Source organism: Plutella xylostella, chromosome 28 (genome assembly GCF_932276165.1).
Source record: "Plutella xylostella chromosome 28, ilPluXylo3.1, whole genome shotgun sequence".
Lineage (NCBI taxonomy): Eukaryota > Metazoa > Arthropoda > Insecta > Lepidoptera > Plutellidae > Plutella > Plutella xylostella.
Genome location: NC_064008.1, coordinates 6,813,008 through 7,069,251, shown reverse-complemented (window position 1 = coordinate 7,069,251; position 256,244 = coordinate 6,813,008). Strand labels below are relative to the sequence as shown.

The 256,244-nt window shown below is 36.7% G+C and overlaps 7 protein-coding genes across 7 annotated transcripts in view; 3 read left to right on the top strand and 4 right to left on the bottom strand.

Moving 5' to 3' along the window:
- Nucleotides 1-34,804: 34,804 nt before the first annotated feature.
- On the top strand, nt 34,805-167,446 carry LOC105383971 (titin homolog). The gene is made up of 8 exons (XM_038111121.2): nt 34,805-35,041; nt 108,354-108,425; nt 116,913-117,031; nt 123,566-123,777; nt 138,686-138,899; nt 154,730-154,907; nt 161,474-161,610; nt 166,713-167,446. Exons 3-8 carry the CDS (start codon nt 116,962-116,964, stop codon nt 166,796-166,798), a joined length of 897 nt encoding a protein of 298 aa, XP_037967049.2. The 5' UTR covers nt 34,805-35,041; nt 108,354-108,425; nt 116,913-116,961; the 3' UTR covers nt 166,799-167,446.
- On the bottom strand, nt 51,761-53,636 carry LOC119693177. The gene is made up of 2 exons (XM_048631193.1): nt 53,168-53,636; nt 51,761-52,611 (listed from the first exon to the last, which is right to left on the bottom strand). Exons 1-2 carry the CDS (start codon nt 53,301-53,303, stop codon nt 51,761-51,763), a joined length of 987 nt encoding a protein of 328 aa, XP_048487150.1. The 5' UTR covers nt 53,304-53,636.
- On the bottom strand, nt 63,471-66,137 carry LOC105383936 (trypsin, alkaline C). The gene is made up of 4 exons (XM_011554073.3): nt 65,986-66,137; nt 65,162-65,348; nt 64,635-64,896; nt 63,471-64,205 (listed from the first exon to the last, which is right to left on the bottom strand). The coding sequence occupies exons 1-4, from the start codon at nt 66,020-66,022 to the stop codon at nt 63,876-63,878; spliced, it is 816 nt and encodes a 271-aa protein (XP_011552375.2). The 5' UTR covers nt 66,023-66,137; the 3' UTR covers nt 63,471-63,875.
- Nucleotides 77,801-78,679, bottom strand: LOC119693172. Its single transcript, XM_038115901.2, has one exon. The coding sequence runs from the start codon at nt 78,677-78,679 to the stop codon at nt 77,801-77,803; it is 879 nt and encodes a 292-aa protein (XP_037971829.2).
- On the bottom strand, nt 83,061-84,559 carry LOC125490927. Its single transcript, XM_048631440.1, has one exon. The coding sequence runs from the start codon at nt 84,207-84,209 to the stop codon at nt 83,238-83,240; it is 972 nt and encodes a 323-aa protein (XP_048487397.1). The 5' UTR covers nt 84,210-84,559; the 3' UTR covers nt 83,061-83,237.
- A 33,649-nt stretch (nt 167,447-201,095) lies between the features above and the next one.
- On the top strand, nt 201,096-201,914 carry LOC125490837. The gene is made up of 2 exons (XM_048631192.1): nt 201,096-201,545; nt 201,648-201,914. Exons 1-2 carry the CDS (start codon nt 201,096-201,098, stop codon nt 201,912-201,914), a joined length of 717 nt encoding a protein of 238 aa, XP_048487149.1.
- Nucleotides 201,915-250,077: 48,163 nt separating this feature from the next.
- LOC105391036 (WD repeat-containing protein 48 homolog) overlaps nt 250,078-256,244 on the top strand; it is a 14,929-nt gene continuing 8,762 nt past the window's right edge. Inside the window, exon 1 of the mRNA XM_038111233.2 lies at nt 250,078-251,925. Coding sequence (XP_037967161.1) covers nt 250,411-251,925 — 1,515 coding nt within the window. The 5' untranslated portion in view covers nt 250,078-250,410. The remainder of the gene's footprint in view (nt 251,926-256,244) is intronic.

Below are 256,244 nucleotides of genomic sequence, written 5' to 3'. Positions count from 1 at the left end.
ACTTTTGTTCTAAGACTTTTTAACATTTGCGAATTCATAAAAACTTTATAGTTAATGTGTTTTTTTTTGTATAGAGAGTACCTACCTAGTTTTTTTTAATTCACGAATTTCCAAAAGTCGTAGAACAAAAGTTGTTTTGAGTAACGAATTGTGTCACGATGATTCGGATGTGCACTTTAACTTGGGACACCCTGTATTATTTTAGCTTCGTAAAATAGTGGATTGATTCCTTTCTGCATAACAGCTTCCAATGCAAAGTCAAACAATTGCTAACTCGGGGAACGCATTGTACTATTGTCGTAATGTCAACTGCCGCTATCGATCAGCATGAAGTGGGTTCTGCTGACTTGCAGAGTTCCGTCATGTGCATTAACATGCAGTTTTGTACCTTGTCGAAATAAAATTTGAGATTTTAGAACCGATTAACTAACTGTTAGTTTCTGAATTTATACTCTGACATAGTAACGTACTCATGTTTAAGGATTACAATAATTATAACAAACACCCAAAATCACACAAAAACTCTACTATCACGATACCTATGATAATAAAATAGTGACAACTTATACATTAAAAAAATATATCAGTATAACCACCTGAGTTAGCCCATTTCATAATTTCAGATTCGTTACGAAACTAACGTATGGTACCTACCTAAGTTTTAATTTCAAGACTATAGCACAAAAACTATTTTTTTTAAGCAGAACGTACCTATTCAAAAATGGGTGTCATTTAAACGATCGCCAATTAAATCCGTTTTGAATTTGCTAAATAATAGGTTTGAAGGCAAAATAGTAGATTTGCCAGCAAATTTTTGCCCCCAAACAATTTTAAATCAATTCAACAATTAATCACTTAAAATTGCCGGGATTTATGATCAAGTGGCAAGTTAACATTTATGTATATATTTTAATAGGTATGTCCACATAACTCGATGTTATGTTTAATATTTAAATGAAACAAAAAATTAAGTTTAAATCATCAATATTCTTAATTAAAAACAACATAAACAACCTTCTTCTAATTATAACTTAAACCTTAATCTTCTTCTAATCAAAAGCAATCTTATTGTAATTAAAACTTAAACTTCCTCTTTTCATCATCATCATCATCAGCCAATAATCATCCACTGGTGGAGATAGATCCGCTCCCAAGGAGTGCCACAACATTCGGTCCTCTGCCTTCCTCATCCAACCACTATCGGCTATCCGCCTAAGATCGTCAGTCCAGCGGGCAGGAGGGCGTCCCACGCTCCGTTTGCCTGTTCGTGGTCTCGACTCGAGAACTCGTCTACCCCAACGGTTATCGGTTCTTCGGCAGATATGACCAGCCCACTGCCTCTTCAGCTTGCATATTTTGACAGCTAAGTATGTCGGTAACCTTGGTCCTCTGACGGATAATCTCATTTCTGATACGATCCATCAGAGAAACTCCAAGCATAGCTCTCTCCATAGCACCGTCTCCGCTAATTTGTAAACTCATGTATTAAATTGCTAACGAATTATAATGTTTTAATAACTGGACCAATCATAATGTAACTACTGCAATGCTGATAAAATATGAATTAAAAAGAAATCGCAACATGCGACCTAGAGTCAATATATTTGCTGGCAAATCTACTATTCTGCGGGCGCAGTTATTATTTGAGGAGCAAAAATAATATTCTGCATACAAAGTTTTTATTTATGTAATGAACTCAAATTTTTTGGCAATCCATCTATTATTTTAGATTTTTGTATTGATATTATTTGCTGATTCATACCAGAGGACACTTTTTATTTATTTGAGGACAAAAATATATTGTTGCGGTTGATCTATTAATTTGCTGATACAAGTTGATGACAAAAATAAACTTTGCTGGCAAGAAATATAGTTCCCTTCAAAAATACCAACATATCCGGGAGCTCAATTTGAGAATCGGGTTGAAACAATCGTAGATATTCGAATATCGGCAAATATTGTGCAATATTTGTTTAATGGATATGATAGTCGGGCGAGAGCTCAGTTTAATCTTTACCAGAGATCACTCCATATGAAATGGATCGGGATCCTTTGAACAGTTTGTGATGTGATGGCTGGATGTAAGGGTGGCGACAGACAAAGAATTTTCATTCGATGTGTATTTACATCAATATTTATTCGAGCTTGAGTTGTATTGTATATTAGCTTCTCGGCTGGTAAGCCGAATATTCGTCTTGTTAAGTGCTCAAAATGAGTGAAAATACAATGTTACTCGCTACCGATTACACCTACCGAGTAGAGTGGCGAGACATTATCTTCGCCCGATCTTGGACCAATGAAGTAAAGTAAAAAATCGTTTATTGGGCAGTTCTTCTTTTTAACCTACATAATGAATAAAAAATTATCCCGAATTTGAAAAAAATAACTTTAGCTTTTTGGTGAACTCTTATAATTTTTATGATAGCTACATTTCTATTCTATCGAAAAAGGTGGTTGGCCGCGAAGTTTAAGTATTTTTTCAAGATTTTCAGAGCATATTACGTGGATAAGGCAAAGAAAATTACACCTTCGTCACAGAATCTTTTATTTTATTTTAACGAAATAGTCTTCGTCGATTAAAATGAAACTTTTTTGATACGTTAATAAACAAAATACCATTTTAGAAAACATATGAAAGAATGGATTTTTAGTTATAACAAAATATTTATTAAGTAGTTATTACCACTCTGTCACAATTTCAGCTAAAATGAAGCTTGTTTTTGCTATAAATATTTTTTCGCTACTAATTACAGTAAAAAATTAACAGCATAGACGTTAACATCAATGACTAAATTTAATAATTGATTTTGCCAAAGTTGCACTATTTATAACATAACATATAAACGACCAAAAATAAGTTGACTACCAGGAGACACCAATCGTTACAGAGTGGTAAACGATGTGACATAGTTGTTATTCTATTAAATATGCGGCAGCGTTTTGGAATAAAACAGTTTTATTTAAAAATAATAATTTAGTAACTTACATATAAATCATTATGGTTTCAAGTTAGTCAAAAAATTTACTGGAGATATCTTTATTATTAGTATAACTAATGAAATCACACCTGAGAACCTCTGGAGAGTGAAATATCCGTATTTCAGGAACTTAAAGGACAAATTTGTTCCAACTACATAAAATAATGTTTATCTGCACAATTAATATTTTCGGCAACCTAAAATTTAAGTAACATAATGAAAATTACGTAATTTGTTAAAATTTTAATCAGCCATATTTCTAAAATACAGCAGTGGCTCTTAGAACTTGAAAAAAATACTCTTTCCTTTTTTAATTACCTTAGAAGCTGGAAGGACTTTAGTGTTATCATCAAACATCCGATAAATCATTCTCCACCATATTAAACAGTCTACCACATTCATCGTCTGTTCTTGAGAACAATAGCACGAAATTAGCTTTTTCACTAACGAAACTTTTTATTAATGAAGCGCAAGTGTATTGGACGTTCCTTTCACTTCGTACTTTAACCAAAACGTGAAGTTTCTCTTCAATTTTTCTTTGATGAATATTCTCAGGTTGGAGTGTTTGGTAAGAATGTGACAGATTTGTCGTGTGACAGAGGGGTAAAATGGGTTGCAAAGTCGATTAGCATTTAAACAGTAACATAAAGTGTAATATTCACATGTTGATTTCAAAGTAATTGTTATTACCAATGAGTAAATAACAAAATAATAATTTCATTGTATTTTATTTTAACAATTACCTACGTGACGAAGCTGTCGCCGAATAAACACACGCACCTCCTGTCACACTTTGCGGGTGGCCAATACGCGGTGTCTGGATCTCAAAGGGGAAATCTTACCAAGGGGAAAAGGAGACCTTAAACTCAGATCGATGGCAATAAGGACGAGTGGCTCAAACAAATATTTTAAATGGCAACCTACGTGACAGAATGTTACTACTAAAACATTAGGTAGTAAGAGACAAATTTTCAACAATTTTTTTAAATATTTCAGAAATCATTTAAAAATATATATTTTGTTTTACTAAATAGGTAATATCTTCTGGAGTTTAAATAAATTTTTATATTTTATGTTGTCATATATATTTTTTGTAACATTATCGAATATGCGCAGGATGAAGTGGCGGGAGACAGCCAAGATTCGTATGAAATACTCCTCTGTCACGCGGATTTACCACTCTGTAACGTAATTTTAAATTCAAAAATATAAATTTATATTTTTGTAAACGTGCACAGCCGTTGTGTTTTTTGTACAATGTACGCTGAAATATAAATAAATAAATAAATATTTGTAAAACTCATGATTTTTTCTTCACAACTGATGGAGACTAAGTTATGTAGGTTAAAAAGAAGAACTGCCCTATTAACAAATTGTTTATGTACATTTTGTGATGTGGCTGCAAATTCTACACTAGGCGAACCTGTATCGAACGGCTAGCAATTGAACGAGTGCTCGGCCTAGGATACTGTCTCGCCACTTTACTCGGTAGGTATAACCCGCTCTCTGAATCGACGAACGAACGAACGAGAATTGTGACGCAATCGGCATGCTTAATACAACGAGATAGAGCGGTGGGCGCTGCAGTTAAGTTTTTCTGAAGATTTGGAGCGCTGCGCTAACCTCGCTTCATACAACGATATACAGGATGTTGCAAAAAGGGTATGCTAAGCCGAAAGGGGGTCATCCTGATAAAATTTTGTTCTAGATAGATAGATAAGTTATTTATTTACTTAACACAACACATACACAGGTTACACAGCAAGATTTCTAATATAAATTTTTTAGATTACATAATTACATAGATTCTACGAGTTTTGAAAATTCCCGAACTAAATATTTCCTTTTCCATAGAAACTTTGTTGGTCACGTGACTTTTTTTTCTATGGATAACGTTTTTTTTTTTGCGAATTTCAAAAACTCGTAGAACAAAAGCTGTTCACAATGAACCCCTGAGTCAACCCCTTTCGGCTTAGTATACCTTTTTTGCAACATCCTGTATATCGTTGTATGAAGCGAGCCGATTGCGTGAGAATTCTCGCTCGTTTGGTGTAAAAACTCGCACTTCGCATGCAGATTCAATCTCACAAATCCATCGAGTCTATAGAGAGAGGTTGTAAACGATTGCGACTCGCATTTATGAATTGAATAGAAAAGTGTTCCAGATTGAACATTTCAGTAAAGCTTTAACTCAGCCTTATGGAGTATATACAGAGTGCTGCAACATTTTAAAAGTTGCATAGATTGGTGGATGTTTTATACAGGCGGTACAATAGTGATAAGTACCGACTTACTAATTTTACCTCAAACTGAAAAACTTTCCCAATGAAAATGCTCACCGTTTCGTAGTTTTAATACCTCTAACATAGGTAATTGCAACTAAAATATAACATGTACTTAATATCTATAATTATATTCACATACCTTTTTATTTAAGATTTCACGTAAAAACCTGAGTGTAGGACGACCCCGCCCTTCAGAAAGATGGAGTGAAGAAAGGTGGCTGGCAATGAATGAATGCGGAAAGCTGTAGATCCAGTGGCGTGCTTTTATACACGCCTACGTCCAGCAGTGAACTGCTATAGACTGATGATGATGATGATGATCGTATTTCACATTTGTTCAACATTGCCGGATGGTTTCCGCTAAATAAATTATTACAAACAAACCTTAAAACCACCAAATCCATGTCTTACAAAATCGATAACAGTACGTGCCCAACACCGCATTGAAAGCATGTCGGTTAATTATTTGTCACCAGAAATTATAATTGGTCACGCTTACTGCCCATTTTACGTTGACCCGTGACCTCACTTAGATTCCCGGTTGTGAGCCGTGATTATAATAGAGTTGGAGGGGCGGGGTAGGTCAATGGCGATGGTTGTAGGCCATCGAAGGAATGTCCCGTTGAACGCTATTGTAAATTAGGAGTGAGACAGTTTAGTGTTGCCGTTGTAATAAATTAGATAGGCTAGATCTTTTGTTACCCAACTTTATTGGGCGCAGAGCGCGTATTGGATAGACTAGCCTAGATGGATTGCAGGTTCTAATTCCTGTTATTTTTTTATGTAATTGTATTTTTACTCTACTTACACACTAAACGGAAAGCTATAGATCGTATCCAATTGCGTACTTTCAGAGAGGCCTAAGTCCAGGATATATATAATAATAATAATAATAATTTATTTATTCATAAAGCCTTACAACAATAACAATCATAACATAAATTTACATTTACATCAATAATAATTAATTAATTATGTTTACATAACAAAAAATTCCAATACTTACTAATAATAATTACTAAAGGTATAAAATAAATTAGGCTAGAACAAATTCATTTTGTGTAATAAGACCCCTGGCTCCTAAACTAGGGTAACCTGTATCTTAGGAGCCATAGACTGATGATGATGACAAACGACCGTGCCTTATGATTTTTAGCATGAATTAAAAAATCACAGACATTATTATAGTCTATGGAGTGAAAATACAATTATAAAAATAAACTTATTCCTGTTTGTAGATCGGGCTATCCCACGCTATGTTTGCCTGTTCGTGGTATTATTATTTTTATTGGAATGCAGACTGGAATAAAATATAAGTAAGTAGGTACATCTTGTGTGTAGGTAATTATGTACTAATTACTCACTTATACAATTTTTGTGTAGGATATAAATACAATTATAACACTCGACAGATTCTGATGAACGTTTGTTCGTTCGTTGCGTATTTTAGTTTCGAGTCCCGTCCGAAAGGTAATGGTGTTATTGGTTGATGTGTTTACGATTGCTCTTTTCATGTGTTTGCTCGTGAGTTGTGACATTGATTCAATTCATATCTAGCTGCGTACAGACCGGCCCAACGAACGCCAACGAACGGGTTTCGTTGACCTTCAATGCTGCAAACTGCCCTGTATTATGTATGATAAATATCCATAGTTGGGATAACCGTTGGCGTTCGTTGGGCGTTCGTTGGCCCGGTCTGTACGCAGCTTCTGAGAAAACTCTAACTATATTTATTTTTATAACTACCTGAGGAACTGACTATTTTAACTGTAAAAATACAATAACTATAATGTTTTTTTGTGCACTTATTTTTTATATTTTCATATAGTAGGCATACTGTATATTTAGGAAATTGGATATTCCGCCTTCCTAGAACCAAGATTAGGCATGTCATTGTGACAAGGGTTCAAATATGTACTATCGGGGAGTACACTATAAGTTAGGGACTACAAGTTAGGGAGTTAACGACAAAACTTCATACAACTCACGGGCTATTGTTGTGAAATCAGACATTCACTGACTTCCCCGATGATACGTATTGAAAACTCAACGTTATAATTTGGCCGCAACTTTCATCGTCCATTGACCCCAGCCCTTCAGCGCTTTACTACCAGTTCTTCTTCTTAGCATTTCGATGATAATTACTATAGAGCTGTAGGGTGGGGTTACCAACACAAAACAAAAGCAACGTTCCCTTGCCAAATCAGAAGAACTTGTATGGATCTGACAGATGTTTGACAGGCGAGCGACGCTGCTTATGGATTGTTTATTGCTAATATTATGTCGGCATAGCGGGCCGGGGTCAATGGACGATGAAAGTTGCGGCCAAATTATAACGTTGAGTTTTCAATACGTATCATCGGGGAAGTCAGTGAATGTCTGATTTCACAACAGTAGCCCGTGAGTTGTATGAAGTTTTGTAGTTAACTCCCTAACTTGTAGTGTACTCCCGAGAGTACATATTTGAACCCTTGTCACAATGACATGCCTAATCTTGATGGTTCTAGGAAGGCGGAATATCTAATTTCCTAAATATACAGTATGCGTATCCAATACAATAACATCTTTAGAATGCTGCTGGGACTGCCTCGCTTCTGCAGTGCATCGGGGATGTTTGCCGAATACCAAACGGATGGCTTCCACGCCATCATTCGGAAAAAAACAGTATCCCTGATCAACAGAGTGCGGGACAGTCACAACAGCATTCTGAAAACAGTGGCTGATGACCTGACGTCCTCCCTGTGGAAGTGCTTGGTGAGGAGGGTCATATGATCTTTTAAGAGACTAGTCTGATTTCAATTTAATTTAATTTATGTAATTTAGTTTATTTGGTTTAATTTAATATATTAATTTTAATCTAAGTATTCAATATTATATTATTTGATTTCTTTTTAAATTGTTTTAAGTATTTAATGTAAGATTTATAATTAATGACTGATTTTATACTTATATGGACCTCATTGTCTGAAATAAACGATTTTTATTTATTTTATTTATTTATAGCTGAACTAGGGTTTAATACCGTGTGAAAAGATTAGTCAATCTGATTAGTCATCAGACGTTTATTAGGTACCTACAATTTATATTCATTCGAGGATGCTCCTTTCAAACAGCTTCGTTTACCGATTTTGACAGACAATTTCTTAATTCGTTTGGAATGCATCTAAAGATAAAGCTTTAAAAACTGGCGGTTAGTCAGACTACTTACCTACCACTACATCATTATTGTTTATACATCACTTAGGGCATACATAACTTATTGGTGATTCACCGACACCCTAAGAAAAAGACTTACGACACAAAATAGGAAAACAGCTCTAAAACCAACCTTTCACGCCACGATACAAAGTTAGTAATTCCTACGAAAGTCATGATTGCAGATGTCACGTTGTCTAATAACCCGAATGCATTCGCCGTACGAACTTCGCAAGAAGCATTCGTCTTCCCGAAACTTCGTCAATTTCGCAACTTTAGGGCCAGATTAAAATGTAGCGAGCTGTTCACTTAGATAAAGGGATTGCCAAACAAAATTTTCAATTAATTTTACGCTGAGCTGATGACTTTGGAATACTTTCGGCCCGTTTGCCCGTTTGGTTTGCTCTTCTGTAACTGTGTTGCTGGTTCAGCCCTTTTAAAAGAGCTAAATTATTTTTGAAAGGAAGATGTTAGGGTTGGTAGTGGTGATTTGATTTGTTTTCTCGAGTCGGGGATAAATACTACATCTGGCCCTGGATTTGACACCGTAGCTAAAGGATTGGTCAGTTTCCTATAGGTATAAGTTTTCCGTCACTGACTGTACAGAGAGAGTATAATTATAATTATGTACTTATAATAAACGACCATCATGGGACAGTTAAACTGGATTTATTCCCACTATGATGACATCCGTACTTAAATAGTGCTTAAGTTTTAGTCCAAACGAGGACAAACTAAAACGCACCGTTTTGTGAACGCCAAAAAGGTTCTAATGAGATCCGATTACGCTATTGAAGTGATCCAGGTAGCGATTCACTTGACGACTCTACAACAATTGCCAAGTAATTGAGAACTCTGGTCCAATTAATTGGAGAAGCATTGAGCTCCGCTGAGCGACATCTAGTGGGTAAATTGAGAATTAAGCGGAGTGTTTGATTGGATGCGTGCTGAAATATGCGTATTGTACAGGGTGTTGCAAAAAAGGGTATACTAAGCCGAAACCTACATGTGCAGCATGGTATATCTAAGCCCGAAACTGAAATCAGAATTTAAAAATTCGCGAAAAAAAAAAACATTTTTCATAGAAACTTTGTTGGTCGTGACTTTTTACTATGGAAAATAATAATTTTTTTTCGCGAATTTCCAAATTCTGATTTCAGTTTCGGGCTTAGATATACCATGCTGCACATGTAGGTTCCGGCTTAGTATACCAATTTTGCAACACCCTGTATACAGGATGTTCCAAAAGTGGTATACTAAGCCGAAAGGGGGTGACTCGGGTGGTCAATCTGAATAAGGTTTCGGGAAATTTCCAAAAGCCATATAACAAACGTTGTTTAGATTGACCTCCTGAGTCAGCCCTTTACGGCTTAGTATACCCTATATACATTGTTATATTACATAGTACATACCTATGTATGTACTCTAAGTACTTATTGAACCCAAAGTATTACATACTTACTTTTTTGTACTTTATTAAGACGGCACAGCTTTAACCTCAGATTTATCATCTTAGCAAAGAACCATCCAAAATGATCTGCAAAAACGTTGAAGGGTCGTAAAACAGAACGCATTTAGCATTAAGGCAGTATTTCTTGTTTATAGCTCCCTAAATCGAGTATAAAGCGACGTGCGTTCGACGATCGAACGGAAGTTCGGGGACCGCTGATAAACAATGATAATGACAGGCAAATGTGTGATACAGTAAGTGCCAATTTCTCCATACTCGGTTAGAGCATAACCAGGGAATAGTGGTTGACTTTAGACACATCTGTCATGAATTTTATATGGAGATGACGTATAATTGATAAACCAATCCTGGTCGGTTAGATAACCGGCTATGGGGAAATTAGCACTAAAGGTCTCAGCACATATAAGCGTAACGTAAAAGGATACCCTCTTTTTCTTCTGTCAACCAGTAGAATGCGAGCTCTTGAACACCTGGTTGACAGAAAAGAAAAGGCGATCCGTTTACGTTACGCATATATGTGCTGAGACCCTAAGGGTGCCATTTGGCGGCAGATGACATGAAGATGCGACACATCAGGCTGTATTACACCGGGATAATACTTTGCAGCATAGCGGCATGCCACAACGGCTAAAATTACTTGATCAGTCTTAAGGTGTGCCCTTGGTCAAGATCATAGAAGTTTGTGAAGGGTTTCTAGTCTATCTTCTTGATATTACTACGGAACACACAATAGTATATGGCTGATTTAAAACGTAACAAATAACGTTAGGTCTTCTGCCAAACCGTAACGTCGTCGCACAGTGTTGCTAAAAAATAGGTATTGTCAAATATTACGTCGACTAAAGAATATTTTGATTTGATTTGATTTCAATACCAGTAGTGACCACCAATTTTTACCCTTATTAAGTCACTGTAGGAAACAGAAATATCTACATTTTATCAACGCACTCATCATTCATTTGTTTCAAGTTTGTCACTCTTGCTTCTTGATATTGTCAAATATGAAAACGCCCTTGAAGATGATGGGCTGTTGTGGAGCTCATCATTAAAGAGGGTCTTGAGTATTGAATGAGGACTGATAAGTAGGTAATGTACATAATACAGGGTGAGTCTTTCATTGGTGCATATCCGGAAGTATGTCACAGAGCTTTTCATTCTGAACAACTTTTGTTGTAATGACCTTGGGATATAACGAAAAAAAAAGATGCTTCCCCATACAAAAATTGGTTGTTTACCTACGTGTCACTGTGTATGGGGAGTAGATAATTTTTTTCGGGAATATCCTCAGGTCATCATAACAAAAGTTGTTCAGAATGAAAATCTCTGTGACATACTTCCGGATGTGCACCTATGAAAGACTCATCCTGTACACAGAGTGGTGTTTTATCAGTGTGCATCCCGTCGGCAGGTCCATGAGCAACTAGGAACAACTCTGAAATCGGACAAAAACTAATATTCGACTATAGCTGCGTCTTAAAAATTTTTCGGCTAGCTAGTACTTTGAAAGAGCCGACATTTTCCTTTTTTTACTTTTTATTACATTACGGATTTGTTTTTTGTGAATTTCACAAATTCATAAATAACTACCTATGACATGAGTTAATCAAAATTTCGAATTTTGTGACTTTTCATCACATTTAGGTACGTACGTACGTACGTGCAAGTATGACAAACTCAACCTGTAAGTATATTATTATTTTTATAAGTAATACCCTACAAATTTACTACACAGTGAAATATTTTCTACCATGTTAATTTGAACGCATACACCATTTTTCACCACCAACTTTATTAAAACGTGTTCCAGCGTTCTATTCTTATTCATCTTCCGACAACTTTATAATAATAAAAAGATAATGAAACATGCAGAATGCAGGCTCTCCATTCTACTAAATGAAAGTAACAAACCCATTATTACAGTCTACTGTATGATATGGGTCTCCTCCAATACTGGTGGGTCATTTGGAAGTTTGGACCTATCGTACAACACGTCATGACCCGATAGCAAAATATTTGTCATTCAGATATTCGAACCCGGGATCTTCGGCACAAAAGTCTGAAATACCTACTTACTGCTGCGATAGTCAGTGTTCTACTAACATTGGAGCTTTCATAAAACTATCCAAAGTCACTAATCTTTTTCCATTATGAGATAATAACTCATATTTTGAATTGAAGAATAATTTCCTACTATTCCTACTAATATTAAATATTAGAGGCGAAATTGTGTGAGTGTATGTTTGTTACTTCTTCACGTCAAGTCGGCTGAACCGATTTTAATGAAATTTAGTATGATATTAGCTAACCCTGGATTATCACATAGGCTACTATTTATCGCGGAATTCCCACGTAAAAAACTTTTAAGGCGAAGCGAAGCTTGCGGGAACAGCCTTAACCATAAAATCGTTCAAAGAAAACACGTAACAGACACAACTTATAGCACCATATTTTCTCCCTACGGTTAATAAGAGCAGACATGGAAATGTAAAGCGGGTAGAGACAGTTATGCATCTCAATTTCGGACGGAACGAGCAGTTCCACTGGATTTTAGCAAAAGTTAAAAACTGGAGCGTCCATGTGACAGCTTCGTGTGACCACTGGAAGCGTGAACTTCGGAAATTTGGGAATTTTTGGTTAAAACATGACAATGTGAGAAAAACAGGAGATTGATACATTGCTGTGCCCATTTTATGTATGTGTTGTGTTATGCTCAATGTTGGGGTGGACTTATGGCTATTTAATTGATTTACCACAATTTTGAATCTCGAAAAATCTGCACTAAATAAAAGTTTTAGAGGACCAATTTCAAAATTCATTCAAAAAATCAATTCGATTCATCTCAGTTCATTCTGGCTAAATTAAAACAGACATAGAAAGTTCACACTCATAAGTCTTATAGCACATAATAATAATTATCTCTCGATCGAGGTTAAACCCACAAAAGGCAGAATAAAATTCAATATTTAAAATATACCTACTCAAACAAGGAACAAGTCATAAATTTCCCAACTAGTTACGAACCAACCCTTCTTAGATTATAATTTTAAATTATATTCAAAGTACACAAACAACAATCTGTATAAATAATGAAATCTAAACTGTTTCTTGTTCGTAGGCTTTCCGGTCCATCGCTCGTGTTATTTAGACAGAGTTGAACTTTATCAGTGACCAAGCTAGTATCAGAGTAGACACGTGCAAAAAAAAAATTGCTACTTACATTTTAAAGTACGGGGCCCAAGGTTTAAAAAAACAAATTAATATTATAATGTTCTTTTTTATAAATTTCGGACGTAATGCATAAGTTTTTTTATTACTTTTATTTAGACAATCACATTATTAATAACATAATTGCTATTGGAACATTCAAAATGTATGGAGACTCGACTACAACACTTATAAAATTCAACCCTATGATCCAAATGATTTCCCAAATCGGTTAGACATGGCAGCCGCAAAAATGTGGGAAGCAATAAAAAATACAATTTAAATCCAAAGATATAGAACTGAATGTGAAATTCGACGGATTGTTTTGTACTGGAACTTCAAGGTTGGATCTTACCACCACTTCACTCTAGCAATTAAAAATCCTTTCGGAGCATAATATCTTCCATATCTGATTTAATACCTACTGTGTGTGTGTGAGTGTGGTGGGTTACTCAAATCTTCCTTCTTCAAATTGCTTATAAGTTTATACAGTTTACCAACCCTTAATAAAGTAGTCCTTCGAGCCGGATCAAGTCTGACTGAAATGGATGTGATAGATGTTTGACAAGAGATACTGCTTTAAGATTGTGTCAGTGGTGGTGATGTAACTGTAATCTGTTGTTAGGGTGGTAGAGCACCAGACAAATAGTTTTGTGTCTCTTTCACACACCTAACTCTTTACAATTATCCTTTCCTTCAGGGTCAGCAAAACAAGTCCAACGAGAAATAAACGCAGGGAATATCGCCGGTTTAAAATATTACCTCTTGCAGTTATATCGTGAGCGACTTACGACCTCTCGTAACTGTATGAGTAATATATTATTTTTATGAATCGTAGAAGGAACGGGATTTGCTGAATCTGAATCTTGGTGGAAATTACTGCTGGATTTATGTGGATTATTGTTTGGACGGACTTGTCTTTTTATTTTACGGTCTACATAAGCTAACCTTTCGGCCCGCTGGACCGGCTACCTTTAATCAGTTACCGTAACACCACCGACACATTAGCAATTTTCAAACCTTAGCAAGTTTCATAACAGTATCACTCCTCTCTCAAAAATCTGTCAAATCCATACAAGTTACATCAGATTTGACTAGCGAGCTTTTGCTTAGGGATTGTCAATTCCTAGTGTTCGGTGGTGGTAACCCCACAAGTTGTTGGCTGGATGGGGAGGGCCTATGTCCGGCAGTGTTCAATTACGGGATGATTATGATGATAAATTTTACTCCCGGCTGGAAATAATACTAGGAGTGACCTCCTATCGCATAATTTAAATAATGAAGTAACGATAAGCTAATGGTTTCGTTCTAAACCTTTTTTAAATGACCGGATTTTGATGTACTTATGACGTAATGCGATCTTAGATAGTGAAATAGGCAGCATACTTTATGCCATCTAAATATATTATTATGATTAGTACTAAACTTTTTAAATACGGACTTACATCAAGTTTTAAGACAGAGTTACAGAAATCTCTCTGGTATTACTTGGAATTGTATTCTCACAACAAACTTTAAATTGCTTGGCTTTTACTCAAGAAAACTTAATATTATAATTTTCTAATACAAAAAAGTTATTTAATACTATTGTTAACTTGGTTACTTACATAATATTTCGTGATTATCGTGAAAAATAAGACTCTATCATCAGATGCAAAAAAAGTTACTATCAAGAACTTCCTTTTTTAGAACTCTGTTAAAAATACATACGAGACTCAAGTGACCTAAAAAACATAGATACCATTTTATTTCCTTCTAATCCTTTCTCACAGGTAGCTCTTTACCCAACCCACAGTTTTATCGGGACGAAGTTTCCTAGTTTCTAAAGAACATCAAAAGAAAAGACATTTTACGTTTAGCAAAGGATAGTCTCATCACTAATTCTGCGCACGTATTCTAAAGTCTTTCCTTCTACCTCACCCTGAACATTCTATATCGCTATTTAATTGGATTCGGGTCATTCAATTGGTTTTAGCTTTCTCACCACACAGAGACGGATTTAGGATATTTGCTCAACTCATAAAACATAAGTCATCATCATTATCATTCACGTTGGTCAATGAATGAAAGATAAAAGATTACTAAATATTTATTTGACACACTAACGACAACTACAATGGAAACTAAAAAAAAAACAACATAAAAAATACAAAAAAATATTTAAAACAAACAATAACGCAATAATAAGTTGGTGTCAAAGGCACTAAGCCTGCAGAACAATGAATGGCACCAAATCAGCATTTGCTCTCAAAAGTAAACATAATTATAGATTATCATTCATTTACTATTTCAAAATTATTAACGAATATGGATTTATAAAAGGCAGATTCAGAAGTGAAATCGAAAACGCTGATTTGTATGGCGTGGAGCTAGTACAGCTACTTACCGCTAGGTGGCGTGTCTCCCGCGCCATACAAATTTGCGTTTCGATTTCACTTCTCGATAGGTGAAAAAACTCGCACTCGAGGCACTGGATACATCTCTGTGCGCGTATCCGCAAATTCTATTGAGTGTTGAAGCTTTTTTGTCAGGTTCAATGTGCTTCTCCACTCTACTGACTAGATAAAATATATACTTTGATATTTTTATTTTAACAGTCCATTTCCTTTAGGTACTAACGATGGAATAACAAAGTGAGGTATCACAGAAATAGATCTAGATGTCTAAGAAGATGTGTTAAAACGGATATAAGAGATAAAGACAAAATTAAGTGACAATCAATTTAAAAAATGTAGCGTCTAGGTGCTAGACACGTGCTAGGTCATCCATTATTAAACGTGCAACATGTTAAACTTACACATGTCACTAAAAATAACGTGCCTTTTCTTTTAACATAATATATTCCGGCACCTGTAAAACTGTAACTAAGTTCACAATTTAAGTAGTCGCTAACTTTCTGAATGAACTGGCCGCATTGGACGCTATTTCCTACTTTTTTTAAACCCTTCCCAGTTTACATGTCTATCCCCCCTCTTCATGTAAAAGGGGTGACGGTTCCCCAAAATACAGTAGTAGCCATATAAATGCAAACGAAATATGAATATAATTATTTTGATGCTGCAGTATTCATCATTTTTATCAAAGTAGTTTCAGCTCTAACAATATCCCCTGAATTTATCTAGAGCTTCTTGTCACTTTAAAAGAGGTTTACTATGACGATGTGATATATGAATTTGACTGAATAAAGGGTCGAAATTTGTGTGTTTCAAAGTCAAGTTTGTAATAAACCTTCTCTAAACTTAGATTCTGTCTATGAATTTGAAGGTCTGTATGCCTTTTGACTAACGGTTTTTAACATGACTTTCGATATATTTAAACGTAATCTAATCAGATATTCGTATAGAAAATCCATCCACAACAGACATCGTAGGTATTCTATCAACCCGATACAGTTACGGAGGTAAATTAATTTCGGTTGTTTGTCCAATGAGTTCCGGAATTTTTATTTAAGTATATACAATGTTGAATGTCGATGGTTTTTAACGTTGGTTTGGTTACTCCCTATACAGGGTGATTGGTAAGTCGATGTATTCCTTTAAATGGGTTGTAGTCGAACTCATTTCCAGTTGATTGAATCCCATAATGCATCATCCGAAAGTCAACCATTTCTGAGTTATTTAAGTTTTAAGTTTTTGTAGGAATTTTGCCAAAATGTATGTTTAAAAGCAAAATATTTCAAAAACTAAGGATTTGTTTTGCATTGGTGACACCTTAGTCAACTAATCATAATCATTAAATGCGCAATATTTAGCTTAATTTAGACACAGTGCTTCAAAATAGTTGAAACGTGAAAACAAAAAAGCTAAATTAAAAAAAGAATTTTATCTGACAATTTTTCAGGCACTACAGCTTAAAAACATAATCAATTTATAAGCTTTAAAATGACATATTCCAATCTAAAATCGATTAAGGTATGACCAAGATATAGCCAAAACAACCGCATAGGCGGGCAAATCTCAGTAGGGAAACAACCAAGATTTTGTTCCAATTTTAAGGTAAAAAGTATTGTAACTGGACTTATCCGAACCGTTCACTAATTATTGTGTTCCAATAGTGCGGTTCCTCAAATGCACAGATCTAGGACAAGGTTGTTTCACCGAAATAATGCTTGTCCGATAACACGGCTAGCCGATTGTAATTTTCAATTATGATTGGTAAAACAAAATAATTCTTCATAACTCGGTTCCATAAAACTACTGTTTGACGACGGTTAACTCGCCGAAAACATGATTGGCCTACTGGCCAATGCTACTGCACGTGACAATAGCATTGTTTGACAATGATTGTTTTAAATTCAACGTGTTCAAACACTGTGCCAAATATTTTAGCTGAAAAATTTCACCGAATAGTGTTTATAGGAGATGCAATTTGGTGGTTAAACAATTTGACAAACTGGGCAGTCGAAAAAGCATTCTATCGTTGAACCTATCGTCATCGAAAAGTACTTTCGGCTAACCGTGTTATCGGACAAGCATTTTTTCGGTGAAGCAACCTTGTATTTGATCTGTGCCTTTGAAAAACCGCGCTATCGGAGAACAATAATTAGCAAACGGTTCGGAGCTCTAAAAAGTCCAGTTATAAGACATTTTACCTTAAAATTTAAACAAAATGTTGTTCGTTTCCCTACTGAGATTTGTCCGCCTATGCGGTTGTTTTGGCTATATCTTGGTCATACCTTAATCGATTTTAGATTGGAACATGTCATTTTAAAGCTTATAAATTGATTATGTTTTTAAGATGTAGTGCCTGAAAAATTGTCAGCTAAAATTCTTTTTTAAATTAGCTTTTTTGTTTTCATCTTTCGTAACATTTTCTTAATGTTTCATCTATTTTGAAGCACTGTGTCTAAATTAAGTTAAATATTCCGCAATTAAAAAAATCAAATTAAAAAAGTATTAAAAAAATCGTTGGTTTTTGAAATATTTTGCTTTTAAACATAAATTTTGGCAAATTTCTTAAAAAAACTTCAAACTTTAATAACTCAGAAATGGTTGACTTTCGGATAATGCATTATGGGGTTCAATCGACTGGAAACGCCTTCGTCTACAACCCATTTAAAGGAATACATCGACTTTCCAATCACCCTGTATAGGTAATTCTTACAGTTTCAGAAAAAAGTAACTGCTGTGACATACCTACGAACAGTCAGATAGACATTCTTCAGATATATTATGTACAAAGTTACTTAAGTTAGTATTAATGTAGCTATAGTATGTATGGTTTATTAAGGTATTATAAGTAGGTATATAGTTAGTTATAATATTATTTTGTTATTATTGGTTCACCGCCCTCTAATTTGTCACTTTGGTTGTATAATTTTTTTTACAGCACATGCTGAGTCAGAGCCATTTTACTGACGTAATACACACCACAATTATTGTGATTCTTCATGTTACTGTTTCTATTGATGTTGTTTTGTATTTGTGATCTGTATTCTTTTAGTAAATAAACGATGTGTCCATGTCTATGTCTATGTTTCCGCAATATATAAGATTTCCTGTAAGAGATCGCTCTCAGCGATAAGGCCGCCTATTGTACATTAGTTCTAGTCTATATGTATGTTTTTTGTATGTCTGATTTATGCGGTGTTCAATAAAGCTATATTTATTTATTTTTATTTCATTTAACACTTTATTGTATACAAAATACATACTTAGTTACAATAAAAGATGAAGAGAATTCTATTATATTCTATTCTATTATATTCAATTCTATTCTATTCTACAAAAGAGTGACCAGAGAAAGCTGTCGCGCTAACCACGACTCTATTTCGATGCATTAAAGGTACTGATTGCACAAACAATGTCGGTCGTGTGCGGGCACGCTAACCCTTCAGTTAGGCCCGGGTCTCCTATTTACGCCGCAGGTCGCGTCCAGCGCCACGCCGTAGGCCGCGTCACGATGCTCACTACATCTACGCGCCAACGTCGGCGTGTGAGGGAGACCGCATCAGTACATTTCTATAGTGAGCATCGTGACGCGGCCTACGGCGTGACGCTGGACGCGACCTGCGGCGTAAATAGGAGACCCGGGCCTTAATGGGGGGAAGGATTTATGATGGGCCTCGGATCATCATTAGGGTACCGACAAATGGACAGTAAAGAGTTGCGGTGTTATTCTGTGAGACTCAGTCCCGTGGACTGGACGTATCGCTAACTTGTTTTGACCTCGATTTTCGAATTCAAATTGGAAGTACAGTGGAATTTGATACTTACTTCGTTTTGAATTCTCGTTAGGGGGGCATGGAATGTAAACACGAGAATATATCTATTATTTATCCAAGAATGTAAATTAAGTTTAATATTTGTCATGATATTATACATATAAATTACAATACCTAAGTTTCAAAAGAATACATAAAAAAGGTTCTCGGCTGTTGCGATGCTGATCTCTAAAAATAACACCACTCAATGCGGCTTTGCCCTTTTATGTGCAATTATGTATTTAATAAACCTATTAATATGAATGATCCCACCAATTACAATCTAAAAGGGTAAAGCCGAATTTACGGTCACATATTTTTTTATCTAAATATAGGTATTATGTTTCAGCAAAATTTTGTTTTGACACGAAAATCATGAACAGTTCAAATAAACACGGGATATTCGTTTAACTAAGCTACCATGTTATTATAATCCTAACTCCTAAATATTATAATTGCGAAAGTAACTGTGTCTGTCTTTCTTTCTGTCTGTCTGTCTGTCTGTCTGTCTGTCTGTTACTCTTTCACGGCAAAACTACTGAACGGATTTGAATGAAATTTGGTATTATTTTTTTTATTATTATTATTATTATTTATCAAATTATTTTACAGAATTATTGATCACTTATATCATTGCATCACAAAAATCACAGAGATTTGTCCGTGATGAATCATTCTACGTAATTAGGTACTTAATAACTAATTATACTTATTTATATTTTATACAATACACAAACTTATTCAATATTACACGTTAATTAAATAAGTACAATAGTGGGTAGTTTAATAATAAACCATCAGCCAAACATACAAGATAGTTGGTGCATATTCGAACAGTGTAAGTTAAAGTAATGATATATAGTATGATTTTATTTTGTGCTTGATATTTTTCGGTGTAATTAGATTTCTAATATTTTGGTCCATTTTATTAATAAGTTTTGGCATTAAATACGCACAGTGCCGTTCGCCGTAAACATTGTTTGCTCTTATCATGCTATACTTGTTTTGTGTGACCTTTCGTGTATGTATAGGGTGAGATACTTTTTTCAGGTGGTCTAGACAGAAAAATTGTTCCTTGAGGAGGTTTACTTCTACTTTTTGGTAAATTGGTAATACGTTACAATGTTTGAAGAGTTTTGGTGGGTTGTCATCATATTTAAGTTTAATCTGGGGCGAAACAATGAGTTTTAGTATGCGGTACTGCAAGTTAAGAATTTTGTCCAGGTATGTTTTATACGTTCTGCCGTAGCTGCTGAGGCCATATGACACAACAGAATCTACCATAGCGTTATACAGCGTGAGACGAACTGAAAATGGAATTCTATTTTTAACCACATACAGTTTAGCCAAGAATGCTCTCAGTTTGTTGCAGACACTTTCGATGTGCTTACTCCAGTTAAATCTATCATCAATAGTTAGACCCAAATAAGTATGAGCTTCAACCACTTCAATCAGGTCGCAGCAGGCATCACATACGTTCGGTGAGATGCTATGTAGGCATTTATGGGAATGGGCTTTGAGCTGAGATGTAAGGTCTCCTTTGAGATACGGAGACTTTATATGCATAAGCTTAGTCTTTCTCGCGTTGAGCACCAGTCCTGAGTCATGACACCACCTGCATAGGTTGTCGAAGTCATCTTGCAGCATACTCAGAGCAGAATCCACATCATCATTGGCTAGGATTAGGCAGGTGTCATCTGCGAACTGATACACGTTACTATGTGTTATACACAGGCCCATGTCGTTTACGTAGGTCAAAAAGTGTAAGGGACCAAGGACCGATCCTTGAGCAGTACCTACGCTGACGTTTTTTATGTCACTCAGACTCTCGTTGATTTTGACGCAAGACTTACGTGCTTGTAAGTAGCTTTTGCACCACTCAAGCAGGCTACCTCTAATACCATTGGAACTTAATTTTTCTACAAGTTTAGCGTGATTTAGTGTATCAAAAGCGCGCGAGAAATCGATGAATAGGGCAAGTACATGTTTTTTATTATTGAGGTAAGAGTTGACATCATCTGTGAAATTGGATAGTAGTGCAGTCGTACTTTTCCCAGGTTGGAATCCAAATTGTTTCGATGATATGATATTATTTATTTTATAGAATGAGTGTATTTGGTCACTGATTACTTTTTCAACAATTTTATTAATAGTGGATAAAAGTGTTATCGGGCGATAATCGGCAGGGTTGTCTTTTTTGCCTTTCTTAAAGACAGGTCTTATGCAGCCTATTTTCAGCCCATCAGGATACTCACCTGCAGCGACTGATGTATTAATCAAATTTACAATAGCTTTTGTGATATTATTCGCTATCCTTTTGATGTCAATTGTTTTGATCCCATCAATGCCTGGGGCTTTAAAATTATTTAAGCTCTTTATTATCTTAATTACCTCACTAGCTGTAGTTTTTTGAAAGCGCATACTAACATCCACCGGTTGAATATCTAGATTATACAATTCTAATTTACAGTTAGGCAATATATCAGTGACAGATTTCTCAAATTCAGAAGCAAATAAATCAGCTATTCCTTTGGGGTTAAGATCCTGTAAGGCGAATGCATTCAATATTGAATCATCAATCGACTGCCGCACTCGTCCACAGATCTGGTTAACAATTTGCCAGAGGGTTCGGGGGTTACCGTAATTCTCTTTGATTTTATTTTTAATAATAAATAAATATAAATAGTGAGCCGGTGTGAGAATTAGTGATATCAATTAACTGTTTTTTTAATTCGGTGACAAATAATGCCGTGTTAGTTGATGGCGGTCTATAGATTGAACAAATTGCAATGCATTGTTTCTGAATGTTGACGATACCAGAGATATGTTCATAAGAAAAAGTTTGGTTCGTTATTCGTGTGAATTTTATACAGTTTTTTATATAAACTAAGACCCCTCCACCCTTTTGCCCATTACGTAACTGCGAGTGCATTACATAACCGGGTATATTAAACAAGTATGCAGTTGTATCAGAAATATTAGCCTCAGTAACCACCACGATATCAAAGGGATGCCTAGTACTGTCTATGATGTGCAGCAATTTCGGGAAGTTTTTTAACATCGAACGAATGTTTACATGCATGCAAAGTAATTGTAGGTTACAGGCAGGTATTTTTTTCAGGTAGCTATTTATATCTAAACAATTAAATATTTCAACTATATTATTCATATTACTCATAGAATCAGTTGCAGCCATTTTATTAACAAGGTAAGTATTTATTAGAATCGGTGGATATGACTAAAATATTAGTATTATTTCAACAAACTATCGATATCAGCTAAACAACGGATAGCTTGGACTTTGCTATTATCTGTTTTGCGAACTAATATACGGCCATCCTTGCACCAAATGTATTTGAATGTGTCACGCATCCGTTGTTTAGCATTGAAAAGTAGGGTTTTCATGTTAATAGTCAAGGCTTCACGAATAAATATGCGACTATCAGCAGCTTCGATTGGGGTCTGCAAGCCCAGGTCGCCCACCTTGATCTCATGCTGCTTGGCAGCCAAGATCCACTGGTCACGGTCGATTTGGTTACGCAGTTCAACGAGAATACCGCCGGTTTTATCCTGTCGACCTGGTAGTCTGCGGGCTGATTGGATGTCCTTCGATTTTATATTTAATTTAGAGGCAACTTTATCCGCAATACTCGCAGGTGTTTGCTCGGGAATGGCTGGCACTCCAGATATTTCCAATGAGTTGGACAGGAGCTTTTGATCAGTATCCTGTGACCGTTGTTCTAGAACAGCTACTCTTAGCTCCAGCCCTTTGTTTTGGTTTTGTAGTAGTACATTTTGGTTTTCTAGTTTTTTTATTTTATCGGTATGTTCAGCTAACTTTTCGATAGTGTCAGTTAGTTGATCAGATATAAAGGTGAGTGAGTGCTGAAGAGGCTCCATCTCCTTCTTCAACAGTTTCTCCATCTCTCCACTGATATCACGAAGTAGTTTTTTCATATCAACTATAACATTGCTGCCGGTACCTTGTGAGCCCGCTGCTTTAGCGGGGCTCTCAATTTCCTCATCGTCGTCAGGAATGAAGAAGGAAGAGTGGCGAGGTGTGTGACTCAGGCAGTCACTGCAGCTCCACTCCAGGCCCGGTGTGGAGCGAAGAGCTTGAATTTGCTTGTTGGCAAGGTTGGCACATTCAGCTATGGCATGCACTACCTTATTGCACCTACTGCACTCCAACCCTGGTGTCTTTTTGGTAACAATTTTATTGCATTTGAAGCACTTTTTGAACACCATTTTTAATGAGGGTACTTATAAGTTTGGCGGAGCAAAAATCAAAGCTTGTGCTTGGCTCAACGGTTTAAACGACAATGCCTGTATACATAATATGGTCTAGACCCTGAGAAAGAACATAGGCTACTTTATATCCCGGAATTCCCACGGGAAAACTTTTAAAGGCGAAGCGAAGCTCGCGGGAACAGCTAGTATACTTATATTTCAGAGAATATTTAAAAAGTGCCAATGCACCAATACACTCACGAGCAATGAAAAAGTTCCACTTATAAAATTATGCAATCAACTGACACAATTTTTTAACTATAAAAGCACGTAAACAAAATTCATTGAAAAGATTTTATTTTTTTCTATCCAATACTCCTCCTCTATTTCCTTGGTAACATCTCAATAGTCACTTAGCTATTGGCTTTTCCTTTGAAATCCGAAACACGTTCAGCAAGCATCCTGTAGTTTTACTCTAGACTACGAAAAACTAAGTCTCGGATCTCAGCTGTGCTAACCACGACCTTATCTCGTTGTATAAAACGTACCAATTGAGTGACGGCCCTCGTTAGTTAGTTTATTGCTAAGGTAGAGAGACCCTACTGAAGTGAACTGAAATCCTTCGGCTATTGGCCGAGAATAAGGAGTACATGCTGTTAAATCATTTCCGACTTTAGTAAACACTACACTTACAAAATGTTCACACAGTTGGAGTGAATCAAGTGCATCAACTAAATAAATCCACTGTGTGTTGACTGGTAGAAAATGCTTATTGTATCGTTGTATGTTTGTGTAGTATCAAAAATAGTATCGAATTTGTGTGGTACTCGTATCGGAAATAGAATGGAGTTCCAAAAGTGACTACGTTGGCGCTGTTTTTTTTCATATAATAATAATGTTTGTGTAGTATCGAATTGCCATGTAAGCTCGTGATAGGCCCTCTGGTCAGTCACTGACTGACGCTATTCTGAATGAAACTGGCAATCTCTAAAAACATCTGACAGTCGGGTTGACAACTTACCCGACAACTCTCTCAACAGTCTCAGTACAAGCTTGTTTGTGTTGGGGTCCACCAACCCGCACTAGGCCAGCGTGGGGGACTAAGGCCTAAAACCCTTCCTTCATTGGAGGGAGTTGCCCCAGCAGTGGGGACGTGATGAGTTTGATGATGAATCCTTTCACCACTGTTACAAACATTAAACCAGCTCTTGTTTTTGTCACCAACATCCATGAATAGAATTAATACAGGTTCTTGTAAACTGACAGAAGAATAATAAAATGTGTGTTACTCATCAACGCAACAAGTTACTTATTTATGTGTTTAAAGTTAACCCTTAATTCACTTCGTGAAATTTACTAACGTAATTCACTTGTATGAGTCCCTGGGACTCATATATTTTGTAAACGTGGGTTACTCAAATAAAACATATTTTTGTCTAAATAATATATAATAATGTTATTCACTACTTGTTAATGCACTAGAAAAAAGCAACGAAACTGGACAGACTTCTGAGATTCTCTCAAAAATTAAAGAAACTAATTGTATCAGTCTAAAAAACAGAGGTATTTTAAAACCTCTACAAAAATATCAAATATTCGTAACAAATATATGTTTTTACGTTTTTTTGACTCTCAAAGACATACAAACCAAAAATAAAAAAGCAAAAATGTATGCTCTAATACAAAAATAAAAAACGTGCAATGGGTTTTGCCACTGCTTACAGGCAACGTCAGCATACCTTTTTTACATATGGGTTTTATACACTTGGTACATAGAAATGCAGTTTATGTTCTCTTTTTGTAATGGAACAGATGCCAGTACTTTCTTTCATTTCATGTCTTCAGTTTCAAGGTGGCTCGCATCTTCAGAAATGTCTTTTTTCATGATAGATGAAATCGAGCAGCGAACTTTGTGTGGCAGACGAGTTCTGAGCTGACGTGTCCTTAGATTCATTAATATTAACTTGTTTTCGATAAATTTTGCCAATCCATAAAAATATATTTTATAAGCATATAAAAAAATATGATTTATATCAATAATAACGACAAATAACCAACATTCGAAAATTGAATTTAATAAAATAAATAGGTATAGCATAATTCACTTGTATGAGTCCGTGGGCCTCACTCGACGCAATAACTTACTAAATACGCAGCGCCGGCGCACGTCCTCTCGCCACCGCCTAGCCCGTGACCCTGCAGGAAGGTACTGAGACAGGGGGGAAACTAGCCGCTCAAACGTTACAATTATTGAAGTTTGAAATTTTGATGTGAGTCCAAGGGACTCAGGAAGTGAATTAAGGGTTAAGCAATTTTATTTAAAGTGTACCTTTGCTAGCGAGAATTTTGCACACACTTCCGCTAAGAGTTTTTCATTGGATACCTGCCTCTTATTTAGTAGTTCTGTATTCACTCGTTCCCTATTCTGTTCCACTCAGCGATTTCACAAAGATACGGAAATTCGTAGTGTTTGGTGGATATGTACAAGTTGGTGAATTTTCAACAGAGTTGGAATCTACTCCTCGCGCCCTATGTCATCTCAGACGAATAGAATAGAATAGAATAGAATATATCTTTATTGAACACCACAAATTAAAACATACAAAGAGAACTTATAAACTAGGAACAATGAACAATAGGCGACCTTATCGCTTAGAGCGATCTCTTACAGGTAACCTTAAACATAAAGAAATAAAAGTAAAGAAAATTTGAGGGCGGTGTTCCTACTACCTAACTACTTATAATATAGCTAAATAAACCATACATCCTATAGCTACCATAAATACTAACATAAGTTACATATTCTAACTAATAACGAAGTGAAATTGATGTGATCAGGTCATATCAATTTTCAGTAGAATTTCTGGATAGAAATCCATAATTACAATAAATTTATTATATATTATTATGTAGATATCATCATTACTGTACTCACGAAAATTATAAATTATACTGCATTCATTCTTACTTGGCAAAGAAGGTAAAAAATCTTAGTGTGTCTTTTTATTTGAATTTATTTAAAGACTAGTTTTAATTATTTTAGCTGTAGTTTATATATTTTATAATATTTTGATTTAAAAGACACACAAAGATAGACTCCTTTTGTGCCAAGTAAAAATGACGGTTCTACCTTTTTTGGCCTAAGATTTATTTGCCTAATCTCGTATTGCATAGTAACGTTTGGTCAAAATCTCGTTTCGCCGAAAATCGTATGGCATAAATCTCTTTTAGTAAAAAGTTATTTCGCATAATCTTGTTTAGCCTAATAATGGTATAGCCAAATCTTGAATAGCCTAATAATGCTATGGCATAGGTTATATAAAGTAATCATATTCGTTTGGCTTTAACTTTCATGGAGCGTCTCCCTACATAGCGCAAACTGGTGCCTTGTATTTGTTGGCGCTATGTGGGAAACGCTCCGCTCCGCTTCGCTGCGCTCCGCTTTGCTTTTGACGATAATGTGCACCTAACACCCTCCTCCTCGCTTTGCTCGTCGTCGCACCTATCTTTAGGTTTCGATCCCATGGGGTTTAATGGCGTTTGTAATAATTATAATGGTCATTCACTTTCGATATTTTGATCATTTAATATCGTGATTTTCGGGATGTAGGAGAAAAATACCACAATTTGTACATTTAAAACATACTTAATATAGTATTTGTAAAGATAATATTAGGAGAAACAAGATTATACCAATACGAACAATTAGAGCAAACGAGACTTAGGTGTTTCAAGTTTGTGCCAAAAGAGTTTTAGACGAAACGAGTCTTATGCCACATAAGTCTTGACGAAGTGATGATTCTACCAAAAAAGTTTAGACCTTACGAGTTATGCGAAACGAGTTTAGGGCAATAAAGATTAGGCCAGATGAGGGGAACCGAAAAATGACTGCAGTATGGTTGTAGGATGTAGGGACAAGGAGTATTGCATAGTAGAGGTATTGTCTATGCTGTTTCCTTTTATAAATATTCTCTTGCAAATATGGCGTGAAGCAGGAAAGATTGTTTTATCATTTTGGGTGTAAATTAAATAAATAAAGATTGTTTAAGTGCATCGGCGGCTTTAATTTTCATCCCACAACTTTTGTAGGATGTAGGGACAAGGAGTATTGCATAGTAGAGGTATTGTCTATGCTGTTTCCTTTTATAAATATTCTCTTGGAAAATGGCGTTTAGCAGGAAACATTGTTTTATCATTTTGGGTGTAAATTAAATAAATAAAGATTGTTTAAGTGCATCGGCGGCTTTAATTTTCATCGTACAACTTTTGGGGGCTCGTCCGGGATGAGAATAAGCCAAAGGTGCTGAAGATGGTGTACATAACGTGTAAATAGTTGTAAATAAGGGGTCGTGTTGCGTGAAGGAGTTCGCACACGGCAAAGATGGCGGCATGGCGGCGTATTGAAATATAATTAAGGTGGAAAAATTAAAGGTGTATATTGTATAAAAGTTGAAGGTGATATATTTTATACGGATTTTTATTAATAAGGTGAAGGAGAAAATGAATGACCACATGATGATGACGGCGGCGACAATCCCGACTTTCTCGGGAGCAGACCCGGCGTACACGGCGGCAAGGTGGGTGGAGGACTTCAGCGACAATGCAGAAGTGTTCGGCTGGACACCTCCACAAAAACTACTGATAGCGCGACGTGTTCTGACTGGTGTGGCAGGTCTGTGGCTCCGCACGGAGGAAAAATTCAAGAGTTTTGAGGAACTGCAGCGGGCACTGCTGGAGGAATTTCCTGACAAGGCTGATACGAAGCACATTCACGAGCTGATGACGGACCGTAAAAAGAAGATGGCAGCATCAGCTAAGGAGGAGACGAGAGGCGAACAACCGGCTGATGTGTCGGTAAAACAGGAATCTGATCAGCGACAGAGCAACGGATACGGATGTCAGTCGGAGATGTCGGCAAAGCAGCCCTCGATTATGTTCGAAGTCAGGACGGACGACACCAACGATTATTTGAAGGAAAAGGAAGTGACATCCATTAAGACGAAGGAGAATGATTACAACAAATTTCAACGTCAACGTCAGACGGAAGTTGTAAATAAACATGTTCTACAGAATAAAAAGGAGGAACTTTTGGAAACTATTGAGATACCAATTGAGCTGAAAAGTATTAAAGTTGATGAAGATGATGAGTTATATGAGGAAAAGATTATTGAAGTTGAAAAGGTGGATTATACAGGCGAGGTTACTAGTGTTGAGAAGAAAGATGGCTCAACAAGGAGATTTCGTAACAATAAGGTGGTTAGCGAAATCAATGTCATAAGACAACTAGAAGAAACGGACATGCAGTATCGAGATGATTGGATAAAGAAGAAAATACCTTACGAGAAGAGATTTATGGTGATGAGAGCAATGGAGCAAGAAATAGCGAGAAGGGCACACGAGAATGGTACTTTCTCAGGAAGGATAATGAAAGATGCAATGACTAAAGACTACCATGTACTCCGTTGAATATGTGAGGCCATGATTTTTATACCTAAGTTTTTACTTGTATGATGATGATGATGATGACGAATGTGTGACGAAGAATGAGTGTTCAGATGAACCTTGAACATGGTTGCTCAGCACTACAGATGCTGGGCACGCGACCTACTAAGATTCCGCTGACGCGCCGTAATACACGGACATCAGACAAAGACATTTGTGTGAATGTGTGTGTTAAATGAATTAGTATAAATAGCTAGGTTTTTTGTAAATAAATTTGTCTTCCACTAGCAGTCGGGTTTTACTTGTCTGTTGCGGGAGTCCATCCTCACCCTTATCCTTCACTGTGGCAAAGACACCTTAGCCTTAATCGGTCACGTGAGTCTGCGTGATTGGCAGTGAAAAAACCTATCCTGTGCACATTGCACGCCGTGCACATCCCTTTTTCCTTCCCACTTTCCGTATGTTGCCTTAGGTCGCCTGGCGCGGACATCCTGTACCTATTTATATATGTATATATCACACAATTATGTGTAGGGCTAGGGTTGTAGGGAATTAGGGACTTAGGCTCATTAGGTTGTAGGGTGTTAGGCACACCGGAACATTAGGGCCACCTCCTCACCCTCACGTAATTGTATCTCCGTACAGTCAGCCGGTTATCATACAAACACACGACACTATCAAGTACTCTCTTGACGCACATACAACAGACTAATACTTTACATTAACACTAGTCGGCGACTGTACATTTGGTCCTTCGAAAATATCATAATAACCAGCAAAATTACTTTCGCGGTCCCCTTACCCCTTATAGAGAATTTGACTGACTGACACTTTGGAGAGCTGCATACTGGTGTACCCAACAAGCATCAGTGTTGTAGTAATTCGAAGTACTGACCGGGTACTTAGTGTAGCTGTTAGAAAGCACTCGTACAGTAGCGGATCGGTCGCTGGCCTCCCAGAAGCGGGTCTCCCCAGTTGATTTGAGAAGTCGCATATACTGTATCTGAGGGCGCAGTTGCACCAAGTACTAATTTATATTAGGAGTAGGATAGGGTAAGTAGGGACATCAAGAAAAGAAGACATAAGACAAGAACAGAAAACACAGAACAATCCAACAAGAATTGCATTGTTGACCAACTTTTTAAGAAAAGCAATAACCAAACTCAATGCACTGTTAGAACAAACAATATAACTTCAGACATTTTATGGAAACAGTTATACATACCAAATACCTGGTTATTCGTAACGAAAAAGATTGTCACCGCTTCAGTCATCTGTGACGGTCAAAGAGAAGAACTAAGTATACACGATGTAGGTGTTCTTAGAATATCTGGAAACTGTGTCATAAAAACAATGAACAATATACTATCAGCTAAAAGAACTGATACAATGACGATGGAAGCCTCCTTTTCTAAAAAAGTTGATTTATTATTTGACCCCAATATAGTGAGAGTAAATAATATACAAGACATTTCCAAAGAAAAAATAATCGAAAGTTCAAGTGACATGTTTCAAAAGCTAGTTATTTCTGAAAACACTTTACAAACACAATTAGACCAAACAGTTTGGGCAAAAATAGAATCTCATTCGTACTTAGCTAGCTTCACAGTCTCAATAGTCATGATTATTTTCGTGATACTAATATTGTTTTTTATTCCACAGGTCAAGAGATGGATCCAGACCAGACGATTGAGACAGCCTGGGGTCCTACCAGAAGCCCCAGTCCACAGCATCCCGAAGCTACACCGACCGACGATGACTCCACCTGCCAAACCACCACGGCAGCGGCAGGAATCTACCATCGAGCTGTACCAACTGGGATCCACTTCCTCGGAGGCGCCAGAATGTTCAGATGAACCTTGAACATGGTTGCTCAGCACTACAGATGCTGGGCACGCGACCTACTAAGATTCCGCTGACGCGCCGTAATACACGGACATCAGACAAAGACATTTGTGTGAATGTGTGTGTTAAATGAATTAGTATAAATAGCTAGGTTTTTTGTAAATAAATTTGTCTTCCACTAGCAGTCGGGTTTTACTTGTCTGTTGCGGGAGTCCATCCTCACCCTTATCCTTCACTGTGGCAAAGACACCTTAGCCTTAATCGGTCACGTGAGTCTGCGTGATTGGCAGTGAAAAAACCTATCCTGTGCACATTGCACGCCGTGCACATCCCTTTTTCCTTCCCACTTTCCGTCTGTTGCCTTAGGTCGCCTGGCGCGGACATCCTGTACCTATTTATATATGTATATATCACACAATTATGTGTAGGGCTAGGGTTGTAGGGAATTAGGGACTTAGGCTCATTAGGTTGTAGGGTGTTAGGCACACCGGAACATTAGGGCCACCTCCTCACCCTCACGTAATTGTATCTCCGTACAGTCAGCCGGTTATCATACAAACACACGACACTATCAAGTACTCTCTTGACGCACATACAACAGACTAATACTTTACATTAACACTAGTCGGCGACTGTACAATGAGTGTGTTTGAATTACGGTGGCATTTTTATTTCAAAAGAAGTTAGGTTGTTAAATTTGAGTTCTATTTTGATTGTTAATTTAATGTTATGTTGTAATTTTTACGTTTGTTTTGAAAGTAGAGTGTATATTTATGTTGTTTGATTTTATAAATATGTTTTTCATAGTCTGAGGGCAGACTATCTGCAGGATGGCCGGGTGTAGGGACAAGGAGTATTGCATAGTAGAGGTATTGTCTATGCTGTTTCCTTTTATAAATATTCTCTTGGAAAATGGCGTTTAGCAGGAAACATTGTTTTATCATTTTGGGTGTAAATTAAATAAATAAAGATTGTTTAAGTGCATCGGCGGCTTTAATTTTCATCCCACATAGATAATTCCAAGTACGTGTTGTAACTTCACTGGTGACCTGATGAAGGCCAATGATCTCGCAATAAGAGTAGCAAAACAATGGAGGAAGTTAGATTGAAGAAGAACTTCACTATCGCTTCAGAAACGCTGAGCAGCCAGAATAAGGTTCCGGATCTGTAGTTACCGTTTTTGAATTCATTCTCATATAATAATCCCGTCTTCAGCCACAATTTCAGTTGCAAGGATGCAACTCATAAATTCCAAATTTGAAATGCAATTACTGTTGTATTTGATCCATACGAACGGAGAAGTAACTTTATTGCGTGCGACACAAAGTCCGTTTTAGCGGGACTGAGCTAACGTAAAATTTCGCTTGAACACTGCTTTTGCTAAATTCAGTTTGGTTTCGGGATTATGGTAACTTATATTTGCATTGTCATGTAAACACCACTCGAGTCACTTTTGACTGCCCCTTTGGGGGTAGGAAATAAGCATTTGCTAGGATTAGCAGTATGGATTCGGGAACATTCATGCAGTAGACTAAGAACTTTATTAATAACTAGCGGTTCCCGCGAGCTACGCTTCGCCTTAAAAAGTTTTCCCGTTGGAATTCCGGGATAAAAAGTAGCCTATGTTCTTTCTCAGGGTCTAGACCATATGTATACCAAATCTATTCAGTAGTTTTGGCGTGAAAGAGTAACAGACAGACAGACACAGTTACTTTCGCATTTATAATTATAGTTAGGATTAGGATAATATGTGTGGACATCTCACACTCGGTTGTCTGATCCCAAGCTAGGCAGAGCCTAGGGCTATGGAACAGCTGATATATAATTATTCACAGGTTCCTATGTTTTATATTATATTCCATTATTGCTATATTAATATTATTGTATATGACATATTATTAACATCCAAGACCCCAGTACAAAAAATATATCTTTAAAAAAAATACTTACCCAGGCTGGTACCTTCGGCATAGCACTCATTAACATTAAGCCTTCGGTCGTTTTTTAGGGTTCCGTAGCCAAAATGGCAAAAACGGAACCCTTATAGTTTCGTCATGTCCGTCTGTCCGTCTGTCCGTCTGTCCGTCTGTCACAGCCGATTTACTCGGAAACTATAAGTACTACAGTGATGAAATTTGATGGGAATATGTGTTGTATGAACCGCTACAAAAATATGACACTAAATAGTAAAAAAAAGAATTGGGGGTGGGGCCCCCCATACATGTAACTGAGGGATGAAATTTTTTTTTTCGATGTACATACCCGTGTGGGGTATCAATGGAAAGGTCTTTTAAAATGATATAAAGTTTTCTAGAAAACATTTTTCTTAAAGTGAACGGTTTTTGAGATATCAGCTCTCAAAGTCGTAAAAAGTATGTCCCCCCCCCTCTATTTTTATAACTACGGGGTATAAAATTCTAAAAAAAATAGAGGTGATGCATGCTAATTAACTCTTTCAACGATTTTTGGTTTGATCAAAGTATCTCTTATAGTTTTTGAGATAGGTTGATTTAACTGTAATTTTGCTGCTACGGAACCCTTTGTGCGCGAGCCCGACTCGCACTTGGCCGGTTTTTTATTGATTGGTCATTTTATTAGACTACCTATACGTCGTCCGAATGGCGCAGTGGTTAGTGACCCTGACTACTGAGCCGATGGTCCCGGGTTCGATTCCCGGCTGGGGCAGATATTTGTTTAAACACAGATATTTGTTCTCGGGTCTTGGATGTGCCCGTAAAATGGCAATAGGCTCGCCCCCTATTACATTGGGACTAACATAACACTCTGGCGAAAAGTGGGTGCAGCAATGCACCTCTACCTACCCCGCAAGGGAGTACATTAGTACAAGGCGTGAGTGCGTGTGTCTGTGTACAAAAAATATATCTTAAAAAAAAATACTTACCCCGGCTGGTACCTTCGGCATATCACTCATTAACATTAAGCCTTCGGTCGCTTTTTTATTGATTGGTCATTTTATTAGACCTATACGTACAGTCGACACAAAAAAAACTAACAGTTTCATTCTAAGACTCATAGGTTGAAGATACAGAAAGAAATCAAACACAAATATATAGGTAAATAGCTGTTCCCGCGCGCTTCACTTCGCCTTAAAAAGTTTTCCCGTGGGAATTCCGGGATAAAAAGTATCCTATGTTCTTTCCCAGGGTCTAGACCGTACTTATACCAAATTTCATTCAAATCCGTTCAGTAGTTTTGGCGTGAAAGAGTAACAGACAGACAGACAGACAGACAGACAGACAGACAGACAGACAGACAGACAGACAGACAGACATACAGACAGACAAACAGACAGACAGACAGACAGACACAGTTACTTTCGCATTTATAATATTAGTTAGGATTAGGATTAGGATTAGGATTAGGATATAGCAGTATTCTATGTTGTTTCACATAACTTTTGGTATGTAACTGAAATTAAAAGCTTTTATGTTGATGATTATGGTAGTTCGTAGATAACAATGCTAGTTCGTAAAAGCAAATTGAATGCATAGATTAATAATCTCTTAACTTTTCCGATGGAGTCCATTATTTGTTAAAGCTTTTATTATTGTATGATTGACCATGTATATTTTTTATTGTATACCTTACAATGTGTAGAAATTAACACGTGCGTGACTAAATAAAAAAGTGTCACTTGTACTTATTTGATTTATTGCCCTTTAAAAAAAAACTATTTTATTCAAACCTTCATATGCCAACAGGCTATAGCTAACCGACTATAATTTCAATAAAATTCATTACATTATGTACCTATATTATTACAACAATTTATATCCCAATCAGCTTGAAACAACATTCCAAAATATCTCATTAATCTGTACTATTATAATACTCCAAAGAAGTAAATTTAAATAAACCTTACAGCGAGCCACTGATCTGCGCGTAGAAGCTAGAATTCCCCTTCCACGCAGTCAGTTCCCAAGCCGCGCGCTCAACGCTCGTTCACCGCCCGCCCCGTTACGAACGACGGAAAAATACGTGACGAATAGACGCATATGTGAAGTGACTAGTTCCTCACGGGATTTGGATTAAAAGTGTAAGTGTAAAGATGTTTAAGTGTAGTGTTGTGTGACTGTGAAAAAGTTGTGACAAAGTTGTTGTTTTTTAAGTGAAGTGGGTTCGGAAAAACTTTGATGGGCAAGTTTGGTGCGGAGTGTTGAATTTTTGAGTGAGTATGCTTTTTTCGTGTTGGCAATTTTGAGCGTGTTTTTGTGTTGGTGGTGAATGTTTAATAAGGTTGGTTAGATGAAGTTAGAAGTTTTGTAGCACTGCGTAATAATGCGTATTTTCTTCAGGATAAAGCATAAAAAACACAATTATTAGGAGTTTTTTTTTATTTCTTGGAAAAAGATTGCGTATAAATTTTCTTAGGTATTTGGGTACTTAGATCAGAAAACTAGAATATTTCTTGCTATACTCAGTGATTATGTTCGTTTTGAGCCTAATTTATCACATTTAGTTTGAAGCAGCGTCGTATATGATTAAGATAATATGAGACTACATCATTATATATTTTTTAATTCATATTTTATAATTTTAAAATCTATGTACCAAATTGAACTGAACTATATAACTATTGGCTATATACCTAATACTAATACAAAAGTATTTATACTTTTAATTGGTACTAAAGATATACTAAGGCAACATAGCACAATGTGCTATGAATGTCATCCCTGGTGGAAAAGCAATCTTACGAAAATTTTCCTTACAAAAAGCATCCCCTATAAATTTATTTACAGGAAAAGCTGAGAACACAATTAAAGAAACCAGGACACAAGTTCTTGAGTAAAAATTTATGATGCAATAAAAAATTTACGAGCTACATCCAGTCTAGACTTGATCTCCATTGGATGTTTAATTTACTAGTTCTTCGTTCCGGAATCATAAATATGGATTACCCATGGAACAATAAAATATAAGATAATTTTCATTTATATTTTCTATGCCTCTTTTTGCTATGAGCATTTATAAATAACAGAAAGGAGATTAATGAAATTAAAACTAAACATTATAATAAATAGGGATTAAACATAAAAATTGAGCATTATTTCTTAGTTTTTATTTTATTTTTATATTTTTTTGTTGAGATCCTGGCATGCATCAGTAAATAGTTTTAAGTAAGGAAAATAAGTACAACATTGTGAGGAATTAAACTGCTCATTTTAGTACATTGTACTCATTCTAAGACAACGATGTGGCTCGCAACCTATCATGTCACTATAAATTTAAATTTACTTAATAGGAAATTTGAACAAAATATTTAAATTTTTAGTTGGTAATATTCTGATGCGCCGTTGAATGTACTTAAATTATAGTTCTTTCCTTTTATGAGTTTTGGAAACTTTTTCATTACCCGTGAATGTATTATGACTATGAAATGAACCTTTTGACATTCCCTGCATCTGCATAATTATGTAATGCTATAGCATCTGACTTTAGTTTCGTAAAGTAACATCCCCTAAATTAATTATAGTCAAGGATTCAGTTCAATCGAACCCTTGTCAACATCAAACACAGATTTTGGACGTTTGTAGTACGTCCGAATTTCATTTTAATATCATAATATATGATGTAAGTATACCTATATATTATTTCAGGACCAATGATATGGGGATAAAATTGTCCGATTTCTATTGTATTTTAGTTATTATAAAATAAGTCAGGCTATTTTCACTGTAGCCGTAATACAATCGTTCAAAAGGTAATTCGATAAGCGTAGGCGATCGTTTGTCATCGTTATTAGCGCCCCTGTCGGTAATATTCGAAACTAATAAAACGCATACAAATTTCAGTACGTATTTTTTTTTTCGTAGCACGGTCTCAGCACCTTAAGGTACCTAGCTTACCACGAGTAGGCTTTTACGCGTTAACTTTTCCATGCTGTTCCAAAAGTTTTCGCTTGAAACGGCCACCAGAGGGCCTAGCTGGGAGTTTTTAAGCAGCTTAGACTCACTTTTACTTTACTACTTTGACTCATATAACGGGCCTAAAGTGCGACCGAGGGTAGACGGTGATTCGGGAACTTTTTTGTTTCGTAATATGCTTATGCTGCTTTTACCTACGGAGTTTTGGTTGTGAGTTTCGACGAAAATATTTGTAACTAGACCTAACCTCAAAAAGAAGATTTTTTTAAGTTAGAATAATTATGTCTAATTTATTGGTTAACTAATTATTGCCATGTGTGTTGTGTATGCGTATACGACTGGTGATTTATTACTGCAGAACAAGTATTAGCTACTCCCCATTCGGAAAGAGCTCTTTCTTGCTGCGAAAAATACATGCGTACTCGTAGATACTTTAGAGACATTTTTTTTCTAGCATTATAAAAAACTTAAAAGTTAAAGCAGCATTTATTCAACGTGTTTTTTTAAAGTTATTTGTTAATTGGGCAGTTCTTCTTTTTAACCTACATAACTTAGTCTCCATCAGTTGTGAAGAAAAAATCATGAGTTTTACAAATATTAATTTATTTATTTATATTTCAGCGTGCATTGTACTAAAAACACAACGGCTGTGCACGTTTACAAAAATATAAATTTATATTTTTGTATTTAAAATTACGTTACAGAGTGGTAAATCCGCGTGACAGAGGAGTATTTCATACGAATCTTGGCTGTCTCCCGCCACTTCATCCTGCGCATATTCTTTTAGCGTTTTAGTATAACATTCTGTCACGTAGGTTGCCATTTAAAATATTTGTTTGAGCCACTCGTCCTTATTGCCATCGATCTGAGTTTAAGGTCTCCTTTTCCCCTTGGTAAGATTTCCCCTTTGAGACCCAGACACCGCGTATCGGCCACCCGCAAAGTGTGACAGGAGGTGCGTGTGTTTATTCGGCGACAGCTTCGTCACGTAGGTAATTGTTAAAATAAAATACAATGAAATTATTATTTTGTTATTTACTCATTGGTAATAACAATTACTTTGAAATCAACAAGTGAATATTACACTTTATGTTACTGTTTAAATGCTAATCGACTTTGCAACACATTTTACCCCTCTGTCACACGACAAATCTGTCACATTCTTACCAAACACTCCAACCTGAGAATATTCATCAAAGAAAAATTGAAGAGAAACTACACGTTTTGGTTAAAGTACGAAGCGAAAGGAACGTCCAATACACTTGCGCTTCATTAATAAAAAGTTTCGTTAGTGAAAAAGCTAATTTCGTGCTATTGTTCTCAAGAACAGACGATGAATGTGGTAGACTGTTTAATATGGTGGAGAATGATTTATCGGATGTTTGATGATAACATTAAAGTCCTTCCAGCTTCTAAGGTAATTAAAAAAGAAAAGAGTATTTTTTTCAGGTTCTAAGAGCCACTGCTGTATTTTCGAAATATGGCTGATTAAAACTTTAACAAATTACGTAATTTTCATTATGTTACTTAAATTTTAGGTTGCCGAAAATATTAATTGTGCAGATAAACATTATTTTATGTAGTTGGAACAAATTTGTCCTTTAAGTTCCTGAAATACGGATATTTCACTCTCCAGAGGTTCTCAAGTGTGATTTCATTAGTTATACTAATAATAAAGATATCTTCAGTAAATTTTTTGACTAACTTGAAACCATAATGATTTATATGTAAGTTACTAAATTATTATTTTTAAATAAAACTGTTTTATTCCAAAACGATGCCGCATATTTAATAGAATAACAACTATGTCACATCGTTTACCACTCTGTTACGATTGGTGTCTCCTGGTAGTCAACTTATTTTTGGTCGTTTATATGTTATGTTATAAATAGTGCAACTTTGGAAAAATCATATTAAATTTAGTCATTGATGTTAACGTCTATGCTGTTAATTTTTTACTGTAATTAGCAGCGAAAAAATATTTATAGCAAAAACAAGCTTCATTTTAGCTGAAATTGTGACAGAGTGGTAATAACTACTTAATAAATATTTTGTTATTACTAAAAATCCATTCTTTCATATGTTTTCTAAAATGGTATTTTGTTTATTAACGTATCAAAAAAGTTTCATTTTAATCGACGAAAACTATTTCGTTAAAATAAAATAAAAGATTCTGTGACGAAGGTGTAATTTTTGCCTTATCCACGTATTATGTTCTGAAAATCTTGAAAAAATACTTAAACTTCGCGGCCAACCACCTTTTTCGATAGAATAGAAATGTAGCTATCATAAAAATTATAAGAGTTCACCAAAAAGCTAAAGTTATTTTTTTCAAATTCGGGATAATTTTTTATCCATTATGTAGGTTAAAAAGAAGAACTGCCCAATTGTGAAAATTATGAGTCTACTACCATTTCACAAAGGCTCAGTCACTGAGGAGAAAAAAATTGCGAAAGAAAATCGTCGCACTCATGACACTTATCTTGCGATGGTGGCTAAAGGTCAAATCTAAACTGACACTAACAGAGATATGTCGGAGTCATCTAAACCACCCAAACGCTCAAGAACCTTCAACGTAACTACAGTCAGCAAAACAGTTGTATGATCCACCAGGCAGTGGGTTTTCCACCACCATCAGACATTCAATAGTATGTCTGATTCAACGAAGAGTGTACTACGACATAAAGTCTGTTCTAGAAACAGGGCACTTAAAAAACATTTCCTTGAACACTTGTAATCTACGCCTTAATGATCATACTGTTATTTAGTAGTTGCTTTCCGATAGCTTTTGTAATAAATGTAATAAGACTCAATTATTGTTACCTTCAACTTGTGTTTTTTATTGGGATTGCATAAACTATAGTACATAACTTGCTGCATGTTTCATATAATTTAATTGTATTTATACCTACTTTAAGTGTTTATAAAAATAGCTAGCTAATTAGAGTGTACTACCCCGAGAAACAATTGTATTGTTTGGGGTGTTATGCATAAATGTATATGTCTTGTTTGAAAATGAATAAACGATTTAATTATTTTTTTTTTTTTTTTAACGTTAGCAACTAACAATCCTTAAGCTACTACTTTTTTGTCCATAGACTTACCCCCTTATTCATAGAGAAGTTACAAAACGTTTTAACTAATAAACTGTTTTGTCCCTCTCCAACAAAGAACAATTTGTTCTTTGACAGAGAGGGACAAAACAGTTTATTAGTTAAAACGTTTTGTAACTTCTCTATGAATAAGGGGGTTAGTATATACTGGCGTAGTATATACTAAGTCTATGGTTTTGTCCCTCTCTATCATCATCATCATCATCACGACCCATTACGTCCCCACTGCTGGGGCACGGGTCTCCTTCCAATGAAGGAAGGGTTTAGGCCTAGTCTAGTGGTAGGTAAGTATTTTTCATGTCAAGTATTACGCGTAAGTGCATCATAAAATTTAAAGTGTTTGCGCATATCTCTTTTGCTGACAGTACATTTATACAGACGCTAACAGAAACTTGTAAGATTCCCGGGGGGGAAACCCCAAAACGGTATACAGATTGAAATCTTAACCTTAAGAGGGTGTAAACCTTTTATTTCGCAATGTCACTTTAGTTTCGAGTCAGGTTTTATGCTCCTGAGGCATCCGTTAAATCTTACTAAGTATTGTTGCAAAAGTTTTATTATAAACTCGGCTTATAATTTTGAGGTATCTACGAGGACCCATGGTCTTTTTTTTAATCTCAGATACTAAATTGACGGACTCTGAACGGTTCATCAAAAGTGATTGTCCAACTGCAACTTCAGCTTATTTAGACAGCTATGTCGGTAACCTTAGTCCTCTGACGGCTAACCTCATTTCTGATACGATCATGGAAGTAATAAGTACTTATTTAAGTACTTATTACATCCATGGATACGATCCATCAGAGAAACCCCAATCATAGCTCTCTCCATAGCACGCTGAGCGACTTTAAAACGGTGGACCAGTCCTTTCGTGAGTGATGCAGAGAATAAAACTGAACAATCACTATTCTTAGTTTCAGAACTATGTCCAGTATCCTTTCGCAGTCCAAATAACATACTGCAGTCTCTAACTTGATTGCAAACTTTAACGGGTCTAGCTCGGATTTGAAATACCTCTTCAACGAATTATAAAATAGTTTACTGAGGAATGAACCTTAGCTATAAAACTGGTAGGTATAACTTTTTGATGAGTAGGTTATGTCTCAAGTATAATAGATGCTCGTAGAAATGTACATGTATTGCAGAATTTCTTATGTGTATGATGTTTATCTTTGTTAAACCAATATATTTTTTTAATATAAAACACTTTCAAATAAATTTTTTTTTATACATAGTACCTACAACTTCTTCATCAGGAAAATTAGTTGGTACTTGGGCTAAATTTTCATCCCGGAATTCCCAAAGAAAAACCATTTAAGGAAAGGCTACTAGATAATAATATGTTACAAGTGTATTAGTACGTGTAATCAACAGTTTTCTATCGTGAAAATTATATATAACAAAGTTACCAAAATATCAAAATGAATAATGTTCTTTGTGTTATCGTGAAGTAGTGGTTTGAGTTTGAAGTGACATGGATTAAGTGTTTCATACGATGACAAAACGTTTTGTGTATAAGGCTGTAAACATAGTTAAGGGCGATTTTACATCTATTTCTATCGTATTGTATTTTAATCATCAAACTGATAAATTTTGCGTTCATCAAACGATGCAAAACTTTTTCATAACATAACGGTAAATGAAATGACACGATTTTGAATAGCTCAATATAAGGACACATTGCCTTATATCTTTTTTTTTTTATATGTGGGGACATCTCACACACGGCCATCCGACCCCAAGCTAGGCAGAACCTGTGTTATGGGTGTCGGACAGCTGATATATCTACACAAATACATAGATAGATAGATACTAAATATAAATATCAACACCCAAGACCCGAGTACAAATATCTGTCTTTAAACAAATATCTGCCCCAGCCGGGAATCGAACCCGGGACCATCGGCTCAGTAGTCAGGTCACTAACCACTACGCCATTCGGTCGTCATATCGAAGCCTTATACACAATATATTATTATTAAGACTATATAGGCATAGATCCAATATGGCTCAAGGCATAATATTGTAAAGATCTACCGAGATAATACTCGCAAGCGCAATGGCTATTTAATGGACCTTCCAACATTAGTCCATTGTTGGAAATAAGCCCTCCTTAATGTTCATTGACTCGGAAAGGCTCTCTATTTTCTACATTCATCTGATCATCAGTGGAGATAGCTATATACCATACTGTACTTATATCATAACCGGATGGTGAAGTGGAGAGATGCGGGTTCGAATCCCGGCGATGACATGTACCAATGAGTTCTTTGAATTTAAGTAATGAATACCATCGCTCTTACGGTGAAGGAAAACATCGTGAGGAAACCTGCATATCTAGATTAAGCACATCTAGGTATGTGAACCCACCAACCCGCAGTGGACCAGCGTGGTGGGAAATGGTCCAAGTTTGAGAAGGCAGTTTAGACCTTGGGGATATGCACAAAGGTTCCATTAGAGAGAGCCAGGTGCAGGTACTAATACCCCCACAGACAATAGAATATAATAGAATAGAATAGAGGCAGGTGGAGGCACCCCTGTATACATATAACATAATAGAATAGAATACTTTGTACTTCCCTTGTAGAACGCTATATGTTATAGTTTTTTTTGCTTAGTTATCCAGTCCCGCAATAATAAAAGTAATAAGTCATTAAACTTCTCCTGTAACTTTCAAAATATTTATTATACAGGGTGTACAGTAATGTTTTTATATGTCAAAGAAGATCAAGACAAGGGAACATCTATAAAATAACAGTTTTTTACGTACAATCAAATGATAAATCAAATGGTAAATACCTACTGTCCATATAACTTTTTAACTACTTAATAAATTAATTGATTGTGGTTCCTACATTTGGCTCAACCGTAAAATAAGGCAACCAGTATATTGTTAATATTTTATTACAATCGGACTTAAGCCTAACTTAGTTACACCATTAATCAAGTACTGATACTTAAGTACTTCGTAACTTTACCGTAGAAGAAAAAGTCAAAATAAAGCCTATACCTGATTGGCTGAAAGTTGTAGAACATTTAATTACGTCAACGACAAATGTGTGATAAATACTTCATCATTTAAAAAAACTTATTTTTTTACAAATTTTTACAAAAGTGGCTAGATTTATGCCAGTGATAGAGTCATGGTGAAGTAACCTCGGAAATAAAACATAGGCTCTTTGAGAGGTCGTCAAATCCTAGAATGCACCAAGTCATTATTTAAAAATAAGAAATTTAAATAAACTTTTACTTCATCGTTTCGCCGGGTTTTCTTGGCCATGAATATTTTTTTGGTCATAAATATTATTTCACATCCCTACTATTTAGTATTCACAAAACTACAACACGAAATGAAAGTTTTTGGTTCTTAGGCAGAACTTTTATTAGTTTCAGTAGGTAAGTATATCAATGTGTTTGTATCTTTAGTTTTGGCATCCTTGATTTGTGTATTTGTTTGTTTTAATATATTACGTCCATTTACGAGTAATTTATACAGGACTAAGTACATACCATCAAGGAATGGCATCGGCAACATTTAAGTAAATTTTACAGAGCATCAGGATATTACCAACTATATAAAAACGATAGTATTTTGTTGAAATTTTAAATAAAGTTTAAGAAAAATGGATGCCATTTGGTGAGTGGAACTTTTTCATTGACCGAGAGTGTATTTAAAAGTTGATTTAAATTACTTCATAATTCAAAGTTTAAGTGGGAATAAAATGTGAGTGAGGGATAAAGTCTAAGGAAGTTAGAAACAAAATGAGTGCAAAAGTTCTGAGTTGAGATTGTTAAAAATCTTCTATGTGGAAGTTATATTCCTTCCAAATGAGCCGTTATTCTTAACGTTATACTATACTTTCATAAACTGGCAAAGTACTGAGGGTTCCGCATTATGTATTTTTAATAATATAGGTAAGTATATGTACAGTCAGCAACAGAATTATATCAACCACCCAAGCGCAAACAGCTTTATCCTGAGAATCGTGCTTCACTTCCCCTCAGAATAGAATAGAATAGAACTTCATTTCAACTAATCGGGTCCCGTTGGCAACCCTTGACTACGGACCACAAACGGAGTAATATTTTCTGAACTCCAGCTAAGAAACTGCTAAAGTAAAAAGTCTTTATAAATCATGTTGCGAACCTTTTTAGAGTGAAATAAAAACTTCGTGGCTCCGTTAAGAAGTCGGTAATTTACTCTGAGCATTGTGATGAGGATAACTAACGTTTAAAAAAACTTTATGATGAAGGTTTAAGAAGTTGGGAATTTGGTAACCAACTTTATATTTCTTAAGCCGTGGTAAAGTAACGATAAGAATAGAATTCCTCCCTTCTCCTAATAGGAAATTGCTGTGCCCTCTCGGCTCCATAATGATCGCTTGTTTATTATTTTAACACCTTATGTGAGTAAGCGTCCGTAGTCGAGCGGGCCTCAGTGATCGTAACTGATCGCTGAGGTTAAGCAACAACTGACACGGTCAGCCATTAGATGGGTGACCAATTTCAAGTGGTGCTTTTCTGGACGCTTCCGTGCTTCGGACGGCACGTTAAGCCGTGGGTCCCGGTTGCTGCTTCGGCAGCAGTCGTTAAGCCTAGTCAGAGGCCTTCGGGCGGCTTGAAAACATCTGACAGTCGGGTTGCCCACTTACCCGACAACTCTCTCAGCACAAGCTTGCTTGTGTTGGGGTTCACCAACCCGCACTTGGCCAGCGTGGTGGACTAGGCCTAAACCCTTCCTTCATTGGAAGGAGACCCGTGCCCCAGCAGTGGGGACATAATGGGTCGTGATGATGTGAGTAACACTATTTATGGAATGCAATAAAGATTTTATTTGAATATTAATAGTATTTTTATATTTTGTATTACGAAAGAAAACATTACAAAATAACAACTAAGGTATAAAGAAAATAGTACAATATTATATTATAGCCTTAATGCTCAAAGCAGCCTCTACCAGATAACCTTGATTAAGATCTCGTTCTCTTATTCAAGAGGCTGTGGCTTCCGATCCTGGCATTTCTTGGTCCTGAAATTTAGTACAATTATAAAACGTTCTTATGGTCAAGAATCACATATTGTGGATATCTGCTAATTACTGATAATATAGTGACCATTATAAACTACACTCACAGGCAATGAAAAAGTTTCAGTGAGAAAAGCGCCAAATTACTCCAATACAGAAAAAAAAAAATTAATGATGCCGTCTGCGATATTTAAGTACCTACATTTAACGCATGAGAATGTTACCCACTAAAAACGTAAAGATTTTTGTCAATTCCAATTAAAAAGTTTTAAAAAATCGGGCTACTTGGTGTCAGTATTTTGTAAGTGGAACTGTTTCTTTGCCCATGAGTGTAGTAGGTATATTATAGGTAATGTTAGAGAAATATTAAAAATAAATGTAAATTTAAAATAAATCATTGTGTCTACTACTATTGTAACCATTTTATTACGTATCTGAGAACTCATTCAACTTCAATATTCATTCTATTCAAATAATATTTTTATCAAACAAACGGTTCAAATCTATCAAATGACTGCATATCGTGACAAAAGAAAGCAAAGAATTCAAAAAGCTGACTGAGCGTTTTTGTAAGCCAGATTTCTACAGTGCTAAGTCAGGCGATGAATTCAATTTTCTTCTGAAAATCTGCGAAGGTTTTGATGAAAGTGTGAAAATCTTTATTTGATGTGATTTTTATTTAATTTGCGATTGTGACAGATTATTCACGCTTATTCTGTAAAACTGAATGTAAATTCTGGCAAAATAGAATGGTATTGGTGATATAACGACCTAACATCCAAACAGGAAAAAAAATAAGGCTATGATATGAAACATATTTCTAATCCTACTTGGTGACATAGTTACTACGTATTATGCTACAAACATACACGTCTAACTCCCTGGTGCTTTAGGGACCCTAAATTAGGGTACACATAAAAAAACAAGAAACAAATGAACTGATCGGAAAATTGTTTTTTCAGTACAAGAATTACAATGTTGTAAAAAAAATAAGTATTTTGGTAACAAGTTTGTTTTTTCGTTGTTAGAAAAGAAAAGTCTAAAATTGTTATTCAAATTGCTTTCTCCAGGGAAATGCGGTTTTGTTTGAGTTTACCCCTCGATATTACGATTTATCGATATTTAGGCATTTCGAGACACAAAATTATGCTGACGACCTTCTACTAGGTACTTACTAATTGTTTATATACCTAAGTAATTTCATTGCATTGCCAATTTTTCACGTGAAAAACTCTTATTATGATTTTTTTTTTAAATAGCGGATGTTTTATTTATTTTCTACAGAAAATTTGTTGGTCTCGTGTTATTTTTACCTATATTGTTTTTTTTTAACTAAGTTTCGTTTCCAAAATAAATTGTTGCAGAATAACAAGCCCAGTCATCCTCTTTCGGTTTACTACTCCACTTTTGCTTTTCTACATTTGTACAGTAAAATATCGAAGAACGAATTCACCTTTCATTTCCCACAGCTAGAAATATCAAAGGCGCCAGAAACTAAACGAACAAAACATTGAATAGAGTACAAAGGGAGTTTTTTTTAGATCGCTTAGTAAAAAACATCTTAAGTAGAGATGGGCGAAGGTCATAACCCACAACACACCTCTTTGTCTTTGCCGACTCTTTGAAATATGAAAACAATAGTTACTTACTAACTTACCTACTAACGGGGAAATTCTTGTTGTACCGTTTCTCTGCAAATTCGTGTCATACATATAACAAAATAGGTATTGTATTTTTTTCAATGAATTAAAAAAATAATGAACTTAAGTATCTAAAACTAGGCTTGAAAGGTGTGTGGTTGAGAATCTGCTACTAAGATATCGGTAATATTTTTTTCCAGGTAAATATTCAACAATAAGTTCATCGTTTAATTAATGAATAATTAAAAAGAAATTTTCAAAAATCTTTACCATAAATTATGCAAAAAAATTTACCTACAGTTTCTACACTATTAATTAGAAGCCAAGGAACGCATGCTTGATAGTTTGAAGTAGTCTATGGTTTGAAGAAATAGTTGAGTTGAGTTGGCTTGAGAGTAGGAAGATCGAGATCCACAGATATTATGGTCGTTTATTGACGTAATCACAAGTTATTTTATAGGTGGCTGGTGGTAGTTAATTGCAAATATGAGGCTGATTAAGCCGAAACAGGGTTACTCTAGGGAGCCAGGGTGTCATCCTGAATGTGAACGACTTATAAGTGTTCTACGACTTTTGTCAAATTGAATAAGTACCTATAGTAGAGTAGAGTGTAGTAGACTTTTTGGTCATTTTTATAAGTCACTAAACACTATTTGTTCAGAATGACTCCCTGAGTCACCGTTGCAACCTTATACAATACAACTCCTACCCGTCACACAAGTTGAAACTTTCGGCGGGAAACACAGTTAAATGCATTCGGAAACGCCGAGTGACCGCTTACGGCCGCCATTTTGTTCTGGTATTTTCTGGAAAGTTCCATTTCTTGGAAGTTGCAAATTGCCGGTGGCGCCTCGGAGCGTGTTAAATCTGAGCGTTATTAATGTTTGGAGGGTTCGGGGAAGTTTGGGTTAGTTTTTGAAGTAGCTCGCGTGCCTTGCGATTGGAGGGTTGACACGGCTTTTTACTGCTGAAGTTTTTATTTCTTTTTAAAACGTCAATGTTAATTTTGCAGTACATACAATAGTGTAGAGTGAATTTTTTCAGTGCACTTTACGATGGCAGATTTAGTACTCGATATATTTAGCAACTTTCGTTATATAGGACAAACCCTGAAATCGGGAAAAAATGCTAGGCAACGTTAAAGTTTACTGATGAACTTGCAAAAATCCATAGTCATTAATATCCGACTAATAATATTAAGTGTTTTTCAAGGAATAAGTGGTATGTTATTCATTATACTATCCATATTTAACGCCTTTTTTATTTACAATCCCTGCATAATATTTATTTAGATAAAGATAAAAACCTATATTCTCGACTTTACTTTATGTATCTATATACCTACCGTTGTATAATATATCGTTCTTATCTTTCTATCTGCCGTTATATTCTATTCCGTTCCGTTCGCTCGCATTTTCCCTGCATTTTCCCCGAGGTCATCGGCAATATTCGCAATTTACTTAGTGTCCTGACAACTGCTCAGGGGCCACCCGCAGCATAAATATTATGCATAGAACTATTCGCAAGACGCCCGCTAGAATACAAACTATGCTAGACTGTAGGGGTCAAGTCTGGTAAACACGAGTTAGGATAGCTTTAGATATAGATAATTTAATCTTAGTTTCTATAGAAAATTAGGGCACAGTTATGATACTTATTCAAATTTATAATTATACCTCTTTATACCTACCTCTTTCAGCTAAAATGATTCCTGTAACGTTAAGTAGACGTTTTGAGTTTTACGGTGTTAGAGATTATCCCATAATGAAATTCTACAGATTTTGTCTTTCGACAAGATCAATTTGTATAAGTCATATCCAATGAAATGTAATTACGTGCCTAATTGACATAGATCTTGCATTATCATCAAACAATAATTGTGAATTAAACGAACTTACCTTGTGAAGTTCGATTCCAATTATACGAACACCGAAACCGAAGACGAATACTTTAGATTACTTGCAGCAGCACACGAGATGATGCTGTCTCAGTCACACTCTTTAAAGTCCTACCACTTAATAAACCTGAAAACATCTTCCTTCTCGCTCACTCACTGGCCGGCCGGCAGGGGCGCGCGCGCGCCTTCGTCATTGTTTCAGAGTCCCCAGTAAACAAAATTTTATTTATTTTTAAGGGGGTTTAACAGGGTAGGGTGGGAACGCAGTAATCGTCTTCGGTTTCGGTGTTCGTATAATTGGAATCGAACTTCACAAGGTAAGTTCGTTTAATTCACAATTATACTTCACACCTCAACCGAAGACGATTACTTTAGATTACTTGCAGATGTTTAGAGTCATGAAATAATAAAATGAATTGAATTTTTAACAAAAAGTGTTGGTTTTATTTAACTCCAAACAAATCACCCAACTTAAATAACGACAAATTAACGTATGTATAATTATATTGATTATAATTAATCAGATTTTTGTATACGTAGCTATAGAAATAAATATGCTTAAAGATCGACCAACTTAGTAGGTAATTCCTTATAAAACTAGTATTCCTTTATTATAATCTTGACTAATAAAAATATCAATATCAATATCAATAAATGGTTTAGTTTTAAGTAGGCCTTATTATTTCAATTGAATCAAATATTAAAGACTGCTTCAACATAATTAGCATCCGGCCTAAGTAGGTCTTTTTTATAATATTTCAAGAATACATTTGATGAATCAGACCACCCCGCTGCCTTGCGAACCACTTCTATACCACCCTGCGCTGTGAGCAGCCGATGTGGACGCATGCCTGGTACTGTGTGCGCCAAAAATGCCTACGTCAATTCCGCTTGCTTCCAAGGCTTTTTTAACCCAGTGACCCAATGTTTGTGATCCCACTTTTTTCTCATCTGACTGTTCACCGCGCAAGGTTTTTGTTTTGTCGATGTATGATTTAACTGATAACGCTGGACAAATTTGCGGAGATTCTCGAATGTATGGCAAATTTAATAGTGGCTGGCAAGTCCCAGGTCGTGATGTTTTTATCAAATCTGGTATTTTAATTAGAATTGAATTCTGTTGGAACTGTATGTTTTTGAGTTTGATTAAACTAAGAGTTTGCATTCTTTGAGCTGAAGCTAAAGCTATTAATGTCACAGTTTTGATGGCTAAATCAGATACACTTACATTATTATATGGAAAAAAACTGGAAAGATAATTTAATACATTCAAGGGGTCCCATGTAAAATCATATATTTAGGTCTAGGTGGCCTCAGTCTGTAAGTTCCTTTTAAAAATCTAGTTATACAATCATCTGTAGTAACCTTTTTTCCTAAAATTATTGACAATGCTGAACGGTACGTATTAAGAGAGCTATAGCCACAGCCAGAATTAAAAATTTAAGTCAGAAAAATTAAGACATTTGTTGGTGACGATTCATAAACATTAATGCGATTCCCAATACAAAAATTCCACCAGGCCTTTAAACTCGAATTAGGTATATTGAGAAATTGTATTTTTAGCAAAAGATGCTAGAACTATATCTAGGGATTCTGGTGGAACACCACGATGTTTTAGCAATTCCCTGATAATCTCGCTGCCACCAGGGTAAGATTCGCATGTAATGGATGATAGTTCCTGAAAGGAGAGAATAATAGATGCTCACTTGGTTGAAATACAAGTTTTTTTTTTTTTTTTTTTTGATACGATTAATCTAGACCACAGGGGATACCATGCTTGTGATGGCCACATAGGAACCACTAAAACCCCATTTGCTTTGTCAGATAAGATTTTTTGTAGTACTCTTGCTACTAAGCTAAAGGGGGGAAACGCGTTAAAGTTCAGGCTTTGCCAACTAAAAGTAAAAGCATCTATTAATTCTGCATCAGGGTCGTGTTTCCAAGACGAATATCTTGGGTACTTCGCATTTTGTACACTCGCAAACAAATCAAATTCAAGAGTACCAAAACAATGGACAACATTTCATTTTCTTTACCCTATATTTTATTAGCTATTCGGAAAGTTTATTAAAAATTAGAGGACCCATATTTTTTAATTTTGTACATACATTAATTTTTGCATGTTATTTTTAAATTTAAAGTTAATTATTTTAAAACCGGAAGTGACGTCGCATATTAGGCTCAATTTTTATTTGTGTCTTTTGCCTTAGTCTCGAAAAAAAAAACATAAATGACACTGACAAGTGACATTTAAACTTTGTTTACATGCCAACCTACATATGGGTAATTTTCAAATGACATTGATATTTCAGATGCTACAAAGTACTTATCATGTAAAAAAAATAAGCAGAAGCATTTTTCAGAAGCATTTTTTCAGCTGTGTAGGCGGTGGCATGCTCTGGGACCTATTATATAGAGGTCGTCTGTTAATACGTACTAACCATTTTATATGGTAAATAAAAAAAATAGTCAGAAAGTGTCAGAACAGAATTTATAAAAATGACCCAAATAAACAACAACATCACGATAAAACGTCAACATCAATCAAAAATTAAAGTGACAGTTACTTTGTTTTTAAATCTATAGGCATTGATCATCAAAATGCATCGCACCTGATGCATGACGTCATCACCACTTTTTTACTATTTTATGAATTTCTCGAAAATGATACATCCAAAAAATACAAAAACATTTTTTTTTTTTTTTTGTGGCCTTTAGAGCTAAATCTCGAAATGGTTTTCGATTTATAGCAGCTTTAGTTTTTTGAAAAGTTGTCCATTCTCAATCTGGGTAAATGCATAATCAGCCAGTTCCCATACTGTATCGACATTAATTAAACGTGAACCGTAATCAGCAACATTGTCAGGTGACTTTACATAAGATGCAAAAACGAATAGGCCGCGAACTTCACACCACTGCCATATATCACGGGCTATATTTAAATGTGTGTGTTGCACACCACCCATTCTATTTATGTAACATATTGCAGTACTAAATTTATTAATTGATAATTAAAATAAATCTGTGTTTCCCATTTGGCTTAGGAACAGTAAAAATAGGCGAAATGTATTGTAATTCACAGTGGGAACAGCTATTTATCACATTAGATTTTAACATAGCAGTAATACATTGCTCAATAGCTAAAGTTTCCGATTTAGAAAACTTCGCAGTTCTAGAAGCATACGGCTGCATAGGCATATCCTTAAAGGGAATCTCATAACCGAGAATCCAAGATAATATTAGGCTGTCATTAGTAATAGCACGCCATTTATCATAGAATAAGCGCAGTCTACCAGCAATCGATATGTTAGGTACCTGGGCTCACTCCTGGTTAGAGGTAGAGGCTACCGCCTCGTTGTCCGTCCGCGTCCGTTGGGCTTCCTCCAGCTCGAAGACTCGTAGCGGCGGTGATCCCGGCCTCTCGAAGATGTCGCTGCTCCCGCGCCTGACGACGCCGGCGGCTTCTGCTCCGAGGGGTACTGGCGCGCTGCCGAGGCCGGACCCCGCGCCCCCCGGTAGTTTAAAGTTCCTCTTTGTACCTGTCCAGCTGCTGGTAGTCTTGAAGGCCGAGGAGTTCTTAAATCCATGGCGACTCGGGTTATCTCCTTGTCTTGTTTTAACTGTTTGGCCAGATCTGCTCCAAATAGAAACTCATCAATCATTGTGTTCTTCAGCGTTTCACGCATGACTTTGTTAATCACATTTATGATAGCATAACGTCTCGACTGAGATTCTCTATAGTGAAAATTGCACAGGAGACGCCCTGCGTCACTAAGAGGCTTTATGATGTCTTGCGGAACTGCATTTCCTTTATTTGACAGTGCTATATTCAGTGATTTTCCCAGGGCTGCAAGGCAACTTGATAGTTGATTTTGTTTGCTCTCGTTAAAAGTTTCCTTCTTTTTATTAGGCTCACTTAAAAAACGCCTGACTTGAGGGTTAAGCTTGGGCGCCCTTAGACTCCCACAGTTTTCTGGGGGCAAGTATAGTTTACAAAGTTCGGACTTGACTTCTTTGTCAAGGCCCTTTGCCAAAATATGCTTCCATCTAGGCAGTATCTGATTATGCAAATCTTCGCCGAATTTGTTTTCATTAGATGGGTCATCACCCAAAATCTGAAGTATTTCTGGATCTAGGTCCGCTTCGGTTTCCCTGTCATCCATTTCATTTATTATTTCAGTGTCTACTACTTCTTCTGTAACAAATGAGAAATCCATATAGAATATCCTCATATTGTAAACAACATAATAATTGACAAACCATATAGGTTGACAAATGATCGTCCCATCACGATATACGTGGGGTAGGTACATAAAACAATCCGTATAGGATGTTTGTACCGCGATACCAGCAACGTAACAAGCCATTTAGGATGTCCGTAAAATATTCATATAACAGCGTTTAAACCAAGCAGATGTACAGCTTTCATAATATAAACCACAATAACAATAATAATTAAAAGCATAATTAAAAGCATAATAGGCGGTCTTTTTGGCGGCCTGGCCCGGTTACCCGGCGTGCTTCAGCCGGATGACAAGATCGCATGGTAACCGACCCGACAAGGTAGCCCGAGGAGGGCGGGCACGAGCCTCTGGGCGGGCGGCGTGGAGCCCCGCGCGCCGCATAGTACGCCACGGCTAGCTGGCCCCGTCCATCGAATACAACATCGCAACCCGCGGTCACATTGCTCAAGTGCGGGTAAACGAACAATAACGACTTTTATGAAAAAAAAAAATATATATTTTACTTACCTGCATGCATAGGTGAAAGCACAATCGTGTTTCCGTCCGCCGCTCCTCTTTCGCTTTCAATGGGCGAATTTAGCGTGTCATGCGAATCCTGTGACACTTCCGACGACGAAGAATTCAACCGCCGACGCTTTAGCATTTTAACCTCCTATTTTCCTTGCGCAAACGTTTACTATCCCTCGATCTTGATCTTTTCCGTTTTTTCCCCATGTTTAACGAATAAATACTGTAAATTCCTTAAATCCGGCAAAAAATTATTTTAAATATCGAACGCGTGTGACTTCGACAACACAAAAACGTGTAATGACGAAGGCGCGCGCGCGCCCCTGCCGGCCGGCCAGTGAGTGAGCGAGAAGGAAGATGTTTTCAGGTTTATTAAGTGGTAGGACTTTAAAGAGTGTGACTGAGACAGCATCATCTCGTGTGCTGCTGCAAGTAATCTAAAGTAATCGTCTTCGGTTGAGGTGTGAAGTATAATCAAATATTTTATTGCCATTAGGTAGTATTTGTGCGTAATTACGAAAATTGAAAACTATCACAGGAATCGTTTTAGCTGAAACGAAGTATATTTTATAGTGACGTGTTGTTTTAATGTTATTGCTGCGGCGTTGTAGTGGCAGTGTCGTGGCGCGAACATTGAATAGCAGAACCGACCCCGGGAATATTTGCGCCACACAATAAATATATTTGTCAATGTCATTCTGTCACTTCGCCGCTGAATAATGAAGAACGCTATGAGTAAACAAAGAAACTGGGACATTGACGAAGAAATGCTCGAGCATTGCACAGCGTTTTAGAATCGACATGTTTATCCGTTACTGGCTTAGATAAACAATGTACGTACAAGATGGAGTGTCAGTGTAAAATAAACGTGTCGACAAAATAAATAACATCCCACTTTTACCACTAAGCTTTTATTTTGAATTAGATAGTTCGGTTAGAAGATTTGTGACTTTATTAATTGGTTGGCATAAATTACAACGTTACCTTATAAGGTTAAATTTAAAACGATTTGAAAGTAAACAAAATGCTTTGTTTTTGTAAATGACATAGCATCTTGTTATTTTATTAAATCTCAGTGTTTATCCGTTACTGGCTGTGTTTATACAGGGTCTTGCACACTTCAATGCTATTACTAACTTAACTTCACTCGTTCCCGAGTCTTAAAGGGTGTTATACGAAAACAAAGTGATTGTTTAAATTCTTGACTTACAAACCTAATCTAATCTAATAATGAAAATCTACTGAAAGGTATGAAATTTTGTATGTACATTCTTATGATAAAATATAACTGTCAATAAATAAATAAATCATGTATCTACTTCGATTCATATAATTATCATCCACCTATGAGTATTTTAGATGAAACCGTTTGTGCTCAAGGTGGATCTTTATCTTTTTTGTTGACTGTACCTTAGTAATCTATTTTGATCTCTCATGTAATAAATTCAAATGATTTCTGAGTAAGCAGGGTATGTTTATTAGTAGATTTGCGTTTGAATACTGGCATTTGAAATTTTAATTAGTTCTGTCTTAATATTCATTTAATTTTAGTCATAAAATTAATGAGCTATAGAATAAACTAAACTACTTATACCTAGTCTACTCAATGCCATCTTTGACGTTCAGAAATTTACTTATTTATTTAATTCTTTATTGCACAAAATTTTGAAATAGCTGTTCCCCCGAGCTTCGCTTCGCCTTAAAAAGTTTTCCCGTGGGAATTCCGGGATAAAAAGTATCATGTACCTATGATCTTTCTCAGGGTCTAGTCTAGACCATATGTAGGTATACCAAATTTTATTCAAATCCGTTCAGTAGTTTTGGCGTGAAAGAGTAACAGACAGACAGACAGACACAGTTACTTTCGCATTTATAATATTAGTTAGGATTAGGATAGTTAGTATAAATGTACAAAAGGAGGGCTTAATAGGGCAAATTCTTTCTGTTCAGAGATTCTGAACCACTTCCGCACGGATGTCCACGCCGATTTCAAACTCAAATATTTGACAAGCAATCGACCAATCAGCGGGCTTCCCACCGCAACGACCATTAAACATTTAAACCAATCATTGGGTGTGAACATTTGAAAATGGAAGGTTAGCTTAAATTTTACTAGTATTTATCCAGTTACCTATTTATCCCAATATTTTAAATGTGCTTGTCATACACCGTCTGATTATGTATTTGTATTTTGTTATCTGTAGTATTGTGTAATTACTTAATATTAATAAAAGCAGAGATCCTTTAAGGATAGATACATAAAGCGAATAGATATAGCGAATTCAAAACCATATTATATTATTTAGAATTAAATCTATATTCTTATATTTTCGAAATAATAATATTATTATCATTGTGATGTCTACAGTTTTTATCATTATTTTAAAGAGGAAAGACTATAATTATGTGGTTTGTTTATTTACTTAGAATAAGCTATATATAGGATACTAGACCGACTTAAAAAAATATCCACGAGTGCTATACAGGGTGTTGCAAAAAGGTATACTAAGCCGGTAACGTCGATGCGATGCGTGCGCGATAAAGCTAGTATTTTAACATCTTCGGAGTACTTCGGACTTCAAAAGTAATATAAATAAATATAAATATTTATAGTAAAAGCGATTGCAAATATTCCCTATTCCCTGTGTATTCAAGGTCCAATTTTCTGTGGCACACCGGATTGCATTGAGGGTTAAATCTACCGTGTCATGAGTCACTGTTCATGCGAATGTAGCGTCTAGGGATTCGCCGCTTGATTGCAATTACCAAATCTCTGTGAATAGGCCCAAATAGCATACCGAAAGCCGAAAGGTATTGTTTGTACTGCACGTCCTGAGTTGACTGGTTTGAGTACCTTTATACGGTACATAGGTATAACCAGATTCTACTACACTCACGGGCAATGAAATGGTTCCACTGGGAAAAGCACCAAATTACTCCTAAACGAAAAAAGCTAGCTTAATGACGTCTTCTGCAACATTGAAGTACTTACATTTAACAGAGCATCAGGATATTACCAACTAAAAAAGGTACTATTTTTTATTTTTTTTTAGTAGGAATTTGTAAGTGGGACTGTTTCATTACCCGTCAGTGTATAAGGTTTAAATTTGGACTGATATCACATAGTATCACAACTTAAGGCAAGGTTCTGTGATTGTGGGTTCAGCAGGCTGAAAGACTTTCTATCAGAAATTTATTTTTATTTGAGTATTTGTTACGTGAATGAACGCAGCTAAGTCGTAAACTCGTAACCTACTTATTAAATAAAATACTAGTAGCCATAAGTGGTTTCAACACGCAATCATTATTTGTTTTTTGGTTCTTAAAATTTGGATGTTTATTATTATTTACCTTTCGCAATGTGGCCAAATTCTGGATTCCCCGTCAATATTGATAATTTAGCCCGTTTCATACATTTTGAATGGGTAAGATATTATGAACCCCGCAACTTTCTGTCTTCTACAGCTTCTTCAGACTTACGGACGTCGGTCAATCGGGCTGGATGGCGTCCCACGCTACGTTTGTTTGTTAAATCATATACAGGGTGTTTCAAAAAGGGTATAATAAGCCCTGACCTTTTTGCAACACTCTGTATACATATGTACCTAAAACTCGCTTTTTTAGCCGAGCACAAAAATCGAAAACAAAAAAATACTGCCGATAATCATTTGTAACAACCAACAGAAAAACATAAAACGAATGTACCTACTCATTTAACAGTAAACCTTACTCAACTCTTACAGAAATAAAATAAGTCAGTACACTTGGCGACGGAAAAATGTGTCCGAAAAACCCCAAATTTAACCCTTGGGTTCCCGCTTTGAGACAAAAACGGGTATTTAGTGATTCTGCTGACTGTACGACAAAGTCCTTAGCAGAGCTTATTTAGCCATTTCTTGGAGAAGCTTCCAGAAAATTGTAATTTCCTTTTGAAGACTGCAGTAATTAGAGAAAAGGAAAATTATAAAAGACATAACATTTCCACTTATACTGAACTACGTGGATGTTTTAAAGATACGTTTCTTATATTTAGCATTGTTGTTAAGTATTTTATTTATTGAAAGAAAGAAAATTCATTTATAGCAAACACACACACTAACAACACACACAACAGCATAAAGAAAGTTCAAAAATTAATAAAAAATTGAGAGTGAGTGTTGCTGGAAGGTACTAAAACGGGTTCTAGCTCAGCTTGATGTCATGGTAGGCCATAGCGCTGGTTTTTAGCGGTATTTACTTAGCTATTGTAATATTGTTATTGCAGCCATTTATTGGAAACATTGTAAAAAAATAGATAGTATAGTTTACTCTAACGGTCAAGGAAAACATCGTCAGGAAGCCTGCACATCTAGATCCTAGATGTGTTGTGTACCCTGGGTGCATTGTACTCATTAAAAACAGCGATACGGCTTGCGACCTATCACGTGAATACAAATTTACCGTTATTCATAGAGAAGTTACAGAACGTTTTAGCTATTGAACTATTTAGTTCCTCTGTGTTCAGGAACAATTTTGTTCTTTGATAGAAACGGACAAAACAGTTCAGTAGCTAAAACGTTTTCCAACTTTTTATGAATAATGTACCTACAGTGAAATGCGAATGTTACAGTTGCGATTCACCTGACTACCCCTTCGGTTGTTACAGTCTTTTTTTTATTTATTTATTTATTTGGGACAAAGTCGTGGGCATAATATTATAGAGCGGTGGTAGCTCAGTCGGGTAAGCGCCCTCTTCTCACGCAAGAGATGCGGACATGTATGTACCAATGAGTTCTTTTAACTTAAGTACAATGTATACCATCGCTCTTACGGTGAAGGAAAACATCGTGAGGACACCTGCATATCTACATTTAGCACATCTAGATATGTGAACCCACCAAGCCGCAATGGACCAGCGAGGTGGGAGATGGTCCAAGCTTAGGAAGGCAGTTTAGACCTTGGGGATATGCACAAAGGTTCCACTCGAGAGAGCCAGGTGCAGATACTTACACCTCCACAGAGAATAGAATAGAATAGAGCATACATTATGTATTTATTAACTGCTAGATGGAGACTCTCTTGCGCTATACAAATTCGCCGCTACTCGAACGGTGTTAAAATTCACACTCCCGATCCAGACCGAAATGCGCAACTAAATTTTAACAGCCGTTAGGTAAAACCTTGGAAACTCATAAAATAGGTCCGCAGTTATTTTAAAACCCCTCTTTAATACCTTTGTTTCCGAGTTGTGGCCAAGAACGTATAATTATAATTTTATGCCAAGGAACATTCCAGCGGGTGTTTAAATGTTAGGACCTAGGGAAAGCCTGCTTATAAGGTTTCCGTCTTTTTACCCCGTCCTGCCAATCGCGGTTATTAAAATTACTTACTGAAACTTAAAAAATACCTAATAATTTTTTTTTTTACTTACTGATTAATATTATGTCGATTGTTGATTATGAAGGAACATTTTTTTTTTCGATGTTCAACTATAGATTATTATGCAAGTGAAAAATTTAATTTACGAAAACACTCAATACAGTCGAAACAAATTATGTTTAAAAAATTAATTTAAGTTTTTGACTGCACTAGAATTTGATCTTTTGCCTTGAGAATCGACATCATTGAATGATGTTATGTATATACACCTCCTATCGGTACACAAGATACATACACTTTTATTTTATAATTAAAAACTGTAGTTCTCTAGGAATAATAAAAACGCGGTCTTTTTGCAATACTCTTTCCAAGAACTTCCAAAAGTTCAGAAACAAAAATTGTGGATAAAAAGTTTAGGAACAAAAGTTGTGGTAAAAAGTTGTTCAGAATGTTAAGCTGAGTCATCCCCTACATTTTTACAGTGAATATGCTTAGGTTCAATGTATGTATAGTACTGAAAAGGACCCTTTTATTTCAAAGACCTACCTGAAATTATCTACGTACGAAATATCGTTATTTAAAATAATATTCACTGTATTCAAAGGAGGTGATTCATTTCATAACCTTACCCTTTTAACATTGGAATATTTAAATTAAATGGAAATTCCATATTTTACGTGCTCCAGGCTCCAGCCGATTTTATTTAAAAAGTTCTGCGTGTGATTTTCATTATACATAGGTAACGATAGCAAATGACTTAGGGACCTACTGCCGAAAAAAACAACCACAATAGATAGACGGTCGAGTGGCGAAGCAGTCAGCTATGCCGAAGGTCCCGGGTTCGATTCCCGGCTGGGGCAGATATTTGTTTAAAGACAGATATTTGTACTCGGGTCTTGGGTGTTGATATTTATATTTAGTATCTCTCTATCTATGTATTTGTGTAGATACATATATCAGCTGTCCGACACCTATAACACAGGTTCTGCCTAGCTTGGGGTCGGATGGCCGTGTGTGAGATGTCCCCACATATTTTTTTTTTTTATTTATTTATTTATAGAGTACACTTTATTTGTACACCGCCAAAGAATAATAAGATTAACAAATTGCTACTTAATTAGGGTACAAAAGGCGGTCTTATCACTAAAAGCGATCTCTGACAGACAACCTTTGGATGGTGGGAATAAGAGATTAAGATTGGTTGTTGTGTACATGTTAAAAGGAAATGTAGATTCATTAATATTTAATGATACAATAATTATTGTCTAAAATGAAACTTCCATTATACCACGAAATACTGGGAGAAATGTTTTATTTTCCGATCACATAAACAAAGCTTGATACTAACTGCTATTTTATTTTGATTTACTGATGTTTTTGTAGCGTCTGTAGTCGATCGGGCTTCAGTGATCTTAACCGATCACTGAGGTTAAGCAACAATTGGCACGTTCAGCCATTGGATGGGTGACCGTTTCAAGTGGTTCTTTTCTGTTAAGCCTAGTCAGAGGCCTTCGGGTGGCTGAAAAACATCTGACAGTCGGGTTGCCCACTTACCCGACAACTGTATCAGCACAATTGCTTCTTGCTTGTGCTGGGGTCCACCAACCCGCACTAGGCCAGCGTGGTGGATTAGGCCTAAAACCCTTACTTCATTGGAAGAAGACCCGTGCCCTAGCGGGGGACGTGATGGGTCGTGATGTGATGTTTTTGTACAAAAGTTTTTGTAGAATGACCCCCTGAGTCACCAACTTTCGGCTTACTAAACCAATTATGAAACACCCTGTAGACAGTAGACACTCTACCGATGGCAAGTTACAAAAAACTCGTTAATAAAAGCACAAGTACGGAACAGTCCAGGGTTCCCATTATCCCTTCTCAAAGGTTAAACCAAAAACCAAATTATTTACCTACTTTTTGTAAAGGAAATCTTCCAGTAGGTATTGTAAGGGACACATGTGGAGGTTCCATTTGAATAAATAGTCCCCGTTTTTAATTGGGGTTTTTAATTATTGTATAAATAGGTAAAAATGTGATAAAGGTTGACAGGGCAAGTCGGTTTTATTCCTCTCTCTTTTATACCTTTTATGACGATAATACCAAGGTATACTGTTATTTGTCAGGGATAAAATTACAATATTATTAGATACTTTTCCCACAAACTTTGCCTCCCCTTGAAAGGTTTTTCGGTGGGAATTCCGGGATAACAAGTATTATATGTGTTAATCCAGGATGAGCTAACTCGATGGACTATCTTTTTTCTTAATTTGGATGTTAAATTGTTTAATTTGTTTAGTTAACATGTCAAATCTCATAAAAAATGTCCAACCATTTTCCCATGAAAGAGTAACAAACAACATCCAGTCATCCATATTTACAAACTTCCCCTTTTTAGGTCGTACTTAATATCATCAATGGCTCGCAATCAGCGACTGACATAACAATGATATTATGACTAGCTTATCCTGCCTTCACAATGATATACCCTAGTTCAGCCCCTAGTGTTTATCACCTAACAATCCATGGCTTAGGTCAAAGTGCCAAAAAAATTGGCTTTTTTGATTAGACTTTCATAATCAGCATTCGGATTGTGGGTGGCGCGCTAAGCATACTGTAGGTACTGAAGTGTATTGATCAATTTATAGACGCCCCGGCTAAGAGGCTATTTGAATAAGACGTCCTTAGAATCGGACACTATTGATTCTTTGAGAAGAATTGTAAGAGAGCTCAGTGAAATTATACAGGCTTACATTAGTAAGGTTAATATTAGGTGATGTAGTATGGATTAATTTGCATGTAGGTATATCCAAAAAACATACTTTTAATTGTAATTTCTAAATATCCGATCCTTTTGGCGTTTGTAGTGAACTGATAATGTAATTAGTAAAAAAAATATTTGTGATTATTAAAATCATCCCTTAGTGCTCTATTACTTCTCCATGTAAGTATTTCCATGAAAAAGAAATGCGATAATATCTTATAAGTTACTTAATACCTCAGTGATATTAATATAACATTTGTTTACACTAACAATTATTATTTAACCGGTTTAAGTATATTTATTTTTTTCATTTTGACTTATTACCTATCTGAAAATAAGCAACCCTAGCAAGAAATCACTTAACGTCAACTGCACGATTTTATAGCAATCCAATGCACTGTAGAGATTTTTATCCGCCAACGGCGCCTTTCGGAGGACTTATCTGTCATTGCACTATATCCGGCCTGAAGGACCATAACGTAATAGGAGGGAAGTTTCCCGGATTTGAGAGCAATTCTCTTCAACTTATTGAATCTTTCCACAGAAATGGTTTATGGAGTGGAAAATTGTAGAGGTTGGGAATTTCGAGGGATAGAGGCCAGTATCTTTCGTCCATCGCTTAATTTGGTAGGCCGTTTGATTTGGTTTAACGAGAAGTGATTAATGTTTTTGCTGTATGATTTGATAGACAGATACCTAGCTTAAACATAAAAGTAAATGGGTAGCTAAGACATAACATCGGCTAACTAACATAACAGAAGAAATTGTATATCCTAATCCTAACTTAAGTATATTATAAATGCGAAAGTAACTGTGTATGTCTGTTACTCTTTCACGCCAAAACTACTGAACGGATTTGTATGAAATTTGGTATACATATGGTCTAGACTCTCAGGAAGAACATAGGTTACTTTTTGTCCCGGAATTCCCACGGGAAAACTTTTTAAGGCGAAGCGAAGCTCGCGGGAACAGCTAGTATCTTATAGAACCAACCAATCCTACATTTATAGATACCTAATATTATAATTCATGCACAAAAAGGAAATACAGAAAACCAAACAAATCAGCGTATTTATTCGAACATGACATAATCCTCAATCTATAGGATTATCCAATGATTATCCAAATGGCAGTTCCCAATATAATATGTACCGATCTTCAAATATCCGTAATGGACTAAATACAAAAATCCGGTTCCCCTCATCTCGCCTAATCTTTATTGCCCGAAACTCGTTTCGCATAACTCGTATGGTCTAAACTTTTTTGGTCGAATCATCCCTTTGCCAAACCTTATGTGGTCTAAGGCTCGTTTCGTCTAAAACTCTTTTGGCACAATCTTGAAACATCTAAGTCTCGTTTGCTCAAATTGATATTCAAATCGGTAATCTTGTTTCTCCATATATTAAGTTATTAAATAATATATTAAGTAGTACATACACAAATTCTGGTATTCTTTTCTTTAATTCCGGAAATCACGATATAAAATGATCACAATATCGAAAGTCCAAGACCATTATAGTAATTACAAACGTCATTAAAACTGCATAGGATCGAAATCTAAAGATAGGTGCGACGACGAGCAAAGCGAGGAGAAGCGTGTTAGGTGCACATATTCGTCAAAAGCAAAGCGGAGCGCAGCGAAGCGGAGCGGAGCGTTTCCCACATAGCGAAAACAATACAAGGTATCACTTTGCGCTATGTAGGTACGGAGACGTTCCGTTAAAGTGAAAGCCAAACGAATATTATTACTTTGTTTACCTAGCCATTGCATTATTAGGCTATTCAAGATTTGACCAAAGCATTGTTAGGCTAAACAAGATTATACGAAATAACTTTTTACTAAACGAGATTTATGCCATACGATTTTCGGCGAAACGAGACTTTGACCAAACGTTACTATGCAATACGAGATTAGGCAAATAAATCTTAGGCCAAAAAAGGTAGAACCACAAAAATCATGTCATCTCTTATTTATCATTGGAAAGAGATTTGTCTAATGGATTTCTTTATAGTTATTCCATTGAAATAATAACGTTATGTTTTGAATTATTGATCTTGCTTCACTTACAGGACAAGTTAGTTTAAAGGTAAGTTAGAATGATAATAATTTTAAATATGTTTTCCTTTTTTTTAGGTTCTTTGTGATGTCTATATGAAATAGTTAACGATTAAATAAAAGTAACAATATTTTTCTGCTAGCCAATAAGTATATTTTTCTGGTATCCACTTAAATAAATAATCATGTCAATTTTTTTTACTGGTTTAGCCATCGGAATACTCTTTGAACACTTTAAAAAGCAATACCTATGTTAATCTATAGCAACTGATTAATTGGATTTACGATCTAATCCAGTGTTAAGCGATAACGCTGAATTTATTATGAAATCAACAGTTGTGTATTCTTACATAACCATTTTGTTTTCAGAAAACGATCTAGTAGGTATTAAAGTTTAACTGATATCTTAGAATACTCTTTTGTGTATCGCTAAGCCAAGGTTTAATCGGATATTGGTAGATAAACAACAGTAACATCCGTTTACAGACCCAAAAATATCTACAAAAGTCAGCAGTTTTTTAAATGTTCAAACTCTTCTAGACAGCGTTAGCAAGAATCCAATCGGTGAAGGCAGAAACTTGGGTATAGACTCCAGGGAAAGTGAAATCTCCACACGCTCTCCAAAAGCCCCAAGACACTATACCGACGAGGACGTCAACGTTGCTATTGTCATTGTTGTAATACAGAGGTCCACCCGTGTCTCTTATGCATGCGTCCACACCGCCAACGTCCAACAGGCCAGCACATATCATGGTATCAGTAACATTTTCATTCAAGAAGTCTTTGTAACGTCTGCGACATTCTTCCGTGTTGACGGTGAAGACAGCCGCTTCTTGAAGGTCAGTCATTTCTTCACTGGTATCAGCCTGTAGGAAATTAGAATGGAGTTTTAGAACTTGATTCAAGTCAAACATACAATTTATTGGGAAAGAAAGCCTGAGTGTGTACAAAGCCATTATTTATTTCTTAAATTCTTTATTGCTCATAAAATGGACATGCAAACAGCATTCTCATCCTATTAACCTTGGGAGTAGTGGAGAAAGTGATAAGTAGTGTATGGAATCAGGAAAAAGTTAATTTTGTGTGGCATTGGAATTTTGCGCTTCGCGGTGAAAGTATAATTCTTTTACGATTGTGGTCTGTGATCATTATAAGATGTGGAGGCAAGCTGGATGGCCTTTGGTCTTGTATAACAAGCATTGTTCCTGATTCACAACGGGGATCAGTATACAGCAGATCTGGATACTGAATCCTCAGTAGGTGCTTAAAATGAGAAAAACAAATATAAAACTTACTTCAACGGCACCAAAACCAGCAACAACCACTGGAGAGTTATCAGGCAGCTCAGAACCTCCAAGGTTGATAGGAGCCGGCTGCACCGCAGCAGACCAGGTCAGTGGCCTCACGAGTCGCAGCAGGGTTATATCAGAGTCGTATAGGGCCTTCTTGTTGAAGTCAGGATGGTTGAGGTAGGAGCTGAAGCGGACGATGAAGCCACCCTCGCCAGGCACGCTCGTACCAGCCCGCATGCGACGCGAACTCAGGCCTAGGAAGGATCTGTTGAAGGGGTTTTACTGATGAGTTGAAGTAGATTAATGTCAAAGAAGTGGTGTCCGTTTTGGCAGCAGTCATTAAGCTTAGTTAGAGGCCTTCAACATCTGACAATTGGGGTGACCACTTAGTTGACAACTGTCTCAGCACAAGCTTGTACTGGGGTCAACCAACCCGCACCAGGCCCGCGTGGCGGACTGAGGCCATTCCACCATTGGTTGTAGACCTGTGCCCCAGCAGTGGGGACATGATGGGTTGTGATGATACTCACCGTCCACTGAAGCACTGCGCTGAAGACACGAGCCAGCTGTTAGACACGATGGTAGCGCCGCAGCTGTAACGCCAGATCGACACTACCGGGATCAGGTACTCAATCTGAACGATGCTGGGGTACTGCTCTATGGGCACCTCTTGGCCTCCGATGATTCTGGAGCTTGGAGTCGCCACTGCCGCTGTGGCTGTGGATGGTGAATACATTAGTTATTTTCCTGTATTAGGTAGCTTGTGTTGGGGTCCACCAACGCGCTCTTGGCCAGCGGGGTGGACTAGGCCTAAAAAAAGTATTCCTTCATTGCAAGGAGACCCGTGTCCCAGCAGTGGGGACGTGATGAGTCGTGATGATGATGTGGTAGGTGGTAGCTGGCTATATGGAATACAGATTTATCACAAATATAATGGAAGGCAAAATAGAAGGGAAGAAAGGAAGAGGGAGACCGAAACAAATATACGAGTATGTAGAGCAAATTAAAAACAAGGCAAAGGTCGTGTCGTACCAAGAAATGAAAGAACTGGCTTGTAACAGACCGCGGTGTTGGGAACTACACCGACAAGAGCAAGGCTCTTAAATTTAAGATGAAGAAGTGTTGTATCACACATACGTGTACATAGTAGGTATTAATACAATGAGATGAAGAAGACAAGGTAGGCAATTAATATAATCACTACACTTTTCGGTCGCGATATAAAGGAATGGTAAGGTAAGGACAAACATAAATGGTAGTCTTGCCCCAAGTCAGGGGTGTGTGAAATATTTTTTTGGGGAAGGTTATTAATTAGAAATTACGTAAAATATGTTTTTTATTGTAATTAACTCACCGGTAAAAAGGACTACTGCCCAAGTTATTGACACCATCCTATCCGTCGCGTTGATAAATTCACTATGAATAATGTAACTTTAACATTTATCTTATTTATTTATAGATCCTTAAAATTGTCTTATCAATAGGATTTCTAAGAACAACAGCTGTTATATCATATTTCATAATAAATTTAGGTATTATTGATCCGTTTAATCGAAATTACCAGCAAATAGATTAGGATTGAGATAGATATAATGCCTATAATTTATTTAGTTGTTCTACTTACTGGTATCTAATGTTATTTTGTTTTCTATTTCATCCAAATCGTGCATGAAATAAATACATACCTATACATTATTTCCCTAGAGTCGATAAATAATATTATTCGTGAAATGCCATACGACGAATATTTTATTATAATATTTTTTGTGATCTACAATAAGGAAATGGTGAAATGATGATAAATAAAAGAATTTCCCTTTTTTCGCCCAATCGGGAATTATGTTATATGACTTTTATTGAGTTTCGTGATTGCAACAGCTTCATAATTCTGTAAGGAATTCACCGTTGTATGGCAATGGTTTAGGTATGTCAAAACATGACTTTTTCCTAATTTTATATTTTGAAATTTATGTTTAGTGAGATTCAACGATGGGCATACGCTGAATTCCTAGCAGTAGGGATGAAACTATCGAGGTAGAAAAATCATAATTTTTTAAAAAATTTTCTACGTAAGACTGGTACAACAGCGACACCACATCCTTGTTCCGAGCAGCAGTCTCGAAGGAAAGAATAAGCCAGATGATTGCCGACCTCCGATAGGAGATGGTACCCAAAGAAAAAGAAGGGGTTCCGCTCATCTGGCATAATCTTTATTGACCAAAACTAATTTCGCATAACTCGTATGATCTAAACTTTTTTGGCCGAACCATCACTTTGCCAAGACTTATGTGGCATAAGGCTCGTTTCGTCTAAAACTCTTTAGGCACAATCTTTAAACACCTAAGTTTCGTTTGCTCAAATTTATGTTCGTCTATACCTATGTATAATCTTGTTTCTCCTAATGTTATCTTAATAAATAATATATTAAGTATGTAGTAAATGTACAAATTGTGGTATTTTTCTCCTACATCCCGAAAATCACGATATTGTATGATCAAAAAATCGAAAGTTAACGACCAATATAATTATTACAAACCACATGAGATCGAAACCTAAAAATAGGTGCGACGACGAGCAAAGCGAGGAGGAGCGTGTTAGGTGCACATGTTCATCAAAACCAAAGCGGAGCGCAGCGAAGCGGAGCGGAGCGTTTTCCAAACAGCGGAAACAATACAAGGCACCAGTTTGCGCTATGTAGGGAGACGCTCCGTCAAAGCTAAAGCCAAACGAATATTATTACTTTGTATAAACCTATGCCATAGCATTATTAGGCTATTCAAGATTTGGCCATACCATTATTAGGCTAAACAATGTTATGCGAAATAACTTTTTACTAAACGAGATTTATGCCATACGATTTTCGGCGTAACGAGACTTTGACCAAACGTTACTATGCAATACGAGATTAGGCAAAAAAATCTTATGCCAAAAAAGGTAGAACCAAAAAGAAGATATAAATCATTATATCTTCTTTTTCTAAGGATGTGGTGTCGCTGTTGTACCAGTCTTACGTAGAAAAATTTTTGACTTTTCCTTAAGGAATTATTAAGCTTACACCATATTTTCTACCCATTTCTTCTTTTACAACCCCTTTAACACAATAGATATCATAACCTAGCGACGTAAAAAAAAAACATTCCCCAATCCGAATCGCCAGATGATAAAGCAATCATCACAACTACCGCTTTCGATTTGATTATCCGGTGCAATTGAAATTCTGTTGCTTATTTGGAAAGTGGGACGCCCTAATTTGAATTACGTATACAGCGGTAATTGCCAGTCGGAAGCCTCTGCGGTGATAAATGAGAGATAGAACCGGGTATTTCTGTATTTTAGACATCTGTTTATATACGGTTTATCTATCATCTAACTGAATATTGTGTAACTCGGGTTTGTACAGTCGGAGACAAAGAAACCTTTTCCCTCTATGCTCTATTCCATCTTCCATCCTATTCTATTATATTCTACTAGCTGTTCCTTGGAAATTCTGGGATAAAGAGTAGCCTATGTTTTTCTCAGGGTTTAGGTTTAGACCATATGTATACCAAAATTCATTCAAATCCGTTTAGTAGTTTTGGCGTGAAAGAGTAACAGACAGGCTGACAGACAGACACAGTTACTTTCGCATTTATAATATTAGTTAGGATTAGGATTAGTTTGGATGGTGTAAGAATCTGCACCTGTCTTTCTCGAATGGAACTTTTGTGCATATCCCCAAGGTCTAAACTGCCTTCCTAAACTCGGACCAATTTCAACCCTGTGAACATAGCACCTATTCATCGTATGAATGTTCAACTACACTCACGGAAAATGAAATAGTTCCACTCACAAAAAGTCGACACTCGACACCAAACGACTGCATTTTTTTCAAACATCTAATTTAATATTTGAACATAATCTGTTTTATGTTGGTGATATCCTGATGCTGTATTAAATGAACTTCAATGTTGCAGAAGGTGTCATTAAGCTAGCCTTTTCCGTTTAAGAGTCATTTGGTGTTTTTCTCAGTGGAACCTTTTCATTGCCCGTGGTGTATTTAATTACTCTGTAAGATCGAACGTCCGATCGATTGTAATGAAGAGACCGACATTCGGTGGCATGGCCAGTAGAATGCGCCAACTGAAGTGGCAATGGGCCGGACAACCGGGCGTATCTGATGACCCGCAGGGTTACTCTATACTGACGAATAACGAACGAACGGGAGCTGTATCGAGTGGAGACCACAAACAGGCAAACGCAGCGTGGGACGCCCTACTGCCCTCTGGACTGACTACCTTAGGCGTGTAGTCGGTAGTGGTTGGATGAGGAAGGCCAAGGATCGAGTGTTGTGGCGCTCCTTGGGAGAGGCCTATATCCAGCAGTGAATGATTATTGGCTGATGATAATGGGAGCTGTCGTGCAATCGCCACGTTTAATTCAACGAGATAGAGTAGTCGCTCGCGCAGCAGCGCCCGGAAACTTAGTTTTTCATAATATAGAGTGACTTTTCAGTGTAGTAAACGTGCTCTGAAGTGGACTACATATATTGAGTGATATTTTATCAGTGACATGTTGGAAGGGAAGGCTAGGGGTTATAATTTGGCTATAATATTATGTTGGTTTACAAAGGTTAAAACATGTATTTATGAGTATTTCGGATATTTTGCCGACTGGTATGGACTCATTGCTTTAAGTAAACTTTGAAATAAATGAAGGTAAATATTTGCTTCCCATAGAAAGCTCTCACTTGACTTACGCCGAACTACCTTATAATATAATAATATATACCCACCTGTATCTACATACCAGCAAGTGAGGAGTGAAATTCAATATTTACATTTTCAATTTAACGTAGACATTCTTAGTGAACCCTTTCGACCAATAGGTGGCGGGTAACCCTATATTAGACGTTTGGGTCAAGTCCGAACCCCTTATATCATGTGAACGATAGCGCTCGCTCAATATTTCATGCTAGGGCAGTGAGGTAGGCCGGTGCGGTACCATCGTTCCTCGAGAATGTGTTAATTTACCGACTGTAGCAACCGTTTCATCTCTGATACTTATAATAATATGTAGGTTAATACACGTATTTCATACTAAAATTTAAATTATTTAGAATCTGTTTAACAATATCAGGATAATTACTACCTGTGAGATAAAAGGCTGTCTAGGCCGAGTTTTTTGATCCGTAGTCAATTTTAACCATTAGTCAAGTCACTTGTCAAACATGACAGCTGCATACGAATTTTGTTGGATTTTAACTAATGGTAGCCATTTTTGACCAATGGTTGAGTTAACAAGGGATCAAAAAACTGTCCCTAAAACATAATTGCAGTGATGTCTTTTATCCCACAGGTAGTCCAGACATTGTGAAACAGGCCCTCAAGCTATAATCTACAGATTTAAATATAATAAAGCTCGTCATAAATTACATGAATAACAAGAAAAAAAAAAAAAAAAAAACGAAGGTACGACTTGCAAATTTTATTTTCCATTTCGTATTAAATCAACCTTTTTGAACAGTGTTGTCCGGTTGCGTACGATTCCGAAAGCTGAACGCTTATGGGTCGATTACACCTAACGAGTACAGTGGCGAGTCAGTGTCCTCGGCCGCGCACTCGGTCACTTGCTAGCCGTTCATTGAATTTCTAGACGGTCGAATAGCGTAGTGGTTAGTGGCCCTGACTGCTATGCCGAAGGTCCCGGGTTCGATTCCCGGCTGGGGCAGATATTTGCTTAAAGACAGATATTTGTACTCGGGACTTGGGTGTTGTTATTTATTTATATTAAGTATCTATCTATCTATCTATGTATTTGTGTAGATATATCAGCTGTCCGACACCCATAACACAGGTTCTGCCTAGCTTGAGGTCGGATGGCCGTGTGTGAGATGTCCCCACATATTTATTTATTATTTTATTTATTGGTCTAGGATCGGCCGAGGATACTGTCTCACCACTGTAGGTACTCGTTAGGTGTAATCGACCCATTACGTCAAGGAAACCATAGTAGCACAGTTTTACACGCGCATTTACCACGGTACCCGTCCATCGCAGTTTGTTTGATTAGGCACAGCTGTATGAAATAGCTAACCCAAATATTAAACCTATATATCACACGGGCAATGTGCTTTATGATTTATTATGTTTAAGGTTGATAGAGTTTGGAATAGCCTCAGAATAATTGTTAATGGAGCTGTGAAAATGGAGGATTGATAGTGTGGTCGCGGCTTTAGATGTGAATGTGGGGAATATTGTAATTTTTCGTAAACGTTTTTAATCCCTGACGCAACGTCAACAACAGGGTACCTACTATGTATGTTTCTATCGTAGCGTAGCTATTAAAACGGCTAATACCATTTTCGTACACTTAAGTACATTGATTTGTTCGTGAAAACACTGATAAAATGCTTCCCTACTTCTCCTTAGCCTGTTATTGAAGAAGGGTTTATCACCATCTTCCTGACTGCTCAGAAAGCACGGGTGCAAGAGGAGCACACCAAGACGTGACAAAACTGCGTCGCGACAACTCACATCGCGTGGCTTCGAGAGGACACTTTTATCACGTCTTGACGTGAGCGTCTTGAGCCCCGTGCTAGGCCTTCTGGTTGAGTTAATACGTCACTAGGGGATGCTTCTTTTGTGCAACCTTTAAAGAATTCATTCATTACGAATTTCTATTATTGATTCAACTCATTCAAAGGTATTATTAGAAACCATTTGTTCTCTTGTTATTTTGACGTATGGGTCACACGTTCAATTTATTACTAATGGGACAGTCCTACCATTAAGCTATGAAATATGTTTGAAGTTTTAGTGAGTAATGTACTTAGTTCTTAAGCCGTTACTGTGTGCCTTTAAATATTTTCCAATAAGTACCTACCTACTTTTTTAAAAAACTTTATACAGGTTGTTACACTCTCTTCCATCCAAAGGTTGTCTGGTAGAGATTGCTGTAAGCAATAAGGTATTGTATTGTATTGTACAGTAACATGATTACTTGAACGAACCGTTAACGAAATAATAAACCGGATTAAAGTAAGAGTACACCTTTCGGGATTTAGTTTCGATAACTAAGATCTGACTAGGAATGTTATTATCCCTTGTTTTCAAAACTTTTATGTAAAAGATAGGTAGGTACTTTCTCTATTTTATTAATGACTTACAAACATGGCTTTATCACATTCACATTTTGTTAAGCTTATAACATCACTTATTCAAGCCACGCAATGCACAACAAAGTTTATTTTGCTATAATCTCATTGCTGAAAACATGGATTAATTTGATTTGAAACATTTTCATAACCAATAATAATTCATAACATAAATTTCTAGTTTGATCAAACAAACAGAATATTAAAACGTACCTACCTACCTAATAAATTCAATAATAAGATAATTTATTATTCTAAAGTTGTTACCAAAAAGTCTGACTACTCATAGTCTGAATAATTAAGTAATTTTTAGGGTTCCGTAGCTCAAGAAGTGAAACGCAGAACCGTTATAGTACCTATCCCTTTGTTGTACGTCTATCATCAGCCAATAATCATCCACTGCTGGACATAGGCCTCTCCCAAGGAGCGCCACAACACTCGGTCCTCGGCCTTCCTCATCCAACCACTACCCGCCACCCGCCTAAGGTCGTCAGTCCAGCGGGCAGGAGGGCGACCCACTGCTTGTACGTCTAACTGTATGTCATTTCGATTATAAAGATCCTTTATCTCTTCAACGCGTAGAGACATCGAAATTAAGTTTAAACTTTAATTATAATCAAGTCTATTATATAGTCCCCTGAAGGTGTATAAATAATAATTCATACCTACGGAGGATTTCTTATTTATCTAATAACAAATTTTCAAATACTACAAATTTAAATGTGTAGTTAAATACTCTAAGTTATTATTATTTTTTGGTGTGTGGTGCTAAACACCGAATAAATACTTTTTATCTTTATCTTTATCTAAGTACTGGTTACTTAGAGGCACAAACCGCAAAAACTTAGTTTTTCGTGCTAACGTTTTCACAAGAAATACAAAATTTTATTTGTCGGCAAAAATGACATAATCTGCAGATACCTGCAGGTACGGAACCCTTGGCCTGTTTTGTAGCTACACATTACGGGCAGTTGATCAAATGCAATGATATTTTATACGAACTAGATGGAGTGTCAGTGCAAATGAAATGTCTTCACAAATAACACCCCACTTTAATGAGCTCTTATTTTGAATCAGTTCTGTTAGAAGATATGTGACTTTATTCATTGGTACTAGATAATTTATACACAATTTTTAAGTTCGCATACATTTTATTGATGACTCAAAGAATATAGGCTGGATGGTGAAACCAAACCATACCGCGATGTACAAATGGTGACGACACCGCCATCTAGTGACACCTATAGGAAATAGAATCTTTAACTTAAACAGTACAATAGTTTTTATTAGGTTGAACTTAAAACAGTTTTACAGGAAACAAAATGCGACAGTTTATTGCTTTATTTTCGAATGTGGCACACCATCTGGTTCGTATACAGGGTGTTGCAAAAAGGGTATACTAAGCCGAAACCAGCATGTGCAGCATGTTATATCTAAGCCCGAAACTGAAATCAAAATTTCAAAATTCGAAAAAAAATAACATTTCCATGGAAACTTAGTTGGTCACGTGACTTTTTTACTATGGAGAATGAATTATTTTTTTCGCGAATTTTTATATTCTGATTTCAGATTCGGACCAACATCCTATAGGTATATTGTTAATGTAAGCACTACGGGCAGTTCATCAAATCTTACAATACAAACATGATTATTGTCTATGAAGCATATCCCAACTTCCAGCAGCCCCAATCAAGTAACTCCAATAGAGATTAGCTCAGCAAATAAATACTTATGATGAATGGACATAAATGACCGGATAAGACGAACGAATGGTTTAGTGGTTAGTAATAATAATAATAATATATGTGGGGACATCTCACACACGGCCATCCCCCCAAGCTAGGCAGAGCCTGTGTTATGGGTATCGGACAGCTGATATATCTACACAAATCAAAAATCAAAAATCAAAAATATTTATTTAAACACCATAGAATTTAAAAAGTTAGTAGGTACAAACAAATAATTTTAGGAAATTAAATAAAAGGGTGAGAGATTATAAATTATCGAAATTCGGTGGCTTCCACACTAGGCTCAGCCTGTGTCGTGGATGCCAGTGTACCTGGTTACAAATAAAATTATTAACTAAGTAGGTAGGTGGTACTTATAGAACTTTTAAATCTAAATAATGTTAATAGCTTAATAGGTATGCGTTAGGGTAGGTATTTAAATTATTAAAACTAAATATATACTAATCTTAGGAACATTTTTGGTAAACATAATTAGCTAGCAAGACAAAATAAAAACAAAAATTAACATAAATTTAACCATTTTTGGTTATCAAAAACAAACAAAGGAACTTAAGTAGGTAATACATTCTTATTTTATAAAACTTATGGACTGGCTAATAGAATAGGTATTGTTAGGTATGGAGTAGTGAGTATATAATTTAGGTAAAAATATGAATTAATACTTATAATAAGTATAGATAATAAGTATAGATATCAATGATACTAATAAATAAATAGTAATAAACATAGGTACATATAAAATTATAAAATACAATTATAAGTGTCTGAAAGTATAATTATTATTTATTTATAATTAATGATGTATTTAGAAGTATGGTAATATAGTGTAGGAAATCAATCAATTGGGCAGCAATGTTTAGTCTATTATTAAATTATTTTGTTATTAATAGTATATCTTCAGTTTCAAAATAATCAAGATGGAAAAGCCATTTCAAAACTACTTTTTGAGTGGCTTTAGTAGTTAGCTCTTTAATGTTACATGATTTAGCGAGTTTGTTGTAGATATGAGGATGGAGGAACGGTGGAAATCTTTGGGCAAATGTGGTATTGGCAGGCACTGTGTCTATTCTAAATATTCTTTGTTTTAGTAACTGGCTGTAATTACTGGAGTTAAGTGTCTTGCGGTGCTGAAGAAGGACGACTCTAATTATGAATAATTTTCTAATACTCAGAAGGTTGTATTCTTTATATAAGGTAGCGGTTGGATATATTCTAGGTTTTTTGTACATTACTTTTATGATTGATCTCTGAGCTCTTTCTAGGGTAATCATATAGCTTTTGCAGGAACCACCCCAGCAAGATATGCAATAGCTGAGGACCGATTCACACAAAGCTACATACACCAGTCGGATTGTATCTTTGTTTGCACCATTTCGCAGAAGTTTCATAATATTTATGAGTTTTCTGGCCCTAGTGGATAATGCATCAATGTGTTTATTAAAGTTAAGCTTTTCGTCTAAGATTACGCCGAGGTATTTAATTGCGTCTACTCGATGGATGCTATCGCAAAGGCAGGAGTCAGACAGACGATTGCATGTGTGTATTTTTAATGGAATTGTTATTTTAGGCTGTGAGGCAGTCGTCTTGTGGAAACAGATATACTTAGTTTTCGTTGTATTCAAGGTCAGTAAATTTCTAGATAGGTACTTTGCTACACTGGAAAGGCCTTCAACAGCATTTGATTCCGCAGAACTCCAGGAGTTTCCAGAAAATAAGATCGCCGTATCATCGGCATAGCAAACTACTTCGGCATTAAGGGTGGATGGAAGAGAAGAGTGTATATCATTTATGTAAAGAAGAAATAGAATTGGACCCAGTATGCTACCTTGCGGGACTCCATATTTTATCGGCATGAGATCACTACAATTGTTTCCTATTTTTACTAGCTGTTGCCTGTTTGTAAGGTAGCTTCTAAACCAGTCTTGAGTTATGCCTCTGACCCCAATGTTTTCGAGTTTTTGGAAGAGAATAGGAACCGACACTGTATCAAATGCTTTCGCTAGATCTAGGAAGGCACCAATGCAGCAGTCGCCTTTGTCAATTTTGGAAGAAATTGAATTAAGTATTGTATGTACAGCATCCTCTGTGCATTTCCCTTGCCTAAACCCGAACTGAGTAGGTGAGAGAATATTGTTATCCTCGAGAAAATTAACAAGCCTTCTACTGACAACCTTTTCTAGAAGTTTGGAGAGAGTGGCAAGTAAGGAGATAGGTCTGTAGTTACAGTGATTATCTTTATCGCCTCCTTTATGAACAGGTGTAACAGATGCAGTTTTCCACACAGATGGAAACACTCCGTTCAACAGACTGAGATTAAATATATGAGTGATGGGTTCTATGATTGTATATATAATGTGTTTGAGTAAAAGATTTTGTATTCCGTCAATTCCAGGGGCGCTATGATTTTTTAACTGTCGTATTAAATCAATTATTTCAGTCTTATCCGTAGGTTTCATAAAAAAAGAAGAAACTGGAGAAGAATTAGACTTTGACAAGTTGGCAAGATTTGTTTCAGTTTGACCAGTTTCTGTGAGTATTTTATTAGCTAGATTGTTTCCTATTGTTGTGAAATACTTATTACAGTCGTTTAGAGATTCTTTTGGTGTATCTTTATTATTTAATAGAGTAGTTGAAGCATTTGTTTTATTATTAGATATTTCACAGATATTTTTTATTACACCCCATAATTTTTTTGTATCATTCCTGCTGTCAGTAAGAAGTTTGTTTTCATAATCAGATTTAATTTTGTGGAGGAGATTGTTGCAAAAATTTTTATACCTATTGTAAATAAGCCGGGCGTTAGGGTCTTTAGGATGTTTTCTGCATTTCATATGTAATTTGTCTCTATGTCTAGTACACCTTAGTATTCCTGGGGTGATCCATGGCTTTTTTATCTGTTTAGATCGTGAGATATTTACTTCACACGTATGTTTTTCAATTGTAGCATTAAGGTGGGATGTAAACGCCTGAGTAGCTTCCTCGACGTCGTTATTCGGCGTGATGTGGGACCAATCATATTTTTCCAATTCAGCAGCAACAGCTGAGAAGTCTGTTTTACGTTGCTGTGTTGGTGAGTGAGTATTGCTATTTTCACATTTAAGTTTAAGACCAAAGATTGGTATATCGTGATCTGTTACTGAAGTTTTACATACAACAGCTTTCGATTCACACTTGGTTCTAACTAGGATGTGGTCAATACAAGAGTTTTCTCTTGTCGGTATAGTTACAGCTGGAACTAGACCATGTTCTGACGTAAGGCATAAATAATCTGACTTCCGGTTATCATTTGATCCTGCTAAAATATTAATGTTTATATCACCAGCCAATATTAATTCCTTGCTGCTTTTTAACTTATCGAGAAGATTATCTAAGGATGCCATGTATTTTTCTAAATTTATTATAGAAGGTGACCGATATAAGGCAATGATGTGGAAGTTACTTGAGAGTTTAATTAATAGACAGTTTGCATCATTAAATTTCGGTTCGGTGATTGTGGCATTCCATTTTTCTTTAATGTATACTATTAGACCTCCATTTTGGTTGCTAAATGTCTTAGTGTTAAAGTGCAAATAACCTTTTATGTTTTTAATAACAGGATTGTGCCCAAGGCGACATTCAGTTAAAATAATTATATCGAAAGGTGTATCAAGACGGTGAAGTAGAACAAGGAAACTATCAAAATTTTTAGTGTGACTTCTTATATTAAATGTAAGTATTTTAAAATTATAATCATTATTTATAAATTGTTTAAAATTTTCTGCCGAATCTAATGCGTGACAAGGAATAACCAAGGAATTATCAATATCATCAGCTATGTTCATGGTGGCCATTTGTATCGGTTCATTCGTTTATAGATAATGCAAAAATTAGTTTCACGCATAACATTTCGACATTTTGACACTGGGGTATATTGAATGGTCAGACAGCTTACATACATATTTATAGTATAAGATAATAATATATAGTACATAAAAAATATACTGTTGCTTACATAATATAATATAATATATATACTTATAAAATGAGTGATGAGTGAATTAAGGATCGGGTTTGTATATCGAACATAATTACAACTAGGAGCAAAGATCTCACATCTTACTCCATGTTTTTTGCGGCAGATTATTAACAATTCAAAAAGGTTTGACGAGATGTCATAGCAAGCGTTCAATGGTTTTTGGTTAAGAATAGAATGTAGGATAACAATATTAAAATTACAAAATTTACAACATATCATAAACATTTGGAAAAATATAACATTTATTACATGTATTGCCATGAATGATGTAAGATTATTCAGATGGCCCATCTTTTGGGGCTGGCCCAACGAGAGAGTCGAGTTCGTAGTAATTACGGATCGTTTTTGGTTTTTTCTGTTCATCTTTTCGAACGTAGATGACTCCATTTCTGACCCAGTAGAATTTGTATCCGTAACTTTTGGCTCTGATCCTGGTGTCGCGAAAAAGCGTTCGGTTGTGTTTTGTGAGTCTTTCATTGAAGTATACTGTTCGCGGTTTTCCACTTAGTTCTACATCTTTAGTGGTTAAGTTTTTCCGCACTCGAGCAGCCTGTATCAGTTGGTTGCGCTTGGCGCTCCGCAGCAGGCGCACGACGACGGGGCGCGGCTCCGCGTCCGGCTGCGTCGGCCGCGGCCCGACGCGCGAGGCGCCGTCGATGTCGGAGACGGAGAGTTCGACGCCCAGTTTCTGCGCCGACAGTAGAGTGGTGTGGAGTAGGTTTTCGTTGCTCATCTCAGTCAGCCCTGATATTTCTAGTTCGTTACGGAGGTAGAATTGCTCTTGGTTGTTAAGTTGGTCCTGCAGCATAGTTATCGTACCGTTCAACTCAAGCATCTCACTGTCCTGCTTTTTAACTAAGGTAGCGCAGTTGGTTAGTTCTCCGCATTTAGTTTCCAGGTCTAATATTCTCTTTTCCCACGAAGCGACAGACTTCGTAAGGGTCGCCAGCTGATCCGAAACTGAGGTTTTGAAATTATCAAACTTGTCGTTTAGTAGGGCGAAGTGTTTATCCATGTACGCCATTATTCCCGCTGTATCAATTTTACCTGAAGAGGCCTCTTCATTGGAGTTGGGTGATTTGGAGCTGCTTGTGGTTGCTTTAGGCTGTTTGCAGGATGCGCATTTCCATTTGGATTTATTTATGGCTCGCATCTTTTTGTACTCCGGCTCAGTTAAGTCAACGCAAAAGAAGTGTAAGATTACGAGACATGATGCGCATTTCAGAAATTGTTCCGGTGTACACACCTTTGAACACTTAGCACACTCCATTTTCGTCTATTTAAAAACCCGTGGTGCCCTCTATTGCAGAAAAATTGAATCTTCAAGCGGTCGATGACAGAAAGCTTATTAGCGCCCTCTTTTAGAATTTGACAGAACTACGACGTAGAAAGAAGTTTCCAGATTGGCCACCAAGTATGGCTCTGGCTAGTATCGGGATATCGTTATAATTTAAATTTGAAAACAGACGCTGATAAAAGTATATTCTTAATTTGTATCGCTTAGCCACAATGTTGCAATGTTTTGGGTGAATTATGATAGCACACTAATGAATGCAGCTTATTTCACTTTCGACACAGTTCACTTTGTGTTTATATTTTCCGTAAAAGTCAGTTTCATAAAAGTTTTGTATTTTCACTGTTTTGGTCAAAGTACTTACAGTTTTTGTTAGATAACACTTTCCGAGTGGAGTTGGATCACACTGATTACAATAACACTAGAATATTCTACTCATGAGCACTTTTAATAATATTTAAACATTTTTAAATCACGCGCGTAAATATTCGATGTTTACGTTGAAAGCGCCACCTACCGGAATGCATAGATAGATACATACTAAATATAAATATCAACACCCAAGACCCGATAACAAATATCTGTCATCAAACAAATATCTGCCCCAGCCGGGTATTGAACCCGGGACCTTCAGCATAGCAGTCAGGGTCACTAACCACTACGCCATTCGACCGTCAGTAGTGACCCTGAGTGCTATGCCGAAGGTCCCGGATTCAATACCCGGCGGATGCATGTATTTGGTTTAAGATTTAAGATATTTGTACTCGGGTCTTGGGTGTTAATATGTACCTATCTGTGTAGATTCTGATATGTATCAACTATCTGATTTGTCATTTATTGCAATTTACAGGCTCTGCCTAGTTTGTGGTCGGATGGCCGTGTGTCAGATGTGCCCCACATATTATTATTGTATTGTATATTAACTTTAACAAATAGTTTTGGGTATGTGGTATGTAACGCTAGAATGCGACAACGGCAATTTGGAACGGGTAAAATATGGGAGTATAATTTTCCTTTTTAACTGGTATCCCTGAATTAATAAAGCAGAATAAGACGATTCATTCATACCAGTATAGTGCCACAATCTTATCTGTTCCGGTGGTCAAAATGTGTACTAACGAGACGTCATTGTCAAACTTCATTTCATACTCTGTGCGTTATTTGAGTTGTCAATTTCTGCGAAGAGGCTGACGCTATGTTATTTAATTTGTTTTGTGATTTTCTGGGTAAAATAATGCCAAAAGCGCTGAAAAGTGATGCAAGAAAAGTAATACTAGATATATTGGCTTTTATGCAGGAAGAATAACGTATTCAGGCGCCTTTAATTCCGTTTGAAAAATTGGAAGAACGAGTTGCAGCGGCTACAGGTTAGTGTTGCCAAATATGACGAATAATTTTACCCATATACTGACATGTAATTTTATTAATATTTTCCCGAGAGACCCGTAAAGTATATAATCTTAATTTTTCTTTGATTACAGGTGTGATTGAACCTGCGTACCTATACCTTAGGCAGTATACCAAGAAGAATTTCTCGCACCTGCAGCGATTTTAGACGAAATAATGATGATTTATGACATCTTCTTCTTCCCCTACGAGTATCAAGGGTTGGCTGGAAGAAATGGATTTTTAGCAATTAGCCTTTGTACACTGTCTGAATTTCTTTCAATTTTATGCTTTTGATTCTTGTTACTTTAGAAAATAAAGTACCTAAATAAATAATTAATAATTAAGTACTTAATAGTTTTTTTTAAGTCTATCTATCTCGTTATTCCCACGTTCCACAGAATAGATATTACCTATATCATTGTAAAATCTAGATTTAAATGTCTTATATCAGAACATAATCAGAACTAATTTTGTTTCTGTTCGCCGTGGAAAATTTTTTTATACAACGAATGTCGTTTGATATACCTATTATATCCTCTTTCATTTACTATTGACTCTATATTTTGATTTATCTATGCTTATGAATGTACCTAATTATAACAATAGCAGAAATGCATTGTCGTTTAAAACACGGCAAAATTTAATCGATGGCATCACTGGATTCGCGATCACAGCGATCCGTCACCGGAACAGATAAGATTGTGGCACTATACCATGGAAACAGGCGGATGTCACAGATTAATAAATAGTTACTGATACTTTTTACGTTATAGTCTTATCGCTGAAGTAAGGAGTTTTCTATGGGGCTAAGACACAATATTAGATTTGGGTAATGGGTTGGAAGCATCTTGAACTTTTTATTAAGTTTGTTCCCAGTTCTTGTATGTTTAGCAAGATTTTTTCCTGTTCCTTTATCTTTGAAAAGTAGATTTTGTGGTGTATACTGTATAGGTAGGTTGTTTAGTCGCAACATAATTTTTGGGTTTAAGAGTAAAAAAAAGTATATTTTATGTTACCGACGAAAAGGGGTTTGCTATAATTGCACATTTAAGATATTTTTCTTCGATAACTTTTGAAAACACGGAATTAAATAAATATTGATTCTATAGAAACGATCTTGGTCAACTTGGTCATAGACTAATATTCTATGACTTGGTCATGTGGTTTTTAGTTTTTTACTATGAATAATATTTTTTTTTATTCGAATTCCCAAATTTTGCTGAATAAAAACTATTCAGAATTTCCCCCTGACTCACTCCTTTGCGGCTTACTATAAGTACACTTTTACACAACATCCTGTATAAATAATATACTATTTAATGCCCCACTTAAATCCTGATCATCACACTAAACTGACAACGTCAGACAATAATTCTACATCAAAGTTATCTTTGCTAAGCTGAAGCGTATATTATGTAATATTCATACTTCAGTTGGAATTTATATGAGCTAATTTTGCATGATGATTGTATAATTTAGCGACGTATTCAGTGTGGAATTTAATCAGTTAACGACCCAAGGCATGCCAATATTTTATTAAGTATGTTGAATTGCCTATCGGTATCGCACTAAACGGATTTTCATAAATGTATGGAGATACGGCTTATATAGGATTAGCTGCTCGCGGGCTTTGCTTCACCTTAAAAAGTTTTCCCTTGGGAATTCCGGGATAAAAAGTAGCCTATGTTCTTTCTCACGCTCTAGACCATATGTATACCAAATTTCATTCAAATCCGTTTAGCAGTTTTTTCGTGAAAGAGTAACAGACAGACAGATACAGTTACTTTCGCATTTATAATATTATAAGTAAGGATGTACTGAATGTGATGCGTCTGTAGTGTACGATGGCGAAAGATGGACGCTTACATCAATAGTAAATAAATTAAATGAGTCAATTTGCACCGAATAGACGACGAGGTGTTGGCAGACCACCTTCTAGAGATGGTCCGATGACATCTACAGGGCTGCGGTGAAGCAGTGGACCAGAGCGGCACAGGACCGGAAGAATTGGCGTAGGTACAAATAAGGAGGCCTAAACAGTGGACGATAGATAGCTGAAGATGATGATGATGATGATATTTACTTAAAACGTGAAAGTTCATATTCGTCTTTTTAAGCTCAATAGTAAACTTTTACCCTTACATCATAATAATCACGTTTATTCGTGCGCTAAATCTGAGATTCATGTCTCCATATTACCTCGATACTATCTTTGAATGAAGCTTTCTCCTTTCTACGTAGTGTTCGTTTAATAAATATATTATACGTACTTACTTACATACATATTTACAACAAACAAAAAAGGTTTTGTACTCACGCAATATATTATGTTTGTATTTATACAATTCTGCTGGCTTACTTAGGTACGAGTACTTACTTACTTGTTCTGCTAGAGTATATTTTAGTTAAACACAAACAGTCTTACCAAAAAAAACTTATTTGATATCGATTGATTCGAAGGGAAACGTCACTGAACAAAACACTCTGTATTCTACCACCTTTTTTGTACCTATGTTTAAATTAAAAAAATATATTCGTTCTCCATAGTAAAAAGTCACGTGATCAACTAAGTTTCTATGGAAAAGGAACTTTTATTTTCGTGAATTTCCATAACTCGTAGAACAAAAGTTGTTCTGAGTCGTGAGCACAAGTTTCGATCCTCCGTTAACGTTGCGTATCGTCAACTGTCACTGTCAAAATGTAAGGCAAAGTTAGTTCCAAAAGTGACATTTGTTTTTTCCATATGTTAGGTGGAATTTCACCTGTGGCGAAGGCTCGAAGTCGAAGAGGGTCGATGAGCGTGACGGTGATGATTAAGACGATGTGTAGAGATTTGCGTAATAATAGTAAGTATATTGAATAGTACTTTACAAGATATGAGATATAAGAATTATGTATTAGAATTAGTAATTAATAAAATGTGGTATGAATTTCTTCGTGTTGTTATTTTGTATGTGATTGACATAAGTATTTCTTCTTCAGCTGAAGCGCCGGGCATAGAGCCCGACGCTCGTAATAATGTCTGTCTTCAACATGGTCCCCCCCTTGGAACGGTCTGTTCCAAGAGTGGAAGAGGGCACAACCGGTTGTACGCTCTTCTGAGCGTCCCGGCCCTCGTGATCACATCTGCCACTCTATTGACCCCGTCCGTGCCGGGGTATACTGCAGTGACTCTGCCTAGCAGCCATCGATTTGGGGGTAGTCGATCGTCCTTCACTAGCACAAGTTCCCCTGTTTGTGGCTGCTCTCCAATTGTGCGCCATTTGTTCCTCTGCTGGAGCTCGGATATGTATTCCTTGTAGAAACGGTTCCAAAAATGTGCCTTGAGTTGTTCGATCCTCTTAAATCTTGTTAGTGATGAAATTGGCTTGTCTTCCACCGGGGCAGCCGGTAGCATCGTGCATGTCCGTCCGATTAAGAAGTGGGAAGGAGTGAGAGGGATGAGATCAGAGGGATCCGAAGATAAGGGGGTGATAGGCCTTGAGTTTAGGATTCCTTCTATTTGAACTAACACAGTATACATTTCCTCGAAGTCTAAGTGTGCTAGGCCAAGCACTCGTTTCAAATGATGTTTTATGGACTTTACCGAACCCTCCGCCATGCCGTTGAAATGAGGACTGTATGCTGGACTGAAGTGAAACTTTATCTCAGTTTCTGCTGAATAGGATATTACATCCTTTTTACATTGTTTCAAAAAGGCTCTTAATTCGTGATTAGCTCCTACAAAGTTCGTGCCGTTGTCGGAATATATGTTGGAAGGCTTACCTCGCCGGGCCACAAACCTGTTTAATGCTGAAATGAAACATTTAGCAGACAAATCTGTGACAAGTTCCAGATGCACTGCCTTGACTGTGAGACATACAAATACACAGATGTAAGCCTTAATGAGCTTACACCCTCTACCTTTCCTGTTTGCTATCATTATCGGTCCAGCGTAGTCTACCGCCGTGTGGCAGAATGGATGATCTGCCTCGAGTCTTGCTTTAGGAAGATTCCCCATAATGGGCTGAAATGTTTTTTCTGAGAACCTACAGCAAGTAATACACTCATGAACTGTTTTTCTTGCAAGATTTCGGCCGTTGATGATCCAATATTTATGACGCAAGGTTGACAATAACAGCTGAGGTCCTGCATGTAATAAAAGTCGATGATAATTTTTAAAGATTAATTTAGTGATGGGATGAGACGCGTCTAGCAGAATTGGATGTTTAGTGTCGTAATCATAATTCGCATTGCACAGCCTGCCTCCTACTCGAATTAGGCCAGAATCATCGAGAAATGGATTCAGATGCAACAGTTTATTCTTAGATGGCAGAGACCCTTTATTTTTTAAAACACGAAATTCCTTGAGGAAGCTTGTTTTTTGTGACATTGCGCATAGTGTTTTTGTTGCCAAATCAAGCTCAGACAATTGCAGAGCTCCGATTGATTTGTTCCCTGGAAGTCGGCAATTATGGATGAATCTTTTAAGGTAGCCAACAATGCGTTGCAACTTAGGAAAATCCGAATACTTATTTGTAATTTCGTCGGTTTGCTCGGTCGTGACATTACATTGGACCTTGATTTCAGGTAGTTCTTCAAGTTTCATGCCTTGCGGTTGCATGGGCCACTGGATATCCACTTGATTTAAGAAATGCGGACCTCGCCACCATAAGGTAGAGCCCTTTAGTTGTGTAGCGTTGAGCCCACGAGAGCCTATGTCTGCTGGATTAAGTTCTGTTGGAACATGATGCCAATCGTTAGGCTCTGAGATGTTGGTAATTTCAGTGATTCTATTACACACGAATTGTTTTAAAGTTTGCTTGCATGTCTTAATCCAGCTCAAAACGATCGTTGAATCACACCAAAAATGCTGAACATCGATTTTCAAGCGAAGTGATTCCTTCGCCTTCTTTGCTAACCTTGTAGCTAGCAGGGCACCACAGAGCTCGAGCCTCGGTATGGTTAGCCGCTGTTTGAGAGGGGCGACCCTACTCTTTGCCAATAGTAGATTAACAGTGACGTCTCCATCTATTGTAACAGATCGAAGGTAAACACAGGCTGAATATGCCTTGATAGATGCATCACTGAATGCATGCATCTCTAACCTGACGTAGGAGTCACATAAGACCCTGCGCGGGATTTCAATTGAGATTAAGTCGGATATGTAATTCGTAAAATTATTCCATTGTGATTCGACTTCGGTTGGCAATTCGGCGTCCCAAGGTATGTTGTTAGTCCAAAGTGTTTGTAATATGAGTTTTGCCTTAAGTGTACACGGGTTTATCAACCCTAGGGGGTCGAAGATTTGTGCAAGCATTGATAGCACTATGCGTTTGCTTGACTTAGCTGAACGAATGTTCGTTTTCATTGTGGAAGAGAATAGCAATGTGTCCCTTCTCCAGGCCCACTGTAATCCTAAAATTTTTGCATATTCGTCCTTATCCAAAATTTGTAATTCGTCTTGACTTGTTTCACCTACAATATTTTTTAACAATTCTGGCTTGTTACATCGCCATTTTCGTAAATTCATTTGGGCACCGCGTAGCTGCTCTAAAACACCCTTACAATTGTCGATTAGCGTTTTTTCATTATCTGAGCCAGTATTTAAATCATCTACGTAGAAGTCGTGTATAATCACCTCTCTTACACCTTCATTAGTGCTTTCAAGACCCAATTGTTTCAAGCATCTAGTTGCAAGGTAAGGGGCAGATGCTGTGCCATACGTTATGGTGTTTAGTTTGTATTGCTTGAGTTCTAAACTTGGATCTGATCGCCAGAATATCTGTTGTAAACTTCTTTGTGATTCATTCACTAAGATTTGTCTGTACATTTTTTCTACGTCGGCAGTGACCACATATTTGTGCTGTCGGAATCGGATTAAAATACTCAATAAGTCATCTTGTACAGGAGGACCTATGAGTTGGATGTCATTGAATGACTTACCAGTGCTTGTTACTGCAGAGGCATCGAATACTGTTCTTAGTTTAGTTGTTATACTGTCTTCTCGCAAGACACCATGATGCGGCAAAAAATAGGATTCATTGTCATCTTGGGGTGTTTTGTTTTCCGACATATGACCTAGCTCTATGTATTCTTCCATAAAATGTATGTATTTTGTTTTAAATGCTTCATTTTTGCTGAATTTACGTTCTAATGAATTGAATCTAATCAGTGCTTGTTGCTTTGAATCGCCGAGACATTGAGGGTTCTCCTTAAGGGGTATTGTCACAACCATCCTACCATCTGGGTTACGGACTGTAGTTTTCAAGAAGAGCTTCTCACAATCAGCTTCATCCCTCGATTGGGATTGTTGAGCGGGTAAGGACTCCAATTCAAAATATTTGTTGATTTTTTCTTCTAGTTCCATTTTGTTTATCAAGTTGCAGTGGACTGTATCATATTGCCCTAGTGTGTTGTATGATGTCGGTATAGAGCCCACAACTAACCACCCTAATTTTGTTTCTACAAGGGTTGGTTTCGCCTTGCCTAGGCTGACACGATTGTTGCAGAGTATGTCCCAGAAGATGTCAGCTCCCAACAGCATTTGCACCTCCGATGGGATGGCAAAGGTAGGATCAGCAAGGTAGATGTGTGGGGGTATGTTTAGATTACCGCAGTTTATTTTATTCATGGGTATTACTTGCGTTATTTGTGGCACAACAAAACAATTAACGTCTGTCGTGTAACCACTGGCAGAGAGTGATGCTATTGATACATCACACCTTTTTGATATTTTAGAAGTTTGATTATTTAATCCTTGGACTGAAACAGATGTATGATAACAAGGTGTTTGAAGTTGTGTGAGTAAATCATTTGTTAAGAAACTTGCTGTGCTGCCTTGATCTAACAGTGCACGCACTTTGTGGTGTTTACCATTTTTATCCGCTATACTGACAATTACTGTGCTTAACAATACCTGGGCTTGGCTTGGATGCGTCACTGATAAGGATATTGTGTTCGACGATTGATTAGTTGTTTGCTTTGGCTCTGTGTTGTTCGTCAGATTTTCTACATTCGGTAAGACGACACATTGGTCAATTTTTGTATTCGAATCTAAATTTGGCTGTTCATGGTTTAGATGTATCATGCTGTTGTGTCTCTTGTTGCAAATTTTGCACGAACCTCTCCAACAATGTGTTTCATCGTGACCTTTACGCAGACAATTCTGGCAAAGGTTTAATTGTTTTACCTTATCCATCCTCCCTTCTATGGTCATGGATCTGAATTTTGTGCATTCATATATGCTATGTGATTGTTTACAAATTGGGCAGAAATAGGAATTTTGTGAAGGATTAGAACCACTCGCATGCGCGGAGTTTGAATAATTTGCCACAAAGGTTTTGGCGCGAACGGGTGGAGTATCGCTATATCTACGCAGTTTTTGGTGATTTTCTTCGATGGATTCCAGCCATGCAGCGCGGTTTTTTATAAATGAATTAAATTCCGAAAATTTTGGAATTGCGTTGTTGGGTCCGCGCTGCATCTCCCAATCCTTCAGTGTTGCGTGGTCTAATTTTGTGCAGATGACGTAAATTATTATCGCATCCCAATGCTCCGTGGGTAGATGTAGTGTTTTTAGAGCTCTAATGTTTTTATTTACCGAATCGATGATATTACGAAGGCCCGTGGACGATTCCTTGAACATCGGTTCCAGATTGAAGAGAGCCTTCAAATGATTGTTGACTAATAACTTGGTGTTGTTGTAGCGCTCACATAGTAAATCCCAAGCTACATCGTAATTGTCACCTGATAGGTCTAATGATTGGATCAACAAGGCAGCATTATCCCTTAGTGATGCTCGTAAGTAATGATATTTTTGAATTTTTGGAATTGAATCATTTAGATGAATGAGACTCATGTACGTGTCGTGGAATTCTAGCCAATCTTGATAGCCACCAGCAAATGTAGGTAGGTGTATCGTAGGTAACTTAAGTGTTGGAAGAAATGCACCTGAATCATTGGCAGTGCTGGATCCTGCCACGGCCAGGTCGTGGCCCGCAGGGGCGGGGCGCTCCACACTCCGGTCCAGCAGCTCCTGCGCGGCAGCGACCGTGCTAAAGTATCCAGCCTCGAATTCCTGTCGTTCATTAAACTCATCTTCTGGAGTGTCCGATAAAGTTTCCAAATTATTTTGAATAGAGTCAAATTCCTTATACAATTCATTAATGCGGTTGAGGCGTGCGGATAGTTCACGAAACTGCAAGGTGTTTAATTTGGTGCAAGTTGTCAGTTGTTCGAGATGGCCCTTAAATATTGTCAATTTGGCCTTTACAGAACCTCTATTCTTTTTTAATGTTTTTGCATCCATGATTTGCAAATGTTTTAGAACGTTAAGATATTGTGGTAATTAAACAAATGAAATATGAGAAGGCGATAAGTACGTGAATGAATCAGTAGAAATTAATAATTTAGGAAACTTAACAAGAATCGAAACGAATTGGGAATTAGATAGATCGGAACGGACTCACTCAGCCGAAGGCGCCCTTCCTGGTTTGTATGATAGTTGAGTCTTGACACTAAGGTGCTCTTGTGCATCTACTCGGCGACCTTGATGAGGATCTTCATGCGTTAGCTTGACTCTCCAATAATGAGTGATGACCGAACTCCGATGACCTTCTCCTTCCTTGTGAATGAATGTTGACGGGTTGTTCTCAATCGCGTCCCTCGACTTGGTCTCGCCGATCTGGTTGTATAGCCAGATCCGGCTCGAAAATGATGGCGAAGGCTCGAAGTCGAAGAGGGTCGATGAGCGTGACGGTGATGATTAAGACGATGTGTAGAGATTTGCGTAATAATAGTAAGTATATTGAATAGTACTTTACAAGATATGAGATATAAGAATTATGTATTAGAATTAGTAATTAATAAAATGTGGTATGAATTTCTTCGTGTTGTTATTTTGTATGTGATTGACATAAGTATTTCTTCTTCAGCTGAAGCGCCGGGCATAGAGCCCGACGCTCGTAATAATGTCTGTCTTCAACACACCAAACGCTAAACGTATTTAGTAGCCTGTCATACGTCTGTCAGTTAGTACAAAATATATATAAAATTTGATTTAAATACGTTTAGCGTTTGGTAAAAGTGACCCTTCGTGTTGATTCGAAAATAGTATCGAATCCTATGCTCGCGCCTCAGAATAGCCCCCTGAGTCACCCCTTTCGGCTTAGTATAGCCTTTTTGCAACACCCTGTGTAAGTTTTGTAATTTATTTTCTGTTTGGTACAAATAAAGCATATTCTATCTATCTTATACACAACATAATAAACCTTCTCCTACAAACCAGTGGTGTCGATAAACTCGTTTAATGCGCGTTCCACAAATCTATGGTTGTACTTAGGTACCTATGTATGTATTGCGCATCTCGATATAGTGACGTTTATCTACGTCGATAACGAACCCGTGTAGCGGTAGCAGTTGTCTCGCTGTGTCTAGAACAAATAGAACAATGCTGTGATCCGTTCAACATGCCAATGTAAGGGATACATTTTTTAGATCAGTACAGAGATGGAAGCTGAGAAAACTTAAATTTATTCATGAAGGCGTTTCGAACAAACTGGGGTTTTTCCGCGAATATCGTGTTGTTTAGATTTGTTCCTGTTTGGACCGAGATATACTCTATATCTGCCGGTTTCGGAACTGAGAATGCAAAATATTAAGCAGTATTTTTTGGATTAACTTGAGTTTTCTCCCAAGTGGCACATAAATGTAGAACTGAACCGTCACTATACGAATGCATAAGCTAAAGTGCAATTAAATATCACACTAAATAATTGTAACTAAAACTTCTGAAGCAAAACTCTACAATATCATTTTTTGTGTGCTTTTTCGCAGTGATTACCCGACTGCCGAAGGAGGAGGGTAATGTTTTTCGATTGTATGTTTGTATGTATGTATGTATGTTTGTGTGTATGTATGTTTGTCTGTTTCTTTGTCCCCTCCTGTAGCCTAAACGCCTTGATAGATTTTGATGTATGAGGTATCGTTAGAAGCGTATTGATTGCGCGATGGTTATAGGATATGCGACGTTACATTAAAATGTATGTAGCGCCCTCTAGAGGCCATAAAGTGATGATCGAAAAAATAATATTTTTCCAACTATGCCGTGTAGGATATCAAATGAAAGGGCTTGTGAAGCACATTACAAAAATATGCATATTGTAGATATTTAAATCACAACACCAAAATTATTGAAATAAAAAATGTTCATAAAATAAAACCCGTCTACTGACATAGAATTTCATAAAAAAAAACCAACTAAAAAGTTACAAATAAAAATATATAATTATAAACAAACAAAAACCGGGGACCAGGACCAAGTAACATTCAGCTAAATGGTGAACCCTCTGCTGGTCCCCGCCTGCGATACTTATTTCCATTAACATTGGGGCTTGTTTTCATCTTTTTAGCGTGCAGTCGGGTTTTTTATTTGTTTATAATTATTTATTACAAGGGGATTGGTCTTCCTGAAGGTTGTCTGGTAGAGAACGCTTTTAGTATTATGTCCACCTAATTGTACATCAAGTCTTTGTAAATTGTGCAATAAAATTATAAATAGGTAATATACAGACATAGTAAAATCTGAAACATGTTCCATAAAGTTATCTGATCAAACAATAAATTACTCACTTTGTAACAAACTTTTAACACAAATCGTCATTAAAGTAAAGCACTAATTGTCTCATTAATTTTGGAAGTTTCACCATCTAGAATGTTGAATTAAAACATTGACTAAATTAATATGAATGGTTTAATTGTTATATTATCATAATGGAGTTTAACTAAAGACGTCTGCAGTCGTAAAAATATACTCAGTCATTTTATGACACATAAATTCACTGTTATTTTAAACAGAAGTTAGGCTAAGTAGGTATGCTATCTTATGCTAAGATGTTTCATGACTTAGAAAATGGCTTTTGCCTAAAGATTGTTTTAAAGATTCACGACTATTCTTATCACATTAAGTTAAATGTAAAACCTATGTAACTGTAACACATATTAACGTTCTAATGTGGTGTGAAGGTAAAATATATTATAATGACAATATACCTATTTTATTTTTATCCTTTTATATTGAAAAATAGAGGAGAATAGGTGCGGTGGCAGCTCGGTTGGGTAATCCCTGCTTAAGCTTCTCACGCCAGAGATGCGGGTTCGAATCCCAGCGATGACATGTACCAATGAGTTCTTTGAATTTCAGTAAGCATACCACCGCTCTTACGGTGAAGGAAATGTCGTGAGGAAACCAGCATATTTAGCACATCTATGTAGTTTTGAACCCACCAACCGACTCAACGCAACTCCTCAAAATTTACTGTGCCACACAACAACCAAATAGTGGTCGTCGCCCAGTGCACCAGGATTATGCTAGAGGATAAAATCCTAGCAAAAGTGGAAACCATCAACGCCAACTGGAATCACTGGACGATGCCCACTATCACTTGGGTGAACGGGGTACCTGGATGTGGGAAGACAACCTGGGTGATAAATAACTTCGATGTGAGCAAAGACACCATTATCACAACAACAACTGAGGCGGCCATCGACATAAGAAACAGGCTAGCGCATCGTATTGGTGACATGGTCAAAACTAGGGTGCGTACGATGGCATCAGTCCTGGTAAACGGCTTTAGAGAACATGTCGGTTGCCAACGCCTGATAATTGACGAAGCCCTGATGAACCATTTCGGGGCAATCGTAATGGCCGCCCACCTGTCTCGTGCCTGTGATATTGCTCTGATCGGAGACATCAATCAGCTACCATATATCGACAGAGAGAACCTATTCGAGCTTAGGTACAATCGCCCAACACTGGTAGCAAACATCACCCAGGAGCTGTTGTGCTCATACAGAAACCCCATGGATGTTGCATACGCCCTAAAGGAAGTATACTCAGGCGTATACGCAGCCACAGCGCGCATCCAATCCCTGCAGCTGAAAAGGTTAACAGACGCAGTAATTCCCAAATCCCAAACCAACACTCTGTTCCTGGTGCATACACAGGAAGAAAAAGAGACCTTGACCAGTCAAGGGTATGGTGAAGGAATGGGCTCACGCGTCCTAACCATACACGAAGCACAGGGATTGACGTACGAATCCGTTATTATCATAAGAACAAAAGATAAAATAAAGTTGCACGATAGCATACCTCACGCAGTAGTGGCGCTGTCGAGGCACACCACCGCCTGCACCTACTATGCGGATGACACCGAGGACGCTATCGGCAACCTCGCTAAAACGGCAATAACAGCGCCAAAGAAACGCATCCTCGAGTACAATCTAAAAATGGCAGTTAAGAATCGAGACGAAGAGGTCATTGCACTTTCTGGGGAAATGTTACGAAGGCAAAACGGGGCGGAATAAAACATAAAATATAATTTTGGTTAAGAGCGCAAAATATAGGTCAAATTGGGAAAATAATTTATATAACTAACCTATTGATTATTATATCATAACTAACAATTAAAATAAGTTATCTTTAAGAACAGAGTCACACACTAACATCAGGCAAAACATGACCTATAACGACTGAGGGGCCGAGCCATTGCCAGGTGTCCAGGTGCCAAGTTCTCCGAAGACAGCTGGCATTGGTCCTGTCCTTGTTAAGTTTGTTGCCATTACTAATGTAAGTGTGACTCTGAAAACCATTAATTAAAAAAAAAAGGAAAAAAAAATAAAAAAAAATAAAAAAAAAAATTCTTGTATAATGAGATACACGGCTGGGGGTTTTTAGTCGGTTAACGCCCGACACTACCTGGGTCCTCTTCCCAGGTGTCCATGTGGATTTTCCCCCAGCAGTGGAAAAAAAAAAGGGAAAAAAGAAAAAGAAAAAAAAAAGAACAATATATATATAAAAGATAGAATATATATATATATAAATGAAACTTCCTTACCGAGTAGAAAGTAGATAAAAGAATTAAAAACTATCTCATAAAAATTACCACTCTTCAAAAGGCACGGACATAAAGTCTGTGGAGTGATAACAATTTCTTAAAAAAAAAAAAAAAAAAAAAACCCACCAACCGAACCCACTGAGTGGACTAGCGTGGTGGGAAATGGTCCAAGCTTAGGAAGTTTAGGCCTTGGGATATGCACAAAGGTTCCATTTGAGAGAGCCAGGTGTAGGTACTTATACACAGAATATAATCAAATAGAATACCTAGTTCAAAATCGAAAAAAGGGTTCACACTTCGATAGCCAGTGCGAACAAGGCCTCATTTCACTGCGTTGCGGATAGTATGAGTACATTCTGTTTCCCAGATTTATTTTTATTTTTCCCAAAGATTCCTTCTTGCAATTTTCCGCGGCGATATAAAATGAACTATGATGATTGGAGGGGTCACAGTCTATGGATTATTGCTGTTTTCTTTTTTAGTTTTGTTCTTTTTGTTGAATAATGTGCGGTTTTATAGGCTGCCAGGCAGTTTCGATAATAAAGACTAGAGGCACGTCTAGTACAGGTTTGATACTTTGCTGAAAACTAGGTATAAAAGTTTACGTTTTCTCGCATACAAAGTGGTGCGTCTAGCCGAAACTGTCTTCATGACATTTATTGCTATATTTTGACGACTATTTCTGAAATTTGGCATGTGATTACGACTATTTCACGACTATTTTTTGGGACCTTAACCAAGTCGATAGGCCTTACTGTTTGTTCTGGAGAGGCTGGAGTAAAGTAAGTATGATACGACAATTTTTTTAGCAAACACGACTCATCACGACCCATTACGTCCCCACTGCTGGGGCACGGGTCTCCTTCCAATGAAGGAAGGGTTTAGGCCTAGTCCACCACGCTGGCCAAGTGCGGGTTGGTGGACACGACTATTTATGACTATTTTACGACTATTTTTTGGCATCATTAAAAATAGTTTCTATTGAGTTTAAATTTTGGAGGATTGTAGCTGGAGAGACATCTCTATAGGGTTATAGTCTATATCAAATTAATTGGGTCTTCAAGATTCAAAAACATAAGTCCCTTTTAAATATGAATACCAGAATAGTCTTTTGTATTTCGTAAATCATTGTAACTAAAGTACAATAAATTTTTTACCAAACAGAACAATTGATAAATATAGATAGATAGACAAGTGGTACTTTAATCCAATATAATTTGGAAGTGTTTGTTTTGTTGCTGTTAAGTTATTAATTAATAACACAAAACAGGGATTGTCATTACAAATTGCTACAAAAACAAAGACTTCGTTAATTGAAGGTCTGTGGAGGCTTGGGAAATATTGGCGTTTTGTGCCGACATTTTAATTGTAACGACAGAACTAATTAAAGTATTATTATTTTATTTATTACAAACGAGTGCTAAAAACGAGTAGGTACTGAGTATGTCTCTTGCAAATTTCCGATATTGACAGAGTAATATGGGTGATTGTTAGGACCAATAGTAACGCAGTAAAAAACAGTACTCGTTTGTTAAAAATAATAGACAACTTATAGTACAATATATTTTGAATACGCTACAGATAATATATAAATATATGATTTGGGGATACATGAAATGATTATAAAAACCTAAAAAACTAACGTTGCTAAAGAAGTTATTGACATGAAAATAACAAAAGAAACGTACCTAATAACATAATTCCTAAAAAAACGTTACAATTCTCACTAAGACCACGTACACACAAAACCCTTGCTTGCATCACGTGGTAAATTGGAGGACTCTGAAACAAATTGCAGCTCCAAAGTAAAGCCCCGCTTCATTAGCCGAAAATCCCGAAACATCGCGCAGCTTCCGTACTTGGCCGAGAGTGTGCATTGCCCCTTATAATTTTGTTAGGAGCGAGTTAAGTGGAGTGAGCGCTGCGTCCTTTATAATTTTGGCGTTGGGCAGCCTGAGATATGGGTTGGTCGTGTTACATTCTGTGTCATAAAGTGCATCAATCTTTTGGATTTCAATATTAAATATCGTTCATTGATCAAGTTGGTCAACTAGAACTTTAGAACAAAAATGTTTAATTAGGCGTTGTTGAGTTTTTGGGTGAAGAACCAGTTTATATGTAGGAAAAATTTAAGCAGGGATAGCTGTAAGATAAGTTTTTTATACATATTAAAAGAATCAGCTCTCGCTCATTACATTTCAGAGCTTAAAGTAATGTTTTGAAATTATACATGAACACACATCCAGCGCGAGTCAATTTATCGTTTAAAAAAATATAAGCAGTACAAAAAAAAACACTCTGTATAATGAACCCAAAATTGCCTCTCTAGATTGACTGCACAGCGAGTGCACACAGGGTGTTGTCATTAAACCGCGCGAATTCGTCGCCACCACCGGGCTTCATCGACAGAATGACAAAATTAATTACCACTTCAATTACTTACATCGAATTTTGTGTTGCGTTTCGTTTCATGAAATCGAATTAACTCCTGTACACACCTGGCTACAGGTTTCACGTGGCTTATTTTTGGATACGGAGGGCGCTGCCGGTTTTCTAGATGTTTTGTTCTGAAGTTTTGCATTAAAATATGATTAATTATTAATGCTTATGATAAATTTAATAACTTCCTTAAAGTTATAAAAATCAATCTTGCCTACATATAAATAAATCAATTGTGGTAATACGTGGTGTAAAATTGTTGCTTAATCTCTTATATTCCTACGAAAATAGTAGATTTTTTTGGTAAATGGCTAAAGTAACGTATATAATATATAACTACATTGTTAATTAAATATCATAACATCCTAATTTAATAAATTAATTACCTTAACGCAAACTACTCGGCAAATGTACTATTGTGTGTCGCGTATGATTATGATTAATTAACTTGCCTAAAACAGAATTTGACAGTTTATAATTTTAGTCGCGCTCGGCGTAGTCTTGTCAACCTGTGGCCCATGAATAATACATCAGCCTGTATACAGCGTAATTAATGCTACACCCTGTGGGTAATAATTTAACAGGAAATGTTGGATTGTTAACAAATTAGTTAATGGCATTTTTATTGTGACAGAAAATTATACCGCCACATTTTATTCAGCGTCATGTTTTATGTTTCACAGATTAACTTTGAATTATTTACGGGGATTGTGAAAAATTATTCCCTTTTTTTTGTACCTCGAGATTCAAAAGCAGGTGTTTTTATTAAATAAAATGTCTCGCCCATTTTCGGTTTGGTAAATTATGTTTTTTTTTTGTCTTTATGTATTTCTGAACAATTATGAATTTATTTGTGCAGCTATAAATTTATGTAAAGCTTTTCGAGCCCATTTTGAACATTGTTGCAATACAATTATTTATTTAAAAACAATTTCGCTACAAAAGCCCATGTGCTGTGCATTGTATTATAGATTCGTAAAGAATTTTCACTTTGCTGTGGGCTGGCGTTGAAAAGAGAAAAAAATTGTATTCACCAGTTAACAATACTGAAATCCCGTTTGGAAACGCTTACAGTTTTTTCCCGGTAGCTCAAACCTAACGCCCAGCTCTGAACAAAATTCATTTCTGCCTCAGAATTTACTCTGTGTGACACATATACTAACCACCTTATACCTATACTATTCTCTACGGGGTGTTAGTGCTAGCACCTGGTTCGCTCGAATGGGACCTTTGTGCTTATCCCCAAGGTCTTAACTACCTCCCTAAGCTTGGACCATTTCTCACCACTCTGGTCCACTGCGCGTTTTGGACCACGTAGGTAGTGTCATTGCGGTACTTCTTCTGCAGCAGCATTATGTTGTCAGCAGCCAATTGGCACCTTAATGCACTCCCCTGTGGGGTACGTAGAGTCTAGAGATGTGTCAGAATTTTCCGCTGTTTTTTGTCAATAGCGAAGCTAAGTATTACTTAGGACCCCAACATGGTTACTCTGGCTTTACAAAAACCGACCGAACGGGAGTTTTCATGCAATTGGTAGGATTAATCATAGAATAACGAGTACTAGTACTAGTACATACTACTGTACTTGTTATTCTATGGTTAAATGCTACGGCATAGAGTTGCGGTTAGCGAAACAACGTTCAGAAACTTGTTTCTCGTAAGCTGGTGTGACCTCCCCTGTCCTTCGTTTTACTTAAATCAAATATTCATGAAACCTGCAAGTGCACCCAAATACTTTCTTTTGACAGCGCCATTTGCGAAGTCAAACGGTACTCTTTAAACAAAGCCGAAAAGAGTGGCTTTTTTAAACAAAATTCTTTTTACAAATTCATACGAAATGTACCTGGGAGCTGGAAATTGTTTGCCTTTGTGGGCGTTGCATTTTTGCCGACGGGCAGACGTGGCGAATAGTGAATTCGTATTTAATATCGGTGAAGAATGATTTGGTTGTAAGATTGTAACATTCTCTACAATGATGGAAGCTGATGACGATTATGAAGGCACAAAATTGAATTTGTGCGATGTTTAACTATAAATTTTATTTAAAATCACTTTTCAGTCAATCTATGTATTTCATATTATAATTAAACAATAATTTTAATATTGATATGGTCACATCAAGATGTTGTAAGTTTAGGGAAATACTTACCTTTTAATTATTTAAGATTTAGGAGAAACCTTATAAAATATACCTAGGTACCTACTGACTAAATAAACCGAATTGGTATAACATAGATCTTAAAGCCTTTTACGGTTGGAGAGTAAGTTGCAAGACTAGGCAGTTTTATAAGTTTATGTTTTTGATCGTATACATCAGCTGTCCGAAGCTTACAGGCTCTGTCTAGTTTGGATTCGTATATCCGTGTGTTATCCCCACATACTGTTTTCACATAATATGATATAATATATCGAAATGTAATATGATACAAAGAATGTCTGTGTTTGCGTGAAATAAATTGATGTCCGAATAAATAGAGAGAAGAAAGAAATATAATATAACATTTGAAATACGAGCACAATACGCAGAATCTCAGGGGGCCGATTTCAGTGATTGTATACGAACATTCATGAGATTTCTCTTTGGTTTCAATTTTTCGCACAAAAATAAGTATTTTTCGGGACACTCACTTTTTTACTGTCGTGAAAATTTTGTCGGTGAAATTGAGAACTTGTATTGGTGAAAATGTGGTCCAATTAGCTAGCTTTTTATTCTTCAAATTAAATTGAGTTTAACACAATAATTACAAAAACACACCCGGAAGCGAAGCGAAGGCTCTTGCATGGCATTTGCAGGGAAATCAGACACAATGAAAATAGGTAGCATTTATTCCGGAGGCAACCACGACCTAGAAAGGTTGACATGACCTTTCGTCATCATTGTCAGCCTATAACAGTCTACTGATGTACGTAGGCCTCTCCCAAAGCACGACACTGGATGCGATCTATAGCTTTTCGCATACTTCCCTATCTAGCTGGAAGGCGTCCTACACTACGTTTGCCTATTCGCAGTCTCTACTCCAGAACATGTTTAGCCCATTGGTTATCGGTTCTTGTCATATCCTTTATCGAAGTAAATGAGGGGGTTATTCCGAAAAACCAAAAATTCCAAATAGGTACCTAGCTAAAATGAAAGTAATAATTTATGGTGGACTGTAACTGACTGCCTATTTACAGTATTCTACCCTTTATGCAATTAGTAACTATACCATATTTTGTAAATTTTGCTCATAAGTTAAATCATAAATGAAGGTATAACAAAAGACACGTATTCGAAGCATACACCAAATCACATTTTGCTTTTAACATTTCGAGATAAGAATAAAGTTAATTCGATTATCGCGACCCATTTCCAAACGTGTGTCACATTTTCTTGCTCGCTTTTGTGTTTTAAATTATTCTATCAAATAACATAGGACACATTTTAAGCCTTAATTACATACATTTTTAAGATATTTTTGTCGCAGAAATATAAAGTAAACTATAAGTACTTTAACAAAATCGCGGGAAAATGATAACTAGATAGAAAATGAATAGCGCTATTTAAAGAGCTATAAAATTATATATACTTATATAATATATTTTTATAATTATAAATAAAATAAAAATACATATTTATCCCAAATTTCCAAATCCAAATTCTTTTGACAAAAAATGATCAGAATGACCCCTCAGTCAGGTTGGGTGGCTTAAGAGCTAGTCACCCCATAGGTATTTCACGCATAATGGCCCACCTTAGAGGCTAAATGCGGAAAATCAGCTCGCCATGATAGATAGATAGACCCCTAAGTCAGCCATTTTTTACTTAAAACTACCGTATTGAATACGGCCTGTACCTATACATATTTATTATAAAAAAAACTTTATTCCTCCCTCGAAACAGACACGTAAAATAGTTGAACAATGATGTTATTAAAACATAGCATGTTAGTTACAAAACTAGCGAAATTGAGTTTAACACTTAAAACAATACCACTGCTCATTCAACCCTATAACAATAGGTCTGTGGGACGGCGGCGGAAATTTAAAGCGGTCAGATCGACCCAAATAGACTCGGGTGTCATTTGCTACGCAAACTATGGCAACTATACAGGGTGTTGCAAAAAGGGTATACTAAGCCGAAACCTACATGTGCAGCATGGTATATCTAAGCCCGAAAATTAAATCAGAATTTCAAAATTCGCGAAGAAAAATGTCATTCTCCATAGTAAAAAGTCACGTGACCAACGGTTCTATGAAAAATGAAAGTAAAAATCGAGAATTTTCAAATTCTGATTTTATTTTTGGAAACCTACATGTGCAGCATGGTATATCTATATACCATGCTGCACATGTAGGTTTCGGCTTAAGCTGCGTACACACCGGCCCAACGAAGGCCAACGAACGGGTTTCGTTGGCCTTCGTTGCTGCAATCTGCCCTGTATTATGTATGATAAATTTAATATCCATCGTTGGGATAACCGTAGGCGTTCGTTGGCCCAGTGTGGACGCAGCTTTAGTATCTTTTGGCAACACCCTGTATAGCACCGGTTTTTGTTTTTAAAAATAAAATGTGAGGACAAAAACCCACTTTGTGTCGTTTTTCATTAGTGCATTGTAAGAGTTGAATTTCAAATACGAATGTGTGGTTTATACAACACATACATACATACATACATACATATGCTCACGACTGTAATCCCCGAAGGGGTAGTCAGAGGTGACTCGCAAGCGAGTCACCCGCTTTTCGCTGTGCATTGTACTCACGTGATAGGTCGCGAGCCGTATCGCCGTTTTTGAATGAGTACAATGCAAGTTGTCGGGTAAGTGGGCAACCCGACTGTCAGATGTTTTCAAGCCGCCCGAAGGCCTCTAACTAGGCTTAACGACTGCTGCCGAAGCAGCAACCGGGACCCACGGCTTAACGTGCCGTCCGAAGCACGGAAGCGTCCAGAAAAGAACCACTTGAAATCGGTCACCCATCCAATGGCTGACCGTGTCAGTTGTTGCTTAACCTCAGTGATCAGTTACGATCACTGAAGCCCGCTCGACTACGGACGCTTCAACAACACCTGCACACTTTTATATATTTACTTAGGCCCGGGTCTCCTATTTACGCCGTATTTCGCGTCCAGCGTCACGCCGTAGGCCGCGTCACGATGCTCACTATAGAAATGTACTGATGCGGTCTCCCTCGCACGCCGACGTTGGCGCGTAGACGTAGTGAGCATCGTGACGCGGCCTACGGCGTGACGCTGGACGCGACCTGCGGCGTAAATAGGATAGGAGACCCGGGCCTTAGATGGATAGATAAAGCGTTCATTTGATCCACTTTCATACATACACAACAAATCACAATGGCAGATAGGTATACATAGTTGTACTTATAACTAAATAGTAGCTATGATAAAGACAGGTTACCCAACGATTTGTTTTGTTGTCGGCAGCTTTTTTATCACTCACTCAGTCGGTCTTGGTACTCTTGGTAGAATACCAGCACTGTGATCAATCATAGCATTATGCTGAGCCAGAAAGCTTTGTCGAATAATGATAAATACCTACTTATATAAAATTGCTTGTCTTTATATTAATGTCATTTGTTTAAGTATGTAATCTCAGTCTTAATGTAATCTTTCTGTGTAACATGTGTCTGTATTGTACAAAAGTATGTTTTTTTCAATCTATCTATCTACCTGCAAGATTCATGCAGTTTATAACCTCTAACTGCCAGTTTCTATATCTCTATCTATCCATAACTGGTAGTTACTTTCATACGATTTTGACATAATCAGAAGTAACAATCTGTCAAAATCGTTTGAAAGTAACTACCAGTTATAGATAGATATAGTTATAGAAACTGGCAGTAAGAACCCCCTTTCTATACGATTTTTGATAAAGTACGTGTAATCAAATACTCGCTACCCGTGTCCTTGGGTCGTTCGGGAATTGACTACAAGGACAGGATAAGGAGTTATTACATTAACGCTCGTTCACAAATTTCGTAAATAGCTATATTGGATCGACGGCGTGGAAAGGTTTTTTGCAAGCTTATGGATAAGCTATACTGATTCTTAGAAAAGAATGGGATAACGTAGCAATATTTAAAATGGCAGATTTTCTAATCAGATCAGATTGCCTAATTTTTATAAAATACATGATTGAAATTTAGAATTTATGTTAACAATTGAAGTCTTCTTACAAATAGAAACTAATTTTCATATAGGTATATCAGAGTGTTCTAGTATATTCTAATAAACACTATCATCTAGGTAATATAGCTTATAAAGTCGATACAGACCTGCTGATAATACTGATTAGTTGTGGTTCAGTGGTCTAATCATCATGTAAACTATAATCTACATAAATTACCCATACCTAGTTGGATTATGATTCAGATATTTTTTATTGTTTATTATATTGATATTTTCTATTTTTACCCGATGTTTGATTTCTGTTGCTGTGCAGCTGTCAAACGTATCAAATATATTTTTATGAATCTGAATTATTACATAAATATCGTTATCTATCTACTACATAACAGTATTATGTTACATAATAGGTATTACGCAGGTATAATAACATATATCTAAATCCGCCCACCCATTTAAAAATATTTTCATAAAATTGCAAAACAAAGAGATTTCATTAGGTTCCCGTTTAAATTTTAGTTGAAGTTTATGAGGAATTAAATATTATTATCATCACAAGGTAGGTATTTAAAATTCATCCCAAGTTTCATATCATTTTAACATTCGCTGAAATAACATTATAACTAAAATTTATTGGTATTTCATAGTTTAATAACACAACATTTGCATTGCATATGATAACTGTAACGCTGTGGGCCATCAATAATTATAATGTTATTTAATTTGTGTGTGCTGAATTTAAGGTAGTGATTTCATACTTAAGTATAATAAATGGTTTGTAGGTTATGAGTTACATTGTAATTACAGGTAGACTTTTATAATTTATAACATAATAGGTAGGTAATGTATAAGTTTAATCATTTCTAAAATAAGTCGTGGTGGTGTTACGAAAATATTTATTTAATAAGTGTAAGATAATGCAACACTGAAAGCCGCTAAAATCTTGAACGACTGAGCTGATTTTGATACAGTATGTCTAAGAACACTCGGGGTAATATATCACCTATGACCCAAAAAAACAAATCGAAAAATCTGTTGAGCCATTTGGGAGCTACGCTACCACAGGCACATACACAGACATGTTTAACTTATAACACCCCTCTTTTGGTAGTGGGTTACAAAGATGACTACCCTTTCCGGGATTACAGTCGTGAGCATATTATTATGAATGGATTTCTAAAAGGATAATCGTCAGACCGATTCACCTAGGCCGAAGACAGAGTATTAAGCCATGATTTCAAAAGGAAGGATACGCCCGTCAGAACGTTTTGTGAAAATCAAATGACACCCGCGTGCTGGTCCTAATTCATACAAATTATGACAGATTTATGAGATTTTAGGGCCAACGCGAGCGTGTCATTTTCTAGAACGGTTGGGCCTGTCCTTACGCTAGTAATATATAGTCAATGGTCTTAGGCCTCTCTTTAGGAAAGGTTTTTCTGTTATCTCGTAAAGATTCACTTGAATTCATGGTTACAACACTACTCCGGAATAAGCCGCCGTTTTTGATCAAAGACTTATTTTCATCGGTTCAAAAAAGTAAAATGAAAACTGCAGTTTAATTCTATCTCTATGCGTTTATATTTTGCATAACTATCGAATGCACATCCGATAAATTGGCTTTTAGCAAGCTCATAGATGGTTCGACGCGCTGGAAACAAATAACGATCGGGGAACAATAAAACAAAACACTGGCTGGCTGGCGTCAAACGTCCAATAGCCAATCGTGGTTCGTGCGTGAAAAAAAAAACTTTTATTTTCTTACGCTAACCATAAATAGCGTTGCAATTGCAAGTTTTGAAGTACAGGTTAGTTTTTGACCATATGGGTCCCATAATCAATCGTCATTCTAAGCGACTTTAGTACATACCTAAACAGATAAATTCCAAAATCATTATGAGTAGTTAAATAGGTGTTTATTATTGAATTTATTGATCTCTTTGTCGTACGAATCTCAAATAAACTTTTTAGCGCCCTTGAAAAATCCTGTTTCGTATCGAGACTCACACATTTCTCTGCATAATACCGCAATGCGTAGAGGTTCAGAGGGTCACTCTATATAACGAAAAACTAAGTTCCAGAACGCTGTTGCGCGAGCCACGACTCTATATCGTTTTATTAAACGTGCCGATTGCACGACAGCTCTCGTTCGTTCGCTTTTCGTCAGTATAGATAGAGTAACCCCCGGGGTTCTGTAAGCTGAGCCCGCTCGCCAAAATATATTATTCGCTATCACTCTCTCGGGAGTGGAACTCCACTCACTTGCAATGAAACACTATTGGAACTTAAATTATTATCTTTGCGTCGACTGTGGGTGTCGAAATGCGAAATGAATGCACAATTTCGGTGAAATACCCACTGAATAATGTAATGTATTTACAATTTGTTAGTGACTGGTGAAAGTGTGATTTATAAAAATACTTTACAAAAACGTCTGTCGAAGTAGTAGTCATTCAAAGCTGTGTCTTATCGATCTTTGTGTTTTTGAAGTTCGCTACAATAATAATATGTCGAAGTATTGTACCGTTGAAAATCAGTTGACAACTCAAAAGTTTTGGATTAATAGTTGATTTTTCAATGCGTAGATAAAAGTTATATTACGAATAATTTTATTCTAATGCTTACGCGTCAGAATGTTTGACGACAACGAACTTTATCACCCTTAATTTATATAAAGATAAGTTATAATAATATTTTTTCGAAAAATCTACAGTCAAAGTCGCCTCTTTCTGAAAACTTGATAAATGTAGATGTATAGTATGTTTTTTTATAAATTTTACTTTGTATACCATCGGGTGTGTTTTAAGGCAAAGAATATGGTTTCTTGGATAAAGTTGTAGTTTTTGCGCTTCACTAACGTTTGCATTTCTTAGGTTTCAAAAAATATATAGGTAGTTTCCATTGTGATGAATAAAACAACCAGCAAAATTCAAATCCGTTATATCGCGGTCATTTAACCCCTTATTCATAAAAAAGTTAGTGGACGCTTTAGAGCTATTGAACTGTTTTGTCACTCTCTGTCAAAGAACAAATTGTTCTCTGTCAGAGAGGGACAGAACAGTTCAATAGCTAAAGCGTTTATTAACTTTTTTACGAATAAAAGGATAGTCCTTTTCCTTTTAGGAGCTAATTTGGTGCTATTGTCACAGGAACTTTTTCATAGCTGGCGAGTGTATAAGTGCAGAAAACATTATTGGTACCAGACTAGTGAGTAAAGAATAGTTTTAACTGAAATAAAAAGTCTTTCGGATGTACACTAAGTATAAGATGAGTATAAGCGTGCATATTTTATAACACCATTTTCTCTTACTCTTAGCAGGTGATAAATTGTGTTAGAAGTTGTAAGAAAAATATTATGTTCTTGGAAATACAAATACAAATTCAGTTTTGTGCCGGTACAATCTTATGTTTGTTGTGATAAAACTCACTGTTTTCCAAATGTATGTGATAAGAAAAGTTTTTATAATATCGATAGTAATATTGAAAAATATTCTATGTCATAAAAAAAGATTTTAGGTTTTTTTCTGTGAATCCATAGTTTTGGCAATGCCGATGAAGTGGACTACTGAATGCGTTGCGTCCGTTTCGTACGATGCCTAAAGGTAGACGTTTACCTTTAGGGCTTGTACACAAAACTGCGTTGCGACGTCGCATCGCAAAAATCTGCGACTGTTTTTGACAGTTTTTCAGGGCAAATGCTTGATTACTGACGCAGGTTCTTGCGATGCGACGTCGCAACGCAGTTTTGTGTACAAGCCCTTAGACAGTGTACTAATTATACTTCTAACGCTGCGTCTTTCAAACACCCAAAATTCACAAGTACCTACCTATATTTTATAGGTATTTGTTTTATAAAGATGGGATGTATGTATGTTTGTATGTATGTAAATAATAGTATGTAGGTATTTTAGTTAGAATATGTAACTTATGTAAGTACTTATTTATGTAGCTATAGTATTAGCCTTATTAGTATTAGGTATGATAAGTAGGTATAATTTGTCACTTTGTTTCCGCAATATATAAGGTTGCCTGTAAGAGATTGCTCTCAGCGATAAGGCCGCCTATTGTACATTAGTTCTAGTCTATAAGTATGTTTTACCTGCGTGAAGTTAGCAGTCTAAAGTTAGCAGCCTATGAATATGCGACCAAATTAAGATGGTCACTTCACTCATCCTGTTCTTATTCAATTAAAACGTATGCAAAGGCTTACGTTGTGTATAGTAGTAGTACTATATGCTAATAAAAATTTAATACAAACCAATATTGTCAAAATTACCATAATTCTAACTTATTTAAATTAAAGTCAGCAGCCTAAATGGTCCATTTGTATGGAGACACCTGGAAGTTGTCCAGATGCCAGCATCTCACCTGGTTTATTTTGTGTGTTGTTTCATAAGAAAAGGCTGACAGAAGTTTCATTAACATTGAAAGAGGATAGCAGGGGTAGCCGGGCCACTTTATAACTGATTTTGGTGAAAAATCGTCATTTTGTATGGAGACACCTGGAAGTTGTCCAGATGCCAGCATCTCACCTGGTTTATTTTGTGTTTTGTATCATAAGAAAAGGCTGACAGAAGTTTCATCAACATTGAAAGAGGATAACAGGGGTAACGGGACGAAAGAATGAAATAAAAAGTTAGCAGCCTAAATGGTGATGCTGGCATCTGGACGACTTCCAGGTGCCCCCATACAAATTCACCATTTAGGCTGCTAACTTTTTATTTCATTCTTTCGTCCCGTTACCCATGTTATCATCTTTCAATGTTGATGAAGCTACTGTCAGCCTTTTCTTATGAAACAACACACAAAATAAACTAGGTGAGATGCTGGCATCTGGACAACTTCCAGGTGTCTCCATACAAAATGACGATTTTCCACCAAAATCAGTTATAAAATGGCCCGGCTACCCCTGCTTTTCTCTTTCAATGTTGATGAAACATCTGTCAGCCTTTTCTTATGAAACAACACACAAAATAAACTAGGTGAAATGCTGGCATCTGGACGACTTCCAGGTGCCCCCATACAAATTCACCATTTAGGCTGGTAACTTTTTATTTCATTCTTTTGTCCCGTTACCCCTGTTATCCTCTTTCAATGTTGATGAAGCTTCTGTCAGCCTTTTCTTATAAAACAACACAAAAAATAAACTAGGTGAGATGCTGGCATCTGGACAACTTCCAGGTGTCTCCATACAAAATGACGATTTTCCACCAAAATCAGTTATAAAATGGCCCGGCTACCCCTGCTATCCTCTTTCAATGTTGATGAAACTTCTGTCAGCCTTTGTTTATGGGAATATACACAAAATAAACTAGGTGAGATGCTGGCATCTGGACGAGTTCCAGGTGCCCCCATACAAAGTCACCATTTAGGCTGCTAACTTTTTATTTCATTCTTTCGTCCCGTTACCCCTGTTATCCTCTTTCAATGTTGAAGAAGCTTCTGTCAGCCTTTTCTTATGAAACAACACACAAAATAAACTAGGTGAGATGCTGGCATCTGGACAACTTCCAGGTGTCTCCATACAAAATGACGATTTTCCACCAAAATCAGTTATAAAATGGCCCGGCTACCCCTGCTATCCTCTTTCAATGTTGATGAAACTTCTGTCAGCCTTTGTTTATGGGAATATACACAAAATTAACTAGGTGAGATGCTGGCATCTGGACGACTTCCAGGTGCACCCATACAAATTCACCATTTAGGCTGCTAACTTTTTATTTCATTCTTTCGTCCCGTTACCCCTGTTATCCTCTTTCAATGTTGAAGAAGCTTCTGTCAGCCTTTTCTTATGAAACAACACACAAAATAAACTAGGTGAGATGCTGGCATCTGGACAACTTCTAGGTGTCTCCATACAAAATGACGATTTTCCACCAAAATCAGTTATAAAATGGCCCGGCTACCCCTGCTATCCTCTTTCAATGTTGATGAAACTTCTGTCAGCCTTTGTTTATGGGAATATACACAAAATAAACTAGGTGAGATGCTGGCATCTGGACGACTTCCAGGTGCCCCCATACAAATTCACCATTTAGGCTGCTAACTTTTTATTTCATTCTTTCGTCCCGTTACCCCTGTTATCCTCTTTCAATGTTGATGAAACTTCTGTCAGCCTTTTCTTATGATACAAAACACAAAATAAACCAGGTGAGATGCTGGCATCTGGACAACTTCCAGGTGTCTCCATACAAAATGACGATTTTTCACCAAAATCAGTTATAAAGTGGCCCGGCTACCCCTGCTATCCTCTTTCAATGTTAATGAAACTTCTGTCAGCCTTTTTTTATGAAACAACACACAAAATAAACCAGGTGAGATGCTGGCATCTGGACAACTTCCAGGTGTCTCCATACAAATGGACCATTTAGGCTGCTGACTTTAATTTAAATAAGTTAGAATTATGGTAATTTTGACAATATTGGTTTGTATTAAATTTTTATTAGCATATAGTACTACTACTATACACAACGTAAGCCTTTGCATACGTTTTAATTGAATAAGAACAGGATGAGTGAAGTGACCATCTTAATTTGGTCGCATATTCATAGGCTGCTAACTTTAGGCTGCTAACTTCACGCAGGTGTATGTTTTTTGTATGTCTGATTTATGTGGTGTTCAATAAAGCGATATTCTATTCTATTCTATTTTTTAATACGAGTAAGTACCAATATTTACATTACATTATTTTCTCCATTGTTACAGAAAGCTAGCGGTCCACCCACCCACTGCAGTTATTATCGTAATAAAGGCGACGGATACATTCACGATAAAATGGTGAGCAGAACTGGGCAAAATTTACATTTTCATTGCCCTCAAATGGACAAACTCGAAATATATCTGCATAAAAATCTGCTTCTATGGATGATACCGTCATATTTTATGCAAAACTAAAATATGCAAAGCATACCACATTCTCGACCCAACACGGGGATAATTTTGCTGCCGTCTACTCACAATTCATAAATAAAGATGCTTCTTGACTTTGTAAGAACGAGATTGCTTGTGTTTGAGAAATAATTTGTTCTTTTTAGGCATCCGTAGAGGAAGGGCAAAATACAGAACCGTTATTTTATTTATTATATATGTCGCAGGCAACTTGTTTAATCTCCTGTTTGATTGAACCACTAGCCCGTTCATTGGATGGCGCTGTTCAGTTGTATGACTAGGCCGAACGTTGATTGTACAAGCGTCACAAAACGTCCAACTAGTTAGCTGACTTAAAATCAGTCAGGTGGTGAATAAAACAAATATGGCGTCTAACAGCTAACAGCTGACAGAAAAAGCACCTATATTGTTAGTTTTTTGCAAATAAATTAGCTTTAAAGTGCGTTATTTGTGTTAAAATAGTGTGACAACATGGATTTGCCTGTTATTATGCCGCGGGCGGATAGTTTCAAAGAAAAAAAGTGGCGAAACTGGATAATTATGAACAACAATATGAAGGTACGTTTATTGTTATTGTTTAGTTAATTTGTGAGATGAGAGCTTTGTAACATAGTCTTTTTGTTGACTCTTGTCTTGTGATGTTCACCCTAACCAGACATTACAAAGTTGCTATACTATATCCCATTCAACGACTTCGCTGAATGACGTTCAGTCAAGACGTCGAACGTTACAATCAACGACTTGACGAGTTGTCCTTTAGTCATACAACTGAATAGCGCCATCCAATGAACGGGCTAGTGGTTCAATCAAACAGGAGATTAAACCAGTTGCCTGCGACATATACATAACTTATATGATTTAATATCAAAAATAATAGGCAATTTTAACAGATCGTAAAAAAATACACTCCATAATGAAAGTTGCGCGGGACGTCATTGAAAAAATTCCATCCTGCATGTATAAATAAGTCAAGCCACAGTCAGCCACAAAACCGTTTATTTGACTCACTAGTAATATAGGTAATATATGTCAATGATTGGACCATTTTCCTTATGATCCATATATCTTTCACATTAGGTTTATTTATGCCAAACTTTATGATTTTTGCATGATCAAAACGCATTCGTTCACTCTTTTCTACTCAAAAGTTCATTCATTTCCTAATGAGCACAGAGTAAATATGTTGAACTTGTCATTTCTATGTCCAAAAAAGTTTTGTGCAACAGCTTTAAAATAATGGAATCATTAGTGGTAATTACATAATAGCTAATGTGACATTTTAAAGAGGCTTTCTGCAAATGAGTGTAAGATAACTATACCTGGATCTTTTATTCGACGGAATTCTGACATTTCAAAAGTGATGCTACTTAAAAAGCTCTTAACCGAAAAAAGGAAAAATTTGGATCCATTTCTGGGCAATAAAAAAATAAAATGACAGATAATGTATGGAATTCATATTAATTACTTTATTTTATTCTTTAGCTGGCATCACTTCCTACTAAATTCAGGGATAGTAAACCTTTTTAATCGATTTCAAAAAAAGATTCTTTATTCGGTACATACTTGTATGTACTTATGTAAGATTATTGGGACTGCACAACAAATAAATATACTTGCAAAATTTTATAGATGTATATGTTTATAATGTTTGTCCACGCATATCTCCGAAACGATTGAACCAATTGCCACTATTAATTTTTTTAATGGCTTACATTGAGCAGTCTAAGTATCATCATAATCGGTTAGTATTAATAATGATTAGATATTCTATTCTATTCTCTTTGGGGATGTAAGTACCTGCACCTGGCTCTCTCGAGTGGAACCTTTGTGCATATCCACAGGGTCTTAACTGCCTTCCTAAGCTTGGACCATTTCCCACCACGCTGGTCCACCGCGGGTTGGTGGGTGCACATATCTAGATGTGCTAGATCTAGATATGCAGGTTTCCTCACGATGTTTTCCTTCACCGTAAGAGCGATGGTATACATTAATAATGTCCTCCTAGCCGAATTTCGACCACGGCGGCCAATCTCAATTGAGATCAGCCATCTACGCAGGAGTAGATTATAGTGCCCAAGTGTGTGCGCAGTACACAGGAGCACTCTCTGTTCCATCACTCTCATAGCCCAATGGGACGGATTGACCGACACGACTGGAGAGAGCTAGGCGCAGGACCGACTGCTTTACATGCCCATCCGACAGCATGGATCGTTTCACTGTTTCGGACATCAGGTGATCAGCCTTCTATGTCCTATAACCAAACTTAGAACCACAATTTAGAAACACAAATTGATGGTCCACCCGGGAATCGAACCCGGGACCTCTGGGTCATGAAGCGAAGCTTCTACCACTAGACCACAGAGGTATACATTGTACTTAAGTTAAAAGAACTCATTGGTACATGCCAGCGCCGGGATTCGAACCCGCATCTCTTGCGTGAGAAGCGGGCGCTTACCCGACAGAGCTACCACCGCTCTTACTATTATTTAATGATCGATTAGATATTTTAATAATCAATTATATTTTTTCTTTATTTATTAATTTATACTTTAATTAAGTATATTATTTTTGTGATGTAAAGGGACGTAATTATTACTCACCGTAGGTAGGTATATCCCCTTTTAATTTGGAGCGCCGCACTTAATAAAATGGATAGGTACATTCACTAACAAATAAAATGTATAGAGTAGTTTAGACTTAGATGTTCAGGGGGGTCACTCTCTAAATCGACGAACGAACGAACAAGAATTGTCACGCAATCAGCACGCTTAATACAACGAGATAGAGCCGAGCTCTTGTTCGTTTGATTTTGGTAGTGGCCGTCCAGACTCGTATTGAAAAAAGGGCTCAGCCAAAAAAGGTTTGTGATCTCTGACATGTCAAAAGTAGATAACTGTCAGAATTCCGTCGAATAAAAGATCCAGGTATATACTTGTCTTATACCTATCATTATTTTCCGTCATCTTATTACTTTGCAAAGCACCTCAATTGACCTGGAAAACGAAAGAGAATTTCTTGAAAAATACCATTTTAATTCAGTGTTAATGATACTTTTCGTGCTTTCCGCGTCTTAATGTTCAATAAAGCAACGGTTTCCAAAGGAAATGCCAAATATGCTAACGAAAGCCGAAAGAAGTTCCGAGAATACAAGTATAGTCTCTGCGTTTCATAAATGACCCGTGGGGTTATCACCATCGAACATTAGCAATTCAATAAATAAATTAACAATCCTAAGCTCCAATTTCTCCATAGTCGGTTAGATCGTAACCAGAGAAAGGTTGATCAATTATACGTCATCTCCATATTAAATTCTTGACAGATGTGTCAAAAGTCAAGCAATAATCCCTGGTTATGCTCTAACACACTATGGATAAATTGGCACTATAGAAGCGTCGTCGCTCGGTTGTCAAATGTATCGCACATAAATATAGTGCCACAAACTTATCTGTTCCGGTGACAGCGAACTAAATTGATCCATATCTCATTACTTACTAATGAATTGTAGGTATATTTTAAAACATTAGATGGGTTTATTAACACCGCAAGAGCGAAATAACAATACGAGCAAACTTAAAATCTTATAGAATTAAGAAATATTAGAGATGTATTTGAGCTGTCACCGGAACAGATAAGTTTGTGGCACTATACCTATGTATGGATTTGACAGATATTTAACAGTGCTTATGGATTGGTAAATGCTAATGTACGGTGGTGGTAAGCCCACTGATATTTAGTTGCCGTCTCTACAGGCGAGAGAATGTCGACGAGATGACTTTTCGCTATATTATCGCAGTGTGGAGACACCGTCTATGGGAGTATAAATATAGAAATGCGTGGCACGACGATAGTATCATCGAGATTTCCTCGCCTGTGGAGACAACCCCTTATATATACGTATATATATATAGTATACATCCGGCACACACTGGACAATCATACTGACGCTATTCTGACCTGCTAATCCTCTAGCCTAAGAGTCAAACCCTAGACCAGCTCTTATAACACCTACACGTTAAGAAGATCTTGAATAGCAACATTAACATCGCTATAAAATTAATGAAACAAATTCATTTTGATTCCGACCTCGTTCCGTGTCCATACTCGAGCATTTGGACTTGGGCCAAGGCTTGTCCTGGCAAATATGATTTTATCCTTAACAACGATACAAGATCATTTTTGTATATTGTGAGCGTATTTACTAGCTGGAGTAGAGGCAACCCTAATATGATTTGGCTGGTCCAGTTGCGGGCGAACGTTGAAAATGTGGAGTATGAATGAAGATGAAGACTAAGGTCTGTAAACCATGATTCTAATATACTATATAAGGCAATTGCTGCAAATTTTTGATTAGCGGAATAATACCTACATATAAATATAAAGAATATTTATAAATGACGAACAATTTGTTGTACAATTACAATTTGCTAGAAAGCAATTATTTGTATTTTTCGTTTGTAATCTGTATAAATATGGTGATTATTGGTGACTCCAATTTCGCACTTGATAATATCAACCTCTCTTGTTAAACGATAATTCAGCAAGCCACAGCGAAACGCTGCATTCCATAACTAAGCTAATTTTAATTACTTATCTTAATATTCTCAAACGAGATGGCAATGTATACATTAATCTAGTCTTAATCATAAGTATTTTTCCTTACAAAACAAATGCAATTTTATAAATTTGGTACATGTTACAGAAAAGTACCCATCTAACCTATTTTGTAAGTGTATTATAACATGTACTGTTGATGTGCCATATTAAATAAATAAATAAATAAATAAATTTTGGTAATGCATTTTGGTAACAAAGTTCATGAATATTATAAATACACACGAGTATAAAACAAACATTAAACATAGTTTTTTTTCCAGTATACTTACCTACGATCTCTGTATGCATCTGACGTCATTTCGCTTTCGTGTCAGGATAAACCGTTGAAATTGCCCTCCTACCCCTCCCCCCCTATCCTTTGACAATACTGGCTGGTTCGACGACAAAAGACTACTTCGATATCGTACGTTTTTAAAAATAGGTTCGTAAACTTTTCCAATATCGTATGCTAAATGCGGAAGGCGACAGAGCAAAAAAGTGGACGCCAATATGGCGAGAGTTAATTTGAAACGTATGTAGAAAAAGTTAATTTAATTTTTTCTATACCACGCGCTCTTACGGTGAAGGAAAACATCGAGTGACACACATCTAAATTTAGCACGTCATCTAGATGATTTTTATTGTATTTTAGCTTAGCTATTACTTAGCTATTGCTATCAGTCTGTTTTGTGTGCCTCAATAGTTATATAAAATTAAAATACTGTAACTAATTAGGTCTTTTTGCAAAAAAAAATATTTTCTACCACTTATTCACCCGAATCAAATACGCAAAAGGAAGTAGATAAAAGATCTGTGGTTAAATATACTGCGCTTGGAATTCCAAGCCACATATATATAAAATTCTTCGGTAAAGGTTTTCTGTCCCTTGTCACTTTGCACTGAGAAAAGCACCAAATTACTCTTTAACGGGAAAGGATAGCTTAAAGACGCCTTCTGCAACATTGAAGTACATTTAACAGAGCATCAGGATGTTACCAACTAAAAACAATAATCTTTTGTTCAAATTTAAATTCAATGTTTGAAAAAATTGGAATCTTTTGGTGTCAGCATTTTGTGAGTGGAACTATTTCATTGCCCCGGAGTGTACTATCGGCGGTCTCGCTATCATAGTTTTTAGTAGCTACTTACCATGTCACTTGTAGGTTTTCAATAAAGACTACTAAACTACTATGCAAGTTCAAATATCGGTCCTGAAGGCCTAGCATGGTGCGCAAGACGCGCATGTCAAGAAGTGACAATAGCTTTCCGTCGCACTCGCTCTGAAAGGCTAGCACGGGGCGCATTCTTACATTACAGGTTTTTACCTAGTTTGAGTATCAGGGGACATATTATTCATGCATATAGCTTACAGCCTGCTTGTTAACTTTGTTTTTTGTAATTAAGTTTAAGTTTGGCTATGAAATAAAATTATTAATTTAAGACGTGACAAAAGTTTTGCATTGCGCTCACTCACATCGCACAAGCCAAAGAGCGAGCGCGACGGAGAACTTTTGTCACGTGTTGCGTTTTCTAAGTGCAAGTGCTTTGCGTCGCACTCACTCACATCGCGCAGCCTCAAGAGCGAGCGCGACGGAAAACTTTTGTCACGCTTGGTACTAGAGTACAAATTTAATATTTAAAACATGTAATTTAAAACTTGTAATTACTTCCATCAAAGCGCTCGTATCTATAATAAAATAAACAAACAACTCGTTATTTACTCCCACAACAAGCACGATTGTAAAAATATAGTCACCGAATTTCTTTTAAAACTAAGTTACGATGATACTGAAAACTTGCTCAAACCTTGGCTCTAACAGTAACAATTATTGTTTTATTACCTATATTTTATGTAAATTTAGTCATGCTTCAATCCTTCCTTGGATTTTTTTTAGTTTAAATTTTAGTACCTACCTATATTTCGGCTGTCCAATTTCAAAACACAGTAACAGCCAAGAGACAAAATGTTCAGGAGAGCCAAAAAACGTTTTTGTCCCTTCATTTCAATGCCCTGGTAAAACTATGATACATATCTAAATGAATGTAACCTTAAAAGAACCGGCAGAACCTAGGCTTTACTTACAATACTATTTCATTTAAATATGACTAATATTGTTGCTGTTATGCACAAAAGAAAACACTAACTAGGTTTTCTCACCCTAAAACCGCCCTCACTGACCATTTTATAACCTAGTAAGAGCCATTATAGTGTGATTTAAGACAAGTAAAGTATATTGAAATTGCAATAATAACGTTTATTTATATGTTTTTTATTTTTTTATATGTTTTGGATCCTTCACATAATATAAATCAAATTTTGCAGCACTTTTACACGACCGCACTAAGTAATAGCTGAAATACCGGCATATTTTTAAGTTTTATCTAAATGAACCAAATCGCCATATTAAGAAGGCATGTCTGACACGAACATTATTTATAGCTGCCTTAAATTAGACAATATTTCCTAAATTTTGAGCTAAAACAATGTTTGAATTTTTTACAATGTTTGAATTTTTTTTGGTTTATGCAAAATAGGGCTAGTAGAAAGGTTCTGTCGAGAAAGGTCTCTATGGCTTTTATAAAGAAGACAAAATTTCCTTATGTTCTACTTTTAATTCACCTCTCTAGGTCTCATTGGTTCAAAGATACAGGTTCTGAAATATCTGATATTTTTTCGAAAAAAGTGTTTGTAATAATGTATGCCATTTGTGACTTACTAAAATTAACGGGCAAAAATTGACCTTTGCTGACCATTTCAAAACCTAGTAAGCGCCATTGACAATTTTAATACCTAGTAAGTCATTTTCACTTACTGTGTTTTAAAATGGTTGGTGGCTCTTACTGTGTTTTAAAATGGTTTTCGTGGCATTTTTGATTTCGCAGGGTGGAGTTACTAGGTTTTTAGAAATTTTATTTTCGTTTCCAAGCCGTTTTTTGATATTCTGACAATGCAGGAATGTGCGGAATCGCCTAAAATAATGTATAAATCAAAGACCCGTTTTTTTTTAAAGTTGGCGCTTACTGTGTTTTGAAATTGGACAGCCGATTTCACATTATTATAATTAGCTCATATTTTGTTAATCTTTTAATTACTATTGCATTGAAAATTTTAATAACTCGCACACGAACAGGCAACTAAATAATGTAAGTATCCCTAAGATACAGGCTCTTGCCTAGTTTAGGAGATACTCATGCTATTTTAAGTGTACTTAATGATATAAAACGCCTTTACCTATGAAAATTACCTATGTAAGTGCGCTAATGTACTTATTATTATTAATTTCAATTTTTTTAAAATCATATTTAAAATTAAATTAAAAGATTATTGTTATTAATGAATTTTATAGTTAAATGTATTTTAATTTTATAAGTTTTTATAGCCTTTATATTTTTGCTTAAATATAAAATGTATCTTTATAATAAGTTTTTATATGAATAAATTATTTTTATTATTATATTTCTGATTTTATTCAGCTCGGTTGTTAACCGGTATTAATAATGCACACGGGCCTAAGCCAAGTGCGCATCATGTTGGGAAGTTGTTGATGGTAAAGATGGATTGTTATGTTGGGTTGGGTCATTTTGTAAGAATTTCCGGACTATTCTGCATGTGTTTAATATGGCTGCTTTTTGTAATGTAATGTAGGTGTATGCGGGTAGTTGCAAAGATCTCAGAGATTGATGTAGCTGTTTTGGTATGACCCCTGTAGTTGATAATACAATCGGTATTATCGACGCCGATTCTAAGCGCCACATTCTAGTTATTATTATTATTTGTTGCAGAAGCAGAGAAGAAGTGACAGATGATTCATATGGCTCCCGAGTCCTCCTGATGATGATGAGTGCGACAGCCGCACTGTTGTTCTGCTCACTCCTGGGTGTTATATCGCCGCAAATACCAGGTAATAATAATAAGAATATATACAGGACATTATATATACAGGATATATATTTCATATCCGGTAAACCTAGGTCTCAAGATAGATATACCTACAGGGTCTCCCAAAAATCAGCGTCAGACCTTGGAGTTCTGATAGGACAACTCAGGAGTGACCAGCTGCAAGGAGTCATATAGCGATATTCTGATCAATCATGTGCTGGCCTATGAGCCCTCTGAGGGATGACGTTAATTTTGAGATAATATCCTGCAAGATAGATACTTGAAACCCGATTTACCGGATAACAAAATATAGAATAGAATAGAATAGAATAGAATATAGCTTTATTGAACACCACATAAATCAGACATACAAAAAACATACTTATAGACTAGAACTAATGTTCAATAGGCGGCCTTATTGCTGAGAGCGATCTCTTACAGTTATACAAAAATCTGACCAGGTTGGAAATCAAACCCAGGGTCCTCCAGCAAACTAACGACGGCAATTCGTCGCTGTACAAATAGTATGACGTAATAGGTTGCAAACCGTATCACCATTTTGAAACGAGCATTTTTTGTATTCAATTAATCTTCCAGAACGCAGCGTAAACATCATAGCATACAATTGATTTTTAATTGCATCTGATTCCCAGAATTCATAATAACATCACTATGTCGTCCATCATACTTAATTATAATTTAAACTTGCAACCGCTTTAAAAAAAAAGCGTGCAACGCATCCGCTAGTCTCGGAAAATACAGTTCCAAGAAAAAACACCGCCTTAGTCTAGAAGCGCGAAAGAATTACTCTTTTATCTTCCAATGATGACCTACTTTGGTAGGAAGATCATTTTCCTTCATTACTCCCTTTTTTAAATAAGATGTTGAGCCCTGGACTGCTTGGGAAGGCTTGGTCGGCAAATTGCTTATTTATTCGCTTTCCGGTACTCAGTGAAATGTAAATTGGGCTTTAACATTTGCTTCGGTAAACAATGACCTCTGTTTTCTGACGAAGATATTTCATACGGGATATTCGGGAGCAAAGAAAAAGTTGCTCGTACAAAATTCCGACACCAAAATGAAATTGCCCGTAAGTGTAAATTAGCCATTAGTCGTGTGCCGGATAAGAACTTCCAAAACGGCGTTGTTAAGCACAGACCAAAAGTAAAAGTCATATTTTAACTGCCAATTTCTCCATAGTCGGTTACCTAACCGACAGGGATTGATTTATAAATTCATGAGAGATGACTGTGTCAAAAGTCAGCCACTGGTTATGCTCTAACCGTCTATGGAGAAATTAGCATTTTTATTATTATTATTATTATTATTTTTAACTTACATACTTAATAAATGATTTCAATGATGGTATGTGTGTATGGGAGTTCCCATACCGTGGATTTCCTTTATTCGAATCCAGCATTGATGTCAGACTCAGGGGCGCTTAATTCGCATAACCAAGCATAAGCCAACCGCATACGGGGACTCTTGAGGGTCACTTTAGCTTCAGAAAAACTAAGTTTCCTCCTGCTATAATCACTCGTGTATTTCATTTTCATTTTATTTATTTGTTACAATACAGCGAGTTATCAACTATTACTACTAGATAACAAAATGTTCTTAGTATTTATACAGGGTAACACAACAAATTTATAACTTAATCACAGTAGGTAGGTACTGAAAACTATCAGGGGCTTAAAGGGCATGTATCTCGTTGTATTAAACATACCGATTGCATAATCAGCTCTATTCTATTAACCTGCAGATGGCCCTCATATCTAGATGTGCTAAATCTAGATTTATATATTATATTATGCAGATTTCCTCATAATAGCGCCAGTATACATTGTACTTAAATTCCAAAGAACTCATTGGTACCTACATGTCAGCGCCGGGATTCGAACCCACATCTCTGGCTTGAAAAGCGGGCGCTTAACCCGACTGAGGTACTACCGCTCTGCATATCAGATGTTATTCGTTTGTTATTTGTCAAGCTAGTGACGGTTCAAGTACAGTCATGCAAAAGTCGATAGGCACTGTCGACAGTAAAAAAGTATCCTTTAATACGTGCGGTGTAAGAGCTACAATAAAGTAAAAAATATATTTGTATAAGTTACGAAATGACTGAGCATGTTCCTGGTAAAATTAAAGATGATGTTATTAATAATTGTTTCCGGTTCAAAGAATGTAATAAAACGGGATTGGATGGTACCTACTTAAATGTAGATATTTCGCAGTAAATTTTATATTTTCCAGATTTTAATTATGTTTATTAATAATTTGACTTTTAAAATAAATTCAATCTGTGAATTGACAACTACTATGTTATAACAGTATTCGTGTTTTCATATGGAGTGTTGTTAAATTGTCTGTCAAAACTTTCATGATAGTTTCCGTTATAGATGCCGCTTTTTATGCGAAAAAAACGTAAACTTATAGTTCCCGCGAGCTTCGCTTCGCCTTAAAAAATAATTCGTGGGAATTCTGAGATAAAAAGCAGCATATTTGTTAATCCAGAGTGTCAGCTAACTCCATATCAAATTTCTTTAAATGGGTTCAGCCGTTTTGACGTGAAGAAGTAACAAACAAACACACTCACAAACTTTCACCTTTATAATTTTAGTAGGATAAACTGTCAAACCTGTACTAAAACCTGAGATCACAAAAGAAAACCAAACCTTTTTTCGTTTTCGTAAACTGCAATAGGGAATATGCCTGTGATTCAAATAAAGGTCTAATACATAAGAATTATGCCTCCATCAATAATACCTATAGGTTCTATAATAAAGCGATGTAAAACTATCGAATAAGAATACACACATCTTAGAAATGGTTAAGTTTCGGATAATGCATTATAGGGTTCAATCGACTGGAAATGCCTTCCTCTATCACCTCCTGAAAGGATCAGGTCTTCTTACCAATAACCCTGTATATATAAAAAAAAAAAAAATACATGCACATTCCCTATTCCCGTACTAGAGGCCCCGACAGTACATTACGGTGACAATTATGGAGATAGGCCACGTGCCTGTGATCGCATTAGACCGCTAAACCGCAGCTAATCAATATTATCAGAGATACTGTGTGCACCGGCGAAGCAATATTAGTGTATTCATTATTGTTATTATAACAATATGCTGATATTGCAAGTAATCTAGATTGCACGGCTGATAGTGTTGTACTGGTAGCAAAAGAGATTAGTAGTTAGTCAACTTCTTGCATCACTTCAGTAGGTTTTACATGAAAGTGTTTACATGAAACATCCATACAAATTTTCGTTTTTTAATTAAGTAGGTATTAGAAGGATAGGATTTCGTTTTGTAATCTTTGATCGAAAATCAGGTTAGTTTTAAGTTGAAAGTGTGTGTGTGTGTCTGTGAATGCGTGCATCTGTCTGTGGTAGCGTAGCTCCCAAAAGGTTTAACCAATTTCCATTGCGTTTTTAGGGTCAAAGGTAATATTAGGTGCCCCGAGTCATATTTTATCGAAATCTGTTCAGCTATTCACAAGTTATGCTACTTTAGAGATTTTAACGCTGGTTACGTATGTATGTAATGTATTTATTTAGGTATCATAATGTGTATATTTATATTGTACAGGTATACCTATATTAATATTTCCGTTAAGTACTCAATATAGACCATCTTCTATCGTCAAAGCCTTAAGGGCCCGTACAGGGTGACGTGCCGCGCCAATTTTGGGTTTTCAATGCTCTTCACACAGCACACGCAGTGACACGCACACATGTAAGTTTGCACAGTGGGTCGATAAACTTTTACTCGCCAACTTTATTGACAATTATGTTCAAGTACATTTTGGGTGATTTTAGGGTAAGTAAGTATAATTCTTACTTACACTGGTAGGCACCAGGAAAGAGTAGAAATTAATAGGGGTGCCACTTTACTCTATAGTCGGAACCCGATTAGCTTTCTCAAACAAATGTGGTATTTACTTGTAGAAAGGTAACTAAAAGTATTAAAGTGTAGATAATAAGTTTCGGGCATCCTCCAGCCAACTGAACCCCGACGACAAAGCAAAGTAAATACATAGTGTCGCAAAAGGGCTATACTAAGCCAAAAGGGGATGACTCAAGGGGTCATTCTGAACAACTTTTGTTCTACGAGATTTGCAAATTCGCGAAAAAAAATATTCGTTTTCCATGGTAAAAAGTCACATGTCCAACAAAGTTTCTATGAAAAAGGTTTTTTTTTGTTAATTTCCAAAACTCGTAGAGCAAAAGTTCAGAATGACCCCCTGTCTTACTCCTTTTTACCCTACTGCCGAAGGAGGAGGGTAAAGTTTTTTGATTGTATGTATGTATATATGTATGTTTGTCTGTTTCTTTGTTCCCTCCTGTAGCCTAAACGGCTTGATAGATTTTGATGTATGAGGTATTGTTAGAAGCGTATTGATGGCGCGATGGCTATAGGCTATGTGACGTTCCATTAAAATGTACATAGCGCCCTCTTGAGGACATAACGTGATGATCGAAAAAATAATAATTCAACTTTGCCGTGTAAGGTATCAAATGAAAGGACTTGATTTTCACATTACATAAATATGCATATTGAAGGTATTTAAATAACAACACCAAAATTATTGAAATAAAAAATGATCATGAACTACCTACCGACGTAAAATTTCATAAAATAAAAACAACTAAAAAGTTACAAATAAAAAAATACAATTATAAAAAACTAAAAACCTGACTGTACGCTAAAAACATGAAAACGAGTCCCAATGTTAATGGAAAGTATCGCAGGCGGGGACCAACTTGACCGCCACTCAAGGCCGTTTTCTAAGTAACATTCAGCTAAATGGTGAACCCTCTGCTGGTATAATTTGTTTATATACCGCTTTTTCAATACCTGTAAGTACGTTTTTGGCAGCATAATATTTTTACTTAATTTTAGGGTTTCGAACGTCAAAAGAAAAAAAGCAACCGTTATAGGATCTCTTTGTTGTCCGTCTGTCTGACTGACTGTCTGTCACCGCCCTTTTTCTCAGAAACGGGTAAAGATATCAAGCTTATATTTCGCATAGATGGGGAGTACCCCAAAAAAATATTATGGTACTCCCTGTCCCACACAAGTAAATTGGGGCTTATATTTTTTCCAGTTATTTTGATGTGTATCCTTTTTTTTTCTTTGTTGTTTTGTATAAGTATGTGTTTCTTTTCTTTAAATCTGTATTTTTTTTGTTGTTGCTGTCTATGTGTCGAAAAAATGTATCTTTATCTTCAAATCACGCCATCTATCGTTTGTTTTTTTTGTGGCTACTGTCTATAGAAGAAATTCCGTCATTGACAATTTTACGTTACGAATTTATTTTTATTTATTTTATTTTTATTTTTACATTTTCGTGGAGAATCAACAGCATTTTGTTAATAAATAATTATTACTTATGAACACATAACAACTTGATGCCATTAACAGAATGAACTTAGTAAACCCAGTAAACCTAACACATCCAGAGGAAAAACAAAATCTCTTTCTCTCTCTCTGAAAAACATACTTAATAGCCCAAACTCGATGCTTTTAGCTATTAACATCTTTGAAATAAAATTGAGCCACCACCGTGTTACTGCCCTCATCAGATCCTCACGAGACCATACCTCAACCAGCACCAAGAGACTGTATTTTTGATCCCTAACCTAATGTTCGTGCGTATTGTCATCACTTAGATCCATTCGCTATATTCCTGCGTATTGTCATCACTTAGATCCATTCGCTATATTCCTGCTCCTCATCAGACCTTTACGAGACTGTAATATCACGAGAATATTGCACACTATCTAATTTAATTTAATGTATTGAATATACTGGAAGAATTATGCTTCCTCAATTTCAAATCAAATTATGTTGGTGTCATAAAAGTTGAAAAAGTGCAATGACAACCAATGTGCAGTGATTTTGTATCTGTACACGATAAGATCGCGAGCTGTCAGTGCTGCCTAAACCGACGTGACCCTTCTTTGGAGGCCAGCGGCCAACTGAGTCAAACGTCACTTGTGTTTATGATTTTATAACACAGAAAGCCGCCATAGATATTTGTATGAAGATTTGAGGGAAAAAAATTGCTCAAGTTTGGGATTAATTTACACAAAATAAGTGTGTGTTTATTAAAAAACAAGGTATTTAGCGCCTAGTCCAAGCCTTTAACTTTATAATATGATAAAAATCATATGAAAATTCTTTATAATTACGACACAGTTGTTACAATACGGGAGTGTGATTGACTGGTTTTTCTTGATATTCTGAAATTAATTTACAGTTATCCATAATCATTTACTTAAATTCGAATGATTCAGCACCTAGCTAGACTCTTCAACTACCTGTGTGATTTTTTTCAAGGCTGTAGAGCATCATTTACTACATAATTCTATGACAATGCCAACCCTCGATTCCCTATTGCAGACCCTTAAGCACTACCAATCACTTTTTCGACATCACCAAAGGTTAACTGATAGAAAATGCTGCTAGCATTAAGTTCGCCTTTGTACCAATTTACTTTGTGCAATAAAGAATTTAATAATAAAACAGTTTTTTGTCCTTCACAGACTTCAAGCCCGGTGACCGTAAAATCATCACGGGCCCGTTCTGGCACGAAGTGTTCACGGAGACATACGAAGACCACGACGACGACGTATCTACCACCACATCTGAGCCCCTGCCGTTCTTCGAGGATGACGCATCGACGAACAACGTGACGGCTCAGCTGGGCAGCCATGTTCACTTGCATTGTAGAGTGCATGACCTTGGGGAGAAAACGGTGAGTTTATTTATCTATTTATTTAATTCTTTATTGCACAAATGCACAAATATAAAAAATTACATGTACAAAAGGTGGGCTTAATGCTTAGAGCATTTTCTACCAGCCAAGTTTATAATCATCTTTTATGTTGCTACTTCACAGGGCTATTCCTATTTGCCAAATGTTTCATGTGTGGTCAGTACATTCGCCAAACTTATTGCTTTAATTGCCATTATTTTTGGTATTTGGCAAATACAGCAAACATCTAATCACAAATGCGAATGGCCAAGGGAGGTGGCAGCATTACAGTTAGATCGAGATGAGCCGAAGAATTTTTGGGGTGCCTAGGTGCGGGTGGAATGTGTCAAAACCGCGCGTTGCTATTGGTGCCTGGTTACACTGGTTAAAACAATGAAGAAGAAAAAGACGTAGCACGTAAGTGTCAGAGGTTACAAAATTAATTATTGTTGCCTTAATACTCATAAAATTTATTAGGTATTAACGGGTAGAGAATGCTATTACCACAAAATTCGGCTTGGTACCAATTTACTTTGTGCAATAAATAATTTTATACCTAATAATAACAATTTAATTTATGTTGACGCTTCTGCTGGAAAATAAGCGTTGGCGGATACTATTTAGGTACCTTATGTTATAATTAAATTACTTTAGTACAATACTAATAATATTACACCATACATTGTAGTTTTTATTAACTTATATTGCTTATCCGTGGGACGAAAGTGTTAATTTATCTTCCTGAACTTTACGATGCGCGGGGCGGCGAAGCAATAATATTTTTATCATCTAACTCAAAATAGTAAAAACTTTTTTACTATTACATAAACCGTATCAGATACATGGCTGAACGCATAAAATCTCTAAACTTATTCTACATTGTTGTAGTTTTATATTCCTGTTCTCGATTCTGTTAAAATGGAAACACTTTTTATTATGATTAAGTTTCTTTTCTGAGATGCATGATACCTGACCTGCATTGATAAATAATCGATCAGTGGCGATATGCAAACGAGTTTGCATTCAATTTTAAACGATTTAATCATTGATGTGATCGAAATTTAAAGGATTGGTAAAGATTATGCAATATACTGGGTGAAAGTTTGTCAATACTCGTATCCATGACCGATATATTCGACATTATAAATTATAAGTTACACAATACATATTACCTACGAGTTTTAGGTTTTTATGTTATTTTCAAAGGTGCCATGAGGATGTTCGATGAAATCCGTTTTCGCCAGTTATTGATATGTAGGGTAGATATCAAACACATCCATAGCAACATAGCACATCTCTGTTAGAAAACCACAATAACACAGAAACTTGCACATATTTTATAGATCAAATGAATATTATTTTGTTTTGTGACTGAACATAAACACTCTAGCCAAAACCTCACCCTCCTCGAAGGTCCTTCTGAGAACCTTCAAAGCCTCAGCAAACTACACTGTCCCCCAAAACATCAAGCCAGGTATGAGGTAGAAAATCTACATAAACCAATTTCACACAATAGCAATTTCCAGGTGACAGCTGATTTATGTTTGAGCAAAGTCAAAGGGTATAAATAAATAACCATTCATCTTCTTTACTCACTGCCGGTTACACGTATAGGGGAGAAAATCTTCTGACAAGAATAATACCTATCGGGACTTCGGGATATGAAGAAAAATCTAACACAGTACGGGTTTCTGAACTGAGAACTTCAAGTTAAGCAGAAGTTTTATTATGACAGGCACCGCTGTGATTGGCTAAACTGTCGAGGATGATTGAATAGATACGGTTTGTTTTGACAAGTTACAGTCGTGTATGTAAGTACAGTGCTCCAAAATTGATAATGCGCATAGAAATCTTTGACAGATCGGTTGTTTTCGATTATGTGACACATGATAATGACTCCTATTTCTTTCGAACAAGGTGCAAAATGCAAGTGTTTTTTTTAAGGGTCTTACGATTTAATGATACGGGTGTGAAGATCTGCATGTGCATTATTAATTTTGGACAAGACAGTGTATATCAATAGGCAAAAGTCTGATGCGTTATGACGACCAATAGATCAACATGAGAGACTGACAGGATTGGTTAATATTTCACCTCAGTTTGACCTTTTGTCTAATGCTATTTAAAATAAAATAACCTATAGCTAGGTACTTACTTAAAAAGCTGAAGTGACCCGATATCAAATAGATAAATATAAAATAGGATAGATTTAATTCCAAAACTCCTTCGTTTTTCTTAAACCGATTCTGATACAAACTTAACATACATTGATACACCTAAAAACGACAGATATTTATGATTTAGGTATGTTTTTTGATTGATGGTGTAATGTAGCAGCTCGGCAGGGGCTGGTCTGGATCACCGGGGAGCGACCCCTGGGCGAATCGACCTGCCTGGCCTCCCCCGAGAGTAGGGGTTGGGTGCTATATTGTAATGTGATACTTACCCTTATGACTAACGTCCCTAGTGCTTAGGGCTGGTACCTACCTAATAACTCTCAATTAATATGTACCGGGAAGCGGTCTTAGGCTAGCTCAGCTTGACGCCGGCCTCTGAAGGAGTGCCTGGTCGCCTGGGGGATCTACAATGACCGTGAAGCGGTCCTAACTACCCTGATCTTGATCCTGAGGCCCCTGGAGGGAAATAACCTCGGTAGGTGTACGGGGTGAGAATTAATAATGCCGATTAATTAGTGTAACACAATTGAGGCGGCACTGGACCCGCTTTATTTACAATCAAGTTAACTTATATATCTAAGGTACTTACAGCTTACGTACTTAATATTAACACACTACACAAATGCACAAATACTTATCACGATTACTGATATTTATAATGGTCGGGCCCTGAAGGGGCCTACGCGGATGTTCCTATCTTAATAAGGGGAAGGATACAGGGTACAGGAGGTCGGGCGAATACCGGTGGTGCGTGTGGACTTGTTCCAGGGTTCGTGGAGTGTATTTGTGTCGACAAGAATGTGGCTGAAGGCCGGTGTGTGTTCGGTGATTGTATAGTTCGGTACTTACACAGATGCTTTAAACTAGGCAACCCAGGCATCCATGTACGTATCCGGGGGACCTCGATCCGCTAATTAGGCGGCCCACTGTGTCGGGTCTAGTCGGGTATACGGATGCTTTAAACTAGGCACCCCAGGCATCCATATAACCGAGAGGCCTCGGTCCGTTGAGCAACCTACCTCGCGGGGAGACCGGTGATGTGAGATTAGTGTGCGTGAATAGATTACTTGAATAGATATGGGTGCGGGGAGGGATCTCGGGAACGGAATGATCACTCGTCGGAATAGGAGGTGGCGAATGGTGCTCTAGCGGCGGTCCGGCGGCTATTTATAGGCGGGTCGCCCCGCGCCCCTTGTATTCTCCGGAGTCGTCTGTGTGGTGCCCCGCCTCGTCTCGCACACGCCGGGCGCTCTTGTGGCTGCGGTGTGAGGGTAGGTGTGTTGGGCGGTTGGTTTGTAACGGCTCGTTACATTCTCCCCCCTCAGCAGAAGAATTTTTACCTGGTAAAAATTCACAGGTCATGTAGATACATACAAGGAAAAATTAAGAGAACGGTGCATGTACTGGTGCATTTGTTTACAAACGGGTTCCTACTTTATCATCTGGATTCAGGATATTTACTTAGACATTTGTTTCAGGTTAATTTATATTTATAATATTATTAACTTTGGAAAAAAAAGATTACACGGTATTGTCCATGAGCATTTCATCCCTGCTTGGTGCCGGTAAATTCGGACGGAAACGGTATATTATATTCGGGATTCTTTTCTCCATAAAAGATGTGAATATTTTGTTTTTACAAGACATGAGCAATGATAAAATGCATGGTTGGATTTACTTACATTGTAGGCTATGTATGTACAACTTATTGAGTACTGATATACATTTTCCTGGTAATTACATTAGGTATACGGTTTCAGCTTTTCGGTATTTACGTTGCAAATAAATTAAAATTTAATATTTATACGGCATGTGCCCTTGCGCTGAAATTTACTCGGTCGGTTTGACACTTGACAACAAAAATTCTAACCTGTGTACGTTCACAGAGTAACGTATTGGGCTGCGTTCAAAAATATAACAATCTTTATTCTAAGTCTGAGAAATTTTTTTACTTGTGACTTGGATGGAAAAAGGTGGATGTTATATGTTTAACATGTCTGTGTGTCTATTATTTACTTATATCATATTATACTACGGACGGACGGTGTAAAATGTGTGCATTTGCGTTTACATTTTTACCTATTTCTATATTTTCAATATAGATTGCGGTTTTTCGGTTGTATATCTATAATTAAATTACAAATTATACATAATAAAGTTTTATGCGGTACGGTACGGAATGACTAGGTCATAAATATAAAAATGTTTAAACTTTTTATGGCTATTTGTCTTCAATCTTCATTATGTTGATGATTGAGGGTAGGTTTGGAATAATCGGTTCGTTCGGCATCGCATGAGTACCGCGGCTAGGCACATCTGGCGATGGGTGATGACGTAGTCGGTAGGTTATTACTGCTTCGGTTCGGTGGAATTTGGTTGCAGCGAGTTTGATAACGATGATTTTAGTCGTTCTTTATACTTTTTCATATGATGAAGAACATCTTTGTACATCCCGGGCCAGTAATATGTTTCGGCAATGCTTTTTAGGATTTTTCCCGTGCTTCGGTGGCCTGTTGTTGTCGGTTCATTAAGGTGTTGTTCGATAATCGACCTTCTCTTCAATGTCGGAACGCATAATTTCCACTGCGATTGTGCATTGATCTTGGCCCCGTATCTCGGATTTACAATTCGTTTATGGAGTGAGCTGTTTTTAATCATAAATGTTGGGTCGTTTTGAGGCGAATTTCGAGTTTCAGACATTTTTCGGTCGAACCATTCTTTTCGTTCCTGGATTGAAGCTGTGTCGGGATATCTTGGTGGATGTAGTTGGTTAGGTTTTTTCTTTTGCTTGCGGGATTTTGATTTTCTTGGGCCGTTTATTATATTATTGTCTGGTGGCGTTGATTCTGGTGCGGCGATTTCTGTGACTTTCGGTGTATTTTCAGTGTTGTTGTCCCAGGTTATTGTGGCTCCTGCCTTTCTTAGGAGGTCTATGCCTATGATAACTAGGTTTGGCGGTGAATAAACTGGTAGTACGAAGAGTTCGTGTGATATTTTTCTCTGCCGTATCTCGATTTCTGGGTCTATTTTGAGTTTCACGTCCATGACTCTGCCATCGGATCTTGACTCGGTTACTCGCATCCCTGCGACTTTTTCTGTGTCGGCGTTTGTCGAGTTCTCTTCATAAATGTTTCTACTTATGTATGATCTGGTGGAGCCTGTATCAACTAACGCTCGGTATATGATTTTACCTATTTTTACGTCTTCAAAAATTCGTTGTTCTGGTCGGTTTTCTTCGGCGGTTATGTTCGTGTCTCCGAACTTGGTTTCTCTTCTGCAGCAGTTGCGCGTTAGTCTCCCGAGGACTCCGCATTGGCTACAGAACAGTACTTGCCTGCCCCGGCATTCCTTGTGTGAGTGGCCTGCTTTGCCGCAGTTCCAGCAGCACGTGGTCCTGTCGTATTTTTCGTGTATTTTACGAGGTTCTGGTGACGTTTCTGGATGACTTTTCGGTGTCTGGCGGTGTCGGTCTGGTCGGTGGTTCCACTGTTGAGATGAGGATTCTTCTGTGATCTGCTCGTACTCGGCTGCCTGTCTTATTAATTCCCCGAGGCTGGTGAAGTCTTGCTTTTTGATGTAGTACTTGTAGTTCGCGTTCATGTTTTCGTAGACTCTTTCTTCTTTTTCGGTTTTGGTCATTTTTCCGTACCTTCTCATCAGGGTTTGTATGTCGGTCAGGTAATTGACGAAAGACTCATGGTTGTGTTGTTTTCGTGCGATGATCATTTCGAGCAGGTTCTTCTCGTATCCCGCCGGGTAGAAAAAGAGTTTGAATTCTTCTAGGAAGTCCTCCCACTTTTTCCAGTTGTCAGAGTTGTTCCTGTACCATAACAGCGGTTTACCTCTTAGTACTTTAGGTAGTACCTGGAGTAATCGGTCCTGCGGGACGTCACCTGATGACGTCAGTTCATCCAAACGCTCGATGAACTCAACCGGGTCGCATGCGGTGTCGAACGATATATTCCATTCCCTCACGATGGATGACAGGTTCAGCTGGTTCGCGGTTCTGGTCTGGTCTTCGGATGTCATCTCGAAGGTCTCCTCCTCTTCTTCTCTGATGTAGTCGGACAGCTGCTTCCTCAGCTTGTCAACGGTTAAATTTACGGTCGGTAGCTTCCTTTCCCTACTTTCCCTTATTAATTCCTCTTTACTAAGGTTATAAATCCAAGAAGTTGGCATTTGATGCTGTATATTTACCTAATATAAAACGGGGCCAGTTTGTAATCGGTTACGGAAATTTAAATAAAAATGACCAACAAAAATTTACGTGCTCTTTACTTTTGAATTGTAATTTTTGTTAAACGGGGTCGGTCGGTCGGTTGTCGGTCTATTTTTAGAACAATTACGGGTAGATAGTTAACTTGAACGTTTAGTCGGTCGGTCGGTTATTTCTAATGATTAACGAGTTATTACGGGGGGCTAAATAATATTAAATATTGATGAGAATTAGTGGATTTTACGTTGGGCGCCAAATGTAATATAGCAGCTCGGCAGGGGCTGGTCTGGATCACCGAGGAGCGACCCCTGGGCGAATCGACCTGCCTGGCCTCCCCCGAGAGTAGGGGTTGGGTGCTATATTGTAATGTGATACTTACCCTTATGACTAACGTCCCTAGTGCTTAGGGCTGGTACCTACCTAATAACTCTCAATTAATATGTACCGGGAAGCGGTCTTAGGCTAGCTCAGCTTGACGCCGGCCTCTGAAGGAGTGCCTGGTCGCCTGGGGGATCTACAATGACCGTGAAGCGGTCCTAACTACCCTGATCTTGATCCTGAGGCCCCTGGAGGGAAATAACCTCGGTAGGTGTACGGGGTGAGAATTAATAATGCCGATTAATTAGTGTAACACAATTGAGGCGGCACTGGACCCGCTTTATTTACAATCAAGTTAACTTATATATCTAAGGTACTTACAGCTTACGTACTTAATATTAACACACTACACAAATGCACAAATACTTATCACGATTACTGATATTTATATTGGTCGGGCCCTGAAGGGGCCTACGCGGATGTTCCTATCTTAATAAGGGGAAGGATACAGGGTACAGGAGGTCGGGCGAATACCGGTGGTGCGTGTGGACTTGTTCCAGGGTTCGTGGAGTGTATTTGTGTCGACAAGAATGTGGCTGAAGGCCGGTGTGTGTTCGGTGATTGTATAGTTCGGTACTTACACAGATGCTTTAAACTAGGCAACCCAGGCATCCATGTACGGTGGCCTGCGCCTAAAAGTATACAGGCGGAGTTTTTAAAATAGCTCCCTGATGATGAAGGGACCAGCTACATCTGTTATAAATCCGGGGACGTGTTGTGTGTGATGTGTGCAGCAGTGGTGTTTATGTGGATGTGCTTGAGCAGCATGTGAGCTTGAGATCGCTATTTTAAAAACTCCGCCTGTATACTTTTAGGCGCAGGCCACCGTACGTATCCGGGGGACCTCGATCCGCTAATTAGGCGGCCCACTGTGTCGGGTCTAGTCGGGTATACGGATGCTTTAAACTAGGCACCCCAGGCATCCATATAACCGAGAGGCCTCGGTCCGTTGAGCAACCTACCTCGCGGGGAGACCGGTGATGTGAGATTAGTGTGCGTGAATAGATTACTTGAATAGATATGGGTGCGGGGAGGGATCTCGGGAACGGAATGATCACTCGTCGGAATAGGAGGTGGCGAATGGTGCTCTAGCGGCGGTCCGGCGGCTATTTATAGGCGGGTCGCCCCGCGCCCCTTGTATTCTCCGGAGTCGTCTGTGTGGTGCCCCGCCTCGTCTCGCACACGCCGGGCGCTCTTGTGGCTGCGGTGTGAGGGTAGGTGTGTTGGGCGGTTGGTTTGTAACGGCTCGTTACAATGGTAAAAACCCCTGACGAGTACTTATTATTCTCAGCCAATCAGAATCGAATTTCCATATCTTATTTCCATCTCCGCGGCTATAACGAATAAAATTTCATTGGAATTTATTATTAACATATTAGGTACCTACTATTAATATTTCAGCTCACCCGCTTTTTGCTGTACATTTTTTACTCACGTGAAAGACGTTAAAATATGAAAAATATACAATGTTAGAAAAATTATTCTGCCTCAGCATAATGCTATAATTATTAATAAATGATCACAGTGCTGGTATTCTGTCAGGACCAACTGAGTGAGAGACAGATAAGCTTCCACCAAACACAAATCTTTGTTTGAAGTAAATAATATATAAAAGTGTGTACCTACATATTACACTCACGCACAATGAACAGGTTCCACTGACAAAACACTGAGACAACACCAAATTACTCCTAAACGGAGAAAGCTAGCTTAATGAAGCCTTCTGCAACATTGAAGTACATTTAACTGAGCATCAGGATATTACCAATTAAAAACAATAATATTTTGTTCAAATTTAAAAAGAAATAATTAAAAAATGGGGTGCTTGCGTCGGCATTTTCTGAGTGGAACTTTTTCATTGCCCGTGAGTGTATTATGTACCACTTAGGGCATGTAATACCGGAACTATTTTCAATACCGGTATTGAGTTCCGGTATTGCAACTCAATACCGGGATCCCGGTATTAATACCGGTATTAGATTTCCTTGTAATAAATGGCATATATTGTGATTAAAGGTCGTATAGGTCAAAATAAAACGAGAAAAAGCAATGAAATTCAGTTTTTTGTAGAGAGAATTGAGTATTAGTTTAAATTTTACAATTATTTTTTTTTTACATCCAGTGTCCGTTTACGCATGGACAACAGTAGATATTAAACGGCCGAAAACTGCATCAAACGGTTGGAAACAAGTGCGCTTTCACAGTACATAGGAATACTATATCTTAATCGCTTTATTATAGCCTAAAAAAGTCCGATTCCGGTATTACTTCAATACCGGTATTAACTTTCAATACCGGTATTGAAAAAAGCGTGAATTTTGCTCCTAATACCGGTATTACGAATACCGGTATTGCGGTATTGCATGCCCTAGTACCACTACATAATAGGTAGGGTTTTATATTTCATAATACTATCATAACATGATTATTTACCTTCATGAGTATGTTCGAATATGCATAATATTTATTAATTTAATAGGTATATGGAATACTAACATAGTTTGCACAACAGACACAGAAGATTTATTTTATAAATAATGTAATATTTTATGAATACTTTGTGGTATTGAGCGTCAAATACAGCTGAACCGAACATTTCGATGGTTTTCTATTATAAACGACTGGTTCCTGAAAAGTGCTATAAGTATTACCTTGTATATGCAGGGTGTTGCAAAATGGGTATACTAAGCCGAAACCGACATGTGCAGCCCTGAAATTCTGATTTCCATGCAGCACATGTAGGTTTCGGCTTAGTATACCCTTTTTGCAACACCCTGTATATGTGTAACAACATAATAAACGCATATTGCAGTTGACGTTTTCCTTCACCCAAGGACGATGGTTTCAAAGACCGAATTATTACACGTCAGTGGCACGATTCGAACCCGCATCTCTGGCGTGAGAAGCGGACGCTTACACGACTGACCTATCACCTCGATCACTGAGGCTTTGTTAAATGGTGGTAGATTCATAATCTTGACAATCAGCAAATATTTCTGTGTTGAGTTGAATAAATTATATTCTATTATAATCTATTCTACGGCTCTGAACTACTTATATATTAGGATTCCTCACTATGGCAAAAAGATTGACCAGTCAGAATAGCTTCAGTCGCTGATATTTTTAACCGACTTTAAAAAGGAGAAGTTTCTCAATTCGGCTGTATATAGGTATATAATTTTTTCGACGGTCGAATGGCGTAGTGGTTAGTTGCCCTGACTGCTATGCCAAAGGTCCCGGGTTCGATTTCCGGCTGGGGCAGATATTTGTTTAAAGTCAAATATTTGTACTCGGGTCTTGGGTGTTTATATTTATATTTAATATGTATCTATCTATGTATTTGTGTAGATATCAGCTGTCCGATACCCATAACACAGGTTCTGCCTAGCATGGGGTCGGATGGCCGTGTGTGAGATGTCCCCACATATTATATTATTATATGTTTTATTATATTTTCTTGAAATATACCACATTTTCCGTTCATGGCACACCGTCTATTTAAGTGTTCGTATTCTAACACAATAAACGGATAAATAATAGCATCTTCCTAGTTGTCTTGATATGTGTGACCTAATTCTGTCTAGTCTAGAATAGTCTAGATAGATAGACACCTTGTACAGAAAGGACGTTAGCGTCGAGAATTGTATGTAATTTATTGTTTGCCGTCCATCTTTGTGTCTCGTTAATATATTGTTGTTATGTTGGAACTAAATGTACAGCAATTTTGTCAAAATGAAAAATGTACATTAATTTTTCTTAATAATCTAAGATTGGCACAGCCAGCAAAATTTTGAAATTTATCTTATATTTTTTCAGCAATGATATATATACTGTTTCTAATAAAATTTACTGTCTAGAAAAAATACATTAGGATTCTATTCTGAAGCTCAATCTTTCAGTTAAATTTGATTTAATTCGAAAATCGTTGTCAAATATTTTTGCGATAGGTTCGTTTCCGAAATAAATGAATCGATAATATCGATTGGGTAAGCGAATAGGTACTCGAATGAAGACCTCAAACAAGTAAACATAGCGTGGGACGACCCCAGGCTCGCTATATTGCGTAAAAGCCCTTTCTGAATGAGGCGTAGTTTGCAAAGTAATTGAGGTTCGGCAAAAAGTTGATATTTTTAAGGAGGAATAAAAGTACTTTAACTTTTACTTTAGTGGGTGGATAACGAACTCTGAGGGAAGAGTGGAAAGTCATAAACCTTCTAGTTAATACGTAGAAATAAACACTCTATAGTACACTGCAGGACATGGTCCTCCTCCAAGATTTGAGGAGATTTTCCATAATATCTACGCTTATCATGCGAGTTGGAAATCCTAACTAATATTATAAATCCGAAAGTAACTGTGTCTGTCTGTCTGTTACTCTTTCACGCCAAAACTACTGAACGGATTTGAATGAAATTTGGTATATATACGGTCTAGACCCTGGGAAAGAACATAGGCTACTTTTTATCCCGGAATTCCCACGGGAAAACTTTTTAAGGCGAAGCGAAGCGCGCGGGAACAGCTATATCACATAAATAAATAAATAAATATGCGGGGACATCTCACATATGGCCATCCAACCCCAAGCTAGGCAGCGCCTGTATTATGGGTATCGGACAGCTGATATATCTACACAAATACATAGATATATAAATATTAAATATCAACACCCAAGACCCGAGTACAGATTTTAAACAAATATCTGCCCCAGCCGGGAATCGAACCCGGCACCTTCGGCTTAGCAGTCAAGGCCACTAACCACTACGCCATTCGACCGTCACAATAATTTTACATAAAAAACAGATATTAAGTTATTGCCTTTAAAAAATATTTACTTCGGCTGGGATTCCGTCCCAAAACCTTCGGCACAGAGTCAAAGTGCTTTACGAGATAATAATATCAGTAACTGTAATAATTATTCTTGGTGAACGGTTGGAATAAATGCTAATATCAAACATAATAATACATAACTAGTAAATATACAGTTTGTTCTATGAATTAGGAGGTTCATATACAGAGAACATCAACCAAAAACCATTATTCTAACAAATAACGCTTATTTATACCGAAAAAAACATGTGTTAGTAGTTTTATTCTGAATATACAAGAATTAGCAGTTTAGAGTCGGACAGTGTTTATAGTTCGCCGTCTGAAGTCTAGACAAAAACACATAACCCGTCCTTTTACTATATTTTCTACATAAACACAACATATTGTAACTGACAGTCCACCCTTTTTAAATCGCCGACGTTGAAAAAAAAGAGGTCTTTTGTAAGTTTTACGTGCCTCTGTGTCTGTGGTAACGAAGTGTGATCCGTAGCTCCCAATCGGCTGAATCGATTTTCATTTTATTTAGGGTCATAGGTAATTTTACCCTAGGTGTTCTTAGCCATGTTTCATGGAAATCGGTTTCGCAGTTCAAAAGTTATAGAGTTGAAAGTTATGCAAAACATAGATAGTTAGATAGGATACGCTTTATTTGCACACCAACAAAGAATCATAGGAATAACAAATTGCAACTTAATTAGGGTAGAAAAGGAGGTCTTATAACTAAAAGTGATTGTGTTGAAAGACAACCTTTGTTAAATGTAACATAATGTTAAATGTAATGATAAGTTTATAAATACGAAGTATTTTTAATTATACATATAAATAATAATTATGGTCCATGTGTCAGTTTGTCTAACAATTGAATTTGTATATTCTTTTTAAGTTTGCATAGGCTAACCATATTAGCTATATATTATTTACTATGATAACTGTATACAGGATCAAAAGGTGTGGAAGGAAAAAGGGGAGGCCTTTGCCCAGCAGTGGAAAACTAAACAGGCTAATTAAAAAAAACTGTATACGGCCCTAAAGTTTATAATAATAATACTTGGAGCTCGGATACCTTCTGGCAGACTGTACAAACTGAAACCACCCTCGCTATACCGCATTCGACGTTAAAACTTCGAGAATCACAGTAACAATTCAATTTATACAACAGAAGTGGGCAAAGTGGCTAAAGTGGTCACCACGGCGCCACGCTCTGGTCTCATGAAGCCCCACAAGTTATAATTAGTTCTATAGTCGGGACAATGCATAATGGTGCCCCACAAACAATGTGCAACTGTGTTAAAGCGCAGTTCTGTTGCTGTAAGGTTTCCGAATATTCCATGAATACACTTAAGAGCAATGGAAAAGTTCCACTTGCAAAAGGTAGACACCAAATGACTCCAATATTTTTTAATCTATTTGAATTGGACTCCTAAATAGCATAAGTATACTTCGGTTGGTACTTATTAGGTACTAAGGATATTTTTAAACCCTTTATTTTATTTTAGTTTTTAATTTGCTGTGCCCGACAGGGTCCATAAAGTTCCTAATTTCATGTATTGAACACCAGTAAAACTTACTTATGGATGCAATAAAAGATTGAGTATTGAGTACAGTCAGGTAAAAGTTAATTTAGCTCTCCTGAATATTTACAATTCTTTACTGTCAAGCGGAACTGTATTTTTTTAAAATTCCCAAAAAATACAATTTGATTTTATATAATTTTTCAATCATCTCTCCTCGTTTCGCCTCACCGATGGAAAACTACTTTTACTTTCTCTAAAAACAATACTCTTATGCCTTAACCGCATTCACTGTTCATAATGAAAGCCTTGCTTATTCAACTCGGCCGGTGCAGTTTGATTAAATGGTCAGTTACGCGGCGTAACGGCGTACTACGCCGTTTGTCGTTTGTATGAAATTACAACTTACCTCGCGGTATTGTAGAGCTTGCAGTATTTGCAACGGTTTGTTATAATTGGATATATTATAATAACAAAATATATTATTAGATTAGGATATAATCAAATCAAATCAAATCAATCGGCGCGTTATAAAATTAAGGGCTTTTGTTCTACGACTTATGGAAATTCTATAAGAAAATTTTACTCTTTTCTATATATGCAGGCATATTATTATATTATTTATAGAACACCCTGTATAAATCGGATAAAATCAGACACAATCTAAAGCACCCTGTATAGACCAGCTAAAACTAGGCACAATCTAGAACATCATCATCATCATTAGCCTATAGCAGTCCACTGCTGGATGAAGCCTCTCCAAAAGCACGCCACTGGATGCGATCTTTAGCTTTCCGCATCCAATCATAACCAGCCACCTTTCGCAAGTCGTCACCCCATCTAGCCGGAGGGCGTCCCACACTACGTTTGCCTAGTCGCGGCCGCCACTCCAGAACACGTTTACAATCTAGAACACCCTGTATAAATCAGGTAAATCGAGGCACTGTAAAACCTGTTTCCCGCAAATTTCGCTTCGCCTTAAAACGGAATTTGCAGCGGAATTCAGGATTAAAAAGTAAATAACGACACTCACAAATAACGACGTGTCGTCTACAAGAATTATTTAATTTACAAAATTAGTTTAGTGGTTCTAAAGACCATCTGAACTAGTCGAAAAGACGACATCACCTGATTAGGTTAGTTTTACTACAACCCAAAGCCCACATTTGTACTTCCCACATTTTATTTCTTTCGACATGATTTATAAAGTCGGGTTGCCCACTTACCCGACAACTCTCTCAGCTCAAGCTTGCTTGTGTTGGGGTCCACCAACCCGCACTTGGTCAGCGTAGTGGACTAGGCCATCTCTCATTAAACCCGTCTTTATTTGGATAGAGACATGATGGGTTGTGATGATGATGATATTTCTTTGCTTTCATTTATAACTTGACCGAGTGCTCGGCCGAGGATACTGTCTCACCACTCTACTCGGTAGGTACAAGGGTATTACGATTTTCGTATCACCCCTTCCCCCCACTGAAAACTATCTAAATTTACCCTTACAAACAGTGTTCACTACCAGATTAACCATATTTGGTTTTGTGGGATGTAGGTACCAATTCTTCTTCAGGTGCCATCTACTATCGTAGGTCGGCTATCATTATGGCCACTTGGGCCCGGGAAGTCGCAGGTCGGAATAGCTCTATGGTGGACATATTGAACCATTCGGCGAGGTTCTGTAGCCAGTGAGTTCTTCTACGGCCAGGTCTTCTTTTGCCCTGTTTTTTCCCTTGGTACCTATGCTTTACGATAAGTTTGTTCTTTTGACTAAAAACTTATTCTAGTCTATCCTATTCCAGATATCGTGGGTGCGGCGACGCGGCGAAGACTTGCACCTCCTCTCGTTCGGCCGCCACACCTACTCCGCCGACTCTCGTTACTCACTCGCATTCGAACACCCGAATGACTGGCGCCTGTTGATACAGTACGTCAGTGAAAGGGACGAGGGGTACTACGAGTGTCAGATATCCACGCATCCGCCGCTTGTGAGGAGAGTGCTGCTCAGTGTTGTCGGTGAGTGTTCTTTTATTTGTTTATGTACTAGCAGTTTCCAGTTAAGCGCAGCGTTGGGCGCCCCCCCGCGAGGTGGACGGACGATATAGTCAAGTCCGCAGGGAAGCACTGGATGCGGGCCGCCTAAGATCGGACAAGGTGGGACTCATTGGGGGAGGCCTATGTTCAGCAGTGGACGTCCTATATATGGCTGAGATGATGATGATGATGATGATGATGATGATAGCCGTTTCTAGCGAGCTTCGCCTTAAATCAAATCAATAAGAATTACGTCACGTTAGGCCACACAAAAATACCCAGAAATACAGACATAACCTAACTTATCTAGTGATATTCTATTATGCTATGCACTTGTATGGCAAAAGAAGTAGAGTCAGCTATGTTATGTGTTGTGCAACTACAACATCACAATGCTAGCTGGTTTTAAGTTTCCCCCTTTACTTAACTAAACTTAAATAGATAGGTATTACTCACATTTTGTGATGTTATTTGAATAATCACGTATGGAAAATAATATAGTGAAGTAAACTAGGTGATAGGTAAGTATTAGAGGTTATGTCAGTTTAAAATTTTGGGGTAAAAAGTTGCTTATAATAATAATAATGTCAAGTGTGTAATCCAGGGTTAAAATGGGTTCAGCCGATTTTCCATTTAAAATTTGCCCTAGGTACTGGCACACTGGCACTTGCAAATTTTAGATCCCACTTAAGTTTTAAGAAAAAGTCACGCACGGTCATCGTTTCCGGGTTTTCAAATATAATAAGGCTGTTTTATAATAAGGCTCTAGACCTAAATGTTAACGAGTACGTGAAATACGAGTAAAAGAGATCTTATCTACCCATACGGACCTGAAGGGTTACTTTATATTGCAAAAATATGTAGGTACTAACGCAATCGAAATTTAATAACATGCCCGAGTCCGCGATATCATCAAATTTATACAGATAATCACCAAAAGTATGAACAAGTCAAGTAAGTATACTCTGAATACTAATGAGGTCACAAAAATCAATGACACTTGTCGATAGGATAGGAAATTCGATAGGCAGTTAACCGGAATTTGTATAAGTGTTTAGTTTATATCGTTACCAACATGAGCGCTGATCAATATGTCAGACAAAATAATGTCCGGTGGTGGTGGTAACCCATTGACAAAGGAATAAAGAGAGGACATGGCATATCCACGAAAAAAATGCGCCTACCTAAACTTTGGTTTTAATTAAAATGGCGGCTTTTTTTCTTGAAAAATATGTATAAACAAACAAATTGTTTGACAGCTGAAGTACCTTGTGTTTGGATGTCAATCAAAATGGCGACCGGTCGCAATGTTGTAATTTTAGGCAAAGACAAAACTACTGTTGTCCTTTTTTACGTAGGATAACACCAATAAGTTAAAAAGAGACGACGATATATTTTTAAGTACCGATTTTTATGCCAGGTCCTCTCTTTATTCCTTTGTCATTGTGGTAACCCCACAGATTGCATGACAGCTGCTCTCGCTCGTAAGTTTTTTTGTAAAGCTAGAGTGACCCCATGGTCCGGGTAACTTAATTATTCCGGGTCAAGAAAAACCCTCTAAGGATATTTTCAACTGCAAAAGGGACTTCCCTAGAGGTCCTCTGTAGGGCGTAATATTTAATATAACCCGTCAAGTATAATGCAGGGTGTAGGGTGGCATTTTATCAGTAAACATCTTTATTGAAAAAAAAACTTTAACGAATATAAGATTTACAAAGACTTGCCTTTTTTCATTTTGAATAAATAATTTTACATATTTACAGCGCCAACTTATTAATTATCTGTTTAGGAGTAATTTGGTGCTATTTCCACTGAAACTTTTTCATTGCTCACGAATTTATGATGTCAAATCATTCATGTCTGAAAGTTATTACAGCCCACGGTCATCTAAAAATAAAATTTCATCTCTAAAATTGCAAATTAATATTCTTTTTCAATCTTAAGAATTATAATTTACATTATGGAAAGTAGGCGTTAGTAGTTATTTTAAAGATCTGTATTTTTTATTTTTGTTTTGATAAGAATGAATAATAATATAAATGAAGAATTGCCAAAAGAGGATGGGCAAAAATATATGGGAGCTGGGACCACCCTCCAATAGCAGTAAGACTAATGTCGTTGGATAGGTCTTGTCAATAGGAATAACTTTTGCTTTGACAGCTTTGTTGTCACAGTTGTCCGTTCAGAGATATATGACATATAAGTTCCGATAGGATAAAATGTAGTTTTATAATTAATGGTGGAGGAGTGTTGTGTTTGTGGTCATCGTATGTGGTAAGTAAAGCTGTCAAAGCAAAAGTTATTCCTATTGACAAGACCTATCCAATGACATTAGTCTTACTGCTATTGGAGGCTGGACCACCCTCCAATAGCAGTAAGACTAATGTCGTTGGATAGGTCTTGTCAATAGGAATAACTTTTGCTATGACAGCTTTGTTGTCACAGTTGTCCGTTCAGAGATATTTGACTTATAAGTTCCGATACTCGTCAGTTCATCTTACTGCTATTGGAGGCTGGACCACCCTCCAATAGCATTAAGACTAACATCGTTGGATAGGTCTTGTCAATAGGAATAACTTTTGCTTTGACAGCTTTGTGATAACAGTTGTCCGTTCAGAGATATTTGACTTATAAGTTCCGATACTCGTCAGTTCATCTTACTGCTATTGGAGGCTGGACCACCCTCCAATAGCAGTAAGACTAATGTCGTTGGATAGGTCTTGTCAATAGGAATAACTTTTGCTTTGACAGCTTTGTTGTCACTGTTGTCCGTTCAGAGATATATGACATATAAGTTCCGATAGGATAAAATGTAGTTTTATAATTAATGGTGGAGGAGTGTTGTGTTTGTGGTCATCGTATGTGGTAAGTAAAGCTATCTCTGAACGGACAACTGTTATCACAAAGCTGTCAAAGCAAAAGTTATTCCTATTGACAAGACCTATCCAACGATGTTAGTCTTAATGCTATTGGAGGGTGGTCCAGCCTCCAATAGCAGTAAGATGAACTGACGAGTATCGGAACTTATAAGTCAAATATCTCTGAACGGACAACTGTGACAACAAAGCTGTCATAGCAAAAGTTATTCCTATTGACAAGACCTATCCAACGACATTAGTCTTACTGCTATTGGAGGGTGGTCCAGCCTCCAATAGCAGTAAGATGAACTGACGAGTATCGGAACTTATAAGTCAAATATCTCTGAACGGACAACTGTTATCACAAAGCTGTCAAAGCAAAAGTTATTCCTATTGACAAGACTTATCCAACGATGTTAGTCTTAATGCTATTGGAGGGTGGTCCAGCCTCCAATAGCAGTAAGATGAACTGACGAGTATCGGAACTTATAAGTCAAATATCTCTGAACGGACAACTGTGACAACAAAGCTGTCATAGCAAAAGTTATTCCTATTGACAAGACCTATCCAACGATGTTAGTCTTAATGCTATTGGAGGGTGGTCCAGCCTCCAATAGCAGTAAGATGAACTGACGAGTATCGGAACTTATAAGTCAAATATCTCTGAACGGACAACTGTGACAACAAAGCTGTCATAGCAAAAGTTATTCCTATTGACAAGACCTATCCAACGATGTTAGTCTTAATGCTATTGGAGGGTGGTCCCAATCTGCCCATTGTCATTTCCAGAGACAGATTAACGACCCCACAGTGAATTGAATAGAATATCAGTCATATATAATGTATTATTAATTCCTTTTAATTTTAAGTTAGGCACTTCTTTATTATCCTTCTACATAAAGTTTGTATTTATCGGATTTTCTATAGATACCTATCTAAACCCCGTAAAAAAAATTGCACCCGGAGCTCAGTTGACATGATAATATTATGCTATTTTCGCTATAAATTATTATATATGTCGCAGGCATCTGGTTTAATCTCCTTTTTGATTGAACCACTAGCCCGTTCATTGGATGGCGCTACTCAATTGTATGACTAGGCCGAACGTTGATTGTACAAGCGTCACAAAACGTCCAACTAGTTAGCTGACTTAAAATCAGTCAAGTGGTGAACAAAACAAATATGGCGTCTAACAGCTAACAGCTGACACAAAAAGCACCTATATTGTTAGTTTTTTGCAAATAAATTAGCTTTAAAGTGCGTTATTTGTGTTAAAATAGTGTGACAACATGGATTTACATATTATTACGCCGCGGGCGGATAGTTTCAAAGAAAAATTGTGGCGAAACTGGATAATTATGAACAACAATATGTAGGTACGTTTATTGTTATTGTTTAGTTAATTACTGAGATAAGAGCTTTGTAACATAGTCTTTTTGTTGACTCTTGTCTGGTCATGTTCACCCTAACCATACATTACATAGTTGCTATACTATATCCCATTCAACGACTTCGCTGAATGACGTTCAGTCAAGACGTCGAACGTTACAATGAACGACTTGACGAGTTGTCCTTTAGTCATACAACTGAATAGCGCCATCCAATGAACGGGCTAGTGGTTCAATCAAACAAATATAAATATAAATATTATTACTTTCGCGACTTCCACTATACAATTTTTGATTATTGTACTGTAGCCTCGAAAATAAACACGACCCAACCCCCCAACAGACGCGCGAATCTGCAAATTCCCAAGTAAATCACGTTAACCCGTCAATGGCGTGAAGGATGGCCGCAGAGGGCAATCACAGCCGGCTGATGTATCAACATTACGAGTGTACGGAGAGGGTTGATTTAAAACGTTATTAACTGCCGATGCAGTGTTGGCAGTTTATTTAAGAGAGCATATAACACGTAGATTATCGGTAGAGTTCTAGTGATTAATGTAGGACTCGTTTTAAAGCCAAGTGGTGTAGTGGTTAGTGACCCTGGCCGCTATGCCGAAGGTCCCGGGTTCGATTCCCGGCTGGGGCAGATATTTGTTTAAAGACAGATATTTGTACTCGGGTCTTTGTTTGTTGATATTTATATTTGGTAATATGTATCTATCTATGTATTTGTGTAGATATATCTGCTGTCCGATACCCATATTACAGTCTCTGCCTAGCTTGGGGTCGGATGGCCGTGTGTGAGATGTCCCCACATAGTTATTATTATAATTATAAAGCTGCGTTCCCAGTAGGAAAACTGTTGGACGCCTGGTATCAGCTTAGTATGCCGATATTTAAACTAAAAGCCAAAAGTTGTTTGAACAAATCACCAAAAATAACGACAGGTTCGCATTCATAAAAGATTACACAAAAAAGCATTCGTATTGTTCCTTTCACAGAAGATTGACTAACCCCCCCTTGTTTCCTTACGCCTAAAAACACTTCTAAAAAAGACATTCTTCCATCAATTTAAATGTCAAGTTCTTAACGTCACAGTTCAGGATATACTGGACAGGCATACGTCCATTACTCAGCCCTGATGCCATTTGATAGTATCTTAATTTACTCTCAAGCTTCATTGGTTCCGTAGATAGATATTTTCTAGTGTTGTCGAAAAGTCGATGGAATAAACAGTCGATTTTTTGGCCTCATCAGCATGTACCCGATCGATAGGCCTATCGATAACATTGCTGATTTACGTTTAACAGCTATACAAGAGCACATCAGAATCATACCAAGAAAAATGGTAAAAATTAAAAAAATCCATATGAAATTTCGTAACTGGAACGTTTTCATTGCTAGTGATTGTAATTTATTCTAACGATAGCATTACTTATATCTATATATTATATAATATATATAATACAGTTATAAACCTAAATTCCTTAAGCTGCGACTTTCAGGTGTAGAGACCTCAACTGGGTGCCATGAACGTCCGGCATCTTCCGTACTTGTACGGCCACAACGGAATTCAGTAAACCACTTTTTACCATAGATATTGATGGTGGAGAGTCCCCATAATCTTTATCAAGCTTAGCCTTGGTTTCAGTGATGGGGTTTTTCCGCAAAAACTCATGCTTAGTGAGCACACGAAATTCAGTTTTTTCCATTATGTTTTTAAATCACGCGGTAGTTGCTAAGAACGGGTGTAAAACACAAACCAAGTGACGTAACTTGTCCAAATTTTGACAGATGTCAACTGACAGTTGCCTGTTGACAGGAACAATGTTGTTCTTTCAGTTAAGTGGCGGGAATTTATAAAAGTCACGGACTTATTGACCCGCCCTCGTATCAATAGACCGATAAGTTATCGATAGTTGAATGATTTTCGATAATGTTATTAGTAATAAATTAAATTCTGATTTTTATTTATCGATACTATAAACTGATAGACTATCGATAGGAGAACATCATCGCGCTACAACACTAATATTTTCCTTTCGACGAAGAGGACCCTAATGGACCCGCGTCTCACATGACGCACATTCTGATAAAGAAACGACGCAATTCTACGAACTTTTACTGGAATTATGTCTTGAGTGCGAAATATAGGCAAATATGTGACCCATATTTTTTTTATATATGCTTCTGGCATGCATGAGTAAAACATCGAAAAAATAACTAAATATTTTATTTTTTATTTTATTTAAGTTTTTTTTAAACATGCTACATACATACATCATAGGTACCTACTATTATAAATTTCTATTTTCGGAAAAAATTCTAATATTCGTAGAACATAAAGTTGTTCACAATAACCCCCTGAGTCACACCCGTTCGGTACTCATAATGTGCGTTAATAGTCGGGAAGTTTAACTTTAATTTTCTTTTTGAAAAATTCTATCGTTTCCTAGGTGGTAGGCGTGTTACCTAAGAGCTACTTTTATGCTAAATATAAGCTTGATCCATGCGGTTTAAGCTCTCGTGCATGAAAACCTTTTAAGATGAAACGAAACTTTGTGCTAAAGCTCGTCTAAGATAAATGTACAGGGTGTTTAAAAAAGGGTATATATTATATAGTAAGTGAGTTACTAAAAAACGAATCATTAAAATTCGTAGTTAAAAAGTCCTACGTGACGTATAAAATTGCTCGTGAGTCATCCCTTTTGGCTTACTATAACCCTTTTTTAATCCATGATAAAAAAGAGGGTTTATAAGTTTAGCATGTCTATGTATCTGTGTGTGTGTATCTCTCTTTGGCAGAGTAGCTACCGAACGGCTGAACCGTTTCCGTTTTGTTTTTTTTTAATTAAAACCTGAATACATTATTATTATCTAGAAGAAAAATATTATTGTCTACTATACAGACAATCATATTTGTTGCGTGCTTATTCCATTAAGGTAACGGGTCCATATATCGCGGTATTCAAAATGGCGTCCTTATTTCGAGTTATATTTATTTTCATGATTATTACTTATTTTAATAGGTTTGGATACTCTAAAATTACATTTAATCGTTCATTATCTTTAACTGAAACTACTTGATGTAGTAAATATGTTTAAAATTGCCTAAAATTACTAAAAACTCATGTAATGTGCCGTGAGGGCGACGCCGCCATGTTTTTCATACAAACGCGACCCGGCTTACGTAAGGCCAGCCATATTTAATAATTGTGTTTTTTAATATTTATACGACGTTCAACTTTGTAAATAGTTTATACTTAGTTTATTATATTCTTATACTTACATTAAATTTAAATTTTAACTCTTTTTAAACTAATTTAACCCCTTTAAACTCAAAAACAAAATACCTCGGTATAAGGGCCTGATTTTTATACGTTGTTCCTTACTCCGAGGTACCCTCGGTATAAGGAAAAATACTATGTCATGATTTTTAGCTTATAACTTTACAAATAATAACATTTGAAGTATATGCTTGATTACATAATAATAATGATGAACGTGACAATCTTATAACCTAATTCGGCGGTACAAAATATCCTCTAGGAATCTTAATATGACACGATAATTGTTGACGCAAAAAACATGGTTACCTAGAAAACCTTAACTTAGTATGTATATTTGAAATGATAAAAAACAGTGTTATTTTATCCCTATTAACGTAAGTGATACATATTTTTACCAATATTTTATGTATGATTTGAGTAACATATCTATGTTGTTTCTAAATAGATAATTTGATAACTCGAAATATGGATTATTAAAATACTTGCTGAACCCCTAATATGGAGTATGACATTTAACATAGGTAGGTACCTCGGAAATCGGAATATGACTACATCACACCTTCGCAGTGTCATCCGATGCCGTCATCAAACCATAAAATCAAGATGAATTAGCGACTTTCTTCCTAAATATAAAAGGGGTGTGGATAGATATGCCTGACTTTACGAAACTACTACTAGATACTACCTACTTATTACTCTTTATAAAAGAAGAAAGAAAGAAATTTGTAGACGTAAAACTTTATTTGGGTGAATAAAATAACACACACGACGGTTGAGTTTTTATAACACTTATATACACAATTGCCTAATTTCATTTCTGTATTTTATTTCCATTATCCTTCTACTTCGAGGTCTGATGGCCATTGTAATATTGTTATCCCAGAATTCCCAGATAAATGAATATCCTGTATACTGCATTTCATGTTTGGTTTAAGGGTCCGGTTGATTTTTTCATTTTCTTGTTGTTGTCACTGAAAAATAAAGTAAGTAGGTAAATTGTATGGATAGGTGACAGAATTAAGCTTATCCTTATAAGTTGGTACCCATTTTCACAAAACTTAGTGAGTTTAGAAACGAAAACGCTAGAACAAAAACCTAGGTTAGTAACTAAACTGATGCCAAATTACTGATAAAAACATAAAAATATTTCCATTTTACGTAATTTCCTAAAATAATTCGCACACAAGCTTACCTTATCGATTTTCCAATTGCATATTGCAAATACAAACATAATAATTTAATAAAAGATGTTTGTTTTCTAATGTAAAGACTTAACAAAAATACTTTCAAAGAATAGCGGCCAACTTTTCGGCGGAAAATTGAACATGGCGCCGGCGCGCCTCCAGTCCAGCGCGCATGTGCCATAGAGATGTACCTAGTGCAATGTTCCTTGCTTCCGACCTATGCTTGAATGAAAAAATAATCGATGCTGGATCGATTCCTGGGTAGATACTTTTATTATAATCATATTCTTTTATGGTAAATACATTAGGTACTCATCGGAAATTAGTACTGATAAGGTATTTGGCTTTTGTAAGTATTCGATACTTTTCCTCATCCCTTACACATCTACTTTTATTACGTATCATCAACTTTTAAACATTTAAGTAAGAACATAAAATATCGTGGAAAATTTTTAGACCTTACTTAGATAAAAACTATAGTAAAAAATGTTTAAATCATTCGAGTTCAATAATCGATTATATTCGATTACTGTCACTATTTTATCAATTTACCCCATCTCTACTCTATTTTTTTTTTAATCGCTTGGAAAAGTCCATAGAACATCATAGAAGCATTATGAATATTTTTTCTAGCCAATGTTACCAGTTGCAATAATTAATTATGAAAATGTTACATAAATAATAGAAATTATCACGAAAACCAATATAAATGGAGAGTATTTAATTCTTTTCATTATTTTCAACTACTATTTAGAATAATTAAATTTATTTGGAGTACTTTAAGGTTAAAAAAGTACCTATATCGATATTTTCGATTGTAATTTCCTTATGTTCATGGCCACACTCATGGAGCCACTGACAGGACTAACTCGGAATATGGAACAGGCTACCTCGGTATATGGAAGAAACCATAATCCTACCTCGGCATTAGGGCAAATCGACATGTGTAATAAATTATATTTTTTTAAGTATAATTAATGTGTTATCAATGAATCTGCGTTAAGAAATATAAAATTTAACGTATATTCTTACAGAAGACAATATTTCACATCAATATTGATGGTTACAAATGCTTATTTTTCTTACTTACTTTCAAATGTTGTTATTTACCTCGGAATATGGACCCGTTACCTTATTTCTTAGTAGCCTAAATAAATACTGTCTTATCAGATTACCTAACTAAAGAAAACAGGACTACATTCCACCAAACCACGGTTTTATTAAACAAATAATGATACAACACAAGTTTTTATTTGTACAGTCAGGGAATTGCTTAGCGTAGCACTGGTTTTTGCACCGTTCTTAATTCTTACACTATAAGAGTTAAACTTGAACAGTACTGCAGTTAGAAACCAGAAATAAATAGAGTACTTTTCTTAGAAAATTACCGGTCGTCTGCATGAGCAAATAGTAATATTCCTTTTGTTATCTTTGTGTTTTACCCGTGTCCTATGAATGAAACGGGTACCTAGGTACTGTTTTCCTTATATTAACAAGGGAGTATATCAGTGAACTGTGCAGCGATCAAAGGATTCGATACTATTTTCGAATCTACACACACACATATATTATGGTAAAAACAAATGTCACTTTTGGAACTGACAATTTTCCCTCATACATTTTGACAGTGACAAATGACGATACTGTTCTTTTTCCATATGTTTGTGTAGAATCGAAAATAGTAGCAAACCCTGTGATCGCTGCACTGGGCGAAGGCAGGTCATACTTGGCAAATTTCATTATGACACCAATTCTAAAATTGCGAAAAATTCAATTTTTTTAAATAATAAATACTTATTGTATGGAACAGTTGTGGTTTTTTGCCTATAATAATATTACATATAAGACTTTTTACTACTAAGAGGCTCACTAATAAAACTCCACCCTGTACAAGTACTCATGTGTTTACTAACCTTCCCCACATTGGACTTTTATCCTCGTCATTAATAAATAGCCACCATACGTCCACAGTATGGCATAATGTTGTCGCAAGAGATGCCATAATACTCCGTCATCTGTTTTCCTTGTCAAAGTTCCCCCTAACTTATGTACATACCTACTACTACTCTGTGTCTAGTTATGTAATATGGTTATGATATGATTATACATAAGAAACATACCTACGTATACATATAATAATATGATCACGACTATAATCCCAGAGGTGAATTTTGCTGTGTATTTGAAATCACGTGATTGATATATAGCCGCTTTAGATTGAGTAGAATTCGCAAAAGGACATTATGGAATCTGCAATGTTTACTTTAATTGTCAGAGCACTTCATATAATTTAAGTTTAATTTAAGTATTAAGTTCCTTATTTCATATTACGACTCTATGTATGACAATATCGACTGAACATTTTATAATGACTTAGTGCTGTATTTTTACGTAAAATTTACCAAAAACTCTTTTACTAATTTATGAGGAGAAGAAAAACAAATGACGCTACACAACATCACCCATGCGCTTCAAAAATAATTCACCGACCAATAAAAGTCAAATTCCACCCGACGCAACCAACCACACTAGCCCCATTTGAAACCTTGTCGCACTAAAACATCCATTCTGTCACTTTGCTATTCCAACTGGAGCTGAAAAAGGTTTACAATGACAACGGCCTACAGTCAGTTGACACGTTTAAGCCTCGGCTGACTTTATGACTTCCTGACGAAGGGTCGGGGGTGCCAAAAATGCGCAAATATGACTGCCACCATTTTAACTGGGACGCTATTCTGAACCGTTGAAGTATTAAGTGCCAATTTCTCCATAGTCGTTTAGAGCATAACCAGATATTAGTGGTTGACTCTTGACACATCTGTCATGAATTTTATATGGAGATGACGTATAATTGATAACCAATGCCTGGTCGGTTAGATAACCGACTATGGAGAAATTGGCACTAAGTATGTTGATGTGATTTGTTAGCTCAACTAGCTACGTAATTTGACAAAAAAACATAACACTCTTTATTACAGTTTTTGAAAAAACGCTTTCAAACGGAGGCCGCGACTAGGCAAACGTTGTGTGGGACGCCCTCCGGCTAGATGGGGTGACGACTTGCGAAAGGTGGCTGGTTATGATTGGATGCGGAAAGCTAAAGATCGCATCTAGTGGCGTGCTTTGGGAGAGGCCTACGTCCAGCAGTGGCCTGCTATTATAGGCTGATGATGATTTCAAACGGAAGTAATATTTTTATTTCAATTGGCCGTTTGCTAGTTTGCCTTACACTTCACGAATGTTATCTATAATTTCTGATTTTATCATGAATATTAATATGGTGACATCTCACTCACGGCCATCTGACCTGAAGCAAGGAAGGAAGGCCTGTAATGTGGGTATCGGACTGGTGATATTTTATAATAATATTGAAAATAAAAATTGTTTCCGTTAAAATAACAACAATCGAATATGTTTTTTACTTTCCAAAGCGCGTCGTTTACAACCCGTATTTCATTTCTTTATAAATTTTAAACTCAATTTGTCGAATGACAGAATAGCCACCAATAGAATGGAATGCGAGAAAAGTTACCAGCAATTTTGGCTTCGGTTTTTACAAAGTTTTCGGCCAGAGCGTATGTTTTTTTCAGTTGTTCCTTTTACTTTTAACATGTGGTTATGGGATGGTAATGCCACATCGTATATTAGTGGTGGTAGTTTTGTTACAGAGCCAGATTTCCTCTAGATGTATATCTAGATTTTGTTATACGATTATGAGGTCGAAAATAATTCATTGTTCGTATAAAATGTACCTACCTACCTATTGTATAAAATGTAATAAATCTTAAATAAATAAATGAGTAAATACCTATAACATCACTGTATGGTGGTGGTATCATCTTTGGTAAATAATTCTATAATTCTATCACGGAAAACATTTTAAGGCTAGCTCATGCGGACATCTAGTTATCTGCATAAAAATGTAGATAGAAGTTTGAGAAATCGAGGCAAAATTTATTAAGTATGTATTATTGAAGACAGTTTCGAAGATGAATCGAAAAATCTAAGTCTAACCGACCAGTATGCTTATAGCGTATGATTATATTATACATTATGTTTTGTGATTACTTTGTGAAATTCCTTATGTGTAAGAAAATCCCAAACGCCATAAATCCTATCGCCAAACTGGACATTTGCACCGACGCCCGCTTCGCAGAACTTCCGTTTCCGGGGGGGTCACTCTATATACCGAAAAAATAAGTTTTGGAGCGCTGCTGCGCGAGCCACGACTCTAACTTCAAACTTCAAAATCATTTATTTGTGACACATAGGTTTCAGACAGGTGTTTACAAAGTCAGTTTTAAATCTACTGCTATGGTGTACCGTAAAGGTGTACAAATAATATTACCTAGTTATAAATTGATTGTATAAAAATATTTAAATGTCATGCTATGATATCATACAGAAAGTCAAATTACATAAATTATCAAATTGTACAGACATTAAAATAAAAATAATATAATATAAGTCAAAATAGTTATTAATCATATCAAAGAAGAAGTGGAGTCTTAAAGTAGCATATAAATTAAACAATTGTAATCGCGCCTGACTGATGATTCGGATGTGTTCTTTGTCTCGTTGTATTAACCGTGTCGATTGAACGACAGATCTCGTTCGTAAATTTTTCGTCAGTATAGAGTGACCCTCCCGAATATTCCAACAGCTTGTTCTGTGAAAACTTTGTTGGCAGTTTTTGCTCCGGTTTTCTTCGCATCTTAGCTGTAGCCTGAGTTATAGTTATGAAACGCTAGTGTCCGCAAGCTGAAAACGATTTTTGGTGGTTTATTCTAGGACAAAGTTACTCTTTGCGATTACTACACTCGCGTATACAATGTAAAAGTTCCACCTACAAAATATAAGCACTAATTGTTGACGCTATTTTTAAATTTAGAACTTAATTAAAATATTAAATGCGCTGTTAAATGTACTCCAATATTGTAGACCGTCATTAAGGTAGCCTTTTCCATTTAGGAATAATTTGGTATTGTCACTGTAACTTTTTCAATGCTTGTGACTATATTAGTAATTAGTTAATAAATAAGTGATTATATTAGTAATTAGTTAATAAATAAATAAAAAATAAATAAAATAATATAAGGCCGCTACTTCTTTTCTGCTTCTTGATGTTATTTCTATTGTGTCCAATAAAGAGTATTTTATCATTGTCTTTGCCATAGTCCAGTCTCCAAGATTACTTCGAAGCGTGCTTAACTATTCGATGTAAGGATTGGGCAGAAATTATTGTATAACAGTATATTGATTATAACCACCAAGCCAAAATACCCAATGATTATGAGACACGCCTTTATAGCCACAAAATAGATAGATACATAGATATTTTTTTTGTTTACTGTACCCAATACATAAGTTTCACGGAAATATTACATTAAGGTAAACACACGAAATTATAATATAGCAGACATACAGAAAGACGTTAAGATATAGACAGGCAACATTATTGTGTATTTATCATGTTAACAAAAGGGTTCTGACTCAGCAGAATGCATTACTATTATGTACCAAATTACATTAATCATCAAAATCAAACCATGCTCATTCTCAGCCGGCTTTTATCTTTGTGAAAGCTGCAATGAGGGCTCGTTGGTGCTGGGGTCACTCTATAATGACGAAAAACTGTGCCGATTGCACAGATCTTGTACGTTCGTTTTTCATCAGTAGGTATACAATAATTGATGCAAAAAGGGAAGCCGAAACTTACGTGTGCAACATGCTATATCTACCAAAAAATAACTTACAGTGTCAAAATTCGCGAAAAAAAACATTTTCCATACAAACTTGTTGGTCACGAGACTTTTTACTATAGAGAATGTTTTTTTTAACATGCTGCACACGTAGGTTAGGCTTAGTATACCATTTTTGCAACACCCTGTAGAGTAGCCCTCCTGTAAGGCTGTGAGACCGCGGCGCAATCACACGCCAGCTAGTCTAATAGCCGGCTCGTAGCTACGTAAATTGCTGTGCTTCAAGGGATGGGATGGTGATAGCCTGGTTAATGTAAAACTTTATTTTCTTTGAAGATTTTGGAATAGGATACACATCTAGAATCTAGATGTGCAGGTTTCCTCACGATGTTTTCCATCACCGTAAGAGCACGTGGTATTATTGTACTTAAACTCCTTAATTGAAAACACAATTGAAAGAATTCATTGGTAGATGCCAGGATTTGAACCCACAGCCTCTCGATTGAGAGGACAAGGCCTTATCCATTACGCCACTACCGCTTCAAATCAATTCGGAAATATTTCAGTATGAATGTAATAAATGAACGGTTGATTTGGATAAAACTTAGTTTTTCATGTTCTAAGTTATAAAGTACCTAAGAATAACTGGAACGCAATAAAATTATCAGGCAAAATCCTAAAAAATCACCTGCAGTTGGCATGCCATACCTGATCATAATGCAATTTTATTTGTTGGTTTTCAATTTCAACAGCAATCAGAACCACGTTTATTTTCATGAATTTTACCTTTTATGTAAACCCTCATATGAAAGCTTCAAAAGTTAAATCGAATAAATCGCGGAAGTCTTGTCCCATCACTAGCTTATAGAGGCAGCAACGGCCAAGGGACGAATAGAAGAGTTTTGCTATTATTTCGCTAAAAAAGTTTATTATTATGCTGCTAAAGTTTTTATTAAACACTGCTGCCGTTGATGGTGCAAATTAAACAATGCAATTAACACGGTTTACTTTGGATTAAGATTGATGTTTAAAAATGGGATTACGGGTGAACCGTACTGACTTCGTATTTTAAGCGAAAAGTATCTCTTATAAGTGGAAGTCGACTAGATTTCACAATATTTTTGCTATAACGTAAGGTGGGGTAAGACTATCAATTAACCACAACCAGTGGACCACTTTACCAGCGTGACAAACTAGAGAATAAAGCTGCTTATAACTTATTATTACATTGATAGTCTTCCCCCGGTGACTGTCTTACCCCACGTTACCATACCTAGTTATCGTAAAAGGCTTAGGCTCAGCATTTGCTACCCATGTGACCAAACGGGCACGATATTAACTTATTTAAGTTAGACTAGCAAAATCTAACACTTTCTTTCTCTCCCAACAGTGCCAAAAGTGGAAATCATCGACGAGAGAGGCCGTCCCCTCCAAGACAAGCTGTACAAAGAGGGCTCCATCATCGAGCTTCGCTGCGTGGTGTCGGAGGTGCCGCGGCCGACGCGTCAGGTCAACTGGAGGCACGGAGCCCGCCTGCTCAACTACGACACCAAGCGTGGAGGCGTCAGGTACGGTCAGGTCAGGTGCAGAGAGACCTGGGTATGGTTTCCTCTCATGGTGACAATATGCTTTTGAGTGCGGTCAGGTTTCTCTGCACCTTAGTAGTATACCTGGCGATATACATTTACTAATAAAAAGATAGCTTGTGTCATAGAGACCACTAGTGTCTTAAAGATTACTAGTGTCTTAAAAGATGCAGGAGGCATGGAGCCCGCCTGCTCAACTACGACACGAAGCGGGGAGGCGTCAGGTACGGTCAGTTTAGGTGCAGAGAAACCTGGGTCTGGTTTCCTCTCATGGTGACAATATGCTTCTGAGTGGGGTCAGGTTTCTCTGCCCCTTACTAGTACACCTGGGGATATGTATTTATGAATAAAAAGAGAACAGCAAGTGTCATAAAGACTACTAGTGTCCTAAAGATTACTAGTGTATTAAAAAGATGCAGGAGGTACGCCACCCGCCTGCTCAACTACGACACGAAGCGGGGAGGCGTCAGGTACGGTCACAAAGGTCAGGTGCAGAGAAACCTGGGTCAGGTTTCCTCTCATAGTAACAATGCTTTTGAGTGGGGTCAGGTTTGTCTGCCCCTTACTAGTACACCTGGCGATATGCATTTACTAATTAAAAGAGAATAAGTGCCATAAAGACTACTAGTGTCTTAAAGATTACTAGTGTCTTAAAGATTACTAGTGTCTTAAAAAGATGCAGGAGGCGCGGCACCCGCCTGCCCAACTACGACACCAAGCGGGGAGGCGTCAGGTACGGTCAGGTCAGGTGCAGAGAAACCTGGGTCAGGTTTCCTCTCATAGTAACAATGCTTTTGAGTGGGGTCAGGTTTGTCTGCCCCTTAACATGCATTTACTAATGAAAAGAGAACCAGTGTCTTAAATACTACTAGTGTCTTAAAGATTACTAGTGTCTTAAAGATTACTAGTGTCTTAAAAAGATGCAGGAGGCACGGCGCCCACCTGCTCAACTACGACACCAAGCGGTTAGGCGTCAGGTACGGTCGTGAAGGTCAGGTGCAGAGAAATCTGGGTCAGTTTTCCTCTCATAGTAACCATGCTTTTGAGTGGAGTCAGGTTTGTCTGCCCCTTACTAGTACACCTGGCGATATGTATTTACTAATAAATAGAATCAGTGTCTCAAAGAGTACTAGTGTCTTAAAGATTACTATAGAGCTTCCATTATGTTATGGTATTTTTGACGTTTCCTTATGTCTGGTAGGTAAAGTTGGTTTTCCTTTGCAGTCATCAAATATGTATGGGATTTCGAATGTCAAAAAACCAATATTATACTCGTAATAGACAGAGTAGAGTGTTTTAAACGTAACCAGTGTCTTAAATAGATGCATCTAAACAACAACATACAAACCAACCCCATATTTCCTAAAACCTAGAGAGCCGAGCAAAGCGAGGCCATATATCTCAACCCTGCACACCCTGAAGTTTAGAGAAGCGAGTGAAGCGAGGCAATACAAACTTAACTGGCACTTTCTAAACCCCAAAGAGCCGAGCGAAGCGAGGCCATAACAAACTATTAGTAGATTTTTTCACGTATTTACATTAGTCATTCATGATGAACCCCATTAGTCTCTTATCTTTGGGTTTACTATACATTTTTTGTAACATGTATGATAACATAATAACCATGCTAAACCGGGTCGAGAATCGGCGGGATTCTAGTTAAAGTCTAATAATAATAATATAAATCTGGGTGTAACCAGTTTAAGCAGACTAAGAAGTGCTTAAGTCATAACTAAAGTAGCTTGAAATTTGCATTTTCACAATCTTATTAATCCAGGCCTGCCATTCTTGGAGTCTGTCCTGAAATTTAAGCTCAAGTTACTGACTTTGCGGTACAGTTGAGTACCTATTTCAATGCAACATAAATGGCAACTATTCAAATTTAACTCTTGTGGATGACGAATTTAGTACGTTTAAAAGTTACTGTTATACGAGTTGAGGATAGTGTAAAGAAACTAATAATAATATTAAATAATGATATAATATATAATTATAATAATATTAAATCTTCTTCCGCTGTTTTTGTATTATGGTTTATAGTTATATCTTCGTAATATATACCATATAATTATATTAAGTAAATGGTACACAGGTACATACGCTTCAGATCTATAGCTTTTCTAAATCACACAAGATTTAAAAAAAAAAACACGCACTCTCGCCTTGTACTAATGTACTCCCTTGCGGGGTAGGCAGAGGTGCATTGCTGCACCCACTTTTCGCCAGAGTGTTAAGTTAGTCCCAATGTAATAGGGGGCGGGCCTATTGCCATTTTACAGGCACATCCAAGACCCGACAACAAATCTGTGTTTAAACAAATATCTGCCCCAGCCGGGAATCGAACCCGGGACCATCGGCTCAGTAGTCAGGGTCACTAACCACTACGTCATTCGGTCGGCTTTCACGAGTCTCACGAGATTTTATTTCTGCAGGGCGATCACGAACAATATAGAATCGAATGCCAGTGCGACTAGTGTCAACTTGACAGCACTTTCGAACACTTTTTACCTATAGAATTGACAGTTGTTGCACTCGCATTCGATTCTATACGTTAGCTCTGTTTTTCGTGATCGCCCTGCTGTTATAATTGTAGTATTTTTTCTACACAGTGTAAAATGTTACATAAAGTGCACTTCTTAAAAGCTTTTTATAATCCCCATTTAAGCTTAAAGTGAAGCTCCTTAGAAACCTTTGATAAGATAAGCTTAAGTTATGAGATATAATCTCAACTTTCTCATTTTTATGTTAGTTTTTAATACATATTATGTTCTAATGGGACGCCCTCCGCCTCGCTGGACCGATGACCATACAGGGTGTTGCAAAATTGTATATACTAAGCCGAAAGGGGGTGACTCAGAAGGTCATTCTGAACAACTTTTGGAAATCCGCAATTTTTTATGCTTTTCCATAGAAACTTTGTTAAACTTTTTACTATGGAGAACGAGTTTTTCGCGCATTTTCAAAACTTGTAGAACAAAAGTTGTTTATAATGACCCTCTGAGTCACCCCCTTTCGGCTTAGCATACCCTTTTTGCTTAGTATACCCTTTTTGCAACACCCTGTATAATTGTAACCGGTAGTGGATGGATGAGGAAGGCCGAGGACAGAGTATTTTTAGCGCTTTTGGGCAGATGCCTATGTTCAGCAATGATTTTGATTATTGCGGACTGATGAAGATGATGAATGTTATTCAATTCTATTTTCTGATGGATCATATTTACTATGGAGTCTATGGATCATATAGGTAGGTCCTACACTCTACTACTACCACTCCGCCATAATCTCAGATTTCATTATTGGTCCCATAGTGAAAATTGCTCATTATGTCAGATACTTTAACTAGGTACTTTAACTTAGCTATGATAAAAGATTAAACCTGTATAACGTTCACTCACACGATACCACTCTTCAAAAGGCACGGACATAAAGTCTATGGAGTGATAATCATTTATAAAAAAAAAAACTGTATAACGTACTTTTTAGTACAATTTTAGTTGTAAACCAAATAGGTATGTTGTTATTTCTTGGTGTGCCAAATAAAGAGTACTTACTCCATTTATCTTAAGGTGAATGAGGATTTAATTAAGAATTAAACAGTATTCTTTCAGTTCTCCCGCCATTTTACTTGTAAATAGAGTGCTACTAAGACAATGTCGGCTTGAATGTTTAATGCAGCCGTCTGCTCTCGTGTTATATGCACTTTATGTTAAAGAGAACGGCATTTTACCCTTGTTAATGTTGTTGTTTTAAAAATGGTGTAAAAATGGTAGGTTACAAATAAAAGTTAAATATGTATAAGTTTGTCTTGATCAGTTTTTTGGATTTATAACACGTATAAACAATATTGCAAATGTAACGATGGTGGTAATTTTATTTACTTACATAGCTATAACCACTAGCTTTTTTTAGTTTAGAGCTATTCTTACGAGCTTTGCTTTGCCTTAGTAAATTTTCAAGTAGCCTATGTGTGTACACTGATTCATAAGCAATATCACCATAAAATTTCATCTAAATCCGTTCGGTAGACTTCGTGTTAAAAAGTTACTTACCTATACACATTTACGAACTCTCGCCTTAATAATATTAGTGCAATTAAATATACGAGGGTAATCTAACGAAATAATCCACATCTAACTACAAAACTGTCTACTCCCGTAATGGATGGCGCCTCGAAACAGTAAGTTTGACCAAAAATATGGGCAGTTAGCACCCCATAACTCACAGGAACACCCTCTGAAGTTAATTTGGACTCTTTAAACAATGAAATTGTTTTAGAATTGCCCCCTCTAAATTAGAATTGGCCCCATCTGCCGGTGTGCCTCCGTGGGTTAGCGCGATTGGATTTTTGGGGAAAAAATAGACGGAATATAATGCGGTTTACATAGTGTAGATTTATACATATTAAATAGTGTATACAAAAAGTTAGTACTTACATAAGACATTTTAATTCGACTTCAAAAATAAATATACGTTACATCATTTTAAAATAAGAAATACTTACGTATAATTCATACAATGGTTACAGTTAAGAAAATTTTGGAAATTATTATGAAAACGACCACTGACTAAAAATGTGTGTGGGTAATGACTCCAAAATCTCCTTAAATTTATGAAGAAAATACACACTCTCTTAGTGTTAGTAAATTATAAGAACATTGAATTTGTCAAACATAAAAACTTAGTAGGTAGTAGGTAGGTACTTTTGTAAAAAAACGGTCTCGATTACTCAAACCGCAATAAAAATTATACGCGTGTGAAATTAAAGATCCCTTCCCGAATAACGCTATAGACCTTATTTTGTTAACATTATTTATTACTGAGGAAGTTTTGTGTACAAAGTTAATTAAACCTACTGCCCTGGAGATAAGGCTGATGTGATTTATGAACTGCCTTCGTGGGCTGATTACGTAAAAAATATAAGCGACAATTTTATTTAATGTCACGTATAGCCTTTCTATACGTGACGTACGTTGTACTATGTATATGTCTGTGGCTATGTAGCTTTTATACCTTTATACGGTTTTTTTCAGTTAACGAGAGAATATTGTAATATAACATGTACTTACATTATCTCAAAGCAGTTCACCTTTTTCGAACCCCTTGATAATTTGTATTTAAAATGTCATAATGTTAATTCATATCAACGTTAAAGATATGTAGGCATGACCTCGACATACGAGAACCTAAATTTTTATCACGTCTTTCTAATTAGAAAAATAATAATACATACAGATGGATTAATAACCTCCTCCTTTTTTCAAATCCATCTAACAAAAGACTCATGCCCTCGAATAAAAATTGCAATGTCTACGTCTTGCAATACTAAGAAGAGTCAGTTCATCATCTCTTATACATCTAAATCTGTTATCATAATTATCATTACACAGTAAGACCACAGTGACTTATTCCTTTTGCTGATACAATGTGGGTTTACGAGTCGCCGTTGCGAGAGTAACCCAAGGTTAAGCTGTTAAGGGGAAGCTTGCCTTCACTTTTAGTGCTCATTTAAGACTTAAGTTTCGGTCCCCGGATGCCGTTATATGACAGATGGTGCGATAAATAGATTATAATTTTTTACGTAGCAAAGTTAGGAGCGCTACTTTCTAATTATCGCACCATCTGTCTAATTTAGTCTTAAAGTGTAAGGCTTAAGATTTAATGAATGGAAATATTCAATTCAGGGTGTAGAAATTCGTAAAAAAATATGTAGGTATAACGTATAGTAAAAAGTTGCGTGACTGAAAATAAAGTTGTTGTGCTAAAGCTAAATGTTTATGAATAATGAGCTTACTATAAACAATTTTCAATACCCTGTAGAATACAGGCAAGGTAAAATGGTTTTTAAAATAGAGTTGATACCTATACAGGGTGTTGCAAAATTGGTATACTAAGCCGAAACTACATGTGCAGCATGGTATATCTAAGCCCGAAACTGAAATCAGAATTTGGAAATTCGCGAAAAAAAAAAATCCATAGTAAAAAGTCACGTGATCAACAAAGTTTCTATGGAAAATGTTTTTTTTTTCGCGAATTTTCAAATTCTGATTTCAGTTTCAGGCTTATATACCATGCTGCACATGTAGCTTTCGGCTTAGTATACCCTTTTTGCAACAACCTGTATATTATGTATAGTGCGCTAAATTAAATAGCAGATGAAGCGTGAATTTAATTAATTTTAATACGATGAAACATTATAAATAATTTATTCTAATTACACGCAACGCGCAGAATCAATTAATTTAATATGTCTGATTTAGGTACCTCTAGTACCAAGTACTAAGATTTAGGTAAACAATAATTTTATTATGAATGAGTTTCTAAGAAAACAATTATCTTGACAAACTCTAGGGTTTGTGACCTGCTGAAAAGATTATAAATGCAGTCAGAAGATCATTATAACGCAATCATTATTATTATAATAATTCATTTATTTCAACGCACCACTTACAATTTTAATTACTGATAAACATTTGCATCCCAAACTCTTCTCTAATTCCAATCTCACCCTTACCCATCCAATACTAAAGCCCACATTCCTTTGCCAACAGCGTCAAGACAGAGGCGACATCTAACGGCGCGCTATCGAGGCTCTACATAGCGAACGCCAACAGGAAGGATTCGGGGAACTATACCTGCGCACTGGCAGATGTGGCTGTGGCGTCTGTCAGCGTGCACGTGTTGAGAGGTGAGTCATACTCTATTACACTATTAGTAAGAGCGAGCATAAACCCTTTAAGAAAGTAAGTAAGAGGAAAAAAAAGGCAAGAAAGAAAGAAAGAAAAGAAGAAAATATTTACTTCAATGGTAAAAGACCCATTGGTAGTACCTAAGTTGGTCAGTCATTGCGTCGTCCCAAAGGAACGTTCATAAAATCGTCGTCTATACCGACATCAGCTAGCGGCGCGTTGTCAAGGCTCTACATACAGGAAGGACTCAGGAAACTGTACCTGCGCACTGGCAGATGTGGCTGTGGCGTCTGTCAGCGTGCACGTGTTGAGAGGTGAGCTTTATGCCTAGTTTCACCATAGTCTGTTAGATCATTAATACTCCTGTTACATTGTAATGTTATCAATTATACGTCGTTTCCATAGGTATTAAATACTTGACAGATGTGTCAAAAGTCGACAACTAATCCCTTGTTATGATCTAACAGAGTATGGTGAAACTGGAGCTTACTGTACTATTAGACTGTAAACTAACCGGTGCGGATGCGATCTTTCCAAGAGAGACTCCAAGCATAGCTCTTTCCATAGCTCACTGAGTGACTTTCAGTTTGTGAATCAGTCCCACTGTAAGTGTCCACGTTTCAGCCCTATAGGTCATAACCGGTAGGACACACTGATTGAAGACTTACGATACTTAAGACTGGTATGGTGTGGTACATTACATTATATCACCAAAAAAACAAAACTTAAATCTGCTCACTGCTCGTAGTCATATAGAAGCTACGCTACCACATACAAACATACACATACACGTTAAACTTGCAACACCCCTCGTTTTCCATCAGCGTTTAAAAACTACGTATATTAGAATATGAAACGTCAACACTGCAGTTACAAGATTGGAGTTTCCAGAGAATATTTTAACTAGTTGATGTTGTAAGAAGTATTTGCGAAGTGTAAAGTAGCAAGACATCTTCGTTACTCCAAGTTAGTAGTTGGAACACTTTCTTCGTAGTTGGAAACCTATTCGGCAGGCTTAGAGGTTTTGCCATTTATGCAATCGAAAGTAGTAACGTTGTCTTCTACCAGTGGATTTATCGCGAAGTCAAAACGAAGAGACATTTCAAAGTTATTAGTGTCAAATTAAATACAATTTGAATCCGAAAATCGCTATCGAAACATTAAAAATAGGATCACTTGGTTTTCCGTCCGTGCTTAGGTCCATCAGTCTATTTATCTGTCAGGGCCCTTTATCGAACCCGGAACCAACAGTATAGCAGTCAGGGTCACTATATAACCACAACAGAATTCGATTGTAACCTTTTAATATTGTACTATCGACATCGCTTTGGTACCACCACGTTACCGTGAATAAGTAGTCCGTAAGCCTAAGTTCAAACCTTCTTTTTACATATTTGATCGGCTGCTTGTGGGGAAAAGAATCTGATAGTGTGTTACAACTTTGACTGAAACTTTTGAACCCTCGTTGAAAACCAGAGATGTGTTTTTACCCCCGACGAAAAAGATGGGTGTTATAAGTTTACGTGTCTGTGTATGTGTGTGTATCTGTCTGTGGTAGCGTAGCTCCCAAACGTCTGAACCGATTTTCGACTTGATTTTTTGGGTGATAGGTAGTGCTACTCCGAATTCTTAGCCATATTTTATCAAAATCAGCTTAGCAGTTAAAAAAGTTAACCAACTTTTACTGTTGAATTATTATTAACCCCCAACGGGTATTAAAAGGTCAATGGTATAACATTCAAACAAAAAAAAAACAATCTTATAATAAGCAAAAAACATAAAATATTCAGTTAGGTATTTCCATTTAAAAGTATGATGTCAATAACGCTAAATGAAGCAAGAATATGAATCTCAAACCACTCGTGCAAAATATTGCAAACAGTGCTCCAACTGCAAACACGACTGCAGAACTTGTCGAATGAAAATCACATCCTACAAATTGCCGCGTATTTATAACTCGCTTTGACATGAAGTTCGCATGTAAAGTCTAAAGTTTTCGCTCCCTCTATATCGGTACCAATATGTTGACACGAAATGTAATGTTTATGCAGTGAGTTAGCTTAGGTTTATTGATGATTTTGTAAGAAATTCATGGTTGGCTGAATGGGGAAATTGAAAATCGCTAATTTCTAAATATTAAAAAAAAAAGTGCGGTGAATTGGTAGACTTGTTTACGCTTATTCCAAAAGTCGTTAATCAATAGTAGTTCATAATAATGATTATTTATATCTTGTTTCAGCTGAGATGATTCCTGTTACGTTATTGAGATTTTAGTTTTGCGGTTTTAGACATATCCCATACTAAAATTTCAATAAATTTTGTCTAAAGACTTATTCTATGAGTCGTATGATGTCGTATCCAACGAAATGTAATTAATTCACACAGATTTTGCAATAGTTTTTCTGCATAATTCAGAAAATTGTGAACTGTCACAGGAATCATCTCAGCTGAAACATGGTACAGTGTGACTATGTTTCACATAGACACACCCTGTATGTATTATCTCAAATTAGCATGCCGATAATCACACGTATGGACGTGTTTTATTTATACAGGGTGTTGCAAAAAGGGTATACTAAGCCGAAACCTACGACAATGCAAAAAGGGTATACGACTTATTATACCCTTTTTCCAACACTCTGTACTGTGTAGTGTGTATACCTACGTAAACACACCTATATACTGTGTATACCTACGTAATAAAAAAAACATATCACTGGAGTTAGCCTACTGTTTTCTTCTACCGACCTGTGCTACTTTAAAAGTTGAGCGCGTGTTTTACATTCTGAGCATCCTAGCTCGTGCATGACTAGTTCAGGGGGTCACTCTATATCACTAAAAACTAAGTTTCGATGCGCTCCTGCGCGAGTGATGACTATTTTATTTTATTCTATTCTATTCTGGCAAATATTTGTTTAAACACAGATATTTGTTCTCGGGTCTTGGATGTGCCCGTAAAATGCAATAGCCCGCCCCCTATTACATTGGGACTAACATAACACTCTGGCGAAAAGTGAGTGCAGCAATGCACCTCTGCCTACCCCGTAAGGGAGTACATTAGTACAAGGCGTGAGTGCGTGTTTTTTTTTCTATTCTGACAGGGGATTAAGTTCCTGTACGTGGCTCTCTCGAATGGAACCTTTGTACCTACATATCCCCTTAATTTCAGCTCAGCCAGCCTAGCTCCCGAGCAAACTGGAGTAGCAAGCCTGGGTGTTGCAATATTAATAAGTATAACCAGATAGAGCCATGACTCTATCTCGTTGTATTTAAACGTGCCGATTGTACGACAGCTCTGGTTCGGTTTCGTCAGTATAGAGTAACCCCCGGGGCTTTTTGTCATCTAAAGTAGCCGGGAGGAGTTTCAGCTTCCAAAATTATTTTGAAATGAGCATGTTAGACTTAGATTAACAATATACGAACAAGATGGTGAGTCACATACTAAAACAAAGCTGACTGACCGCATTTTGTTTACTGTAATATGTGGGGACATTTCACACACGGCCATCCGACCCCAAGCTAGGCAGAGCCTCTGTTATGGGTATCGGACATATCTACACAAATACATAGATAGATACATATTAATTATAAATATCAACACCCAAGACGAGTACAAATTCAAGTCTTTTAACTTTTTGCCCCAGTCGGGAATCGAACCCGGGACCTCAAACTGTTCAACTAATGACAATCATTGTACCAATGAATAAGGTCACAAATCATCTTACAGAACTAATTAAAAATACGAGCTCCGTGGTAAACGTGGGGTGTTATTTTTCGAGACTTTTCTGTTGTACCGATACTCCATCTAGTTCGTATATTGTTAATCTAAGACGTTAGACGAGCGACGCAAAAAATACGTAAAATATCGATCTATACCAGCGTTTGTGGGGACAACTTCAAAGCGGAACCAGCTGGTGGTGCGAACACAAAAACGTTGACTCTTTCGAATCGAATGTTCGCCTCTATTCGTGTAGCGTCAAACGTATGTTTTTTAGTTTCAAGTGAGAATGAAAAAGGAACGAAAATAAACGAATTCGGGACTGTTTTCAGATGTGCATAGGTATAGTCGGTGATAGAAAAGCGGTCGCAACGGTATACACATATGTACCTTGTCAAAGTAAAAGTACATACATACAAAATAGGTATTATTTAGAAACCATCAATGACTTATTAATTCTTTGTAGTTATATAACATAGTTATATAACATAACAAAAATTTAAAACCACCTAATTTCAATACAAAACCTCGCATAACTTTTGAGATAATAATATGCAGATTTTTATAGAATATTGCTAAGAACAATCTAGGTAACATTATCTATGATCCTAGAAAACTTGAAAAAAACCAGTTCACCCGTTTGGGAGCTACGCTACGACAGGCTGATAGACACACAGAGATACACAGACATTTTAAACTTATGACACCTCTCTTTTTCTATCGCGGGTAAGAAATTTATACAATTTCATGTCGTCCACTACTAAAGCGTAGGTATACCTTTATTTCTGCGAAAACGATTTGGTTGATGGGCATGGTGTATTTGGTTAATAAAAAAAGTTTAGGAGCTTTATTTGCTCTAGAAAATAACTGTGTATTTACATAGTACATATTTTCAATTTTATGTATAATCGATGTTTGTGCAACCTACATGCTGTATTCATGTGGGTAGAAAAATTGGTACAATTTGTAACGGGGTACATCTCAGGGGGTAATTCAGAAACAAGTTTTGGAAAACGTAATAAAAATTATCTCCCCATAGCCTTTACGCAACCTACAAAGTTTCTATAAAATTAGATAATTATTCTTTTTCGCATTTTTAGAATGTTGGCAATCAGAATGTGTTCAAATACCTACACTCTTTTTTAACAACCTGTACATTATTACATTATTCAACTGATACACCTGCCGCCACTACACGGGTTCGTTATCGACGTAGATAAACGTCACTATATCGTGATTAGCCATAGATATGGCGCGGCGCTGTGATGCGGTGGAACGAACACTAAACGAGTTCATCAACCTCGATCACAAACCCATGTAGCCCTGCCCGCACTTTGCTAGCAAAATGGAAGTTACAAAACTGACTTTTCCTTTTTTCCACAGGGGAAAACCCATTGGCTATGCAGCGAGGTGACGCGGCTATGTTGTCTTCATCGACCATCGCCATGTGTGTGGCCGCCCTTAGCTGACATCTAGCAAGCGCGTGGTGTGCGCGCGGCCTAAACTGAAAGTTTCAGAACTTAAGTCCTTTTTGGTTATCTTTACTCTGTGATCTACTGTTGATTATAGATAGCGTTTTGTTGGTTTTTTATAAAGTTATGATGATATTATAAACTTAAACCAGTTTTTTTATTTATTTATATTATACGTGAAAAGTTCAGTTCAGTATCAAACTGTAATTATAGTACCTAGTACCTATTTAAATCTTCAAACTATTTCATATAACCTAACTCCAATATAAAATTGTAACTAATATTAAGAATGATAATAATAAATTATGAATGTAAATAAATTATTGTGTAAATTAAATAAAAATTGTAAATAATGTAGATAGCGTAATTGTACAGGAAAGACTTTATCAGTGAACGAGCAGAAAGCATACTCTTCTTAGAGTAACAGTGATATACAATACATTAGTCAGTCAGATTAGAAGTCAGTTGCTGACTATCGAGAATTCCACGGACGTATGTATATAAAGTTTAAGTTACAGTCAATCTATAAAGTCCTGACATCAAAGAGTGCGATTTTGCTAAGACTTTTTATGATCATCAGTTATTTACTTACTTTTACATACATTTTAAAAATAAAATACCGATTGAATATGGATTTTTAAAGGATTTGTCCTTTAATAAATATAACAGATCGAATAAATACGATCTTAAACAATTAGCTAGGATCCACTTCCGTTTTCTCGACTTTATAGTTGGACTGTAAGTTAAGTTAAATTAACCCACCTTCTGTCGCGATCACTGATAAATCTCCCCTCTGTATCGAATGGCAATTTAGAAAACGTCAAAACTCTCATCCTAGACTGTATAAAAATTTACTGTCACCCATTTAAATTAAATATTGACTTTTTTATAAAAAAATAATAAGTACTAATATTAAAACTGGAAAATAAACTCTACATATTTCACATTTTAGTTCAGTTTACATCCATTCATATTATCTTTGATTGATACAACGACAATATTTTTTCAATAACACTATCGGAAAGTCAAATTCTGTAAACAATGTAATTTTTTTTGTTGTATTCTTTTTATTTTTTTCTGTTTTTGTTGTTCAATATGTCAAATTAACGCTTTCTTTCTAATCATATTCAGAAATCAACGATTCAGGAAGTATACCACGAACTCGTTACAACACGTGAAGTGGTTAGTGTCAACGTCAACGTAACGCAACAAAATGTTGAAGTTGACACCGATCACCTCGTTTGTGAAAATAAGTGCCAACTTCTCCATAGTCCGTTAACTAACCGACCAGGGATTGGTCAGGAATTATACGCCATAAGCATATAAAATTCTTGATAGATGTGTCAATAGTCAACCACTAATACTTACCTGGTTATGCTCTTACCGACTATGGAGAAATTGGCACTAAGTCCGTTATACACATGGGCCATGTCAGCTAAATTTTATACATGTAAAATTTGATGTAAACACTCGGACATTTTATATTTGGTAGGCAAATGGGTATGTCATTTGCTCGTGTTTATCCAATTGCCATGTGTAAAATTCAACAGACTTTGGGCCCTGTATGGTTTGCTCTAAGTCAAAACAGTAACATTTACGAAGTCCTTCACAGGTGGCATATTCAATTTTGAATCCGAAAATCGTTGTTAAAACAAGTTTGCGTTAAGAGGCTAATTTAAATGTTGTTATTCTACAAATCAGTAACTGCCAAACTCAATACCTCTACCGAAGTATCTCAAACATAATGTATAGTAAATCTAACATTATTAAACTCGATTGTATTTCAAAACACAGAAGAATGGAAAATTTTCTTACACTATATTTTGTGATTTGGGTTGAACAAAATTGTGTTAGCAACACTGTAATATAAAACAATACATGTTATTAAATGATGAATAAAGACGTGATGTTGTTTATAAAGAAAAATGTGGAATAAAGATTTTATTCATAAAATGTTTGGTGTTTTATAGGTAGGTAGCTACCTAACCTACTTTTTTATTTGATCTTTCCTTATACCTTACTGCCAGTTTCAATAACTCTATCTGCCCCCGTATTTTGTAACTTTTTGAGAGTTAGCAACCGGTGATAATTGGTATCAACTTAGAGACTTATTAACCGAAAACACCAAAAATCTTCGTGAAAGAAATATGCAAGAAGCCTAACAATATATCCTTACATTGAACATAAACATTTGTGAAATCAGATAAGTCAGTAAAAGGTTATTAATCAATAATGCTCTAAGTTGTCAGCCATTTTATACCAACCAACCCCACTCGGAGTTACATAATACGGGGGCTGGGTACCGATCACTGGTAGTTACTTTCATACGATTTTGACAGCTTGTAACTTTTAATGTGTCAAAATAGTATAAAAGTAACACGAAAATAACTACCAGTCATCGGTAGATAGAGTTATTGAAACTGGTAGTAAACCAACAGGGGTACTACTAGCAGTGGTTTCAGAAGTTCTATACAGCTAAGTACCTATCTAAATAGCAGAGCTACTATTTCTTGGAACGGGCTATCCAGTTTCCATATCATCCTTTCAAAGGAAACTATACAATGTCAGTACTCAATATATTATACCTACCTTTACATAATATCTTAGTATCGTTAGTATAGTCATCAACATAAACACGGTCATACTTCTGCACCTTGTCGAAGTAAGTATACCTATATAAAATCAGAAACAGCTACTAATAATGGTTGATAATTATGAAATTTTATCTCGATATGGTTCTAAAGTATATTATGTGAAGTCTGCATAACTCGGACATAGTTAAGTGGTGAACCTCCACACCTGGAACTCATGCTGAGGCCCCAGCACTTACTCCCGCCGCCTCGACTCTAGTACAGTGAGCGGAGCACAACGAGTAGTTCTACTGGTTCACTGAAGAAAATTAGGCGATCTCTTTGCGGTACGGTCATAATTATGACTATTATACATACAATATACATTAGACTTCACGCCAAGACTGAAGTCTTACAGCAAATAATAAGGCAAGAACTAGGTAAGTAGCCTATCATGCTACCTGAAATTTGGTTCTATGTGGGCAACCAAAGAGTAAATACTCGTAATACTCTACTCTGTCAGCTGGCTATTGGACTTCAGAGATGTCGCGGACTCTACATGTAAAATATGTAAATTTTCGACGACATTGAGGGTCTCCACTTTATTTCGACAATGTATGTAACATGTAATATACCGAGGGGTATATTTGCACAACTCTAAGGTCGAATACGATACGAATGCCGAAACGACAAAATTGGATTTCGGTGAAATGTATATTTGTAAAATGCTGCAAAGAAATCATGCTGCCGCAGTGTTGGGAATGTTTGAAAGGCCCTTGCCGAATGGGGAGTAGTTTATCGGACTTCAATTATTGATTTGGCAGCAATATATTTAAGATCAAATGGCGTAGTGGCTAGTGATCCTGACTACTGAGCCGAAGGTCCCGGGTTCGATTCCCGGCTGGGGCAGATATTTGTTTAAAACACAGGTCTTGGATGTGCCCTAGGCGCGGGCCTATTACATTGGGACTAACATAACACTGGCGAAAAGTGGGTGCAGCAATGCACCTCTGCCTACCCCGCAAGGGAGTACATTAGTACAAGGTGTGAGTGTTTTTTTTTTTAAATTTAAGATCGACTTTAGCTTAAAGTTTCTACAAATAAGCGTAAGCCTTTTACATTGTCTCCTCTTTAGTTATTGTTGGCTTTAAATAACGATAGTTTTAACATGGATGGTAAATTTACAACCAGTTTAACACAAAAATAATAAAACAAGAGCATTGTGTTTTTTACAACTATTTGTGAGACCAATTTGCACAATAATAATAAATGTTATGCAATTGAATATACGCCGTCCTCCAAATGAACAATGCTGGAGGATTTTCAGGCGAATATTTATACAATTCGATTGAAATCCGATAATGAAATAATGTTTCAACTTTCGGTGTGCCGAAAAAATACTGTCACCAATAAAGTAATTAATTTCGTTATAAATAAACATAATAGGTAGTACAAACGTAAAAATAATTTAAAATCTTTACAGCATACGAATCGACTTATACCGCGTAGCACTTTCGTAGCAATAATCGTAGCGCGTAGCTTTTTTGTAGCAACTTTCGTAGCATTATTTTTAGGCAGTATTTTTTTCTTTCTTAGGAGAGACCTATTATTATTCATTGTATTTATTTATCTAAATTTAATATTGGGACAATTTTTTCCGCCTGTATTGTTTTACCTACATTTAGAAATTGATGGAAATTCCCAATCTTGATTCTCACTAGATCTGTACGTACAGATCTAGTGAGAATCAAGATTTGGAATTTCCATCAATTTCTACCGTACATTATAAATATGTACATATTGTACATAGCAAAAATTTTGGTTAGCATTTAATCTACGACAAATTATACAATAAACTGCTTATCTGTTAAAGCAAAACCTTATCATACTTTATATATTTTTTTGTCTGGGGTTAAGAATGGATTTTGAACTTTGCAATGTTCATAAATCTTACATTGTTTCTTTTATCTAACGAAAATCAAGATTTGTAAATGACCTAGTGTTGCTGTGTGCCAGATGGCTATCGATATTTATGTAAACGTTTTTTACGCCGCCACGACTTTCGCTAAATAGTCAAATATAAAGTATCGATATACCACGTACTCTTACAGTGAAGGAAAACATCGTGAGGAAACCTGCACATCTAGATTCTATATGAACACCCTACGTACTCTTTAAAAACGGTGATTATCATATACGGCTCGTACCCTAAGCTGACTACAAAGTAATGTACAACGAAAAGTGGGTGGCTCACTTGCTAGTCCCCTCTGACTACCCCTTCGGGGATTACAGTTGTGAGCATATTTGTATATACACATATGTATGCATAAGTATCGATGGTAAAACTACCGGCACCTCGCCAACACTACACGTAAACTGGTACGTAGTGTAAAATCTCCGTTTTCTACTAACACCCACCGCCATGATAAACAAGCAACGTGCCTTGTGTTTAAGTTATATATGCTTGTGCTTATATATACAGGGTGGAATATTATTAGTGCAATGAAAAAAACAGTTCAAAAATAATAATAAGTAATACAATAATTATATGTGGGGATATCCCACGCACGGCCAACCGACCCAAAACAAGGCAGACCATATATTATTATGGGTATCAAACAGCTGATATATTTTACACAAATACATATTATATACCAAATACGTGCAATAAAAGGTTAGGTTTATTGGTAATTTCTTACAACCTATTGCAGTGTGGTAGTAAACAAGGAAGCTTATTCGACTAAAGATTGCGAATTAATTTTTTCCAGTTATACCTATATCTCAGTAAACTAACACAACGGGAGGACACTAGTCTACTGCCCAGGTTGTCTTTTAAATAAATCTACGTGAGCAATAACTTGACCAAAATCTTGCTTAGCTTCAATACAGCCAATCACTGCTCCGCCTTCCATACTTAAGCTATGCTTAACTCAACATTCTCAAGTGTGAAACTGGGCATAAAGCTCTAAAGAGAACGTACGAGCTTACAAAGCGCCTGTACATTTGAAATACAGAGAGAGATATGTTCCTACGTGGAGCTTTGAAACTTGCGAGCTTTCCAACTAAGTTCCTGAATTGTACGTGCATTCGGTAATGTGTTCGCATTATTACACCTTTTGGCCCGACAGGTACTTGGATACCCGTTTAAATCATTCACTTTAGTTTGCAGATATTTTTAGAAGAATTTGTTAGTCTTAGGAAGAGGCCCCGTTGTTGCGTTGCGCTGCATTGCGTTACGTTGTCTGTAAGGAACGGATATATCCTAATGGCAGATTTTGTTTGGGACGACGTGACGCAGAAATGGGGCCTCACCCTAACGCCCTCACCCGGAACTTAAGCTAAGGTTGATCTAAATGTATTGTGTCCTTGCTTTGGCAGTATATGGACAGAAAGAGACAGACATAGATTTAATGGCGGCATTACTTATTTAGTGCAACTCCGTCCTACAGTATCTTTATATGCTAAATAAATAAAAAAACTACCAATCCATTGAGTTATTCAACTGGCATTCATATAATTATTATGTTTGTAGCATAATTTATGTAATACGTGGTTTCATGAAGCCATCAGCTTGCTATGCCATCTTCGCAACAGTAAATAAGTGTGTTCGGATAAATATGATTATACCGTGTTTATTACACCTTCATAACGACGAGTACGTCGTTATTTTTCGTAAAAGAAAATCCAAAAATACTACATCGTTACATATTCTCCATAATGATGGATCCTGACATACATTGCACCTTATTCCTTACAGCATAAAGGTGAATATTCAATGTTAGATTCAATGTTACTCCTATGGTATATTTTGAAGAATATAGAGCAAAAATATGAGAAAAAGTACACATTTTTGGCCGACAATGTAAAACTAACAATACCTGCCCTTTTGCGGTCAGTAAATAATAATATTGTTACAGGAACCTGCTTGGAAAATATATTTTTAGGGTCCCGTGGTAAAAATGAAAAGGTCTTTTATGACATTTTGGGGTTGCAGGTCAGATTATTATTATATTTCCGTATAATAATATCATGTCGGAAATTGATCATGGTTATCGAGGGTGAGATTATTTGAGGTAAGGAGTCACTGGACTAGTGATTTTGACAGACAGTCTGGTGGTTGAACTGAGTTCATCGAAGTCTAAAGGTTGTTGTTGTTGTTGCAGTCCTATGGCACCCCAGAGGTGCAGAGGGTCTCCACTAACGTCCGCCACTTCCGCCTATCTTCGGCTGTCCTTTTGGCCTCACTCCAGCTTAGTCCAGCGGCTCGCAACTCGTTTTCGACGCTTCGGCGCCATGTTTGGACAGGGCGTCCCCGGGAGCGCTTGCCATTTGGTGGCCTCCAGTCAAAGGCTATAGTTGCGGCATTCGTAGCTCCTCTCCGTACAGTGTGCCCAATCCATCTCCACTTTCGTTTCGCAATTTCCTTGCCGATGGGAGATTGTCGGCACAGCTTCCACAGATCTTCGTTACGTATTGTCTTCGGCCAGAAAACGCGTAGGATCGACCTTAGGGACTTATTGACGAACACTTGCAGTCTAAAGGTTGGTTTACATTTAAATCATTTGGCCGTATCAGAAGTTATTTTGATTAGATTTAAATACCTTTCCCGCGACCTTTTTGCTTCGCTTTATAGGGTTTTTTTCGTGAAATTTCCGGTATAAAAATGTGTATGGTTAGTTCAGGGTATCATCTTATCACATGCCTTTCAAATAAATTGGTTCAACCCAGATCCTGTGAATGAGTAACAACCATCTCTTCATCCAACCATATTGTAATAGCCAGCTTAAAAGAACCCTTTTCAATTATTACATTTACAGCTGTGGAAAACAAATAACGCCCAACGGTAACTGTTTAAATTGTTTAATTGACCAAACATACGGGTTATTATAGTGTAAACAATTTAAGGTTTTAAAAAATATATTTAATTAAAGTTAAAGGTAGTTTCAGAATAAGCTCTAGTATTACTCAAGTTGTGTCTTAGATTAAAAATATACGAACAAGATGAAATGTCATATACAAAAACAAAGTATATTCTTAATCTAAGAGTTGTGTAGTCGTCAACATCGAGTACCTACAGATACACCCGAATATCGCACGACGGTATAATACACTCCCTGACTGAACATCTTCAATCCGACAAAACCCTTCGCACTTGACCAGGTGCTATATTCTGAAGGTACTTACTGATTATAATCTCAAATAATATAATAATATAAAATTTAAAAAATAGATAGGTATTAATACCACCTCAAGTTATGTCCAACTCAGAGTGTTTCACGTTTTACACAAGACCGATTTTTTTTTTATTTCACCCGAGATGTACGGTACAGGCGGAGTTTTTAAAATAACGATGCCTGATGATGAAGGGACAATCTGTTATAAATCCGGGGACGTGTTGTGTGTGATGTGTATATAGCAGTGGTGTTTATGTGGATGTCCTTGCGCAGCATGTGAGCTTGAGATCGCTATTTTAAAAACTCCGCCTGTATACTTTTAGGCGCAGGCCACCGTAGGTTGACTGATTTTGTTCATCGTTATAAACCATTTCGACCTTAAATCTAACACTGAGCTCCTGGTCTAGTTGATTTTGTCTTCACTCGACTGCAGCTGACAGCGTGCAGTTGAGGTCATGACAGTCAAAGTCGAACGTAGAAGTACATGCAGTTGAATAGAGAAACTGCAGGCAGTCGCTGCGATGCAGTCCGTCTGTGGTCAGCCATATCTAGCGTATCTGCGTTCATATCTAGAGGAACTAAAAAAAATATACCTGGTTGATGCTGCCAGAATACTTCCCCAGCTGAGGACACTCGCGTTCAAAACACTTTTGTCGCACCCTCCTTGCGAACAAACACTGCTCACTAGACTGTATGAGTTGTTGCGACTAAAAGCACTTGTGTCGAGCAATGTACCTGAGTCTCTGTTTCGCAATGTTCAGGCAAATCTATCGAGTGGTTTGTTTTGGAAATCAGCGTCACGGAATAGGTATTTCTGTTTAGCGTGGCGTTGTTTTGAAGAGCCGTGTAAAGTTACTGAGGCCCGATTTCTCATTGAAGTATAAGGATTATCATTCAATGTTCGGTTCTTAGTGTTAATGTAATGTACAATGTGCTATGCAGATATATCTCATATTATTTAGGTAGTTCTCAGACTGCCCTCGCTGCATGTTGCGTGAATTTGTGTCCGAATGTTACAAAGAGTGGCTTGTTATTGTTTGCTTTGGATCTCCGCAAAAAATAGTCCTATAGACCTAACTGCCTTACTACTGAGTAACCCTATTTATTGGGCTAACTATATTTTTTTTAACTGTACTCCTTCGTATACTTACCAAGAAACAGTTCATAGTTAACATAAACCTAGACGTACTTTATTGTACAAATATAGTTTCCGCTATCCAGTTTCACATTTCTATCACGTAACCGAGGCGAGGTGTCTGGGGCAACTAATGAGGCGCTTTGTGGGACACACTTACAGCTGTCTTGGGAATCCTAACTAATATTATAAATGACAAAGTAACTGTGTCTGTCTGTCTGTCTGTCTGTTACTCTTTCACGCCAAAACTACTGAACGGATTTGAATGAAATTTGGTACTTATACATATGGTCTAGACCCTGGGAAAGAACATAGGCTACTTTTTATACCGGAATTCCCACGGGAAAACTTTTTAAGGCGAAGCGAAGCTCGCGGGAACACCTAGTTACCTATAAACTAGTCATTTTTAGGGTTCCGTAGCCAAAATGGCAAAAACGGAACCCTTATAGTTTCGTCATGTCCGTCTGTCCGTCTGTCCGTCTGTCCGTCTGTCACAGCCGATTTACTCGGAAACTATAAGTACTACAGTGATGAAATTTGATGGGAATATGTGTTGTATGAACCGCTACAAAAATATGACACTAAATAGTAAAAAAAAGAATTGGGGGTGGGGCCCCCCATACATGTAACTGAGGGATGAAATTTTTTTTTTCGATGTACATACCCGTGTGGGGTATCAATGGAAAGGTCTTTTAAAATGATATAAAGTTTTCTAAAAAACATTTTTCTTAAAGTGAACAGTTTTTGAGATATCAGCTCTCAAAGTCGTAAAAAGTATGTCCCCCCCCCTCTATTTTTATAACTACGGGGTATAAAATTCTAAAAAAAATAGAGGTGATGCATGCTAATTAACTCTTTCAACGATTTTTGGTTTGATCAAAGTATCTCTTATAGTTTTTGAGATAGGTTGATTTAAGCTACGGAACCCTTTGTGCGCGAGCCCGACTCGCACTTGGCCGGTTTTTAGTTTATTTCTGTTTGTTTGAGTGTATAATATTCTCTGTTTGGGTATATTTATCTGCAGCTGGCTGTCTCGAATGGAACCTTTGTGCATATCTCGAAGGCTTAAACTGACTTCCTAATGTTGGCCTTATAAGTTTATTTTGTGCAGCAGCTTTATAAGCTGATATTATATTAACCGACTACGAAAAAAAGAGGAGGTTCTCAATTCGTATGTATGTATTTTTTAACGACTGCAACTGACGCTAACCTGTGGGATAAATATAAGCGCTCCTCTTTCGTATTCAAACTTCTAAACTAAGGTTACACGTCTATCCTAAGGGTGTATTCTGTATTATCCTCCGTAATATACAGGGTGTTGCAAAAAAGGTATACTAAGCCGAAACCTACATGTATGTTATATTATTAGCCTGAAAGTAGAATCATAATTTCAAAATTCGCGAAAAAAAAACATTCTACATAGAAAAAAAGTCACATGACCAACAAAGTTTCTATGGCAAATAAATATTATATCTTTTAGTTTAGCTAAGTACACCACTTTTGCAACACTTTGTATAAGTTAAAGGCCTCTATCCCACTGGTCCGATCGTTGACGATACACTACGTGACGAAAGAAAGAGAGAAAAGAGGAGAGCGATGTCAAGAGAGAGAAAGAAAAATATATCGTGTAATTGATTTAGGAACGTGGCTAGAACAGAAATGTGACGTTGATTGTGATAATTGACAAACTGACGGCAGCGAAGCTACAAATATTTCTGATTTTATGTTATCGTGCACGGATATTGTGAAAGTTTAGTTTTGCAATTTACTTTACTGTATAAATGTAAATATATTTACAGTATTTTTAATCAAATATGTTAGCCCCGCGCTTCATAAAATTTGGTAATAATTTGAATTTTTGAATGATAAATTTCGAAATTTGTTCAGGTATGTGTTTAATTCGTAAGCCGGAAGCTAGCTTCAGTGATCGTAACTGATCATTGAAGTAAACCAGGGACTTTCTGCCAACAAACCTAATGGTTTGGTAAAACGTATGTCCGTAAATTATATTGTGCTTTTGTAAATAAATGTGTTAAACTAACTACAAAAAAAATCGCAGTGCGCGCAGGCCCTTAGTGTTACAGAAAACACACAAAAATCCCATTGCAATGGATTTATGTGGCCACAGATAGGATTCGGACGGCATCTGTGATTAGGGTTGGCTTAGCCGGATATTGAAAGCCTAAATGCTGTTTTATATGAGTAAGAGGGCACGAACTGAGGACTAGATTTATTGCTGAAGATTTGCTATAAAGTGCTCTGCTTTGTTCTTATTTCTATCAATAATAATATGTGGGGTACTAGGTATAATAGGCCTAAAACCCTTCCTTTATTGGGAAAAAGACATGTGCAGTGGGGACAGATGGGTCGTGATGATGGCATCTCACACACGGCCATCCGACCCCAAGCTAGGCAGTGCCTGTATCTGTTGGGCTGAATGTATGTACAACTGATGTATCTATTTATACAGATCTGATACATAGATAGATCCTTAAATTAACACCAAGACCCGATTACAAAATAAATATATGGCTAACACGTTAATCGATTTGACTTTTATAAAATCTCGCGAATAAGAAACTTGACTTTAATTGGTGGAAAACTATCAGAATATCAAAGCCGACTTCTTCAGTTCATTATTAATTGCGAAAGTTGGTCCGCGGCGGGATCTTTGTAGGTTTTAAGCTCGAAATCAAACTCGGTAACTTGTACTTTTGTAATGTATCTAATTTCTGGCGCTTTTTTGTGTACCTACATATTTTTTATTTAGGAGATACCTAGGTATTATTACGCTCTTTTTGGTAATTATTTAAAAGTTAACTAAAGTTAAACCACTCACAGTAACAAGGCATCAGCTAAATTAGTGAATCTTTTCTTCTAGATTTTCATATTCAACTTAGTAAATTCGAACTAGAGCACATTATTATTATACTAGTTATTCCTGCGAGCTTCGCTTCGCCTTGTAAGAAACCCCGTGGGAATTCCGCGATAAAAATTCATTCTCAGGGTCTAGCCCATCTGTATACCAAATTTCATTCAAATCCGTTTAGTAGTTTTGACGTGAAAGAGTAACAGACAGACAGAAAGACAGAGATACTAGTAGTATTAGTTAGGATAAAGTAAAATAAAATAAATATGACGGCATTAATGATCGAGTATTGGAAATCTACAAAAACGCCAATTAGACGAACATAATATTTTGGATCAAATGGCCGGCAAATAAAACCTTGACATAAATAGTAAACACTAAACATCCACAGAAACCTATCCGACTAGCCGTTAGCCGTAAATTTATGGAAACATATTGCTATTAGGCTAGACTTATTGTTAGGAACATTGTTTACAGTTGTTTACACATTAGACAGTTGCTAGATAACCTTGGTCAATTACTCTCAAGGTTGATTTTTACGCTTTCGGCTATTTGGAATAAGGACTAATGTTAAAGTAGGTAATATAACGAAATAATATATGATCAAAAGTTTCCCGACGTAAGCTTATTGAGTATAATATTTCGTAAATGGATTTTGTTATCGTAAGTCGGGAAATATTATTGTGGTTATTCCAATACAAGTCACTAATAACATGTAGATCATCATGGGGGTATCAAAAAAATATTTTTTTTATTTATTTAATTCTTTATTGCACACATATATAATAAATGCACAAAAGGTGGGCTTAATGCTAAGAGCATTTTCTACCAGCCAACCTACAGGTACAGGAAAACCAATACAAATGTGCACTTTTTATTATACAGGCTGTTACGAAAGTTAGTGGAAGTAGGTCAATAACAACTTTCATACTACGAATATAAAAAAAAATACTTACTTTTTAAAAACAAGATAACCAAAAAACTCAAAAAAATAGCCTACATAACATTTAACTGAAACGAAAAATCACTTATTTATTTACGCTTCACTCACCTTAATCCATTAAAGGCATAACTTTAGTGCGCTTTATTTTACTTTCGGCGAAGTGTTTGTTTAATTGTTTATCGCCAGATAAATCGTTTTTATTGTTATCAGAATGGCGGGATGGCCATCAACGCAATGTCATGTGGCCAGGGGGTTACTTTAGATTTACGAGAGTTGACATGTAAGCGGTGTGTTTAATAATAATACCTATAATATGTGGGGACATTTCATACACTGTCTGTCTCAAACTTAAACTAGGCAGAACCTGTAACTATACTGGGAATCGAACAGCTGATATATCTACAACGATACGTATATATAGCAAGCCGGGGCGGTATACCTACGTAGGGATCGAACCCGGAACCTTCGGCGTAGCAGCCAGGGTCACTAACCACAACACTATTCGATCATCGAAACGATAACGTTGGAACGAGATAGACTCGTGGTTATTGCAGTCGAGCTCCGAAATTTCTTAAGCTAAAGTAAGCCCCCTGCGGTGCCCCGACGAATGCGAAATTTAAAATTAATTCATTCGATTTATAAATTTGAATTGTGGTTGTAATCGTTTTGTGTAATTGTCAGCCTTAATGGAGACATTTTGACGGACGATTATTTATTTGGCATGCAAATGACTTTATCGGGATTGTTTATTGTATTTTTTATTCAATTAAAAGTTGCATCCTGTAGCCGTGGACTCATGCAATATTTGGTCCCAGGTTCGATTGCTGTCTATAGTAGGAAGTTAAAAGAAAAATACGGTGGTCAGAATAACAAAAAAGTTCAATGTTCAACTTGACACGAGAATGAAAGCCGAGAATCCAAAATGATTTTAAACAAACTTGCGCAATTAACAGAATAAATACTCATTGGAACAAACTTTTTACCTGAGGAATATTTCTACGAGAAAAAAATAAACCAAACAGCCAGCCAGCAACTAAAAGAGCAAAACTCAAAAGCTACCAATTAAAAATGAAGAAAAACCAAATAGAGTCTGAAATATTGAAGTAGTTCCTCAGGAATGAAAGAAAGAATTGCAAGCAATAGAATTTAATTTTATAGACGCCAGACTAACGCAAATTAGAACAGACAGCTTGGAGATTGCGGTAAAGTCACGGCAGTGCGGTCGCTACACAATAGAAAGAAAGAAAGAAAGAAAACTTATTTATTTCTAACACACAATAGTGTCATCTATGTAGATACGCGCCTGCACAAGCGTATTTTTATATACGTAGGTAATTTTTTTTTTTTAAACTTGCAGCTAATGTTATAGTTGAATATAATTAGGAAGTAAAACTAAAAGCCAATTAAGTGATTTCACTAACACAAAACATTATATAAAGCACAAGCTAGTGCGCTAACAATAGCTTAACATAGTTACAATAGTTAAGCTCGAGTCTCCTACATATAGGGTGTTAAAAAAGTAAGCTCAGTCATTCAGGCAGATACAACAGGGGTTATTTTTTTTAATACTTTATAGAAACTTTGTTTGTCACATCAGGTCACATGTATATACACTTACGGGCAATGAAAAGGTTCCACTGCGAAAAACACCAAATTACTCTTAAACGGAAAAGGCTAGCATAATTACGCCTTCTGCATCATTGAAGTACATTTAACAGAGCATCAGGATATTTACAAACTAAAAACAATCATGTTTTGTTCAATTTATTTATTTAATGTTTGAAAAATTTGGGTTCGTTTGGTGTCGGCATTTTGTGAGTGGAACTTTTTCTTTGCCCGTCAGTGTATTTCTGCCATGGAAAATATATATTTTTTTTCGAATTTTCAAAACACGTAGAACATCAAACTGTTGTGACACCCTTCACTCTCATTGGCTTTACAGCAATATATGGCTATTTAAAATAATGCCATAAGTGGGGTACAACCACCGATGATGGTGTGGTAGCAGTTTGCCTACTGTCCTCAATGTTTCACTGTAATTCTCAAGAGCCGAGGAACAACGAACTTCACTATAACTGCGGGGTCAATTAGGGATTTTTAAACTAATTAAGTCAATACGTACATCAAAACCATTATCATTTTACAGTGAAAACGGAGAATTGGCTATTAGTTACAGAATACTCTTTATTTTGCACTACAAAAGAAAATATTACAAAAACAGTACAAAAAGGCGGATGGAATAGACAATTTTAACATAATGTATGGGAGTACGGTGCAAAGATAAGCATGATATTTTTTTGTATTATTGATGGCAGTGACTTTAACTTTTTCGTGCTGCTTACTAACTAAATATTCTTATAGTTCTTCAATTACTAGCTTTAAAAACAACTACACCCACTTCTATAAATTTATTCTTTCAAACTTTAGACTCTTGACCGATCTTAATAATTTAGTTTTACAACTAAAACTTTAACGAAGTACAACAGTCCTTGAGTTATCAAACTTACTTACCAACCGCTCTGGCTCTGTGCAAGCCATGCAACTGTCGCCTCTATGAGCTACGTAATAGTACATTGTGATACGAGTGCTGAAAGTAGGACATTACAGTAGAATTAGCAAGAAATTGTTTGCAAGAGTGCAAAATAAAGGCTATTATGGGACTGTAAATAGATACTATCCACGCTATTTAATTTAATATATTATTATTTTATTTCAGTATTTTAATATATAACACGCTACATCATACAAAATATCAATCACGTTATTTTAATAGCAAAACATTTCAATATTTCTGTAATTATTTCTATGTACTATCGATACGGCTTACCAATGCATCATCTATCTAATAACCTGCTTAACCATCTTAAAATACATTTCTTTACGTAATTTAATACAAAACAGACTTGTGTAGTAACTTTTATTTTTAATCCATTTTAGCCGCCCAAAAACTGTAATTTTCGAGCAAGTGGTCCTGAAAACATACTCCGTAACTAACTAGGCATTATGAGCGGGTCGCTAAGTTGGTGTGTTCATCAGGCGCATTATGACGTAGATTGTCTAGAATACTCTAGAATGTTTAGGTACTCATGAGTGTTGGGGAAAGTTCTAGAATTTACAGCTCTGGAATGCTGGCCGGTTATGCAGGACAAAGGACGTTGACGTTTAGCGCGGCTAGGCTATTTGATTTGGTCGGATTATAATAGTTTTTAATGTGATAGTTCGAAATATTGTTAGCTCTAAATATTGGAAGCTGAAACCTACGGGAGCAGCATATTATAATTAGGTATATAAGCCCAAAAATTAAATGAGAATGTCAAAATTCGCGAAAAAAATATATAATAGCACACAAAGTGCAATAAACAAACAAAAAACCCGACTGCACGCTAAAAAGATGAAAAAAGCCCCAATGTTAATGGAAAGTATCGCAGGCGGAGACCAGAAGGGTTCACCATTTAGCTGAATGTTACTTAGATAGGTTTTACTTAAATACCTTGTGTGGCGGTCATGTTGGTCCCCGCCTGCGATACTTTCCATTAACATTGGGGCTTGTTTTCATCTTTTTAGCGTGCAGTCGGGTTTTTTGTTTGTTTATAATTATATTTTTTTATTTGCAACTTTTTAGTTGTTTTTATTTTATGAAATTTTATGTAAGTAGTCGGGTTTTAGTTTATGAACATTTTTTATTTTAATAATTTTGGTGTTGTGATTTAAATACCTACAATATGCATATTTTTGTAATGTGCTAATCAAATCCTTTCATTTGATACCCTACACAGCATAGTTGGAAAAATATTTTTTTTTAGATCATCACTTTATGTCCTCTAGAGGGCGCTATATACATTTTAATGTAACGTCACATAGCCTACAACCATCGCGCAATCAATACGCTTCTAACGATACCTCATACATCAAAATCTATCAAGTCGTTTATGCTACAGGAGGGAACAAAGAAACAGACAAACATACATACATATATACAAACATACAATTGAAAAACATTACCCTCCTCCTTCGGCAGTCAGGTAAAAAGGGTCTACATACACACGAATAAAATAATTTGTTCTCCATACTAAAAAGTCACAGTTTTAACATTCTGATTTTATTTCCGGGCTTACATAATATAACATGCTGCACATGTAGGTTTCGGCTTAGTACCTATACCCTTTTTGCAACACACTGTACAAAGGTACCTACGTTTAGAAAGAGTACAGTTTCATTATTTTATCTTCCACCCTACCGCTATCACTAACCCGGTTTAACCGTAACAAATGAGTTTTCTCACAAACGTGCTTCGCACAGGGGGGCCACTATGGAAACCGTGGTACTAAACGATCGAGAGTTGTCTTGAAACCGACACGTTTAATGCAACGAGATAGAATCGTGTATAGCACAAACTTCGGTTTGAAACTTTGTCGAAAACTATAAAAGCATTGTTAAAGATGTACCTATGCCGATTACCGAAAAAACCCATAGAAATACAATAAAATACTTTTTCGCCAATTGAATAACCCATGACGACCGAATGGCGTAGTGGTTAGTGACCCTGACTACTGAGCCGATGGTCCCGGGTTCGATTCCCGGCCGGGGCAGATATTTGTTTAAACACAGATATTTGTTCTCGGGTCTTGGATGTGCCCGTAAAATGGCAATAGGCCCGCCCCCTATTACATTGGGACAAACATAACACTCTGGCGAAAAGTGGGTGCAGCAATGCACCTCTGCCTACCCCGCAAGGGAGTACATTAGTACAAGGCGTGAGTGCGTGTTTTTTTTTTTTGAATAACCCATTACAGAGGCTCAAAGCGCTACGCTAACCAAGACTGTAGGGTTAAGCGTACATACCGATTGCTTGACAGCTTTCGTTCGTTCGTTCACTCGAATTCTGTGGTAGCCCCCCAGACCGCTGCCTCTGACGTCAGCTCTCCGACCATAGCTTATGTTGCGATGCAGAAATACCGCGGTTACTATGTGTTCATATTATAATGTTAACTATGTACCTAAGTGTACCTTTGCTATACATTCTTGGGACCAAAACGGCCTCAAGACCTGAGGAGTCACTCTCTTAATAGACGAACGAACGAAGGCGTGGTTCGCGCAGCGCTCCGAAGCTTCGGAAAAACAATCTAAAAAAAATAAATATCATACATATACGCAGAAAGGAACTTAAAGCTTTAATAAGGCAAAGGGAAAATAGTTACCCACCTTATATTGAACTCGTACTTTGCACTAGTACCTTGAATTACGGGCGAAAATAAAAATAAAAATTATATGCATGCCTTATTAAGCTTAAGATTACGTCGACCTTAAATACAGGGTGTTGCAAAAAGGGTATACTAAGCCGAAACCTACATGTGCAGCATGTTATATCTAAGCCCAAAACTGAAATCAGAATTAAAAAATTCGAGAAAAAAAAAAACATTTTCCATAGAAACTTTGTTGGTGACGTGACTTTTTAGTATAAGGAAAAAAAAATTTTTTTCGCGAATTTCCAAATATTGATTTCAGTTTCGGGCTTAGATATAACATGCTGCATATGTAGGTAGGTTTCGGCTTAGTATACCAATTTTGCAACACCCAGGTATATTTCTTCCTTGCTTTGACAATACACTGGCAGAAAGAGACATAGGTACATAGATTTAATGTCTACATTAGCTTAAAGTACCTTTCTGCAACTCGGTCATTGATATAGATAGACATAGATATCTTGAAGGGTATATGAATAAAAAAACCTTAATGTACTCTTTAAAGGGCTTCAAAGACGGTACAGATTAGGGACTTATGCATACAGTATGAGAAACATTACCAATATTAATTATTCACGTTGCCTAATGCGTCTGAATTGGAATTATTATCTTAATAGACTCGCTCGCTTTCCAGAGGTTTCGAATTAGCACAAAATCTAGAGTTAGTCGTATCAAATTGGATTTAAATTATTGTTATCTTGGTTCTATGTATGTAATGTACACGTGATAAACCCATGTATTCATACATATATATTCTCACGACTGTAATCCCCGAAGGGGTAGTCAGAGCTGACTCTCAAGCGAGCCACCAGCTTTTCGCTGCAATACTGTACCCACATGATAGATCGCGAATCGTATCGCCGTTTTTAATGTGTACCATGCACTTAGGCTACACATTTAGAACCTAGATGTGCTGGGTTTCCTCAGGATTGTTTTCCTTTACCGTAAGAGTACGTGGCATATGTTGTCCTTATTTCTAAAATTCATTGGTACATGGCAAGATTTGAACCCACGGCCTCAGTTCTATGTAAGTAGGTACCGTGATAAACCCACGTAGTATTCAAAGAGCTTGTAAACGATTTATTTATAAGAGCTTTGTACGGCGCTCAAATGGGAACTAAACTCGCATGATTTGGTTCAACCTCATGATGTAGTTGGTAATATTCTGATGCGCTGTTAAATGCAATATTCAATATTGCAGACGGCGTCATTAAGCTAGTATTTCTCGTTTAGGAGTAATTTGGTACTATTGTCTCTGGCATTTTTTATTTGCTCGTGAGTGTATTAGTAGGATAAGTGCCAATTTCCTCATAAGTTGGTTATCTAACCGACAGGGATTGATTTATAAATTAAACGTCATCTCCATATAAAATTCATGACAGATGTGTCAAAAGTTAACCGTTACTCCCTGGTTATGCTCTAACCGAATGGAGAAATTGGCACTAAGTGTATAAAGTTTGGACTTAGGGATGAATTAAAAACATTCTTAATTAACACTTGTAGCTTTTATAGCCTACCTTTATAATTTTGTTCGCTCTCTTTCAAACCATTGATACGTAGATTAATTTACGACCTGTATATTAATTATACTTGACACCTCAGTAGGTACATGTCAACGCGATATGGCGCCATTGCTTAATTAAACGTTTGATACCAAATATACGTATTTAGAGAGGCAATTAATTATCCATTTGTATATATTATGACTAAATATAAAACGTTACAGTAGGTACCTACAATATTATTATTATAAACAACCCAATTAAGACAACAATGATGATGATTACTAAGGACCTATTATATACAAGCTATAAATACTTTTACTTTATAACATTCCAACAAAAATCCTTTGGTATTGAAAACAGATCCACCAGTTTCAAACACAGACAGATACACTCGTCAAAAGTATAACATCAATGTTTCTCACGGCGGACCAAAACAAAACGGAGCTTACCCGACAAGTTGGTGAAAACAAAACTATACGAATAAATACGAAAAGTTCTAACCCCGGCTTCGCCTGAAACTGACAGTTCTACAAATCGACGCAACGCTTGCTGAAAAAAAAAACATAAACAAAACACAAAAAAACAATCACAAAAACATTTTTCGGGACAGCCACCTCTTGGTGCGAATAACTGAATATTACAAAATTTTCAGCCTTGTCCCAGTGAGTTTATAGATTTTTCCGTAGGAATTTCAGGAATAAAAGTTTGTTAGGGGTATTTTGTTTTGGTACAAAAAATTGGGAATAATATATTACGGTAATCTGTAAGTTTCATCAAATGTCTATTATTCAAGTACTTACAAAGTGTTTATAAAAATATAAGGAAGTAGGTAAGAATTTACCCCTAGAGCTTTTTATATTTTTATATCTAAACTATTCAAAACCACCTCTTGTCTAAATGTGTCAGGCTTTCAATCTTACCATTAAATGCTTTATTGCACATACATAATACAAAACTATACAAAGGCTAGCTTAATCCTTAAAGCATTCTCTACCAGTAAGGTGTTGTGGAGAAAGTTATTGGCACTGCAATAAGCCATGAGGGGAGAAGATTCGTTTTGAAATTTTACTTAAGTCCTGGAAACTACAAGTTAAGGTCTAAGAAGAAATCTTTTTTAAGTCTTACAAATTATTTCACGATTTAACACAGAAAAGAGCAACGACTTAAGATCAAAGTGTAATTAATTATTTGAAACCCCCGTTGACTAACTGTACTGTACTTAAACTAATCTACACTTACTCGACTGACTTGGCAAACGCGTAGAGGAGTTTTTAACCTTAAAGCTTACAACATACAGGCTATAATTCCATGGTAACAAATGCCAAGAAAATTTTCTGAGATTTTGGCCAGATTTAGCATCCATGACACGTCTTTAGCTTTTATTCTTACAGTTTGCACCTCGATTCCATTTGTCAGGCGATATTCGTCTTTAACTAATTGTGTTTAAAGGCTACATTCAATTAACGTTTCATTCTACCCTCGGTTTTGTGTGGTTAGTAAAATTTGTTCAGTAGCAAGCGTATAGTAGATAGAAGCTAATTTGAGATGAAAGGTTTTTGATTAGTTTTTGTCGACTAAAGTTTTTTCAGTTCAAGGACAGAGCAATCGTGAAATTGAACACAGCTGCTGCTTGCTGGCATGATAATGGAATCCAGTTACAATAAAGTGAGTCGCACATAGAGCTTAGATTCTATGTTTCAAACTCAGTTGTAAAAACTGCGTAAGGCGCACCCTAGACGATCAATCATATTGCGCAATATTAAAGATTGTGCAATATAATTGATTGTCTAGGGTTAATATTGAAGATTGCGCAAACGTCATTTGGGTACAAAACCCAATTCAATCTTTTTGCACAATACATTTATTGCACAATATGATTGTAGGTCTAGTGTGCGCCTACAACTGGGTTCACTTTTTTGATCAGTTACGATCACTGAGGCCCGCTTGGCTACGGACGCTTCATTTTACAGACGTTTTAATAATATTTCATTGGATATGCATGACTACCGACTACCTGCATCCAGCTGAGTGAACCGGCAGAAATGTAATGGAATACAAACACCGTAAGTAAATACATTATGCGAAGTATAGTGGGCTGTAAAAATAAGTACTTACTCTATGTAAACTTGCAATAACTTTATTTACGAAAATCAATATAAATCTAGGTACTTATAACAGTTCCAGCACAAAATTTGACAAAGACACGGTCAAGCAAGAACTTACAAAGAACACTAAAGGTAAATTGTACTAATAATACACAAGCAATGAAAAGGTTTCAGTGACAATAGCTCCAAATTGCTCCTAAACGGATGCTATCTAACTATCTATCCTAAATGCTATCTATGTTGAAGTACATTTAACAGCTCATCAGAATATTATTAAAGAAGTAAATATTTTCCAGTTCAAAAATTTTGTAAATTAACAAAAAAATATTGGGACCATTTAGTGTCAGCATATAGTAAGTGAAACTTTTTCATTGTTCGCGAGTGTAGGTATTCGTAGACGGTTGACCTTATAGCTAACTAATTATAATAAGGTAAAGAAACGAGTAACCTTGTTTCATTAATTGTTAATGACGGTTGGGAATGAAATATATTATTATGAAAGTTCTAATGTAAATATTTGAAAACTGATGAAAAAGGTATGAATCATTATTAAAGCCATATATTTATTTAGTAACATAGGTACGCGGACATAATATTTAAGTCAAGTACCTATACCAAAAAGCGTTTATCCATTCGATCAAAGGTCCCGTTTTCTATTTTATTTTTTATTGCACAATTCACCAAAGAATTGTACAATCAGGTGGACTTAATGCTTTAAGTATTTTCTATCACTTCACTGTAGTTCTCTAATAAGCGCCACTTTTAATCCAATAAACAGGTATTACTTATCTAAGGTTTTGTACAAAAATATAAGGTGTAATTAGTACCACTTGATCAGCATTATTTCTAGCTAGATCTATCTTTTGAGTAACTCCAAAAATACACAAATAATGAAATGGATGAAGCTGTGACTGCGGCCGCGATATCTTCACGCAATGCCGCTCAAGTGGTTATTAGCGAACATAAAAAAAGGCATTAAGGGCTCAAAAAACGTTTATTTTTCTTATTCACGATTTGCTTTCATCAGTTTTTTTTCCCTTTGACGTTTTATTCAACGTATAGTGCAGGTCTGGTGAGGTGGATAAGCTGAACTTTATTTTTACCTTATTTCTCATATAGAAAGAGCTAAATTGGAATCCAATGTGTTGGACGTATGTTGGCGTCGATTGTACATACTTACTTTACTAGATTATTGAGAAAAAGATTTTCTGTACGCGTTTGGGTTTTTAATTTTTAATGATCGCGCTAAATATAGGTGTTATAATAATTATGACTTCTTAGGTTTTTTTTGTAGAATATTCAGTACCTACTTCAACTGTAATTATGTAGGCTAAGAAGTGTAGAAAGGGTATCACCTACTTACGCAAAAATAATGTAAAATAATAATAATTTGTTTCAAGGACTTTCAAAAACAAACCAGGAGATCATAATGTATCGTGGTTTGTTTCTTTATTAGCATAATTCAAATTACAAATGCAGTGGACGCCCTGTCCAAACGTGGCGCCAAAGCGTTGAAAGCGAGCTGAGAGCCGCTGGACTAAGCTGGAGCGAGGCCAAAAGTACAGCCGAAGATAGGGGGAAGTGGCGGACGTTAGTGGAGACCCTAACCTCTGGGGTTCCATAGGACTACAACAACATTTCAACTGTAAGTCATCACCATCATTAGCCTATAGCAGTCCACTACTGGGCGTAAGCATCTCCCAAAGCACGCCACTGTATGCGATCTACAGGACGTTGCAAAAAGAGTATACTAAGCCGAAACCTACATGTGCAGCATGGTATATCTAAGCCCGAAACTGAAATCAGAATTTCAAAATTCGCGGAAAAAAAAACATTTTCCATAGAAACTTTGTTGGTTACGTGACTTTTTACTATGAAGAATGATTTTTTTTTCTCGAATTTTGAAATTCTGATTTAAGTTTCGGTCTTATATATAACATGCTGCACATGCTGGTTTCGGCTTAGTATACTCTTTTTGCAACACCCTGTATAGGTACGTCACTCGGGAAGGCTCTTTCCACCCCTTCTTCATATTATAATAATTATGTTAATGAATGCGGTGTAGGAATCTTTGAGCTTAGCCTTTGCCGTAAAGGAATTCCAATATGCAGGTTACAAGAATGCGAGCCGTCCCAGTTGGCCGTCTCACGTGCAGGCCGTTCACTGACACATGGCATAAAAATATAATAAATAAATAAATATTTGGGGACATCTCACACACGGCCATCCGACCCCAAGCTAGGCAGAACCTGTGTTATAGGCGTCGGACAGCTGATATATCTACACAAATACATAGATAGATAAATACTAAATATAAATATCAACAACCAAGACCCGAGTACAAATATCAGTCTTTAAACAAATATCTGCCCCAGCCGGGAATCGAACCCGGGACCTTCGAAATGGTAGTCAGGGGCACTAACCACTACGTCATTCGACCGTCCAACATGGCATTTGCTTGCTAGATACCTTGGTGGACAGGTGGGACTCCCCGATCCTGCGCCACTGGTGCAGTCTGCATGTCCGGCCGTGGTGGACGGAGGATCGGTGAGTAGGCTTACACCTGTGTACTTGTACTTTTTATTTATTTATTATTCATTTATAATCATTGTGTTTAGCATAAGATACTAATTATCATTTGCGTAAGTTAACATTGTTACTAACTCGTTTTATGGATTTTATGTCTGCAATAAATGAATTGAATTGCATATCACAATCATTTAGATAAGGAAAAAGTAAAAAGTATAGCCCTCCTATAGTATTAATAAAAAAAAACATCGAACGTTTTAGCTATTAAACTATTTTGTCACTCTCTGTCAAGAGGTAAGAGTACATATAACTGAAATACATATATATTTATTATTTACATTCTAAGTTACATTTTCTTGCTTAGCCTTTTATCCACCAAGGCTTTTCTAAATCCCACAAAGTATGATAAAACCTTTTATGTCAATAATATATTATTCTGTATATCCTGTCGATTCCTGCTCAAAATAACCGTCGCGAGCACAAGTTTCGAAACCTCCGTTTACGATGCGTATCGTCAACTGTCACTGTCAAAATGTAAGGCAAAGTTAGTTCCAAAAGTGACATTTGTTTTTTCCATATGTTAGGTGGAATTTCACCAAACGCTAAACGTATTTAGTAGCCTGTCATAAGTCTGTCAGTTAGTACAAAATGTATATAAAATTTGATTTAAATACGTTTAGCGTTTGGTAAAAGTTACCCTTCGTGTAGATTCGAAAATAGTATCGAATCCTGTGATCGCTGCACAGATTACAATATGAACTCTGTAAAACCGCTAGGTGCTATATTATTTAGTAAAGGAAAACCATTAAGTAATTTACCGCTATTTTTAGATGGAGCGGGGAGGCTGGAGCGTGAAAAAGGAGCACACAAGTTACTTACATATCATCCTAAAAATAGAACGACGAACGAGTTTCTGTCTGATATTAAATTAATTTATAGGTAGGTACTATGCAGGTATTGTAGGTATTGGGAGGATAGTAATTTTGAAAAATATATATAACAGAAGCAATAGTTATAGTTATAGAAAAGGGGAGGGCAACCAGTGCCCATTCGGCATTGCGACCTAAAATATCTATTGTGAGTATTGTGACTCACCTTACCGAGATAAATCTCAGTATCCATGCCCAGGTCTTTTATAAACCTGAGCACCTAACCTAACAGAAGCAAACAGAAGTTATATTTTTTTATCAATTGGCGGTGCCAGTTAGCCTTTAACTTTCCACTCTTTTCTGGACACCCTATAAAGAATAAGTATGTATTTAATATTCATGTGACGAGCTTATACAAACGGACTGTAAGTTTATAATGCGTCTTGCTCCGCTTCTATCACGATGTGTTTGCTTCTGGCGCCGCCAGAGTCCGGGCCAAGTGTAAGTTTTCTTAACCGATCGAGCAGTGAAAATCGACTCTGCACTGTGCGGAGCTAGTACAACGTGAATACCACTAGGTGGAGACTCTCTCGAGCCATAAAAAATCACGCGTTCGAGAAACTCGTCACTCTAACGAAGTAAAACCTCGCAATCCCCATGCTAAGGGCTTATTCTCATACTTACACGATCTTCAATTCACAGTTCCAACCTGTCATTTTCCATTTAGACAACAACTACTTTTTTAGGGTTCCTTAAAATGTTAAATACCTAGAACTAATGCGTTTGCAAACGTTGGTTTACCGAAATATTACACAGCTTGCAACGTATTCTCGTAACTTCATAAGCAAACAAGCCAGGTAAATTACGTCTTTGAAATTCAGTATTAATTCCCCTTTCGTTCTAAGATTATTAAACATATCTCTAGAAAGCTTAATTAAAGTACAATGTTTGTTCTTGGAAAATGAGTTGGCCATCTGGGGAAATTTAGATGAGCAGAACAGCTTATGAATGTAGAAATTGATGATATATATATGAATGTTGTATGAATATTATAGACGGCCAAATGGGCGCGACTAAAGAGCCGTCTCCACAGTCGAGAAAAAATGAAGTGTGGATATAAAATCTAACAAATCAGCTATTTTTCGTGGTTGTTTAGTACAACATTATAGATCAAAAAAAATACATGCGACTTGCCCAATTAAGTATTTAGTTTAATATTATGTTATTTATGACTTTATGACCGAACAAGTCAGTAATTGAGAGGTATGTAGCTGAAATGATTATCCGTACTATTTATAGGTAATATTTTCAACGTACTATTTATAGATAATTTACATACAAATTTACGGTACAAAAGGCGGTCTTATCACTAAAAGCGATCTCTGCCAGACAACCTTTGGATGGAGGGAATAAGAGATTAAGATTGGGTGTAGTGAGCATGTTAAAAGGAAATGTTGATTCATTAATATACTACACACAATATCATGTAGGTCCACGTAAAACCAAATCGGTTTAACTATTCAGTCTCTACTTAAGGGCTTTCAAATCCTAAATTATAACATTATTCCTTACTAACCTAAACTATCGCACAATCGAAAACAATCCATCCAATAAACATGAAAACATCAAATTAGACATAACAAGGCCTCGACCATCTACAAATAGCCTCAGTAATGTTATTTCGATACAAATGGGACAACAATCGGCCTCCATTACGAAGTAAATGACAGGTCAAAATGCCCTACTAACGTTTTATTCCAACTAGAATAGAAAGGCATTAGACAAAATGCAAAGTGGAAAAACAAGCTTTCTGGAAATACATTAACAAAATGCTAACAATTGCCTAGTTAAGAAATTTATATTTTTTGTCCACTTTATAAGAAGGAGCCTTATTAGAAAAGTATTTTTTTGTAAAAAAATATTACACAAGTATAAAAATCTAGTAGCGTTTAGCGTGAGGTGGCGTTAAACTTTATTTTTTGTTTTATACCATAGATTATTTATTATACTCTTTTATTTTACAGCACGTTAGAAAATTCTTCCTACTTCCAGACATTAAGTTATACATAAAATAGCTGTGTATTTGTGTGATGGCTAGACGCACCCGTGTGCAATTGTGCTCACTAGGAAGTTACGGATTAGGACAACTCACGACTAAAAATATCTCAATAAAGTAAAAATACACTCGCGGGCAATGAAAAAGTTCCATCAAGAAAATCATCAAAGTATTCCTAAACGGAAAAAACTAATTTTATGACGCCTTCTGTAATATTTAACTTCATTTAATGGTGCATCAGAATATTACCTACCAAGTAACAACGTTTTATTTTGTTCGAATTTCCTATTAAATGTTTGGAAAAATTGAGGCCATTTGAAGTCAGCATTTTGTAAGTGGAACTGTTTCTTTTCACGTGAGTGTAGTAATAAGGCATATAACTGTTTATGAACGTCTCTGAAGTTAAGTTTTTCCGAAGTTTTAGAGCACTGCACAAACCATGACTCTATCTCGTTATATTAAGCGTGCTGATTTTATCATAGGATGCGGATTCAAAATATAAAAAAACTAGCTGTTCCGGCGCGCTCCGCTTCGCCTTAAAAAGGTTTCCCGTGGGATTTCTGGGATAAAAGTAATCTATGTTCTTTCCCAGGGTCTTGACCGTATGTATACCAAATTTCATTCCAATCCGTTCATTAGTTTTGGCGTGAAAGTGTAACAGACAGACAGACAGACAGAAACAGTTACTTTCGCATTTATAATATTAAGTTAGGATTAGGATAAAACCACCTTTCAAGTGAGCAAACGCCATCCACACTTGTGTACCAAACCTAGGTACGCGAGACAAAAGCCATAACATTAACCTCAACACCCTTAACACCTCGCCATAATCTTTTATTACTTTAATTTTTTATCATCACCCCAGCCCTAACATTAACGCCGAAATCACCCAAACAAATGTGACCCACCTCATTTTGTCTTCCAATTATACTTAGGCCCAAACCACAAGACCTTATCAGATCTTGTCCGTAGCATTGAAACCATTACCAGTACATGGTAATGCACGCTTGCGCTATAACGAGCCATAAGGCCATATGTGCCTCTGTAACCGGCAAGCCATTACGACCTATATGAACCCCGTCTTTTCATAATGCTTGCGGAGAAAATGGCACGTTATGATTTTTTAATATCGTGTCTGGAAAGTGTGTGAATCTACTGTGATGTCTTCGTTGGATGTGATTGTCGCAGACGTGTTATTCAATAATATTGAAAGATTTTATATCCAGTGCGCAGTTTACAAAACCTAGTAATTTTTGTTTCGCAAATAGATATGTTAATTTGTGAGTGCAAGACAATTTATGTTATCAAAGAAGACAGGTTGCTGGTAGAACTTTGATGGGAACTGATGAATGGACTATAATAGAAGACCTAAAGTAATACTATTGAAACGGTATGTTAGTAAGACTGTAAAGTGTAGGGATTTATAATATAAACAGATTTTTCTTGAGAACTCCGCTACACCGTATTCTGGTTAAAATTATAAATAAAAATGTCATCTATGGGATTTGATAATAGTTTTTAACTTTAAAGTTTAGGGATTTATGATTTTTTATTTGGTTTCCACACTTGACGTCTCTGTTGTCAATGCCAATGTATTTATTTTGTCTGTAAACTACCTCTACCTGCGTACTAAATTGCATGCACTGATGCATTGATCTTACTTAGAACTTCTCTAGATACGTAATCTGCAGAATTTTGTTACATTTCTTGAAATCTTGTATGTTGTTGTTTTCCGAGAATCCTGTTTCTTTATTAAATATGCTTTCAAAGAGAATAGGCTTATTTTTCCTCAAAAGTATTATTGAATATACACAGCATAATGGGTAGAATATTAAGGCCCTTTGTAACAATGTCTGGTTAGTGGCTACCTGTAAGATAAAATACATGCTGTACTCTCTGTTATCATTTTTTTGACAGTGTCAACATGTATTTTATCTTCCAGATAGCCGCTAACCAGACATTGTGAAAGAGGGCCTAAAAATTATATTTCGTCTTTGGGTGCAATATTTACATCACCTTTGAATGTTACTTATTATTTTTTAAATTATCATCATATATAGCAGTCCAGTACTGGACGTAGGCCTTACCCAAAGCTCGCCATTGGATGCGATATTACCTTTCGGTATCCAATAATTGACAATCGGTAATGTTTTTTTTTTTAAACTTATTTTTTGCCAATCTTTGCGTACAAATTAGTGTTGCCACGAATAGTGAATTGGCCGAATACCGAATATTCGGCGACGCTGTCGGCCGAAGCGCCGAATATTCGGCTGCCGAATATTCGAATAATCGAATATTTTGTTCCTGGAACTGCTTTGAAGAAGTCGCTACAGATTATAAGAGAAATGCTAATTATTAGGAGGCAGAATGCTGTGGCAAACGAGTTGAATTTTTATTTTATAATAGTTCGCCTAGATCGGGTGGCCGATCCTTACAAGTGGTGGTCAGCAAACAAAAAACAATGCCCGAACCTTTTGAAATTTGCAAAAACTTATCTTTCTTCACCTGGAAGTAGTGTTTATAGTGAGAGGTTATTTTCTGAGGATGGTTACAATGAAAAGCGCAATCGTGGGCTACCAAAAAATGATGAAATGCTCGTTTTTATCCAGCACAACTTACTACTGATTAATTTTAAGTACTAAAATATTGTGATTTGGAAATAAATACACAATTTTGATTAAAATAACAAATAAATTTAACATTATTTACTATTCGGTATTCGGCCCGAATAGTTCGCACTATTCGGCCGAATACCGAAAACTGAAAAAACTGGCCGAATAGGCCGAATACCGAATAGTTGCCGAATATTCGTGGCATCTCTAGTACAAATATATTATTATCTATCTATCTATTTTATAACATGAACTTTAAAAGTATTTTTCACCATGGTAAAGTCGGTGTTATTAAATTTAAACCATAATTATTTTCCTTTCAAACATGTTGTGTAAAAGAGGTACAAAATCCTTTAAGCTGGAGTTAAATTTTAAAACAACAAAAGATTTGGTCCCTCAAAAGGTTCGTTACACCTGTTTAACACAGAGTTAGTTTACTTTACCTCTGAAGGTAGCAGACCGAAAAATTACAAGTAACACCTTTATGGTCCGGTTCTGGTAATCATTGCTGAAAGCTCAGAATTAAAATGAATAGTAAAGTGTCGTATTGTTTCGGTGCTACAATGCTACGACGCTACGGTGCTACGACTTTGTACTACGGTGCTACGACTTTGTACTACGGTGCTACGACTTTGTACTACGGTGCTACGACTTTGTATTACGGTGCTACGACTTTATACTACGGTGCTACGACTTTGTACTACGGTGCTACGACTTTGTACTACGGTGCTACGAATGCACTACGGTGCTACGAAGTATGCTACGCAACGATGCTACAACACTTATGTAACTATCGTACAGCGAAAAAAATATCCTTACTGCGCTCAAATTAAGAATGGCAAAAAAGTTTCAAACTTAACGAGTCCCCCACATTACAATCAAAAGTCGAACTCTGAATGCAACCAAAAGGCCAGTTCCGTTGGGCAAAAGGCATTTAAAAGCAAAGTTTATTCTGCACTCCCGAAGTAAATTTAAGCCTGAATTTAAGCCGTGATTGTAACAAAGGGACTGGGTTCTAAAGAAAATGTAAAAGAGCTCTTTTCAGGGGAAAGCCAAATGGTGAAATGTTGGCCACTTCACGGTGTCACGTAAACGCTTTGCACTGGTATTTATTTCAGCATCTAGCGCTATCAAGGATTATTTTTACTTTTGTTTAATTATATGAAAGGACATAATGGAATCTAGTCTTATATAATGTATGGTTTTTATACTATCTGGATTATAAAAATAATTATTTATCGTAGATTGAAATAATGAATGCATATAAAATACATTTATGGTTAGGATAGGAACTATTAATCGCAAGCCATAGTAGTATGATTAGGCAATTTATTCTGTATTTGAGTAAAAAAAATGACAAACGTGAGAATCCGATAGAAAACTAGATAACAAATGAAATTCAGATCATCTCACATTGGGACCTAACTACACTCATAAGCAATGAAAAATTTTCAGTTACATATGGAACGTCAATCAAATTGTATGGCAACTTTTTAATTGCACGTGAGTGTACCAGTCAGTCAGATGGGGTAAACGTGTTCTGGAGTGGACGCCGCGACTAGGCAAACGTAGTGTGGGACGCCCTCCGGCTAGATGGGGTGACGACTTGCGAAAGATGGCTGGTTATGATTGGATGCGGAAGGCTAAAGATCGCATCCAGTGGGGTGCTTTGGGAGAGGCCTACGTCCAGCAGTGGACTGCTATAGGCTAATGATGATGATGATGTTAGCGGTAAATAAGTTTATTGAAACTTGCAGCTTTCATCAACTAGAACTTCCGGGTTGCAGTTGCACCAACAAATTAAATCTAGATTTAGTGTCAAATGTCGATTTAAGAAACGTCAGTCCATATAAAATTTGACACTAAATCGAGATTTAACACTAAATATAGATTGAATATGTTTGTGCAAGAGGGGCTAAATCATTATTTTTTCATAATATGTCATTCCTTTCTCGCTAACTGATGATGTATAGTACTCAAATTAACGATATACTCGTACGCTCGTACGAACAAAATGGTGTGATGCATTTTGTTCACTGTCAAACCGTTTTAAGTTCAACCCACAGGTTGTGGTTCAACCTACTGACAAACATTATACCAGTAATTAAAGCTTCTAACCGAAGTTATTCAAAACTAGCTGTGCCCGCGAGCTTCGCTTCGCCTTAAAAAGTTTTCCCGTGGGAATTCCGGGATAAAAAGTAGCCTATGTTCTTTCCCAGGGTCTAGACCATATGTATACCAAATTTCATTCAAATCCGTTCAGTAGTTTTGGCGTGAAAGAGTAACAGACAGACAGACAGACACAGTTACTTTCGCATTTATAATATTAGTTAGGATAAGAGCTCAGTGGTAGAAGTTGAGTGGGGTGTTTATTTTGCACTGACACTCCATCTAGTTCTTATTAAAATCGACGACGGTCGAATGTGGTTAGTGCCCCTGACTGCTATGCCGAAGGTCCCGGGTTCGATTCCCGGCTGGGCAGATATTTTTTTAAAGTCAAATATTTGTACCCAAGACCCGAGTTGGGTGATTATATATATATTTAATATGTATCTATCTATGTATTTGTGTAGATATATCAGCTATCCAATACCCATAACACAGGTTCTGACTAGCTTGGGGTCGGATGGCCGTGTGTGAGATGTCCCCACATATTTTATTTAATCTAGTTCGTATTAAAATAACGTTGACGCAATCTGATGATGACGTATACTGTATAGTAAGTCACTTAGTTATACTGCGTTGCGGACAAAAAAAACTCGAATTTCCCGGGAACATATTAATCTCTGTCAAGTGCCACGGGGAAGTCCCATTTTTATCTGGCCCCATAAATTTTAACACGATGTTTCGCTTCAGCCGCTGTTTTGTAGACAAATTCTCGATGCAAAGCCTAATTAAGGATGTGCTATTGTTATGTGACTTGAGTATGCGTTGTAGGGATGGTGATGGTTTGGATCGTAACATAAATTAAGTAAGGTAGAGAGAGAGAGGTAGTAGAGAGTCCATATTTCGCGGTATTCAAAATGGCGTCCTTATTTCGAGTTATATTTATTTTCATGATTATTACTCATTTTAATAGGTTTGGATACTCTATAATTACATTTAATCGTTCATTATCTTTAACTGAAACTACTTGATGTAGTAAATATGTTTAAAATTGCCTAATATTACTAAAAACTCATGATAATGTGCCTCGAGGGCGACGCCGCCATGTTTTTCATACAAACGCGACCCGGCTTACGTAAGGCCAGCCATATTTAATAATTGTGTTTTTTAATATTTATACGACATTCAACTTTGTAAATAGTTTATAATTAGTTTATTTTATTCTTATACTTCTATTAAATTTAAATTTTAACTCTTTTTAAACTAATTTAACCCCTTTAAACTCAAAAACAAAATACCTCGGTATAAGGGCCTGATTTTTATACGTTGTTCCTAACTCCGAGGTACCCTCGGTATAAGGAAAAATACTATGTCATGATTTTTAGCTTATAACTTTACAAATAATAACATTTGAAGTATATGCTTGATTACATAATAATAATGATGAACGTGACAAGCTTATAACCTAATTCGGCGGTACAAAATATCCTCTAGGAATCTTAATATGACACGATAATTGTTGACGCAAAAATCATGGTTACCTAGAAAACCTTGACTTAGTATGTATATTTGAAATGATAAAAAACAGTGTTATTTTATCGCTATTAACGTAAGTGATACATATTTTTACCAATATTTTATGCATGATTTGAGTAACATATCTATATTGTTTCTAAATCAATAATTTGATAACTCGAAATATGGATTATTAAAATACTTGCTGAACCCCTAATATGGAGTATGACATTTTACATAGGTAGGTAAGTACCTCGGAAATCGAAATATGACTCTACATCACACCTTCGCAGTGTCATCCGATGCCGTCATCAAACTATAAAATCAAGTTGAATTATCGACTTTCTTCCTAAATTTAAAAGGGGTCTGGATAGATATGCCTGACTTTACGTAACTACTACTAGATACCTACTACTTATTACTCTTTTTAAAAGAAGAAAGAAAGAAATTTGTAGACGTAAAACTTTATTTGGGTGAATAAAATAACACACACGACGGTTGAGTTTTTATAACACTTATATACACAATTGCCTAATTTTATTTCCATTATCCTTCTACTTCGTGGTCTGATGGCCGTTGTAATATTTTTATCCCAGAATTCCCAGATAAATAAATGTCCTGTATACTGCATTTCATGTTTGGTTTAGGGGTCTGGTTGATTTTTTCATTTTCTTGTTGTTGTCACTGAAAAATAAAGTAAGTAGGTAAATTGTATGGATAGTTGACAGAATTAAGCTTATCCTTATAAGGGTGGATTCGTCCAAACATCACGTTACACGAGAATAACTATACCGGAATTAAAATTATACGCGAGTAAATATCTAGGATAAGTACATTTGCATTCTACCAAGTTATACCATGATTAAATTGAATGAACGAGGAACGAAACTGTAATGCAACTAAAATAAAAATAGCTGCGTTTCAAAGCATGCAATAGAAATGACATGCCAACTTAGTTTGAATACTTACAAAAACATCTTCGAGTCCAGACTTATCGACGCTCACTGAACCTGCTGGAAGCACTACTGTCCGCGTCAATAAGCGAGTGCGGCTTGAGGAAAGTATGGAGCGCGAGGACCAAATGGACTTCAAATCAGAACTGAAGTCCATAACTACACTGCTACGTCAACAAAGCTCAAGATTTGATGACTTCGAAAAAATCGCCGTGGATTTTACCTCTATTAAAAGTCGCCTAGAGGATATACAGGCCACCAACAAACTGCTACTCGAGGACCATCGTAAACTCGCGGCTGAGTTGATCGACATAAAACAACGCGAAGACGTCACCAACGCCAGGGTTGATTCCATCGAAGCTAAACTGACGACCACCACCGCAACTATCGGAGAGCTTACTCAACAGTTGCGCCTCAAGGACCAACAGTCACGTATGAACAACCTTGAAATCTCTGGGATACCTCAGCTGAGCGGAGAAAATCTTCAGACCATTCTACAAAACATAGCAGTCAAGGTTGGGTATACGCTGAGAGAAACAGATGTTGATTATATTCACCGGGTTCGTAGGTATGCACCAGCTAATAACTCAAACAAAGGTACGAGCACACCTACACCCCACACACCTCCCCCAAATATAATAGTCAGATTCTCTCAACGCCAGAGGAAAAGCGATATGTTAGCTGCCGTCCGTGTGCGCCGAGGCTTGACCACTGCTGATGCCGGCATTGACGGAGCCGCCAAGCCTATCTTCGTGAACGAGCACCTGGCCCCCCACAACAAGGTGCTGCATGGCCGTGCGAGACGCCTAGGTAAAGAACTTGGTTACAAGTACATCTACACCCGCGATTGCAAAATTTTCTTACGTAAAACCGACATCTCGAAGCCTTTCCCTATACTATCTGAAGAAGATTTAGTTAAAATAGTTTGACTCTTAATCTCTATTCACTCTGTCTGTCACCATTATTATATTATCATAATCACGGGTAATATATCTATAAATCATGTTCGACTGCTAAAACTAGTGAGTATAATTATGTACTGCAATATTCACCTTTGTTACCATATTCATAAGCCTCACTTTTTGTTCACTTTGATAAGTAACATTGTACAAATTAATTTGCAATCGTCAAGACAATCAAGGTCATGTTGTATAAATGTATTGTACCGTGTAAACAAATTACAATTAATAGTTGTGTATCTCAATATTGCTACTACCCGTATCCATAACTTAAACAAAATGGGGTCAATACAAAAACTACTTTTCTATTTACAAGTGTACTTAATTAAAAATAAACTTGCTTACTTAAACTTTAGTGTGTGCATCTCTGTGTTAACTAACTATAGGTTCTTTTTTTATCTCTGTTCTAATGTTGAGTACAAAATGTAACCTATTGATTTATTATCAGAACGTAAGAGGTCTTAGGACAAAATCTCACAACTTTTTCTCATCCGTTTCTAATTGTTCTTACGATGTAATTTGCATAACTGAATCATGGTTGAATGAAGGTTTTTACAGTAGTGAGTATTTCGATGATCGCTTTGTAGTATTCCGTAGTGATCGCAATGGTGTCCGTAACTGGTCTAAAGCGAGGCGGCGGCGTGATAGTGGCGGTGCGCCGTGAGCTGTGCCCTGCAATCCGGCGGGATTGGTGTGCGCCAGCGCCGGCTGATGAGTTATGGGTCAGTATACCTATTGTTTCGAAGGTAAGTAACTCCAACTTACACTTACACATAGCATGTACATATATTCCTCACAATAATGAACACGAATACTTATTGTCTTCCTTTTATGATAGGGCTAGTAACCTGATAACTTCCCACACTAATGAGTTATTCTTAATTATGGGTGACTTTAATGTCACCTATGCAACTTGGGAATACGACAGTATTAGCAATAGTATGCAAATTCAACCTTCCAATGATAATTTAGCATGTTTAACAAGTAACTTTTTAAATTATAATGCACTTTCTCAGCATAACTCGCTGTTCAATATTAACAATCGCCTGTTAGATTTAGTTTTTTATAGTAGGGAATGTGATGTTAATGCCTGTGAGAGCCCACTTACCCCTGAGGATGTGCATCACAAGTCGTTAGATATTAGCCTATCAGTTAATCAAATTCCAATACTTAGCCAAAATAAAACCCCACGTAAGTTATTTTTTAAGGCGGATTTCGATTCAATACGCTCTGAATTATTGGCAGTAGATTGGAAAGTGATATTCAGTACCCTAACCGATGTCAACCAAATGACTGATTACTTCTATAATTTTATTAATAACTTAATAGATAAATTTGTTCCAACGACTTACTATCATTGTACTGATAAATCTCCACCGTGGTACACTAAGCCACTAATAAAACTCAGAAATGAAAAACGCAAATTCCACAAGAAGTGGAAGGTTTATGGCAATTTGTCAGATTATAATACTTTTTCATTGCTACGATCTAGACTACAGAAAATGGAACAAGAATGCTTTAGGTACTATATTAAGAAAACTGAGGAATACATTACAGAAGATCCTAAGCATTTTTGGACATTCGTAAAGTCAAAAAAATGTGCTAATAAAACTCCAGATAAATTATACTATCAAGGTCGTATTATTTCGGGTGGCGAGGACATATGTAATGCCTTCAATAATTACTTTCAATCCGTCTTCGAATCTGATACGAGTAATACACCTCATTCTACGAGCAACACTCATAGTAGCCAAGAAAACCAAGACTTATCCAGCATAGATTTAAGTTTCATAAATATAGACGAAAATACCATATTTAACGAATTCACCCGAATAAATGTTAATAAGGGACCTGGATCAGATGGCATTCACCCAATCTTAATCTCAAGGTGTGCTAAAGAGTTGGTTACACCGTTAATATATATCTATCGTTTTGCTCTCACATCCGGAGTCTTCCCAGCCATTTGGAAAAAGGCCATTATTACACCAATACCTAAAAATAACAAAGTAGACATCTTAACTGAATATAGACCCATTTCTAAGTTAAGTAGGTATTTTCGGAAAAATATTTGAAAAAATTGTAACCAATCAATTAGCATACTTTGTCAAAAACATTATAGCTGAGGAACAACATGGCTTTATCAAATCACGTAGTGTTGAGACTAATATGGTTAGTTTCAGTGAATACTTGCTTAATGCTATGAACAGAAATTTACAGGTGGATGTTATTTACACAGATTTTTCCAAAGCATTTGACAAAATCAACCATGATACACTGTTACAAAAGTTGTTAAAGCTCGGAGTACATGGATCTCTGTTGCGATGGATCGAATCTTATATTCGGAATCGTAGTCAGGCGGTAGTACTAAAGGGTTTTAAGTCAAATTTTCTTGATATCTCCTCAGGAATTCCTCAGGGATCCCACTTGGGACCGTTACTTTTTACACTTTATATCAATGACATCGGAGGAGTCCTTAAGCACGCTGAACATTTACTGTATGCAGATGACACGAAGATCTTCAGGATCATCACTGACGTGCAAGCATGTTTGCTATTACAGCAAGATTTATGTGCTCTGACTGAATACTGTAAGGTGAACCAACTCTTTCTTAACGCTAGCAAGTGCTCCGTCATAACTTATACTCGTAAAATTAAGCCACTAGTTTTTCCTTACACACTACATTATAGCGAGCTACCTAGAGTTAATACTATTCGTGACTTAGGGATACTGATGGATAGCAACTTGACATATAATTCACATATAGACAGTATAGTTAATAGAGCATTTAGAAATTTAGGTTTCATAAATAGAGTTTCAAAGCCTTTTCAAAGTATAAATACTATTAAAATATTATATTACTCATTCATAAGATCTATTTTAGAATTTGCTTCAGTTGTATGGTCCCCCTGTTATCACATACACATCAAACGTATAGAGCAGGTTCAAGAGAAGTTCCTTAAAAGCCTATCATTCAAATTTCATTACCCCTGTAGGTACATCTTATGATTCAAGACTAAAACATTTTAATCTCACCCCTCTAAGCCTGCGACGGAAGTTAATGGACCTCACGTTCTTATATAAAATCTTAAACGGTAAAATTATTTGTCCATCCTTATTATGTAGAATCCCTTTTACTGTGAGATCCCATGGCCTCTTGCGTTCTTTACGTCCTCTTCGTAATAGAAATAAGTTATTTATACTTCCTAATTACAATAAAAATTATACTCGTAATAGCTATATGTATCGCACACTACACTTATATAACTCTGAATTATCAGCCTCCAACATTGACCCATTTAATGACACTATAGATGTATTTAAAAGTAAGATTTTGAAACACCTCAATCACTAATATAACTATAGTAAGTATTAGTAACTTTCCTTGTTTTTGTATATTCCATTCTATTCTATTCTTACTAGACATCATATTGTATAAGTAACCTACCTACAATCTTAACCACGCTATTTCAAATTTGTAATTATTTCACTTAGCAATTAAATTTTCTTATAAGTCCACTAGTTGATAGTTCTCTGGATATTTGTAAACTAAAATATAGCTTAATTTTAAATTGTCGGCTCTCCGAGTCTATAAATAGTATGTAAGTATTTAAACCTGTATTTTCATAACTTATGACTGTATGAAGCCAAAATAAAAATAAATAAATAAAATAAATAAATAAAAATAAAAGTATGAAATTGTTTATGTTTTAATATTTTATTCGCTGTTGTTATTCTGAGACTTTGCCTTTTAACGTACTTTTGTTTATGTTTTGACAGATGTGTTTATATGTCATTATGACGGTTTTCTAATCAGCTGATGTGCTGCCGCCATTACAAAATTACTCTCGGATAAGCTCGTTACACGGTCAATTTTGGCGGTATAACATTTTATTCTTGGGATAAGCTACTTATCTTGGTTTCAGGTTTGGTAGAATGCAAAATCTGCTTACTCGCGAGTAACTGGTACTTTACTCGTGAGTAAACAGTTACTCGACGTTGGCCGAATCCGCCCTAAGTAGGTACCCATTTTCATAAAACTTAGTGAGTTTAGAAACGAAAACGCTAGAACAAAAACCTAGGTTAGTAACTAAACTGATGCCAAATTACTGATAAAAACATAAAAATATTTCCATTTTACGTATGTAATTTCCTAAAATAATTCGCATCTAGCTTACCTTATCGATTTTCCAATTGCATATTGCAAATACAAACATAATAATTTAATAAAAGATGTTTGTTTTGTAATGTAAAGACTTAACAAAAATACTTTCAAAGAATAGCGGCAAACTTTTCGGCGGAAAATTGAACATGGCGCCGGCGGCCGGCGCGCCTCCAGTCCAGCGCGCATGCGCCATAGAGATGTACCTAGTGCAATGTTCCTTGCTTCCGACCTATGCTTGAATGAAAAAATAATCGATGCTGGATCGATTCCTGGGTAGATAGGTACTTTTATTATAATCATATTCGTTTATGGTAAATACATAAGGTACTCGTCGGAAATTAGTACTGATAAGGTATTTGTGCTTTTGTAAGTATTCGATACTTTTCCTCATCCCTTACACATCTACTTTTATTACGTATCATCAACTTTTAAACATTTAAGTAAGAACATAAAATATCGTGGAAAAAATTTAGACCTTACTTAGATAAAAACTATAGTAATTTTTTTTTAAATCATTCGAGTTCAATAATCGATTATATTCGATTATTGAACTCAATTTACCCCATCTCTACTCTATTTTTTTTTAATCGCTTGGAAAAGTCCATAGAACATCATAGAAGCATTATGAATATTTTTTCTACCCAATGTTACCAGTTGCAATAATGAATTATGAAAATGTTACATAAATAATAGAAATTATCACGAAAACCAATATACGCAAATGGAGAGTATTTAATTCTTTTCATTATTTTCAACTACTATTTAGAATAATTAAATTTATTTAGAATACTTTAAGGTTAAAAAAGTATATCGATATCTTCGATTGTAATTTCCTTACGTTCATGGCCACACTCATGGAGCCACTGACAGGACTAACTCGGAATATGGAACAGGCTACCTCGGTATAAGGAAGAAACCATAATCCTACCTCGGTATTAGGGCAAATCGACATGTGTAATAAATTATATTTTTTTAAGTATAATAAATGTGTTATCAATGAATCTGTGTTAATAAATATAAAATTTAACGTATACTCTTACAGAAGACAATGTTTCACATCAATATTGATGGTTACAAATGCTTATTTTTCTTACTTACTTTCAAATGTTGTGATTTACCTCGGAATAGGGACGCGTTACGTTAACTTGTAGGTATCCAAAGGCGAATTCACATACATTGTGAATATCGAAGATAAATATTTGAGAACTAGGATAAATTTGAATATTTTTTTAATTATATTTGATGTTGGATTTTTTTTGGGTGATACTTTTTTATTGCTTGCAAGTTTATGAAGAAACAAAACGCTGTAAAAGTTCAGAAAGAAAAGCCCCCGGCCCCGTTTTTCCAAGACAATTTTGTATCAATGGTTAAAAAAATCGTCACTAATCCCGGGAAAACGGACCAATGGGGGATTTCCTTTCAGCCAATACCATCGCGATGTCGGTCACGTAGTGAGCGAAACAACTTTCACCTTTTACTAAGTCTGCATTTTTGTTTACCAAAAAAGGTGAATTGTTGGAACACAAAAATGGAGGAGATGTGACTCGAATAACTGTGTAGAAGCTATTTTGTTTCTGACAGAAACGGCCTATCTTTGCGTTTTTTTTTGTAAATATTAACTTAACTACATTCTAATCACTGGGTATTGGGAGGTAGGTTAAAAAAAAGAAAATACCATAAAAAGGCGTGAATCGTGGCAGTTTTGGGAAAACCACTTTCAAACGTAAGTTATGATTTTTTCGATTGGGGGCAGTTAGTTGAGCTTACTCTTACCTTAACCTGCCAACATGAGAGTTTTAATTCTAAACACTTGTTCTACTTATATAAAGCCTAGTTACTTACCTACGCTTTATATAAGTAGATAGGTACTTACCAAATGTCCCCACATATTATTATTATTTATATTATCATACTATATAAAATTATATTAACTATTAAGACGTTTCTGATCACATCTTCAACATTTTGTGTTCAGACCAAATTGAGGGTGTTCCTTGTAGCAAAAAATAAAAGTTTCCTCGGCAAAGTAATGTAATAAAGAATAAAGCGATGTCGCCGTACCGCCGGTGCCGCATAAGGTAAATATATCATTGTGTCATGTAACATCTAGTTTTATTTTGGTAACGGGTTTCAGGATCTAAGTTTTTTTTATCTTAGTCAGTTCTCACACACACCGGTATCACTCTAATTCGTAAAACAATAGGTAGTTGGTAAGATTGACCCCCAGAGTAACCTCTTTCGGTTTAGTATACCACTTTTGCAACATCCTGTTCAATCCTGTATTTGACTTTTCATGGATGTTTCTAATTCTTCAACGGATAAACTAGGTAGGTACCTACTGGTATTTTTTTAATAAATCTGATGTAGTAAGTGTCATGTATTGTGGTTGCCATGCCAACGTTTGTCAATAAATGGTCGTCCCCTAACAAGCTGCCTTTATATTTGTAATTATTGTAAATACCTAACAGTGGCGACGAAGCGGATAAATCCCACTAAAATACCGTAAAAAAATGTCGGGAAAGATAGGCGAGTTTAGTTTGGAGAATGGTAACTGGGAGGCATACTGCGAAAGAATAGATATGTTCTTCTTGCTGAACAAGGTGGAGGAGGGCATGCAAGTGCCGACGCTGATCACTTCGATCGGAGATGCGGCGTACGAGCTGCTCACGAACCTGTGCTGCCCGAAGAAGCCCTCAACTTGTACGTATGCGGAGCTCACAGAGCTGATGCGCGCGCACCTCATGCCAACACCATCAGTGGTAGCTGAGCGCTATCGTTTCCGACAACACCGGCAGGGTATGGGCCAATCGATCAACGAATTCGTAGCGGAATTAAAAAAGAAGACCAGGTTCTGCAAATTTGGGACTGCGCTCGATGAGAACCTACGAGACCAACTAGTTTGTGGTGTCCGCAGTGAGACGATTCGTCAGAGGCTATTCGCAGAAAATGAACCAAGCTTTAATGAGGCTGTGAAAATTGCTGTGAGTCTAGAGGCGGCGGAGAGGGACGCGGCGTCGGTGGAAGCGGAGGCGGGTCAGCGAGGGGCCGGGGCGGCCGCGCTCGCGGAGGACCTGCACGCGCTGCACGGTGCGGGCGCGCGCGGCGGCGGCTGCGCGGCCTGCGGGGACCGCCATCATCGTCGAGACCAGTGCCGTTATAAAGACTACACATGCAGCCGGTGCAGAAAACGGGGGCACCTGAGACGGGTGTGTGACGCAGAGCTGGCAGAGTTGGATAGACCAGCGAGGAATGCGGACAGAGCGCGCGGGACACGCGGCGGGCGGCGCGGCGGGAGCGGCCGGCGCGGCTCGCGGGGCGCGTGGCGCGCGGACGCGCACTGGGTGCGCGGGGATCAAGACGACGAGGTCGACAGCCTTGGAGGCTATGAAGAAAACGAAGACGAAGAGGAGGAAGAGCCGATTTTTCAAATGTCTCTAGGGAAATATAAACCGGTGAGTGTAAACCTCAGAGTTCATAATAGGGAATTAACAATGGAAGTGGATACGGGTTCTGCTCTATCGTGTGTAAGTAGAGAAACTTATGAGCGGTTATTCTCGGACGTTCCGATGGAGGCGAGTAATCTCTCAATTAGGTTTTACGATGGAAGTAGAACGAAACCGTTAGGCTACATTTGTGTTGACGTAGAGAGTAACGGCCTGCGAAAGAAATTGGACTTGTACATAATCAGTCATGGTACGACTAATCTCTTGGGACGCCAGTGGTTGGCGGAAATGAGAATCGAAATACCTTTACTACAGATACAACATACGCCAGTGACGCCGGCTAATATGCGAGATAAAAGTAAACTTATTTATTTATTTATTTATTAGGTTCACCAACATCAGTTACATTATACAATCACTGTTTTAAAACTAGACTTAAAACTAAATGCACTGATAATTATAGGTGTACACTACATGTAAAATTAAGGCTTATTCTAAACTGACATACGTATTAACTTACTTACTTAACTACGTACTTATTCTAAAGTGTTAACGCAATTAATATTCTAAACCAACAGCAATTTGCAACTAGGTATGACTAAGTGTTATAATTGTTCGTACAAAATTTTACGGAACTGTGAGAAGGAATCTGCGTGAAGATCAATCAACCCACTGTGTGTATTGAGCAGCTTGCATAGTCTGGGGACTGGAGAGTTGGCCCCGAGTACGGTTCTTCGCCGTGGTGGGCACAATGGAGTTATTGGATACCTAGGTAGTCTAGATGGCACCCTGAGATTGAAACGACTAAGTAGCTGGGGACAGTTTATCTTGTTATGAAACAATTTGAAGAGAAAGGAAATGTCCAGCCAATCATAACGTTTCTCTAACTTCTTAATACCAAAATGAGAAAGTCGGGTGGAATAATCTGCTAGCCTTTTTGATAATCCCGACGTGTAAGCTAGGTGCGCAAGAAACTTTTTTTGCACTCGCTCTAATCGCAACATATGAACAGCGTAATGTGGGCGCCAAACGACGCTGCAGTACTCCAGTACGCTGCGAACAAGTGTGTTGTAAAGAGTGATTTTAGTTTTAGGCTTGCGAAATACTTTGCTATTCCTCATTACAAACCCAAGCATTTTATTAGCTCGTTTTGTAGTTTCATCGATATGTGGAATGAAGGTTAATTTTTTGTCCAACGTTATGCCTAGATCCTTAACTATCTCCACTTCCGTCAGTGGCTGGCCCTGTATAGTATAATAGGAAGCAACTTGATTTAGGTTTCTTGTGAATCTAATAAACATGCACTTTTTCGGATTGGGATGCATTTTATTGTTTCTGCACCAGCGATCAAGTGAATCTATATCTCCTTGAAGTACCGCCGTATCCTGGATTGTTTTAATAACGTAGGAAACTTTTAGGTCATCTGCAAACATAAAAGGTTGGCAGTGTTTAAATTGATCGGGTAAGTCATTTATAAATAAATCAAATAATATAGGTCCCAAGTGCGATCCCTGCGGTACTCCTGAGGATATACTCCACAGTTGTGAATTATAACCGTTCACTACCACATAGAAATAGCGATCGCTTAGATAAGAGCTAAACCAATTTAACAAGGATCCGTTGATACCATAACTATAGAGTTTGTGAAGTAATAACTGATGTGACACTTTATCGAATGCTTTGCTGAAATCAGTGTACACAACATCCACCTGATTTCCAGCATCGACGGATTCAACCAAATATTCCACATAACTTGTCAGATTAGTGCATGTAGACCTTTGTTTAACAAAGCCGTGTTGGTGATTCGAAATATATTGTTTAAAATAACACTGCAAAAGAGGACATATTAAAGACTCGAAAATTTTGCCGAAAACAGGAAGAATTGAGATAGGTCTATACTCGCTAACTAAATTGTCGTCACCACCTTTCGGTATAGGCACAACGATAGCAACCTTCCAGCAAGCGGGAAAGATTCCAGTTCTTAACGACTCATTGAAGATGATGTGCAGGGGATCAACAATACTTCCAGCAAGACTTACCACAAATACAGATGCAATACCGTCAGATCCGGCACCTTTTGCGACATTAATAGATTTAAGTTTAGATAATATATCATCTTTACTAATTTTGATTGATGAAAACGACTCACCCGACCAATTAAATTTTTTTACCACATTTAAATTCAGATTGGGTTGTTCATGATTATAAACGGAGCTGAAATACTGTGCAAACATTTCACACATCTCTTTTCCATCCGAGGTGGAGGTTACGGCATTCGAAATTGTTGCAGGATAAGAACTAATACCTTTCCGCTTAGCCTTAAGAAATGACCAGAACGATTTAAGATCAACTGTGAGACTATCCTCAATTCGTGTCATATAGGAATTATAGCAAGAAATAGCTAATTTTTGACAACGTTTGCTAATAATTTTTAAAGAGATTTCATCCAAAGGATTTTTATATTTTTTGAATCTATTCCGTAATTTATTTTTTTCACGTAATAGTTGAATCAAATCACTACTAAACCACGGAGGAGTTTTATTGTTTTTTATTTTTGTTAAAGGAACAAATTTCTCAATTGTTGTCTGCAACTTCTGATTAAAGATCGCCACCATTTCATCGACGCCGTGGCAGTCAGAGAATAACTCACCCCACACAATATTATCAAGTACCTTTTTAATGGAGGCATAATCTGCTTTGTAATAGTTGTACTTTTTACCATCCTTGTTTGATTTAAGTTTATCTTGTTCAACAATCTGCACATCAATCTCTAAAGGTGGATGGAATGGGTCAATTTTACTAAACGCGCAGTTTGCTTCTGTCACATTACAAGTAGGAATATTACTTAAAACCAAGTCTAATATTTTATTATCTTTATTTAATACTAAGTTATACTGGTGTAGGTTATGAACGCTAGCAAAATCAATCAAATGTTCTTCAAGCGGTGTCGCATAGTAATTCTTTGATTTATTACCATCAGAAGCCCATTTGATTGAGCTTAGATTGAAATCACCTATGATGAAAATATGTGAATTACAATTATCCAGTACTGTATTACAATTATCTAGAAAGTCTTTTAACATAAACTTATTAAGAGGTGGCATCAAGTAAGTTGCACAAAAATAAAGCTGATGAGAAATACCAGTTACCGATACGTCTATGACTAGCCATACGTCCTCGCGTTCACCCTCCCAGTTCGTTATTCGTTTAGATTTAATCCGTTTTGAAATAGCTACAATTACTCCTCCCCCATCCTTTTTGTGTCTTAAACTGGTATTCTCTCTATCTTTCCTATAAACTATGTATCTGCTATCAAAGAGTTCACTGTCTAATATAGTACTATTCAGCCAAGATTCAGTTATAACAATGATATCGTAGTTACATGAGGACATATTAGTAAAAAAATCGTGAGTTTTTGTTTTAAGACCACGACTATTCTGATAATAAATGTTTAAATTTAGGAAAATACTTATAATTAATTAATACTAATGACATGCACTTAACTAGGAACAGATTTATTCGAGTTTGCCCAAGGACAGATCATTTTGTATATACTTGTACTCCGAATGATCTGTTTTACGCATAAAAATCCGGCCATTTTTCACCCATACGTATTTGTAGTTCAGTTCCTTGGCTTTGGCACGGGCGGCTGCATGCAGGTGTTTATTAGCTGGCGATAGATGTTCAACAACATATATAGGTTTCTTCGGTCCCTTGACATCAATGTGTGAGGTATTCAGCTTTCCATCGGGATGGGATCTGTTGAACTTAATGACGGCCGCTAGGAAGCGGTCTCTGTGCTTGTTTGACGCAAATTCGGCCACAATGGACCTCGGACGAGCACTGGAGCGGTCAAGTTTAACTATTCTCGTGCATCGTGTGATCTGCTCCTCTGTAATAGGGCACTCGACCACCTCACAGATTTTGCACAGTGTATTTATCAAGTTTTCGCTGCGACTTTCCGGAACACACTATATTTCAACATTCTTATCACGGGCTCTTTGTTCTAAGTCGTTTAAGCGGTAGCTGAGATCCTGTACTGTAGAAGTTAACTCTTGGTTCTGGCTTTTGAGCTGTTCGATATGTACAGTATTTAATTTTTGATCCTTCAGAAAGTCCTCATATTGGTTATTTAGAAAGTTCATAGACTCTTTAAAGCACTGTATATCTTCCTTAATTGAGCGTAGTTCGCTATTAAATATTCCCGACAGTGATTTAGTAAGCTCTGGCACTAAGCTGTGTATTTCTGATTTAATTATTTCTCTCACATCCTCGTGACTCAGCGGAGATTGCTGCGAGGCCGATTCCGGTGACGAAGAAGGCGCGAACCTCTTTTTAGATCTCTTGGTTACACCTTTATCTTGCTCAGACGGAGTCGCAGGGTGCACCGGGGTATCGTCCCTCTTGCCTCCCTTCGGTTTTAGACTCATACACAGCGAGCAAATCCACACGTCGTACTTATCAATGGAAGTTTCAATCAGGCACTCGGGATGAAATATGTTATTACAACGACTACATTTAATAAATTTATCCTCTTCCTTTCCTTGATTACAGCATCCCCATTTTAGTTTAAGTTCCGACATCGCAGATTTTTAGATGAATTGATTGAGTTCTCAAAAACAGCGCAACATTAAGCAATTAAACTGGTCGCGGATATTCGTTCCAGGTATAAGGAGCTGTTTGACGGGACGCTGGGGCGATTCACGGGAGGGGCGGCGCGGCTGCACGTGCGCGAGGGCGCGGCGCCGCTGTTCCACCGCGCGCGGCCGCTGCCGTACGCGCTGCGCGAGCGCGTGGACCGCGAGCTGGACGCCATGCTGGAGGCCGGCGTGGTCGAGCCGGTCGACTGCTCGGATTGGGCCTCTCCTCTGGTGGTGGTGCCCAAGGCTGACGGAGGTTTACGAATTTGTGCGGATTATAAGGTATCGCTGAACAAAGTCTTGTTAGTTGACAAATATCCGGTGCCAAAAATTGATGATATATTCAGTAGGTTGAATGGCAGTGTTTATTTCACCAAGCTAGATCTTTCCCAGGCATATAACCAAATATTGCTGGATGATGACTCACAAATGCTAACTGTGATAAACACACATCGTGGGTTGTTAAAATATAAACGCCTAGTCTACGGACTAGCATCTAGTCCAGGTATTTTTCAAAGATTGATGGTAAATTTGCTCAAGGATATAAAGAATGTGGTCGTTTTCTTTGATGACATATTATGCACGGGCACAACCTTTGAAGAACACCTCCAAGCCGTACACGAAGTCCTGGGTAGACTTAAAGAGCATGGACTAAAAATTAAAATTAAAAAATGTGAGTTTTTTGCCGATAAGGTAAAATATTTAGGGTTCATTATCGATAAGAATGGCATAAGTGCTGACCCTGAAAAAGTGAAGGCCATTTTAGAGATGCAGCACCCTAAAAATGTGTCGGACTTGAGATCTTTTTTGGGTATGGTGAACTTTTACGGCAAATTTGTAAACGGGCTTAGTACCATTTTAGCGCCGATGCATAGATTACTTAAAAAAGATGCAGTTTGGCAATGGGGTACGCAACAGATGAATGCGTTTGAAATGGTGAAGAAGATACTGAGTCGTACGCCGGTGCTGGCGCACTACGACGCGGCGCGGCCGCTGCTGCTGACCTGCGACGCCAGCTCGTACGGGCTGGGCGCCGTGCTGGCGCAGCGTGGCGCCGGCGGGGAGGAGCGCGTCATCGCGTACGCCTCACGCTCGCTGACGTCATCAGAGTGCAACTATAGTCAGATACATAAGGAAGCCCTAGCCATCATTTTTGCAGTGAAGAAGTTTCACCAATATTTGTATGGGCGAGAATTCACACTGCGCACGGATCACAAGCCGTTAGTTAGCATGTTTCGAGCAAGTACCTACAGGCGTACCCAGTATGACGGCCAGTAGGTTGCAGCGGTGGGCGTTGATTCTATCCGCCTATACCTTCTCAATCGAGTATGTTAGAAGCGATAAAAACATGGCCGATGCAATATCGCGATTAATTATGGCTCACCACGATAATGCTCGGAACTCTGCGCATGAGCGCGACGAGCCGGAGTTCACTTACCTACACTTTGCGTCCGAAGCTTTACTGTTGGACAATAACGTACTAAGAAGGGAAACAAAAGGGGATCAAATACTATCTCAAGTTTTGAACTACATTCGAGTTGGTTGGCCGAATGAGGTGGAAATTCGGGAGTTAAAACCATTTTTTAATAGGCGAAATGAACTGTATTCGGAGCTAGATTGTGTCATGTGGGGTCATCGCATAGTAGTCCCCCATTCTTGTCGTGATAGAGTTTTGATGGAACTTCATGAATCCCACATGGGGATTGTAAAAACTAAGAGTATAGCTCGCAGGTACGTGTGGTGGCCCGGCCTTGACGAAGCGATAGAGCAGTTGTGCAGAGCGTGCGTCGTGTGCGCGCAGACCGCCAGCGCGCCGCCGCACCACGCGCCGCAGCCGTGGCCCTCCACAAGTAAACCTTGGACAAGACTCCATATCGATTTCTTGGGCCCTATCAATGGCCTAACATACCTGATTCTGGTAGACTCTACATCTAAGTGAATAGAAGCTACCAACATGACCAATACATCAGCAGCTTCGGTCATTAAGTGGCTACGCGAAATTTGGGCTCGATTCGGAATCCCTAAGCAATTAGTGTCAGACAACGGGCCACCTTTCACCAGTGTAGAGTTGAAAACTTTCCTGGAAAATAATCATGTAGAGCACATCTTCTCAGCACCATACCATCCTGCGTCAAATGGTGCAGCCGAAAGTGCAGTAAAAATTTGCAAAAATGTCTTAAGAAAAGCCATTTTACAAAAAGTTGACATAGAAGTGGCACTTTGTAGATTTCTACTGACTTACAGAAACACGGCGCATAATACCACAGGCGATAGTCCATCTAAAATTCTACAAGGCCGAGATTTGAGAACTACTTTAGATAGGTTGAAACCGGAAGGAGAAGTCGGAGTGAGGCAAAGACAGCAGGAACGAGCAGCTGGAGGGGTGACTAGGTCGTTCAGTGTAGGAGAGGAAGTCTGGGCAAGGAATTATGGGAAAGGAAATAAGTGGCTGCGAGGCCTAGTTGAGCGAAGAACAGGTAGAACAGATTATGTGATAAAATTGTTGTTGAATGGAAACTATATACACCGACATATTGATCAATTGAGACGCCGTCATTCAACAATACATACCACAAACAGTGCACCGATACCTGTTAACCACCCGACACTTGTAAACCAACCGTCAGCCGTAGTAAGCCCGCTTTGCTACCCCACAATACCAGTAGAGGAGGCCGGGCCGGCCGGGGCGGCCGCGGTCGTGGCGGGGGCGCCGCAGGGTGGCGCGGGGGACGCGGGGGCGACGTCCGCGCCGGTGGCGTCCGCGCCGGTGGAACAGCCTGCTGGTAGTGACGAAAATCTTTCCCCTGAATCGCCTAACAGGTTCCCTATACGGAACAGGCATCCCCCAAACCGGTTAGGGTATTCTTAGTACTTGCGTAAATATTACTTGATTTCATTTTAAGTTAAATGTATAATTCTATGTTTCGTGGTCTTTCGATAAGCTGTTTTATTTTAAATAATTAATTAAATACTTAAGTTTCTTTTTATATTCATATCTAATTAAGCGTGGAGGAATTGTCATGTATTGTGGTTGCCATGCCAACGTTTGTCAATAAATGGTCGTCCCCTAACAAGCTGCCTTTATATTTGTAATTATTGTAAATACCTAACAGTAAGCTGACACCCTCGATTAATGCATAAGCTACTTTTATTATTAAACTACTTACTTTACTAAAATTCCTACAAAACTTTTTTAACGAAAAGCAAGAAAGGTAAATCAATATTTTTTTTCATATTTACCTCTATTCAATACGAAGTATTAAAAAAAAACATTGCCCTTTGGATATAACTTTCTCCGTAAATGTACTACTTACACAGTAATAAATCATCTAGCTACCCAAAAGCTATGAATCATCCAAAAATGCGCACATTAAAATTTAAGTCACGTGATTTCTAATAAAATAAATCACTTTATACAAAAACCGCTAAATGGATTGTCGTCACTGTTGAGTTATGAACGTACTTCTTAATATCCAATATTTATTTATAACTAATGTTTTATAGTATAACGCGCGAGCAATGAAAAACTTCCAGTAACAATTGAAAAATTGAAATGTAACTTAAACGGAAAAGGCTAGCTTAATGACGCCGTCTGCCTGCAATATTGAAGTAGGTACATTTAAAAGCTCATCAGAATATTACCAACTAAAACGTAAATATTTTGATAAAATTCATAAATATATATTTGGTGTCTGTATTTCAGAAGTCTAACTTTGTCATTGCTTTTCAGTGTATTCTATTATAATCTATCAAGATATAATTAGGTATAGACGTAAATTGCTAAAGGCACTTTTCAACGGTATTATGGTAGTAGTAACAGTTTACAGAACGGCCATTATTGCCATCTTGCGTGCACATCCAAGACCGAAAGTACTCATGTGTAATCCTTCCCATTATCTTTGATGTTCTGTCTTAGATTAAAAATATAAGAAAAAGATGGTATGTCGCAGTATACAAAAACATAGTTAAATTCTGCCTATATTTAATTTTCTGTCAAACCGAGATAAACATTTTATGTTCAATCTAATCACAATCATTGTATCATTGTGTAAGCCCCAGTTTCACCATACTCTGTTAGATCTTAACAAGGGATTAGTTATTGACTTTTGACACATCTGTCAAGAATTTATTATGGAGATGACGTATATATGATGACATGACAATGTAACAGGGGTGTTAATAATCTAACAGACTATGGGGAGACTAGGCATAAATCTTATAATCTAATTTGTCAGCTAATTGAAAATAAGAGGTCATTTAAAAAGTGAGGTCTTATTTGTTGAGAAGTTTCTTATGCACTGACACTCCATCTAGTTATTATTAAAATATCTTTGATGTCCTGAATTGCCTTTTACAACGCGGTGACGTCACAATAACCGCAACTTATGTACAATGACGTCATCAAGTGTCACACACAATGTCCTGTGATGAGTAGCTCAAGTGGGGAACACTGTACTACCACAAAAACACAAAATTTTACAGATTTTGTAGGCGTTGCCGTTGGCAGCGCTAAACACCTGTTAAATACTGTCTAAGTTTTTGTGGTAAGGCCCTATGTGTTTTAACTTTTATCCAATCGAAGTTTGGCTTTAGTTGACTGTGATTACACTTTTGTGCTTTGTCAAACTAACCAACTGTCAATCTTTGAAAGAATGCATAGGTTAGTTTGTTTGACAAGGTACAAAAGTGCATTTGCTGCCAATTTCAGAACTACCAAATAGTTTGAACTGAACTGCACTTAGGTACTCAGTACAAGCATACTTACTTGAGAACGCAATAATCCTTGTTAATAAACTCACGGGTAATGTAAAGGTTCGTCACAAAATCTCCAAATTACTCCTAAACCGATAAAGCTAGCTTAATGACGCCTTCTGCAACATTGAAGTAAATTTAACAGAGCATCAAGATATTACCAACTAAAAACGGTAATATTTAGTTCCAACTTTAAATTCAATCTTTGAAAAAATTTACGTTATTATGTTAGTGGAACTTATTTATTGCCCGGCAGTGTATTTATTTGAATCCTTTTCTATATAGCTAGGAACGGTAGTACCGCAGCTATCTAAACCTTCGACCCCGAATTTGATAGCGTCAATTTATTTGATAGGTTAGTTTAGGTCCAAGTTACAGCTCACTATCGATCAAACTTTAGAAGCCGTTAAATTTACGTGTTAATTATTTCGCGTTTCGCTTTTGTAAACAAGGTTTACTTGTGAAAGTTAGAAAATGACTAAGTTGCTTTCTTAGCCCACTATCCGAAAAATGCCACTGAAATATAATTTTTCACTTCTTGTCAGTAAACATATGTATAGTGCGACAAACTTATCTGTTCCGGTGAGAGCGAACTAAATTGATCCATATTTCATAACTTACCAATGAATTATACATTCATATAGATTAGTTGGGTTCATTAAAACCGCAAGGGTGAATTACCACTACAGGCTAACTCAAAATCTTATAGAATCAAGAAATATTAGACATTTACGTGAGCACTCACCGGAACAGGTAAGTTTGTGGCACTATATATTTATGTAACTTTTTTTGACATGTGTGTGTCTTTAAATGAACAGTAGTCATAGTGTGTAACGGGCTGATAGACAATTTAGGCATTGATAATGACCCTCTTTTCAGCATAGTATACCACTTTAACAACACCTGTAGGAATATGTCCAAACAACTCTATACGGTCGGTACATAGTTGAGTAAAAAATTATTTTACGAAAAAACTTACATCATTATAACGATCAAAGGTGAATATCGATATTAATGTAATTTAATAATTTAATAAACACTTTATTTTTCTTTCCTCTATCCATTCCACAACTAACCTACCTATCGTGTAGCTCTAATATATATCCTGGACCTTCATAATTCGATTTGTCTCGTCGGCTCTCTCCGGGCTGATTGATCAGATGCTGTCGGCTTTTGTCAGCGCTGCAGTTGATACGGGTTCACATGTGTTAACTCGTATAGTAATATTTATTATGTAGGTATATTTTTGCAATAAGGGAAGCTAAGCTATGGGGGTGACTCAGGGGATCATTCTGAACAACTTTTGTTCTACGAGTTTTGAAAATTCACGAAAATAAAAAGTCCTTCTAGCTTATTATTATTATTATTTATTTATTTATAAACATTGCAGTGATACATAGGGTACAGAAGAATTCCCACAAAACCAATATTTTTGGTTTGACTGTGGGTAAACGGTGACATTTTAATTAAGCTGTTATTTAAAAATTAACAAAATAAACAATATATTGACTGTGTCAAGTGAGCAGTGCAAGGAAGGCACCACTCTCAATCATAATAAGTTTTAAGTATCGTAATAAGTTTTAAGTAAATGTTTTAAATATACCTTTTTTAGTATACCTTTTTTGCAACACCCTGTATATTTAACTCTTTATTGCACACATACCTATAGGATATAAATGTAAAAACGGAGCACTTAATGTCTTTGAAAGCATTTTCAACCAGGACGTACAGGAAAACTAGTAAGGTACTTATGCAAAAAATTGTATGAAAGAACTAACAAAAAACTAGTCACTTTATGCATTCCCGTCAGCTCAGCTTCGCCTTAAAAGGATTTCCCGTGGAAATTCCGGGATAAAAAGTTGCCGATATGTTAACCCAAACTTCAGCTTGCTATCAACCAAATTCATCAACTTTTCATGGGTTACTTTTTGTTCAATTTGATATGGATTAAGCTGCATTGCGATTCTATAAAGCTAATTGTCAAAACTCGATTCTGAATCCGGAGTGAGTTTTGAAATTGGCATCCTGTAATTTCCGCAATTTCGAGATTTTGTCAAATAATGTATGAGATGACATACGTGAAGTAAAAGGTGAAGGGAGAATGAAGATCGAAGTGAGATGTCTGATTTTACAGACTCGCAATGCTGAACTTTCCGATATCATTGTTTCTGGGATTTCAGCTTCCTTTATTTATAATATTCATATAAAAAAGTCTTTGAACTCTTATTCCTAAAGGAAAAAAAAAATCTTCGGAGTAAAAATGCAAAGTTATTGTAGAACCAATTTGGAAACACAGTTTTGCTGTATAAAATTTTACGATCTATTACTTTTTAAGTAACTTTGCTTTCTTTATAACTTGTTTTGTTTCGAGAAAAAATATTTTATAACGAACTGTCCATTGCGAGCGTGTTGAACGTTTACAAAATTAGGTTTTACAAAAAAAAACGATGCCGATTTGAGGCTCTGGTCAGCAAACAGCAACATAGTTTGTTTGTTTTGTTTATATTGTGTTGTTATTTTTTTGTATTCTTTTTCTTCTTCTTTTCTGTTTTTGTTGTTTAATGTGTCAAATAAATGTTTTCTTTCTTTCTTTCTAAAAAAAAATTACCTCTATTTTATTCGTTAAAGTCTGCACAGCGGGCACACGGGTCTGTTATTGACGTCGATAAATTCGTTTAATGTGCATTTCTCAAATCAAGCGCAGTATTAAATTTATGGTCAATCGCGATATAGTGACGTTGGTCTACGTCAATAACGAACCCGTGTAGCGGCAACAGACGTGGTACGTATGTCTTACTTTTAGTCCTGTATGTGCTTAATTTGATATAATTTATAAGAGATCAAAATCCCATTGTCTCTGCGCTTGGTTTTATATTGTTATGTAATTAGCTGCTCTTAAGTTGAGCTGACCCATAGTGACGGTATGAAATGAAAAGAAATAAATGCAAAAAACATTATTCATACCTTTTCTTCAAAACTGTCTTACATCAAGTTTCACTCATGACATACCTAATTTACTTCTGAACATAACGTTCTCAGTGAGAAAACCAGCAGATAATCCTCTTGCATGAATTATTATAAACTAAAATACCTTCGAAATATAATAGGCCCGTTTGGACAGCTATAAAATGTATGGGATGAGCTAGTATCAAATCAAAATCATAAAAAATCTGGACAATAAGTAACTTTTGGTGCTACAAAAGCTCTTCTTCTTTCGACCGTTAAAAAATAAGCCAGAGTAATATGTGTCTTTTTATAAACATAACGTTATCAGTGAGAAAACCAGCAGATAATCCCCTGTTTCTGAAAAATATTCGCAGCATTCACAATTCAAATTCCTGTGCACTTATATTACGTTGAGCGTGAATAATGTTGGGCTTTCAGACCTTTTGACCGAAACGCTCTGAGCCCGCTCTTTAATATCTTAATTACTGTAAAACGAACACGCTTTTACCTTTAAACGTGCGACCATAGTGTTGAAGCGAGTCGACTGCTAAATTGAGGGTTTGATTAGTGACCTTCCTGTCGAATGTTTTTATTGTACTGAGCAACTTTTGAGGAGCAACGCTGAAACCGCACAAAAAACAGCTGTTGATTACATTTTGGTTGAAATTAATAGTAGGATTAACTTTAAACAGCTGTTGCCAAGGAGGTTTACTAATAAAAGTTCACATCTATAATGCATATAAACAGCTCTGATTAGTGCTCATGAAATAAAACAAAAGCAATATCATTCACTTTTGAATGATAAAAATTTACTGAGGATAAATCAGATGGTCTTTGGCTATAACCAGTTACCTACAACAAACATATTTTCTTCATTTAATTTATGTAAACGAAAATTTGTAACAGTTTACTTTTAATTTAAGTACCTGTATTCTTTTTTATATGTCTATAAGTTCATTGAAGTATTCTCTAGGATGTAGTGATAACAGTATACCGCTGAATTGGCTTATTTCTTTATTATCATGAAAAACATATTCGGCGGTACTAAAATTTGCTTCTGCTGTCTGCTACGTTGCTACGCTGCTACGTCGTAGCGTGTTCGTAGCGCTACAATTTGCTACGAAATGCGTTACTTTGTATCCGCTGTTATTTAAAAACGCTAAATTTCAACCCATAACGACTCATCCTTACGATTTTTGAGCACGCGTTAGTGCGGTGCAAAAACAAGCAATGAACATAAGTATATAAACCGACGCGCTATGTATGAAAAAAACCTTATGTAAAGGCACGGCAAAGAGCACTTTTCCATTACCATATATGTGCGGTAGATTTTTATATTTATATGTATAAAACATTCATTAAGTTGGAAGGCTTCATTTAAATTTATCCAGTTTTTTTCACTGGAAGTCGGTATTTTTGAATCGCAATGTCAATAGTTGGAACGATATTTATTTTGTGGCGCTTTACATTAAAATATATTGAGGGAGATGTTAAAAATATTATTTTAACGAAAATATTGGTTGAAAATCATAAAGTTTATTTTAATAGCGTGTTAAAAAACGGTATGATAAACCGAAAAGTTACTGCGACTTTTAAAATTCATGAAAAAATTCATTTGGCTTCTCCATACTAAGAACTTTACTTTCTTAGGTTAGGTTAGGTTAGGTTAGGGGATTAGTTTGTTTCATGAACTCCCAAAAATTATTAAGGCCCGATTTCATCATTGGAGAATAAGTTGTTTATCAATTCTGCCTAATTGTAAATCATTTTAATCTGTTTCAAACAATTTTATTTGATAAGGACTAACATTAGAAATAACCTAAATTGTATACTAACACGTTGGATACTTTCCCAAATATACATTTATTATTGTAAGTCAAGTCTCGACTCTACAGTAAAAATTATATGTTTATATCAGTTTCGCCTAAATTCTACGGGCCTAAATCCGTTTGGTAGTAAGTGGGAAAATATCCATCGTTTTTTCACCTTGGTTTAAAAATCCGCGTTGCACGCCACAGCTAGTCCTGTCTCACAGTTACCAACTGGGTATAGGTAGACGTTCCTGTTCGACCGTGAATATTGCATGAATTATTATAAACTAAAATACCTTCAAAACACACTCACGGGCAATGAAACAGTTCAATCATCAACAATTTATACCTATAGTTTGTGTTGTGCATTAGTTTTGTATATTTGTTACCTAATCATAACTTTAGTATTATATTGTTATTAAATTTTAGTCCTGTACTTTTAATATTAACTTGTATATATATTTAATCATGTGTACCTACTTAGTTAAATTAGTTGTATTTTATTAAATTATTGTCTTGGTGGATTGAGCGGGGCACCCAGTAATACAGGTTCCCACCTAGTACAGGGGCCCTTGCGAATTGTTTTAACTTGTGTTTTTTGTACAATAAACAATTTTTTTTTTTTTAACAGTTCCACTTACAAAATACTGACAACAAACAACCCTATTTCAGGAAATTTGACCGAAATCTTTACTGAAATAATTGCTAGCATTCTGATGCCCCTTAAAATGTAAGTTAGTTTTTTTTCTGTTTAGGAGTAATTTGGTGCTTTTCTCGCTGGAACTTTTTCATTGCCCATGAGTGTATAATAGGCCCGTTTGAACAAGTAGAAAATGTATGGGATGAGCTATATCAAATCAAAATCATAAAAATCTAAACAATAAGTTACTTTTTGTGCTAAAGCTCTTTTTCTTTCGAACGTTAAAAAATAAGCCAGAGTATGTGTCTTTTTATGTATTTCATTAAGTACATCAAAGGTAAACAGCAAATTTGTGTAACTATCAAAATGGGTATAATATTTCGACGAATTTAGAACATTTTAGACAATATAAAAAAAGCGCATCCATATAATGTGTGTGTCTTTGGCGCCATCAAAGAGTCACACAGATTGTGATTTAAATCCTCCCTTTTACATTCGTTTGTTATAAATAATACCTACCATAGTTTTGACTGCATTTCGCTTCGCAGTCATTTTAGTTTTATCAGTAAAACCATGCTGGTTGCTTTGTTCTAGTAGATACACGAATGTTCCGGTGATACAACCGTGAAGTGGATTTGTTTTGTGTTTTTTCTCTTTATTGTGTGAATTGTGCTTGTATTAAGTTACCTTTTTAACAGACTTAAAAAAGCAGAATGCTACGAGTATGCTTTGTTTGTCGCTAAGATGTAGACAGTATTAAATTTATGGCGAATCGCGTTATAATGACGTTTGTCTACGTCAATAACGAACCCGTGTAGCGGCAGCAGACGTGGTACGTATGCCTTACTTTTAGTCCTGTATGAGAGTACAGACTTAAAAAGCAGAATGCTATGCTTTGTTTGTCGCCAAGACAGGACGCCGTATTTTGACGGGTTTTCGAAAAAAGGTAAAATTTTATAACTAGGTACATAAACGAACATATAAAAAAATTGAAGTATAAAAAAAAAACTCTATCTTCTATCTCTGAGTCTTAGGTACAAATTTTTATTAAATTTCCTTTCCAACGGGTGGGTCAAACTCGCAGACCCAACGGGAACAATCTGCTCAGCTGGTCCGGAAGTCGGGTTGACCCCGTTACCTGGACGGCCCCGGACACATCTGACAGTCCGGGTCGGAGCGCGCACGGATGCAACTTTATGCCATACGTTACCGTTATAAGCCGTGCGCATAATGAAATGATATCACGAAGTGGGTGTTGATTTGAGCCGCGCTTATATGTAAGTAAAGTAGTATAGGTATAATCTATAAGTGAAGGAGTTAAAAACCTAAGCTTTTGATAAAACATGGCTAAAATTAATATAAACTCATTTATTTCAGATAATACTTGTCAATATCAACCAAACACTGAGGCTACATTACCGAAATATTATTATTACAGAAGCAGTTTTTATCAAGTGAAACAGCGCTGGAAACAAAGCTAGGGCTCCCAAGGCATGCAGACGATTATCCACATAACTCTAAGTAAACATTTAAATAAAAGTAAATAAGGCAAGGTAATAAGGCAACAGAAAGGCTACATTGTAAAGTGATCCCAATGGCAACATAGTCTCATAATACCCTAGGTCTTTAGCCGGTTTAAATTCAGGTACTAAATATGAAATATTTCAGTTCCTAACTTAAAGTTTCTGCTAAAATGGTGTATTTAACAATAAACTATTTTGGTATATCCCATAGGATCTCCATTATTACTTATTTAACTAAGCTAAATAAATGCACTCACTATCAAATTACATTATGTATCAATAGTAAGAGTTGAAGACAGCAAAAATATACAAAATTAAAACGTTATTTTGTCTTTACCTTTAATTTGAGTACGGAGTAACGGTATTTTTAAATAAGGACATAGATAAATTTGCTGCCGTCACAATCTTATTCACTACACAGAGACATGACAATAAAAGAATTATTCCGCAGATAACTTTTATCTGACCATTGAAACATCAGTCCTAAATATAATTTGTAGATATTTGTTCATACCTACCTACCCTTATAAAGCTTAGAAATTTCACTAGACATAGACAATACGGCGCTTCCCAAATCTGATACTACCCTACAAGTACCCGACCCGTCTTCATCTCATAAATCTTATTGGTATTCATTGTTGCCTCACAAAGACAAAGGAATGCTAAAGACAGATAATAATTAGTCATTGAGGTCTTTGCGGTAAGAAACACTAGTGTTTAATATTGACCTGGTGTTGGATTTGATTATTATAACTATATACCTCCAAATACATAACGAATTCAAAAGCATTTATTATTTAAAAAATAAGTAAGTATCACAATTTAAAGTTGCAATAAATTTATAAAATACTTACACAAAAAACGCTTTGAATATAAAAAGGACTAAAATAAATTTTAGAGATTAAGGGTGACATGCACCAAACTCTAAACGTATTTATTTAAAATTGTATTAAAAACGTTTTCCTTACAACAAGAATAACTAATTTAATTGTGTAAATAACATATTCTTGGGCTACAGTAATACTAGGTACTAATATTTCTTTTAGTCTGTTTTTTAATCTCAGATAAACCGTTCTGTGTCTGTCAAATTTAGTATCTGAGATTGAAAAACAGACTATAGATTTTTAATATATTTTGTAAAATATATTATATATATTTACAGATAGACCGTATATAGGATAGGTAGACCTACATTTTGTTCCCAGTCAATCGTTCACCTATTTGGTGGTTCTCCGTTTGTCACGCCGGAAATTGCACGCGTCGCGCCGCCGGAGACCTGGCGGCTCATTCGAACAGCTTTACTATACAAATCGATTACTAAGTTAAGTCGGGTTTTTAGGGTGACTTGCACAAGACATTTCATCATCATCATCACGACCCATTACGTCCCCACTGCTGGGGCACGGGTCTCCTTCCAATGAAGGAAGGGTTTAGGCCTAGTCCACCACGCTGGCCAAGTGCGGGTTGGTGGACATTTAATTAAACGTATTTAAATCTATTGCTGTCTTGCTCTGTCACTACACTGTCAAAGCAAGCGAGCGACGTGGGGCGGTCCACTGGGCTGCGGTAGTGTGACACGACAAGAAGAAGAAGCGAGCAATAGATTTAAATACCTACGTTTAAATGTCTTGTGCAATGCAAGTAGCCCTTAATCTCAGATACTAAATTGACAGATTTCGAAAGGTTCATCAACAGTCGGTAAAGTCGGTTGTCCCGCCAATAGAACGGTACGTCACTTAATCGCGGGACAATCGGTACTATTGATGAACCAGTCGGAAACTGTCAATCTGTCTTGCCTTAGCTGAAAGTGGACAACAGAACAATTAAAGTGCGTGTAAATCTTCAATAAATAAAATCTATAGTTACCTATAGTTTTAACCTTAAAAAAATGAAATAAAAGAAAATAGTTTAGTAGTAAAAAACTCCCGATATTCGACAAAACAAAGTTGCATTATTTTTTAATTGCTAAGCCGATTGATAAATTATATCTAATGTAAATATATTGATAAGTATGGCTAATGTTAATAAGCAAATTAATAGCTATGGTAACAATACCTATGACCCAAAAAAACAGCTGTGGTTGCTACGCTACCACAGACAGATACAGACACGTTTAACTTATAACATATCTCTTTAACAACGAGGGTTCAAACCAATTTCAACGGTACCCCGACCGCTTGTTTGTACAGCTAGATAGATCTGCAATTGTTAGATCATTCAGGTATCGGGGTCGGCTAGACTTAAGCTGTGGGATTGAGTTTTGCTAGAATAGTGCACCAAGTAGGGTTGCCAATTGATAGCCCATTATCGATAATAATAATAATAATAATAGTGTCACATTTCATATAGATTAATGTTGTCAAACGGGCCTCTACATGTTGGCTTCGGCCCCATGCACGCCTTCCAAATGCCCGGGACCCCATGGTCCCGTGATGGTGAAGACACAACATAATAATAATAATAAAGCCTCTGAGGTACCTAAAGTTAATAATTATTATGGTGATAGAACTCTAAAAAAAAGAATACCGTACCTACTTAATAGTTTACCTCAGGATATACGACAAGAGCCAATGTTATCTAAATTTAAAACTAAATTAAAAAAATATTTTTTGCTTAACTTACCTTGATACAAGTTCACCTCAGATTATAATTTTATTATTTGTTGTGATATTACCAATTATGTATAACAATACCTAAAACATAAAAAAGTATTTTGTTTAGTATAAGAGACTCCGATCCCACAGGCAAATTGTATACAAACAGTTTTGTGGGACTCATTGTAAAACTACAACTAATATGTAAGCTTAATAAATAAATAAAAAAAAAAAAAAAAATGATCAAACGTACGATAAGTTTAAGTACAATATTTTGACCAATATATAACTGTAATTTTATTTTCTCACAATATTAGAAAACAATGTTACTTAATACTTAAATATTGCATTTGAACTTAAATAATAAATAAATTTAACAAATCATTCATAACATTAACATTGCATATTTCGATTACATTATGTATAGTTTCAATAAATTAATTAGTTTACACATTAGAATTTATTTGATTAATTTTAATTCATGCAAATTATATTTGTAATATTAATAGATTAATATAAGTACATATTTTGACTTAAATGTGAGACACCCATTTTTCGGCGTAGGCCTCCTCCAACCCTTTCCAAATGTCTCTCTCCTTGACCGTGCGGGTCCACGTAGCTCCAGCCAGCTGCATGATGTCGTCGGCCCACCGTCGCCTTGGTCTTCCACGTGGCCTTTTTGCCCCTCTAGGGTACCAATGTAGGAGCCTCTCGCTCCACCGATTGTCAGTGGTCCTTGTGACCCCCTTATTCCCACTATCGATAGGTGAAGGAATTTCGATAGTTCGATACTATTGGTTAACAGTAATATTATCGATATTATGGATATCAATATCAGCGCTGGAAATCAAGAAATGTATACCCATGGAAGTAATAATACATACTTATAAGTACTTTTTACTAATTAAATTACTTATAATAGTACCTACTTATTACTTCCATGGGTATACATAATAATATTACTTTTAAATCCTACTATCGAACTTTTTTTTATATTTGAGTGTATTATTTACCTACTTGTACAAAAGTAAATTGTTGAATAATTTTGAATTAACCAAGTTTATTCAAAATTATATTTGAACTTTATTTGAATCACATGCATATTCCCTAGGTTTTTCTCTTACGATGCAAATACCATAAAATACTTTAAAAAATCTTTCAATATGGCTATCGATTGCATGCAAAACCAATTTTTTTTAATCACAAAATAATAAACTCTTAAGTTTCATAGGTCTAGATAATATTTAACAGGAAGAGCGGAGTCTCCTGGCACAGGCGCCAACGCCTAAATAAAATATTAGTTGATAAGAAATATTTTTTTTAAGGCAATAAACAGTTTTTGAGTTTTTTTGAGTTTGAGTTTTTGAGCATACTCGCTGATGAGTTCAAACAATCGATGGTTGGTACGATCGGTTTTGCTACAACACTAGTGGTGGCAATTGCAAGGTTGGATTTAACCTGCAATTATTTATTTACGGTAAAGTTAGGGCAAATGTTCTATAGAAGTTGGTTGCCGAATCTCATGTATTCTAACTCTACTACTTTGGGGAAAGAAAGGTTGCTTTTTATAAAATACATTATTGCACAAGAAACGTTTTTTAATAATTTGTCATTGTATAGAATGTGGTATAATTATACACTTGCGAATAATAAAAATATAATGAAGCGTCCGTAGTCGAGCGGGCCTCAGTGATCGTAACTGATTGCTGAGGATAAGTTACAACTGACACGGTCAGCCATTGGATGGGTGACCAATTTCAAGTGGTGCTTTTCTGGACGCTTCCGTGCTTCGGACGGCACGTTAAGCCGTGGGTCCCGGTTGCTGCTTCGGCAGCAGTCGTTAAGCCTAGTCAGAGGCCTTCGGGCAGCTTGAAAACATCTGACAGTCGGGTTGCCCACTTACCCGACAACTCTCTCAGCACAAGCTTGCTTGTGTTGGGGTCCACCAACCCGCACTTGGCCAGCGTGGTGGACTAGGCCTAAACCCTTTCTTGGATTCATTGGAAGGAGACCCGTGCCCCAGCAGTGGGGACGTAATGGGTCGTGATGATGATGAATAATAAAAAAGTTTGATCGTTTAGAACCATATTTTATTGTTGTACGTCCTACTAATATTATGAAAGTGAAAATCTATTTTTTTTATCGTAACTGTTTCACAGGAAAACAGCTGTGACAATTTTTACGATATTTGCCCCTGGATTAGCCGGTAGGCTACTTTTACCCTGGAATTCCCACAAAAGCCTTTTATTGCGAAGCTCGTAGGAAAAGCTAGTTTTATAATATGGAGACTTATATTAACAATATGCGAACAAGATGGAGAGTCAGTGCAACAGAAACGTCTCGACAAATAACACCCCACTTCTACCACCTACCTCTTATTTTGAATTAGTTCGCTTTGAAGATTTCTGACTTTACATTCGTTCAACCGGTTCAACCGTTAAGTTTATCTCAAAACGGGTGTTTTTTTTTCCTCAGCGAGTATGCAAAATAGTATACAAAGTACGGACATGGTACGGACAGTTTTTAGCTTTTTTGTATGTGACACCCATCCTTGTTCGTATATTATTATTCTGAGTATGGGGGCAAGCATTTATTAGCAGCTCACACGGGCTGTTTGACTTCAAACTGCACTCTATGTAGTATATTATGTGTTGTTTTATGATTTTCATAGCCCTCCGTGAGTAATGTGTGTATTTGAAAGTGTATATATTTGTGTTTGCATGCTTCGTATGCTATACATGTGTGTGAAATAAGGTGAGTTATGACAGAAGTTTGGTTATGAAATTTTAATTATCTTGGCAAAATAAAAATCACAAAATATGATTTAGGCACCATTGTTTTCCAAGTTTTTAAATGCTTATTAATATAAAAAATATATAACAAATAAATGAAATAATGAATATCAAAAGATTTTTGTTTTTCTTCAGTTGGATAAAAAAAATATCTAACCTGCAATCTGTCAAAGTTTGTCCACATCGTATGGATCTAAACAATTCTCGCATGAGATGGAATGCCCACCGCATAAACCACCTTGGCCACATATTTTTCTTTCTATGTCGACTATAAAGCCTGTTCCTAGTTGGCAGGCCTCCAGCGAACTATATTATTATTATATTTATTACCATATTGCTGTGTTTTGGTGTTGAAATGGCACTGTAGTTTTCTATGTTTTTTCACAGATATTTCTGAAAATTTACGATTCAAAATCGCAACGAAACTTTGTTAATGTGGGGTTTGTTTGTATTGGGGTAAGTGTATTAGTATGTAGTAAGTATACTGTTTTACATTTTTTTAATATTACCAAAAGTTTTAGAAATAATAATACGATGATGTGGTTGATGGAACGCACATTAAACGAGTATATCGACATCGATAACGAACCCGTGTAGCGGCTGCCGCTGCCGTCACCAATGCGCTAAAAATAGCCCATGTTTTTGCTCAGTCTTAAAAGAAATATTTACCTCTGGTACAGTAAAATAATTCCTTCCTTGGCACAAGCGAATAAACAGGTCGGCTTAGTGTGGCCTCTGTACAGGGCGGGTCACTCTTTATGACGAAAAAATAAGTTTCGGAGCGCTGCTGCGCGAGCCACGACTCTATCTCGTTGTATTAAACGCGCCGATTGCACGAAAGCCCTCGTTCGTTAGTTTTTCTACAGTATAGAGTAACCCTCCAGGTTATCAGAGGTCCTTGTGCAAGCGAGACAATCCCACAGACTGGCTTTATCGCGTGGCTGCCTCTTCGCATTAGGGTGAGACCACATTGGTGTGTTGCGTTGTAGCAGCGTCGTAACTGCCATACATTTTTGGGGGTTTGGACGTTGGTTCCTTTGGAACGACACGATGAAACGCAGTGCAACCCACTAACCCTAGACCTACAATAATATTGTGCAATATATTTATTGTGCAATAAGTTTTTAATCCAAATGACGTTTGTGCAATCATCAATATTAACCCTAGACGATGAATTATATTGCACCATTGACAATATTGCGCAATATAATTGATCGTCTAGGGGGAATCAAACTAACTTTGATGTTGAAACTGGTAGTTTCGTTAAACGGAACTATTAATTTCTAGCTCATTTTGTGCTTGACACGATTTTATATCTTTAAATCGCTCTTCAACCAGCTTTAATTTATTTCCTTAAACATCTTTGTCCTTCTTTGTGATTTATGTTATTTTTAATACCTGAGTATAAAAATGTTTGTTTCAGTCCAATAGAAAAAGCGTGATTTCTTAGAACATTGCTAGATTTTTACCGATGAAAAGGATAATGGAATTAAATAAATCCTAAAATATCTTATTTATTTCACTAATCAGTATGGGTATATAGCATGAACGTTGTTTCATCGTGAACGTTTTCGAATCGAATTTTCATACTAAAGTACCTACTCGATGAATTTTACTTCACGTTCAAGATGAAAATTCATGCTACCCATACTGTATGTCAGCAGTCTGTAAAATGTGGGTGTTTTTTTAAATAAAAAAACTATTTTATAATTGCTAGCAGCTAGCATGTTGGTGACAAACTCTACCGTTTGATTAGGATTTGTCATCTTTCATTAGGATCTATATACAAGTTACCTCCTATGTAACAAGCGAGCGACACTGCTTAAGGATTCGATGGTGGTAACCCCACAGTTGATACGTCACTCGGAGGCTCCTTTCATGCGATATCGAGTGACTTTGTGGTGTCGATGATGAAATCTGTCGTATTCGAGAAAAAGCTGTTTACTTTGGCAATCATCCAAAATACACCCGAGTATTGTGAAGGTGAAGTGACTTAACATCCGCTCTTACAATAATATTGTAAAGATTTCATATTTTACTCTTGAGCAATGAAAAAGTTCCACTTATAACAAAATACACAATGCATGTATTAACGTGTTTAGTTGGTAATATTCTGATGCGCAATTATTATTAGGCCCTGTTTCACAATATCTGGTTAGTTGCTACCTGTGAGGTAAAATACATGCTGTCACTCTCTGTTATTATTTTTTTGACAGTGACAGCATGTATTTTACTTCACAGGTAGCCACTAACCAGACATTGTGAAACAGGGCCTTAATGTATTTCAATGTTGCAGACAGCGTCATTAAGCTACCTAGCTTCTCAGTTTAGGAATAAATAGGTATACTGTGCTTTTCTCACTGGATCTTTTTCATTGCTCGCGAATGTACATTATTTATACGTAAAGGCGGCCAAATGGCGTAGTGGTTAGTGACCCTGACTACTGAGCCGATGGTCCCGGGTTCGATTCCCGGCTGGGGCAGATATTTGTTTAAACACAGATATTTGTTCTCGGGTCTTGGATGTGCCCGTTAAATGGCAATAGGCCCGCCCCCTATTACATTGGGACTAACATAACACTCTGGCGAAAAGTGGGTGCAGCAATGCACCTCTGCCTACCCCGCAAGGGAGTACATTAGTACAAGGCGTGAGTGCGTGTTTTTTTTTTTTTTTTTTTATACGTAACCAAACCACCGTACCTTCTATACAGTACTGTGGTACAGTTTTCGGTAATAAAGATCGGTTTCGCACACAAGTAGGGGAATATAATGTTCTTTCGGTTTACTGTGTCCTGTGTGTAGGTTACTCGATGTTTTATCTGTAACTACCCCTTTCCCTGTAGGTTTTCCAGGATACGCGAAAACTGGATCAAACCGAAAAAATTACGGAGCTGTTGAAGTATTCAACCGTTATAGCTATATTGCACTCAATTATTATTTTAAGGTAGGTACGTTTACTTTTCACTTTTCGAACTGTGTAAAACCACGTAAAAACTTCCACTAGGCCCGCTGGTACTCAGGTACTCATTGCATTGGTAGCAATTCTAGAAAGAAAGAAAGAACGAAAGAAAATACATTTATTTGCCAAAAAAACATGCAATAAAATTTAAAAATATACAATTCAATGAAAAAATGGAACAATCTCAGCATCTGCTGTAAGTTGTGGTCAACGCTGGTTTTAAGATTGTCCCATCTCACATCGTATAAAACTAAACATACATTTCATGCGGGTAGTGGTTCTAGAGGCACTTTTTTTACGAAAATCGTTAAATAATTTGTTTAAAATGTTTAATTTTGAATAATACGGCACCATGAAAGAACATTTTACAAAACGACAGTACAAAATGGCGGCCTCATTGCTTCAAGCAATCTCTAACAGACAATCTTTTAAAGCAATCTTTACCATTGGCTTCATAAATCTTAATCTTCACATTCCAATTGTAGTTTGTTATTTATATTGTATGTCTTCCTTCACTTGCACTAAACCCAAATTAGCTTAAATTGTTGGTAAAACGTGACAGTTTTATCAAACGGGCTAACGAGATACGCTATAAACCGAGTTTTCAGGAAACAAATACAGGATAGTTGTAGTTGTGTAGTGAATTATTAAAATACAATTTTTAAAATCCTAAAAAAAGTACGCAAAAAATAGGTTCAGCCAAAAATCACAAAATTAGCAAGTACGCGTGTTTTTTAAAAGTACCTACCTATAAAATTCATAATTGAAAATAATGACATGTTATATCTGTTTAAACCAATAGTATGTATAAAAATAATATCAGTAGGTAATAAAAATAATAACAATTAGCGACTCATATTTTATATAGGTACATACTGTGTATTTATTTAATTTATTTCTTAGTTATAAAATTTATGTGTTCACAAACCTTAGTAAATAAATAGGACTGATAGATTTTCCTAAATATTTAGTATATTTTGAAATGCCTCAATTTACGACGTGCCTCCTATTCCGTCATTTTTATTCAGAGTCTAGTGCTATTTTACGAGCATTTTATAGCTAGCAAGTAAAACCTTAGATCAACAATATAAGAAAAAGATGGAGTGTCAGTGAAAAAGAAACGTCTTGACAAATAACACCGTCTTCAACCATTGAGCTCTTATTTTGAATTAGTTCGGTTAGAAGATTTGTGACTTTATTAATTCGTACAATTCGTAGATTGAACGTATAATCTAAGTTGAATTTATTAGTAGGTACTTCAATGTGTTGTTATTGTTAAATCGTCTCTATATGCGAAAACCTATAATTAGCTTTTTGTCTATTTATGTTTAAATAAGGTTAACTTGTTATTAGTATAAAGCTGTTGGTTTTCCATGCAATAAACTAAAATAAAATAAAATAACGGTGCGACAGTTAACAAAATGCAGACAGTTTTTATAAGTGACACACCATCTGGTTCGCATATCGTTAATCTGAGTAAAACTCATAAACTACCCTCCAATTCTCTGAGTAGCGATTAGGTGCTCTAATCTCAGATGAAAATGGTTTATGTAGGTAGCTATGTGTAAAATATCATAACTGAAATGCGAAGCGAACGTTATTTATGTTATGTAACGAAACGCTGTGGAGTTTGATACACCTTTTTACATAATTTTCCTGTAAGTACCTCCTGTGGGTTGGCAGTAAATGCTTTTAGCATCAAGTCCACCCTTCGTACTCTTAGTTTGTAATATGTGTGCAATAAAGAATAAAACAAAATAAATAATAATACAACACAAAAACAGTTAAAGTTTGCGTAAGTAGGTACTTCCCTTGTGTTTTTGGTAAAGGGGGCAGATTATTTTCCATACATATACTCGTATATACATAAGTACATATATACATACATATGCACTCACGACTGTAATCCCCCGAGGGGTAGTCAGAGGTGGCAAGCAAGCGAGTCACACACTATTCGCAGCACATTAATTTGTACTCACGTGATAGGTTGCGAATTCTTTTCCGTTTTGGTAAAAGGGCAGAATACGTTACGTAGCGCGTTTTTTCCGTTCCACAGTGAAGTTATCATCAGGCGAAGCGCCGGTCCGGCTGAGACTCAATTTGGAAAACTTTACTTTCCGGTCTTTGTCCACTGCTACCGACACACTGTGCGCCGGTATAAATGAACGGCTGATAGGAAGATAAGTACTTAGATATCGAGGTTACTGTTGTTTATCCCCGTCGACGCAGTCTACAAGAGATTACTTTTAGTAATACAGCCTCTAATTGTACGTACAATATGTTTTTGTATCTCCTGTTTGTAATTTCTACGTGTGTTCAATAAATAGGGTCATCATCATCACAACCCATCACGTCCCCACGTGTCCCAAACGAAGTATTTTAGACCTATTCCACCACGCTGGCCTAGTGCGGATTGGTGGACCCCAATACAAGCAAGCTTACAAGCAAGAGTTATCTGGTAAGTGGTCAATCCGGAAGAGGTTATGAAACTGACCGAAGTCCTCTCACTAGGCTTACCGACGAGTAATAAAGTAAATCTATTTATCATGCTTCGTCCCGACATCGGCATCTCGAAAACGGCGGCAGTGGACAACTACACTTAAGGAGAAAATACGCCGTCCGCGTTTTAGTCTAGATTAAGTTTTTCACTGTCCGCCAAGACGAAAAAGTTTTATTTAGTTTTTATTGTGTTTTCGGCCTGTTAATTTGTTTAAGAGGCAACGACGCTGATCATATTTTGTTCTTGTTTTTACTTTGTTCGAGAGACTTCGCTAGGAATTCGGATTAAGCCCGTGAATTTTACGCTAATGTTCTTTCGGGAAGTTTAGTGTCTTTCTGTTTGTTCGGTTTAAGATTTATATTTAATTTGTAATTAATTAATTAATAACATTCATGGTTCTAAAATATATTTCTTCTTTTCTTATACGCGGCAGAGTTTGGTGTGAGAATTCTATCCATCTCTGCATTATACTGGAATTTTATCTGACCTTCATTCTGGAACCAATTCAAAAATTGGGGTTGTATAAATGTCGCAGGCATCTGGGTTAATCTCCTTTTTGATTGAACCACTAGCCCGTTCATTGGATGGCGCTATTCAGTTGTATGCCTAAAGGACAACTCGTCAAGTCGTTGATGGTAACGTTCGACGTCTTGACTGAACGTCATTCAGCGAAGTCGTTGAGTGGGATATAGTATAGCAACTTTGTAATGTCTGGTTAGGGTGAACATGACCAGACAAGAGTCAACAAAAAGAATATGTTACAAAGCTCTTATCTAACAAATTAACTAAACAATAACAATAAACGTGCCTTCATACTGTTGTTCATAATTATCCTGTTTCGCCACAATTTTTTGTTTGAAACTATCCGCCCGCGGCGTAATAATAGGTAAATCCATGTTGGCAGACTATTTTAACACAAATAACGCACTTTAAAGCTAATTTATTTGCAAAAAACTAACAATATGGGTGCTTTTTGTGTCAGCTGTTAGCTGTTAGACGCCATATTTGTTTTATTCACCACCTGACTGATTTTAAGTCAGCTAACTAGTTGGACGTTTTGTGACGCTTGTTCAATCAACGTTCGGCCTAGTCATACAATTGAGTAGCGCCATCCAATGAACGGGCTAGTGGTTCAATCAAAAAGGAGATTTAACCAGATGCCTGCGACATAAATATATTATTTACTCGTTGTTTGATATCTGCAACCCGCCAAACAACCGTATAGATTATGATAAGGTATAGATTATGATAACCCTACACTCTTGGAATAGAAGGCCCATGTCCTGAAGTGGTATTTACAGGGTGTTTGTGTGTGTGTCTACTCACTCACTCTCACAAATATTATAGTGACGTCACACAGAGAAAGGAAGAAGATTATATCTGTAATTAAATACTCCTATCAAGATCACGTGTGTACTGTGCAAGTGTAGCAGACAATTAATTCTAGCGGAAATTGATTTTTCACGACGATATTGGCGATAAGTAACGTCAGACCAATACAAAGGTGTCTCAAAGTTTAATCAAACATCGCATCTATGCAATAAGTCATTCATCCACCCAAAAGTTGGATGAGATCGCTTTTAGTGATAAGCCACCTATTGAACTATTTCAATTTGTAAATTGTATGCCATTAAAAAAAATAATTAGTAAAAAACCCAAGTCCAACTCCATCGATATCCACGCTATACCAAATCGGTTTATTTAATCAGCCTCTGCCTAAGGTTTCTCTTATACTAAATTATATCGCGATTACGCGGATTATCGCGAATACTATCTCGTAATCCTACTACCCTAGTTACCCTTTGTTAGTATGTGTATGTTTGTTACTTCTCCACGTCAAAACAGCTAAACCGATTGAAATGAAATTTGGCATGGAGTTAGCTGACACCTTAGATTTACACATAGGCTCAATGATTTCAAAAGGAAGGATACGCCCGTCAGAACGTTTTGTCAAAAGAAAATGGCACCCGCGCGCTGGCCCTAATTTCATACAAATTATGACAGATTTATGAGGTTTTAGGGCCAACGCGAGGGTGTCATTTTCTAGAGCGGTTGGGCCTGTCCTTACGCTAGTAATATATAAGTCAATGCATAGGCTAATTCGCAAAATTCCCAGCTGTATTACCTATGTCATAAATAAATACATTGACTTAACAATCGCAGTAAACAATCCTCAAACCGACTGTACGTTGAAATAAACCAATAATAAGAGAGCTGAAAGTTTCATTGAAAGCAATCTGGCACTTATTGCTTCAAACGTCACCTTTACATCACTCACAGACCCAATATCAGACGACTTGGAGGTCGTAAACACAGTCAGTTCTCAGAATAATGAATATTCTTGGCTAGTTGGATTTTACAGTTAGAATAATAATCTATTTTACATAACTTGACATTCTGAAGTGCGAAACTGGGCGTTAATGACCTAAAGTATGCCTAAAGTCTATTATTTTATCTAAATTAACAAGTTTAAATGTCAAGAGTTATGATTGAGAGATAATAGATTTTATTCAACTTGACATTTGCAATTTAGTATCTGAGATAAATGAATAGACTTTAGGTACCTGCATAGGCAAAAGATGACGCGCAACTATCACAAAATCATAATCCAGCCAGCGTGCAACGCTCTCAGCTTAAACTGATGATAATAATGCAATTCAAAGTCCCTCGAATCCGGCGATTCAAAGGCCCGAAAGCCTCTACCAGAAGTTTGGGTGACAAAAAGGGCTATTCGCAAGGAACTGAATAGTTTCCAGATATTGAAATATTCTGCCTTTTAGCGGGGGATGGCAAAGCGTGGAATTTCATTTAGATCTGCTGACATTCTTTTCCTTTAGACGCGTTTAACGCCGTTTGTGAGAGCGGTGGGGCGCGGTGGCTGGCAGATAGATAACATACTATTGTATGATTTATGAGTTTATAACTGATCTGTGACCTATCCTAGGTCGCGTATTGGGGAAATGCCATTTTCATATTGGTAAAAAAGTCTCCATGAGGTGGGTGACGAACGAAATTCCGTAGAAACTTTGTTGGTCACGTTATTTTAAACTAGGTATGGACATTTTTTTTCAATAGTTGCAACAGCCTGTATTTTAGCCAGGTTATCGGTTTTTTGGCATTTATGCACGGTCGGGTTACCACCACCGAACATTAACAATAAATAATCCTCGCCCGCCTGTCAAACATCTGTCAAATCCATGCAAGTTACGTCAGACTTGACTGGCGAGCTGCTTAAGGATTGCTTATTTCTAATGTTAGGTGATGGCAACCCCACAGTTCTTTTAATTTCAGTGTCATAGTTTCATTTAGCTGCAAGATAATCGCTTCCTGGCGTCGGCGTCGTAATAAAAACTCTTTCACGACTCAAGACTGAAAATATTAATGGAGTAATCCTAAGATGACAAAGAATTAACTGTGGAACAGTTCAGCTGGTTTTTCACAAGAAATTAAGTTCATCGTCAGCTTCAATAAAGTTTTAAATAGGTACATTATGCTTTTGCACTTTATAATTTTTTTTTACAAAATATAAACACTCACACCTTGCACTACTACCTACTACCTACTCCCTTGCGGGGTAGGCAGAGGTGCATTGCTGCACCCACTTTCGCCAGTGTTATGTTAGTCCCAATGTAATAGGAGGCGGGCCTATTGCCATTTTATGGGCACATCCAAGACCCGAGAACAAATATCTGTGTTTTAACAAATATCTGCCCAGCCGGGAATCGACCGGATGCACTTTATGTGACGGTCATTTATATGTTGTTGATTATTTATTTATATATTTAAGCATTATGCTGAGCCACAACCCTTTTGCTAACATGATATAATTACTAATGTGGCGTATCTATTTGTTTGTCTGTCTATTATATTATTAATGTCGTGTGTTTATGTAATCTTTCTGTGTAACCTGTGTATGACCTAACATAAAGTGTGTTTAGTAAATAAATAATGGTTCTAATCTATCTAGGTATTTAAGTATTTTAACACAAATTTTAAATTGTCTTTTTGTTATTAAAACTAATTTTCGTAACGGAAAAATGTGAAAGTAGCATTACACACTAAACTCTTGAACCCTAAAATTAACCAATCAAATTTGCAAACCAAAACTCCAATTCAAAAACATGATAGCCAAAGTACAATCTCACAAGCACTCTAATTTCGCTGCCAGGAAAAACCTTAACGCCTTATCTCACTAGAAATAAAGACTACAGTTGGCTGGAATACATTTCTTAATGGCAATAATATAACAGCTGATAGGCACCCGCTTCCACTCACGTCTTTAGTTTTAAAGCTGAAAGAAGGTTGGAGAGATCTTTGCTATCTTACGAGCAGTTTAAGGAGGTACAGTCGTGTATCCCCAACTATCGTCTGTTTTTTAATCTCAGATACTATTCTGAACGGTTCATCAACAGTCGATTGTCCCGCCAACAGTCACTCCACTCCACTATGCGTCACTTACCTAATCGCGGGACAATCGACTGTTGATGAACCGTTCAGAATCTGTCAATTTAGTATCGGAGATAAAAAACAGACTTTAACTATAGGACTTATGTAAGTTTTTGTAAATATACCTACCTTGGTGCCTGTTTGTTGTTGCGTTCGTTGGATGAGGACTGTGGACAGTTACGGTGTGCTGATGATCATGAATATCATGATAACTTCAGTAAAATTATAGTACATGCTGAGCTGGTGCCTTGTTGACTCTTTGGAATGTAACCTGCCAACCTGGTATGTTACCGTTTGTTTTGTATTGTATTATTTTCTGTATTTGTTGTTGTCAGTGTATCAAATAAATGTATTTTATCCTTATCGTTTGCTGTTTCGGCCGCAGAGGCCATCGGGCAGCTTGAAAACATCTGACAGTCGGGAGGAATTTGAATTCGAATTTGACCACTCCCAACAACAACTCTCTCAGCGCAAACTTGCTTTTGCCACCAACCCTCACTGAAACTAAAACCCTTCATTCATTGGAAGGAGGCCCGTGTTTCAGCAGTGGGCACTTGGTGGGTGATGAATCTTTAAAATAGCTAAAGGTAGCAGAGCCGCTGTAGCACCGGAACACAATCTCAAGAACAGCTCACTGTTAAATTTCTTGCGCTTATTGCTAATTTTCTGGCCGGATCCCAACTTGCGACTGCGAAGTTATTTATTGCAGACTCCGGCTTCGGATTGGAACTGTGTAACGCATTTCCGTTCGCTCTATACGGCTTTGTAGCTGTTTAAATAAAAAATAAAATCGAAAATCGGTTCAGCCTTTGGGAAACTACGCTATCACAGATACACAGACCCGTTAACACCCCACTTTTTCCGTCTAGGGTTTAAAATAGATTACCCAAAAAGCGACTAATGCACCATTTGGGCATAATAATTGTTCTGGCAAAAAATTTACAACACACTCACGACACGAGCAATGAAAAAGTGCCATTTACCCGATGTCTATAACAAACCATTTAGGTACCTAATTTAGATTTTGATCGACCCCTATTTCATTTAAAATTTGATCAACATAATTTAAGTTTTTAGTTTGTAATATTCTGATGCGCTGTTAAATGTTCTTCAATATTGCAGACGGCATCATAAAGCTAATATTTTCCGTTTCGGAGTAATTTGGTGCTATTGTCACTGGAACTTTTTCATTATTCGTGAGTGTATAAGTTTTTTCGTCGTATTGACTACCAAATCATACATAAGTACATTAAACACATCAAAAACTTCCTATCAATTATAGGTATAATTTTAGACTGTTTGAATTTTCTCGGAAAATAGTAAAAAACGTTTAATTAGATACTCGATTGTAAAAAAAAAATTTTGATAGAAGACTGATTTTCCAAAATTCATTACTTATTTACCGCCTGATTTCGTAATAAAAGTTTTTCTTTAACAACGTTTTTGTTATTGCCACTATTGTGTCAACTACTGGGACATTTACCTTACGGTATTACTCTGAATAGATGCCTACAAATTCACCACAAGTGTATGTATAATTGAAATCTGTAAATGGTTACTGAATTCCGTATTATTGAAATTTCAAATTACCACTTTAAAGTAACAGTTTTCTAACACTAACTATACACAGTAGCAATGTTTTACAAACAGACTCGATTAGATTTAGTGGGCACATTTATCTTGCATGGTCAGAGCCAAATATTTGGTACCATCTATCTTCCTCGAAGAGCAATCTATTAGGATCGCATTGAAATACGTTGACGACCGTTGAACTATCGACAACGCCATCGCTTAGCTTTTTAACGCTGAATTCACAAATAACCTACTTATAAAATGTATATTTTTTTTAGGTAAATTAAAATATTGTGATCGTTGTACCGAATATAAGGAGGCCTTTGCCCAGCAGTGGGACACAATCAGGCTATTTAAAAATATATATATATATATGGGCATCTATAGGGTTTTGCTTACCTTCTACGTTGGCACTGCCCCTGTACAGTATATATTATCTTCTCTACCTATGGATTTTACCAAGAGGGTTTTAGTTTAAATCATAAATAAATTAATGATAATGATCTCCAGAGTAAGAACAGTATTGCATATGGAATAGAAATACTTGTCATTATCATCATCATCAGTCTGTAATCGTCCACTGCGGAAATAAGCTTCTCACATCGAACGCCAATAGAGGTATAGGTACCTACAGTCCTACAATCTACATATAAATAAGGATATCTGGAGTTATTTGGTAAAAAGGGATCGAAGGATGAATGACCATTCTGGTCGAGGGACGCTAAATTTGTAAGCAGATTATACAGAAGGTGCAGTAGGACATTTTTTATCGCCGAAAAATACGGGTGTTTTAAGTTATACGTGTAGCTGAGTATCTGTCTGTGAGGGCGTAGCTGCAAAACGACTGAACTAGGTAATTTTCGATTTGTTTTTGGGGTTCATTTCATAATAATATATACTTAATTTAGTATTGTGTATAGTTAGTCATTATGTAGTTGAGTTTGTTATACTTTTTGATAGCCTGTCGTTCAATCTTAATAGATGATAACTATTATTAAAGCTTCCTTAAAAAGGTATCATTCCTTTCGGGACGGACTGTCATTTTGTCAAAAGATCCATTCCCAAAACGCCAGATCCCAAGAGATCAGTTTTCCAAATTGTAATTTAGTAACATAGCAAATTTTCTGAAGTACCTAAATAACATAAATCAAATTGAATATAAAGTGCCTGCGTAGGCAGTTATTTGTTTATTGTGTTTACTATACAGTAAAAACAATATGTATGTTGCATTCAGCTCTGAAACGTATAAGTATAATACAGGTAGGTTATTTATAGATCGATTCTAATTGTTCGTATATTGCCACCATGTAAATAATATATAACAATATAAAATACATGTTGATGTACCTGAATACGTATAGAGGAGTTCATTGCAAACTTCTCTATAATATGTTTCATACTGTGGTAAATAGCATAATGCGGGTACTATGGGATTTACGGAAATAACTTGAAGACGAACCTTCGGGTCTGATTTTGTGACAGCATTTTGGATTATTTGGTGACACGTCAGCATAATTTTTGCTGGCCCTGTAGCACAGGGCGCTATTAAGACGTGACAAGAGTTCTCCGTCGCACTCGCTCTTGAGGCTGCGCGATGTGAGTGAGCGCGATGTAAAACTCTGGTCACGTCTTAAATGCGCCCTGTACTAGCCCTTCTAGTATGCATAAGTCAAAGTCAAAGTCAAATGTTTTTATTCATGGTATACTTAAATATAAAATTTTCTGATGAACGACAATTTTTACAAACTACTTTTCGTTCGGATAAACCGGGCCCTTTCTGTCAAAAAAGTTAGAACACTTTTTATTTGTACACCATAAATGATATCACCAATGAAATTAACAAGTTGTAACTTCGGTAATTAGAGTAAGTACAGAAGGTCTAATCACTTAAAGCGATCTCTACCAGACAACCTTTGGATAGATAAACTAAAGAGATTGAGGTTTCTACTTTCTTATGCATATTGTACAGAGTGATGGAAAAAAATTATAGCAAGCTATAATGAAATATCTCAGCTCAGCTCGTCATTTGGAATTACATATATCCCATTCCACGGGGAAAGACATCTGGTACAAACAAAAATTACCCTTATTCCAATGTAATAAGAATTCTGCCAGGTGTCTTTCTCCGTGGAATGGGATATAGTTTTGGAAATTCTGATAAGTATTAAAAGTCACGTGACAAAACATAACAGTCATACTGACGAATTCAGAACCTCCTCCTTTCTTTAGGTTGGTTAAAAATACCTTCAATGGTAACGCCTTGCTCGTAAAGGTTTTTCAGGTGCAACGTATGGTGTGCTCTTTCCTTCAATATTTTCAGAACAAAGCAAAGGCGTATTCGGAAGAGACAATACAAACGACACACTATTCTTTACCTTCACTGGGTATGCCATTAGTATTTCAATGTAGTTTGCTGTGAGGGTAAACTGGAATAGTAGGCGATAGACTTATTTATTTACTAGCTGTTCACGCGAGCTTCGCTTCGATTAAAAAGTTTTCCCTTGGGAATTCCGGGATAAAAAGTAACCTATGCAAATTTCATTCAAATCCGTTCAGTAGTTTTGGCGTGAAAGAGTAAACGACACACAGACACAATTACTTTCGCATTTATAATATTAGTTACTTTTGTATAATTTCTCTACTCCGAGGTAGTCTGTGGAAAAAAATACTTTTAGTAATAAGGCCGCCATTTGTACCGTCTAAGAATTATCTATCTATCTATCATTTTACCCGTCGGTGAAAGAAAACATCGTGAGGAAACCTGCATATTTAGTTCTCTAGATGTGTACTCTAAATGCATTTTGCTCGCAAACTGCTGTCACGTCATTTTAACAAAACAGTCATCAACGTATTAATAAACTTATCCTTATTCTTAAGTTTTGGGCCAGATGTCTAGATTTTCTTAGGTATATTCTGAAGAGCTAAGATAATCAGTCTCCTGTGGCTAAAACCCTGACATCGGCGACCCTCACGTAGGCAGATAGTAGGTACCTGGAGGGTTAATCTATACTGAAAAAAAAAGGAATGAGAGCTGTCGTGCAATCGGCACGTTTATTATAACGAGATAGAGTCGTGGCTCACGCTGCTGCAGCGCTCCGGAAGCTAGTTTTTCGGTATATGGAGTAACCCCCCTGTGGTCACGCACAAATTGCTTCTAAATTATTCCCTGCGGTGTCTTCAAATCAAGAGTATTCTTCTATTCTCTTCAGGAATTTGTAATTCATACATATAAGCAGGTATGTATGTGTTTAGTTTTTTAAGCATAACTCTAATTAACCCTTGTATTGTGACATGTAATCTTCGATCAAAGCATGTAATAAACCTTATAATTTTGGTAGGAAACCTAAGGCTCTCCGCTCACTCAGTGTAATTTATTTTATTTATTTATTGATTCTTTATTGCACAATATACAAAAGTAATTATGTATGTACAATCAGGTGGACTTAATGCTAAAGGCATTTTCTACCAGCCAACTTCAGGAACTGTTGTTTGGACCGAACTGTACGCACTAAATCATGACACCAACAGACACAAAAGTCGATGGTAAAAAATGTAATGATGCAGATACTTAGGTATACATACTACAGAGCGCCTGCTTCAAACCGAAAATTTGCATCGCGGGCGCAAAAAGAGGGGTGTTATTACGTTAAGTCGCCCGTCCCTCCAATATTTTATTCCAACGACGTCGCCCTCCAATGGCAGCAAAAACATAAAAGTGTTCCGCCAAAATATTATCCTGCATTTGTTGTCGTAACGGAATCAGCCCTAAAAATCAGATCCGAATACATTTGGCTTACCCGGTGAGAGGGCTTTCTGGTAAACTAAATGTTTACTTCAGCGTAATTTTCAACCGTACATTATGTCAGTACACATACTTACATGCAATAAAATACACTAATAATATCATGTGAACAGTTAATTAGAAAGATTGTTGATTCATATTCTTGGCTACCAAAATATATAACAATCTTCAAAGGTGTTGTTACACATATACCATCCTGCGTATATTCCAACACTCAGGTGTTGTAAAGTTTGTCAGGTTCGAAAAACAACACATTGTATATTTTAAGAGTGATAAAAGAAAATATGTACAGTACAAACAGTAGCACAAACAGTCAGTCCGAAAGCTAGGTACCTACTAAGTAATGTCATGAGCCCTTCAGCATAATCAGGTTACCGGTACAGGTAGACATGGAACCCGTTTCTCTATGTACCTAAGCACCCTTACATCCGTGCTTAGTAGAATGGCCCCGCAGTACGCGCGGGTATATAAACATTTATTCCCTAAATCCGATCCCACCTGAGTGCGCTACGATAGTTTTCACTCGATTTAACTTCCTAACTGTTTTTGCGCTTTGAGCATTTCATGCTTTTAAAGGTTTAAAGCAACCAGTATGGTTTGTGAATTTTGTAAAGCACTCTTGTGTTAGTCAGGATTTTATTAATGCATTCTTTATGTAGGTACTGACTATTGCGTATTGCAGTACCACAATACGATTGTAGGTTTGTCTGGCGATTGGTAAAATTTTACGGAATCAAGACTAGTTTCATTTTTTTTTAGAATTTCAGGCCATCTTCTATATCCTCAACATAAAGGTTAACTGGAATAACTACTTACCTAAATAACGTTTAGGCGATAATATCACTTAAATTGTGTAATTTGATAAAGTGTTTAAAAATACTAAAATGGTTTTTTCATTACAGCTTCATAGATTAGTCTAGCGATTATTTACTTATCACTAAAATTTTCCCTTCAAGTAATTTCAGACTTCACGTGAAAGGGTTTGCTTCTGATTCTAACAAGTCTATTTACGTCTGACTCTGTCTACGCCCTACGGTTGTTTACCTGGACTTTAGTCTAGCTCTGTGGAAGTAACCTAGACTTAGGAATTAAAAAAGAAAACAGACAAACTAGTTACTTAAACCTACACCCACGTCCTCCTATGTCTACCTACCATTTGCCTATTGCATTTTCAGTTTCACGGTGTTAATTTCAGTAGGTATAGGTAACGTGACCATACGTCCCGCTTTGGGCGGGACAGTCCCGCTTTCAAGCTATGTGTCCCGCTTTCATGAACAGACCAAACGACAATTTAAATTATCTACATTTTGCACTTGAGTCGCAAGTCGCAATGCGTGGTGACGGCGCGACGTACAGGAGAGAGGGATGGATCTTCCAGGATCGCGGCAATCGCACTAGACTTGGGTAGCTCGCGAGGGAAAGACAAAAATTAACTTAGTAACTTCATCCCATGTTTCCTTTCTTTCTTTTAATCACTTGAGATAACTATTTATCTTCTTATCACTTACTCACATAGACTTAGGGAATGCAATCTCGTCTCGCCGAGATCCCGAGGTCCCAGTCATATTTTACGAGATTGAATCTCGTCAAATTTTGTACGAGATCCTGCGAGATAACGAGATCGACAAATGCAGCGTGACGACGTGTATTTCATGCAAAATCAGAAGTCGCCTGTCAGATGATTCTCTCGACATGATGGGTCTTTTGAGAAGCCAATGATGCAATGACGAAGGAAAAAAATTTAAAAAAAAATCCTTCGTCATTGCAATGATGTCTACTCGAAAGGCAGAAAATCTAAAACGCTGTCAAAAAATTACATTTACGGAAACACACATAGAATCGAATTTTAACCAAAGAAAATTAGGTTTCGACAGAAAATACTAAATATAGATAGCTAAATAATGATTTTTTTATCAATATTGCATGAATTTGAACTGATTAGCAATAATAGGTATAATATTTAAAAACATAAACATTTAATTCATAGGAGTTTGACAAAAATATAAGTACATACTCTGTTCATTTTAATAAAAACAATAATTAATCAAATAAAAAAATATTTAAAAACAAGCATTTGCATATGTTTTGATTGCGATTCTTCCAATCTCGCGAGATCTCGTTAGGTGTAAATCTCGTACGAGATTGCATTCCCTATGATAGACTACTTATATAAAAATGGTAATTTATAGCAATCAGTTTTTTTTGAAACATAATTCCGCAAGTGTCCCGCTCTGACAAAAAAAATAAATGGTCACGTTAGGTATAGGCAATATCATCATCACGACCCATTACGTCCCCACTGCTGGGGCACGGGTCTCCTTCCAAGGAAGGAAGGGTTTTAGGCCTAGTCCACCACGCTGGCCAAGTGCGGGTTGGTGGACCTCAACACAAGCTAGCAGATGTTTTCAAGTCGCCCGAAGGCCTCTGACTAGGCTTAACGACTGCTGCCGAAGCAGCAACCGGGACCCACGGCTTAACGTGTCGTCCGAAGCACGGAAGCGTCCAGAAAAGAACCACTTGAAATCGGTCACCATCCAATGGCTGACCGTGCCGGACTGCCAGTTGTTGCTTAACCTCAGTGATCAGTTACGATCACTGAAGCCCGCTCGACTACGGACGCTTCGGCAGGCAATATAACTACCAATAAGTAGTAACCTAGTTAATACTAGGTAAGTTATAACCCTACATAATGTTATGTAGGATTAGGTACCTACCTAGTTATATAGATAGGTACCTTACCTACCTAGTAGGTAACGTCGCAGACGTGTTGGCCTTCCTCATTTATTCCATAAGTCTTTCATTCACCCAAAGATTGCCTGGAATAGATCGCTTTTAGAGATAAGGCCGCCTATATTGTTCTTCCTAAGTAGGTATTATTTTTAACGCAGGTAAGTAACTAATTAAATTTATGGTGTGTATTTTTCAATAAACTTAGGTATTGTATTGTTATAGTGTATTGTATAACTCCGCCAGATGAATGCTGTATCATCCAGTTTTTTATCAAAGTGTTGCATTATAATATTGTTGATTTGACCCAATGACCTAACATTATCCTTGTTTGTTTTAAATAATATTTTATTCATATTATTTGTAACCATTTTCATCAGTTAGTTCGTGGTTTGTAACTAAAGTTGTTGTTTATTGAGTGTAAAATGCGACTTGAACATTGTTGTGTTGTGTTTTTAATTATAAACCAAATAGTAGCATACGATTTATACGAAGGAACAGATTTTGGAAGTCGGATGTCATATGCAGAAGTGAAAAAACAAGGACTGCTATTTTTTAAACGATACAAAATGTTGTCGTTTACTTATCCGGAAGGGACTAAAATTACCGGTATCGCTTGCGTTGATCTAACGCCTACTAAACATGCTGTAGCAAAAATTACCAAGGGTGGAGTGAACGCTGATTACGTTGAAATCAGTTTGCAGAGTGAAAGAAGTTACGGATTGCGTTATATTATAGAAATTTATACAAAATCTTATAACTTTACTATGCAGTGAGGAATCAATTTTATTTTATTTAAAACTTCCACCTTATCGAACCACTACCACTACCTTTACGAACGCGACAATTATAAAATCATATTTTTACGAATGCATCCATAAAATATTTAGTTCGTTTTCTATATCGAGAGCTGTCATCATAACGCTGTCTTTCTATTGGTTCAATTCCTGTCCTGAGAATCAAGCTACTTACAGTTACCAATCAGAGCGCTAGTTTCTGGAGGCGTACATGGAAAACATACTCAATCCACAAACGTCACAAAAATCCATGTCGAACTGTCAAATTTTGCGAAACACACAAATGGACGAAGTTCCAAAAACTTGTTTTGCTTTAGTTTACGACAACTACGTTTAACTTCACGTTCAAAAATGCCGGAAAATGTCCTCAACCATGCGTAAGAAAACTCAGGTGTCGTTCGTGATCCGTGACGAGGAGGAGAGGCGTCACAAGAATGGTGTTAGTTCGTTGCAACTGGATCCTCTCCAGGGCAGATTGTATTCGGCCGGCCGGGATGGGATCATACGTGTGTGGCAGACGGGGGCCGGAGTACAAGACAGGTACATCCAGAGCATGGAACACCACACCGACTGGGTCAACGATATAGTGCTGTGTTGCGGCGGGAAGAATCTAATAAGCGCTTCATCAGACACGACTGTTAAAGTGTGGAACGCGCATAAAGGCTTCTGCATGTCCACACTACGCACTCACAAGGACTACGTGAGGACGCTGGCATACGCGAAAGACAAGGAGCAAGTGGCAAGTGCCGGTTTAGATCGCGCCATATTCTTGTGGGACGTAAACACTTTAACAGCTCTGACGGCCAGCAACAACACAGTTACTACATCTAGTCTCGTCGGTAATAAGGAATCTATATACAGTCTGGCCATGAACCCGCCCGGGACAATATTAGTGAGCGGATCCACAGAAAAAGTTTTAAGAGTTTGGGACCCAAGGAACTGTTCAAGGCTTATGAAGTTAAAAGGACATGCAGATAATGTAAAAGCGCTAGTTGTGAGTCGAGATGGGTCACAGTGTGTGTCAGGAAGCTCAGATGGAACTATCAAACTGTGGTCATTGTCACAACAGAGGTGCGTCTCAACTATTAGAGTACATTCCGAAGCAGTCTGGGCGTTACTAGCCACAGAAAACTTCACACACATAATTTCCGGTGGCAGAGATAAACTGGTCATCATAACAGAACTACGAAACCCTGACAACTTCATGATAGTCTGTGAAGAAACGGCCCCAATCCTCAAGTTATGTTTCACAGCTGACCAGCAAGGAGTCTGGGTGTCCACCTCAGAATCTGACATTCGGAGTTGGAAACTGCCTCCACTAAACTCCTTAAACTCAGAAACGTATAACCAAAACTCTTACAATACTAACAATGTATATCAAACCGCACCAGTCTATAACATTCCAGGTGGACCAGCCATCAAACAATATGTGGTTCTAAATGACAAACGCCATATTTTAACAAAAGACACAGTGAGCAACGTAGCAGTATATGACGTGTTGAAAGCAAGCCGAGTGGAAGAACTCGGAGAAGTTGACTTTGATGAAGAAGTGAAGAAACGGTTCAAAATGGTTTTCGTGCCAAATTGGTTCAATGTTGACTTGAAAACTGGTATGTTGACAATCCATTTAGGGCAAGATGAAACTGACTGCTTGAGTGCATGGGTCAGTGCTAAAGAGGCTGGCTTGACCACAGAGAATGACCAGAAAGTCAACTTTGGCGCGTTACTTCTGCAAGCTTTGCTAGAACATTGGAACCATCCTAACAGAGTGAATGAATCTGGACAGAAAGTTATTGGTAATAACTATTTTAGTGTACCACTGCATACGCCATTGATCTTCAGTGAGGTTGGTGGCAGAACACTATACAGACTACAGGTAAGTTATTTTTCTTATTTCATCATTTATTATTGTAAAGAAATGCCAATATATCTGCTTGTAAACCCTTAAAAATACAAGATTTTTGTGACAGAGAGATAGAAATGATAAATAAACTGTATTAAAGATAAAAATGGGTTTTATACTATAAGGTTAGTCATTTAAATCAGAGCATTGATAATGATAAGATAACCTTGCATATCATGTTTGTAAAAGAGGATTACAGCATAGCATAAAAAAATAATCCTATTATTATTAAGAATTTGAACAGTCATTTACAATATACAGGGGGTACATTTAGGCCCTGTTTCACAATGTCTGGTTAGTGGCTACCTGTGAGATAAAATACCTATAGTGCCACAAACTTATCTGTTCCGGTGACAGCTCAAATAAATCTCTAATATTTCTTAATTCTATAAGATTTTCAGTTTGCTCGTATGGTTATTTCGCTCTTGCGGTGTTAATAAACCCATCTAATGTTTTAAAATATACAATTCATTAGTAAGTAATAGATACATTTTACCTGAAAATAAAATGTTTATTAAACATACTTACCTTATGCAAAGCCTAAATATATGAGAGTAGCGTTTGTTTCCGTCTCCGTACCAATTTACGTTCATTTCGGCCCAGTATCATGACATCCGTCGTCGGTCTCAAATAATACTGTCAACTTCCGTATGGTTTTTTAGCATTTCCGGTTACCGCCACCACCGAAGGCAGTTGAGTTTTGAGGCTCAATATTTTAATCATTAGGCTCTGATTTTTGACCAGGCAGGTTATAAAAATGTTAGGCTTTGCATAAGGTAAGTATGTTTAATAAACATTTTATTTTCAGGTAAAATGTATCTATTAAACAGTACGTTACCGTTATGCAAAGCCTAAATATATGAGAGACGTGTTTATTATCGCCTGGTGGTGGCGGACAGCATTATGAGACATAATCAGGAAAACACATAGGTCAGGCAATCTGACTATATTGTAAGGGAAAATAGAAAATATAGTGTATTTTGTAATCAAAACTATTTATTATGATATTAGTATCTTCTTACAAAACATTTATGTATCAGGTATACAAATAATTGTGTAATTAAAAATTATAATAAATTTTAACATAATCAATTTGTTATTTATTAATTGGCGTAAATAATGAAGAGATAGAACTCGTATTGTTAGAAGGCGCACTAATTTCGCGCCTGTAGAATTTCTGGAATGTCTTCGCTGACTTCCAATTACCTCTAGCCAGGATGTCATCCATTTGATAATAATTCTCTATCCAATTTTTGGATGCCACAGCTGACCGAAAGCTGCCAGGTGTAGCATCAATGTTAGCTTCCTCAAGAAGCTTTTTTTAACCAGCCTCCAATGATTGTACGTGATGCTGGTTTCGGAACGCCGACAGTAGTTATAAATAAATTATCAGATTTGGCAAGTTCTCTTCTTGGTTGTGATACCTGGATTAGGTGTTTTATCCAGTGGACGGGACACAATTGTTTATTGTTCTTATTATGCAGTAACCTCCAACCGGATTGACGATAGTCAGAGGTGTCCGTTTTAGATCCAAAAGCTGGCCAAAGTGTAATATGGTCATCAGATATAATGCAGTGTTTAGAGTTTATTTTGAGTAAGGTAAGATCATGTACTCTTCGACTTGAACAAAGCAGTAAAATAGCTGCAGTGTGACGAGCAACTTCGAAAAGCTTTGATGAGTCAATTGCGCTTTTAGTCATGTGTTGTATCAAGACTTCGACATCCCATATGGGTGGTTTTAATGGTTTTCATTTAGCTAATGAAATAGCCTTTAGGATCTGTTTAACTAATAAGTGTGAGCTTAGTTTATCGCGGTCACTAGGGTTACAGAATGTTGCCACGGCAGATTTATGAACCATTATTGTGCTGAGCGCCAGGTTATCCTTTTGAAAAAGATCAGTTAAGTATCTGGCTAGGTCTGACCCGGTAGGTTCTTCAGCATTTACATGATTTTCTGAAGTCCATGATACCCACTTCTTCCATGCAGATTTATAGGTCTTAAGCGTTGACTCGCGCCAGCTTGCTGAAAGCAGAGTCTTTTGTTCAGGTGTCCAGTTGGTTAAGTGTTTGTTCCAGCCCCACATCTCCACACTTCCAGGATCATTTCTGTCACGTTGGGTGGTGGTAGACCGGTTGTTACGTCTACCAGAACTTGTGGTAGGTTCCTGATCGTGAAAGGTGCAGCTGTTGCACGGCTCTTCAGGTCTGGTCGCCAGAACGCTCGCTCCCACCGAGGCGCCACTATTAGGTACAGTCCCCTTGCTTTGTTCAGGTGTGACAGAACTTTCGGTATTAGGTGCGGTGGAGGAAACACCCATGCCAGTGAATAATCCCAAGTTACTCCTAGTGCGTCGTAGCATGCAGCTCCCATGTCCTGTCTGTCGAGAGTGCAATAAGTGGGTACTACGTGAGCGCGATGAGATGCGAATAGATCGATTCGTGGCTCTCCCCATTTCTTGAAAATTATGCGAGTTATTTGAGGTAACAGATGCCATTCTGGTCGCAGTTTTAGTCGAGAAAGGTGATCTGCATGGCAATTGTATATACCTGGTATGTGATAAATGCTCATGTGTATTTTGTGTTGGTCCAAAATGAGAAAGATCTTCATTGCCAATTCTGTGAGTTTGTATGATTTTGTCCCTCCTTCGTTGCGAAGATAAGAGACAACAGTTTTGTTGTCGGACTGGACTAGGACACTTTTGCACGCCAGGAGCTGAGCGTGGCCTCGCAGGACGTTGAATATCGCAATCATTTCCTTTTGATTGGAATGTAAATTTTGTTGTGAATTGGTCCACGTTCCAAGGATGCTCTGATCGTCTAGCTTGGCTCCCCATCCCACGTCACTGGCACCTGTTGTCAAGTAGTGATTTGGTATTGGCTCGTGCAACTGGGAGTAGTTTGTGCAGTTCTTGTGCCACCAGTTCAATTCTCTCATCGCCTTCACCGTTAGTGATACAGATTTCGTCGGTTCGGACCTCAGAAGAGAGTTTAGTTGACGTTGCAGGAAACGATAGTGGAGTCTGCCTCTTGGGACTGTGAAGCTTGCAAAATTCATGACGCCAATAATCCGTTGCAGCTCTTTTAGTGTGACTTTGCTGGATTTGAGCATGGCTGATGTTTGAGAGAGTACTTTCGATCAGTGGCGGCTGCACCTTAAGTGCGCCCGTGCAACGCACTACCATTAAAAAACCTTCTAAATATGTACCTTCCTTCTTCCTATACCATACTAGACTAGGTAGGTGCTAGGTACATCTAAAGAAAACTTCACAAAAATACCAATATAACAACCGTAATACCTACCCTAAACAGAAATTACATAAATCATTCGAACGTTACGAGTTAAATTAAACCAAGCTGGCCTATTTTGATTTCTACTGCGAAAGACTTAGATCTTATTTTTGCTTGAACAAAAACTACCTCGTGCGCTCGGATTGTCGCACGGAGCGAGCTCATACATGTAGTATGAAACAGGATGGAAATCGCCCGGCGCGTGAGACGGAAGATGCTCAGTACAAACTGTATGCAGTTCTAGGATAAATTCGTGCGCCGCACGCGACCGGAAATTGCCGAAATCATACGAATGACGCCACGGGAGGCGCGGGCGGCGGCCTTGACCGGTCGGTGGCGTGACCTACGAACGATGCACTTGTCATGTCATTGTCGCAGTTTCACCTTTCGCGCGCGAATACGTATTTAATTTGTTACTCTAATTACTTATTAACTAAGAAAGTAGTAAATATTTCGTGAGTGTGTATATGTGTGTGTGAGTGAAAATGAGTGCAAAATACAATATGGACTTCATAAAAAGCAATAGGACATTTCAAAATAGACTGGACATTAAATCTGCTGGGCCGCCTCGGCCTTTTCTCATCTTAAAATAGGAGTGCAAAACAAAAAATAAAACTTATACCTGAATTTTCAAAAGTGAAATGTACAATAAAAAAAAATGGTTATGTGTACAGTCGTTTGCAATAGAAACCAACAATCATGTAAACAAATATGGCGGACTGACATTGACAGCGTATTGTTTATGCCCATAGTGATGTCATAGTGTTCTAATTAGATTAAATATATAAGCCATAGACTATAAAATAAAACTGATTATATATAAAAAAAAGTGTTTATTAAAACAAATTTAAATCTTCGTCTTCGTCATCATCACTATCAGAAGTGTCGCCGGTGACCGTAATTATAAATGGAACCACTATGTCATCGCTTGCCATGTCTAAAATGCCGTCGAGCTTTTTCATTTCTTCCTCTTCCTTTTTTCGTTTTGGTTAATTATATTAAGC

Bases quoted from the DNA above. Each gene is read 5' to 3' on its own strand.
- LOC119693177 (XM_048631193.1), bottom strand. From the start codon at position 53,303: ATGCTAAAGCGTCGGCGGTTGAATTCTTCGTCGTCGGAAGTGTCACAG. The intron at 52,612-53,167 runs GTAAGTAAAATA...CATTTGTTACAG, and splicing joins GCTTTCACCTATGCATGCAG to AAGAAGTAGTAGACACTGAA.
- LOC105383936 (XM_011554073.3), bottom strand. From the start codon at position 66,022: ATGGTGTCAATAACTTGGGCAGTAGTCCTTTTTACCG. The intron at 65,349-65,985 runs GTGAGTTAATTA...CACCATCCACAG, and splicing joins GGCAGTAGTCCTTTTTACCG to CCACAGCGGCAGTGGCGACT. The intron at 64,206-64,634 runs GTAAGTTTTATA...AATTTCCTACAG, and splicing joins CTGGTTTTGGTGCCGTTGAA to GCTGATACCAGTGAAGAAAT.
- LOC119693172 (XM_038115901.2), bottom strand. From the start codon at position 78,679: ATGCGAGCCATAAATAAATCCAAATGGAAATGCGCATCCTGCAAACAG.
- LOC125490927 (XM_048631440.1), bottom strand. From the start codon at position 84,209: ATGGGGAATCTTCCTAAAGCAAGACTCGAGGCAGATCATCCATTCTGC.
- LOC105383971 (XM_038111121.2), top strand. From the start codon at position 116,962: ATGATGATGAGTGCGACAGCCGCACTGTTGTTCTGCTCACTCCTGGGT. The intron at 117,032-123,565 runs GTAATAATAATA...TGTCCTTCACAG, and splicing joins TATATCGCCGCAAATACCAG to ACTTCAAGCCCGGTGACCGT. The intron at 138,900-154,729 runs GTGAGTGTTCTT...CTCTCCCAACAG, and splicing joins AGTGCTGCTCAGTGTTGTCG to TGCCAAAAGTGGAAATCATC.
- LOC125490837 (XM_048631192.1), top strand. From the start codon at position 201,096: ATGGAGCGCGAGGACCAAATGGACTTCAAATCAGAACTGAAGTCCATA. The intron at 201,546-201,647 runs GTTCGTAGGTAT...TCTCAACGCCAG, and splicing joins ATGTTGATTATATTCACCGG to AGGAAAAGCGATATGTTAGC.